The sequence below is a fragment of the Heterocephalus glaber genome, unplaced genomic scaffold (genome assembly GCF_053883595.1).
Source record: "Heterocephalus glaber isolate CG9 unplaced genomic scaffold, H.glaber_assembly_v1.0 deba00001773, whole genome shotgun sequence".
Lineage (NCBI taxonomy): Eukaryota > Metazoa > Chordata > Mammalia > Rodentia > Bathyergidae > Heterocephalus > Heterocephalus glaber.
Genome location: NW_028258463.1, coordinates 9,185,219 through 9,446,136, shown reverse-complemented (window position 1 = coordinate 9,446,136; position 260,918 = coordinate 9,185,219). Strand labels below are relative to the sequence as shown.

General features: G+C 44.7%; 5 protein-coding genes across 30 annotated transcripts; 4 read left to right on the top strand and 1 right to left on the bottom strand.

Moving 5' to 3' along the window:
- Window positions 1-6,013: 6,013 nt before the first annotated feature.
- Neurod2 (neuronal differentiation 2) lies at window positions 6,014-9,915 on the top strand. Its single transcript, XM_004859500.4, has 2 exons — window positions 6,014-6,190; window positions 7,214-9,915. The coding sequence occupies exon 2, from the start codon at window positions 7,219-7,221 to the stop codon at window positions 8,368-8,370; it is 1,152 nt and encodes a 383-aa protein (XP_004859557.1). The 5' UTR covers window positions 6,014-6,190; window positions 7,214-7,218; the 3' UTR covers window positions 8,371-9,915.
- An 18,173-nt stretch (window positions 9,916-28,088) lies between these two features.
- LOC147821045 (uncharacterized) lies at window positions 28,089-50,029 on the top strand. Its single transcript, XM_087202216.1, has 4 exons — window positions 28,089-28,125; window positions 31,123-31,819; window positions 32,095-45,028; window positions 46,696-50,029. Exons 1-2 carry the CDS (start codon window positions 28,089-28,091, stop codon window positions 31,659-31,661), a joined length of 576 nt encoding a protein of 191 aa, XP_087058342.1. The 3' UTR covers window positions 31,662-31,819; window positions 32,095-45,028; window positions 46,696-50,029.
- On the bottom strand, window positions 42,449-124,097 carry Cdk12 (cyclin dependent kinase 12). Of its 12 annotated transcripts, none has more exons than XR_002387581.2 (19): window positions 113,839-124,094; window positions 107,139-108,017; window positions 93,935-94,111; window positions 91,731-91,870; window positions 91,198-91,368; window positions 86,845-87,034; window positions 81,112-81,168; window positions 80,304-80,405; window positions 76,015-76,092; window positions 73,967-74,083; window positions 73,051-73,182; window positions 71,206-71,420; window positions 69,287-69,739; window positions 65,081-65,498; window positions 53,832-53,938; window positions 53,068-53,201; window positions 46,750-50,555; window positions 46,301-46,586; window positions 42,449-46,108 (listed from the first exon to the last, which is right to left on the bottom strand). XR_002387581.2 is itself a non-coding variant. In XM_004859501.3 (14 exons), exons 1-14 carry the CDS (start codon window positions 114,882-114,884, stop codon window positions 64,786-64,788), a joined length of 4,470 nt encoding a protein of 1,489 aa, XP_004859558.1. In that variant the 5' UTR covers window positions 114,885-124,094; the 3' UTR covers window positions 61,557-64,785. The 12 variants fall into 12 exon arrangements, 3 of the variants coding, with proteins under 3 accessions (XP_004859558.1, XP_004859559.1, XP_021095569.1); XR_002387585.2 differs by having other exon boundaries at window positions 42,449-45,486; XR_002387580.2 differs by having other exon boundaries at window positions 42,449-46,586; window positions 46,750-46,824; window positions 48,296-50,555.
- A 193-nt stretch (window positions 124,098-124,290) lies between these two features.
- On the top strand, window positions 124,291-157,879 carry Med1 (mediator complex subunit 1). 5 transcript variants are annotated; one of them, XM_004859508.4, is made up of 18 exons: window positions 124,292-124,530; window positions 127,109-127,215; window positions 132,183-132,261; window positions 134,464-134,518; window positions 134,624-134,756; window positions 135,439-135,467; window positions 138,268-138,339; window positions 140,589-140,663; window positions 142,384-142,457; window positions 143,095-143,184; window positions 144,768-144,879; window positions 145,464-145,588; window positions 145,927-146,045; window positions 147,462-147,663; window positions 150,114-150,209; window positions 150,313-150,418; window positions 151,503-151,643; window positions 156,886-157,879. In XM_004859508.4, exons 1-18 carry the CDS (start codon window positions 124,506-124,508, stop codon window positions 156,914-156,916), a joined length of 1,671 nt encoding a protein of 556 aa, XP_004859565.1. In that variant the 5' UTR covers window positions 124,292-124,505; the 3' UTR covers window positions 156,917-157,879. The 5 variants fall into 5 exon arrangements, with proteins under 5 accessions (XP_004859564.2, XP_004859565.1, XP_087058291.1 ...); XM_087202165.1 differs by having other exon boundaries at window positions 151,838-157,879; XM_004859507.4 differs by having other exon boundaries at window positions 124,291-124,530; window positions 151,503-157,879.
- A 1,149-nt stretch (window positions 157,880-159,028) lies between these two features.
- On the top strand, window positions 159,029-249,023 carry Fbxl20 (F-box and leucine rich repeat protein 20). 11 transcript variants are annotated; one of them, XM_087202169.1, is made up of 16 exons: window positions 159,809-160,119; window positions 201,033-201,094; window positions 201,689-201,816; window positions 211,629-211,683; window positions 214,693-214,767; window positions 216,039-216,133; window positions 217,640-217,708; window positions 222,929-223,024; window positions 225,508-225,634; window positions 226,983-227,057; window positions 230,871-231,001; window positions 235,252-235,312; window positions 236,931-236,975; window positions 238,393-238,449; window positions 239,628-239,840; window positions 241,740-249,023. In XM_087202169.1, the coding sequence occupies exons 3-16, from the start codon at window positions 201,767-201,769 to the stop codon at window positions 241,845-241,847; spliced, it is 1,257 nt and encodes a 418-aa protein (XP_087058295.1). In that variant the 5' UTR covers window positions 159,809-160,119; window positions 201,033-201,094; window positions 201,689-201,766; the 3' UTR covers window positions 241,848-249,023. The 11 variants fall into 11 exon arrangements, with proteins under 11 accessions (XP_087058293.1, XP_004859566.1, XP_021095955.1 ...); XM_004859509.3 differs by lacking the exons at window positions 159,809-160,119; window positions 201,689-201,816 and adding an exon at window positions 159,036-159,377; XM_021240296.2 differs by lacking the exons at window positions 159,809-160,119; window positions 201,689-201,816 and adding an exon at window positions 159,047-159,389 and having other exon boundaries at window positions 246,536-249,023.
- The last annotated feature ends 11,895 nt before the right edge of the window (window positions 249,024-260,918 follow it).

The window sequence follows — 260,918 nt, the reverse complement described above, 5'->3', positions numbered from 1 at the left end:
CCGGACACAGTTTAGAGCAAGGGTCACCAGCTCAGTGTCAGGGGCTGGGGTCACATGGGACTCGGCCACTCCCGGGTGACCTTAGGCCCTGGAAAGGGTGGTGGCAGTGCTCTGGTGGATGGCGACATATTGGCGGGCACAGGTGACGGGCCGCTGTCCTGGTCCCATCCCGAGGTCCCAGGACAGACAGTGGACAGAAAGGCCTCAATATGGGAGTCGGTGTCCGGCCCCCTTTCTTTTTGGCTTTGAGTTTTTAATTTTATTTTGTTTTTTGAGACAGGGTCTCACTATGTAACCCAGGCTGGCCTTGAACTCACGGAGACCCTCCTGCCTCAGCCTCCTGACTGCTACAATGTCAGGCTTTCACCACTGCCCCTGGCTCAGTCCTGGTTTTTAGTCTGATGCCAGGCAAGTCACTCTCTGTTATGGTATGGCTTCTCCCCTGTGAAGTCAGGCTGGCCCAGAAAGTGCCTAGGCCCCAGATGGGCCCCCTTCCCCCCCCCAGAAGCACACTGAGAAGCTCTGCCTTTAGTCCAGGTGGTCCTCGCTGGGCCCACCCTGGTTCTGGAGGTGACGCGGAAGAAGCAATCGCTGAGGCTGACCTGTGCCGTCCTGCACCAGTCCCCTGGGGCTGAGCCAAGAGGCCCCTGGTTAAACTGTGACATTGGGCCTGGCCCTGCCCACCACACACGGCTTGCCGCAGTGGCTGCCGGACACCAGCCCTGGGGACCCGCACCCTTGCTCGCTCAAGAGCTGTGTTGGGTACTGACCAGCAGGCTGGTCCCAGGCCAGGCCTCTGGCTTGGATTCCAGTGGGGACCTCAGGGACCCTGGCTGGTGGCCAGCGCAGGGTGGTGGCTTCTTCCTACCCTCGGGCCACCATGTCCCTGGGGCTCCTAAGGAGGGCTGGGTGGGAAGAAGGAGGCGCAGGGTGCTGGGAAGCGGATGCTAGGGCCTTGGGTCCCCTGAGAGCCCAGAAGAGGGAGGGAAGACTCTGTCCCCCGGATGGCTGGGTAAACTGAGGCACAGGCACTGTCTTGAGCGCACTGCATAATGGCTGTCCCCTCCGTCCTCCCACAGAGCCGAGTGCCCGGTGGACAGGTGCGATTCCCCTTGCACAAGTGAGGAAGCAGAGGACTGGCCGGTGGTCCAAGGTCAGCCACCGCCAAGCCAGGCCTCTGCTGTCACCCTTGAGCTCCCTCAGTCTGGGGAAAGGTGACAAATGCAGGACAGAGGTGCAGCGGGGAGGACAGTGCCAGGCGTGGGCAGACAGATCAGATCTCCCTAAGGAGACGCAACCGGCCCACTGGGCACTGCGTCGGGTTTGCATCTTCGACCGGATGGGCAATGTGGGGCCTGCACCCGGGGTGGGCAAGACATTGGGAGGTGGGACCCGGTCCTCCCCGCTGCTCTCCTCAGAGTGTTGCACGAACCGCACACAGGCCAGAGGTGAGGTGACCCTGCGAGAGGTGTGGGACCAGGCAAGAGCAACACAGGGGCTGGGGTGCTTTTGCCCAGATCCGAAGGTGTGCAGAAGCCAAGGGGAGGGGTTTGAGCAGGGCCTGGTGGCGCCCATCTGTAACCCCCACTGGGGAGCCTGAGGCCCCTGGGGATCACGAGCTTAAGACCAGTAAGACCAGCCTGGTCTGCACGGTGGGACCCGCTCTCAAAAGGAGAAGGAACAGGAGGGAGAGGAGGAGGAGGGAACGCTGGCCTTGTCCTCAGGACCTTCTCTGAAGACTGCAGAGCCAAACCTGCTCTGCAGCCAGGTTAATGCCGCAGAGACTTCTGGGCCGACTTGGGAGACCTGCGTGAAGGTGTGGACAGCCCAGGCCAGGAGGAGGAGTGCAGGATGCAGGTGCCCAGCAGGCACGGCGGCCTTCCCACTGGGAGCACTCAGAGGCCAGGACTCCCAGGGCCCGGGGACAAAGGTGGCTTCACCCTTGCAGCCAGGGCACAGCCTGGAGGACCAGCGAGCTGCCGGGGTCTTTTGTCCTGCGGGAGGAGGGCAGGAGACAGGCCGGTCTGACGGGGTCTCAGCTGTGGCCAGGCCACCCATCCTGCTGTGGACGGCGGCCCAGGGCAGCCCGGGGTGAGCGGCAGTCAGGGCCGGAGGTGGGCGAGGAGGGCCCCGCCCGCCCCGCCCCTCCCGGGTGGCACCACTAGGCACGCAGCCGCACTTCGCCCGTGCCAGCCCTCACCTCCCGGCAACGTCGCCGCATTCTCAGCCACGCCATCTGGCGTGCCCGCCGCTCCCAGCACACTGCGGCGGGCGGGGGAGGGGGCAGGGGGCAGGTGCCCACCAGGCCCGGAGGGAGGGCGCTGCGGGCCCCTGCACTGGAGGCGGGCACGGGGCTGGGCAACGGGGTGGCCGGTCCCTCGAGCCTCCCGCACCGCGGGAGCAGGCACTGTCTGGGGAGGGCCAGCCGCCCGGCCCCTCCACCCAGCCATGCCAGGGCCCCGGGCCTTGGAGCACCTCCTTCGCTGGGGGGCTCCTCGCCTGTCCTCATGCCCCCCGTCTGCCCCGCCCAGGCCCCAGAGGGAGTAGTCTGCTGTGGCCAGGGCCGCCCCCCGGGTGGGGCCCACCTGCTCCCCATAGCCTGGCACTGGGCTGAGAAACCCAGTCTCCTTCTGTACAGGTGTGCCCACCAACCTTATCTGGGGGGTAGGGGTGGCCGGCTCGTTGTCCTCCTGGATGCCAGAATGCACGGGAGCAGGCAGGCTCACTCAGGGATAAGTTTGTGAGGGGGAGCCGGAGGTGGCATGAGAGGAGTGTTCTAGAACATTCTTCCTGTCCCTGAGCAAGGCCCCTAGCTTGCTCCGGAATGACCGTCTCCTTCCGCCAGCCACCTTCTCTGTGGCTCCTCAGCCCCTCTCACCCCTTTCAGCCCCCCCAGCCCCCCCCACTCCTCTCAGCCCCTCTCACCCTTGCCCCTCAAGACCCGACCGATACAAAATGGCTGCCATCCTTCCAAGGCAGCCATTTTAGGTGCCCAGACTGTGGCCTCCCTTGGGATGGGGCTGTGTCTCCATGGGAACCTCAAGCCCCTTTCTCCCTGCTCCCTCTGGGAGGTGTGGGCAGCAGAAACGGGTCTTCCAGACCTGGCTGAGGTGCCCACCACTCTCCTCTTTTCTCTCCGAGGCCTGGAGGGTACCAGGCCCCTCACCAACTCCCTTCCCCCAATGCCACAGGGAGGAACAGATGGCATCTCTGGGTGTCCTTCTCCTTCCGTCTCCTTCCTTCCATTTCTGGCTCTTTCTGTCTCTCTGACACTGCATCTCTGCCTCTCTGGGTGTGCAGAAGGGAGCTTGCTTGTCCCTGCGTGTTCATGCTTGTTGGTGTGACATGGACACACGTGTGGCCCCTCTTCCCAGCCCATGTCTGAGGCAGGCCCATCCCACACCTCCCTCTGTTCCAATTTTCCCCTGGTTTTTATTGTATCTTCTAAAAAAAAGTTGAAATGTGTTGCGTGAGAAAAACTTGTTCCATTTTTCTGAAGGAAGAAAAGAGAGGCAGGAAGCGGGCTGAGAGGGATGAAGTTCCCTGCATCCCCAGGTATAGCCCCCACCGACCTCGCGGGGGTCCTCCTGTGGGGGCCTCAGGGGGATCTCAGACCCAGAGAGCTGAGGTCATGCTGGACAGGAGGAGTAAGGGACCTCTCGGGGTCCCCTAACCTGGCCAAGATTCTGGCCCCCACTGCAGGGGTCTGTGAGACCCCGGTGGGCTTACCCCAACCCTTCCTGGTGTCCAGGGTAGAAGGCAGGGACAATCTTTCTCACCCAGGGACGTGTCCTTCCCTTATGCATCCACACACTCACCCAGTAATTTACAAAAGTTCCATTTCTTATAGACAAAGCATCCTAGATGTGTGCTGGGGCAGGGTAGGTACAAGAAATTAATATTGTAAAACATGTTACAAACTGTCTTAATAAAAACTAAGAGCTGGCATTTATTGGATACTTGAATCATTACACATATTATGCCATTGAATGATAACAGCAGCCCTAGAAGGGAATCGCAGCAGTGTCCCCATTATGCAGATAGGGAAATCAAGGCTGACGTAGAAGGCTTTGTAACTGGCTCAAGGCACTGAGCAGGTTTTGAAAATTTGGTGAGCAGCAATGGCAGGCTGGGGAAGCCTGGAGCATGTAACCAGGATACCAGGCAGCCGGTGGGCTTTGGAGAAGGTCCACTCAGCAGGATTGGGGACCCCATAAAGGGACAGTAAAGCCTTCAAGGGGTGCCCAAATCAGAGGGTATGTGCCCACCTTGAGGCCCATCCTTCGCTTCTGCCTCTGCCATGGGTGGGCCCTAATCACCTTCCAGAGGCAGGGCACACACGTGGCTTGTCCTTAGAGACCAGCCAGGCGGAGGAGCACCGGCTGGGACCCAGCCCGCCCTCAGCCTGTGTGCCCAGGGCAGCCCCCTGCCTTCCGTGAGCCCCGGGGAACAAGGCCTGGGGCTGTGCATTTTGAACTCCACCTCCTGGCCTAGTGGGTCTGAGAGCCCTCACGGACCAGGCCCCTTCCCCAAGGTCTCCGTGTCACACGCATAACCTCTCTCCATCTGTGTCTCCTCCTCAGCTCGGCCCGGGGGCTCCTGCCGGGAGAGGGTGAAGCCCCCCTCGTGCCTTCGTGGCGCCTGGCACCTGGGTGACCCCAAACACGTGCTGACTTCATAATCGGATGGGCCTAGGAGGCCGGAGTGGGGGCAGGAAGGGGGGCCTGAAGCCTGCCCAGGTGCCTGAGTCAGGTGCGGCCAGGGTCTCACCCCCTGGCGGTGATGACCTGCGCACGTGCGTGTGTGCATCCGTCCGGGCGGGGTTGTGCACCGTGTTCTGCCCACCGGCTAAGGAACAGGTGTTCGTGTGCGTGTGTGTATGTGCGCGTGCGCACGCGTCCCCCAACCTGCGCCTTTTGCATCGCCCTGGCCCAGTGCGAGGGCGAGGGCGCGGGCGCAGGGGTGAGCTGCAGGATGAAACGTCCCTCTCCCAGCTCCCCACCCAGACACCTGTCTGACCCACCTGGGGCCCCGTCAGCGGCCAGCGCCAGCGATTGCAGTGTTTTGTGCAGGGGAGGAGCGCGCTTGAGTCCCCCCCAGGACCCAGCCAGCCCCCTTCAGCTGCCTCCCCGCTCACCCCGCTGGAGGAGGCACGTGGAGTCACCTGTCCGGCCGGGGGAGGAGGCCTCCGGTAGGAATCCGGACTCAGGCCGCCCTCCGGCCCGGCTGGGGTGCACGGGCTCCTGTTGTCCGGCCCGCCCCACCCCCGCCCAGGAAAACACCTCCTGTCCCTGACTGCACGGATCCACACACGTGTCCCCACGGACACGCATGGACCCGCGCAGCGGCACCGACACCGGGCAAGTCATCCCCTTTCTCTGCTTTCCCTCGGTTTGAATTTCGCTCAGCCACATATGTCGCGCGCGTGCGGGGTGGGGGCGGGGCGGGCTGGCGCGGCGCCAGCTCCCACCTAAGGGGCTCGGCGGGACGCCCCGCGCCACCCCGGAAGGGAAGGGGCCTCAGCTGCCCCTTTGTGGCGGAGGGGGCCCTCCTGGGGAGAGAGGACTGCACGGAGGTCCCTGCTCCACACCCAGGGCTGGTCCTGACCCACCTTGGGGGCCCGCAGGAGCGGAAGGGGGGACGGAGCGGGACCCCGGAAGGCGCCTGAACTTGGTGGCCACCACAAAACCCCAATTTCCAGCCTGGCCACCCCATTGTTCCCCTGTGGGGGCCTCTCTACCTTGGGGGGCCACTCCTCCCACCTCCTTCTCCATCCCTGCTTTCCCTGCGTTGGGCGGGAAGGGGAGGGCGGCAGAGATATTTATTTATTTCCTTTATTTATTTAATTTTTTTTTGGAGTAGAGAGTGACAGATGGCGGCGGGTCCCGGGGGAGCCGGCTCTCCCCCAATGCAGACGCATGCCAATCACCGTCTCTCATGTGATAGCTGCTGCCCGTGACGTGCCAAGCCCATATGGCCTGGCATAGAGGCTGGTACCCCGCCTGGTAGAGATGCCACACTCGCTCCGCGGTTCGCATGGCGCGCTGAAGACGCCGGCGCCCGCCGCCTCGAGGAGCCGCTGCCCCCCGCTCCCTGACGATGGGGGAACAATGAACTAGGCGCGGAGACCCCTCTCTCCCCCTCTCTTCTGGCCCCCTCCCCTCCCCTCTCCCCTCGACTCCTCTCCGAGGTAAGTTGTCCGAGAGGGAGCTGGGTCTGACCTGCCAAGCTGGGGGGGCTGCCTCGGCCGACACGAGGGTCCCCGAAGCCCCCCTCTCCAGAAGAGACCCCCTCATGGGGTGCGCATCCATCGGAGGCGCCCCGGGTCCCCCACCCCAAGAGCTGCAGCTGGGGGCCTGCGGAGGGAGGGCTTCTGCCTGCGATGGGCTTGGAGGGGGGAAGGCAGGGTCCTGGTGTGGGGGCGCGTGGAAGCCGAGGTGGGGACCCTCGAGGCTGTCCTGAAGGAACCCACGACCTTTCCCCACCGCCACAAACAAGAGCAGGAAGCAAACAAATTTGGATTTTCCTCCCATTCCTCCCGAAATACAACGAGCTCCTGAGAGCCATGGGGGAGAGAGGGGCCCGGGGTGGCCAGGGGCGCCCCTGGCCGCTGGGAACACGGACGGGGGGAGCCTCGGTCCCCGCCCAATGCTCCAGTCCCCGCAGCCCGGGCCGGCGCCGAGCGGGGCGCAGGGCCGAGGAGCGGATCCCTTGCCCGGACCCGGGCTGGGGCGGGGGCGGCGCGTGGCCAACTTGCAAATCGGATTAGGGATGCGGGGGGCCACCTGGGCTGGGGGGGTCGGGAGCCGGGCCGGGGCCCGGGCGCGGGCTGCTGTCCCCACCCGCGCCCGCCCAGCCCCTCTCCTTCACCTCCGGGAGCGTGCAGGCTTGGGGCGGGCGCGCCGCGTCCTCGGCAAAGGAATCGGGTCCCTGCAACCCCCATCGGGTGCCTGCTGGGACCCAGGAAGGACCCGGCGGCAGGAGAGCCCCCCATCCCCGCTAGGGGCGGAGCCGGGTCGGCGCGGGGAGATGGCTGGAGCCGGAGCAGGGCCTGGGCGGGGCAGCCGGAGGAGGGGGGGGGGAGGGGCCGTCCGGGACCCCGGGCCGCAGCCCGCCGGAGACTCGGGGTGCGGGCGGCTGGGGCGCGCCGGGACCCCAGCGCGCCCTCACTTTGCGCCTTCTCTGTCTCCCCCGCGCCCCGGGGCGCCCACAGGCACCATGCTGACCCGCCTGTTCAGCGAGCCCGGCCTCCTCTCGGACGTGCCCAAGTTCGCCAGCTGGGGCGACGGCGACGACGAGGAGCCCAGGAGCGACAAGGGCGACGCGCCGCCACAGCCGCCGCCTGCGTCCGGGCCAGGGGCTCCGGGGCCCGCCAGGGCGGCCAAACCCGTGCCCCTGCGCGGAGAGGAGGCGCCCGAGGCCGCGCTGGCGGAGATCAAGGAGGAAGGCGAGCTGGGCGGCGAGGAGGAAGAGGAGGAGGAGGAGGAGGAAGGTCTGGACGAGGCGGAGGGCGAGCGGCCCAAGAAGCGCGGGCCCAAGAAGCGCAAGATGACCAAGGCGCGCCTGGAGCGCTCCAAGCTGCGGCGGCAGAAGGCGAACGCGCGCGAGCGCAACCGCATGCACGACCTGAACGCCGCGCTGGACAACCTACGCAAGGTGGTGCCCTGCTACTCCAAGACGCAGAAGCTGTCCAAGATCGAGACGCTGCGCCTCGCCAAGAACTACATCTGGGCGCTCTCGGAAATCCTGCGCTCCGGCAAGCGGCCAGACCTGGTGTCCTACGTGCAGACCCTGTGCAAGGGCCTGTCGCAGCCCACCACCAACCTGGTGGCCGGCTGCCTGCAGCTCAACTCGCGCAACTTCCTCACCGAGCAGGGCGCCGACGGCGCGGGCCGCTTCCACGGCTCAGGCGGCCCCTTCGCCGTGCACCCGTACCCGTACGCGTGCTCGCGCCTGGCGGGCGCGCAGTGCCAGGCGGCGGGCGGCCTGGGAGGCGGCGCGGCGCACGCCCTGCGGACCCACGGTTACTGCGCGGCCGCCTACGAGACGCTGTACGCGGCGGCGGGTGGCGGGGGCGCGAGCCCGGACTACAACAGCTCGGAGTACGAGGGCCCGCTCAGCCCCCCGCTCTGCCTCAATGGCAACTTCTCTCTCAAGCAGGACTCGTCGCCCGACCACGAGAAAAGCTACCACTACTCTATGCACTACTCGGCGCTGCCCGGCTCGCGGCCCGGAGGCCACGGGCTGGTGTTCGGCTCGGCGGCCGTGCGCGGGGGCGTGCACTCTGAGAACCTGCTGTCCTACGACATGCACCTGCACCACGACCGGGGTCCCATGTACGAGGAGCTCAACGCATTTTTCCATAACTGAGACTCGCGCCGGGCCCTCATTTTCTTCTTTCGCCTTTGCCCGCCCCTCCGCTCCAGCCCCCGAGGGCAGGGGCTCCCCGACCTGCCCGGCGCGCAAAGGGGCGCGGGGAGCCAGACAGCCCTGCGCGCTCCTGGGCAGCGCGGTCCGCAGCTGTGGGTGGCCCGACGTCCGGGGCGTCGCTTCCTCCCGGGGGACTCGCCTTCTCCCCCGAGGGGCTCCAGGCCCCTGTCCGGGGAGTGCGGCCCCAGGGACCCTCTCCGCCCGCTCCGTGGAGAGGCCCTGCCAGCCCCTTTTGGTTTCTCCTCCTCCTCCCCCAGGCCCAGAGGCGTCGGCGAGGGGCAGCTGAGCAGCGGGGTGTGCTTTTCCCCTTTCGTTATTATTTTAAAAGCAGACCCCCAGCTGCCACGGCCAGGCGCCCCCTCTTTCTCGCAGAGGGCAGAGCGCAGGCCTGGAAGGCCTTCCCCACCCCCTACCCTGAATCTCCGCGTTTTGCCATTTTAGTTTTGGCGGGAGGGGATGTGGATTGAAAGGAAAGAGAACAAGACAGTTTGTGACCAGATTACATTTGCCCTTTTCTTTTCTTTTTTTTTAAACAAATAAACATACAAATCAAGCTAAGAGGCGACGAAGGCCGAACTCAGAGTCCGGATTGGAAAGAAAACGCAGTAAGAACTTTTAGAAGCAATAAAAGGCAAAAAAAAAAAATAGTACTACCAATAATAATAATAATAATAAAAAAGACACAAATATCTATGCAAGGAGGCTCTGACGGAGCCCAGGGCCCGGCCCGCCCGGGACGCCCCGCCCAGCGCGGGTCTGTGCACTTTGGTGAAGTGGGGGCTGCGCCCCCCCCCTCCCCGGTTCTTAACAATCAGTGACTCGGAGATTTGGGGCCCCAGTGCCACTGCCCTCCCCTGCCCCGCCCCGTTGTTCGTCACACTGTTTTTTAAAAAACCTGTTTCCAGATCTGTACGAAATGGCAAAGCGTTGGGGTAGGCTTGGGGAGGGAGGGTCTGCGTGAGCGACACGCGCGCCCCGCACCGCACTCGCTCGCAGGCCCGACGCGGGAGTCCGGAGACCAGGGTGGTGCGCGTGCTGCCGCTTCCTCCCCGCGGCCACCTCTGGCCCCTCTGGGGTGAGGCCAAGGGGACGGAGACCTGGGGCGGCCCCGCCTGCCTGGACTGCGCCCGGGCTGGTGCCAGGCGCCGGAGATTCCGGGCGGCTGGAGAGCGGTTTGTGTCCTCCGTGTCCTCCGCCTTGGCCGGCGGTGGTTGGGGACAGTGGGGGGCACCTTCTGCAAAGTTCCCTGAAAGGGGCGCACAAGGGAACCTCACCGCCCCGTGGGCAGGGCGCCAGACAGCCAAACACACGATGCAAAAATGCACACGCACAGGGGACACACCCACACTCACCAACACACACGCAATTTTACCTTCTTCTTGTAGGGAAGATGAAACTCCCGTCGGACACCCGAAGTGCATTGCGTGATTCTGTTCAGTTTAATGACGATTAATAAATATTTATGTAAATGAGATGCAAAGACGACCCGGTTTCTCACGGCGGCCTCCTTTGATGGGGGGGTGGGGGGGTGGGACTGAGCCGGAGCTGGGGTGATGGAGGCAGAAAGGCCAGGTGACTTTCAGAGGACAGAGAGAGGGACCCTGGGCCTTCCTGAGGGGCATTTCCACCCCACAGACTCCCAACATCCACTCAGTGAGCACAGAAAGAAACAGCTCCCCTACCCCGCACGGGACCCAAACACACAGGCTCCAAACACAAAGCACTCAGCAGGTTTTCTTAGACTCTGTCCTCAACACTTTCCTCCCACTTCTTGTTATTTTATTTTATTTTAGTTTTTGAGACAGGATCAGCCTGGCCTTGAACTCACTATGTAGCCCAGGCTGGCCCGGAACTCAAAGTGATCCTCCTGCCTCAGCCTCCCCAGTGCTGGGATCACAGGCCTGTGCCACCCTGCCCGGCCCCACCTCCTTTTAGCACAGAGTATCTGTAGATCACTGAAAAGATGTTCAAGGTGGGAAGAGCAGGTCCTTATGCTATCCTGTGCTCTCTGCTGCAAGAAAGCAAATGGGTAGAAATTGAGAGAACCATTGGAGTCAGAAAGGCATATTTTTCAATTAAAAAAATATTAGGTCATGAGGATGAAGTATTGATGGGGAAATCCCTTTTCCAACTTAAATTTGTGTTTCAGGGGATCACCTGTTTTAGCTGCAGTCGTGTTGGCGTTTTGGGGGGGTGTGGGGGAGGCTACCCGGTGAGGTGCAGCGGGATTGAATCAGAAGCCTGGGGTTCCATCTGGGGCAGGCGGCCTGCGGCCCCCAGTCCTGCCTCCTCCTCCTGTCTATTCTAGATGCAGGGAACCCATACTGGGTTGGGCAGATGGGGGCACTGGGGAGGCCCTCTGGGGAGCAGGCCAGGTGCCCCTCCCTTCTTCCTCTCTGAGCTTCAGAAACTGTCAGCTCCGGACTGGATTCTCTAAAGTCTTCCCTTCCTCTTCCCCTGCTCAGGGCCCATGGGGCCAGGACTTTTCTGAGAGCAGTCTGAATGCCTAAGACCTCCATCCTAAAGTGGGGTGCCCTGAGGACTCCTTGGAAGGGACTATTCCTGATCTGCTCGCTTTCCCCAAAACTCCTTCCCTCATCTTAGGCCACATGGGGTCGGGGTGCCCTGGGGGGTTGAGGTCAGGTGTGCGAAGGCTTGGTTGAGGGCTAGTTGGGTCCCCCAGCCCCAGATGAGACCTCCCTGCCTGGAGGAGGAAAAGGAAGTGCACCCTAAAGCCAAAGGGTAGTTTGGATGTGAGCTCAGCGGCAACCCCAAATGTCCGCACCAAAGCCCTAGTTTTAGGAGTAGAGGAGACGCTCTCTCTCTACCCCAGCGCACCGCCCCGCAGGACGGAGGACAGAGGACGGAGGCAGCAGAGCCCTCCCTGGCTGTGGAGGGTGTGGCCTTCCCCAAACCCTTTTCCAATTCTCCTGCACTTGTCAGAGCCTTGCTGAAGTTCCTTCCAAATGTGCCACCTTCTCTGGAATCCTGAGCCTGCCTCTCCAGAGACCGCAGGCTGAGCCCTCGTCCCCAGACCACTGCACTGGTGGCTGCTAACAGGAGCTTCAAGAGCTCTGAGTCACCCTCTTTTGGGAGAAAGGAAGCAGCCGTCTTTCTTGTCCTCCGCTTCTGTTGGGGTGTGGAGGAGGCCACAGAGCCAGACCTGGCCTGAAGCAGGCAGGGCTGCTTGCGGTGCAGGGCAGGCCTGGCAGGAGAGACTGGAGCTGAAAGGACCTGGCAACCATGCTGAGGCCTAATTCTCATCTTGCCCTGGAAAGAAGGCCAACTGGGCTTCTCTCCCACTCAGCAGGTCTCCCAGAACTTGCTGTGAACTCCGGGGCTGGGTGGGCTCCAGGTGGGAGCAGAGGACCCCTCCACGTGGCTCCCAGCCTGGCCACACACGCCCTCGAATCCCTCTTCCACCCTCGCCGGGCTGCTCGGTTGTGCTCCGGAAGCCAGCTCCCAGCCCCTTTCGAGGATGCTGCTGACTCTCAGGCCTCCGAGCCTGCGGCTGAGTCTGGCGGCGGAGGCACCGGGTCCCTTTTGGGGAAGGGGCCCGAGCCCCCGGCCTTCCGTGGGTCCCTCCCGCCGCCCCTTCCCCGCTCCTGCGCCTTCCCCACGCTCCCTGCGCTTCCGCTGCACTCTGCGCTCTTCCGCCCTGCTCCCCAACCCTTAACTTCCCTGGGAGCCGGAGATGAGCAGGAGAAGAAGATGTGCATGGACACGCGGCCCCAGACGACCCCGCCGACCGTGGCTGGGCTCCTCTCCCTCCTGCCTGCCGGGCACTCAGCGAGGCTCGCGGACAGAGGGAGGGGGAGGCGGCCACGACGGCGTGGGGGCCACGGGAGGAGGCGGGAGGGACGTCCTTCTGGCTGCAGCTCGAGCAGCGAGCAGCGGGGTCTCCAAGCTCTCACCAGCCGCTCGGCTCCACGCTGCCCGCAGAGCTGGGTCTGGGTTCAATCAGGAAGGCGTTTTCCCCTGAATTTTCCAGCCCTGTCCCTCTTCCAGTGTTTGGGCATTTCGGTGATATCTCTGAATCCAGGCCATTTGCCCATCTGGCAAGAAGGGAAAGCCGGAAAGCTGCTGCTGCCTCTCCCCACACCGCTTACCTCCCTGCTGGCCAGGACCTGGACAGAGCCCCTGACTTCATCCTCACGGAGGACAACCCAGTACCACTGGGAGAAGCTGGGCCCGGGAGGGTCGGCCACAGGGAAGCCCTGGCACTCTGGCTACTCTGCAGGCTGTGCCCGCTTCCGTTTTTTCCCTTTCACTGGCAGGTCGGCAGGCTGGTGGCTGCAGGATTGGTGGGCAGAGGTCAGGGAATTTGTTCCCTTTGGTGCAACTTTGCTTGGTTCTCTCCCTCCCAACCTGTAGCAGGATGTCACCTGCTCCTAGGGAACTCTGTTGATTTCGGGGAGGCACTGGTGGCTGGGGTGAATCTGGATTCCACTGTTTAGTTCTCAAGGAAATTAGGGAGAGAGAGAGGCAGCAGAGGTCCGACCTGGGCAGCCTGGGCATTGACCTCCACTCCTGAGCCCCTAAGCAGGAGCGAGGGCAGCCAGGACCCTGCCCTGACTTCTCCCAGCCTGGGAGGGGACAGACAGGCCCACCTGCCCCATCACGACAAGCTTCCTACTCACAGCCCAAGATGCTATTTCTTCCTTCTGGGCTGGGACAAAGTGACACCTGGACTACAAGGAAACTTGCAACCCTGCCCTGTTCGGGTCCCTAAGCAGCTTCTACCCTTCTGTCCTACATCTTTGAAAATTCTCGACAAAGTTTCCCTAGGTGAGAAGAGGGCACCATGCTGGTGCTGGACAGAAAGGCTGTTCTGATAAACTTTTTCCATCCTAAAGCACTGGGCTAGCAGCCCCAGCCCGGGCCTTCCAGTGGAAAAGGCAGAGACCAGGTGGGCAGGCAGGGGAGGGCGCAGAGCTGCAGGAGTGGGGCCATCCTAACCCCCTGGTTAAGGGGCAGGAACCCCTGAGGGCCAGCCGTAGGGAGGGAGCTGGGGCACAGCATTGGATGGGGACACCCAGATGTGCGCTCGGGTTTTTCTTGCCAGGTCCAGGCCAGAGCATTGTGTGGTCCCCAGGGCTGGTCGGGCTGCCGAGTTCCACTCCCTTAGTGTGTGTGTGCCGTGTGCCCAGTGTTCGCTTTGCTTCCCTCTCTCTGGAATTAATTGAATTAGGAACGGGTCTTCCCAGGGCTCTCCTGCCTCCTGCCTGAGGTTGCTCTGGCCAGGAGGCCAAAGCTGCAAGGTCAGGTCCCGCTGGGGCTGCAGAAGCCCCCAAGCCCCTTTGGGGACCCTCGTGCCAGTTCCCACCCTCAGCCAAGTCCTTGCCAAGGGCACAGCTGGGCGGGGTCTGGGCAGTCCGCCCGGCTTGGGACATCTGTTCTCGCCAGAGCCGAGCTGCATTAAAGGGGTGGGGGTAGGGGGCGCAGAACCAACCCCTCCTGCCTAGGCCAACGCCTGCTTCTGGACCGAAGGCTGAGGCAGGAGAGGACACCCAACTCTCTCCGTAGTTTTTTCTTCTCCCTTGGGAACAGCTCAAACATTAGGGTGGGGAGGGGGCTCCCTCCTCTGTTCATCTCACCCACTTCTCAAGCTGATGCCGCCCCAGTCCCGTCTCCCGCAGGGCAGCAAGGCACCCGGCTCTGCCCGAGTCTCCGCAGCCCCCGGAGGCGCGCGCACCGGGATGGCGGCTCAGAACCCGCTTGCTGCGAACTCGCTCCTCCCGGCTCCGGGCGAGGCCAGGCCGCCGAGGGGGGAGGGCTAGAAACAGCTCAATTAAAATATCAAAAACCTTTGGGTTTCTATGAAGGGCAGGATGGTGTTAAAAAAAAAAAAAATCAGCCACAAAGCCCCATAAACAAAACCAAATCCAAATCCTTAACTCCTGATCCTCCTGGCGAAAAAGAGAAGCGCAGTCCCTTCTCCCTGTGTGTGTGTGCGCAGCTCCCACCTGGCCCAGCCCGCCGGAGGCGCGGTCCCCACCCCAGCGCCCTGGCGCCCAGCCCAGGTCGCCCCCTGCCCACCCTTCGCTCGCGTGTTGGTGCCAGTCTGTGCCACTCAGCCGGTGCCCGGTGCCAGGCGCGGGGGGAAGGCGGGGAGGAGCCGAGGCTCCAGCTTAAATTCCATGGCATCTGTTCATTATTATACAGTGAGGATTTTTATATGGACAGCTAAATTAAAGACAGATTTTTGCCAGAATTGCAGATCCCATAAAAATGATGACACAGGATGGGGGCTTTTTCTTTTCTTTTCTTTTAAGAAACATTTTAGAAACACAACCTCCCAAGCCACAACCCAAACACCTCCGGGCCGCTCCTCTGCTGAGGGTGAATTTTCTTCCTCACGTTTTCCCCTCCACTGGCTGCCCAGGGAGAACCAACTCCCAGTGCTCTCCGTGCCCAGCTTGCTCTCAGATGCCCAGTGGCCACTAGCTCACTGGCACAGTGGCTGGCTGGAGCAGAGGCAAGAGGGCCAGGTCAGCACGGAGGGTCGGTGCAAACAGGAGCCGGAAGGACGCCCGGGCGGAAGGCAGCGCCAGGGGACGCAGCCACGGCTCGACCTGTCTGTGTTCCTATTGCAAAGGGAAGGCTGCGTGCCCAGCGGGCTGCCACGGGCCTGTGGGCAGCGGTGGGGACCAGGTCAGGTGCGGGTGCCATCTGGGGAGGGACACAGGACAGCACCCAGTTCCCCCTTCCAGTGCAGAGACAACCAAGAAGGAGGCATGTTTGCAGTTTGGGGAAGTTCCGGGACTTCAAATCTCAGAGCTTCTAGACTGCTGGCACCTGCACTTGGGTGTCTAGAACTAGCTGGCTCCCCATTTCTAGGGTACCCAAAGGGTCCCCTGGCGGATGAGGGTGGAGGGGGGTGCAGACCTCCCAGACTTCAGCATTGGCCACCACTCAACTCTGCTGCTCAGGGTGTTTCCGGGCAGGCCACACTGGGAGGGTGGAGGTTGGGCTCATCCCTGGGGTTCCACCAGGGCTCCCCCAAATCAGTGGGAGCCATTCTTTTTTTTCTTTCTTCCTTTTAAAATATATTTTCAGGGAAGGAAAATGACTATGTGCAGAGTTCTGTGCCCACCAGACAATGGCTGCATCTCTCTACGTCTGTCTGTGACTCTGTCGGTGTAGCTGTCTGCTCGTCTCCCGGTTCGGAGCTGACAGGGTTCCTATCAGAAGAGTGAGTGAAGGGACATCTGTGTGCAGAATGACTGCCTACCCGAACCTGCCAATCGCTCCTGGCACAAGCTGGGTAACAAATGCCTGTTACCTCGGAATGCTGGGGGTGGGGTGGGGAGGGCGCCTGGCACCGCCCGCTGCCAGCCCTGCCAAGGCCCCCTCCTGCCCGCTGCAGGTCCCGCCGCCTCCCTGAGCTGGGGTTCTACAGAATTGGATTATTCAATAATTAGCAGTGATTAGAAAATTTGGGTGTCACTTAGCCGGGCCAACCCCACCTCCACCGCCACCCAGTGCGCTCCATCTGCGTCTGCGTTGTTCCAGGTGAACCCTGGGCTTCCACAGAGGTGGGTGACCGGTGGTCAGGAGGCCCTGGCTCATGGAGGCGGGAGAGGGGTCTCTGGAGGGAAGGATTCCACCAAAGTTGCTAGGAGGAGTTTCTGTCCCCATGAAGTGCAGATCTGTGTAGATGGGGCCTTTGGGCAGAGACCCCAAGTGACTGGGTTTGGGTCTCTCTGCACCCCAGCCAGGGCCACCCCCACAGGGCAGGCCTCAGCTTGGGCAGCTGCTGTGGGGCACGGGAGGAGGGCGGAGAGCACATCTAGAATTCCGAGACATCTGTTCACCCAGGAGGGAGACACCTCCAGGAAAGTGGGGCGCCTGGCGCCGCCGCCCTGCGCTGCAGCACTTGGATGGGGTGGGAGTGGGGCCTGGGACCCACCCCACCCCGCACCCCAGGCCGCCGAGGCCCCAGGAGTCCAGGACTGGCTGCCCCAAGCAGGGTGCTGGGAGGGGAGTGGTGCAGGAATGCGTTGTGCACCGGGCCCTCCCCCCAGACCCCCACTACACAACCTCAGTCACCGCAACTCTGACTCACGGCCAGGTAAACGCTGTGCTGTGGGGCCGGGGATGTCCCAACCCAAGTTCAGCCAACTTTATTGAGCGCGGGGTTAGGCTGGGTCTGGGCTGGGGCAGGGACATCCAGGTTCTTCAGGCTGGGGAGGCGTTCCCGGCAGCCACACCCTCTCCTGTCTGCGCCCCGCCTGGGGCCTCCCAGCCAGGCCTGGGGCCCTGGACTTTCTGCAGCCACCTGTCACTTTCCCACCCACTCCCCACTGGCAGGAGCTTCGGCCCCCAGGCTGTGCAGGAGCCAGTTCCAGCCCCACCTCCCACCAGGCCTCCCAGATCACCCCTGCCTCTGTGGTGCCCTGGCCTGGCACCTGCCCCTCCACCAGGGCTGCCCTAGCTGGGCCAACGGAGGCCAGGCCTCTCAGCTGGGAAATGTCCATGTGGTTGCTACTTAAAAACTGATTTATGAGGCCATGGCGGCGCGGAGGCTTGGCCTGCAGTCCTGGTAGTAATCAAGGGCATATGCCCATCTCGCCTGGCACTGCCCAGCCCGTGAGCCCAGCCCTGGCCTCTGCTCTCCTGCTGGGGAGAGAGAGGCCAAAGCTCCAGTCTTCTTCTCCGAGCCACCGCTCTCCTCCTGCACCCTCTTCCCTTTGCTCCTCCTCCTCTTCTTCCCTTCCCTCTCTCCCTCCTCCTGCCCTCCCTTCTCCTCTCCCAAGTGGCACGGACCAGCCTGTGTGCCGGGCTGGCGCTCACAGCTGCAGCCCATCTGCCATGATTGAATGGTGACAGTGATGAGACAGGAGTTGGGGGAATGGGGGACACGGGGCCACCCCGCCACCCCTCTGGTGCCAGCCCTCCGGTACCCCCTTGACCTCTGGAGGGGACGTCAGTTTCCTGGTGCAGGGTGGGGGACCCCTCCTCCTCCTCCTCCTCCTCCTCCTTCTCCTCCTCTCCAAGAGTGAGGGAATTCCTTTCCCTCCAACCAGATTCCTGAGAAGGAAACCCGGCAAGAAAGAAGGAGCAGAGGCATGGGTAGGAATAGGAAAGGAGAGTCAGAGGGCCCGGAAGAGCAGCCCAGGAGAAGGGAGAAGACAAATCCCCAGCCAGGTGCTAAGTGGGAGCCGGGGTGGGCAGGGAGGCACTGTGGGGGGAGGCCCAGGTCCTGATGGGAGCATCTGTGAGAATCCCTGGTGGGGACACCCAGTGCCCTGTGCCCCCAGACCCTGCATTCCCCTTGGTGTGGAAACCTCCTGCCTCCTTCTCTTCAAGAGTAAATTTGGGGAATTGCAGCCCTCCTTGGTGCCCAGAGCGGACCTAAGTAAGGTCCTGAGGTCAAAACAAGAAGGTGCTGTTAAACATGAAGAAGAGGTTCCCAGCTGAGCTGAGCCTGGCAGGGCAGAGAATGCAGCAACAGCAACAACAAGGAAAGCAGCGCACACTTGCACATATTACATATTAGTAGTTGACTTAAGCCTTATACATGAGGTGGCAATCATCCCAACAAGGGGGTTGAGGTTGGGAGGCACATGTGCCAGCTTGTAGTCTAGGCCTGTCTTCTCTCTTGGTGGGAAAGGAGATTAACGGGGGGGGGGGTCCCAAACTTTTCAGCCAGGCATGGTGGCACACACCTGTCATCCCAGCACTCAGGAGGCTGAGGCAGGAGGATCACTGAGAGTTTGAGGTCAGCCTGGACTACATAGGGAGACCCTGTCTCAAAACAACAACAAAAAACTTTTCAGCTAGAGATCCAGGGTCCCCTCCCCTACTAGGGGGGAAACCCAGGGCCTTCCACATTCAAGGCCCCAGAGCCAGAGCCCTAGCCCTCCAATGCTTTCTTTCTACTTACTGCTCTCCTGCCTTTCCTCTTCCTGTCCATGCCCCTCAGCCCAAACGCACCCAGCACCCTCTCTCCACAGAAGGCCACACCTCTGCCCCTCGATGCCCACATGGGAATGGAGGAAATGGCTGAGGAGCCCCTCCTGTCCCTGCCTCCCCTCAAGGAAGCCACGCATGTGCATTCCACTGCACAGAGCCTCACCTTCCTGGCCAGGGCAGCTGCTGCGCTCCCTGAGGCCCTGGAGGATGAGGCCATTTGGAACAGCTTCGGGAGGAGAGGGACTTCCTGCTGGGGGAGTGGCTGGGCCCCCCGGGAAGCTGGGGGGCTACATCTGGCTGGCTTCCTCCCCTGTCCCCCAACACTAGAGACTGTCTGGGTCCTCTACATCCTCTCTTGTTCCTACCAGTGGCCTCCCCACCTCCTGCTTCCTCTTTCTCCAGTCTCTCCTTCTTTACTCCATTCTTGCGCATTCTTTCTTCTTCCTTTTCTTCTTTTTTCTCTCCCTCACCTTTCTCTATCCTCTCTCCCTAGTTATATGATAACCTCTTCAGTCCTGGAAAATCTCTCCCTACCAGGAGAGCAGGGATCCACATGTCCCAGGAATCCCACAGCTAAGGGGCTCTGGCAGGAGAGCCGGCCCCAGCATCCGGTCTCACTGGAAGGGAGTTTTTCTCTCAAGAGAGGAGAGAGGAACCCATAATCCAATCTTATGGATAAGCATTAAGCAGTTGCCAAATCCCTGCAATCCCCAGAACAAATCCAGATCAACATTGTTGTCCACTTGCCCAACGCAAATTGTGATAAGGAACCAGGTGGCAAGTTATCTGGGAGGCCAAGGCGAGCATTCCCCACCTGACTCCTTGCCCCGAGAACCTCAACTCCCCCAGAGCAAGGTGGCACCCAGAAGGGACCGGTGGAGGCCGCGGAAGTCACGCATGCAGGTCTCCCTGCTTCGGGTCCTCACCGGACTTGCAGTTCCTGCCCCCGAGGGGCAGAGAGGGGCGGACGGCTGCGTGGGAGCCTGCATGGGCCAGAGGCTGGGCCTGAGTTCAGGGTGTAGGTCATGCTTTTCTTGCCCTCTATCCTCTCATCTCGGCCTCCCTGGCCTGGGTCTCTCTCTTCTCGCTTCGCTTTTCCATCCCTCCTTCAGGCCTTCGCCCATTCCCAGCATTCCCAGGCCCCTTCCTCCCACCCTTGCTGAACCCAGGCACGCAGGCCGGGTTTCAGCACCGCGGACAGAGGCAGGGCGGGCGGGCCCCGCTCTCTCGGCCGGGCGCGCTTGAGCGTGCGCGTGTGCACGCCGTGTCCGTGCCTCTCGGGCACACTCCTGTGGGCGTCTCCGCGCGCATCTGCGTGTTTGTATCTGTCTGCGCCGTGTCCCCGCCTGCTCCTCCGAGTCCCCGGCTGGGAGAGGGGACGGGATGGGACGCTCCGTTCCGGAGCTGGGGGCGGCAGCGGGTGGCTCGGTGTCCCAGCCGGTCCTGGGGGCGTCATCCCTGCCCAGACGCGCCAGGCGCCATGTGGCGTGTGTGCCAGCAGGCTCAGGCTGAGGGCACTCTGCCCAGCTCGAGGGGAGGCAGAGCAGGCCAGGAGCAGGAGGAGCTGGGGGCCGAGCCGGGGCTCCCTGTCCTCCCGAGCGGCTCAGGGTCGCCCGTCCGTCCGCAGAGCCCGCCCCCCACACACGCGGGTCCCGGGGAAACACAGTGTGGGTCTGGGCCGGCTGTGTGCTGTATGCGAATCACCTGCCCTCTGCACATCGGCTCCTGCACAAATGCACGGGTGTGGACAAAACCGGGGCCACCGGAGAGGAGCCGCAGGGTCCCCTGTGCCTCTGAGGTGTGCGGTTCCCGCTCGGTTGTCACCGGGCACCTGCAGTCAGCCTGGGGCAGCGGGGGGGGGGCGCTGCCCTTGCCTTCATCAGAGAAAGAGTGAGGAGGGAGGACAAAGCAGCGAGATGGCGCTTCCCCCTGACCAGTGCAGCCAAACTGCACCCCCAAAGTCTGCTGTACTGGAGACAGTCCTAGATTTTCTCATCCCAGCCAATTATTCCTCCTCCTCCTCCTCCTCCTCCTCCTCCTCCTCCTCCTCCTCCTCCTCCTCCTCCTCTTCTTCATCTTTTTCGAGACAGGGTCTTATTATGAAGTTTAGGCTGGCCTAAACTCCCAGAGATCCTCCTGCCCCAGCCTCCTGAGTGTTGGGATTATAGGTGTGCACCACCACACATGGCCCAGACCTAATTCTAACTGGTTGTGTGATGCTCAGAGGCTCATTTTGCTGTGAAAATTTAAAATGACCACACTCAGGAGGTTGAGGCAGGAGGATCACCATCACCATGAGTTCAAGGCCAGCCTGAGATACACTGTGAGGCCCTGTCTCAAAAACAAACAAACAAATAAATAAATAAAAATGACCTATCCAGTAAAGGAATTAGCTCAAGGGGTCTTTCCTTCAGTGGTCACCATTACTATTGTATTATTAACAGTGGAAAGAATGATTGGCAGGATGGAAGGAAACAATTCAACCAGAGCGTCCTGCGTGCTGCCTGACCATCAGTGAGCATTCCCTGAAGTTGAGCACAGTTACTGATGGAATTGTGGGAACTTCATCATGGCGCATGCCTGTAATTTCAGCACCTGGGAGGCTGAGGCAGGAGGATCACTGTGAGTTCAAGACCAGCCTGAATTACACAGTGAAAACTTGTCTCAAAAACCAAAAATTTTTTTTCAGGAATTTGAGCAACTAAAGGGAGCTGCCAATGACAGAATTCTCTCCAGAGCCAAATGTGGTGGGGCACATCTTCAATCCCAGCACTTGGGAAGCTGAGGCAGGAAGAGCACCATGAGTTGGAGGTCACAGCAGGGCCCTGTGGCGTGGGGTCATGGGCAGCCCCTCTCCTGGCCAGAAGCCTCTGAGGTGTCTCTGTGCCCAGCCCTCGTTCCTCTGTCCCTGCCCCTCTGGGTCGCCTTCTGCCCCAGCTCTCAGGCCAGCCTCCCAGGTCTTCTTTCCCACAAACCCCTTCCCGCCACAGGCTGGGCTGTCTGCCAGGACCAGCCGACCCGATCCGATCCCTCCACTCCTTCCCGCTCTCTGGCTGACTCACTTTCACCCTGCAGGTCGCATTTCACCCCCACCACCCCCTTTACCTAAGTGGGTTTGGTTTTGTTTGGGCTTTTCTTTTCTTTTTGTCTTTGAGTGTAGCCCAGGCTGGCCTTCAACTTGCAGTGATCCTCCTGCCTCAGCCTCCAGCATGCTGGGATCACAGGGGTGGGGACCACACCCCATGTCTGGGTTTCTCTCTTCCTCCCTCCTGGCCTGTGGGCTCTCTGCAGGCAGGGACCATGGTGTTTGTCTGGTCCCCTGTCCTCACTCGGGGCTGGTGTGAATGTGTGATGAATGGCAGGCTTGATGAACACTTTGTCACCTGGCAGAGCCCCGGGGAGGGGGGTGAGCCAGCCCTGCAGCCGGGGAGCTCCGTGCTCCTCTCTGGGGTGGCTCTCACCTCCTTTTCTTCCTCTCCAGAGATCTGTCTCCGGCAGCTCCTAATTGTATTTTACTTGACTATAAATCTTTTCGTTAAATGTAATTGAGCCATACACCTTTCGAATCATTACACTGACCCACGTCTGCTCCCGGGAGGTGATGAGAGCCTCCTGCAGCCCCCCCCCCCCCCCGGTGGAACAGGACCGGCTCCGACACGAGCCTCGGCCTGGCCTCTGTGTGTGTTGGCCCCGGCCCTTGTGCCCCGAGACTCTGCCACTGTCCCCCTCGCCCCCACTGCAGGACCAGAGCACCCGAGCAATGCCTGGGCCTGGAGGTGGGGTCTGCAATGCACCCCTTCCTCCTTCTCTCCTGGGCCTCTGGCTCCACATGGTCTCGGCTGGCAGGTCAGAAAGGAAGGAGAAAGGGACTCACGGCTGCCCTGCCATCTCCTGCTGACCAGGCTGGGGAAACTGAGGCTCAGAGAGATCGTGCGATGTGGTGGGGGACAATTCAATGAAAGGGCCAGAGTCACCGTGGACGGTGGCGCATGCCTGTCATCCAGCACTCCAGAGGCTGAGTCAGGAGGGTCTCTGGGAGTTCAAGGCCAGGCTGGCTACATAACGAGACCCTGTCTCAAACAATCAAAACCAGGTCAGGGATTTGGCTCAGTGGTTCCGCTGCCTGCCCGTAAGCCCAAGGACCTGAGGTCGCTCTCCAGTAACAACAGCAACAAAATCAAAACCAAAAAGGCCAGAGTCTTAGAACCCAAGTTTGAGGGGCCAGACCCAGGGCTGCCCTTGAGGTCCTGTGTCCTCAGGCCGGTCCCTCCCCCTTCCCAGCCCCCTGTGCCTCAGATATTCTGGTTTCCAAGCCCTTGACCCTGGTATCATCCTTGATTTACACCCTGTACCCAGCTCATCAGTGAATAAATCCAGGACCTGAGTGCTTCTCACCCCCTCACTGCTGCAAGTCTCTGTCCCTCTGTCTGGGTGACCACAGTCCCTGCACTTGGGCCCCCAGTATATATATATATATATTTTTTTTCTTTTTTTTGGTATGAGGGATCAAACTCAGGACCTTGTGCTTACAAGGCAGGCTCAGTGCCACTGAGCTAAATCCCTGCCCTCCAGTGTATTTCTGATGCAGCAGCCAGAGTGAGTTTTTTCATTTTTAATAACAGCTTTTGCTGGGTGTGCTGGTGCACAACTGTAACCTCAGCACATGGGAGGCTGAGGCAGGAGAATCACCACAAATTCAAGGTCAGCTTGGGCTACAGAGCCAGACCCTGACCCAAAAAACAAACAAACAGATAAAACAAAACCAAAAGATAATTTTATTGAGATATAAAATCCAGCCATTTAAAGTCCGCAAAGCGATGGCTTTAGTATATTTATAGACACGCTGCCATCATTGTGATCAGATTGAACACTTTCACCGCCCAGACAAGAAACCGTGCCCTTTATCAGGCACTCCAGATCTCCTCTGCTGAATGCTCAGGCGGAGGCAACCAGAATGCTTTCCAAATATTAAGTCATGGCCAGGTGTGGTGGCACAGGCCTGTCATCCCAGCACTTGGGAGACTGAGGCAGGAGGATCGCCAGCCTGAGCTACATAGAAAGACTCTGCTTCAAAGAAAAGAAACTCAACTATTATGTCAGAGGAGTTCACTGTCCCTCTGTCAGAACTCGGAATGCTCAGGGTGTCTTTTTATTCCCAATAAAAACCTGAAAGTTCTCAGACAGTTTTTTGTTTTGTTTTGTTTTGGTGACAGGGTCTTGCTATGTAGCCCAGGCTGGCCTCAAACTTGCAGCAACTCTCCTGCCTCAGCCTCCTGAGTACTGGGATGACAGGCATGTGTCACCACTCTTGGCTGTATTTTTAATTTTGAGACAGAGTCTAAGTAACTCAGGCTGTTCTTGAACTTGAGATCCTCCTGCCTCAGCGTCCTGAGTATTATAGGCATGCTGTACTGTGCCTGGCTGGGCCATTGCCCATTTTAAGTAGGTGTTCAGGGAAGGCCTTGTTTAGAAGGGTGGCATCCGAAAGCCATCTCAGAAATAATGATAATAAAGAGCTGAGGATGTAGCTCAATGGCGAACACAAGGCCCTGTGTTCAACCCACAGTACTGGGGGGAAAAGCCCACCTCTGCACTCTGGTCTGGGACCCCCCTCCATGAACTCCCCACAGCACTTGCTCTCTTCCAGTATAACCCAAATTAGTGATGTATGATGTCTGTCTCCCCAGCTAGAACAGAGCGGAACTACTTGGGGCTTAGAGACCTATCCCGTTCCTGGCCTGCGTGGGGCTGGAGCTCCACCCTGTCTGGGCCGCCTCTGCAGTGGGTGGGCGTGAGTTCTCTCTGGAGCTCTTTGCTTCCAAGCCTGAAGTCCTTTTATTTTTTTTTTTTAATTTTTAAAAAATTTTTGAGACAGGGTCTCACTATGTACTTCAGGCTGGCCTCAAACTCATGGAGATGCTCCTGCCTCAGCTTCCCGAGTGCTGGAATCACAGGCAACTGCTGCCATGCCTGCCAAGCCACAAGTTCTTTCCCTCAAGTCATTTTATCTTATGTAGCTTCCTCCCCAAGTTCTCTCTGTCAACTAAGGTGACCTTGGGCTGACCGAGGTGGTGCTGGAGAATTTCACCACAATTCAGAGATCTTTCCCTCTTCCTGCAGAAAAGCCTGGGTCTGCTTGGCAAGCTGTGGCCCCCATGCCATTGCTTCCCTCTGTGGGACGGGGGCAGGAGGTGGCTGGGCCAGGAGCCAGTGACCTCCCCTCCGGGGACACAGCAACACAGGGTCAGCACACAGAGCACCCGGGCCCTGTGCGTCCCCAGGGGGCACAAGCTCTTCCTTGTCCTTTTTTTTGGCATTACTGGGGATTGAACCCAGAGCCTTTGGACTGAGCTTTCTTTTTTTTCTTTCTCTCTTTCTCTTCCTTTCTTTTTCTTTCTTTCTTTCTTTCTTTCTTTCTTTCTCTTTCTTTCCTTCTTTCTTTTTCTCTTTTTCTCCTTCCTTCCTTCCTTCCTTTCTTCCTCCCATCCATCCATCCATCCATCTGTCCATTTATAATTCTGAGGCAGGGTCTCACTAACCTGTCCAGGCAGGACCCTTGGCGCTCCTCCTGTCTCAGCCTCCCAAAGTGCTGGGGTTATGGGTGTGGACCATCATGCCCTCCAGAAGCTTTCTGAAAGTGGGTACCTGGGGTTCTTTGTGACTCCATTAGGAAAGATAGAGTTAGACAGTAGGAGGGGCTGCCTAAGAGTGGAGGAACCTGTACCACCTGCCCTGCAAGCACAAGGACCTGAGTTCGATCCCCGGTACAAAAAAAAGTGGAGAAACCAAGTAAAGGGATGAGGGTCTTCTCTTCAGGACTTAGAGAACCAAACACCGCCCCCTCCTGAACGTCTTCCTGCCGGCTCCCAGCAGTTAGCAGCAGGTGCTAACAGGACCTCCAACCCCACTTCCCTTCTCTCCCCCTCAGGCCCTTCCCTGCCTCCCTCAGGGCCCTTTTGCTGGGTTAAAACAGAAAAACGGGTCCATATACAAAACAGGAGATTTGTTTGTTTTTGAGACAGCATCTCCATATAGTTCAGGCTGACCTTGCGCTCAGGCGGTCCTCCTGCCTCAGCCTCCCGAGTGCTGGTATGACAGATGTGTGTGCCCCACCATGCCTGGCCCTCTCAGGGAGCATTGGCCAGGTCAGGAGGGCAGAGCTGAACCTAGGTGCAGGGGTGCAGGGTCCAGCCCTCCAAACCTCAGCCCTCTTATCTGCTAAATGGGTGTGTGTGTGGGTGTGAGACAGGGTCTGGCTCTGTAGTTCAGACTAGCCTTGAAGTCACTGATGTAGCCCTGGCTGGTCTCAAACTTGCAGTAATTCTCCTGCTCCGCCTGGTGAGTGGTGAGATCACAGGTGTGTTCCACCACGCCTGGCAACTTTCACCCAGACCAGGGCTGAGGCTTCCTTCTGCCTTCCCATCTCTGGTCTCACCCTGCTCCAATCTGACCTCTCTGCCCTGCCAACATTCTTCCTATAAAGCAGCGGACAGCTGAAAATTCCTCCCAGGTCCCCTGATGTCTTTGAGGACACAGCGGGCTCTGGCGTCAGGTCTGGGCCTGCAGTTTGGCTCTGACTCTGTCTCTTTGAGCCAAGTTAATGTGCATGTTCTAGCCTCAGGTGACTCACCTGAAAAATGGGGCAACAGAGCTTATCGCCACAAAGTATAAGGGACCAAGAGAAAGCCTTTGGCCTGGGGAGAGGCTGGCTGTGCCTATCATTATTTGCGGTGCTGGGGATCAAACCTGGGGCCTGGCACGTGCTGGGTGACATTCTACCGCAGAGATGCATCCTAGCCCAGCGCCTGCTGTCGGACAGCGGATGAAGCTGTAGCCTGAACACAGGAGGCAGGCACAGGAAGGACTTCGCAGCTTTCCTGCAAGCTTGTCCTCTGCCATCCTCCACAGGAGCAGCGCGACACCCGTCAACAGTGTTACTCACCGCCCGCGTGCTGAGGCTTCTTCCTGTGACCTTGCTCACGCTGTTCTTGCTCCCAGCATGCTCTTGCCCACCTGGCAGACTCCTGCTCATCAGTCAGGTCTTTGTGCCGATCTCCCGCCCACCACGGCCTTGGGCCCAGGCTGTCTGGGCTGGAGCTCCCATTGTGCCATGAGTCCCAGCTTCCTCTCCTCATCCGGAAACTGGGTGTGATGACAGCACTTTCTGAGCAGGCTGCTGGAAGGTGCATCAAGGTTACCATGCGGAAAGACTCGGCTCCCCCTCTGGCCATGAGTGGATGCCTGGGAAGGGTCAGCAGCTGGAATTACCCCTCCGGCCTCTCTCGCCTTTCAGGGCAGGGTTCCGTCTACACCGCTGTCTCTCCACCAGGCTGTGCAGTCTGGGGGTCAGGGAAAAGGCCGGCACAGAGTAAACACTTGGTCCTTCTACTGGACAGACATGAATGCTGTCTTTATTTTTTAAATTAATTTATTTGTTTGGTTAATTTTTTTGTTTTTTGGTACTGGGGATCAAACTCAGGTCCTTTGCACTTGTGTAGCAGGTGGTGAAACTACTGAACTAAATCCCCGGCCCAATTCATTTATTGTTTAGAGACAGGGTCTCACAATGTAGTTCAGGCCGGCCTTGAACTCACTATATAGCCCAGGCTGGCCTCACATTCCCAGCGATCCACCTGCCTCGGCCTCCCCAATGCTGGGGTTATAGGCCTGCACAACCATGCCTGGCCAGGAGCCTTTCGATTTTACAGATGAGGAAACTGAGGCACAGAGGTTGATGCCTCAGGGCTCTAGTGAGCAGAGCCACAGCCCTCTTGGCCCAGCTGACTCTGACAACTCCTCCTGGCCTCAGTTTCCTTGGTATGCAATGGGGCGGCAGTGATCTCCCCACCCCTCAGGTATGGCACGTGGACTGGTGTGTGTAAACGTGACAGAAGTCGAGCCTGGGCTTGTGCCCCGTGAACTGGGTGATGCTTTGTTGGAGACAGAAACAGCTCCTCCTTCCGGGTGAGAATGAAGAGTAGCTGTGATGCCAATGGCCGGGTGCCCCCCTCAGCCCTCTCCATAGGGTCGGTGCGGTCGGGGGCCAGCACGGCCCCCTTTCCTGGAGGCAGCTGCCCTCCCCTCTCCCACAGGCTGGGAGCCAACGGTGTGGGGGGGCCTCTGGGGTTCAGGCCACTGCACCTCCCGGGCTGGGGCTGGGGACTCGGGGACCTGCGAGGAGTGGAGGAAGCTGGAGGAAGGGGGCCCAGGAAGTCAGAGCCCAAAACCAGCTTTGGGGAGCGTTTCCTCCAAATGTAGATTTGAGCTCCTATTAAACTTGCCAAAAATTTGTGTTAGCTAATGGATTCTTAATTCTGTCTAAAATGAGAGAGGGAAAATTATGCCATTCATCTTGTATTGGTTTGAAATTACATCTGACACCTAATCGATCATACTGTGGAACATTAACTCTTTGGAAGAGACCCAACTTTCCCTCTCTCCCTCGCTTTCCAGGGCTTTGGAGCCGCCCCCCAGCCCTGGTTCCTCCTTTGTATTTCATTAACTAAGCAAAGCTTGGGCTGTCTCTGGGGTGAGGGGTGGTGTGGGGGAAGGGTTCCTGCGGGTGGGGGGAGACAGCCAGGCCCCCCAATCCCTGGACCATAACCTGAGCCCTACTTCCAACCTTCAAGTGACCTCTCCTGTCCTGCTTTCCCCAAATGTTCAGAGATGTGGAGGCACAGAAAGCAGGCTCTGGGGTGTGGGTGACCTCAGAGCCACCTTGGGAGCACCAGGCAGGGGCCATGGCGGGGCCTCACCTGCGACTTGCCTGGCAGATGGGTGAGGAGGGAAGGGCAGATGACAATAGATTCTCTGTGGGGATCGGACAGCTCTGACTGAAACCCCAACTCCAGACCTGCTCTCTGGCAGCGGGGAGAACCCACTGAGGCCGCCAGCCTGGGCTGGGATCCTGGCTTCGGTCCTGACAAGGCCCTGTGTGACCTTGGCCAAGCCACACAACGCCTGAGTCTCAGCTTCCTCCTCTGTCAGAGTGGAAGGATAGCTCCAGGTTCGCGCCTGGGGTGGGGACAGAGCGCCATAGTCTAGGTCAAAGTGGACAGAGCCCACGCCCGGCACAATGCACGGTAGGCCCCCAGGACAAAGGTGACAAGGAGAGTTGGGATCTGTACCCTCCCCACGCTTCTGCCTCCCATTCCCCACCCCTGTGGCCAGGGCTTCCTCAGAGCGGCGGCTGTTTCTGCATGGGGAGCTCTCAATCAACCTCTGCCCTGCCCACAAGGGGGGGACTCCTGCGGAAGGGGTCTCTAGGTGGTAAGATCAGGGAGAGGGCTTGCACTTGGGCATCTCTGACTCCGTCTGGGGAGTCCAAAGTCCCCCAACCCCTATTTTTAGTATCTCATTAAAAAATTTATTATTCCATGCCTGCAGTACAACACGATTACATTCCTTGTGAGGAGTTGGTACATGCACAGAACACATCTCTATTATTATTATCTTTTCTGGCACCTGGGTTTGAACTCAGGACCTTGCGCCTGCCGAGCAGGTGCGGCGCCACTGAGCTACACCCCAGCCCCACATCTCTATTCTTTTTACTGCTCATCCCCTTGCCATTTGCACTTTACTGGGGAGGTCGGGCTTGCTGAGCGTGGATGGGGCTCGGTCCCTCAAGAGCAAAGGATGGCAAAGGGCGCGGGTGAGTTAGGGGCACAGGGCTGTCACCCACTTCCGTTTCCCAGGTGGTTTGGTGCTGCTCCCTGAGCGTGGCTCAGGACACTATGAAGAGGGTCCTTTGAGAAGGGGTCGCCACTGAGGAGATGTGGCAGGCAGTGGCCCCTGGTGCAGGACAGCAAGAGAGAGCCTCAGGCCTGGGGCCTGGAGACCCCAAAGCCTCTGCAGTTCTCCATGGACCCTCAAATACCCAGGCGCACCAGCGCGAGGCCAAGCCAGCCCAGGCTGGGCCACCAGTCAAGGTCACACAAGGAGCCCTGAGCTCCTGTGGGGCGTCCATCCCAAGGGTGGGAAGGCGTGGCCTGTGGAGGACCCCCGGGAGGGTGGGGAGCGATGGGGTGATCTCATCCGCACCCTCACTTTGCAAAGGAACAACCGAGGACTGGGAAAGGGGGTGCAATAGGCAGGGGGGGGTGACAGGGGAGGCAGAGAAGCCCGAAGTGGGGCCTCAGACTCTGGGCCCAGGGCTCTCCCCTTCCAGCTGCACCCTAAACTGAAGGCCACTTTCTGGGCCACTTTCCAGTCCCAGCAGAGCCCAAGTGGGGAGGGAGTGAGGAGAGGCGCTGAGAAGGCTTCCCTGAGGAGACAGGAGTTGGGGGGCCGAGGAGGCTTCTCAGCGCCTCTCCCACCCAACACACGTGAAGCACACAACACAGGCAGGAGTTTTGTTTCCAAATGTCCCTTCTCTGGGGAGCTCGCTGTTTCCCAGGAGACGCCTGGTGGAGATGCCCCTTCCTGCCGGCCTCCTTGGCAGCCACTAGGCGGCTGTGGCTTCCTTTTCTGCCTGGAGACACCACAGCGAGGGGCCCACGCGGCTTGTATTAATAGGAAGTGGCGCTGAGGGGCTGAGGACAGGGCAGCCGGCTGGGCGTGGCCGGTGGGGAGACTGAGGGAGCTGTACACAGGGCCACATTGGCCAAGAGTCTGTGCGGCCTGGCCCGGCCCTGTCCATGCACTGACCTGCCTCTGCTTCCTGCAGGGAAACACCACTCCCTGGCATCTCTCTTCCCAAACTGGGAAGTTTCCTATTGTGATGAATATAAAAATAACGCATGATTATTGTAAAAATAGGTAATCCCGGCCAAAGGGAATGAACAAAAGCCCCAGACTCACATTCTAGGATCTGTCTTTTCCATAGGAAGTAATTTGCTTCTGGCTGAAAACTCCAGGGCAAGAGTGCCGTATTTGGAAAGGAGGGGAGACACTGGAGACATGGTGACACTGTGGAAGGTTCTAGAACCTGAGAGGTCGCGCTGCAGTAAACATCCTCATCCCGGAGAGGCTGCTGTGCACATCTGGCTGTCGCCCCGTAGAAGGTCAGTGGGGTCACAGTGCAGCTCTCTCTACCCCATCTATGTTCACTCCACTCCCGTCTGCTGGGGCTACCTACCGTCCTGCCCCTACAGCTTGGAAGAATAAACGAATGAACTCACAGAAGAGGGAACAGGCCTGGATGGATACTGAGTGCAAGTATGACCTCAGTCACGTTCAGGAACAAAAACTGCCAGAGGTCTGGGGGGAAATGGCCCGAAATTCTCCACCGTGTCCCTCTTTCCAGGGCTGAGTGGGGCTAAACTTGGAGCTGTTCGAATGGGTCAAGGCCACAGAAGAAATGTCCCTGGACAGGACGGGGCCCGTGGGCGGGGAGGCCCGTAGCCGGGGTGGGCATGGGGGCAGCAGGATGCGGGTGTAGGTATCAAGCCTGAGCTATGCTGTGGGGGAGACCCAGGGCAGTTTGGCCCCTGGACCTGGACCAGGGGGCAGCATGGGCTGGGGACTCACCTCCCTCCGGGAGCCCCCAGAAGAGCACAGGGATGAGGGCAGCCCCTCAGCTCCCCTTCTGCTCCTGGCCAGAGAACTTCGGTAGAGTCCTGAGGTCCACACATCACCTGTTCTCCCAGGGAACCGCTGACAAACCCGAGATCTCAACCCTGTTGTGCGGCCGCATAAACCAAGGCCGGGAAAGGCAAAGCGACTTGTCAGGTCACAGGCCAGGTGGCAGAGCCAGGAAGCCATCCAGTCCCAGGCCAGGCCTGGGCTTTGGGGCGGGGGCCCCTCCTCCCGCCTCCCCTGGGCACTGTACCGAAGGGGACGAGGCTGGCGTGGCCCTGCCCGGCCGTGACCGTCGTTCCTCGCGATGTCACCTTTTCCCGCCTGCCCGGCGCCCGCCGCCTCAGTTCTCCGTCCACCCCGCGCTCCTTCTGCACCCCGGCCCCGCACGTCCACCGGGCGCCCGGGAAGCGGCCCGCAGATCCCGCCCCGCCCTCCTCGGCCCGGGCCCCACGGTGTCGGGAGCAGGAGGAATCAATCAGGATAATGAAGCCGCAGCCTGCCACGCGCCGCGGGGGCCCGGGAGCGGGGCCCGTGCCAAGTCCGCCAGACGGTTCGGAGCGGCCGAGCCCGCGCGGCCGGGAAGTGGCGGCGGCGGCGGCGGCGGCTGCGGCGGCGGAAGCGCGCGCAAGGCCCAGACGCCGCCGCGCGCAGCCACTGGCAACCGCGCCATGGCAACCGGACGCCCGGGAGGAATCTTAAAGCCGCAGCGCCTCCTTTCCCGTCGCCGCCCGTTCCCCAGGGGAAGGCGTCCTATAGAGGAAGGTTCAGAGCGGGAGTCAGGACTTGGGGTCTGACTCGCACCCTCGTTCGTGTTTATCGGATGCGTATCGGGCCTGCGAGGCCAAGCGCGGGCCAGACGCCGGGGAGGGGAACGGGCAGTGATTAAAACATGAACAAGATCCTGCCAAGAAGAGTTCACAGTCTAGCGCGCAAGGCAGACCAGGCTGGCGAGGTGAGCAGGAGCCGCGCTCTCCAGGACGAGGGGCTGTGGCTGCAGGGCTGAAGGGCTGTCACAGACTACTGCGGCAGCACCTGCCGCTCCAAGGCGTGGCCAGTCGCTGCTTTCGGGGGCTGCGATTGATTCTGCTCTGTCGCCCTTTCCCCCCAGCAGCCTGTGAGGTGGGCCTTCTCCCTATCACGGCTATCCATCCCATTTTAGAGATGAAGAATGAGAGGCCCGGAGAGATGAAAAGTCTCAGCCAAAAATCTCATTTTACTTTTTTGCAGAACCCAGGACTAGGTCACAGGACCTGGGCTGCTGGCCAGCTTCCACTGTGCTTACCTGAGAGGATTAGACCCGAGAGGGGACTTCCCGATAGGAATGAAGTGAGACTGGAGAAAGGGCAGCTGAAGGAAGAGGCGGCCACCGTGTCCTTCTGTGCACCAGCCTGACCCTGTCTGTCCCTGTCCCCAAACGCAGGCCTGGATGTGGGCAGAGGGCATAGAGAGGTGACCTCCAGATGTCCCTCTGCTTCTGTGATCTGCTAGTTCCTGCCTGAAGTCTAGGCACTGTGCCACCCTTCTGGGCATCGGCAGGTGGCAGGGGCTGCAAACTAGGGGGATTCCAGGCTTTTGAAAAAAGAGTCAGAGTTGGAGGGGATTAGAGAGAGGGGTAATGCAGGGGCTTTGGTAGGAGAAAGCTCGAGTCGGTATCATTGGAGCCTGGGACTCACCCTCCCACTCTCCACCTACCTGTCTATTGCTGCATGTCCACTCGGGCAAGAAATCTGTTCCAGGCCTGCAGTAGGCTCAGAGGCTGTTGGTAAGACAAAGAGCAAGCAGGTTTTGGGGCCAAGGTCATCTGATCGTCAGCTATCGTCTGCCAGCTATGTGATGTTTAGTGGTTAATTCAGTCTGCCTGAGCCTTGGGTTCCTCATCTGTAGGATAGAAGCATTCATGTCCACCTCTCAGGGTCATCGTGAGACTTAAATGATGAGAAAAAAAGTATGGCCACATTTGCCATATGGTAGAGTTAACAACTGGGGTAAATTTTAAAACGTTGCTGGTTATTTTGGTAATCTGATAATACCCAAAAGCTCTGTCCAGCCTGTGATTCCAGCACTCAGGAGGCTGAGGCAGGAGGCCTGGGCCATGTCCTGAGTACAAGGCCAGCCTGAAAATCACAGCAAGACCCTGCCTCAAAAAAAAAAAAAAAATCTGTCCATGCCCTCATCCTCAGGACCTGTGAATGTTAATTTATCTACAAGAAGGGCTTGTGCAGATGCCATTAAGGATCTTAAGATGGGGCCATTATTCTGGATTATCTAGGTGGGCTCAGGACTGAGGCAGGGAGGGCATTCTGGACAAGGGCATGTGTGCCTTCAGGAAACCGCCCAAGTTTGGGATGCAGGTCCACAGCAGTGTGAGGCGGGCATGACAGAGCTGAAGTGGGTGGCAGGGGCAAGAAAGCCAAGGACCTTGGCTTCCACCCAGAATAGAATCAACCCCTCTGCCCTGCACTGCACTGGGCTCCAGATCTCAGGCCCCCAGACTGCCAGTGCTGGAAAGAAGCCTGCGATTCCATCCGGTATGCCCTTGCTATTTCACGTGTAGGGAAACTGAGGTCCACAGCAAATAGTTCATCCAGAGAAGAAGCTAGAGCCATTTGGCCACACTGTATCCTCTCCTAAGCCTGGCTGTCCCATGTCTAGGGGTGTCAGGGATGCTGCCTGGAGGCCCCTTTGCAATCTACTTCCAAAAAGCACAGGCCTTGTGGTCTTCCGAACAAAGAGGGTGTAATTTGCATATTATTTGCATGTTGCTAATTAGATGAGAGGCAGAGTCATTCAGCGCCTGCCCTTCCTTTCCCCATCCCATCTTACTCACATGGAGTTCCACTTCCTCATCTATTCCTTGACTGTGACACCCACCCCGAAATCCAGTCCATGCCTCACCTCCCAAGTCCCCTTCCCTGTTCCCCCTACTCTGTGAGGCTTGGTCCTGGCTGGGGAAGTTGCCTGGTGGTCTTCAGTGTATGGAGTCTGTGTGGAGGATCCTGGAGTAGGATCACAGAGGAAAGGGATGATGGTTTTCCCAGCTCCAAGTTTTCTCTGGGAACAGGGAGCAGTGAGCTCTGTCTCCCTGTGGCCCAGAAATCATCTGAATGGGGCCATAGCAGTGGGGAGGATGGCACTCCTTGGGGATCTGGTGGGCAGGTGCCAGCTGCATGCTCCAGGCCTGCCCCAAGCCTCTTGGCTGGCGGCCACACTAACCCTTGAGGGGCCGGCTACTTCTTTGAGAGAGGAAGAATCTTGGGGAAGGCCTGGGAGCACTTCTTGGCCTGGAAGCTCAGGGTCGGATTAAGGTCACTGTGTGAGTTACTGCGGAGCCTTCCAGTGGGGACAGCATGTCCAGATTCTTGAGGCTGCCATCCACCAAGAGAATTGTGAAATATTGTGCTGAAGCAAGGATGATGTCTCCTGGAGAGTAGGCACTACATATTCTCTGATAATGAGGGGCCACCTGTCTCCTGGAGATGAGTAAGGAAAAGGGGTCACAGAGAGGCACAGGCTGCGCCCAGCACCCTTTGCGGGTGAGATGTCTGAGCCCTTCGCCTGGTGGTCACCAGAGGAGGCACCGGACTGTGGCCAGGACAGGTATTAATTAATGACCTCAGACGTTTCCTGCTTTGATCCTGGGCTCCATCCCCACAGCTGACTCAAAGTGGCTGCCAGGAACTGGGAAATTAGGATCCCTGGAAAACCCCAGGGAACAGTTCAGGCTGGCAATGTACAGAAACCAAGTTACTCTTCATTAGGACAGTGGCTCAGAAATTAGGAAGCAAGACTACCCTGAGTGGGACGAATTCCTCTCATGCAGGGGTGATCTGTGAGCTTATGTGGATTCATGCTATGGGGGTCTCAGCTAGCACCCAACCAATCCCAGGCACTAATGTGTGCACACGGCCACACACATGTGAGGTATATGTTGTACACAAGTGTTTTTGTGGAATTCTACCTTCTCTCTCCCTGTTTCCAGGTGTAATGGGAAGTGAAAGGTCCTCAGTTTCACCATCCCCAGCCCTGCTGCCCTGCCCATGACACCAGGCGGTGGGTCCCTCCTTGGTCCTGGACCCCAGCTCCCTTCTGGTCTAGATAACCCCAGCTTGCATCCCATCTGTCCTGGTTGCTCCCTGTTCCCTCTGTGTCTCAGGCCAGCACCCCATCTAGTGTCCAAACCAAAGGGAGCAATGAGGGGAATTCGGGGTGATGCTATGAGTGTGGGAGGAAGAAGGGGAAATCAGATACTGTTCGATTTTGCCTGGGTCCCCTCGGAACACTGCTGCTCATTTAAAATTCCGATTTAAAGCCGAGCGGCTCTTTAAATTTCCACATTAGCATGCCGCCCTGATGCCAGGCCAAGATGTTGGGATGGATTTGGCAGGAACGCCTCCAACAGCGGCAAGCAGCAGCAGTTGCCAGCAATAAAACAACACATGAATAAAAGAAGGCCGCTTGGCAGCAGCAGCGGCCCAGGTAGCTGGGTAAGCCCAGGAGAGGCTCTCTTGTGCGGAGGCTGGGAGGCGTGAAGGCCAATGCAAGCGCCTGTGTGAGCACCGGCCTCTGGCTTTCTGGGCCCGTACCCCATCCATGCCTGCAGTGGAATGTGGGGTGAAGGCCCAGGCAAGGATGGGGTTTCTCCCTTGTACCCGTTTCTCCCCCTCCCTCCAGGGTTATCTTCTTGGAGGGGACAGATGTTGCCTTTGATGAGGACACAGGACTTGGCCTGCAGCCTGAGTTCTCCTGCGTTAGTGGGGGCCCGGAGAACAGGTGGGGTCAGAGAGAGAAACATTCCCTGGAACCGCTCCAGATTCATGACCCCAGATATTAGGGTACCTTCAGGGGAAAGAGCCCGGGTGAGAGGCCGCCTGAGGACTGGGAATTGGCATTGAGCTGCTGACACTGTCTGCATGTTGGTACCAGGTTTGGGATGGAGCAAGAGTTACCAGCCCAGCCTGACCAAACACTGCTTTAAAGAGTGAGAGAGCAAGAAGTGACCAGCCCGGCCTGACTTTAATTCCCTTTGGACTTGGGAATGTTGTTTGAGGTCAGACAGCAAGGGCAGCAAAGAAGTCAGCCAAAGCCCTGGGTTGGAGGCTGGACACCTCCTAGAGGGCACCTTGTGCCCTGGGGCTGCTGTTCCCGGATCTTGTGTTCTCTACTCTGGGCGCCTGGTGTGGCTCAGCGCTCAGCTCACCGGGCATTTCGAAGAGCAAGCACCCCGTCCTGCTCCGGGGGAAACCGACTGTCCCTCCCACTGGGTTTAACCAGCTCCTTGTCGAAGCCCAGGGAAAGGACAGCAGCAGACAGAGGGGTGGCAGCAGATGGTCTCTGCAGTCTTGGCTTAGGCAGAAAAGAGGGATTTTCTTCAGAGCACCCTTCTCTGATGGAACTCCCCTCCCTTCCAGCTCACGTGAGTGGCTTCGGGCCTGTGCATGGGGAGAAGCTCGGGGACTGCATCCTCCCAGTCCCCGTGGGAGCTGAGCAGGCAGGCGGGGCTCAGCTCTGCAGGACAGGCTCCACACCCTTGAAGGAGGGTTGGCCCTGTCTGACGTTTTCTCTGGGGACAGTGGGATGGCCTGACGCCCGGGTACCCTGTTTCACAGAGTGGCTAGGAAGCTGAGTTTAGGCCACAGAGATGTCCCTTTGCTATCCATTCATTGATTTAACAATATTTACCAAACACTGCTTTGTGGGAGGCCCTGTGGTGGGCACAGGCAGGTGTGGTCACTGCGCTCGTGGAAGTTTCCATCCGCGCGCACAGGGACCATCATTCGTATGGCTGCACAGCAAGTGGGAAATCACTGCGCTAAGGGGGAAGGACATGCAGTGCCATTTGAGCACAGGACGGGAGGCGCTTGTAAAGAGACAGAGCAGGAGCAGCCCCAGAGCAGGAGGAGAACTGGCAGGGACAGCTCAGAGGCAGAAGAGGGGTGGCTGGAGAAGCCTCTCGCTTGCTGGTAGAGTCAGGGGTGGAAAGGCATGGCCCTGGTGTGCGCACAGTATTAGCTGTCTCCCCTCCCTATGTGGAGCCTCCCTCCGGGGTCCCCAATTTCTAGAGCAGAGGAGCTGCATGGAGTTAGTTCCCTCTGTCCACTCAGGGCCCCAAACCCCAGCCATCTGTCTCCAGGGAAAGGCCCAGGCCACTTCCTCCTCCCATCTGCCCCCTCGCCTGGGCCCCACCACCTCTAACTACTTCCTCCTTGGACCAGCCTGAACGGTGAAGAGCTGGCACCCTCAGCAGCTCCCAGGGGTGCCCGGGGTGAATCTGAGTGTCTTAGGTGGGGAGAGGGAGTGGTGGGGAGCTGGGGAGAGGGCTGCCCACCCAAGGCGGCGTAGAGCCCAGAGCCTTTTCCATTGCAGACACCCCATCTGTCTCCCACAGAAGGCTCGGGTTGGAAGAGGTTCGGAGAAGGGGGGTATGGAGGGTGAAACTGTGCGTCTGTGAGCTAGCTAGCTAGCACGCCGGCGGCGAGGGTGCCGGCCAGGGAGGTAGTGGGTCGGGGATGGTGGTGTGGGCCTGGCTGCTGTCTTGGCCGCTGGGGACCAAGGCCTGAGGTTGGGGCTGGAGAGGTGGAGGATGATAGGGACACCTCTGTACGACTGTCCTGAGATAACTTTGTATTTGGCTTGGGTTTATTTTTTATTTTTTGGGTTTTTTTTGTACTGGAGATCGAACTTGGGTCCTTGAGCTTGCGCAGCAGCAGCGAAACCATTGAGCTAAACCCCCGGCCCTGGCTTGGGTTTATAACGCCCGGCCCCTCCGGCCAGGGCTAAAGACCCAGACCTTCTGCCAAGAGAAGAGAGCTGTGGGCGCCAAAGCCCAGGGTCAGGCCGCTTGCATGGCACCTTCCTCGCCCTAGCCATCGACCTTAAAATGTTGGAGTGCAATTTGAGTTTTCAGGGGTTTTTCATTCATATATTATTTTAATACAGCCTGCAAAAGTCCAGCAAGGTAAACCTTATTGCTATACTTTGTCTACGAATTCGGCAAGAAGGGGTTTGAAAGGTTAAGCAGGTAATAACCCACAACACAGGAGAGTAAGGAGAGGCGCCCAAACCCAGGGCTCTGACTCTACTCCGGAGCCAGGCTCCCACAGGCCTCTCTTGCTTCTCCTTTTTTGTCAGATCGGGTGGGGAGCTTTTTGGATGAGAGTTCAGAATTCCTTCCTAGTGACCACAAAACTTTGGGAGATACCCAGGCTTTGGGGGCCCTGCTTTGGCACAGCGCCCCCTCCTGGATACCAACATCCAGACACTAGGAAACTGAAACTGATGGGCTCTCACTCGGGGAACTATGGGAGGGTCGGGACCGGAAGTGGTCAGGAAGCAGAAGCGGGGAGGAATGGCTTCGCGTTCGAAGTACCTTTCCCCTCAGTACCTTAGGAGAGTACGATCCCTCGCTCCCCTGACCCCGTGCCCACTCCAGCCTTCTCCCACGCTTCTTGTGGAGAGGTCCTCCCCCGGATGTCACCACCTTCCTGCGGGCTGGAGCTTAATCCCTCTAGGAGCCCTGTACAGCAGGTGCCAAGGGAACCCAAAACAGGGCTTCAGTTATTAAATATAAATAGACAGGGGAGGGGAACTGAATATAGAGACAGATATTATATCTCTCAGTCCCTGCGAATTATTAGGAAGAAGGCAAGAGCGGTTGCTAAGCAACAGGTCTCCAAGAGGAAGAGGCACAGAGGAAAAAGCTTCCTTTGACTGAATATTGGGGTGGGAGAGCAGCGAGGGTGGGGGTCAAAGGGCTCTGGACTAGAGGGCGGGCGGGGCTGGATTGTTCTCCAAGCCCAGCCCCTTCCCTGGGCCCTAGCAGGCTCCGCCCGCCCGCACAACCTTCAGGATTGGTGGAAGGAGGAAGGCCTCAGACTCCTCCCTTCCTGCCAGGAGGAGGAAACCTGGTTTCCATAGCAACCCAGAAACACTCCAGGCCTCTTTCAATTTAAGGCTTCTCTGTGACCCTCTCTGGGGCACCTACTCTTAGAGACTCCTTTCTCTGGCCCCCACTTCCGATTGGGGCGGAGGGCTCTTATACAGGTTAGAGGTGGGGACCACAGAGCCTCTCTCATTAGCCTTACAGTGATCCGTTCCAAGTGGAAGGGGAAAGGTGACTTTCAGGGCAAAGGGCTTCCAGGCGTCCTCTGACCTCCGCCTCCTGAAGCTGCAGAGCTGGGCCGAAAGAGAGCGTCTGCTGTAAGCAGGGTCCAGGCTCGCTCTCTAAGGGCGAGCAGAGGTCAGGAGGGAGACGGGCTCCTTTGTGGCCCTTGCCCACTCGGGTCCCAGCCTCCTCGACCCCAAGTCCACTGGCACGGAGGCCCGGGAATGGAGATACAGAACATTAACGTATGTCAAGTATAAGTGAGTGGCACCGAGGGGCATAATCTGTTTTTCTAATATGACCACAAGCAGAGTGTTAGAAGAATTAGGCCGACAGCTGCTGGTTTTCCCCCTTCCTCTCCCCCTCCCGCTCCCGCTCCCTTCCTCCTCGCTCGCACACACCAATGGCAGCCGAGCCCTGCGCCGATTTCTCTTAATCTTCCTCCTCCATCCCGCGCTCTTTCCGCAGGCGGTGCTGCGAAGCCGGCAGAGCCGGCGTCACACCTTACTGCTCCCCGAGATTGCTCCACAGAGAGCTCAAGGAGATGGCAATTCGGCGCTGACGCCGGCTGGCAGCAGTTGGGAGAGGGGAAGGAGAGGGGAGAGGGAGGAGGGGAGGGGGAAAAAGTTGGCACGGATACCAAGTTCTTCCCTAGAGAGGTGGTGGGGTGGGGGGAGCGAGAGAAGAGAGAAAATGACACAGAGAAAAGGAAACACGGAAGGAGGGGGAGAGGGCGAGAGGGCGAGAGGGAGAGAATGGGGACGAAGTTCTCGCAGACATCCACATGTGGGCCTGCCTGGCTCACCTGACTCACTACCCTCTAAAGATCACGCCACCCACTCCCACTCCCACTCCCTGCCACACGCGCGCACACGCGCACACACGCACTCCCAGTCAACCTGCAAGCCAAGCCGTGTTGTGTGTTCGTGCGAGTGTGTGTACGCCTGTATGTTGTCTGTTTTGGATCGCAGTAGAATGCAGTATGTAAATGAGATGGTTATTACCGCAATGTTCATCAAGCTGAGCCGAGAAGACATTAATAGCCTGATGAATATGCATGTGAATTTGTTAATTAAGTTAATTATTCTGCTGAAAATGCATTCGTCTTCCAAGGACATTTTCCCAATGATTTTTACATGCTCTAGCCATTAGTCATGCTATATTTTATCAGGGAAATGAGTTTGCTTAAGTTGTAAAAAAAAAAAAGAAAGAAAGAAAGAAAAAGAAAAAAGAAAGAAAAGATGGGAGAGAAAAGAGAAAACGAGAGGAAAATGTACTGAAGTTGAGAGGGGAAGGCATCTAAGGCTGGCCTCAAGTTGAGGCCCAGCTGGGCTTTTGAAGCCTGCCCTCGATTTTTATGGGTACCTCACTCTACAATTTTTTGCCCTTTTTTTTGATGACAAACTTTTTTTTTCCAGTGCCAAATTTCCAACACATTAATTAATTGTTGTAGCCAATTAACTGTAGTTGTGCAAATGAGTTTAGCACTAATTACCATGCAGTGCCTGTAATCACATAAAAAACTTGCTGAGAGAGAAGAGAGAAGAGAAAGGAGAAGGGGAAGAAATGGTGCCAGGAGAGGAGGGGAACTGGATTAGAGGGGCAGCCAAGGAGAGGGAATAAGAGGGGGCCTGAGACCTCCCAGTCAGGAACTGCCCTGGCTCAGAGGGAAGGGCATCTTCCCAGGGACACTCAGGACTTCTGCGAGTCCGGAAATCTGTCGTGGTGGGGAGGAGGAAGAACCAGCAGAGTGGTCCCCCTTTGTCAGGAACTTTGAGCCCAGACAAAGGTTCAGAGTGGACAGCTCTCAGCGCTTCAGTGTCCATGGTCCCTATAATCCCATCGGTGCCCCAGCCCCAGGCTGGAATTCCTGGATAGGGACAGGGGTGCCGCTGGGGGAGAGGCTGTTCCCCATGGGCCAAAGTAGGTAGAGGAACAGGAAATCCCAGCCTGGTTCTGGCAATGTAAGTATGTGAGGAAGACTGCTATGGCCCGACAGCCACTAGACCAGGCCAAGGGAGGAATGGTATGGCCAGCTATAAAGGAGTCATCCCAGTTGGGTGTGTGGTGCACCCTAGGAATCTCAGCACTCTGGGAGGATGAGGCAGGAGGCTCAGGAGTTTGAGCCCAGCTTGGTCAACTTAGTGATTTAGTGAGACCCTGTCTCAAAATAAGAAATTTAAAAAGGGCTGGGGATGTAGCTCAATGTAAAGGCCCTGCTTCAATCTCCAGTACTAAAAAAAAATAAAAATAAAAATAAATTAAAAGGGTCTCTCCAGCAGGAAGAGGGAAGTGGCCAGACACAGGCCCCAGGAGAGGCCGAACCTCCTCTGTACGCTGGCATCTCTGCCATCTGTCACGCCTGGGCAACGCTGGGTCTTCACCTGTCGGCTTCACCAGTGCCCAGACACAGGGTCGGCACCAACCGACTTCTCCAGCTCCGAGAACTCACTGCCCAGCCGTGGGTGAGGGAAAGAACAGGAGTGAGGTTGGCATTTTGCTCTGCTCAGAGCCTGCGTCAGAGCTAGGGGTGTGAAGAGGCGCCAGCCCCACCAGAGTGCTCCTTTAGGAGTGCACTGGCTCTCGTGGGCCTCAGTCGGCCAGCACCTGGCCCCACAGGCACCCGATCCCTGACTCTGATGGAGACCCAGAGGGCAGCTCCTCCCCACCCACCTGGCCCATGGTGCTCTGCCATGAGCCCCAGCTCCAAGACGCTCAGGCAAAGCTGCCTGTGAGGACCGAGGGGACCTGGGGTGTTGTGCCCCTCCCCTCGGCTGGCATCCCCATCAGCCCTGTCCCACGCTCTTCCAAGAGCCCAAGGCCTCCTGCCTGAGCCCGGCAGGGCAGGAAAAGCCTTGTCATCTCCAGAGCCATGCTCTTCTGTGCCTTTTAACAGTATGTGATCCTGGGGAAATGGCCCACTCTCGGCCTCAACTTTCCTCATCTACAAAATGTGAATAGGAGCATGTGTTAAGGAAGGTGTTTTAGTCACTTTCTTCGTGGCTGAGACAATACCTGACAGCCGCAAGGTGACCCGAAAGGGAAAAGACATTTATTTTGGCTTCCATTTTAGAAGTTTCAGTCCATTTGGCAGACTCAAACATAGAAACAGCAAAGCAGAAGGGTCTGGGAGGGTAAAGCTGCTCAGGTCCTGGCGGAGGTACGGGAGGAGCCAGGGAGGGAGACACACTCTTCTGGTCCCGCCCCAGTGACCCTCTTCCAACCAGACCCACCTCTTAAGAGCCAGGCAGCCGTGACACCCCCCACCACCCAGCCCCGCGAGCACATGAGGCTTTGGGCGGACATCTAGGTAGAAACCATAACGGGGGTTAATAATCACGACTATAAAACATTCAGCAAACTAAGTAAAATGGGCAACTTCATTCATTGCTAGTACTAGCGAACAAAGTGAGAGAACTTTTGCTGATAAGACAATTTGTTAACATTAAAAATATTTATGTTCATACAAAAATTCATACATGATGGTTCATAACAACTTTATTTGTAATAGCCCAAAACTGGAATCAGCCCAGATGTCCTCCGACAGGTGAATGGTTAAAGAAGCTGTGGTGTATCTATACTGGAGATAAATGAAAGCAGTGAACCGTTGATACCCACGAAAACTTGGATGATCTCCTGGGAATTGTGCTGTGTGAAAAGACCCAATCCTAAAAGGTTACGTGTTGTATGTTTCAGTTCCTGAAGTGACAAAATTTAGAAGAGGAGGACAGAGTAGTGGTACAAAATATTAAGCGGGGGTAGAGAAATAGGTGTGATTATAAAAATAAAACATGAGGAATCTTTGTGGTGCTGGGACTATAGTGGTGGATATACAAACTTACACAGGTAATAAAACAGCTTAGGACTTAATATACACATACCCAGACAAGAACAAGAGAAACATTTACAAGGCCGGTAGATTGTAGCAATGTCAATATTCTGGCTGTGATATCATAATATGGCTTTGCAAACCGTTACCATTCAGTGAAAGTGGGCAAGGTGCACATGAGATCACTGTATTATTTCTTAACAGCAGCATGGGAATCTATACTTATCTCATTTTCTTACTAAATGTTATGACAAATTATTAATGTCTCTGCTGGGTATAGGGGAGAAGGAGCTGCCCATGTGTTCCCATTGTAGAATTCCAAAGAGGAAGGTTAATAAATATTATTCTCATTATGGTACATCAATGAAATGATCATAACCATGGGGGGTATTTGTATCTATTGACCCAATAATTCCACTTCTTGGAATGTATTATTAACAATGCATGAAGCCAAGCAGGATGCCCGCTTATAATCTCAGCTATTCATGAGGCTGAGGCAGGAATATTCAAAATGTGAGGCCTGCCTGGGCAATTTAGCAAGACTTTGTCTAAATAAATAAATAAATAAATAAACAAACAAATGTTAAAAACAGGCTGGGAATATAGCTCAGTGGAAGAGCGCCTGCCTAGTATGTGCAAGGTCCAGGGTTCAATCCCCAGTACCACACACACACATATACAGGGGGGAAAAAAGGGAAGAAATTTTATGTGTTTGGATATTCACTGCCATATTATTTATAGCAGTGAAAAGATATAAATGATTAAAAATAGGTGATGAGACATAAATCACAGTGTATGTAGGTGATAAAATACTCTACGTAGACTTTAAAGATGCTTTAAAAAAATACACCCAGAAGGGCTGGGGATTTAGCTCAGTGGTTCCAGCGCCTGCCTCGCAAATGCAAGGTCCCAAGTTCGATCCCCGGTACCCCCCCGCAAAAAAAAACACTCAGAGCCTGACATGGTGGTACAATCTGTAATCCCTGCACTGGGGTGGCTGAGGCAGGAGGATCTCTATGAGTTCAAGGCTAGTTTGGGATACACAGTGAGTTCAAGGCTGGCCTCGACTACATAGTGAGACCCTGTGTCACCCCATCTTCCCAAAACCCAAAACCAAAACAAACAAAAAACACAAAATCAACCCAAAAACAACAAATTTAAAAAATCACCCAGTACAATGCTGGTACATAGTAGACACCCAATAAATGCAGTTCTCTTTTCTTCCTGGATTGCTCTGGATATCAAAAGAGCTAATATAGGGGCTGGAGATGTAGCTCAGTGGTTCCACTGCCTGCTTTGCAAGCACAGGGTCCTGAGTTTGATCCCCAGTACCAAAAAAAGAGCTAATGTAGGTCAATGTACTTGGCAAACTGTAAAGTGCCTGGAGAAAGCTAGTTGTTGCTATCCTTCTTAGGGCTGCCAGGTACAAGAGTGGCTAAGAGGTGGCATGGGACCATAGCTTCTTTCCTGGCTAGGGAGGCACGGGAATGGGGGAACTGACTCCTTGGGGAATCTGGGTCCTTTCTAGGGCACTGCCACTCTAGTCCACGCCATGAAGAAAACAACGAACATTCTCCTGGCAAGTGGGGGGCATCACAGAGTGTGGAACCACGTGGGCCCTGCTGGCTCTGCAGTAACAGTGCTCTACTGCATTGCGTGCCCACTGTCGGGCACTGTCCTGGGTGCTTTACACATGTGTGTGCAGATTCTCACAACCACCCAAGGGGAGCTGTTCACCTGCACATCACAGATAAGGACACTCAGGCTCAAAGGGGCCAAGTGACTTACCAAGGCAGCTGGCGAGTGGCAGGGCTGGCACTGGAACCTGGCCCTCTGCTGGGTTAATCCGTGATCTGAGCACCACAGGTATGATATTTTGATGGCGTGAGGAGGTGTGCTGTGTGGAGACTGAGGCAGCCCGCAGAAGGAAGCACGTTCTCCGGCGTTCCCTGTACATGTAGGACTCCAATCCCTTGTAGGCAGAAGACAGACCTCTGGAGAGAAGTAGGCCCACTCTGGTCTTTCATCCTAGAGGAAGTTTTCTCGTGTGTTTAACCTCCATCTTGCCTGCTGACGTCCAGTCTCTTTTCTCCCTTTGCTTCCAGTGAGGATGGGGAGCTGATGGCCTGGTTCCTCCTGACTTCTCCATGAATGGTTCCAGGGACTTCTATTTTCCCAGCTCCTCGGAGGACATGATGAGGGTGCTTCAGCCCCTTTGGCCTCTGTCCAAGGTACCAAACCAAAAGACACACAGGAGAGATGGAGCAGGAAGGACAGGCAGACCAAGGCCAGCTTGCAGATGAGCCCAGGAGTCTCCTGGGACCTGGGTGCCATCTCAGACTCAGGATACAGTGGGCTTCCGGTCTGATGTCTACCCAGACGTGGAGGTCTGGCCAGTATCTGGCCAGACATCTCTAGAGTTGCCTCTCTCAGACAGAAAAGAGGGGCTAAGGGTTCTGCTACTTGGGTTTTCCACTTCCACTTCAGTGCTACCTGGCTCCATCGCTCTGGTTCAGCTAATGCAGCTGGGGGCTTAGGGTTGCCCAGGGAAGAGAAAGGTCTTGTCAGGAGGATGTCGGGACCCTGAGGCTAGGGCCAAAAGAACTCTTCCCAGATCTCAAGAGCAGGTCAAGAGCTCTTTCCTCTCCTCTCTTCTTGTGAGGACCAGGAGGGCAACTGGGGCCTGAGCCTGGGCACACAGGGTGGAGGGGGACGTGTCATTCCTCCCTCTCTCTCCCACACATTGTTCAACTCTGCTGGGGCCCAAGTATGCCCACTGCTCAGCCTGGCTTCCTGGCCCATCCACCGACGGACAGGAGAGGGTTAAAGGCATGGTATGGACAAGCTATAAATTTCCCATCAGTGTAGGGAGAGCAGGATTGTTGGCAGGGAGGGGGCTGGGCTGGGGGGAGGGGAGCTGGGAAAAAGCCAGGAGGTTGTCTCTAGGTAACAATAAACACTGCAAGCAAGGAGCAGCTGTTACACTTACTCTCTCTGCATCACAATGCTGAAATAACACTAATAAACCAGTGTGCCCAATGCACAGGCACACATGCATTCAGGGCTGGGGCCCCAGTGCACACCTAGGCTGCCCTCTGCTCCGAGGCAGGGCCCCAGTGCCAGTGCACACACCAGTCTAGGCCTGGGCATACGTGTAGCCAGGATGAGGACAGATGAGTCTTTGCCAGTCCCCAGGCATCCGCAGGGTTGGGGAGGCAGCAGAATCTGGGCGGCTGGGTTCAGATCCTGATGGCAGTCTCTGGTGCAAAGGCCTCAAAAGCAGGAGGCTCTCAGCAGGGAGCCAGGAAGAGCTGAAGAAAGTGTGAGAGAAAAGTGCAGGGAAGAGACACGTACTTACTGTGTCCTCTCAGTCTGGAGGGTTGAGATGGCCAGGAGCAGACGTGGCCAGGAAAGGAGTTTGCTAATGAGAGGTCAAAAAGGGAGAGGGAGAGGAGACTGAGGAGGAGGGTCAGGAGCATGTGGCAGAGAAGAGCGATTCTTACCTTGCTCCTGGGGCTCAGTGCCCCACACCTGCCCACGACCCGCCTGGTGCACCCAGGCCCCTCACAGCGCAGCTTTCACACCCAGAGCGCAGGGCTGTGCTGGGAGTCAGGACCAAGCTTTGTCACAGGCTCCCTAGGCTTCTGGTGCTGCCTCGGAGGAGGGGAGGGTCCAGGGCCGACCTGCTGCCCTGGGTGAAGTGTGGGTGGTCTCTTTTCCAAGCAAAGCTGTTGCTGGATCATTAGGAGAAGCTGGGCATTGGGCCCCTCACCCCAGCTGCAGGAGGAGCTGCCAGTGACAGAAAGGACAGAAACGGGCAAATGAGAACTCAGGCTGTCACAGACCCCCTTCCTCTTGGTCCATCCTACTGAGCCAGAGATCGGGGTCTTTATTTCAGGTACCCAGGCCCCTGGGACTACAGTCAGGGGCATGAATGGTTTTCCTGACCCACCTGGTGTGACCTCCAGCGCAGCCTCCTGTCACCCCGATCCAGAGAGGATGGAGAAGGCGCATCTGCCCACCTGGCCTGTGAATGGGGAGGGCATTAGTGCTTTCAAACACCTGTGGTTCTGCACCATTCCCAGCCTGCCCAGGCCTTTCAGCCAGCCCCAGCCCCTTGCTGCTCCTCTCTGGTCCCAGGTACCTGCTCTAGGGTGGACAGCACCGAGAGGTGAGCATCTGTCCAGGTTCTGGTCTTGCTGGCTACCCAGGGTTTTAGGCAGCAGGGAGGGCAGGGAGGAGTAGCGGTCTCCTCTCCTGGAAGAAGCCGGGGATTGGGCTGCTCCAGCACACGTGTAGCCCTCTAGCCCTTGGGGATAGCTGCCCTCCATAACCTCTGGCTCCCCCAAGTTGTCAGCAGTCTCCCTGCCCTACTCCGCCAGCCCAGCCAATAGGCACCTAAGGGGCCCAGGGCTGCCCCTTTACCACAGGGCCAGCCCCCTGCATCCCTTGGAATCCACAACAGACACACAGAGATGAGAGAGCCAGAGTGAGGAGTGTGAGAGATCCCAGCCTATGCTGTTCTGGGAGAGGGAGCCGGCTGCCTGCACACAGAACGGGATTGCCAGCCAGGAGAACTGGTACTTGGGCACAGCTCACTGGCATGAAGGGGGAGCAGGAGAGGGTGGGGTACGGCGGCTGTTTTGGGCAGGCATGTCCTCGGGCTTCCTCCTCGGCCCTCCCCTTGGGTGCTGATGGGCACCACACACTGCCACCTCCCCTCCCCCTCACTCCTGCCTTTCCCAGCACTGGGAACCTGCATGTGTCCTCCAGGTATCCGAGGGACAGGCTCGAGTTTCTGCAGTTCTCCCAAGCACAGGAAAGGGAGGGAGAGGCTGGGTCCCACAGAAAAGAAGCTGTGCCAAGTCAGTGCCAGGCACCTTGACCCGTTCCTTTCCTTTCCTCCAGAAGGCAGGGAATTCTGGATGCTGCCTCCTCTGCCTTCCATGCAGCTCGTCCACCCTCTTTCCCCCAAACAGCTCTAGGTTTCTCCTGGACTCCAGGGCAAGCTCCAGGCTCAGCCAGCAGGCTGCAGAGACCTTGGAGTGTGAGGCAGGGCCGGCAGGGCCAGAGGGAGGGAGGCTCTGTTCTTTAGGGAAACACCCAGAATCTGGGGTGAGGGTGTCAGGACCTTCCAGCCCCTGCAATATGCTGCAGTAGGGAGGGGAGACGGGTAACAAAGGGTGAGTGAGGGTGGCAGAGCCTCCACTGCGTGTTCTTTTTCACTGCTCTGGGTTCCAGATAGAAAGAGCAGCTTGTACACAGCTGCCACTAATAAACCCCCAAGTGACACTCACTGTGAATGTCCCTGCCCAGAGGGTTAGGATGTCACCTCTGCCTGCTCCCCACTTGCAGGCTTCCCCATAACCCCTGATGGCAGAACCTTCCTTTCCAGCCCTGGCCCAGTTCTCCACCAGCAGCCCTCAGTGCTTCAAAGAAGGCAGCGGTCCTTGGAGGGGTCTCTCCAGCTGTGCTCGGGGACACAAGGGCCTTCTCACCCCACGGGCTGTGGAGTGGGCTGAAGATCGAACAGCAAGCAAGCAGACTCGGGGCGACTCAGGGAAGGGCAGCGTGAGGCTGGGACCGGAGAGGCAGATCCTGCTCCTCCCCAGGGCCGGGGGTATGAAGTGGTCCACTAGGACAGAGAAGACAGTTTTTGGGGTGGGAAGAGGGTGTGGTGGCCTGGAGTGGGACAGTTTCCACTGGCTGCCTCCAAGCTCTGTATCTTTGCTCCTACCCCAACTTTGTGTCACGAAGCTTGGAACAGAGTCTTGAATATTTTGAGGAAAGAGGAGGGTGCTAAGAAAGACCACCTTTGGCAACCTGGCAGGAAGCTCCTGTCGCCTCACTCTTCCTTCCTTCCCCCAAGCAGGTAAACAGGAAGGGAAGGAAGGGGTGGGGAAAGTGGTGGCTGAAAGCTGTCTTTCTGTCCAGGTACCAAAGCCACAAGAGCCAGAGTGGCTCTGACTAAGAGATGCAGGGCCAGGTATCCTGGGAACTCCACCTTCAGGGCCTTGCATCTCAATTCCGTCTGTTCTAGGCTTAGACATGGAGAAGAGGTAGAAGATCACTTCTCATTACACTTTTTGGTGTAACTTTCTCTAATGGCTTAATTTACAGCAGACAAACTTGGGCTAAGAGTTCCAAAAGCGTTCACTATTTAGTCTTGGTTGGGGATTTATTTCTGGTGAAGGAGTCATTTCCTTCCCTGTGAACCTTAGAGGCCATGACAAAATCCCACGGAGCAGGGCTGCAGGAATTCCATCTACTTGGAAGCCTGGGGACGGATGAGACAGCCCTGGACTGGTGGTGTGAAGGAAATGTCCCCCAGTAATGCTCCACAGGCTGCACCTGCCTGACTCCTCTACCTTGCTTTTTTTTAGTGCTGAGGACCACACTCCGGGCCTTGGCCATGCCGCTTCTAAGACTCGAGGGTCCGAGATGTGAGACGTCAGCCGGTGGCCGATAAGATCCTGCTTGCCCTCCTCATCTGACTTTCCTCCCTCCACACCTACATGCTTCTCCTTTTCCTATTTCCAGGAACTTTCCAAATGCAGGAACACAGAGCAACTGCAGGACAGGATTCCACCAAATTCCCCTCTCTGGCTCTTGGTTTCCACATCTGTAAAGTAAAGGGTCGGGCAAGATGAACGCCACGTTGGCTTCCTTGCAGCAGTGAGGTTCCATGGTCCAGACCCCAAGGCACCACACTCATTTGTACATAACCTCCAGGACACTTTCTTCACGTCAGGACAGAGGAACCACTCTGCTCTCAACTCTGCCCTCCAGTCACCTCACCAGTCTTTGGGTCCATGGCCCCTCGCGCTTGTCCCTCTTTCTTCAGGAACCTCAGACCTCCGTTCCCAACTTCCTTTCACAAGTTTACCACATTCCTTGGGCTAAGCCGACTGGACAAAACACCAAGAAACCACCTTACCTACTACCCTGGCTGTGATTTCGGGCTCCAGGCCCAAGTCAACTGCTTTGGGAGGTCCTGGCCACTGGAGGAAATGCTGGCACCTCTCCCCAGCACCTCCCCTGCTCCTCCACCTCACTGTTCTCCATGCCAGCACGAAAAGTGGCCAGTGATTGATGGGCCTGGGTTCCCGGTAACCGCACCCAGTGGCCCAATCCTCCTCCCTTCCTCAATCCCTCCCCTGCCCCTATTCAGAGCTCAGATTGTCTCATGTTGGTCCCTGAGGTCCCATTAATTAAAAATACATCCAATTAAATGGCAGGTGAAAACGTGCTGCTGGAGCTCCACCCCCCACCCCAGCTTGGTCTCTCCGCTCCCCCTGCCCAAGGCTCAGCTGTGCTTTGGCTGAGAAAAGAGAGGGGGGAGAGAAGGGAAGAGAGTAGAGGAAGACATAGGGGTAGGAGGATGGCAGGGGGCTACTTGAACCTCTGCCAGGGTAGCATGTGCCAGCCTGGGAGGGTGGCACTGTGCCCTGGGGTCTAATTTCTGGAGGTGTGAGTAGTTCAGTCAGCTGGGTACCCACCTCCATTTCCCTTAAAGAGGCAGAGGGCAGCCAGGGGGTGGCTAACTGTGCTGCCTACTTCTGCGTTTGGTGGCACGAGCGTAAATGGTAGCAGGGCCTTCGGAGGGGTGTGCTGTTCAGAGGTCAGGGGCATCTCAGACCTCCATCCTGGCCATATCTCTGCTCTTCCCCAAACTGCGAAGAAGATAATGAGGAGCCAATGGGGACCCAGGTGGCAGGACACGGCAACGCTCCTGAGCCTGGCTGGGGCTGCTCTTGCCTACAGGAAACCAAGAGACAGATGCAGGGAGTGAGAAAGAAAGGAGCCATGACTTGGGCAAGGGCAGACGGGTCAGATAGAGTAGAATATTACAGAAATGGGTATTCACGTGGGCACCATGCCCCCGAGCACTGTATAGGCAAGAGGGCTTGGAGGCCCTCGTCCTGTTTGCCCTTGGTCTCTGCGGAAACAGCAGTCCCCTCGGCCTGGCTGCCTGGAAAGCTATGGGCAGGGCATCTCTAATGAGTGGAGACCACTCCTCTCTTCCTCTTCCTCCTCCTTCTCCCCCTCCTCCTCCTCCTCCTCCAGCCTCACAGGTAGAGCACCTCCCCGGCCCCACCCCAGAGGAGCCCTATGTCCCAAGCACAGCAATTCGAGGCTAACGGGCCCTGGGTGCTGCTGGAGAGCAGCTATAGAGGAAGGGGATGAAGGGTGCACTCGGAATCCAGGCAAGAGTGGGGGTGCCGACCCAGGGCCCCCACCTGGCCTCCTTGGCAGCCTCCGCACCTCCTCACTTCACTTTAACGCTAATTGGAGATTTTAATCTGCACTGCTGCTCTGCTCAGGGTGCTGGGGGGAGCGCCAGCTGTGCAGTAATTCCAGCAGCACCGACTGTTTAATCAAGCTGTCCTCCTGGGGAGGGGCCTCGGGCGTGGGGGAGGAGGAGGAGGACCTCTGTCTCTCCCAGAGTCTGTGCAGCCTGGAAGGTGCTTTACGGGACGAGGGCGGGTGGCGGGTGGTCCGTGGCATCACTAGCAGAGCCACAACCCTGCACGCGGTGAGCATGAGGGTTGTGGCCAACATGGGCCCCACAGATGCCCTCCTGGCTCAGAGCCCCAGTGTGGCCTGGGTGTACCCAGCCACTGAGGCTGTCCTGAGTTCTGTGGGGCTGCACGGGGAGCAGATGGAGAGACTCACTCACTTACTTTCCCCATCTTCAATTCCCCCAACACTTTCTTACTGACAAAGATCCTTTTCTCCTTTTTTTTTGTTTTCTGAGAGTCTTGCTATGTGGTTCAGGCTGGCCTTGAACTCACTATGATCCTCCCGGTTCGGCCTCCCAAGCAGTGGGATTATAGGCACGTACCACCATGGCCGGCCTCAAAGATACTTTTCTCAGAACACTTGTAAGAGATCCCCCCTGCCCTGGAAAACCACACACACCCCACCCTCTGGGTCAGAAAGCAACTGTCATGGAGGCAAGGGGACAGTGGGGAGACAGCTGGAGCTTGCTACGCCCTAAGGGAGAGAAAGCAAGTGCGAAGTGTTCTGGGACTGGAGCCAGGGCGGGCCAAGCTCAGGAGGGAGGGAGTGCGCTGAGGCTGCAGGCCACTAGAGCAGTGTGTGTGGGGCCTCAGGTCATCTCACAGGAAGAACAAGTGGTGCCAGGTATCCTGCCAGATTCCCAGCCCTGTGTCTGGGCTCTCTAGGGCCTTCTGACTCATCTTAGGGAAAGGGCGCCCTCACCTAGGCTGCAAGGGGTGAGTTTTAATTAGTCGGCAGTGCCCTCGTGTGGCAGGAGCCAGGACTGCAGTGGCCCAGCGGGGCAGACACCCTGGTTGACAGACAGGCGGCAGCGTCATCAATGCTGGTGCTCTCTGTGCCATCAAGGTGTCCCACACACGCGTACTATTTGACTGCTTACAGGGACATTTCTGCTTCCTAACATCTGCTTGATCCCTCTTACCCACTATGGCCCACCTGCTCCACTTCTAGCTCAAAGCAGCTGCCTAGCAGGGAGGCAATGCCTTCCTAGAGTGCGCTTCTGCTGGCAGGCCTGCTGCTGGTGCTGGAGTTGAGAGAGACATTGGCTGGGCCACAAGGGTCGGGGCGGGGGGTTTCGCCCATGGTGCCCAGGCAGCAATACGCTGCTCTGACCCACGACAACTCTCCCAAGGCCCCAGAGGGCAAGAACACCTACAGTGAAGAAGAGGAGCACCTGTGGCTGACTGCCCTCAGCCATCTCCCTGGTCAGGAACTCTCAGAGCCCAAGACCCTGGTCCTGGGGAATGGGCACCAGATAAAAACCCTTTCCTTTAAAAGACTGGGGCATTCTCCTAGGGTGCACATCTGGGGTTTAGACGGGAAGGGCTGTCTGTCATCACACCTTCCTCTCCAGTGTGAATGGTGTCTGTAAATGACTGTCTGTGCCACGGGAAAGGATGGACCTCTGATCCTGAAGATCAGGGCTTGGGAGTGACAAAGGGAAGAGCTGAGTCACCAGGGCTTCCTCTTGGCTGTGGTGCTGGGGCTCAAACTCAGGGCCTTGTACACGCTAGGCAAGTGCTTCGCCTGAGCCACATCCCAACCCAAGGCTTTCCTCCTAGGAGAAGGCGATGACAGAAATGGTCCCACAGAGGTCAGGCACAGTGGCACACACCTGTAGTTCCAGTGATCCGGGAGGCTGGAGGAGGAGGATTGTTTGAACCTTGGGGCTCAGACTTGGTCTCAAAGAAGAAACACAGGCAGAGACAACACGGCCCTGGCGAAGGGCGGGGAGCAGCACACCTACCAGCAGGCAAGAAGGGTGGAGGCAGTGGCCAGGTCACACACCCACTCTGGGTTCTGGGGAGGAGGAAGCGGGCTTCAGGCTGCTACTTCTGGCATCTCACATGATGTCCAGACAGGCAGAATTATTCTCTGAACCTGGAAAAGAGGTGGAGCAGCTGGTCAGAGGCAGCGAGGAGAGACCTACTACCCTATTTCACTTGAGGAAAGGGATATGAAATAGCTTTCTGGGAAAGAAGTATATGGTGTAGGATAGTGGGTGGTGGAAGATGGGGGCCGCTGTCCTAGAGGCGAGAGCTGAAGTAAAACATCAGCATCCCACCATGGAGAGACACCGTGAACGCAGCAGGCCTTCTGGAAAGAGCATGAATGAAATGACTGTGCCAAGACAGGGGGTTACCCACTCTAGCTGGAAGGGGGAACTTGTTGACCAAAGGGTAGGAAACCAGAATGGGGTATAAAAAAAAGAAGCTGAGAAGACTCCCTGGAGAGCTTTGAGGATGAGAAATTTCCTTGAAGCTGGGTGTACACCTGTGATCCCGGCACTGGGGAGGCTGAGGCAGGAGGATTGCTGGGAATTTAGGCTAGCTTGGGATACAGAGTGAGTTCAAGGCCAGCCTGAACTACACAGTGAGACTCTGTCTCAAAAAAATCAAAACAAACAGAAATTTCCTTGAGACCAGGAGTAAGCGTGTATGTCAGGGGATGGGGGTGGAAGATCCCACACAAAAGAAGGCCAGTAGCCTCTGGATGGGCTTAGGCCCCTACCTGGCTTTAAGTTCTGAGGCAGAGACTGAATCTGCCAGGCTCTGGATGCAAAGTGACTGAGGGACATCACCAAATTCCTCAGGGGCCATCCCTGCTGCTGTTGCCACCTGCAATGGAAAATAATACGCTACATTAGACAGGAGACAGGGACAAGACACCAACGAGGGTCTCTGGCCTTTCACTTGGGAGCCCGTGCTGGCAGGTGATGGTAATGGCAATGCATTCCATGCCTCTGATTTCCTCAAATCCAAATCCCCCAGGTTACACGTGAACCTTAAGTATGCTGCCAAAGAGAGTTCTCGATTCCTGTCTCCAAGGACAGCTCCTGGGTTGCCAAACATGAGACCATGGCCCTGTACTTAGAATAAGTGTGTGTTGTTTTTTTTTTTGGTACCAGGGATCAAACTCGGGACCTTGCGCTTGCGAGGCAGGTGCTGGAACCACGGAGCTAAATCCCCGGCCCTACTTAGAATAAGTTAGACAGTTCTATAGAAACAGAAGTAGTGAAACCCGGAATTATAAAGGGCAACAAAGGTTAATGGTTCATACAAAGTTAACGCAAGCAGTTACATGGAGAACATCTAATTTTAGATCAGACCACCAGCTTGGATTCGAGGTTCACTTGTCCATCAGAGCTTTAGAAACACTCTGCAGAAGAGGCTTGTGCAACAGGTCCTTGACTATGAAATAGAATGTTTTGTAAGACACCAGACCGGATGCAAGCTGGGCACGAATGAATCTCCATGGGGACCACTCCACAGTCCCCCTAGGCTGTTGATTGGGTTGTGATGCCAAAATGTAAAGGAAGTGTGCCCCACTGAGACAGACCCCAATGTTATGTCCAAGTGGCCGATGGTACCCTTCCCCCTTTAGCATCCCCTTCTCTGCTCATCAGTGACTCAGTTTCATAAGCTCTCACACAGCACAAATTGAAAGGGACAGTGGCTATGTCCCCAGAGACGGTGAGTTGTGACATTGGAGTGACCAGCAAGTTGGCCAAGTGAGCACTGTTTCAGGGTCAGGCCACTGCCAAGCACTGCCACCTTCTGCCTGTCAAAGGAGAACACCAACAACTCAAAACTAGGAAAACATTAAGAGGGCCCCCAACTTTCCTGTAAGCTCAGAGAACATTTGATTTTGCTTTGAGTCCTATAATCCCATCTCTCATTCAGAGACATACGCACCCACATTAGCTTTCTGGCAGATGAGCTGTTTTTGTTTTGTTTTGTTTTTCAATCTAGGTGTATTATACTCCAGAGGAGCCTGAGTTGAGATTTAGACTAAATTCCTCACATTGCCTTTAAGGCTTTGTCCAGCCATCTGCCCTCCAGAAGAGGGTGGCTGCGTGCCCTTTGAAATGTGGAGTAACTCTGAGGACATTGGGATCTTTGGCTGTGGGTGCCATGTGCTTCCCAAGGAAGCAGAGCTCTTTTATATAAATAAAAATTACTTGTACATTTGCATGCCACTGAGAAATTATTCTTTAAAAATACATAAAATGACTGCTTTTCTACTAAAGGCTTTTAAATCTACCTTCCCCCCTCAATGTCTGTCCCTTCCCCTCAAAATCTCATAGCCCTTGTTTCTTAGGAAACCCAGGGCTCTCAGGAAGGGGATGATCTTAGTTGGGAGCTCTTAGAGGGATTCGGTCCTCTTGGATCTAGTCCCAGTTGGCTGCACTAAGTCACTGTGAGAGTGTGGGTGACGTACTTCCCTTCCTCAAGCCTCAGTTTCCCGCTCTGTGAATGGAGAGGCTGGATGACATGACCATTTTCCTAGCTCTGACAATCTATGGAAGAGTCCTTCCATCAGGAAGGTACGCCTGCCCTTCGGGCCACTGTAGGGAGAAGTCCCCAGGAGATGTCTCAGCAGGAGGCCTTGCACTGAATTTCAAGTCCCTCCCATTCAGAGGAAGAGAAGTCAGAGAGGGGATCCATCCCTAACCCTGAATCTTAATAAACCAGAGTATGGTAAGCCCTCCCCACCCCACAGCACACTCTTGGCTCTGCCCTAGAAAGCCCCACAGAAGTAGTGGCTGCTAATCCAACAACTGTGTGGATGGGAAGAAGAAAGCGAGGATGCGTAAATACATCCACAGCATCGATATAAATGTCCAATCAATGCCCACACACTCCTCTTTTCTCCTACTCTAGGCCTGTAAAAGAAGCCATGGTAGGAGAGGATGCAACATCCCACTCTTCCTCCTCCCCAAAGTCAGAAAGGAAGAGACAGTGAGTGAGACAGGAGCTACTTGGCTTCCTATAAATTGTTTTGTCCTTCCTCACAGCTGCAATCAGAAGCTAAGGGCTCCCGCAGGCCTTGTTCTGATCTGCTGCAGGCGATGGAGGGTTTTGAAACGGAGAAGACTTGGCTGCGGCCCCGTTTTAGCTGTCGTTGGGGCTGGCTAATGGGCTCATTCGGGAAGACCCCCGCCTGCCACACTAAAGAGTCCCCCGCCGGCCCCCTCCCCAGTCCCAACCCAATTAATAAATGGGGGCTCCCACTTTATGGCTGTAGGAGCAGGAACCAGAGATACAAATGACCCCCAGGGAAGGACAGGAAAAGGCCTTCCAAGAATCAAGCCAGAGAATTGTGCATTCACAGGCACATGCTGCCACAGGCTAGTCATATTCCATTTCCAAAGCATTAAAGGGGAAGAAACTGGCAAAAATTGGTCTTTTCTTTCCCAGATCCAGAATGGGCTAGCATTCTTGAAGTTGTGGGCACACCCCACAACAGACTCCCCTGTGCAGGGCCGAGAGCAGGTAACCATCTGGACACCGCACTTGCTCCCTGGCCCTCCAGGGGCAGGGCCCCCTCCTAGACTCCGCAACACTGAACACAGCACATCCCATCCATTGGTTAATGAGCACCTCCTCTGTAAAAACAAAGCAGCAAGCAGCTACCTCACACCAAGCTTTCCCTACTACCGTCAGCACAAATGTGTCCTGGCATCACCGTCTGGAGGGTAGCTTTTCTGTTTCCCCTCATATCCAAGCTGTGAGCCACTTCCTGTGGACCCCATTCCTTCCTTCTGATTCCCCTCGCCCTGCTCGAGTGTGGGCCCTGCTGCGGCCTCATGCCTGGGTGAGAGCAATACCACCCCAGAGAACTTCTCTGCTTCTTGCACTCACTACAGTGGCAAAAGTCCTCACCCTCTTTCATCTCCTCATGCTCTGCTCCCTGTAGGGCTCACCAAGCCAAATTCCAGTTCCTCACTCAGGCCACCAAGAATGTCCTCCCAAACCTCTTTTCCTGTGCCATCCTAGTCCATCAATCTGCAGCCCTCTGCACAAAACACCCAAGTCCTTTTTCCCATGAGTCTCCTCCTGCTGTTCACCTTCCTCCTCTGTTCCGTGTTCCCCCTTCTTTACTTTTAAACGGTAGTTTTTGATGAACTCCATGTTTTCTGATTATTTCTTTGCCTTGGCCTCCTCTTGTTAGGGTACTATTTTGTAAGCTGGTATAATGCACTGACTTATAAATACCAAGTCCCCACTTCCCATCCAGGTATGAAACTCACCTCTCTTGTTAGACCCACTTCCTAAAAGTGGAATCCTCCCTTAATGCCTTACCGATGGGACCCGAGTCTGGTAGTAATATTCCCACTCCCTCATGGAACAAATCTTGGGATACTGTATCAAACAGCCAGGAGGAACACAATGTTATTCCTGTCAACTTTCAGACTGACACCTGCCCCAAACTTGACACTGTCTTTCCAAAATCATAAATCCAGTTTCATGACTTCGAAAGTGTTGCAAAACATTAAAAAAAAAACCCTCAAAAAACAAAAGGAAAAAAATCCCAAACAAGCACAGCAACCAAAGGAAGATCAATCTACATATATCAATCTATATCTAAGATCAATCCTATATTCTCAGGTCATGACCTGATTTGCTAGAATGAAAGTCAACCCCAGTACTAAAATAAATTTTGCTCTTGATCAGGCCTGCTTCTGTCATTTCAGAAGTCTCTAGAATGAAGAAGTTATTTGCATCTTTCAACTGTCTGGTGGGTACTTCCTTAGATCAACCCCACCCTCAAACGCTGGGTCTTCACTTCCTCTAGGTTAGCCCTGTGTGGTCAGAGAGGAAAAAGTGGCCCATTGCTCTCTGTATCACCTACAATTGCTCAGGATAATAAAAGGGATTTGCCTTTTACTCCTTCCAAGCCTTACCCTCAAGATGCTTAAGAATCAAGACACTAAAACAAAGCAGTTAGCACAGTGCCTGACACAGAGTAGGTACTTGATGTCAGTTTCCTTTTTCTCCTTTCTTCCAACACCATAGGTTTCGCTACCTTCTTGGGCCTGGTTTTTCACTGAGCAAAAATGGCAATGAACTAAACACATTCATGTCTTTTAGTAGCTCCGCCATTCTATGACTAACTCACATACTCCAGTTTCTTTGCTCTTGTGTGGACTGCCCTCATTTAGGTCTAAAACAAGAGAAATGTTAGTTTCCAGGATGACCTAAAATTCATAGAACTACTTGTAAGAGTTTTAAAACTTGACAAATAAAAGTCATTCTTAACATGATTCTCCTCATTCCTGAATTACTCTTAAAGTGTGTTGAGAGTAGTGGTAAGCACATGTTCCATATAAACTACTTAGTACTTTTGCTTGTATTCTCGAGGTCCTTACAGAAAATGTTATCACACTATCCCTGACTAAGGGTTCTAGGCCCATCCTCCAACCTTGAAGATACTACTACTATGATCAAGGGGAGCTCTGGGCACAGGTGCTTCATTAGGAACTTCCTGAAACAAAGCATGAACTCTAAAGCAACTATCTCCTAAATTTCAGGGCATAATTTTTCCTTCCATCCCATATCTGACTTTTCCCACAGCCCAGCTACAAGACTGCTCTAGTTCTCCCTTCTTAGCCTTATCTCTACCTCCTTTTTCTATTGCTATTTTCTGGCAACTTAGAAGTTCCTGAATTATTTAGAGACTGGACTCCTAAAATTTCTGTCTTTGAATTCAGTGTTTTCTCCAGGCCTGAAAGCATTCAACATTGCACTAGTCTAGGGCAAGCGGTTGTCTACAAGCTGACCCTAACCAAGGATGCCCTCAATTAGGCATTGAGGAAGTTGAGACACAGGTGTGAGAAGGGTCCCTCTGAGACAGGCCGCCTTGGCAGAGAAAAGACAGACATCTTCCAAGATCCAGGCTCTGGTTCCTCACTTTGCTCCCATTGCTGTACTGTAGCCCTTCTAAAAGGCTTCTTCACACTGCTTCCCTCAGGAATGGTTTAGCTTGGATAAAATGTCCTTTATTTCACTAGATCAACTCTAGTTTATAACCATGCCAGAAGTGACATAAAAAAACTCCATTCATTTCTAGGTCCTAGAATCTTTCTTCATGGCTCTCTCGTCTGCTGTAGCTCAAGGCTGTAGAGCAAGACAGCTTCATCAACAACTGCCCATCTAGAGGGCAGCAAAGACTAACCCCACACCAGCCTCTTTCTTGCAGCCCTGGACTACTAGTTTTTGCAGTAAGAGACGTGAGAGCAATGCAGTTGTCAAGAGCATTTTGGCATCCAGTGAATAATCACCAGGTCATCAAAGCAGCCTGTTTTCTATTTGACACTAGAACCTTTTACTCACCAAGCTTTCCTTCCCAGACACCCTCTGTAACTACTTAGAAATGGCAACAGTAATAGCCAACAATCTCAGACCAAGGGAGAAAAGGTGAAGGGCCAAAGAGGGGAAGCAGGAATACTGAAAAAAACAACTTGCTGGCTTTCACTGCCAGAAAAAAGAATCTTTTGTACTCCACATAACTTGAATTAAAACTCCTTTCATAAATCTTGGTAATTAGGAACTATTTTAGGGTAGGGATTTAGCTCAGTGGTTCTGCCGCTTGCCTCGAAAATTAGGAAGTATTTTGTCCTCCTTGAACTCCTACCCATAGATGGAGGATTCGGATGGACATTTGCCTTAATTATGTACCTCTAAAGACCCTTCAAAACCATGAAACAGCAGTAACCCTAAATACTGAGCAGGGGAGAGCAATCAATATCTATGGTAGGCTTAAATCATTCAATTCAGAGTGTGGGGAGAAGACAAAAAAGGATATGAAAAGTGGATGGATGGGGTGATGGAGACAACTATCTACAGGAAGGAGTGGTGAAGTACCACCAATGGTTCCTTCAGGGGCTACATTCCCCTGAGGTCTTCCTACCGTAGCTGGAGTATCTCCCACTGATCAGGTGTTCACAAGGGGGCTCCTCTAGATGAGAAAGGCCGCACTTGGACAATAAAACCAACCACAGTATCCAGGAATGTTCACTTTGTCTCTTAGGACAAGCAGAAGACTCAGCAGCCACTCCCTTGGAATGATGGATTTCATAATTAAGGAACTCCCCATTCCCATTCCACTTAGCCCTGCACAATGACTAAATTGTGAAAAGAGAGTCACTCACAGCTAAAAGAAGTCAAGTTATAGAAAAACTTTTGATAAAAACAGAAACTCTACTTTAGCACCAACAGTGCTAATTAACTTCCTTGAGGTGTTAGCCTTACAACACAGCTAAGCATGCCTGCCCGGGAGAACAGCACCATGCCAAACAGTATGATTTCTAGTCAGAAATGGCCTTCGGGATGACACTGAATAAAGTCCACCCCCATCAGGTCCTCAGCCTTTAGTCCCAGAGCTGAGAAGACAGCCACTGGTGTAAAGGGGCACAATATTCTCTAGCAGGGCGAAGTTCACTCTTAGTCAGGAACTTACAATATATAGACCTAAAACTAATTCCTTTCCTCTGGAGACTAACCAGGAACTGGACCATCTTTAGCTTCCCATTCTCGTTCTGGGTCAAGAAGACATGACAGCCCACAGGCAAAGGAACATCAAAAGTTCTGAGGATTCAAAAACAGGCTGGCAACCTTTATCAGCAGCAGTTTCTGAATTTCACTTCCTCCCAGTTTTGCTTGTTCTGGTGTACCCCTTAACCCTGTGCAACATGCTTGCCCCACTTACAACTTCCAGATACTTTTCTCCTCCCCCCAACCCCCATGGATTCTATCTGCTCTTCCAAAATGTTGTAAGTGGCAGGATTATAGTACAAGGGAATATTACAAGGGAATATTTATTCTCAGTGTTCTAAGCCAGGAAAGAGAAGGGTAAACAACTCCTTAGGTGGAGATGGGAAAGATTTTTAGAAATAGGGACTTGATTTTAACTTTTTAAAAACTTTTGATTCACTTTCTGGATTGACAACACACCAGGAAACCTCAACAGAGCTAGGTACACAAATCTGCATGCTGACCTTGTTAACATCGAGGGAACCGGGTGGGGGTGGAATGACAGGGAGCCTGATATAAGGCCAATTCTTTGGGTCTAAGCAGTTTCTTACCAACTTCCCTTGAAGACTGTTGAGCTCAAACCCACTTACCTCTCCTGTCAGGAGGAGTCAGGGTACAAGAAGCTCAACTCTTGATGGCTTGGTACCACCATTTGTGTAACTGTTTTCTACTTTTTAAAAAGTCACATTTTCTGGATTCCTCATTAAAAAAAAAAAAAATCTCTAGTTTCTAGTCTAGCATTTTCAGGCACCGTTTCAAATCCTAAGCATGTTTTGCTTTGTTTTCATTAGTTTATGAAGTCTATAGCAATTCTGAGACAGAGAAGCCCTAAGATAAAGTGGAGGAAAAATGTCCTTCATACATGAGATATGCTCAGAGGGTATAGAAATTAGAAGTAAATGCAATGGAGCAAAAGTGGTATAGTAACAGGAAATATTTAATTTTCCAATCTCCACTTTCCATTTTTATAAACTGAAAAGAAAAAAATTTAATATATTACAAAATATCTGTACACAGACAAGGTACACCTGGTGAGGGGCAAAAACAAGAGAGAGAAAGGAATACAGTGTCAGGAACCTAGGAATCAGGAGAATGAGGTGGCAACTGACACTTTTCGGATGCAGCACTCTCTCTCAAAACCTGCTGGTAACCATTTTAGCACTCTAACTATATATGCATATTACACACACACACAAACACACACACACACACACACACACGTGATTGGGTGATGTCTATGGCATAAGCTAACAAAAGCCCTCCTTACAAATTTGTGCTAACTGCCCTGCTTTAAACATAGAGCTGATGTCGTTTTCAAGTCCTCATCGTTCCTATGGACAGCTGAAGAAAAAACTAAGGAAACTGGGTCAAGAAAATTTGTTTTCAAAACCACAAAAATGATCACAGTCAAACCAGTTTTGCTTCTCATTTGTGAACAATCAGATTTCTCATCTGTTCAAAACAATGTACTTAACAGGCTTAGTATCTCTTGTGGTACAATAGTTAAAATCAAAACCACTTTTGAATGGAATAACTGGATTTGTGATTTTTGTATAGTCAAGTTGCTATTCAGTCAAACCTTTTACTTTGATCACATTTATAACATAGCTGAAAAATTACCAAATACCTTTTCTTTCTCCACACAGATTCCAGGATATTTAAATGACTTTTTCCTCTGCCTTTTAGAAAGAGCCAAAATAACAAAATATTTTTTCTTCCTTTGTTTTTTTTTTTAAATTTTAAAGGTTAGACTCCCAAAATGGGGCCAGGGATGAGATGGGTCATACACACACACACACACACACACACACACACACACACATTCACACATATACCCGTTCCCCCTTCCCTAGGAGGGATGGGGAATGGAAGCTTAAGTATATCATTTAGAATTTTTGGCATAATTAAACATAAGGGAAAAGGGGAGGGAAAAAGTTATTGATGACTGCTGATAACCAAAATACAATGAAAATATACAGAGAATTTTATTCATATTTCATGGGAAAACAATTCTTTTTCACTGAACAGATACTTTTGTAAGTATCCACGGCTCAGCTTCTTTAATGAAAAACAGGGGCAGTGGGGCCCAATACCTCAAATCTGAATATTCTAAAATACAAAGGCCATATCTGAAGACTAAGAAGTCCACAGAGAGAAGACTCAGATGAACCCTAATGGAATTTACTGACAGCATGTCAATGTGCTGAGTAAATCTAATTTGACACACTGGTATAAAAGCCATCAAAGCCAAAATGGCTAGAAAGTTCTCTTACTCTTACTAATCAGTGTTTGGCCACAAGGGCAAGGCCAGACCAAAAACCAGAGAATAATAAAGAAATACACACACCAATCTCTACCTATTTCAGTAATGGGAAAACAATCTTCATGTAAGCATCTGAAGAGGGTTCTTTTGTTTTTTTAAAGATTTTTTAAAATTAATGCACCTTTCTCTTATAAGTAATTTTATTTTTAATGTAATAACTTGGCATTGAAACATGAAGCTTGTTCTGAAGACTATTCTCCATGATGCTACAGCATGTTTGCCTTTTCTTTGTAAAAGTGGGTTAACCTACAGTTCACAAAGGACTAACTCTGTGCTGATAAGTTCTATGACATGTGTCTGTTTCTAAAACACACCATATGCTGGTACTCACAGGAATGGAAGTCAGAATGAGAAGCCTCCCAAGTTATCCCACCTTGAGAGGCTTTCTCTTTCCTATTTCCTGTTTATGATAAGGCAAAGTTCTTGCCAGGAAGTCATACTTTAACATTTTACCAAAACCAAAACCGAATCACTGGAGGAAAATCCCTAAAAGAACTGGCAGGATATACATGCTAGGATGTGTACGTGTCAATACTGTTCTTTCTCATATTATTATTTTTAAAGGCTATCAGGTATTGATAGAGCTTCAGAAAAATATCCATTCTAAACTAGATTACATTTCCATGTATTTTCAGGATGTTTCTTTTTTCTTTGACAATATCACAATGCTGTTTCAGAGGGTTTTTTGTTTTGACATAAAAATATATGTGTAAACAATATGCTAACTCCCATTAGCCCTCTAGGCAGATAGAGGCATCATCTCTAACCACACTTCAGTAGCAATGTCCTATGCTGTCCATATTTACAAATCAACTTCCCCATCAGAATATGGTTTTTAAAAAAACAAAACATTTTAGAATTGAAGAGTTACAGAGAACAATGTAGGATTTTGAATTTCCTTTCTTTTATTAAAAAAAAAAGTAAAGAATTATTCCAGGTTTGTGGGCATCTCAATTTTTTTTTCCAAACAAATGCCTCAAGAAGGAGAAGAAGAAGGAGAAGGAGAAGAAGGGAGGAGCAAGGAGGAGGGAGAAAGAGAAGACTGGAGAAAGGAAGAAAGGAGTGAGGGAGGGGAAGTAGAGAAGATGAGCAGAAATGCAAAGATACTGGGTAAAGTTTACCTGCTTGCCCAAGAATGCCATTTTCTAAAACCTGCTTTATTGTGCAGGGAGGAGGCATAGCTTTTGTCAAAATGGAGCAAACTTTAAGAATGAGTAATTTATTTGGAAAAAAGTTATATTCAAGATGCTCAATGGGGACAGAGGAGTGTTCACTTATAAACTAAAATGTGAGATGGTGGAGAGGAAGGAAACATTTATTTAAATCAGCCAGGCCACTCTGCTTCCCTTCTAGCAAAAGCCTAAGAGCAGCTCAAATATTGTGAACACTATGCTCTTTAAAGGGGGGAAAACTGTATTAAAATTCAAAAGAAAGAAATCACAAAACAAACCCACAAAATTTTAAAAATCAAAGAGCCTGAGCCATCTCAAAACGGAAACTTTTCTCTCTTCTGCTCAAGAAGTGCAGGCAATAAGCTAACACATTTACTTTTCAGTTGAACGACCCTCTCCATATTCTCTACTGTCTCCTATGTAGAGCTGAAGGAAATGTTCTGGCTATAGCCCATCGGCGGGGAACTGGTGCCAACATCATTATTTTATAAGTCGCCTGCTAGTTGCAAGTGAGCAAGGAATAAAACAGACAGCTTTGCAGTAGCCAAATGCAGATAATTACCTCACTCTGGCAAATGATTTCATTAAACGTTCAGAGGACTGGATGGAAAGATGGACAGGGAAGGAACTTTCAGGACAATGGACTCTCTGGGTTAGTAAGGAACTCCTCTCCCTCGTCCCCCTCTTGGTGGGACTCTTGCAGATCCCCGAAAGAGTTTTCCATAAGCAGAAGACTGAGCTGGGCCCCCCCAGTGAAGGGTTGCTCCTGAGCTGCTGGTCCCAGGGGTTCCTGGCCCCAGCTCCCCATAGTTTTGCAATTTGGTCTCTGTGTGCACCACAGAGTTGCTGCTTCCCTCCGCCTTCAGGAACGGCTGCCCGGCCACTGAGTGTAATGCTAAGGGAACCCTGGCAAAACGGAGATCCTGGTCCCCTGGGAACTGCACTGACCCTGTGCCCTGGTAACTGCTGGACTCCCCAAGGTGGCTCACAGAGCCTGAGAAGGTCCTGTTCTTCACCAGGGTCTGGACCAAGGATTCTGTCAAGGCTGGACCAGAGCTGCGTTCATCAGTGTCAGTGGCACTGAACCCTGTTTCAGGCCCATCTGTGTTTCCGTAAGTCCTGTTTGGATGGGGTCGGGTGGAGTATTCCATTGGTCTCAAGGCCTGGTGCTCATGTGGCAGGTGGCCAGGAGGCTCTGCTTCAGGCTGGGATAAAAGTTGCAGCAAGGCGGCTGTCACGGCGGGGTTCAACTCCTGGGGGGCGCTGGAAAGATCGCCTTCAACCAGAGGGGGTGGAGGTGGCGGCGGTGGAGGTCCAGGGGGTTCAGGGGGCCTCTTCTCTGGTGGAAGAATGTGAGGAGGACATGCTGTGGAAGGGTTACTTCTTTTAAACACCATCTTAAAAATCACATGTGATTATTCGCACACACTCACACATACACGCACACTGCCCAACATAAACAAGTATCAATACAAATTAGCAAATATATAAAGAATAAAATCTTGGGATCAGAAAACTGTAATTTATAACTAAAATCAAGTTTTGAAAACATTTGCATCTGGATCTAATAGCTGGTGTAAAAGGATGATATGTTTCAAACCATCGTCCTGATTGTCTTAGATTTCCTCCATTTCCTTCCTTAAAGAACTGTTCTAATGTAGACTGTTGGCAACCTCACCATTCCTTTGTTGCTGTTAGATCAAAACGTTATTGAGGATAAAGCAGACAGAAGGACAGGGAACAATACACATGATGTGGTCACATTTCTAGGACACGATCTTGTTGTACAACCAAGACCTAGCACAGGCTTGGCTAACACATTTACAGAACATTTGATGATATAAGGTTAACCTGAAGTAAAACTTAATGTACAGGAGAGATGAAATAAAGTGAAACTTTCTCATCACCATCATATATAATTGCTTCTCCAAACTTCAGTCGCTGGTCCCCCTAATCATATTCTCAAGAAAGGGATACTAACAACCACAGTGGCATTCAACTTCCTTCATTAACAGTGATTTTAAAGTAGCATACCATAATTTTCTGTTTTATTTTCCTACCTTTTGCATTTTTTTTTTCATTCTATAAAAAAAAAATTCACTATAATAGTGTCATGCAAAATGGGCTGCTGATGAACATTTGTTTATCCTACGACAGTGTAAAGAACTTAGTATTTAGGAACTAATCAGTCTTCACTAACATCTTTTTTTTTTGAGGGGGGTGGTTGGAGACAGGGTCTCACTCTGTAGCTCAGGCTGGCCTCGAATTCTCAGCACTCCTCCTGCCTCAGCCGCCGGAGTGCTCAGATTACAGGCGTGTGCCACCAGCTGAGCACGTCTTTCTTGAAACACTTCCCCAGACTTTCTTTTCTCCACTGCTGTTTAAATTTGCCTAATCATGGCAATCATTTGTCTGATAATGAACTCCTGCAAAGGCAGGAGAGAAGAGACGTAAAATGGTGTGAGACTGAGGATGTACAAAACCACTGAGACAGAAGTAGGGTCAGAACAGTGTCTTCAGAGAGCTGGGACTCACCCTGCTTAAGAAAAGGCTTGGAACATCTTCTAAATGACTGATTTTTCTTTTCCCATGTTTTCCCCATGGAAGCATGTTTTAAAATATTCAGTCATTCTAACATTTTTGAGCTAACAGTGGTATGAAATCATTAGATAAGCTGAAAGCAATTTTTTGTTATAATTATTTTCATAATTAGCATATTCACCTTGATTTTATTTTACAAAAACACTAAGTTTGCATTCCCTAAGCATGCAGATGAAAGCATTCTGGAAATGCTATATAAAATCTTAGGTTGTGCAGTGTAAGGATGAGTGTTAGGTGCTATATATAATATACAAGGCGGCTGATCAACGGTCTCAGTTTTCCCAGGACTGAGAGGGTTCCAAAGTTGCCAACTATCAGTTTTAAAACCAGGACAGTCCAGGGACAGGCTGTTCATCTTATATGTAGTATACCCAGCAAATTACTTGTTGACTGATGGCCTGGGTGGTGGGCAGCAGGGGAAAATGAATTTAAGGACAGAAAATTAGCTATGGAAAATTCACAATTTGAAGAGTAGATACCCTGACATGCTAAATGGACTATAAGCACCTATGATTTCAGAGCCTTTTGCTGTCAACACCACATATCTTTCTTTTTACTATTTAAGGACATTAAAGTACCCAGTCATTTAAAAGTATGTGGGGATTACACATGCAATGGAACACCAGGGGTTTTAACACTGAGGGCAAACAACTTTAAAAATGCATAACTTCAAAAGTGGGCAAATTTAAACTTACATTTTCCAACTACACTACTTTTCATATTTAAACTTTATCTTTTATGTAAATGGCCTAATTGTGTGTTTCAACAGAATTAATTCTTGGGCTCAAATTCACATATATCAAATGAAAATTCTATTTCAAAATAGCAACACAGATGGATTGTAAAGGACTAAAGTTAAAACTTCTTAAAGGAATTAAAAAATATGAATTACAAATCATATTGTTGTAAGATTTAAATTGTTAATGTTGTCAATCTTTAACAGTTTTGTACTAATGCAGGGAGGTATTAAGTAAATGTAAAAATAACTTAAAACCTTTTTAAAATTTATTAAGATTTCAACCACTGCCCTTTCCCAACAAGTACAGAATAACTGAAGAGTAGCCAAACTGATAGGCTGTCACCTAGGCTTACAGTCTGCCCTCTGGTGGAAGTGCTAATGAACAGTGCAATGGCCAGGGAAGAGGCATCGAGGAAGAGGGAAAGTCTATAATAATTAGCTGTGCATTTTATGTTATCCTCTGAAAAGTTAATCCAACAATTTCTGACCATAGGTCAGTCAGGCCTCAGCTTTAGTTCCATTTCATTAGGTGGCTGACAGTCTGCTGGTTCAATTATTGAGAGGATTTCTTCCAATCACTACGCTATTTAGTTTGACCCACTTCTTTCAGGCATTTTCAATAGAGCTGAATCTTTCTCAGTGGGTGGAGGAGGGAGGAGTCAGAACCTGAGTGATGAGACAAAGAGGCTGCTGCTTTACTTCTATGTAGCCTGTCCTGTTACTCCAGGCCCTGGAGTCTCTTAGAAACAGCTGCTCATGACAGTGTGGCAAAGTAATAAGGAAGCACATGAGCTCCAGTTTTTGCCAAAGGGCTACAGCCAAACTTATCTAAATTCCCTGGATTGTGGTTTTCCTATTTGTAAAGTAAGGGACTAATTTTCTTTATTACCTTCCACTTTTAAGTATTTTCATATATGAAAAATGACCTTAGACTACTGAAAATAAAGCATGTATTTTCTGCACTATTCCACATGAAATGTGAACGCAGGTCCCTAGAGTTGAAGGGCTAGTGAACCTCTTCAGCCCTGTGCCTCTTCTTATTCCCCAATTCATGGGGTCTTCATAGACAGTGAAAATTTCCAAGGAGTTGAAAACAGGACAGATTTTGCAAATAACACTGTGAATCAAAATTCATGAGAGAATTTGAACTTCTTTTTTCTCTAATAAATTGCATGCTGTGGTCATGTGAGATCATGGTATAATATTTTTTTCAGATTTTTTTTTCTTTTTTATAATGTTGGGGTCCATTCCATTGTTTCTTTCAGGGAACACATACTTAAAGGAATCGTTTTTGTATGCTATTATTTTTTGAAAGGAAATATATGGTGTTAATTATCTACTTAGAGCTGTTCCCAAATTGTTCTTCAAGAAATTAAAGTGATAATTTTATTGGGGTTTTCTTGACTGGATCTTCCAGGTAAGACTCCCATATCCAGCATCCACTCCACTAGAAGTAAGGAAATACAATGTGACAACAGTTTGTTCTAGGACCAGCCGGGTACCACACACACAGTGATTCAAGACACATTACTAGCCATGGCTGTGGTTTCCTTGGTTAGAACAAAGGGGTTTTACTTACCTACATCCTACAAAGTGGAAAAACAATCAGTATATGGAAGGTGCTTTGAGAAGCTCTGAGACTTAAATAAAAGAAGTTGGCTAAGAAATACATCACCTTGGTGCAATGTTCTCCTGTAGACTAGGTTACAGAAAAACTGAAACGGAGGTCATTGATGTGAAAAATAAAATGTTAGAGATTTTTAAGAGGATCAACAGCACCTGAGCTCAATGAGATTCATGACCGGTCTGTTTACCTGCTGCCTCCTCCTGTGGCATTGTGGGAGTTCTTCGGGGCCCCTGTGACCCACTATTCTTGTCACTGTTGTTTTCCTCTATGTTGCTCGCTGGCTCCTGGGTTTTCATCAGCTGACTCAAGAGAACTGCCAACATATTCTGCATGTCAGCTGGTGTGCTTGAAGCTTCAGGGGTCGTCTGTTCTGCTGAAGGCAGGGCTGCTGGAGCAGGGGGTGGTTCCTTCAAAGACTCCTCTGGGGGTATGGGCTCTGAGTTCTGCTGCTGGGAAGTGGCTTCTGTCAGGGCATTGATGGATTGGTTGAGGGCTTCCAGCTGTTGCTGCATCTCCGGGTTAGAGTGAATGTTAAGCAGCTGTGCCATCTGAGGGATGCTCAGGTCAGTTTGGCTATGCAGCAGGTTCAGTAACACTGCTAATTCACTTTGATTCAGCTGTTGTGTGATGTCACCAAGGCCTGTGGGGAGACAGTGGAGCCAATATAAGAGGATGAGGTAGGGCAGGGGCCCCTTGCCTTCTTCAACTGGTAACAGCAACTTATAATATCTAAAGAATGATGTTTTACTTTGAGTATCTCATTTTTCATGTCTCAAATTGTCAGGACATAGGTTGTTAATCTTTATACTTTGGCTTAAAAATACAGAGATTAAAAAATCTCTGTGTGAAAGTGATTTCATTTTTTCTGTAATCCTCATGGTCAGTGATTTTTCAACCTTTACTGTACATAAGAATTACTAAGCTTTTAAATTTCAAGCAGGGTACGGTTGTACATGCCTGTAATACCAGCATGTGGGAGGATGAAGCAGGAGGCCTGCAAGTTTGAGGCCAGCCTGGGCTACAGAGTAAGACCTCATCTCAATGAAACAAATCAGATGCTTCATGCTTCATCCCTAGAAATCTGGCATTGTGTTTGAGGGTTTTTTTTTTTAAGTTTCTTGGTTGATTCTAATGTGTAGCCAATGTGGAGAACTACTACTGTACATGGATGGGGAACAGAAAGCAAGTCAGAAAAATATTTGCAGTTCAGAAAAATTCGTGGTACTACATAAGTATTTCATTATAATAATAATTATGACACAGTTTTAAATATTTTTAGATCAAATAATAGTTTACATTGGTTCCACTGCCTGCCTTGCAAGTGGAAGGACCTGAGTTTGATCCCCGGTACCAAAAAAACGCCCCAAACAAGTAAGAGTTTACAGGACTAACTACCGATAGTGGTAGAGAACCTATGGCACACGTGCTGCAGTGGGCATGCGAGCCAAGTCGCCCTAGTAGCTGAGCATCAGGTAACAGTTGTTTTTTCTAAACTAAAACCTCAGTATTCAGATTTAATTGCAGTGTTGGCACTCTGTGATAAGTAAGTGGGTTCTGGGTTGCAGTTTGGGGACTCGGTCTTTAAAAGGTTCCCCATCACAGACCCAAAGTAATTATAATTTAACACTGGATTCTAAAATCTTATCAAACCTAACATAATGTGGCTCTAAATTATGTGAATTTGAAAGACATGGGTGAACTAGCCTTAAATTTTGCTTACCTAATTCAATGATTTGTGCCACACAGTATTCCTTACGTCTAGGAAGGAAAATGGTCTACCACGGACTTTGTTAACTGTATGTACCAAACATGGTTTGGTTTATGCTCTCCCCATAAATGAAGACAACCTTGGGCCAGGGATTTAGCTCAGTGGTTCTGCCACCTGCCTCGCAAGCACGAGTTCGATCTCCAATACAAAAAAAAAATGACAACCCTCTTTCTTAAGGCCTCACGGGACAAGGGAGGCCTCTTTCCTAAGGCCTACACTGATGTATAAAAGATACAACACACATGCGCATGCACACTCCTTGCACTTGATCTTCAAAATCTGCCAAAATGTGCTAAGTAAAGAAAATAGAAGCACAAAGGCCCCACTGCAGCACTGACCTACTGAATCCCCAGTCCCGGGCTGCTCCACTTTGCCAGCAGCAGGCTGAGGTGGTACTGGGCTACTGCTCTTCACAGGCTCAGCACTTGTCCCTGAGGTAGTTTCTTTCCGAGAAACTTTGGATGGAGGTGGCTCTTCTACTACAATACCACTTTGTCGCTGCCGTCGCCGTTTCTTACTCCATAATTCATGGCAATCCTGCCAGTGAGGGAGGCTAGAAAAAGACAAAGTAAACAGGAATGCAGTAGTGAGTGAACAAAGGGATAAGGGATTAAAATAAGAAAGCAAACAATATGGAAAGTGGAAATAATAAGGAAAACATAAAAGTTACTGAGGAGTTTAGCAGGATATAAAGAATTATGGCAGATGGGAGCCTGAGGAAATAAGTCTGCAAGTCCAGAAGATTTATAGTGAGAAATGAGAATCTTGCTAATATTAGAGATACAGTGCTATATGAATGCCTATATTCTAGTCAAATACTGGTTTTTTTGACATAATAAGAAAAAAACAAATAAACAGAATTCAGCTGAGTGTGGTGGTGCACACCTGTAATCCCACCACTAAGGGAAGCTGAAGTTCTAGTCTCACTTGAACAACTTAACAGTGAGAGACCTTGACTCAAAATAAAAAATAAAAAGGGGTGAGGATGTAGCTCAGTGGTAGAGCACCCAGGGTTTGATCCCTAGTATAAAAAAAAAGTGTCAAAGAGATGGTCAAACTTCAGCTGGGAATAAATAAAAAGACAAAGATAAAAAGTCTAGGAAAGGTGGTGATTTAAATCTTGGAACCATATAAATATATCATGATTAAATTGCCTCTGTGCAAAATCTGTTATTCGGTCAATGAGGACCAAAGACTTATTCTTTCCTCATTCTGCCCACCAAATCTCCATGACTGAATATTATTAACTTTTTCATCTATGGAGTTTAGCACTATGTATTGTTTGGTATATTTCCAGACTTTCCCATACTCAGTAATATAATCACAAGTCAGTCAAATCTTATGACAAAAATCTCTGTAATAGGAGTTTATAAATTTTAGTAAAAAGGTTAGGTATTTCAACCACATTCAGTATATGAAAATTTTAGTGAGAAATGAATGGGGGCGTTTCTTTGGCATAATCAGCTTTATAGTACCACCTATGCATGTACACCCTATCCATTTCTTCAAGGCATGCAGTCTGTTGTTCTAAAGAAAGAAAATGCAAAAAAAAAACAAACCAGAAGCTACAATACTGTCAGTGATAAATTCAAAGATAAATTATAGGGCCGGGGATTTAGCTCAGTGGTTTTGCTGCCTGATGCGCAAGCGCAAGAACCCGAGTTCAATCCCTGGCAACAACAACAAAAGAAGATAAATTATAGACTTTCTTGGTGCCAGAATATGGGGACACTTTTGCATATCCTACATAATACAAGAACTGCATAAGATTACAATGAAAATGAGACACAAAGATCTTATTTTTCATATCAAAATTCAATGAGCTGACAGTGATGCAAACAAACTATGTAGAATTAAGACTGAGAAAATAACAGTTACCACAGATTTAAGTGACTTAACCAGATGGAATGGGTAAGAGCAAAAACAAGAACACTTTCAAAGAGGTTTGTACAGGGCAGTATTTGGGGGATTAGAGCAAATTAGAACAAAAATTATAGCTAAAGTGAACACTATTTAAAACAATAAAACAAACTTCTCTATCAACCATAATATTCAAGGACATGCCTTCATTTGAGACTTAGCTATTTGTGGTTCTTTTAAATGCTTATTTTGAGCTGCTCAATAAAACTATTATTTTGAGTCCTAGGGGAGGTAGAAGGTCCCTACAAGCCACCAGCACTCACTCTGGCGGAGCCATTTTGCTGAGCTCCACATCTTTAAGGAAGTCACTCTGTAGGGTCTGTTCTGCTGTGCATCGCTTGCTAGGGTCCAGCGTCAGCATGTGATCCAATAAATCAAGTGCTGCTGAAGGAATGCTGTGAAAAGAGAAACACCAAGTTCACAATGACCCTATAGTGTACGAGGGACTAAACCCAGGGCCTATGTACTGAGCTACACTCCCAACCTTTTTTATTATCTCTTATTCTGAGAAAGAGTTTTGCAAGTTGCTAAGTTGCCCAGGCTGGCCTTGAACCTGTGATCCTGGCTCAGCCTCCAGGGTGACAGGATTACAGGCATGCACCACTACAGTTCTTAAACTTGTAAACTTGTGTCAAAAGAGCTCTGAATTTCTAGCTCCATGCAATCCTGAGCAAAGGGAGATGGAAGCTGGCTAATGAGAGTGAACAAATATGCTCCCACACAGGATTTAAGAATTGCTGCAGCTGGGTGTGGTGGCGGACGCCTGTAATCTCAGCACTTGGGAGGCTGAGGCAGGAGGATCATTGTGAGTTTGAGGTCACCCTGAACTACATAGCTAGACCCTGTCTCACCAAACAAACAAACAAACAAACAAGAAAAGAAAGAAACGAAAAGCTGAAATACAGGTAAAAAACATGAAGTCACCAGTTTCATTCTCTTTTCCTTGGGAAAATCAGAAGGACTATAAGGAAATTTATGTATTATTCAAAATAAAATGGTTTTCTATTGTCTAAAGCCCTTAGATGAGAAAAGGGCTGTGATAACACTCATATACTCATAATTCATATATGAAATGTGCAACATTATAAACTGGGACAATATTATCTCCTTAGGCCAGAAAAAAGGGAAGTACCATGTAAGCTGGATCAGAAATGAGGTATACATTTTTGCCAAACTCACAAAGAGAATTCCTCTCGTAGACGCCGTCTATATTGTTTCTTTGGTTTCATGGTGTTGAAGTAAGGCAGTTTGATAACATCAGGCCACACAGCTGGACAAGGACTACCACAGAGACGGCTGAAAACAAAACAAAAAGCAAGAGCAAGAAAGTGAGTAAGTTAGCATCCTGAATTCTGCAGGTTCTAGAAGCAGAAATTATTACCTCCGGAGGACTGGGCAATCTTTGTTTATTATATTAGAGGGTATGCAGAAAGGTAAAACATGACTTTACTGTTTTAAGAATAGAAAGAATAGGATAGAAAAACAACAAGAAAAAATACTGGTGGGCCGGGTATTTAGCTCAGTGGTTTCGTTGCCTGCTGCACAAGCACAAGGACCTGAGTTTGATCCCCGGTACCAAAAAAAAAAAAAGAAAAATAAAAAATACTGGTATAACAATCCAAAGTAATCCTCATACTTGATTTTGTTTTCTTTTTTTTTCAGTACCGGGGATTGAACTCAGGACCTTGTGCTTTCGAGGAAGGTAGTGGAACCACTGAGCTAAATCCCCAGCCCAACACACTTGGTTTTGTAAAGCACATTTTTAATCTCTCAAAGAAGTTTTCATTACCAATTTTGTTCTGTTATTATTAATTTCAAGTACGAGAAATTATAGGAGTGGGTTCTACAGAGTTCTACAGGGAAAAGTGAGATGAGAGACCAAGACTAGAAGTTTTGATACTTGAGAATTTACTGTGTAATAAGCAATGAGTTATGGTATATTATTTTTAAAAAATATCTACATTTGCTTGTTGTATTCTTCCCTTCAATTTTATTGTGGAGAAAAAAAAGGGAATCCGAATTCCATCCTAACCTCAGGCCTTCCCCTTATCTTTTATTTTAGGTTTAATTTTAATATGCATATATATATTAAACTTCTATCTTACGTTCCCCTAAATCATAAAGTTTGACAGAAAAGTCATTTGATTTATAATCGACTCAGTAATTGTCTGCTGAGTAAGTTTAAATTTTAATCTTATTTGTTTTTATTTTTTGGTGCTGGCAATTGAACCCAAGCTCTTGTATCTGGCAAGCACATGCTCTGCCACTGAGCTATACCCTTAGCCCTGTAAATTTAATCAAATTTAAGAAGAAATCAGCCATCCTGAAAACAGTATGCATTTTTTATTTTTTATTTTTTGGAGACAGGGTCTCACTATATAGTTCAGACTGGCCTTAAACTTACTATGTAGCCCAGGCTGGCCTTGAGTGATCCTCCTGCCTCAGCCTTTGGAGTGCTGGGATTATAGGCATGCACCACCATGCCTAGCTTTATTCTTAATGTTTCTGAGATGTGTCTTGCTATGTTGCCCTGGGTGGCCCTGAACCCTTGGGCTCATGTGACCCTCCCATGTCCACCTCCTGAGTACTTGGGGACTATAAGCATGCACCCCTACACTCAGCTGTAGCATGCTGTTATCTGAAGAACTAATAAAATATACAAGATAGGACTTTTAAAATTATGTGGAGAGGTTGGGAATTCTATCAGTGATACAGCACATGCTTAGCATGTGCAGGCCCCGAGTTCAATCCCTAGCAGCCAAAAAACAAACAAACAAAAAGTATGTATACACACACACATAATTTCTTACATAAATAAATACATATTTTATAGCATGTGGAATACAGCTTCTTTACACATACAAACCATGACAAAACAGAGGTAAACCCAATTGGGCAAAGAGAGATTTACTTGTATAATCATTTAGTAGAAATTTAGAGTGGTGTCTCGGTTCACAAACTTAATTCATTCCATCATTCTGGGAAAGACTGCTATGTTCATGTTTGTGCGAGAAAGATGGCCAGGGTTGTGTTCATCACCTGATGCAGAGCTCACAAACAAAGACAAAATTCTGCCAAGTGCTTCTGTTTGTGAACCAAACTGTTTGCAAACAAAAGCATTTATGAACCGAGGTACTGCTGTAAATTTTAGAATAACTGAAATGTTTCAGAAATTAGAGGATTAGATTACCTATCACACCTGGGAAATCAAGACCTGCAAGCTATACCTGATCAGTTCCAGCTGAGCCAGTTCCAGATTAGCTTGAAAAATAGGCTTCTTTGTGAACAGTTCCCCAAGGATGCACCTACAAAGAGTAAAATTGAGAGGTCAAGAAAGAAATCCCCAGAGTCTGTTTCAAGTATGTCTTTTTTTTTCTTTTTTCTTTTTTTGGTACTGGGGATCGAACTCGGGTCCTTGCGCTTGCGCAGCAGGCAGGGAAACCAATGAGCTAAATCCCCCGCCCTCAAGTATGTCTTAACAAACTTTTATAGAGTATCAGACAACATCTGATATCAGATCTAGTTGTAAACTAGACTAGAAGTTCAGCATCTGAACTTCCTAAAAAAAAAAAAATTTCTTGTAATGAAAACAGACCGTATAAAGCTGTGATGTGAACCGTTTAGAGCTCTCAATGATACAAAAAGCCCCCTGCAGCATGTGTGCCATTGGTTTGCCACAACTGGTATAAAGTATTTAAATCTGCCTGCAGATGAAATTTTTCCATCTGTAAAGAACAGTCTATAAGCAGAGAAAAGGAGTCAAGAGTCCTTCATTTCTACCACATTACTATAAGAAAATAACTAAAGACAATTTTATAAGGGAGCTCAGTAGTTTCTATAAAGGAAATACTAATTTGCCATTAATTTGTTTGGTAAAATATGTTCGGCCCACTGTATTTGCAAAGAAAACAATTTATTGTTATCTGCCAGAATTATTTTCTTTTTTTTGTCTTTTGAGACAGAGTCTCACTATGTACTTCAGGTTGGCCTTGAACTCACATGCCACCTCGGCCTCCCAAGTATTGGGATTACAGGCATGTGCTACCATGCCCTGCTGACTTGTGCTTTTGAAATGAGTTTCATTTACAAATACAAGACTAAGTTTGTAGATCTACTTTGAAATGTTTTAGCTCGATTTAATCTGAGAAAGTAAAACAAACCTAGCTTTAAAGTGATTAACAGCATTCTGTAGGTATTTAATAATTTATTGGCACTTACTAATATATTTGCATTTAATTGTTAAATTAGCATTTATCAAATGACAAAAGAAAAATTTTCACTTCCAATATTCTCTTAAACCTTAGGGATGAAAAGGGTAAAAGTAAAATTTAGTTCTGTCTCCAACATCAACTGCCAAGTTAAGTTCCAAATACAATATTGTAACAACTGGTAAACTACGGGCCAGGGATTTAGCTCAGTGGTTTCGCTGCCTGCTGCTCAAGCACAAGGACCCAAGTTCGATCCCCGGTACCAAAATAAAAAAAACAACTGGTAAACTAAGAGGAAAAAAGAAAAACCCACAAAGAATAGTGAGGTATTCAGACCACTCTTTCTAGTTTTTTCCCGATTTGTAAACTGAACAGCTCCATTACGTAAGTCTCTGTAAAGATACTATACAAGTATCTTCAGAGAAACTAACCTGGATCACAAAAGCAGTAAGTTCACTTCAAAAGTAAAGCCACATCTCAATTCAGTAAGTCACTTGGCAGCGGCGTGGCGCCTGCCTGGCAAGCACCAGGCCCTGAGTTCAATTCCCAGTACCAAAAAAGTCACTGGGCTTCTTTTTAAAGAAAGCTAATTTTTTTTTTTTGTTTTTGGTACCGGGGATTGAACTTGGGTCCTTGCGCTTGCAAGGCAGGCGACGGAACCACTGGGCTAAATCCCAAGCCCAAGAAAGCTAATTTTAAAAAGTTGTTTCCAGGGGGCCAGGGATTTAGCTCAGTGGTGCCACCACCTGCCTTGCAAGCGCAAGGTCCTGAGTTCAATCCCCGGTACCAAAAACAAAAAGTTGTTTCCAGTTGTTTTTATGTTTTTTCAGTCTTTTGGTGAGGAAGATATCTTCATTATGTAATCAACCCTTTGCTACAGCACTGAGGTGGGTAGCACAGACTGAAATAAGAGTACCAACAGAGCTATGAACTTTCCCCATGCATCTTAATGGGGCGTTAACTTTAGAGCCTAGTTGTTAGAATTTAAATGCTAATACAGTTACAGCAAATAGTCCAGAACACAAACACACCCAGCTTGAGTCAGTAAAATTTAACTAAAGCTTCATTTAATTTGGGTAGGCTATTTAGAAATTATGGCCTTTTTCCATCATTCTGCTGAATTTTGAAATAAAACCCATGTAGTGCTCTTTTTAAAGACTGACATTAACAGAGGAAGGGTAAGAATGGGAAAAGGTGATCTGCTCTTTAAGAGGTATACTGTATATGTCAAAATCATAAAGCATGAGGGTCAAGGACAGTGTGTTGGACATTAAAAATAACACACACGGCCCTTTAAAAAAGTTATGCCTCTATCAGACACACTGTGGTGTCTAAACATCATTTTTCACTAAAAGGAACTCCTTCAGGGAAATGGCTGATTCCAGGTCTGGGCAGGAAATGAACAGGATAACCCTGGAACCAGAAAACTATTGAAGACTACTATGATGATGTGCTCGCTTCAGCAGAACATATACTAAAAAAAAAAAAAAAGACTATGATGCATCCAGAGAACTTGCGCTATAACCTGACAAAACTCCCATTGGCAAAAGACTGAATAGTTTAAACAAGAATAAGGATGATGGGTTGGGGATGTAGCTCAGTGGCATGGAGCCTGCCAGGCAAGCATAAGGTCCTGAGTTTGATCCCAGGTGCCACAAAAAAAAAAAAAAGAAAAAAAAGAATAAGGGTGATAACCACAATGCTTTAAAATATATCAATGTTTAAATTCAAGAGTTTATAATGAAACAAAAATATATACAACAAAAAATCCTCACTGGTCATTTTTACAGAACAGTAGGAAACCATGTCATTATTATTATTTTTTTTTTAGGGGCTTTTTTTTTGGTCTTTTTTTTCACTTTTCTTTTTTGGTACCGGGAATCGAACCCAGGGCTTTGCGCTTGCCAGGCAGGCGCTATACCACTGAGCTAAATCCCCAGCCCAACCATGCCATTATTTTGAAAACTGGTAAATAAAATGAAAAAGTTGACCTTTAACTTCTCTATAAAGTTTGCACCTGGGGTCAGACACACAGATGTTATCGTCATCTAAATATTCCAATAAGAGGGCCGGGGATTTAGCTCAGTGGTTCTGCCACCTGCTGCGCAAGCGCAAGGACCTGAGTTCAATCCCCGGTACCAAAAAAACCAAAACAAAACAAAACAAAAAAACAAAAAAAATCCCCAAATAAATAAATAAATAAATATTCCAATAAGGAATGGTATAATGAGAATGTGGCCAGTACAAAACCACCTCAAATGAAGCCAGGCGTGGTGGCAGGTGCCTGTGATCCCAGCACTTGGGAGGCAGAGGTGGGAGGATTGCAGCGAGTTCAAGGCCAGCCTGGGCTACATACATACTGAGTTCATGGCCAGCAACTACAAAGCAAGAACCTGTCTCAAAACCGACCCCCCAATCATCAATAGCTAATAACATCTCAAAAAAGACAACTGTATCTTTTTAAAGAAGTATGTATGTGTAAATCTTTTTTGTGTGTGTAAGTCTTCCCTAGTAGGGATGAGTATTTTATCAGGCATGTTTAGAACTGTCCCCATAAAGCTTTAATATAAAACTACTAATTTATAGTGGATTACTTTATTGATTTTAAGTTACCCACAGAAAATACACTGTTACTCTGGTTAGAGGCTCCTATCATTTCCCACCCCCAAATTTACTGTGCCACTGATTACATAACTTGTGTTAATTACTCAAAACCATCTCAAAATAAGGTCAGTGGGTGCTTGAAAATCAATCTTGAACTCACCTACTACAGAAAATAAAAGGGATAAAGAACCATGTCAAAAATAAATGAATAAGTAAATACTCCATTAAGGATATAATACACAAAATCCAGACTGTGAGAAGTCTACAGAACAAATGACCTAGTTTCCCCTAAGGAAACTGTAAGAAAACAAATCCAAGAGAGATGGAAAAGGGATATTTAATTAAAAGACTTACAATCAGCTGTTCTCTATGGACTTTACCTGGATTTATCATTTGGATAATAATTCAAACAAAGTTTTTAAAAAAAGACAATTGAGAAATTAAAGAAGTATTTTTTAAAAAGCCTATTTCAGATATCAAAAAATATTGAACAAGGGCCGAGGATTTAGCTCAATTGTTTCACCACCTGCTGCGCAAGCGCAAGGGCCCGAGTTCGATCCCCTGTACCAAAAAAAAAAAAAAAATTGAACAAGGGTGTCTACCTTTTTGACCCTAAGAAGAACGTACAAAGCCCATGCAGAAGCAAACAGGTTATACAGCAACAATACGTGAATTGTTGAAAAAGAAAGTAAAGAGAACCTTACCCACAGCTCCAAACATCTATGGCTGGTGTATATCGCTCCTCTCCCAGCAGCAGCTCTGGAGGTCGGTACCACAGAGTAATGACTTTGTTTGTGTAAGGGCGACTGAAATGTAAAACCATTATATGTAAATTTACAATGGGCTTTGATGAAAAAGCAAATAGACACAGCTGCCAACTGAAGATGAGATTTTTTTTTTTTTGTACCAGGGATTGAACTCGGGTCCTTGCACAGCAAAATCACTGAGCTAAATCCCCGGCAAGATGAGATTATTAAAACAGCTACACATGAACCTAACTGTCCCAAAGTAAATAGGACAGAAGTGGGAGATGAAGAAATAACTTTTATTCCAATTTGGGTTGACTTATTTGAGCCAAGGGCTAATTCAAGAATTTAGACAGAATTTAATTTCTAAAATCTATGTGGTAACACTTTCAGGTAATTAGGGAACTCTGACAGGTACTGCAATTTGCAGAATACTACGATACTCAAGAATATAAGGCTTTTTTGGGGGTACTGGAATCAAACTTAGGGCCTTGTACTTGCCAGGCAGTGGCGTCACTGAGCTATATCCCCAACTCTACTCAAGAATAAAAGGATTCTTTCCTATTTTCCACATATTTTTTTTTTTTAACTTTTTGGAAACAAAGGTCTAACCTGACCCTGAACACTTAGGCTCAAGTGATCCTTCCCACTTGTAATTTTGTTTTTGTACTGGGGATTGAACTCAGGACCTTGTGCTTGCGAGGCAGGTGATAGAACGACTAAGCTAAATCCCCGCCTCCACTTATAATTTTGATGAATGCCTTACCTCTCTTCAGAGTTATAGAGCCGCGCAAGTCCAAAATCTGCTAGTTTGATTTGTCCACTGTAAAACAAAAAACAATTATTTTGTAGTAACAGCAGTGGTCCCCAAATCACACTTCAAAAAAAAGGAGCCAATTCAGGAGTTAAAAGAATTACAAAAATGAATTTTTACCTCTGCTCTTTTAATTTCTATTCAATGCTCACTTTCCCCAATTAAGCCTCTTTTGATTATCCCAGTTTACAATGCCTCAGGCTTTTTATTAAAAGACCATTACTGCATTTTTTTGTTTTGTTTTTCTTATTTTAGTTTTTTGAGACAGGGTCTTGCTGTGTAATTCAGGTTGTACTTGAACTCATTATGTAGCCCAGGCTGGCTTCAAACTCATGGCTATCCTCCTGCTTCAGCCTGATTGCTGGGATTACAGGCATGCACCATCATACCCAGTGCCATTACTGCATTTTTGGATTTGACTTATTCTTTTTTTTTTTGGTATGGCAGTACTGGGGATTGAATCCAGGGAGTGCAGAAGTAACAACCCCAGGTCGGGGCTGGCGCCTGCCTTGCAAGCGCAAGGTCCCAAGTTTGATCCCCCATACCAAAAAAAAGAAGTAACAACCCCAACCGTTTTTATTTTTGAGGCAGGGTCTTGCTAAGTTGCCAAGACTGGCCTCCAACTTGCAATTCTCCTGCTTCAGCCTCCTAAGTATCTGGGATTACAGGTGTGTGCCACTGTGCCTGATTGGATTTGATTTCTATATTATTTCTATATATAGTCTATACATTTCTTTGACAATGCTGAGAATCTGACAGATTAAATGTTATTGAAGACAAAAAAGAATGGGGAGTTCTAGATTAAGAAAGATTTAAGAGGTCTAGCAAATCTAATGACTGATTCTGGTGTGAACAAACTAGCAACAAAAAGACATTTCTCAAATAATTGAAAACATGTAAGAAATGAACTGGGGGCTGGGGATTTAGCTCAGTGGCAGTGCGGCTGCCTCACAAGTGCAAAGTTCTGAGTGCGATCCCTGGTACCAAAAAAACCAAAAAAAACCCCTGACTATTAAAAGTTACTAGGGGGCTGAGGATTTAACTCGGTGGTTCTTCCGCCTGCCTTGAAAGCACAAGGTCCTGAGTTCGATCCCCGGTACCAAAAAAAAAAAAAAGGTTACTAGGAAATAATTTTTTTCCAACTAGCCTCAAATGTAATGATGTCTGTAATTTACTTATGTAAGGTTTTTTTTTTTTTTTTTTTTTTGGGTACTGAGGATTAAACCCAGGGGCTTTGTACTGGGGTACATCCCCATTCATTCATTCATTCATTATTTATCTGCTAAACTGCCCAGGCCGGGCTTGAACTTGCAATCCTCCTGCCTTAGCAAGACTCTGTCTCAAAAAACCCTAAAATCTAAAAACCCATTTATTAACTGATTTGGAACAATCATATTTATCTAAATTCAGGTAGCCTATCTAAAGCCTATCTATATGATTACATATTCATATAGATTATGCTCATATGCTCATATGAATTCATATTCATATATGAAAAGCCAACTCACACTTTAATGGGGGGGCTGGTGGTATCTCTGGTGCCTAATAGCCCAAATGAGGCAGAACAATGAGACAGTAGAAAGAAGAAGCTATGCTAGGAAGTGCTCTCCAAAGTATGAGCAATGGGACAAAGTATCAAAACAAAGTACCTATGAGCAATGAAATCTTTCATTAAATCAGCTCTTAAAGCAGGGCATGGTGGCCAGGGATTTAGCTCAGTGGTTACCCCGCCTGTCTCAAAAGCATAAGGACCCAAGTTTGATCCCGGGAACAAAAAAATTAAAAAAAAAAAAAAAAAAAAAGAAATCACTAGAAACACCAAATTATTTGGGCCAGGGATTTAGCTCAGTGGTTAAGCACAAGGACCCGAGTTCGATACCCAGTACCCCCCCAAAAAAGCAGGGCATGGTGATACACAAAGTTAAAATGGCAACAGATATAAAAGAGACAAGATCTTGGAATCACCAGTGCCTAGCTATTTCCTGCCTAGCTCACAGTAAGTACTAAAACCATGAAATATGAATGAAATTAGCCTACTACAGAAAGTTGTGATAGCACTTTTACTGACTACTTGTTTCTCCTTCTAATTATGCTCTTATGAGACAAGAAGTGTGGAAGTATTGGTAAACGTTGGCAACATAAAACGGAAATACTTTATGTTGTTTATTATGTCAGAGGAATAACATGAATCATAGGAATAACATGTACTCTATACAAAGAAGTACAAGGAATCTTTCCTGAGACCATGGGTTTGTTTTTAAAGGCATATATTGTTATTTATTTTTATTTTGGTACCAGAGATTGAACTCAGGACCTTGTGCTTGCAAGGCAGGCACAGCGCCACTGAGCTAAACCCCCTGCCCATTTTCTTTCTTTTTTTTTTTTTTTTCTAAACAGGCTCTTAGTATGTAGTTCAGGCTGTCTTTGAACTAGCAGCAATCCTCCTGCCTCAGCCTCCCAAGTGCTAGGATTTACAGGTGTGTGCCACCATGTCTTGTCTTGGTTTCCATTTTTGGCATCTTTTCTGTATTTTTTAACTTGAAAATCTATATTGCTAGTCTGAAGTTCCCACATGACCATATGCCTGTTAGATATCACTACCCTGGATGCAGAACAGAACCTACAAGATATGTCTGCTTTTCACTCACCCATCCCATTCATCTGTATTATGTATGACTGGGAGTGCTACACACCTAGGCAGTTTCTCACATCAGAAATTTTAAACTCATACTTTCTCTTATTCATTCTCATCATTCACCCACCAAAGTCTACTCATGAACCAATCTACCAACCCTATCCTGTCCACTCCTATTAGCAAGGCCTGTGTTAGTTCAAACATTTATCATTTTATCTATGCATATCTATATACCTGTAGATATCTACCTATATGAATATATATATATCGTGTGTGTGGTTATTAAGGACCAAACCCACAGACAATCTACCACTAAACTACATCCCTACCCCTTTTAATATTTTTATTTTGAGTCAAGGTCTCAGTAAGTTCCCCAGCCTGGCCTGGAACTTGCAGTCCTGCCTCAGCCTCCCAAGTAGCTAGGATTACGGACATGTCCCACACCATACAGGACTCTTACAGTATTCTTATAGTGATCATTAGAGCAGTTTCTAAACAGCCATCTCTATATCCAAAATACTGTGATCTCATTTATACTTGTGTAGTAAAAATATAATGAACAATCCAGAGCCCAGTCCTGTTCTCTTACGTCAACTGCCCTTTCTTCCTAGCCCTCTTGCCACCCTACCTGAGAAGACAGGAGCTAAGTGGCTGAAGGATCCCAATCCATGGGACTCCAACTCCCTGCTTAGCAACGTAAAGAGGGAGTTCAGCTTAGTTTTGAACCTCAAGTGTGCTAACTGCAGGACGCCAGGGCCTGGGAGGGGTCCCACCACAAAGGACACCAAGCAGAGCTGCAAGTACTCCTTGCTGTGTGAGTCATCCCCTCCAGGAAAGAGCAAAGGGAACAGAAGAAAGTATATAAATACTTTAGGCTAAAAAGTTGCAAGATGACAGCCAGCATCAAGTTCTTGGTAAAGCATTTACTATGGATATAGATTTATGAACCTTCGGGCTGGGGATTCAGCTCAGTGGTTCCGCCACTTCCCTTGCAAGCACAAGGTCGCAAGTTCGATCTCCAGTAATAAAAATAAATAAACAAACAAACGATTTATGAACCTTCGACTCTGAGTCACAGAGAACATCAGAAAGGATGAATTGGGCTGGGGATTTAGCTCAGTGGTTTTGCTGCCTGCCTTGCAAGCGCAAGTAACCCAAGTTTGATCCCCGGTACCAAAAAAAAAAAAAAATAGGAAAACAAAAAAGATTCATCCTTTCCTTTTTTTTTTTGGGTACCAGAGATTGAACTCGGGACCTTGAGCTTGCACAGCAGGCACTGAAACCAGAGCTAAATCCCCGGCCCTTGTTTTCCTATTTTTGAGACAAGCTGTCACTATATTGCCAAGGTTAGTCTTGATATCTTGAACCTTACAGCTCAGCCTCCCAAGTAGCTAGCTAGGATTACAGCTATGTGCCACAATCTGGTTTAAGGATCAACCTTTTACCAATATGTTCTGTTTTTGTTTTTGTTTTTTTTGAAACAGAGTCTCACTTTGTAGTTCTGGCTGGCACTGAGCTCACTATGTAATCTAGGCTGGCCTCGAATTTATGGCAATCTGCCTGCCTCAGCCTCTTGAGTGCTGGGATTACCGGTGTGCACCACCACGCCTGGCTCATGTTCTGTCTTAATAAAGGTGTTTAATTACAATTTAAAATAACACAGTACTCATACAATTAAAATTAAACTGGATCAGCACCCTTCAGTGGCTCCCTGTCAACTACAAGACAATTTAAGCTCCTTAGTAGGATTTACAAGATCCTTAAATTAGGGCCGGGGATTTAGCTCAGTGGTTCTAGCGCCTGCCTCACAAGTGCAAGGTTCCAAGTTCAATCCCCAGTACCAAAAAAAAATCCTTAAATTGGCTTCTAGTAACCATCCTGCTTTATATCTTGCCATTGTGTGCTTTACTCTCCTTGTTCCACCGATACTGATGTGCTCACAGTTTTCCAGGCATAACATGACCTTTCTGTAGTTACATGCTTTTGGGCATGTAGTCTTCTACCTAGAAATCTGATCCCCATTGTCAGTATTTCTGAAAAATTCCTATTCACTCCTCAAGGGTATATCTTTCCAGGTATTTCCAAAGTCAAGGGGGAAAAACATCAGGCTTAATAAATATTTCCTGAATAGAACAATTAATTTGTACAAGTCCTCCACCAGCCTGAACTCCCTAGTGAGCACCCATTGCATAAGAGACTTTTTCATGCTAAAACAGGAACAATCTCAGGTCATCCTGCATGGTTGGCTATCCCCCTTCAAAAAGACAGGAAATATATCATAATTATTCTATATTCTTACCTACATGTTTGTTAGATAGGATTGAACAGGAGTAATGTTTAAAACAATGATTAATTCAGATGAAAATGGATCTGGATAACCCAGTTACCTGAAGAACCAAGCACTGCTCTGATTTCAGTGGTACCAGGTTTGTTCTTTACCTTTCAACAGATGGGGCTACTAACAAAGGCTAATGTGCATCAGGTATATGATATTACCAATGCAGGTGAGCAATAAACAAAAAGGAAGAAAACACACAATAAAACCTTCTGAAGACTTAATACCAGCCTCCTAATGGTTCGCTTTTATTAAAACCTGGAGGTATGGAATAGAGGTCAATATCAACCACAACTTGTTTACTCTGAAAGACAGTAACTGAGAAAGGTTCAAGAGCAGATAAAAGAGGAAGATGTTTCTCTCCACTCAACAAGAAGAGTATCAGCAAGAATCCAATGTACATTTAAATTTGAATAGGGCTGTGACATTACCTACTGACTACGGCAAAAAGCTCTCATTATTCCTGTAGGATCTGAGTGATTCCCTACAGTGCTTGCAATTGAAAAAAAATTCCCATCACTGTTATTTCCTTCCCAACACTAAGTCTGTAGGCCTGGAAGATGAGAGTACCCCAACATAAATTGTTCCTAATGTGCAAATATCAGATATACATAAGAGGAAAAACTTGTACTACTAGGTCTACTGATAATCCCAATTAACTACCTGTAACTCAGAAGAGAAAGAAGTATATAATCTTATGTGGTTACTATATTACCTGTTGTTCAGCAAAATGTTTGAACACTTAATGTCCCGATGCAGGAAATTCTTTTTGTGACAGTAATCCAGTCCTTCCATTAGCTGTTTCATGAATGACTTAATATGGTCCTCAGAAAAGTGCACCAAACCCGATTCAAGCAGTCCCATTAAGTCATGGTCCATATACTCAAACACAAGGTAAAAGGCACCTGCATAAATCAAAAAATTAAAAATAAGAAAAAAGAATGCTGAAATCACAGTACCTCAAATTTTAATGTAATTTTGGAGGTGTCTATAAGGCTCTCTAGAATAATCCCTTAATTTTATAGATGAAAAAATTAAAACTAAGAATAGTTAAATAATTTGCCCATTCTAATAAATAACAGGACTAATACTTGAATTAAATCTTCTGATTCTGAATCCAGTACTCTTTGGATTGCTTACCTCTTGAGGGAACAACTGTCATGATCAGGTGGTATTAACAGACTTTTGATGATCTAAATCAGCAAATTACAAACACTGGGGTAGATCCAGTCTGCTGCCTGTTGTAAATAGTCTTATTTGTAAGGCAATCATGTGATTTTTATTACATATTGTTTAGGACTAGTTTTATAAAGGTCTTTACCTCAGTTAACAGGATACACATAATATGCCAGGGGCAGCAGAGTGTATTTGGCATAAACTATTAGTGAAATTTACAGTATTTTAGAATTGAAAAAAAAGGTGAATATCTAACTAAACCTCCTAAATTCATAAGTAGATAAAAGAAAACAATAAGTAGTTGTGAACAGTTTGAAATGCACACTATCTTTTCCTTTTTTGGAGAGTGAATGACAGAGCCAAATAATGTAATGTACGAAATACTAGACCTAAACCAAGAATAATGGCACATGCCTGCACTTTGGGAGGCTGGGGCAGGAGGATCCCCAGTTTGGGCCCAGCCGGGGCCACTTGAAAACTTAGCAAGACCCTATCTCAAAATGAAAAAATAAAAAGGACTGTTGATGTAGCTTAGTGCAAAGGATCTGGGTTCAATCCCCACTACCACAAAATCAACCAACCATCCAACCAACCAAGAAGTAATATGTGGAATGTAATCCAAAGTAACACCATATTTCACCTATCTAGCTAGGTGACAATTTTTTCAAAATATACACAATCACACATCACTTAACTCTTGGGAAATGCATTTTTAGGTAATTTTACTGTCCAGGACAGCCTACTCTACACCTAGGCTAGACAGCATACAGTGTTGTGGACGTGGTCATCACTGACCACAATGTCACTGGTGCAAGACAGTGTTATGGAGGACACTGATGGGACATAAATTGCTAGGGCCGGGGATTTAGCTCAGTGGTTCCGCCGCCTGCCCCGCAAGCGCAAGGACCCGAGTTCGATCCTGAGTACCAAAAAAATTAAATAAATAAATTGCTACCATATTTCTTAAAAGCAATCAAAGCAATCTGACATTAAATACAAAAACCTCTTTAAGTAATTCTATGTCTAAGAAGCTATATAAGAAAATAAATCAGGCTGGGACTATAGCTCAGTGGTATAGAACATGTTTAGCATTCGTGAGACCCTGGGTTCAATCCCTACTACCAAAATAAAACTAAAAAAGTCGTAACACAAAGATTTATACTCAAAGATGGCTCAAAGGATGCTACTGTGTTTTGTTTGTTTTTGAGACAGGATCCTGCTATTATGCCTACTATGGCTCAAACTCCTAGGCTCAGTGATCCTACTGACTACCTGGGACTACATGCATCCATTTGCACATCAGGATTATATTTTTAAGAGCTAGCAACTAACTACTCAATAGGGACTGGTAAAATAAATTTGGCTTCATGTATCTTTATGTCATAAAAATATTTTCATGAGAAATTATTTGTAACAAGTTACATGGCACTAAATATACTTGGATCTCAGTTATCTTAAAAAGTACTATACATATATAAAGTACTAGAAGCAAATACATCAAAATGTTAATATTACAAGCACAAGGACCCGAGTTCAATCCCCGGTACCAAAAAAAGAAAAAATGTTAATACTACAGTGGTTTTCTCCAAATGATGGTACTGGGATGGAGTGGGAGGGAAGTGATTGCCATTTTTAAAAATCTCCTCTTCTAGAATTTCAATTTTTCTACAATATTTTCCATGCATCACATTCATTATCCATTTACTTATTGTGATTTTCATTCATCCATTTATTTATTGTGATTTTTTTTTTTTGGAGACAGGGTTTCAGGTTTCACTATGCAGCCCAGACTGGCCTTGAACTCACGGTGATCCTCCAGTCTCAGCCCTCTGAGTGCTGAGATTACAGGCATGCGCCACCATGCCCAGCTCTTGTGATTTTTAAAAGATGAATTACACACGGTAAATGATTTATAGTACAGAATGGCATGGATGAAAAGGCCCTCTCCAAAACCAACCAATTAACATTTTCTCCTGCATCCTTACATAAACTAGTTATGTATTACTGTATAATCAGAAAGATTATATACACCAAGGAATATACCTAATATTCTTAACTCTGTTCGGATCTAACCTTTACTAATTTACCTATATACTGTTCTATAACCAGAATTTCCTTTTATTTGCTTTAAAACTATCAAATTAGGGTTGCTATTCTTCTAGTGTCACCATCCTTAAGGCTCAGTAAACAAGTCCAGTTTAACTTTACCTATTATCTTTTTTCTTTTATATTCATTATTTTTGAAAACTCCAGACTATATTCACAGACACCTTGACTCTATCTTCAATTGCCCACATCTAAACCTTTTTCAGATTTGTTATAAGATGATGTCATGTATAAATTACTTCAAGAGTTAAGTATGAAAACGTGCTTCTATCTTAAATAGAAACAAAAGTTACAACTCTATGAAATCAAACCATATGACCTGATAAAAAAACTTTCTGGGAATACCTGCTTTGAATTCTAAACTCTATCAGTATAGAAATATGGATGTATACGGAGAATAACTAGAAGGGATGATGTAAAAATAACAGTAACTGATTAGTCTGAATATTCCATTGTATCTTTAGTCCTGGGGATTGAACCTAGGTCTCTGCACTGAGCATACTGTTCCAGCCCTTTTATTTCAGACAGGGTCTTGCTTAGTCTCCGAGCCCATGGTGGGCTCACACTTGTGATCCTCCAGCCTAAGTCTCACTAATCTGGGTTTTAATTTCCATCATTGTTGTGTAATTTTTTTAAAAAGAAAAGATAACCCCTCCTAAAACCTAGAGGACCTAACCCAGGCATGGTGATACATGCCTGTAATCCCGAGAGGCTGAGGCAGGAGGATTGCTGCAAACTCTGGGCCAGCCTGGGGCACATAGTAAGTTCCAGGCCAGCCTGAACTACACAGTGAGACTCTGTCTCCTAAAGAACAAACAAACAAAACACACACCCACACAAAACTAGGACTTGAGAATTTAGCTCAGTGTTAAGAGCATGTGCTTAGCACATGAAAGGCCTTAGGATGGATTCTCACACATAAACACAAAACAGAAAGACCAAACAAAACTCAAAAAATGAAAAACAAAACAAAAAACTAGGAAAGGTTGATTAGAAGATAATCTTACAGTGTTTAGCTGCTGGTTTTACTACAAGTTACAGCAGATCCTATCTATCCAATACAAATTTTAAAGGTAAAACGAGTATACTGATGAAGAATAGACATTTGAGAAAATGAGTACTATTCAGCATAAAAGTAATCTTCCAGCATTAAGTCTGGTATAGATTACAAAAAAAAGTTACGGCTTTAATACAACCTGTTAAAAACCTCACATATGCTGGGGATGTAACTCAGTGGTGCAGTGCCTGCCTGGCAAGCAGAAGTCCAAGTTCAATTCCTCGTATCAAAAAAAAAAAAAAAAAGGAAAAAACAACAACAAAAAACCCCACACATAAAAATATCACGTAGAAGCTGCACATGGTAGTACACACCTATAATCCCAGCACTCTGGGAGGCTGAGGCAGAAAGTTGTGAAGTTTGCACACAACTTGGCAAACTTAGTAACTTAGCAAGACCCTATCTCCAAAAAAAAAAAAAAAAAAAAAAAAAAAGGAGTTGAAAATGTAGCTTAGTGCAAAGGCCCTGGATTCAAATAAAAATTCACATAGTTAGGACTGGGGATTTAGCTCAGTGGTTTCGCCGCCTGCTGTGCAAGTGCAAAGACCTAAGTTCGATCCCCGGTACCAAAAAATTAAAATTAAAAATTAAAAAAATAAAAATAAAAATTCACATAGCCAAACAAGCTAAGAAAATAAAATTGTACCAATCTACCCTGTGGAAATATGATTCTTTGCTAGTTTTAGTACATGTGCTGCCGAAGCAAGCACTATGATTCTTTGCTAGTACCTTTGTCCTTCTTGAAATCCAGTGCATCTTGTTTATCTGTGACAATTTCCTTCATGTTAACAACACTTCGGTGGATTAGCTGACGAAGAATTTTGATCTCACGTATGGCTGTGATTGGGAAGCCCTCTTTCTCATTGTCTAGTCTCACTTTCTTCAGAGCTACTAGTTCTCCTGTCAAAACAAATTCAAATCATTATTATCAATTAGCATTTTTCAGTCCCCATCATAAGTCAGTTTTCTATGCCCTTCCTATTGTTCCCTTTTCCTTTTGGTGCTGGGGATTGAATTCAGGACACGTACATGGTAAGCACTCTACCACTGAGCTACAACCCAGGTTCTATGTTCCCTTCCTTGTCTCTGATTTTTTTTTAAGGCTTGGAGAGTTAGTAACTCAATATTCAGTTAGGCCTACCTAAAAATGGCAGATTAAATTATACCAGTAATTTTAAAAGTTCATTTTATATTCAAGTTTTCTCCTATTCTCTAACAAATAGCAATCATAAGTTCAAGGCCATGTTGGGCAAAATATTTACCTGTATCTTTGTCCTTGGCTTTATATACCTGACCATACGTTCCCTCTCCAATAATCCCAATAATGTCAAACTTGTCCACACAGCGTTTCCCCCAGTCGGTTTCTGTTTGTCGTCTTTCTCCATAGCGAGGACAACAAATTCTAAGAACAAAAACAGTTGTTTTTTTTTTTTTTTTTTTGGTACCGGGGATCGAACTTGGGTCCTTGCGCTTGCACAGTAGGCGGTGAAACCACTGACCTAAATCCCCAGCCCCCAAAACAGTTTTTTAATGATGATTTCACTGGTTCCTATATTTTCCAGGTGTTTTATTATTGAAAAGGCAGAAATAAAACTATAAAATAAACAGTCTCGCCATGGCTAAAACAATTGAATAACAGATTTGCTGCTTACTTCTGACCTCTCTTGAGTACTGGCTTCAACTGTAAGAGGCAAAGAATCTCTACATTCAAGGCTTACCATAAAAAAAAAGATCTCCGGCAATAACATAGGCTCTATTAAGTGGTAACTATTTTTATTATTAACAGAAAAATGCTAAAAGTTAAGCCAGGCATAGGGGCACACACCTGTAATCACAGCACTTGCTGAGGGAGGCTCATGGAGGAGGATGTTATGAGTTTGAGGTCAGCCTGGACTACACAGCAAGACCCTGTCTCTAAAAAAGCTGCACTACAAGTGGCTGGAAGTATGCACACTGCAGCCTACAGCCAACTCGAAGCCTCAGTGCCCTCCACACCCTGCCCAGTGCAACTGCACTGGGTCTGCTCAGAGTGCATAAATTCAGAGAAACACGAATGGATTACAACAAAAAATGTAGTGAACAGTGGGAATCAGCAACTTTGCACAGGAAGCTATGAACGGTGTTATTTACTGTAGTCTGCCCAAAGGGGGGACAAAACTGAAAAAGCATGACGAGTTTGGTGCTTTGGAAAGTATGAAAGCTGCCAGTGAACTCTGTTTTCCTCTGTCAGGAGTAGTAATGAAATTAATGAAGCACTTGCAGAAAATCAAGGGCTTTTCAACAAATCTTGTTAGGAAGATGGCTGGCTGACCAAGATGATAGAGAGTGACCCTTCAGAACTAGTTGAGCTCATGAGCAAAGAAGATTATGAGACATAGGTGAAATCAACTGAGGGGTGAAATGGCACCCAAAATAAACTAGTGTGAACTGATTTCTTCCAGAAGTGTATGCAATTGGGGGTGGACAGAAGACTTGAGATGACAACTTTTAGCAATACTGTATCAATGGAAAAGATATGGCTCTCAACACTGCTCCTAGACAGAAGCACCCCTTAACTCCCCAGTGAATGTACATAAACACAATGTGCATCTTTTTTATATATACCTTATGATTTTTATTTTTGAGACAGGATTTTGCTCAGTGGTTCAGACTGGCCTTGAACTCACTATGTAGCATGGGCTGGCTTCCAACTTGTGGTAATTCTCCTGCCTCACCCTCCTAAGGGCTGGGATTATAGGTATGCATCACCGCACCGGCTCCACACTTATGATTTTTAGATTAGGCTGTAGGGTTTTATTTTTGGGGGGGTGGGATTTGAGCCAGGGTCTCACTATGTAGTTCAGGCTGGCCTTGAATTCCCAGTGATCCTCCTGCCTCAGCCTCCCAAGTGCTGGGATCATGGGTGTGCGCCACCACACCTAGCAGGCTGTACTGATATTCAGAATTCATGAAATTATCCATGGTAAAAACTAGTTATAAAAATTATGTAACTCAAGGATAACAATGTTATCATAAGCCTTATACCATGTCATAACTTACATTTCTCCCTGGATTTGGGTGGAAATACTTAAAATGATCTTCCCCTTGGAAAAATTCCCTCCACTGGGGGTGGAGGACTATGTCAGTTGCACAATGTCAGATGAACAACAACTTTCTTAATTTTACAACAGACTGCATTGGTTGGGGCTGTTTTTATACACAGAAGCAACAGCTTTGCAGCATAATAAGACATAAATAAAATACTCAACTTCTTTAAAAACAAAACGAAACCAGAGCTAGCTAGGTATCTGCAGGTACAGACGAACAGGACTTCCTAGAAAGGCTTTTGGTCATAAAAACAAAACATACACTTGATAGGACAAAATTTCTATGATTTTACTGGTATAGACTGGAAGAAACATACGAGACTTAGTCCAAAAGTAAGAGGGAAAGCTGTAATGAAGAATAGATCTCTCCAAAAACTCACTTTGGTCTCTTTTTAAATGGTTGCTGAGGTGGTGTAATTGCCTTTGGCTCTGGAGAGTCTGGGGGAGATGGATCCCCACCAGGGAGCTCAGGTGGGAGAGGAAGGTCTGTGAGTAAATGGCGTGTCCTCTGTTCCTTCTCTTTCTTTACAGGTTTTGAAGGAAGAGTTTCTTTTGGACTAAATAGAGGTGAAGAGAAGAAAAAACATTGCAATTACTTAAAGGATACACAAATACAACTTTATAAGGAAGATTATAATGTGTAAAGGATTATAAAGATTTTAAGAAAAAAACTACAATAAAAAAAGAAAGTTTAAAAATTGGGATATTACTTATTCTTCTTTTATCAAACTTTTAATGTCTTTCATGAAATTCTACCTGGATTAAGTATATGAAGTAATTTTTGAAACGTCTCACTATGTAGTTTAAGCTGCCCTTGAACTCACTATGTAGCCCAGGCTGGCCTTGGACTCCTATCTTAGCCTCCTGAGTGCAGGTATTATAAGAGTGTGCCAATATGCCGGCATCTACTCTATACTGTAGCCAACAAAGATTTAAATAATAAAAGAGCTAAACAACTTAGCACTACTGTATTACTGAATATGTGGGGAAAATGTGGAAAAAAGAAACTTTGAGATAGGGGCTCACTAGCCACTAAGTTGCCCAGGCTGGGGCTCCAACTTGTGATCCTTCTACAGCTGCACATATATAATCCCAGCTACTTGGGAGGCTGAGGCAGAAGGATCCCAAGTTGAACCTAGCTCGCACAACTTAGTGATCCCTGTCTCAAAATAAAAAATGTAGACCAGGGATTTAGCTCAATGGTTCCACTGCCTGCCTCGCAACCACAACGTCCCAAGTTTGATCACCGGTACCTAAAAAAAAAAAAAAAAAATGTAGGGGGCTGGGAATTTAGCTCAGTGGCACTGCGCCTGCCTTGCAAGCACAAGGTCCTGAGTTTGACCCCCAGTACCAAAATAAATAAATAAAAATAAAAGATGTAATGGGCTGAGAACGAAACTCAGTGCAAAGGCCCTGAGTTCAGTCCTCAGTACCACACATACACATACATACACACACATATGCAAATATACCTAAGTTGGAAATCAAAAACTAGTGAAAAATATATGAAATGTGACAGAACCATACAATGAATGTTTACAGTGCCAGTTTTGGTGGTACATGCCTACAATCCCAGCACTTGGGAGGCTGAAGCAAGAGATCACAGTGAGTTCAAGGCCAGCCTGAACTACATAGCAAGACTCTCAAAAAAGAACAGAACATTGGCCGGGGATTTAACTCAGTGGTTTCGCCGCCTGCTGCGCAAGCGCAAAGGACCTGAGTTCGATCCCTGGCACCAAAAAAAAAAAAGGAAACACAGAACAAAACCAAAACAAATTATTATAGTAAAAGACACACTGACACCTATCCCCCTCAAAACACTCTTTCCACACGCTTCAAACACATTTATCCAATTGTTCTTGCAATTTTCTGCAGCAGTTCTGGAAGTCCTCTTTTGTGTCTTTGGTGCACTGCCATGATTTCCTCAATGTACAGAATGAATTCAAACTTTACATATCATGGTCATTTTGACTTTGGGGAAGAGATAAGTCACAGGTGGCTGACTCAGTGACAAGATAAAGACTCACTGTAATGTTTTTATAAGCCTGCCTTTCTGTAGAAGGCAGCATTCACCATATTTTTGATCTCATCATACAGAGATTTTCATGAAAGAAAATTTCCAGATCTGCTTCACAAAGTGGCCAAGAATAAGAGGATAAGTGTCTTCAAAGAGGGGGGAGTACTTTGAGTGGGATTAATAACAATGTGTCTTTTGGTGTAGGAAATTTTTTAAAACTTTAAATGTTTAGCCATGGTAGCACACGCCTGTAATCTTAGCACTCAGGAGGCTGAGGCAAGAAAAATGTCACAAGTACAAGGCCATCCAGGGCTACACAGTGAGTTCAAGGCCAGCCTGAACTACACAGTGAGACCCTAGCTCAAAAAAAAAAAAAAAAAAAATCACTGCATATTTCAATCACCCTTTGTACTAAAGTATTCTTTTCTTAAAAGTGGAATAGGGCCAGGGATTTAGCTCAGTGGTTTTGCCACTTGTGCGCAAGGACCCGAGTTCGATCCCCAGTACCAATAAATAAATAAATAAATAAATAATCTAAGGAGAAAGAGTCCAAGCAACTACTTCAGAATCATTAAGGCAGCTGGTATCAGTAGGCTCATACGATAACTGTCAAATTACAATAGTCAATATGTGGGCGAGGGGGAGGATAGCTTTTGTGGAATAAATCAGAAAAGTAAATTTTTGGATCCAATTGTTTTCAACCATAACAATTTATGAGAATGTGCTATGTATGCCCTCAGAAAAGATAAGACATCATAGTGCAGGCCCTAGTTCATGCCTACAAATAAAACTCTACTCTTTCCACTTTTAGAAGGTTGAAAAGGATCTCAGAATCCTAATCACTCCTCCAAGGTCCTCTTTTTCTGATAGGTGGTAATAAGAAAATAGATGCTTTGTATTAATCCTAGAATCATAAGGAACAGATCCATTCCTTGCAATGTATCTTTTTAAACCATACTGCTGCCCTTTGTGTGTAAAATTCTAATTTTTTTTTACCATGATGGATGTCATTTAATCAAAACGTAAGGACACAATCTCAAGAGCTATACTTCTCACTAGTTTTTATCATTTTAAACCCTCGTAAATCGGACAGAACAACAGAATCTAGGTTAGTTTGTACCACATTAACCAGAACAGGAGAAATCAATGGAGGACAAAATGATCACCTGAAACTTCCTATTGAGTTACTGGCAGAGATGAACATCATAATCTGTACTCACATTTTTCTAGCCCAGAACAAGATCTATTACCAGAAAACTCTTGAGTTAGTATGCAATATAAATTTTTAAAAATATTTAGGGAAGAAAAATTCTTAATTTCTCAAATGTCAGAATATTCTTTATAAGCTTTAATGCCTCATGATTCAGCAACAGATTTTCTTGATTCTGCTTCACTAGAAGAAAAAGAAAAATCCAAGTATCCAAACTGCCTCATGAATGTTACTCAAGTTAAGTTCAGTCTGTTTTGTATTTAGGATTTGTTCCTCCAAAGTTTATACATTCCTTCTAAAAAACTACAATTATTGTATGCTTATTTCAAGAAGGAACAAATATTTGACAGGATATGTACAAGTTAAGGGCACACAATTTCAATAGAGGTCAAATCCTATTTCAACAAATTCCAATGTATGAAAAACCTTGAAAATTTAACGGTGACCATAACACTATGTTTAACAATTGCCATTATTCTTTAGTGTAAGGCACTAAGAAACATATAGCTTTACCTAGTGACCAAGACGTGATAGATGCAGACAGGGTCTAACCTAAGCTAAGGAAGGAGATACCATCATTACTTGAATTATGTCAGTCATTACTTGAAGATTCAGTACCAGGAAATGCTGATGTACACCTTATCGGCATCAGTAGTTCCTGGTTTCCCATTTACACCTATACACAGGTTCACATGTGGTAATTAGGTTGCATACTTTTTTGTGTGTGTGGTACTGAGGCTCGAACTCAGTACCTTGTACTTGTGAGGCAGGTGTAGTGCCAATGAGCTAAATCCCCAGCCATACTTTTGCCATTTTTAAAAAAGGTTGCCAGAGTCCTGTCCAAATCTTAGAATCTGGTTGGTATCTTGGAACTTATAATAATGGGATTCATCTGTAGGTACAATGTACTTACAATAAGTCTTCACTTGTAGAACATAGAACTTATATATTTAATCATTTAAAAAGAAATTTAATTTCTTGATGGATAACTTTGAAGTTTTTTTTTTTGGTGGTTGTCTATGGGGACAGAACCCACAGACTTGCATGCTAGCCAAGTGCTACAGCACTGAGTTTCAACCCTAGCCCAAGTTTTTTTTTCCTGGTACCAGGAATCGAACTTAGGATCTTGTGCTTGCCAGGCAGGTGTGGTGCCACTGAGCTACATCCCTGGCCCCATTTTCAAGTTTTAATAGTATAAATTATTGTAAATATGATCACATTTCTCCTTACGCTTGAAGTAGTTTATTATTTCTTTTTATTTTTATTTTTTGGTACCGGGGATCGAACTCAGGTCCTTGCACTTGCGAAGCAGGCGGCAAAACCACTGAGCTAAATCCCCGGCCCCTGAGGTAGTTTATTTTAAAAGTTATTTCATTGATATTTACACACTTGTATTAAAAATTAAGAGATAAAAGCCTGTTCCTAGAGTCCCAGCTACTTGGGAGGCTGAGGCAGGAGGACACCAAGTTTGACACCAGCCTGTGCAACTTAGTGAGATCCTGTCTTAAAACAGTGTGAAGGCCCTGGATTCAATCCCCAGTTACTCCACCTGCCCCCCCTGCCCCCCCCCAAAAAAGGAGAAGCAAGCACTGTTCCAGTAAAATATGAAATCAAATCTGAATGCTCATATAGATCCTTTATTTTCTATAGAGAGCTTAATATTTTGTTTTGTTTTTGTTTTTTGTACCAGGGATCGAACTTAGGTCCTTGTGCTTGCGCAGCAGGCGGCGAAACCACTGAGCTAAATCCCTGGCCCCTAGAGAGCCTAATATTTTTAGAGAAAATATTTAAGAATACAGCTGGATGGGCCCGGGATTTAGCTCAGTGGTGCCGCTGCCTCCCTCACAAGCACAAGGTCCCTGAGTTGATTCCCCCTATCAAAAAAAAAAAAGAATACAGGCAACAATGAAGTCTGGTAAACCCCAGATAAAAAAACCAATAGAATTGGGTGTGGTGGGACACACCTATAATCCCAGTGCTGAGGAGGTTGAGGCAGGAGGCTCCCTGTAAGTTCAAGGTCAGTGCAAGCAACAGGAGTGCTAGGCCAGCCTAAACTACATGGTGAGACCCAGTCTCAAAAAAAAGCCATTGGGGCCGAGGATTTAGCTCAGTGGTTCTGCTGCCAGCCTTGCAAGCGCAAGGTCCAGTACCAAAAAAAAAAAAAAAAAAGCCATTAGAAAAATAGTGCTAAAGAAAAGATTTTGCCAGATGTGGTGGCATATGCCTATAATCTCAGCACCCTGGGAGGTTTGGAGATCTAGGCAGGAAGAGCCCAGCTTGGACAACTCAGCAACATCTTGCCTCAAAATAAAAAAGGGCTGGGCCGGGGATTTAGCTCAGTGGTTTTGCTGCCTGCTGCGCAAGGACCCAAGTTCGATCCCTGGTACCAAAAAAAAAGGGCTTAGAAGGCCAGGGATGCAGCTCAGTGGCACCATGCTTGCCTGGCAAGTGCAAGGTCCTCAGATCCATCCCTGGTACTGAAGGAAAAAAGGGTGGGGGGGCTTGTGATGAAGTTCAGGGCAAAGGTTCTGGGTTTAATTCTCTGTACCACAAAAATGAAAAAATAAATAAATAAATGCCTCGTGGTTAATGAAAATAGCTAAGAAAAAAAATAGCTAAGGAAAGTATACAGATGATCCCTTTAGAGCAGGAAGATTTCTATTAACAGCCATGTCATGAAGAAAATAAAGATGGGGCCAAGGATTTAGCTCAGTGATTCTGCCACCTGCCTCACAAGCACAAGGACCAGAGTTCGATCTCCGGTACAAAAAAAAAAAAACAAAGAGGGGTGGTTTGGCAACCTTTGCTTGTTGAGGCAAATGCTTGTTCAAGAATCGTAGACCACAAATGAAAAAGGGCTTTGAAATATCAACCAAGCTGACCTCTGCATTTGATACTCCTACCCAAAATAAATCAAAGTTAAATTTCATTATTTTCCCAAAAGGACCCCCCCCCTCCAATACCAGGGATTGAACTCAGGACCTTAGGCTTTTGAGGTAGGCTCGGTGCCACTGAGCTAAAGCCCGGCCCTTCAAAAGGACTCTTAACTGAAGAAGACAAATCTTCTATTATAAGCTTTATGTCATTTATGTGTCAACTATTTTTTCAACTACATGCTCACTATTATTTCAAGGAACCCTGACCCGGGCTCCTTCAGAAGTTTTATTTATTCAAGTAACCAATATTTACTGATTGCATCCTGTATTCTTTAAGATACTTTAGGCAATAAAAAGGATAAAGTAGAAAGGAACACTGTATGTTTCTTATGTAACTTTAACATGTCTTTCAGCAAAAGTTCTTTACATAAAAATTATTTTTCATTTCAAAGATAGGAAGAGCTGATGCATGGATATAGTAGCACCAAAAAGTAAAATAAAGAAAAAGAAAACATCTTCAATGTAAAATGAAAAATGAAATTGATAATGGAAGAAAATTTCATTTCCATTTTTCTACCTTTAAAAATTTAAATATGAAAGGGGCCGGGGATTTAGCTCAGTGGTTCCGGCGCCTGCGTTGCAAGTGCAAGGTCCCAAGTTCGATCATCCCCAGTACCAAAAAAAAAACGAAAAACCAAAAAATTTAAATATGAGGGCCGGGGATTTAGTTCAGTGGTTCAGCAGCCTGCCCCGAAAAGTGTAAGAGCCAGAGTTCGATCCGCGGTACCAAAAAAAAAAAAAATTTAAATATGAAAAAATCTGATACAAATCACACATTTAAACATAGTTACATTAGATGAAGAAATCAACATATATTTTCAGAATCAGAATTAAGGTGCACCAAATACAGTTTTGTTCACTTCATTTTCTCATACACACTCTTTTTGTTTTGGGGTTTTGTTTTGTTTTTTTTGAGATAGCATCTCAAGATGTAATACAGGCCAGCCTTGAACTCTCACTATAGACCCCAATTTGTAATCCTTCCGTCTCAGCCTCCTGAAAGCTGGTACCACAGACAAGCACTACTACAGCCTCTCTTTTTTTGGTAGTACTGGGGATTGAAACCAGGTCCTTGCTCTGAGCTGTATCTCCACTCCCCTTTGAAAAATTATTTTTGGGCCAGGGATTTAGCTCAGTAGTGTTGCATCTGCCTCGCAAGCGCCGGAACCACTGAGCTAAATCCCCGGCCCTTTATTTTAAATTATGAGACAAGGTCTTGTTACCTTGCCCAGGATATTCTTTCAATTTGTGATCCTTCTGCCTCAGTCACTACCACCCAAGGCTCATAAACTCTTAAAAGACAGTCCCCCCCACACATATTGAATGGTCTCAGTGTAGCTCCTACCCATTCTGGAAGACAGAATCCTTACATGCCTTCCATCACCAAAATCATTTCATCTACAGATACCCACACTTTGACCTGGGCATGGCGGCGCATACCTGTAATCCCAGCACTCTGGGAAGCTGAAGCAGGAGGATGACAAGTTCAAACTCAGCATAGGCAATTTAAGGAGACTGTCTCAAAATTAAAAGGTGTGGGAATGCAGCTCATGAGAAGGTCCTGCCTTGTTCAATCCCCGGTAACACATATACATAAAAGAAATCTATACACTAATCTGACACGGTATGTTCAGTAGTTACAAGTGGAATTGGTTAACTGAGTCAACATTTCAAAATCAAGATTCTTAGCCATACTGATCTATGATTCCAGCACTCTGGGATTCTGAGACAGGAGGAACACAATTTGCCCTAGGCTGGCTAACTTAGAGAGACCCTGTCTTTTTTTTTTTTGAGACAGGGTCTTGCTATGTAGTTCAGGCTGACCTTGAATTCATTATGTAGCCTATGCTGACCTTGAATTCATGGTGATCCTTCTGCCTCAGCCTCCCACATGATGGGAGTACAGGCATGCACCACACCTGGCTAGAGACTCCGCCTTAAAATAAGAAAGGTCTGAGGATGTAATATATCCAATGCTAAGGCCCTAGGTTTAGTCTCTATTACAGTGAAAGAGCACACTGTATACCTTAACCACACGTTTCTATATAAAAAAGTCCTTTTCCTCTCTTTTGCAGTTCTTAGGATGTAACAGAATTCATAAGTACCTATTACTATTAGAAAGAGTACTGTATTTGGAACTTTTCTTTAAAATCAGATTGGCTACTATGGCTGGCTCACCTGTCTGCTTGCCTTTCTTTCTTTTCTTTTCTTTTTTTGGTACTGGGGATCAAACTCAGGACCTTGCGCTTGCGAGGCAGGCGGAACCACTGAGCTAAATCTCTGGCCCTCTTCCTTTATTTCTTTTTCTGGTGGGAATGGAAGTTCATGCATGGTAGACAGATGCTCTACCACTGAGCTTCCTCCCCAGACATCAAGCCATTCTTTTAAAGCATTCTAGAGCTGGATGTGATGCTGTATTCCTATAGCTCTAGCTACTCTGGAAGCTGAGGCAGGAGGACCACAAATTTGAGGTTAGACAGGGCAATTAAGGATGACCCTAGCTCAAGATAAAAAAATAAAAAGGGCTGGAGATGTAGCTCAGTGGTATGCCATGCCTGGGTTCCATCGTAAACAAAAAAAGGTGGGGGTGGGGATGTAGCTCGGCAATAAAGGGCTTGCACTGCATGCACCATGCCTGTCAATCCCAGCACCACAGGCAAACAAACACCTCTCTTTTCTTCCATTTACTGCACCTGTTTAACCCTTTTACAGGACCACAGACCTCAGGGTTAAAATGAGCCAACATTCAAATTACTGATGGCATGTATAAAGTACCAGTTTTAAGAGTTGGGTGGGATGCAAGATCAGTGACACTTATTTCATGCTTCTAACGAAAAGTTTGTTACAGTAAATGCAACTTATCTCCCATAAAATAGGTCACTATCTCAACAGAAAAAACAGTAACACAAACACTGCTGTGACATGTTATTGCTAACTCATGTTTGGTGGTCTTGCCTACCTAGACCAATAAATGAAATAAATATTTTCCTATTTTTGCCTTCCATAAAATCAGATTCGTGATTCATAATCATTTCCATTTTCAAAATTCAAAGGACTCATTAAAATTAAAGCTTTTCTAATCTCAATGTGAATTATTTTCTCACTAGCAAATATTCTACAATATTGCAATCCTCCTGCCTCAGCCTCCTAAGTGCTGGGACTACAGGCGAGTACCACCAGGCCTGGCTGGGTAATTAAAAATTTTTAAAAAGCAGCCCTTTTCAAAATCTAGTTTGAAACCAGGTGTGGTGATACACACCTGTAGTCCCAGCACTCGGAAGGCTCAGGCAGGAGGACTGCCACAAGTTCAAGGCCTGCCTGGTCTACATAGTGAGTTCAAGGCCAGCGAGACTCTGTCTCAAAAAAAAAAAAGAAATCTAGTTTGAACTCTAGATCTGAAACAACCATCACCAAACAACCCAGCTATAAGATACTTTGAATCCAGGCACGGTGGTACATGCCTATAATCCAGCATCCTTGGAGGCTGAGGCAGGATTATAATTTCAAGCACAGCCCGGGAAATTTGGTAACTTAGGAAGATGCTGCCTCAAAATAAAAAATTAAAAAAGGGATGGGGAATGTAGCTCAGGGCAAAGGTCCTGGGTTCAATCATCAATACTGGCAAAAGAACCAACACTTTTGGAAAGCCAGGCAGGTGCTTCCCAGCTACCTGGAAGGTATGGCAGAAGGGTGTTAAGGCCAGTCAGGCAACACAGTAAGATCTCATTTCAAAAAGAAGAGAAAACATTTTAGAGACTGCTGTCGCTATTTAAATATTATCAACATTATGTTATTGCTACGACTATTAATATTACGTTATTAACTCAATATTAAATTTTTCAGGGTGGTGAAGATACGGTGATTATGTAGGAAAGACATGCAAAATATTAGAAATATCACCATATCTGCATTGAAAACAAAGTTGGGACAGGGCCCACCTATAATTCTGGCTACTTGGGAGGCTGACTATGAATTCTATGCCAGCCTGGACAATTTAAGGAGACCCTGTCTTAAAAGGACTGGGAGGGCTGAGTGTTAAAGAGTACCTGCCTAGAATGTGCAAGGTCCTGAGTTTAGTCCTCAATACAAATAAAATAAATAAAAGAGCTAGGGATATAGCTAAGAAGTAGAGTTGACTGCTTAGTATGCCCAAAGTTCTGGGTTAAATCCCCAGCACCACAAAAACAACAAACAAACAAACAAACAAACCCAAAATACACACGTGGCAAAATGTTAACAATCAGTCAAACATGGGGCAAACCTGTAATCTCAGCACTAGGGAGAGTGAGACAAGAGGACCTCAAATTCAAGGCCAGCCTGGACTACATGGGGAGACCCTATCTCAACCTCCCCTCCTCCACCAAAGTTAATTAACTGGAGAACCTAATGTAGTACAGTATACAGGAATGTTAATATTATTCCATTAATTTTTCTATAATATTAAATTTTTCAAAATAAAAACATACCTGATATCCCAGCACTTGGGAGGCTGAGCCAGGAGGCTTGCCATGAGTTTGAGGCCAGCCTAGACTACATAGTGAGTTTAAGGCTAGCCTGATCAAGGTACCTACCACTCCCTGCCTGTACCCCTTCCCTGGCTACTTGAGGACATTGCATTTACCAGATTTGGTCATTTTCATTGAAATGGTTTCCAGTTTTCTTCCCAAATGCCATTGGTCTTTTCTTTTTAAGGAAAACATGATGACTTTTATATTATAAACTTGAATTTATAAAATGTTAGTAAATTATTTTCAATGCTTGAGTGCATATTCAAAGCTCGAAGGCCAGAGCAGAGTCAGCTGTAGCATTTACTTTCATATTGTGCACTAACAAGATGCTATATCATTTTGTCTTCTGTCCAAAGTCTCCTGACTTTCACTGTGATTTAACCAAAATTTTGCTCTTCCATAATCTTACTCTGAAATGGAGGAGTTTGTGTGCCTTAGATTTAGGGAAATTGTGTTGTTAAATAGGGTAATACAGGGCTAAAAGAGTGTGTAAGTGTATATAGATTCCCCCATCTGTATTAAAATTATAGAGTTGAGTTTTACTAAGAGTGCAATTGCAAACCTTACCTGCATAGGAAAATAGTTCAATGCCATTTTCCATCTTTTTATTTTCACTTACTGCTGCCAGGTGCAATTTTAAGTGTTCTTTGCTGGGGTAACTAAGTATATCTTTATTAGTGGCCTCTAGTCTCAATGTGAGAAGAAACTGTCATGTTTTGTGGTAAAATAATTTAGGAATCCAGTTAAAGTGAAACTTTTTATCACCCCAAGTACCTATAGTACACTTATTTTTGAGCCAAATACAGTAAGTACTTTTACTTGATAGCTTACGCTACTCTGAACAGTATAAGTGGCCATTCCTAGCTTGTTTGTGCCTGAAATGGTTTACATATTTTCCAGTTAAAGAGTAAGTTACAGTATTGCACCATTAAGTTATTTATTAGCCCTAACTGTGTTTGGTTTTAGACAAAGTTAACCCTTTTTTCCTTTTTCCTTGAGGTGGCAGGTAGGAAAAGCATCTGACTCTGGTATCAGTGTTAGAGAATGATCCTAAGTGTTCCTACCTTTGAGTTAGCTATTTCATTTGACATGGTAGGAGGTACCTTTGATTCTTACTCTGACATAGGGAAGGTGCTTTTGGACATTTCCGGCTGAGATAGGCAGGATGCCTGCCTGTCCTTTGATGGTTTAGAGAGCCCTGTTATCACATGGCCAAATAATGATGCTTTTCTTCTCAGTGCTCTTGTTAAGTGGACAATAGGCAGGCTGATTCAGTGTAATTATCTCAACTGTTCACCTGAAAAAATTCATGGGATGCCTTGTACATGCATCCCTAAGTTTTAAGAAATGGTGATAGTTGTCATACCCATTAATTTATTTTAACTTCTTCCTAAGCCTCTCAGCTTTGTATCTGTTCTCAGGGTTATAACTGCATGTTACTATCATCTGCAAAAAGGTACCAAAAATCCATAAATAAATACGAAATACATTTATACGTACATAAATTCCTTTTGTAAACCAGTCTTTGACAGTTTAGGCTTCATTTATAGAACTGTTCTCGTTCTTTGGACTGAACTAAGTTGTCATGGACTGACTGGTTATCCAATTACCAATTTTTCTTTTTGTCCATACTGCTGAGACTTTTGTGTACAGATGCAGTGTTTTGGCTTAGATTTAGTTTCATCAGAAAAAGAATGGGCCTGTGACTGTAAAAGTATGGCTGACAGTGGTAGCTTCTCAACTTCTGAAGGAAACCTAAGGGCTTTGGGAGAAAAGCATTTTTATGTGTTTTTGTTTTTGTTTTTTGGTTATGGTGCTATTCTTAAGGTTAACTTTGAATATGTGACACACACTCCTAAGTACCTTTAAGGAATATTAGTAAGTAATAGTTAAAATGTTTACATTGAGCACTAGAACATATTTGACTGTTTTCTACTTCATGTGAAATACGCAGGGATTTAATGCACAGATGTACTTTAATGTTTAGGGTCAGAAGAAGACAGAAGTGGGTTTCAAAGTGAATGTGAACTGGTCCAGAAAGAAGTGCTATAGCTTTCCATCGCACTTGAAGTAACTTAATGATGTATATGAAAAAAAAAAAGGCTTTTTTTTAACTGTGGTTGTATATGTCCAAAGTCTTATGATTTTACTCATTTATAATTTTTTAAAAAATGTTTTGAAGTAGATTTGATTTTTACTTCCTTTCAAAGATTAATTTTACCCAAGCATATTAAGAGAAAAAATTCACACATTTAAAATAGATAAAGTTTAAGAAGTATTTTTTTCTTCCCATATCCTACTTATTTAAAAAGGGTGTACTGACAATATGTAACTTCTGAATAAAAGTTAAAAAAAAAAAAAAAAAAAAAAAGGCTAGCCTGAGCTACATAGTGCAACTCTTGTCTCAAAAAAATCAAAATAAAAACACAGCCAGGCATGGTTCGACATGCCTGTAATCCCAGCACTTCGGAAGCTGAAGCCAGTAAGACTGTTACAAATTCAAGACTAGCCTGAACTACACAGCAAGACTGTTTCAAAAAAAATAAATAAGTAAATACGTAAATAAGGAGACAATAGTTAAAATTAAAGCTAGCCTTATCAATAAATAAACATGATACAATGGGTTGTCTAGGCCTCAAATTCTAATTCTTTCTTCCTAAGTAATGTCATGAATGTGGTCTTTTTCACTTAAAAGCAAAGATCAACATCAAAGGCACTTCCTATTCATAAGAGCATTTTGGAAAGACATGCATTAAAGTAGTTTGACAAAGTTTAAAAACAGAAAATAGCTGCGCAAGAGCAAGGACCCAAGTTCAATCCCCAGTACCAAAAAAACCCCCAAAAACCAAATAAAAACAGAAAATACACTTAGATCAAGAGGGTTAATTTTTTCTAGTTAACTATGAGACTTACCTATCTATGTCATCGTCTCCAAGTAACAAGGGTGGGAGAGGCAGAGGAGGCAACGTTGAAGTTTTCAGGTGTGGAATAGCAGCTGTTACAGATACTTGAGTCTTCACAGAAATCTGTACAGGGGGCTGAGAATTTGCCTGAGAGGATAGAGTAGATGTCCTTGGGTGAGTAGAAGGGGGCAAAGCTGAAGTACTGGGAGCAGGAACCTGACTGAATGCTGGTTGGGGAGGAGGCAGAGGTGGTTGCTGTGGAACAGCTGGTAGTGGAGGTAAAGGTGGTAATGGGGGTGTCTGAGGGGGAGGGGTGGTAGTTGGTAAAGGGGGTGAAGTAACTGTGGGGAGAGGTGGAGGGGTCTCCTTTTCTGGTATCTCTGGCTCCTTTGGAGCAACAATCTCCTCTTTCAGTGTTATGGGTTTAGAGTCTTTTGTTCCCTGTACTTTCAAATCTTTCATAATAGGGTGCTTCTCAGAGTTCTCATCCAACTTTACTTTCCCTGTATCTAAAGAATTTTTGACCTCTGTGTTTGAATGTGTTACATTCAGCAGTTCAGTATCTGGGGAACATTTTTCCAATTTTACACTTTTGGGTAACTTTTTAGACTCCAAGCCTGAATCCTTAGCCTCCACTGAACTATTCTCTTTTTTAGGCAAAAATATAGGTGACCCCTTGGACTCCTTTCCATCCATTTTTGCTGCTGCTGCAGCAGCAGCTCTTTCCTTCTTTTTTCTACTGAGTTCAGCTCCCAGGCTGGAATTCAATGGAAGTCTGACAGGTGAGATACTGGAATGACGACTGCGTGACCCGGATCTCTTCTTTTTACTATGGGAAGATGAGTGTCTTGAATATGCAGGACTTCTACTTCTGGACTTCATGGATTTCCTAGTGGAAGAATAGAAAGTTTAAAATGGATAGACTACTACAACATATGGAGGAAAATAATCAGCAAACAATCTATAGAATACTGTAACTTTAAACCCATTTTTGAGTAATTTATCAATCCAAAAATAATTAGCTGGGCATGGTGGTGCATGCCTGTAATCCCAGCTGGCACTCTGGGAGGCTCAGGCAGGAAGTTCCACAAGTTCAAACCCAGCCTGGGCAACTTAGTGACTTAGGAGATCCTGTCTCAAAAAATAAAATAAAGCTGGATGTGCAGACATACACCTGTACACCAGCACTTGGGAGGGCGAGTCAGGATTGCTGTGATTTGAGGCCAGCCTAGGCTACATAATGAGTTCAGGACCAGCCCTAACTACATAGTGAGACTTTGTCTCAAAAAAATAAAATTAAATTAAAATTAAAAATAAAAGGAGCCGGGGGAGGAGGCACATGCCTGTAATCCCAGCACTTGGGAGGCTGGGGCAGGAGGACTGCTGCTAGTTTGAGGCCAGCCTGGGCTACATAGTGAGTTCAAGGCCAGTCTGAACTACACAGTGAGACCCTGTCTCCCAAAATAAATAAATAAATAAATAAAATAATAATAAAATAAAAGAGGTTGGGGGTAGCTCAGTGTGAAGGCCTTGGGCTTAATCCCCAGTACCAAAACAAAACAAAACCCTCAAAACAAAGGGGGTCTAAGGAGGCCTGGCTAAATATAATGGACAGGATTCTTGAATAGAAAATAGGTAAAAACTAAGTAATCTGAATAAATCATTGGACTTCAGTTAATAATTATGTATCAGTATCAGTTCACTAATTCGAACAAATGGCTGGTCCTATATGCCTATAATTCCAGGTACTCAGAAGGCTAAGGCAGGCGGATCACAAGTTCAAGGCCAACCTGGATGACCTAGCAAGATTCTGTCTCAAAATAAAATGAAATTAAAAATTAAAAGAACTGGAGATATAGCTTAGTGGCAGAGTGCTTGCTTAGCATGCCCTATACCCTGGGTTAAATGCTGGGAGAGAGAGGGAGGGAGGGGGAGGGAGAGGGGGAGGGAGGGGGGGGGGGAGGTGTGCCACACTAATATAGGATGTTAACCGTAAGAGAAATTAGGTGCAGGAATACATCAGAACTCTTAGTACTACTTTTGTTTTGTTTTGGTACCGGGGATTGAACTCAGGACCTTGCGCTTGCGCTGCAAGCGCCGGAACCACTGAGCTAAATCCCCACCCTCTCAGTACTACTTTTGTAATTTTTCTGTAAATCTAAAACTATCCTAAAAAAATAAAGTTCAGTAAATACAGATTAGAAAGAACTAAATTCTGCATGAAAACACATTTTAATCATATACAGTCAAAATTATCTACTACTAATTTAATTGAAAGACGATGAACCAATATTCTTTCCCATGTTGGAAAACTAATAGCCACATTCACAATCCTTAATTTCAGAATTTTGGTTTTAATCTTTGATACAGTAAAAAGATCATTAAAAAAGACATACTCTATAGTAAAGGTGGGTTATCAATTAGAAAGTTAAAGGTTACTTTTACCAAACCCTAACTTTTTAAACTAGAGAGCTATTTAATAGGCAGATCCTAGAAAAATATGTTGCTCCTTAGTCTTAATTTTTAAAAAGTTGTGCCATGGTGGACAAATCCCCAGTATATGAAAGTATCTACAAGAATGCAAGTAAGAAAATGTTTTACCAAAATAATTACAAGTTTTCAAAATATGACACCTCCTGGTCCTTTTAATATAAAATAACTTTCCATCACGTTTTTAGGAACTCATAGGCAAGGTATTACTGTAGGTCCAATTAATTTTCTTCATAAGGGAGGACTGGGAAATAAAATCTGGACATCTATGGGGTAGATTATTCTAACTTGAAACCCCATCTCTTTTAATTTCTTTTACATTTTACGAACACTTACCCTGCTTAAGCCCCAAGTGAGGCAAAACCAAAAAACAAGCCCAAAAATGTGACAAAAAAAGAGATGACTGTACAAAACATAATTTGTCAATTACTGTAAAACAAATTGTTCCTATTCAAGTTTATCACAATTTCCCTTTATCTCTGATCATTAAGACTGATATGAATCAAAATATTTCAAAACAAAAAGCATTAAAGCCAGGCCTGGTGGCACATGCTTGTGGAGGCTGAGGCAGGAGGATCACTAGGAGTTAAAAGAAGCCAGTCTTGGCTAGTGAAGTCAAGGACAGCCTAAACTACATAGTGAGACCATATCTCAAAAACAGTAACAACAAGGGCTGTGCCTGCCAGGCAAGCTCAAGATCTTGAATCCATCCCTGGTACCAGGGAAAAAACAACAGAAGAAACAGTAACAATCCAACCAAACAACAAAAAAAAACCCCATCAACATATATGTGTAAGGGAAACGACTCCTGTGGTAGCCATACTACACTGTTTTGGGAAGTTTACTCCGAAAATTAGACATATAAAATTATTATTGGAGAGATGGGGATTTAGCTCAGTGGCATAGTGCCTGCCTCGCAAGCACAGGTCCTGAGTTCAATCCCTGGTACTAAAAAAAAAAAAAAGAAAAGAAAAAGATTATTGGAATTAATAGTATTGAAAAACAACAAACACATGAACATGATGATGTAAGATACTGAAAGTAGTTAATAGTATTACCAAATATCCACTCACCCCTAAGAAAACTAATACATCTCATAAATATTTGGCTGAAATTATTCTCTGCTTAAATTATAGCTGAAATGGGCCGGGGATTTAGCTCAGTGGTTTTGCTGCCTGCTGCGCAAGTGCAAGGACCCGAGTTCGATCCCTGACACCAAAAAACAAAAAAACAAATAAATTATAGCTGAAATGAAACATCTCTATCCCAGAGTAAATGCCTAAAATCCTAAACGCTAAGTAATGCTAGCCTACCATGCACTACCAAGTATTGCTTCGTCTTTCAGCATGACCCAATCTTCCAAAGGAACTCTGCTACAAACCCTTCAAGTTTAAACAGAAGCTTGTTGTAAATAGGATATTTGGGTGGTCATCTACTTGTGGTATTTCTAATGATATAAAAAAGGGGGAGAGGAGATAAGAAATATGTAAATACAGGCAGCAATAAGTAATTTGTCTACTAAAACACATGCACTTTTCCCCCTGAACTGTAAGGTATCACACAGTTGGAATGAAACTGTTACCATTAATCATTGCTAATTTGGTATATGTAGACACTGCATTTGTGCCAAAGCATTTTCAGTCTTTTATTTTTATTTATATTTATTTATTTATTTAAGTTTTTTGAGACAGGGTCTTGCTATGTAGTTCAGACTGGCGTTGAACTATGTAGTCAGGCTGGCCTCAAACTTGTGGTGAGCCTCCTGGCTCAGCCTGCTGAATGTTGGGATTACAGCGGTGCACCACTGCACCCAGCTCCAGTCTTTAAAAATGATAGTGTTTCAATGTCCTCTAAGGAAAAAAAAAAAAGAATACTATAGATGGGATCTTTACGTTCCTCTCACTACAAAATGCTTGTACTTACTGTCAAGAATTCCAACAAATGAGGAAAGATATGCAATGTACACATATAATCATATAGTGCTCTATATAAGCAAATAAAAATGTCCACATATCTCTGGGAATTTATGTACCATTCATATTTGCATCTTCAACCACCACATTGTGTCTCCAATTTCTTCTATATTTATTTTTGCTACTGTTGCACTGGTTTCAATTAGAGAGTAGTGGTTCCTAAACACACATAAGAGAACTTCAGGTATGCTATTTTCTCTAAGAATTCAAAAGGAATTACTGCCAAAAACCAGTCCTTAACTGATATTTGCTTTAGTGGTTTAGCCTTCTCTATTCCTACACCCTCGGACAATAAAAAGTCTTCGAAATGCCTTAATGGAAATACTCTCTCAAAAATATTCTGAGAATACTTCTTAGACTTCCTTTAAAAACTATGCAATTTTGCTGGGCATGGTAACACAAGCCTGTAATCCCAGCACTCAGAGGCGGTGGCATGAGGATCACCTGGTGTTCAAGGCCAGCCTGGGCTACATACTGAGTTCAAAGCCAGCCCGAATTACCTTGTCTCAAAAAAAAAAGATAAAAATTACTATGCTGGCCCAGGGATTTAGCTCAGTGGTTCTGCTGCCTCCCTTGCAAGCGCAAGGTCCGGAGTTCAATCCCCAGTACCAAAAAAACAACAAAAGAACTACCATGCAATTTTACAAAAGGTACACTTAAGGCTTATGCATTTCACTGTATATAATTTTACCCTTCAGCCCTCCAAAAAAATTGGACACTAGAAAATAGGATACATGCTAAAATATTTAAAATATACTGACTGGAACTTAATTTGAGACAAATCGAGATGAACTGATGGAGAGAGCAATAGATGTGTGATAAAATACACGGCAAATATTAATTGTAGAATCTAGGTGTAAGATACATAGCTGTTGACTTAATTCTTTCAACCTGTGTTTGAAAAATTTTTATGGTAAAATGGGGAGAAAATATAAAGGAACCTCAGCCCTCGACAGATAGGAGCTTTGCAGTTCAACAAATTCATGCTAGTTTTTGAAGAATTATAATTTTGTCAACAAAAAGTATACTGACATTAAACACATGGATGGGTTTCTTCATATTAACATCATTTCATTTTTTGAAAGTTTCAAAAAGTGTTCAACATTATCCTCACAGAATTTACTGAGCAGTACTATATACAAAATACTATGCTATGCATTTCATATTTACTAATTTAATCCTCCCAAGAATCCTAGAAGTAGGTAGTTATTCCCGTTTTACACATGAAAAAACTTAGGCATGAAGAAATTAAATCATTTGCCAAAATCACAAAATAACACTAGAATTCCACTCATGTTTAACTAAAGCTCATGTTCTGCTTTTGTGAACAGAAGTGAGTCTACAAAGAAGGTGCAGTTCTTCATTTCCTAGGAATGAGAACGCAGTTTTCCACAGGTAATTCACTGTAATGCTGAAATTTCAAACTGATACGACTTTCTCAAAAAAATTTCACAGTGAAGGCATTACCGTATTTTTAGAGAAAAATTCTGAAACTTGCCAGTGCTCACAAGGTAAGTCAATAGAGATGCTGTACAGAAAACCAAACTGTCCTTGGAACCCGTTTCTTCTAGACTATATTGTCAAAAATAAGACTGCAAGGACCGGGGATTTAGCTCAATAGCACAGCGACTGCCTCACAAGTGCAAGGTCCTGCGTTCAATCCCCAGTACGGGAGGAGGTGGGGAGGACTGCCTGATCAGCTGAGTTTCCACTAAAATGTGTTAGAAGATAGGGGGCCCTTTAAGTTTTAAGAGTGTCAATTAGACAATGAATAAACTTACAGCTTTGGGCACTCAGCAGACAGCACAAATGGTAGGATGACCTGGCAAAGGGTACCAAGATAATACTACAAATGAAAATTAGGAATTTCTCAAGTCTCCAATCAGGTCCAGTAAAGTTAAGTACTAATATCAAGGTGATTTGTAAAAATTTAAGCTAAAGCAACAGAAATTGCTAGACGAACTGTGGGAACTAGAGCAACACCATGCACTAATTAGACAGAAGCATGTTTTTTCTCACACAGAAGCTTACAACTGAAGCTCCCATTTCTGACAATGGGAGTACCTACCTTTAGCTGGTGGAGCCAAGTGAAATCTTTACTTCTAAAATTCTGGGTTAAGACCAGATTCACCTACTTGAATACTAGGCAGCAGCGAAGTGTCCTACACAATGATCAACACTGGTGACTTAAAATGTTATCATAACTACCAGTCCCCCACAACCCACCCTACGAGACAGACAGCTTACCTGGGGAGTGGACTCCGACTCAGAGACCGCTTGCTCAGGAATGGACTGCTGGATCGCCTTCGACCGTAAGGACTGGGTGATCTCCCGCTGTAAGAGCCGCTCCTTTCATAGCTCGAGGACCGTCTCCGACTATAGGGACTCACAGACCTCTGTCGTCTACTGTAGGGGCTGGGCGACCGGGTGCTGGACTGGTAGGCAGAAGGCTCCTTGTAAAGTGGGCTGATCGACTGCCTTCTTGAGGTACTTCCAGGACTCTTCTTGTAGGAGTCGTAATTGCTAGAGGTGTGAGACCTTGGGGGACTAAGGTCATAATCTTGGCCATAAGAAGCGCCTGAGGGGCTGTCATCTTGTTTGGAGCTGTCTGACCATTTCCTGTGGGGACTTCTGGATCTCCGTTTTGGGCTGTCCATGGTTTTGTAACTTTTGGGTGTTTCCTTTTTCCGATGACTTTTACTCCGGTCCTTGTGTCCAGACTTCAGCTCCCGTTCCTTCCGAGCCTTCTCCTTATGGAGTTTGGATGACCTCGACTCCCTGCTGCTGCTTTTAGACAGCTGCGCCTTCCCATAGTCATCATTCTCCTCATTTGAACGCTTGGAACTTCCCGATGTCCGGTCTTTCATCGTTGCCGACTTGCTGGGGACTTCTTGGTTCTTTTCTTTTTCGGTCGGTTTAGTTTTTAGCAAGTCCCGGGAACGTCTGTGCTGGTGGTGACGATGTTTGTGCAGGCGGTCACTTCGATCAGTTCCACGACGTTCATCGTTCTCCCTCCTGTCTAATTTGAAGGCCATGTCGTCAGAGAAGGTGTCTGAATCAGAGCTGATGTCATCGTACTCCACCAAAGGTTTGATAACTGTGCCCAACGATGGTGCTTCTGGGGTCACCAAGCCTATGTCTTTGGAGTGCTTGGACTTGTGCCGCTTGTGCTTCGACACCAAGCGGTGACGCTCTCTGCTGTTGGAGCTGCCACCTCCCGAGGACGGCTGCGAAGTTCCAGAAGCTCCTCCACTCGCGTCCTTCTTGCTCCCATGTCTCTCGGAATTGGGCATTACCTTCGCCCCGGCCCCGAAGACGGGGAAAAGTTCCCCGGCGCCGCAGGAAGCCGCCCTTCCCACCCCCGGCCCAACTCCACGCCCCCCGAGCGCCCCTCTTAGGGGCTGGGAGGGAAGGGACTCGCGGCCGGGCTCCTCCCCCTCCCGCCGCCTCGGCGCCCTCCTACATGAGGTGGGGGGAGATGGGGCGAGGTAGACCAGAGTTCCTCACGGCGGAGTTGCGAGACCACGTCCTTCCCCACGCCCCGCCGAGCCACTCCTCAGGCCCGGCTGCCTGGAACTCGAAGTAGAAAGCCAGCGGCCCTGGGCTGCGGGGCAGACTCCGGCTCTGGGGCCCTGTGAGGGCTGCGAGGGCCCTTCTCCTTCCCGGTGGCCCGGTTCAGGGCAGCTTCCTGTCGTCGGGGTCCTGCGGCCTAGGTGACTCACGCCCCCTTTGTCCTTCGCTCCTGAGGGAGCCCCCTTTTCTAGCCTCGGCCTCACCTCAATACCTCACACACACATTCGCTCCCTCACACACTCAGTCACACACTAGATTAAACCGAAACGGCACTTGGAGGGGGGAGGGGCAAGCGCAGAAAACATCGCGAGAGTCCCCTAGACTCTCGCGATATTTTGAGCTCCCCTTTCACCTTTCCCTACTATTGGATCAAACAACGCGAGAACAGGGCAGGCACAAGAAACGCGCTCCGCCAAAATCTCGCGATAAGATTCCTGCTTCCCTAGTTGAGGAAAGCTTTATTGAAAAGAAGCTAGCCAAAATTTAAACAAACAAAAACCCTCTTAAACCTAAACCTTACTGAACTAATTGAACAAATATTCCTACCTGCCAAGTTCCAGTGCAAACGCATTTTAGCATAGTTCATATAAGAAAGCTTTTAACTAGTAGGATAAGGATTTTTTAACAGGGCAAAGGGTGAATTCAATGTAGAGACGTTACAACCTAAGGTCCTTTAATATCTAAACAATACTCCCCATTTTTAGGGTGTAGACTGTGCCAGGCATATTGGATCCGTTATGCCTAATCATAGCTACCCGACAGGACACTACAGCCTCATGCCAGTTTTACAGATAAGGAACCCCAGACGCAGAGATGAACAATTTCGGTAGGGTAACACAGTTATAGTCCTGCTAGTAGGTCAGCTGAGATTTAAACTCAAGTGTGATACTACAGCATGAGCTTTTCCATTGTGAGTCCCTACCTCTCTTCACTCTTCAGATCTAAGAACCTGAGAGCGCCTTTCCCTTTGAAATGGTCCCATGGCTTTTAACGGGTAATTTAGCCTTTTATCGTCACGTAAAAGATTGTAATTATGAACAAGAAAAAAATACTATCTTACATTTAGCCTCTCATTCTTTACTTTTCAAAACTCTTTCATGCAAGTAAAACCATTCCACCCCTGCGGATGCCTGCAATCCCAACACTTCCGGGGACGTGAGGCAAGAGGATCACAGGATCTACAACAGCCTGGGCTCCAGAGTGCCTTCAAGGCCAGCCTGAAGTGCACAATGAAATCCTTTCCCCAAAACACCCAAAGGAAACAAACAAAAACAAAACTAACCCATTCAGTCTTCACAGCTCTCTGAAATAGGTTTCTGTAAAGAAGAAACCAAAGGCACACAGAAGCACCTTGCCTAAGCTTAATATTTATTTAGTACTGGCGAATTGAACCCAAGGGCTCCCTACCACTTAACTACAGCCCCAGCCCTATTTATTTTATTTTTTAAATTTTGAGACAGGGTCTTGGTAAATTGTCCTTGGTAAGGTGGGACTTGAACTTGGCAATCCTCTTGTCTCACCCTCTCTTCAGTGCTAGGATTACAGGTGTGTGCCACCATGCCCACTCCAAGTTTCTTCATTCTTTCCAATAAATTTATATGTGAGGGGGCTGGGGATTTTGCTCAGTGGTTCCACCACCTGCCTCACAAGCGCAAGGCCCCAAGTTCGATCCCCAATACCAAAAAAAAAAAGGCCGGGGATGTGGCTCAGCAGCATTGTGCCTGCCTGGCAAGCGCAAGGTCCTGAGCTTGATCTCTGGTGGTGGTGGTGGTGGCGGGGGTGGGGGGTGTTGTTCTATGAGGCAGCTGTTGTGGTGCTACATGGCCTGTAATCCCAGCACTCTGGAGGCTGAGGCAGGAGGATCGCCATGAGTTCAAAAGAGGGCAGCCTGGGCTATAGGTAGTGAGTTCAAATCCAGCCTGAACTACATAGTGAGACCCTGTCTGAAAAAAAATTTTTTTTATATGTGAGGGTTAGGGATGTAGCTCAGTGGTAGAGCACTTGTGGCAGGATCTAGGCTCTCCTCCTAATGTAATAGTATCCCCCTAAGGGCTGGGGATTTAGCTCAGTGGCACCGCACCTGCCTCACAAGTGCAAGTTCGTGAGTTTGATCCCTGGTACTTAAGTAGGCTTTCAAGTAGAATAGCAATAGTATATTCATACCATAATATACAAAATATATGCCATAGGAATGATATAGAACCCTGGTGCACATTTGTAATTATAGCACTCTGGGAACAATTTAAGGATTTAACAAGATCTTGTCTCACAACAAACAAAACAAAACAAAACAAAGGGCTGGGAATGTATCAGTGCAAAGGTCCTGGGTTCAATTCCCAGTGGGGAGGGGCAGAAGAGTAAGGGCCAGGAAGAGTAATAAGATTTATATAGGCAAAAATGAGATCAGTTAGTAAATTAAAGACAAGAAAACAGTCTGAATGAAAGTAGAAGAATCCAGTCTCAAATTTCTTTCTGAAAATATCCTTGTTTTTGCTCACGAGTGCCAAAAATGTTACCTAAATGTTTGACTCCATAAATCTTGGTGGTAAATTAAAAAGACCTATTGGGGTGGGTTGGGGGAGACAGGTTTTTACTATGTAGTTCAGGCTGGCTTTGAACTCACAGCAGTCCTGCCTCAGCCTCCCAAGTGCTGGAATTACAGGCGTGAGTCACCCCCACCCCCTCACCTGCTGTAAAAAGAACATTTTTCATGCAAGCTGGGGTTTTTTTCATCCTGGGGGTTGGACCTAAGACTTTGATCATGCTAGGCAAGTGTCCCAACACTGAGCCACATCCCCAGTCCTTGTGACACCTTTTTAATCTCCTGTGGAAGTAAATACTATCAAGGAAAAGTAAGAAAGAAGGGTAGAATTAAGGTCTGGAATTTAGGTGCAAAACTCCTTTAGCTGCTGTTGGAGGGCCTGAATTTCTCACTGACGTTTTCTTTCTTTTTTTTTTTTTTTTGGTACCAGAGATTGAACTTGGGACCTTGCACTTTCGAGGCAGGTGGTGGAATCACTGAGCCAAATCCCCAGCCTGTCACTTACTTTGTCTAGGACAGTAAATGGCACAAGACACACAGGCCCCATTTAGATGGAGGGACTGACACCCCCACCCCTTAAGGATTGGTCTACATTCATCAAAATTCACACTGATTTTTCCCTATCTTTTAAGTGAGATAAAGATTTTGATCAGGGTGCTCCCACAGTAAAATGGGAAAGTGAAAATGGCAGAGCCATCAGGATGATGTGTCACACTGTGGAAGCGCTGCAGATGGAGACACATTCCTTTGGTGTAGTCCTAGCTACTAGGGAGGCTGAAGCAGGAGGATTGCAACTTTGAAGCCAATCTTGACAATACAGTGAGATCTTGTCTCCTAATAAAAATGAATGTTGAAGGAAAAAATGGAAACAAAGTTTTTGTATATGGGGGAGGGTTGAGGGAAATTAGATAAAATAAAATAAAATTTATTTCAGTTTGTTTTTTGGTACGGGGGATTGAACTCAGGACACTGTGCTTGTGAGGCAGGCAGCAGAACCACTGAGCTAAATCCCTGGCTCAAAAATAAAATAAAATTTATTTTTTAAAATGAATGAATAAATCTGGAAAAACAAAATTGGTCCCTGAGATGAAGCAGCAGTAGAAACTTTAATTATCTTGTACTGTCTCTTGAAACAAGACTACAGACCACTAATGAATGAATGAAACATTCTTTTTGTTTGTTTTATTAAGAGACAAAGTCTTGCTGTGCTGTCCATGCTGGCCTTGAATTCCTGGGCTCAAGGAGTTCTCCTGCCTTAGCTTCCCAAGTAACTGGGAAATACAGTTATGGGCCACTATGCTCAACATTTCAGTGAAGCCTTTTCTTTTTTTTTGGTCTGAATCTCTGAAGTTATAGCTTGAATTTCTATAATGTTTTTCAATTTTCCATGTAACTCTTTTTAGCCAGAACCACTGTGCTAAATCCCTGGCCCTCCATATAACACTTTTAAACCTGTCAATAAATATCAGTTGAACAAATAAACTTGTGAGGTAGCCATGATGGGTATTATTATTTCTCACGGTACTGGAGATTTAACCCAGGCCTTCATACTGAGCTACATCCCCAGCCATTCATTCATTCATTCATTCATTCATTGAGACAAGGTCTTACTATGTAGTTCAGGCTGGTTTTGAACTCACTATGTAGCCTGGCCTGAACGCTCAGTGATTCTCCTGCCTCTACTTCCTGGGTGCTAGGATGGCAGGTGTGTATTCAGTCTCCTTTTATTATTTTTTATTTTGAGACAAGGTCTTGGGCTGGGGATTTAGCTCAGTGATGCTGCCGCCTGCCTCGCAACCACAAGGTCCTGAGTTCAATCCCCGGTACCAAAAAAAAAAAGACAAGGTCTTGCCAGATCACTAAATTGCCCAGGGTGGGTTTGAACTTGTAATCCTCCTGCCTCAGCCTCCCAAAGTGTTGGCATTATAGGCATATACCACCACATCTGGCTAGTATGACTATTATTACCTGCATCTAATAAAGGCTGAAAATGACACAAGCAGTTGGATTTTACCTCATCTACATAAGTAGAAGAAATCACAGGAACAGGGACAGCTATCTTCTTAACCCTAACCCAGTAGTCTATAAACGATATACTACACTCCTGGTTTTTTTTTTGGTGGATAAAATTCTACTCTAGAAAATTTCAGGTTGTGTCCAATTTTGTTTGTTTCCTTGCTTGCTTGCTTGCTTGCTTTCTCTCCTTCTCTCTTTCTTTTTCTGAGACAAGGCCTCACTAAGTTGCCCAGGCTGGTCTCCAACTCATTATCCTCCTGCCTCAGTTTCCCAGAGTGCTGGGATTACAGGCATGAGACACCATACCCAATTTTTCCACATTTTTAAAATACAAAACCTTTTTTTTTTTTTTTGGTACCAGGATCGAACTCAGGATCTTGTGTTTGCAAGACAGGCGTGGTGCCACTGAGCTAAATCCTGGCCCAATATAAAACCTATTGTAAACTTCATGTATTGACCAATGACTGGTGGGAATACTGCTTTTCTAAACTGAGGGTTGCTTCTCTCTTCAGAAAAACATTCAACTCAGTAATTCCAAACCATTTCACTTGCATTATTTGCATAACCTCCAAGACACCTCAGTAATGGCAGTACTTTCCCTAGAATCCTCCAAAACAGGTCAGAAAGTTTCTATGTAGTTGTGCACAGAAAAAAATATAACCACAGTCACAATACTTCCCCCACAATTTGTTAGTTTATTAAATTTTGTTTTGCTTTTTTTTTTTTTTGAGACAGCAGCTCTATATGTAGTTCAGGCTGGCTTTGAACTCATGTAGCCCAGATGCCTCAAATTCACGATGATCCTCCTGCCTCAGCCTCCTGAGTGCTGGAAGTACAGGGATATGCCACCAAGCTCAGCTAGACTTTGGATTTAAAGAGGGCTGTCAAAGTTTAGTCATTTAGTCATTAATCCCCATTTTGGCCATATATGAAGCTGGCTCCTCCATACTCCTGGAATACTTTTTTTTTTCTGGTATCAGGGATTGAACTCAGGACCTTGTGCTTTTGAGGCAGGTGGCAGCACCACTGAGCTAAATCCCCGGCCCATTTTTTTTTTTGCAGTGCTGGGGATCAAACTCAGGACCTTGTGCTTGCCAGGCAGGCGGGTTGCCACTGAGCTACATCCTTGGCCCTGGGACCAATTTTTCTTTTCTTTTCTTTTTTTTTTTTGGGTGGAGGGGGACCAATTTTTCAATGCCATCCTTTTACCTGCCTTTTTTAGTGAGAAATAATTTCTCATTCTGTCTTGTAACCAAAATTTGGTTTGTTTACTTTTGTACAATTTGAATGTTCATTGAAAATTGTTTGGAGCCAGGCATGATGGCAAATGCCTGTAATCCCAGCACGCAGGAGACTGAGGCAGGAGGATCACTGTGAGTTTGGGGCCAGCGTGGGCTACAGTGAGTTCAAGGCCAGCCTGAACTACATAGTGAGGCGCTGGCTCAAAAAACAAAACCAAACAAAAAATTCTTGTTAGGATAAATGCTCTCTGTACTTCAATATGAGGGGTTGCCAGATTTACATTATATAATACTTATGTTACACAATATCTGGGGCATACTTTTATACTAAAAATATTCGGTTGTATGAAATTCAGATTTAACTCAGTGTTCACTCATGGTTACCCTATGGCTGTACTCAAACAGTAAGTACTGAGTTCTTCATAAATGTCTGGCTTGTGTGCAACACTGGAGAGAGAGAAGTGAAAGAGACCTAGCACAGCTCCCCTAACAGACTAGCCAGGGAGTCAGGTATTAAACAAACCATCACACACTTAATTCTGGTGGTAAGGATGCTACTAAGAGGTATGAAATAGCTAGGAGGGGGTGGCATGAACCTATAATCCCAGTACTCTAGGATGCTGAGGCAGGAGGATCCGAAGTTTGAGCCCAGTCTGGGCAACTTTGGGATTTGGTTTTTATCTTGTTTGTTTCTTAGACAAAGTCTTGGGATGTAGTTCAGGCTGGGCTTAAACTATGTAGCCCAGGCTGGATTCCAACTCACAGGAACTATCCTGCCTCAGCCTCCTGAGTGCTGGGATTAGAGGTGTGCACTACCATCCCCAGCAAGACTTTATCTTAAAATGAAAAATAAAAAGAAATAGGGATGTAGCTCAGTTACAAGATCCTGGGTTCAATCCCTAGTACCCCTCCTCCTCCACACAGTGGAGTTTGAAATCATTTAACAGGGCTAGGAATAGTTCAGTGGTAAAATGTTTGGCTACTGTGCATGAGGCACTGAGTTGAATCCCCAACACCACAAAACAAAAAAAACCTCTGCTTCCTGAAATAATTTAACAGAAGACTTCAAGACAGAGGTTTCAGAGATTTTGCTTCTCTTGTCTAGAGGAAGGAAAAACTGAGAACTGAGTAGAAGGCTTCTCTTCCAGGCGCGGAGCGGTCGCACATGTCTATAAACCTAGCTTCTTGGGAAGCTGAAGCAGGAGGACTGCAAGGTTAAGGCTGGCCTGGGCAATTGAGCGGAGGAACTCTTAGCAGTTAAAAAGGTCTGTTGAAGGATCTCCAGAGAAGGAACGTGGGGATTCCCTACAAATGAAAAAGGGCCAGTATGTCTGGGCATTGGCAAGAGGAGAAGAGTTGGGTCTTGTAAGGTGTTTTGGCCAGTAAAATATTTATCTACTATGCCCAGGTATTTTAGGAAATTTCTGCCCTAAGAAACTCACTGGTAGTGACTCTAAGAATGAGGATAAGAGAGGGCTGGGGATTTAGCTCAGTGGTTCCACTGCCTGCCTCACAAGTGCAAGGACCTGAATTCAATCCCGATCCGCGGTACCAAAAAAAAAAATGAAGAATAAGGATAAGAGGAACAAAAAAAAAAAATTTGCATTCTGGGGCCGGGGATTTAGCTCAGTGGTTCTGTCACCTGCCTCACAAGTGGAAGGTCCCGAGTTTGATCCCCAGTACTCAAAAAAAAAAAAAGAAAAAAAAAAATTGCATTCTGTTTCCAAGGGGCATGGTATAGATAATCTCTGTGGCAGTAAATATGTTCCCAAACATTCCCAAAGATTTCTTCTTACTAAATCTTTATTCCTGTTCCTGGTCACCAGAATTGCAGTTATCTATCTAGATGTCCAGGAGGCTTTGGAGAATGTTTGAATAGCAGGTTTTTTTGTTTTTGTTTTTGACAAGGTGTTATGTAGCCCAGGCTGGCCTTGAAGTTATTGTGATCCTCCTGCCTCCCCAGTGCTGGGATTAGAGGCATGTGTCACATCTAGTTTAAATAGCATTTTTTGGTACAGGGGATTGAACTCAGGACCTTGTGCTTGTGAGGCAGGCATGGTGCCACTGAGCTAAATCCCTGGCCCTTGAATAGCATTTTTGAAAAGTGGGAAAAATCTGAACCAGTTTAAATTTACTGCTTAAACTTCTTGCAGCAAAGTAGGTAAAATCCAACTTTTCAACAATAATTATTTTCAAGGATTTGTATAGAAGAACATTTGAAAAAATAAGCAACCTAATGTGTACTAATAAAATAAAATAAAAATTTTAAGTGAGCCAGGTGTGGTGGTGCATGCCTGTAATTCCAGTACTTTGGGAGGCAGAGGCAGGAGGATCATGAGTTCAAGACCAGCCTGGATTACACACAGTGAGACCTTGTCTCAACCAACCAACCAACCAAATAAATACATAAAAATAAAAGTGGTCCTAGTTACATTATGAACTTTTACCCATTGCTAGCACTGTTGTATTTGTCTGGTTTTTCAGTAACAGCAGTCATAAACTTCTCAACATTGCTCCGAATTTCTCTGTGAGGATTTACTGACACAGAGAGGCAAATAGCTACAGTCTTTGTGATTTGCAGGGTAGAGAACAAATTAAACGCTTGTTTTCACCAGAATTACAAAAGAGGATACAATCAATGATGAAAATATAATTAATATCATCAGGTGCGTTGACTACCTCAAGTAAGCTTACCTCAATTCAAATAATTCAAATTCTCCAGATCTTCCAAAATGTAATTGCTCAAGTATTTATAATGTTTAAAAAATTAGAAAGTGGTAATTAAGTGTTTCAAACTGTCTTTGAATGTCGTGTAAGGTAGCACCAGTATCTTTTTTATGACTTTTTTATAACTATTGCAGGTAGCATCTCAGGAAAAACTTGCATCATCATCATCATCATCATCATCATCATCATCATCATCATCATCATCAGTATTTGCAGTGCTGGGGTATCAAACCCAGGACCTTGGGCATGCTAAGCACGCATTCTATCACTGTACGACACCACCAGCCACAATGTACTACCTTTGATAAAACATTCCTGATACCAGTATTCTCTGATAAACTAGTATTTCCATAAAGAAATAGAGTTTTTAATTTGCAATCTGTTTAATTCCCTAAATGAAAATGCCGGTTTTCGCAGAGGAGAGGAACTCTACCTGCTCGCAAGTTCAATACCCAGAGCGCGAGGCCTGCGACAACCCGGGTGAAAGGAAGGCTGGGTGGGAAGAAATCTCAAGAGGAAACCCAATAACCAATTCTCGCGAGATATTTTCGACTTGCCCTCTTTTTCTCTTTCTCTCTCTCTCTCAGGATCATGGTTAATCTCGCGATCTTTGGGAAGTTCCGTTGGGGAAGATGGCGACGGCCGCGAGCACCTTTCTCTTCTTGCCGCCGGGGACCTCAGACTGAGCCTTCCCGGGAAGAGTGGGGACTACGGGTGCCCTGCGTCCCGGGAGCTCAAGCCAACCTGGTTCCCCTCTTGAGGGTGGGGAAAGGCTTATCCTCGTGGGGTGGCCTCAGGCCCTCACCACCGTCAGGATGAAGGCTCAGGGGGAAACCGAGGGTGAGTGACTGAGGGGGGAAGGAGGAGGCGGGACACAACCGGGGGAGCCAATCTGGGAGAGGAGGTGGCGGCCGACGCCCCGTGAGTGTCACTTTCCAGAGGGCTCGGAGTCCAGGAGTTGGACTCTGTGTGTTTTAAATTCTGATCGTGTCTTGGGAATGATAGAGCCCCGACTTTGAGTGATGATGGTGGATCCCAACTTCATCGAAGGTTTCCTTCACAACTAGGGACGATCGGTTGAGCTTCGGGACACTTTTGGCCCAAAGTGGTGGGAGACCAGGCAAGTGAATCCAAACCCTGGTTACCCTTCGTTCCAGAAGAGACGTCTGAATAATGGCATAAAACCAGTAACACAGAACGATGTGCAAAGGTCCTGGAGAATGTTCCGGTGTGAGTGGAATGAATAGGTCCTTAAGATAAAGCTGGCAGTTCCCTAGAGTGCTCAGATAATGAGCTACTGTGTATTTCAAAGATGTGCAGAATTTTACTGTTTCTGTAGCAGAACTGAGGAATGCTGAAAAACAACTTCCAGAGGAACTTTACTCTAATTCTCCAAATTTCCACACTCCCATTTAAATAGTTCTTAGTGTTTTGGGCATACTTCTCTTAACATAGCTCACTTTATTGTTAATTGTTTGCTCTTATTTTCTACTTTACTCTGAGCGTTGTAGATAGGGAATCCTTCCTTAGGTTTATAAAATCTCTGTCACGTAATAGTTGTGGGAAAAAGTTTGGTTTTAGGTTTATGTGAAGGTTTTTATCAGCAGGCTTATCAAGAAAAAGAAGGGCTGTGTTTTGACGGAGAGGAGGAAGAAAGGTTTACTTCTTGGGTTAAGAAGATAACAAGTTAGGGCTGGGGATTTAGCTCAGTGGTTTCGGTGCTTGCTGCACAAGCACAAGGGACCCGAGTTCGATCTGGTACCAAAATAAAAAGAAGGTGACAAGTGTGAAGTGGAAGCCTCCATTCCACACTTGGGAGTTTTTGTCTAGTTTGTTCACTGTTGTAACCCCAGCCCTTGTAATTGTGCTGAAATTAATAGCTTTAAAGTGAGAATTGACAGAAATCTTTCCAGAACTATACACTGGCTAAAGTGGGCTCTAAAACAATTTTCCAGAAAATGAAGGCATCAAAGGAAAGAGTTTGAATTTTGATTCAATTCTTCTCATTCTCTTAACTCTAATTGACGGACCTGTTCATCTTTCGATATCCAACATTAGCTGTCTTTTTCTGCATTGTTCCTGCAACTAATTTGAAATTTTCCTCCTTTAGGTATTCATAGGCAGTATCTCTCATTTTGTGTTATGATGGTTGTTTTCACATTAACTTATGCTCACCTCCTCATAGATGTCACCTCAGGCATAATATGTGTTTATTCATCTCCAATAGTCTCTTTGCTCGTATGAGGCAGTTAAGCTATTAGAGGAAGGATGGAGGGCTTGGGAGGAAACTTGTTTTTTAGTTACTGGTCTCTTTAGTTAGAATTCAAATACGAAAAATACGAATGTCACATAGAAACTGCTTTGACCATAAATTCATCTCTCAAAATTATGACAAAAAATTGAAGTCAGTATTTTTTTTTTTTTTTTAGAGACTGGGTCTGGCTATACATTCTAGGCTGGCCTTGAACTCATGATCCTCCTGCCTTGACTTCCTGAGTGCTAGGTTTCAATTCATGTGGCACCATGCCCAGTAGGAAGTCAGTACTTTCATATTGAAAATTAATCATAGTAAGAATGTGTTCAAATGTATGTTCTAAATCTACCATGCGAGGAATTTTGTGTAAATCAACATGATTAGAAATTTTTTTTCCTCATAAAAATTTTGAACAGAAGACAATCCTGTTCTGTGGTATCCCTTACAGCAGACTCCTGTGTATGTGTTTGCAATTAAAAATGTCTTCTAGGACCGGGGATTTAGCTCAGTGGTTCCAGCGCCTGCATTGCAAGCACAAGGTCCCAAGTTCAAAACCCAGTACCAAAAAAAATGACTTCTAAGCCAGGTGCAGTATTGCACGCTTGAAACCCCAACTACTTGGAAGGGTGAGGCAGGAGGATTGCTTGAACCTAGGAATTCAAGGCCAGCCTGGCCAACATAATACCCTGTCTCTTAAAAACCCTAATTCTATCCCTTAAAAACAAAAATAAATAACATAATAAATTTTTAAATCTATATGTTTTGGTGTAAATAATGCAGAAAAATAAAGTGGGGGATGGTGACACACAACTGTAATTCCAGCACTGTGGAGGCTAAAGTAGGAGAAACCTGAGTTCAGAGCCATCTAGGCTACATACTGCATTTGAAGCCAACCTCAGCTTATGTTGAGACCTTGTCTTAAAAACAGAACAAAATAAAATGCACAAAAATATTTTTGTGGTGTGTATATTTTACTAGTGGATATTAATTTTACAGAATATCAGGTATAATTGCCATATTTTTGTACATGCATTTAACATACCTTGATCCAGAAAAATATTTTTACTGAATTCTTGAGATGAAATATGTAGGTTTTGTTTGCAAGAAAAATTGTGGAAGGTCTTAATGAGAGTTTCTAATGATGTTTCATGTTTTATTTTGTAGAGTCGGAAAAGCTGAGTAAGATGAGTTCCCTCTTGGAAAGGCTCCATGTAAAATTTAACCAAAATCGACCTTGGAGTGAAACCATTAAGCTTGTGCGGCAAGTCATGGTGAGGATTGTGGGGAAGTGGGTAAAGTGTTGTGCTTGGATAGTTACTTTAACAAGCTAAGCTCCCCATATGGACTTGCTCAAATAGTTATAATAGTATGTCTCAGTTTTATTTATCATCAGACTCCTGAATACTCAGTATCCGGTGTCTGTCGAGAAAGGAGGTATACATGTGTGCATGATAATCCCTGGGGTTCCAGAACTCCTCATGGATACCAAAATTTATAGATGCTAAAGTGTCTTATATTAAATGGTATTATATTTACTATAACCAGCAAACATCCACCTGTACATTTTAAATCATCTGTAGACTACTTATACTTACTGTAATGTAAATACTATGTAAATATTTGTTATCCTGGGGCTGGAGATTTAGCTCAGTGGTTCTGCTGCCTGCCTCTGAAAGCGCAAGGTCCGAGTTCAATCCCCAGTACCAAAAAAGAAAAAATTTGTTATTCTATATTGTTTAGAGAATGAGAAGAAAAAAAGTCTGTTCGTGTTTAATATAAAGCAGTTTTTCTTTCTGAATATTTTTGATTGATTGTTGGTTAAATCCAAAAGTGGAGAATCTACAGATATGGAGATTCTTACTGCATTTATTTATAAAGCTATATTAGAGTATATTGATTTTTTTGTTTGCTTTTTGAAGACATCAGTATGCTTCAGGAAGAGGTTCTGGGAAATATATTAAGGGGCAGGAATATGTAGTAACTCAATGGTAGAGCACTTACCTGGAATGCATGAGGCCTTGGCTTCCTTCTATAGGGGAAAAAAAAAAACTGAGGGATATGTTTGATAGACTGGTGTAAGGGGACTTTCTTCACTTCTGTCAAGCTCCATTCTAACAAACACTGATTTTTTCTTTTTGTGGTACCAAGGATTGAACTCGGGTCCTTGCGCTTGCACAGCAGGCGGCCAAACCACTGAGCTAAATTCCCGGCCCACATGCTCCATTCTAATATACCTTTATTGTGCCTATAGAGTACTACGAGAATGTTTGATTTATTCTTCTTTGGTGGTATAGCACTGAGCACTGAACCCAGGGCCTTTGCACTGAGCTATATCTCAAGCCTTTTTTTTTATTTTGAGAGTGTCTCACTTAAGTTGAGTAGGCTGGGCTCAAACTTAAAATCCTCCTGCTTCACCTCTCAGAGTACTGGAATTCAGGTGAACTCACTGTGAACTCGAACCCAGGCTGTCCTCAAACCCACAGTGATCTGCCTGCCTCAGCCTCCTGAGTTCTGGGATTACAGGCTTGCGCCACCATGTGAAACTGGATTAATTCATTCTTTTTTGAGGGGGGCATTCATTCTTAATACTCTGTTTTCACCTGTTCACTAATAACCCCTTTTTCTACTGTATTTCTTACTAAATCAGTCACCAGTGTGAGGATCTTTCAGCTAGTTAAGTGGAAGGCAAGGGTAGTTTTGTTGGCCACTTTAAGAACTGGATGTTCTGGGGCCAGGGTGTACCTCACTGGCACCACACCTGCCTGGCAAGCACATGGTCCTGAATTCAAATTCGGATACCAGAAAAAAATGAACTGGAGGGCCAGGGATTTAGCTCAGTGGTTCCGGTCCCTGCCTCGCAAGCGCAAGGTCCTGAGTTCGATCCCCGAACCAAAAAAAAAAAAAAAAATGAAATGGATATTAAGAGTTCATGTTCATGTGTGATTCCAGTGATGGTCCAAAGGAAAGCTTGCTTTTTTTGTTGTTTTGTTTTGTTTTGGTTTTGGTGCTAGGGATCCACCTCAGGGCCTTGTACGTGCTAGGTAAGTGCTCCCCCAGCCCCCTTTCTCCTTTGTTTTGACGTAGACAATGGTTATATGGGTATGTTCACTTTGTAATTGCTTCACTTATGGTACGGTAACTTTGCTGTGTATGTGGTTTTTATTTTTGTTTTTTGAGACAGGGTCTCATTGTGTAATTAAGGCTGGCCTTGAACTCATTGCATAGCCCAGAACTCACTGCTCTTCCTGACTCAGCCTCCTGAGTGCTGGATTACAGGTGTGCACCACCACACGAGGCTTCTGTGTATATGTTATATTTAGTAATGATATTCTGTCCTCTCTACCAAACTTGACTTTGGTTCTGGTCAGTTCAGTGTAGTAGATTTATTTTATTTATTTATTTTTTAGTACTGGGGATCGAACTCGGGTCCTTGCATGTAGTGGATTTATTAATGCTTAAAATGATCATATATAGCAATGCCAGAGGAATTGAATTGGCTGTCAACAAATCAGTATTTCAGGGTGGGGGAATGGCTTAGTGCTAGAGCACTGGCCGAACCTGTTCAAGGCCCTGGATTTCATTTCCCAGTATTGCAGAAAAGCAAAACAAAACCTCTTGTATTTTAGGCTTAATTCCAGTACTTACTACCTGTGTTACATTGGACAAATTATGTAATTTCTCTGAAGTCATAATGTCAGTTTGGTTTTCCACAATTTTGTTCTAAGAAACAAATGAGGTAGTAAATTTCAAAATGTCATATTACTAAAAGATTTCTGTAATTATAAATCCTGCAAATGCATATGTATCTTCACACCTTGGTTTGTCTATAAAGAAGGTATTTTTTGGTACTGGGGATCGAAATCAGGACCTTGCCCTTGTGAGGCAGGCACACCACCACTGAGCTAAATCCCTGGCTAAAGAAGGTATTTTTTAAAAAATGTTGCCAGGTGTGGTGGTGCTTGCCTGTGATCCCGGCACTCAGGAGATTGAAGCAGCAGGATCACTGTGAATTCAAGGCAGACTGAGCCAACATAGTGAGTTCGGGGCAGCTTGAATTACATAGTAAGACTGTTTCCAAAATTTTAAAACAGGATCTAAAAATAAATGAATGGCAGTTTTTCCATTCTGGAAATTCAGATGTCATTTAATATACCAAGGCAACTCTGTTCTCCTTTGAAATATGCTTTATAAATGATATTGTCAGAGACGTCATGAGATAGAATGACTCCAGGTAGCTATTAAGGCCCCCGATTTCTTGAGTAACCAGTATCTTGTTTTGGTCACCATGTCTTCTGTTGTGTACTTACTAGTTTTGCAAATTCAGAAACCTAATTTTGGGCCTGAAGATGTGGCTCAGTGTAGAGCGCTTGCATAGTGTGTACAAGGCCCTGGGTTCAGTTCCCAACTCTGAAAACAGAAAAGAAAGAAAAAGAAAAATCTTTTTTTGTTGTTTTTTGGTACCAGGGATCAAACTCAGGTCCTTGCGGTTGCACAGCAGGTGGCAAAACTACTGAGCTAAATCCTTGGCTCTCTATTTATTGATACATAAAGACTTTAAAGATTTTTTTTTTTAAAAAAAACACCTGCATACTAAAAAAAAAAACCTGCATACTAACCAAATCCCAGTAGGTGAACATGTAAATCCACATGCTTTATTAATTAACAACAGGGGCCTTATCTTTCTACTTTCTAAATCTGGTTTGTTTTCTTTCTTTCTTTCTTTCTTTCTTTCTTTCTTTCTTTCTTTCTTTCTTTCTTTCTTTCTTTCTTGTACTGGGAATCAAACTCGGGTCCTTGTGCTTGCAGGGCCAGGTGGAGGAACCACTGAGCAAATCCCCGGCCCTAAATGTGGTTTTCATTGCAAAGAAAATCTGTATTTGAGCCGGGGATTTACCTCAGTGGTTCTGCCACCTTCCTCGCAAACACAAGGACCCAAGTTCGATCCCTGGTACCAAAAAAAAAAAATCTGCTTTTTTATTTAAGGTGCAAGGGAATGCAGATTATTAATAAATCAGATGTTTGTTCTGTGAGAGTGGAATTAGAGCTTTATTTAGGGCATGGAAAAACCTGAAACACTATCCTTGGACTAAAAAACTGTTCACAGGGCCGGGGATTTAGCTCAGTGGTTTTGCCGCCTGCTGCACAAGTGCAAGGACCCGAGTTCGATCCCCGGTACCCCCCCCCCAAAAAAATCAAAACTGTTCACATTTCTGGATACTGGAATGTGTTGCAGAGAGAAATTTCTCTGGATAGAGTTAGAAAAACTATGTAGAATTTTTGCTCTTGGGAGTCCTTTTTCTGAACTACATATTCTGTAAGAGTTTGACTAAAATTGGGTTACATTTCTCAGATTACCTGCAGATCACTTTGTTATGTTTCTATTTAATGATGGTTTAGTCTTAAGACCAAGGCAGGCTGTTCAGATTTATGACCTGTCTTTTTTTTTTTTTTTTTGGTACAGTTCTGTATATCTTGTTTATAGAGCCACATAACTTTGTACAGTACACCTTGTTTATTCAGTACTGTAATTTTTGCTGATTGTACTGTATAGTATAGTCCTGTAGTTTTATGTTCTGTTGTACAGTACTGCATGTAAGAATTAGGCAAAAAAAGCAAACTCATGAAGTTGGAATTTCCTTTCACCATTTTTTTGCTCTGAATATCATAACATATATACTATATACAATTCATCATTTAGCAACCAATTCATTTAACAGCCTAGCCACATGAAGAGAACTGTCATTAAAGGAGAAGTATCTATATTTGGGAATTCCTAAATCTTCTGAGCTGCCTCCATTAAATGTCTAAATCTTAGGATATAGTGACTTCTGTAGGAAGTAGATGTTGTCTATTACATTTGATTCTTTGTTTGTTTGTTTATTTGTTTTTTTGAGACAAGGTCTTGATATGTAGCTTAGCCTGGTCTTGAATTTACTATGTAGCCCAGGTTGGCTTCAGGCTTGTGGCAGTCTTCCTGCTTTAGCCTCCTGAGTGCTGGAATTAAAGGTGTGCACTGCCACACCTGGGTTCATTTATTATATTCTTCCTAATCTTTTTCTGCCATCATAGATACGAACTTATTTTCCTTCAGATGGATGGACAGAGTAACAGATGAATCTTCAGATGATATAATGTATAGACTATCCTGAACTACTACTACTAGGATAGCATATATATTTATCCAAAGCATTGTTGGCTTGGTTCATTTTTACTTCCAATGTTTTCTCACTTGATACAGGAGAAAAGGGTTGTGATGAGTTCTGGAGGCCATCAACATTTGGTCAGCTGTTTGGAGACATTGCAGAAGGCTCTTAAAGGTTTGTAAATACCTTTGAAATATATTGATCTTATGTTGATCTAAGAAGGACTGTTTTATACTTATACTTGAAATGTAAATTAAAGTAGGCTAACTTTCTATACTAAAGTAGCTCTTGTTTTCATTTATGAAGGTGAAGTGAGGTCTTTCTTGAACTTTTGACACATTTATTTTTATGCTATTTTAGAGGTTGATAGAATATAAATAATGAAGAATAAGAAATTCTTTTTCTTTCTTGACAGGTGTGTGTGTGTGTATGTGTGTGTGTGTGTGTGTGTTTGTGTGTGTAAGAGAGAGACAGAGACAGAGACAGAGAGAGAAAGGGTCAGGCTATGTAGTTCAGCCTGGCCTTGAACTCACAGCAATCCTCCTACTTTAGCCTCTCTGAGTTCTGGAATTACAGGTGTGCACTACAATGCCTGCCCACATATTCTTTTTTGGTTTTTGTTTTTTTTGTGTGTGGTACCGGGGGTCAAATTCAGGACCTTGTGCTTTCGAGGCAGGCGACGGCACCACTGAGCTAAATCCCCAACCCTTTTTTTTTGGGTACCGGGGATCGAACTCGGGTCCTCTCACTTGTGACGAGGCAGGCGGAGGAACCACTGAACTAAATCCCTGGCCCCCACATATTCTATTTTAATTAACTAAGAAGATGGACATTTCAACTCTAAAATTTTTTTACAATGTTTATGGACAAAATTTTCAGGAAAGCTAGCCAGGCATGGTGGCACACACTTGTAATCCCAGCACTGGGGAGGCAGAGGCAGAAGGATTACCTCAAGTTTGAGGCCAGCTTGGACTGCATAGTGAGACCCTGTCAAAACCCTCCACCCCCCAAATTTTTTTCAGGAAAAAGCATTCATTTAAGTCATGAGTTTGGTTAATTATCTTTATAATGACTGATTTTAATTTTGGGGGAAAATGAAAGTGAAAAGATATTTTAGTGGTCTGATGTAGCTCAGTTATAGAGTGTGTGCTTAACACATAAAAGGCCCTAGGTTGGATCCCCAGCACCATGTAAATTCACACACATACATATACACAAATTTTACTTTAACCTACCACAAATGAACCGATTCAGCTGAGTTTTTTCTTTTCTTTTTAATTGTGATAAAATATACATAACAAAATTTACCTTTTTAATCATTTTTAATTAAATAATTCAGTGGCATTTAGTGCATTACCAATGTAGTTCAGGCTGGCCTTGAACTCAGCCTCCTGAGCGCTGGGATTATAGGCATGTGCCATGGCTACATTCAGTATTTTTTTTTTACTACCTTGGATCGAACTCAGGACCTTGTGCTTGTGAGGCAGGTGGCAGAACCACTGAGCTAAATACCTGGCCCTGCATTCACATTTTTCTGTAACCATCACCATCATTCATCTCCAGAACTTTTTTCATCTTCAAAACTGACACTCTTGAGTGGCGCTGCACCTGCCTGACAAGCACGAGGTCCTGAGTTTGATCCCCAGTACAGGGGGAAGGGGAATTGACACTCTGTATCCTTTAGTTTTTTGTTTTTTGTTTTTTGTGGGGTTTTTTGGTACTGGGGATTGAACTCAGGTCCTTGTGCTTGCAAGGCAGGCAGTGGAACCGCTGAGCTAAATCCCCGGCCCTCTGTATCCTTTAAACAATAGTATCCCACTTCCTTTCCCCCAGACCCTGGCAAGCACCAGTCTACTTTCTGTCTTTATGATCTTAACTACTCTGTATAACTCATATGATGGAATCAATATTTGTCCATGACTAGTTTATTTCACGTAGCATAATGTCTTCAAGGTAGATCTTTGTTGTTCACCTACTCAGAATTTCTTTACTTTTTAAAGTTGAATAATATTCCACTGTGTATACACTGCATTTTATCTAATTCATCTGTTGATGGACACTTGGGATGGTTCTGTTTTTTAACCATTGTAAATAATGCTGTGAACATTAAGGATTTTTTTGTTTTTGTTTTTCTTGGGGGTTTGTTGTTTTGTTTTTCTTGTGGAGCTGGGATTTGAATTTCAGGCCTTAAGCATGCTGGGCAAACCTTACCAGTAAATCTGGCACAGATTAAAGTATTTGAACATTTAACATGCTTATGGCTTAGGAAGATAGGATATACTCCGTAATACAGCTGTGTCTTTGAAGAATACCATTTAGAACAATCTTTGTATTTAGAACAATTTTTGTGATTTCTTGTGTTTAATTTTTTCACAGTAACATCTTTACCAGCAATGACTGATCGTTTGGAGTCAATAGCAAGACAGAATGGGTATGTAGTCTCATCTGTAGGCAGAAATGTTTCACTTAGTGTTAACTTTGGGTGGCTTTATTTATGTGTCTTCTATTAATTTTTGTTTTGATTTGTTCCTGCTAGACTGGGCTCTCATCTCAGTGCCAGTGGCACTGAATGTTACATCACGTCAGATATGTTCTATGTGGAAGTGCAGTTAGATCCTGCAGGACAGCTTTGTGATGTAAAAGTGGCTCACCATGGGGAGAATCCTGTGGTATGTGTTGTTGATATTTCACTGGAATCTGTGGGGTTTATTTAGGAACATAATTTAAAAATGAATTGTTGGGGTTCAAATAGCTTGGGTATAGGTTTTTTCATGAGCCACTGTAGGGATGATGTGGTGGGCTACATTGTTGTCTTTAAAATGTAATTTGGAGTAACTTGGTCCATCTCTGATACCATCCAAGGGCTTTGCAAAGTGGAAACACCAGAGGACCCTTTCCATTTCATATCAACAAACATGAGCCGCAGTTGAACAATAGGTGCTAGGGATACAGAAATAGATCTCACAATTCCCATCCTCAAAGAGATTACAATCAAGAAGAACAAATCATCTGAAAAAATCCTGTAATAGGGATGAATATAAAATGTATGTAATCACTGAGTTCAATATAGATTCCAGGGATGGCAATAAAGAGAGTTCCTGATGTTTTAACAAGCTACTAAAAGTTGATTTCTTTATAAACTATTCCTATATTTTGATTTTTAATTTCACACCCCAACCCCATGATTCACCAAGTAGGAAGAAGATGCTTCTTATATCTTAATATAAGGGCCTTCTGTAGCTCTAATGTTTTTATTACAAAGCATGTGCTATTATTGAAAGAGAAAAACTGTTGATGTCTTCAAAGGTATTCGTGTAATTTAATATTTTAACATAATTTCTTTGATTTCAGAGCTGTCCAGAGCTTGTCCAGCAGTTAAGGTGAGCAAATAACATTTATATTCCTTGATATTGTTAGATAATCCTGTTTTGTTGTTTTGTTTTGTTTTATTTTTTGAGGTAGGGTCATGCAATGTTGCCCAGACTACTCTTAACTTCTGGGCTCAAAGTATCTTGTCTCAGCCTCCTGAGTAGCTAGGACTATAGGCATGTGCTACTGCTATTATTTATATCTAGGGTGTTTGTTTCTTTGTGTTTTGTTTTGTTCTATTTTTTGAGACAGCGTCTTGCTATATAGCTCAGGCTGGCCTTGAACTCACTGTGTAGCCCAGGCTGGCCTCGAACTGGCAGTGATTCTCCTGTCACAGCCTCCCAAGTGCTGGGATTACAGGTGTGTGCCACCATGCCTGGCAATCTTCCAGGATTTGGGAGTCTACAGAAATTACTGTATATTAAAAAAAAAATTACTGTATATTTCTCAGAAACTAATTTTTTTTGAGCAAAATTGTTCATTTTGTATCTATTCACTGAATTGAATTAGCATGAATTTTAACCCCACTTGATCTAATCCAGGAGTACTTGATCAACCTCAGGAGTACTGACAGTTTGATTTGGAAAATTCCGCTCTCAGAGGCTACCTGGGGCATTATATGATGTTCAACAGCATTCCTTCCCTCTCTCCTCTAGTTGCTAGTAGTATTCCTTCAGTTGTGACACTCAAATATATCTCCAGGGGTTAGGGATATAGCTCAATGATAGAGTTCTTTTGTGGCATAAAGAAGGCCCTGAGTTCCATTCCTAGCACCCCCCCTGAAAAAGTTTACTTTGATATAAATAAATAAAATATAAATAAAAATGTCTCCAGATATTGTCACATGTAGTGGGGGACAAAAATCACCAAATCACCCCTGCTGAGAATTGATCTAGCCTCAGGAATTATGTATGGAACAAAAATAAATAGAACCTCAGCATTGAATCAAGAGAAGGCTTGAGAAAAATGAATCAGTACCAAGAAAACAAAGTTTTTGCTTCAGTTTGAGAAAAATTGTGTTACATTTAAGGTACATAGATGATAATCTGTCACAGTAAAAGTAACAGGCTTGAATACAGCCTTTTTTATTAGTTGGTTGCTTTTTCTACTGACTTGTCTTTTCCCTTTAAAATGAATGGAAATTTCTCTGCTTAAATTTAAACCAAGCTTTAAGACTTTCTGGGAATTTAAGAAAATCATTATGTCAGTTTTGTTGTAAATATAGTGAAATGCTCAGATGCCACCTGGGGATAACTTAGAGTGTTAACATTGAGGAAATAAGTTTTACACTCAGCCTGCTCAGTCATCAGTTTAATGTGTTTAAGCCAATAACCCAATTGGAACCAATTTTTAAAAAATTGTAATGCAACATAATTAGGTAACCTTCCCTGATTTGACCGAATGAGTAAGTCTCCTAAGGTGTATACCAGAACACTCCAGAAGGAGCCAACATCTATAGTTCTCATCTGGAGTAGGTGGCATACTGATTTATGAACTGGTGGTCTTCTGCGGTTAATTTGTAAGCCTGCTGATGAAGGGAGCCTCAGAATGAATGTTAGTTACCCTCTGCCTGGTATTTTCATTCACCTGCTATGGATGGTAATAGTGACTAGGGAATATATTTTGCTGCTGCTCTTTTTTTCTTTTACTGTCATAGCACTATGGGCTGTGAATATTTGAGAAATAGTCATAGCATGACTGATACAGTAGCTGGCATTGTCATGGCGGTTTAATTTTCTAGAGGTCTTTTTTCCCCCTTTGAGTCTGAAAAAAGAGGATTGTTCAAATGTACTGTATTTGTAAATGTCCAAAGCTCATTCAGTGAAGAATCTGAGCCCTTGCTAGTAGTTTCTTTTTCTTAGGACAGATTTGGTCATAGGAGTGTCTTGGAATATGTGATTTCTTCCTCCATCACCATTCCCCTGCTTTTAGGTTGCCATATATCTGCAAATGTTCTAGGTTCCTTACTTATGGATGCCTCATTAGTACCTACGCAATTAAAAAATTCTTTATTAAAATTTGATTAACTGTTGTACTGAGAATTCAGCCCATGGCCTTTGCACTGAGCTATATCCCCAACCCTTTTTTTATTTTTTATTTTGAAACAATAATCTTACTAAATTGTTCTGGCTGGACTCCCAAATTGTAATCTTCTTGCCTTATCATCCCAGAGTGTTGGGATTACAGACATGCACCACCACACCTGGCTTGCCTTATTTATTTATTTATTCATTCATTCATTCATTCATTCATTTATTCATTTATTTATTCGTTTATTTGTTTGGTTTTTTTGAGACACCTCACTTTGTGGTCCAGTTGTCCTCGCTCAGCCTCACAAGTGCTGAAATTACAGAAGTGTGCCACCATGCTTAAAATTTTTATTTTCTATTGACTTGCAGTCTGAGTCACTTTTTTTTTGGTACCAGGGATCCAATTCAGGACCTTGTGCTTGCGGGGCAGGCGGTGGCACCACTGAGCTAAAGCCCCCGTCCTTGAGTTACATATTAATAGGAAAGGAAAGTGATTCATTTAAACTGTTTCATTATTGAGGTGGTAACTAGTGTATGACTTTTCAGGTCTTTTGACTTGCTGCTTCCTTTTGACTTTTATAGTGCTTTATTACCACCTCTAGAAAAACGAGCAGAAAGATAAAGGAAATTATTTTCTTTTCTTTTACTAGCCTTGATTGATGCCAAAAATATTGGGGGGAAAGTTAGACTATCAAAATCAGTTTTATATGATTTCTGGCAAATTCTTTGTAAGATTGGGTAGTAATTGCTTGTATTTTTCTTCTTTCTGTAATTCCTATAGGGAAAAAAATTTTGATGAATTTTCTAAGCACCTTAAGGGCCTTGTTAATCTGTATAACCTTCCTGGAGACAAGTAAGTATTTTATTAATGTATTTATTTATATATTTGATGCTTTTTGGAAAAAATCAGTATAAATCTGTAAATGATTTTGTGCTTACAAATTTGCTGTTCTGCTGTATATCATTCCTGATTTCCACTTATACTACAATATATAGCTCAGCTTCTGTCTTTATGTTTTACACTGACAGTATCTGAATAGTAGATTACAATGTCAGAAGAAAGAGTATAATCCTTAAAATCTTCAAAATACTGAGTTTTAGGATGAAATGAATGAGTTGTTACAGAACTGGCTTGCAATTTTTATCTTTAACCCCCCTGGGATTCCATTCAACTGCTTTGTTCTTTAAGCACAAATAAAACAGCTTTGGTAGTACTAAAACTGAGCTTTGAAATTGATTATAAAAATCACTTTTTAAAAAATTATGTTTTTTAGGGCCGGGGATTTAGCTCAGTGGTTTCACTGCCTGCTGTGCAAGTGCAAGGACCCGAGTTCGATCCCTGGTACCAAAACAAAATAAAATAAAATAAAAATTATATTTTTAAAATTTATTTTTTAGAGGCATGTATTTTCTTAGTATATGCACATAAACAAACATACACAATTTTCATAACTAATAAATTCTTTTCTTTTTTTTTTTGGTACCAGGGATGAAACTCAGGACCTTGTGCTTGCCAGGCAGGCGCGGTGCCACTGAACTAAATGCCCAACCCATAACTAATAAATTCTTAAACTGTAGCCTGCTTTAAAAGCATGTGAATGAGATTACTATTGAGACTTGCAAATCTCTCAGAATTATAGTTCTCTCCAAACCTTTTAACCCATGTTAAAACAAAACTTCCAAGGAAAAGGTCATTTTAATCTGAAAGTCACATTTTACCACAAGAAAAGAAAAATAAGAAAACTCAGCATTATATGTCATAAAATGTGTGGGGTATACATTCTAGTGTTTTTCCCCTATTTAGATCTTTTTTTATGTTGCAGTCTATTAAAGTGTCATACTGGTACCAATTTGGGCCAGCCCCTTTGTTTCAGAGCGCTATTCTTTTTATCTGTGCCTGGTTTTACTGTAGTTGAGCAAACATAGGAGCAAGCAAAGAAAAACCCCAAGATCCAATAGAAAAGAGCAAACCCAAAACCAACCACTTGTACATGAGACACATTCAGTATCATTCAATAGGAAAACCACTTGATGATTTGGAGGGACTACAGTGGGATATTTGAAGGGACAATACAACGTGTCCTTGCCTGATTCAGTTGCCAGTACATATAAGAATATGCGTAAGAGAACAGAAATCACTATGCATTAATTCTTTTCTTTTTTGTGGTGCTGGGGATTGAACCTAGGCCCTCACACATTAGGCAAGTACTGTACCTCTGAGCCACATCCCCAATGCTAAAGTTGGTTTGGTTTTTTGAGGCAGGGTCTCACTATGTTGCTCAGGCTGGCCTTGAACTCCTGGCAGTACTGCCTCAGCCTCCCACCGGTGTGTGCCACCATGCCCAGCAAGATGGTTCTTTTTTTTTTTTCTGGTACCAGGAATCGAACTCAGGACCTTGGGCTTGTGAGGTGGGCATGGCGCCACTGAGCTAAATCCCCGCCCAAATTGGTTCTTTTTTATTTATTTTTTATTTTTTATAATGCAAATAGAGGAATAAGTTTATGTTTAAAAAAGGAAGATGACTAGAGCATCATGTTAACTAAACACTTACTCTCTGCCAGCTATTTGAAGTGTTTTGGATATATTAGCTCCTATATTCTTTACAGGAATCCTAAGATGGGGTTAATATAATTCTTTTTTTTTTTTTTTTTTTTTGGTACTGGGGATCAAACTTGGGACCTTGTGCTTGTGAGGCAGGCACTGGAACCACTGAGCTAAATCTCCGGCCCAGGGGTTAATATAATTCTTATTGTATTAATAAAATTATGCTACAAAATAATTTGCCCAAGGTTAGACAATGATTGGTAAAATAAGCTTCCAAATCACACAATTTAACCACATTATAAAAATTAATTATAGAAAAAGATCTGTCATCAAGTTGGTTCTTTTTTTTTTTTTGGTACCGGGGATCGAACTTGGGTCCTTGCGCTTGCGCAGCAGGCGGCGAAACCATTGAGCTAAATCCCCGGCTGGTTCTTTTTTAAAAAAAATATTTTCAGTGCCTCCAACACAGACTCACCCTTTAGGCTTTCTGTATCACTGTGTACATATATATGTATTTTTCAACTATTTAACTCATTTTCCCCTTATCTCCTCTCCAGCAAACTGAAGACTAAAATGTACTTGGCTCTCCAATCCCTAGAACAAGATCTATCAAAAATGGCAATTATGTACTGGTAAGATTGGCTAAGAGTCAGTTTTTTCTTTTGCGGCCATACTTAGATTGAACCTAAGTTCTTGCATATGATAAACAAGGATTCTAGTGCTGAACTATATCTCAAACCCTTATTATTATTTCTTATTTGTTTGTTTGGTATTGGGGATCAAACTCACAACCTTGTGCTTGTGAGGCAGGGGTGATGCCACTGAGCTAAATCCCTGGTCCAAACGCTTATTATTTTTTAATTTTGAGATAGGGTTTCACTAAGTTGCCTGGACTGGCCATGAATTCATGATCCTCTTGCCTCAGTTACTGAGTAGATGAGATCACAGGCATGTGCCATCATGCCCTGCCTTAAGGAGTCAATTCTATATGACTCCTGTAATTTCACCCAGGGGTATTATTAGGTCCTAATTTATTCATATATATTATACATATAATATTACAGATTATATATAATATAGATAATATACACATGTCTCCATTATATGTGTAATATAGCATAGACATATACAATACAATTCCTCATTTAATGACCTGCTTGTTTAATGACTGTTTGGACTTACAACCTGCATTCAGACTTACGATGTGGGAATGTGAGCAACAGTGCAGCCTTATTGTGGCTTCTTCTACAGTACAGTATTGTAATTTGTGCTCCTTTTACTGCATGGTACAGTCCTGTAGTTTTATATTCTGTTATACATTACAGTACTGCACATAAGAGTTACACAAATAAAAGCAGTCATCAAGTTGGAGTTTCTTTTGACCATTTCTTTGTTTTGAATATTATAATGTACAAACTATACACAATTCCTCATTTAATGACTACTTCATTTAATGACACCTAGTCACAGGAACAAAACTCAGTTGTTAAACAAAGAGTAGCTGTATATAAAAATAATATAAATACAGTATAGCTGTATATATATATATAGTAGCTATATATAGCCTGTTTTATAGATATGCATTAAATTATAAATCTTCATATCATAGAGATAATAACATTTCCCAGTATATAATTTGATGTATTTATATTATACCCATATTATATGTCTTGATTAGCTCCTTTCTCTTCCTGTATGATGATTGCATTTCATTTTTTTTCCTTTTTCTTTTTTATTTATTTATTTATTTTTGATACCAGGGATGGAACTTGGGACCTTGCGCTTGTGAGGCAGGCAGAGGCACCACTGAGCTAAATCCCCGGCTCATGCATTTCATTTTCTGAGTGTCAGTATCATTAAGTTGTTTTGTTTTCACATACAGGTTTTATCTAAAAACTTGTCAAGCTTGGACTCCCATCTAATAAATAGTGGTAATTTTCCTTTACCATATTATAAATTAATATGTACTGGGCCGGGTATTTAGCTCAGTGGTTTCATTGCCTGCCTCAAAAGCACAAGGACCCAAGTTCGATTGCCAATACCATAATTAAATAAACAAATAAAGTAAGTAACTAAGTATGTACTTGGAAATAATCCCTTTACTTTGAAGATGAAGTACACTTGATATATTTCCAGTTACAGGACAGTCATAATGGTAGTACTATAAGACATTAAGAGTTGATCTCAGGCTGGGGATTTAGCTCAGTGGTTCTGCCGCCTGCCTCAAAAGCACAAGGTCCCGAGTTCTATTCCCAGTACCCAAAAAAAAAAAAGAGTTGATCTCAGTATCATACTGTGCACCAAGACCATCTGGGCTCAAATACAAGCAAACATGAATCATTTGTCTTGCAGGAAAGCAACTAATGCTGGTCCTTTGGATAAGATTCTTCACGGAAGTGTTGGCTATCTCACTCCAAGGAGTGGAGGTATGTTAACCTGTTTTGAATATTTAGAAAAATGTCTAATTTTTATTGAAGAGTCATTACTTTTTGAGGCAGGGTCTCTCTTTGTAGTTCAGGCTGGCCCTGAACTCACTATGTAGCGCAGGCTGGCCTTAAACTCACAGCTATCCTCCTGCATCAGCCTCCTGAGTGCTGAGATTTCAAGTGTACACCACCATGCCCAGCTAGGGTCATTACTTTTCAGTTCATCTTGGACTTAGTAAGATACAAACAAAAGTATTAAGGTGTATTATGTACATGTACCAACTCCACACAAGGAAGTCAACATGTACTACAAACATGTACTAATAAAAATAAAATAACTGGCTGTAATCTACCAAAATGAAAAAGGATACAGAGGGAGAAACTTACCAGTGAGTTATATATTTTGTACTAATTTCTAAGGTGTCAACACTTGGTTTCCCTGTATTTTTTTTCCCAGTTGTGTGAAGTAAATTGTCACTCTCAGAATCAAAGCTTAATCTTCTTTATCACATTGTACAAACTGCTTTGGAACATGACACCTTATATCTGTGAAACTATGTAGCCTTATACAAATGTAAATGTATCTCTTATTTGTAATTCACTGGTAAAGGTACAGTAATGAGTTTGGTTTTCATAGGTCATTTAATGAACTTGAAGTACTATGCCTCTCCTTCTGACCTGCTAGATGATAAGACTGCATCTCCTATCATTTTGCATGAGAATAATGGTAAGAATTGAACTGTGAAGCAACTGAAAGTTTTGTCCAGTGTTTTAAAAGTATGTGTAAAATTTGAAAGCCCTGTCTGCCATAATTTTTGCTTTGGTACTCTTCTATGAGTTTGCTATTCTTACCATATGTACCTGGTACAATATACACATACATAGTCGTATACATGCTGATATACACATCCATATTATGTGTATATTCATACACATACTAGGAGTGTATAAGTGAGTCAAGAAATGTAAACCATTTGATCTAAAATAATTAGTTTTACACATTATGTTAAATATAAAGAAATTAGTCAACTTACTAAAGAACCACATAATGGTTGTTATTTTCTATTTGAACTTAATGTGCCTAAAGATAAGGAGAAACAGCCTAATAGCTCATTTGGTCCCCTTGTAACATCAATCATTTATTCTATTATTAATCCCCCTTAGGAGCTTACTGGGGATGAAACCCAGGACTTTGCACTGAGCTACATCCCTAGCCCTTTGTAATTTTTTATTATGAGACAAGAGTCTCACTAAGTTGCTCAATTGCCCAGGCTTGTCTCAAACTCGTAGTCCTCCTGCCTCAGCCTCCCTGCGTGCTGGGTTTGCAGGTGTATGCCACCACACCTGGCTGTTACCTATAATTAGAATTTTTTTTGTTGGTTTGTTTTTTGAGACAGGGTCTCACTTTGTAGTTCAGACTGGCCTTGAACTCACTATGTAGCCCATCCTAGTTTTAAACTCAGTGATCCTCCTGCCTCTGCCTCTGCCTCCTTAGTGCTGGGATTATAGGTGTGCACCCACCTATAATTACAATATTATTTAAATCCTTTCTAAAATTGGATAGCAGAAGTAAATGTTGGTAATGAGCCCTTCAAAAATTTTCTTCCTGCCAGGGATTTAGCTCAGTGGTGCCACTGCCTGCCTTGCCAAGTGCAAGGTCCCAAGTTCAATCTCCAATACCAAAACCAAAAATTTTCCTCCTTGGAATATATTATTATTATTTTTTATTTATAGCCAAAAAGAAATGTTGGTTGGACAGGTACTTTTGAACATTTCTAATTTAAATACAAATGAAATTATCTAAGAAATTATGGTTGGTAAATAATGTAGAATGTTTTAGTCACTTTCTTGTCCCTGAGACAAAATACCCATCACCCACAACTTTAAAGAGGAAAATTTATTTTGGCTCACAGTTTGTAGAGGTTTCAGTCCAGGTGGGCTGCTCCAAGGCAGGGTGGCCTGGCAGAGGAGGCTTGCTCATGGCAGGACAGTTAGGAAGCAGAGAGGGATCAAGGGAGGAGGGAGGGAGATAGATCCTTCCAGGCCACATTCCCAGTGACCCACCTCTCCAGCCCGGCTTCACCTCCTAACCTTAGGTTTAGCTATACATCATCAAGTGACTGATTCACAGATATCTGAGTATTATACCCCCATGATCCAGTCACCGCCCAGAAGCCCTGCCTATAAGTGCAGGAGTCTTTGGGGGACATCTAGATATAAACCACCACACAGAAGTTACCTTTTTCTTTTTAATTTCACGATCCCGTAATTGGATTTGCTTTGAAGACCATTTTTGTTTTCTATACCCAGTTCCTCGATCTTTGGGCATGAATGCATCAGTGACGATTGAAGGAACATCTGCAATGTACAAACTCCCAATTGCACCGTTAATTATGGGGTCACATCCAGCTGACAGCAAGTGGTAAGTTAAACATACTTTTAGAATTGCAAAGTCCACTTTTTTACTTCAAGGCCAGTGTGAAACAAATACTTCACTTGGCTCTTTCCCTTCTTGAATTTCTAGAAGTTGTTGGCTTTTTGTTTTGTCCATTAATTTCTCCTTTTTGAGAATCTTCGTGAGTATTCTTTTTCTGGCATCTGCTCAGAGAACACATTCTGACTCTAAATAAATGTTTTTTATTTTTGTTTGTTTTGGTGCTAGAGATTGAACCTAGGGCCTTCTTTCTACATGCTAAGCATGTATACCCCTAGTCCCAAGATAAATGCTGAAATAAATACTTGAGCATTACAAAACTAGTATGTTTACTAATTGTGGGAAGGAAATTCTAAGAATTAACTTTTTGTTTGTTTGGGTTTTTTTTTTTCTTTTGGTTCCAGGGATCGAACTCAGGACCTTGCACTTGCCAGGCAGGCGCTATGCCGCTGAGCTAAATCCCTGCCCCAAAAATTAACTTTTGATAGACTGCACGTGTCTATGTAATATATACATGTCTACTTCATCTTCATGTCAAGTCAACATGCAACCCTTTCTCTCTTTTTTTGAAGGACTCCTTCTTTCTCCTCAATCACCAGTGCCAACAGTGTTGATCTTCCTGCCTGTTTCTTCTTGAAATTTCCTCAGCCAATTCCAGTATCTAGAGCATTTGTTCAGAAACTACAGAACTGCACGGGTGATTTTCATTATTTATTTTTTTAAAGTGTTCACCAAACTTTAATGAAATTAAGTTTTGAGCACCAAAAATAAAAAAATAAAATGAAAAGGTTTTGAGCACTAGGAGCTAATATAAATGTGAACAGGATATTTCAGATTATCCCAGTCAGATTATAGTCTTGTGGGCATCAAAAAAGTATTGACAGGTATAGATGTTACGGTGTTTTATATTAGTAAATGTTTGGTAAGTACATTTTTAATAAGTGGATAAATAAATGAAAAAAATCATAATGGGAAAATCAATTTGTCAACATTTTGAATTTGATGGGATAATTATATTAATCCTTGTTTTTCTAGGGATTCCATTGTTTGAAAGTCAACCAACTTATGTACCCCTCTATGAATTGATCACTCAGTTTGAGCTGTCAAAAGATCCTGATCCCATACCTTTGAATCACAACATGCGGTTTTATGCTGTAAGTGTGGCCTTGTGGAGCTAGAATGTTGTACATTATGTTTGGACCTAAGATCAAAATCTTCCTTTTTAGAATTACTGAGGTCAGGTAAGTTTCTTAGGACTACATGATCATGTCCTACTGCCTTAGTCAAGCAAGAAGTTAGAAAACTCTCTGGTACGTTTTGAAGTAAAAGGGCATAAAGCTCCCTAGTCAGAAAAATTGAAATTTGTCTTTTTCTTTGGCTGAATTTCTCGAAGAGCTAAAAGTTTTAATGGTACTCTGAGCATTTACAAGGTAATAGATAGATGTCAACAGTTCTTGGGATGGTAATATACTTTAGTAGTACAGTACTTGCCTAGCATAAGGAAGGGCCTGAGTACCGCACACAAACACACACACAGACGAATTCTTATTGTTTCTTTCAAGTACTTTTATTCTTTCTTTTTTCTTTTTTTTTTTTTTTCATTTTAAAAATTTTATTAGAAGTACCATGACTTTTATAATTGGAAAAGTTCTTCAGGTACACTCAGAGAATAAGATGCTGGAATGAATCCATCTTGAAAGGCTCCAAAACCTCATTTAGTCTTGAATTTATTTGAATGTTTGATGATAGTCTAGACTAATGTAGTAGTTCATAAGTTCTGGCTGCATTGCAGTATATATGATACTTTAGGAACAATGGATTTTGCATATATGGCTTCGGAGGGTCCTGTCCGTCCCCATCCCCAGGCATCTGGATATTGAACCCAAGGCTTCATGGGCGCTAGCTAGGCAGGCACTTTAACACTGAGTCACGCATACCTCCCGAGCCCTTTTAAATTTTATTTTGAAACGGTCTCACTGTGTTTCCCAGGCTGGCCCTGAACTTGAGACCCTCCTGCCTTAGCCTCCCTAGTAGGTAAGATTATAGGTATATGCCACCATGGCAAACTCAGGAGCCTCTTTCATCTTCTTTTTTTTTTTTTTGGTACTGGGGCTCGAACTCGGGACCTTGTGCTTGCGAGGCAGGCGGTGGAACCACTGAACTAAATCCCTGGCCTTAGAGTAATTAAGTTTTTTTTTTCTTTTTGGTGTTTTTTCTTTTTGTTTTTTTTAGTTTTTGTTTGTTGGTACCAGGGATTGAACTTGGGACCTTGAGCTTGCAAGGCAGGCAGTGGAACCACTAAGCTAAATCCCTGGCCCAGGAGCCTCTTTAATACAAATTACTGTAGTAATTATTACATTGGCTAAGTTAGGAACCCATCAGTATAGAGCATTTACTAAAATGATCTTTTCAGCCTAGTGAGTAACTGGCATTTATAAAATCACTAGTCGGATAATTCACTGTGCAGTTTTATTATGTCTCATGACTTTTTTTGTGCTTTTTTGAGTAGAACTTTTCCAGGATAGCTTGTGGGTAATTAAGTGCCACTCATTTTGTGTCTTTTTGCCTAGGCTCTTCCAGGTCAGCAGCACTGCTATTTCCTCAACAAGGATGCTCCCCTTCCAGATGGCCGAAGTCTGCAGGGAACACTCATTAGCAAAATCACCTTTCAACACCCTGGCCGAGTTCCTCTTATTCTGAATATGATCAGACACCAAGTGGCCTATAACACCCTAATTGGAAGCTGTGTCAAAAGAACTATTTTGAAAGAAGGTACTTTTTTTCCTTTTGATATACTCAGTGGAAGAAAAGAACTAGTCCACTAGTTCTTTAATTTGGTGCCCTTTTAAAACTGCAGATGCTTGATTTTTACATGCAGATGAACTGAAGTAGAAATTGAATGGGAGCCACATGGTGAAGCATACCTGTGAGACTGAGGCAGGAGGATCATAAGTTCCAGCCCAGGCTAGGTGAATTAACTAGAAACTGAAAAAGAAAAACGGGGTAGGGAATGTCAGCAAAGGCCCAGAGCTTATTCCCAATTACTGCAGGGAAAGAAAGAAAAAAGAATCTCAATGAGAAGAGTCAGGAAATCTAATGTAACCTCCAGAAATTTTTTCTTTTTTTTGGTACTGGGGGATCAAACTTGGGACTTTGCGCTTACCGGGCAGGCTCCGGAACCACTGAGCTAAATCCCTGGCCCCACCAGAAATTATTTTGATGAAACCTATCTGTTCCAGTTGGCATTTGCGAACCACTGTTTTTTGCAGTGGACTTAATTCTTTTTCTAAACATATTAATATAATTGGGATTTTAGGGCCTGTACTTTCCACCAGGTATTTATAAGGTAGGACTTGCAATGCTGTGGTGAGAGACAATTTATTTTATTTTATTTTATTTTATTTTATTTTATTTTATTTTATATTTTGAAATGTAACTTTTTGCTGTCTAAATCTCAAGATTTTTTTATTTTTTTATTTTTTTTGGTACCGGGGATTGAACTCGGGTCCTTGCACTTGTGCAGCAGGTGGCGAAACCACTGAGCTAAATCCCCGGCCCATAATCTCAAGATTATTAGGACAGAAATTTTTAGCTCTAGTCCTTAGTTATTGTATTTTCTCTTCCTATTCATTGGGATAATCACATCCCTTTAAAAAAAGTGAGACTCCTTTCTTCTCTCAAGATTCTTGATAACTAATGTTTTTCTTTATTTGTTTATTTGTTGTTTGTTTGTTTGTTTTTAGACAGGGTCTTGCTATGTAGTTCAAGCTGGCCTTCAACTCCCTATGTAGCCCAGGCTGGTCTCAAACTCATGGTGATCCTCCTGCCTCAGCGTCCCGAGTGCTGGGATTACAGACATGGGCCACCACACCTGGCCTGGGAAGCTAATGTTTTTCAAACATAGTTGGCTATTAGCAGCTTTGACGTAAAGTTTGGCTGCCTTACTAGTCACTGTTAATATTTTTGCTTAGTCATATATCATTCCAGTAATCGATATATATCAGTGTAAATGATAAGCAAGAATAAACAGGGAAGGTAAATAGATATCTTTCATAAGAATAACAATTGATTTAGAAAGAGAAATTTTCAAGAGTTGCATTACTAATAGAGCACAAGCAAGCAAACTTGTTCTTTTATTTTGTGAGTTTCCTATCAGAAGTGTCCAAATGGCTTTGGGGTATGTATGTATCTGTGTATTTACTTATTTTATTTATTTTTTGGTACCGGGGATTGAACTCAGGATCTCGAACTTGCGAGGCAGGTGCTGTTGAGCTATATTCCCGGCTCTTTATTTTGGTTCTCTGAGATAGGGTCTTGCTTTGTGGTTCAGCCTGGCTTTGTTTGTTTGTTTTTTGTTTTTTGGTACTGGGGCTGGAACTTAGGACCTTGGAATTCCGAGGCAGGCGCAGTGCCACTGAGCTAAATCCCCAGCCCTAGCCTGGCCTTGAATTTACTGTGTAGCCCAGGCTGGCTCTGAACTCAAGGTGATCATCCTGCTTCAGCCTCCTGACTGCTAGGATTACAGGTGTGTGCCACCATACCTGGCCTTTAGGGTGTTTAAAAATGATTTTTCATTGGGTTGTTATAGAGCTAATCCTACAGAACTGCATGATTTTCCCCAAGAAAATACGTGATTATTTTGTCTCATTTAAGAATGTTTTGCTTATATAGTTCAGTGCTAGAATGCTTATCTAGCATGCACAAGGCCCTGGGTTCAATCCCTAGCATTCCAGAAACCAGTGATAAAACAAATACAAAAAAAACCAGATGGATGTGGGGGTTCACAACTATAATTACAGCACTATGGGAGGCTGAGACAGGAGGGTCACAAGTTCAAATCCAGACTGGGTAACATAACAACTTTGTGAGATTTTGTCTCAAAATAAAAATTTAAAAAGGGATTGGGATGTAGCTCAGTGTGAAGTCCCTGGGTTCAGTCTGTAGAATCACCAAAGAAGACAAAAGAAATTAGGTATCGTTTATCCTTCTCTTAGAAAATTAAAAGTGTAGTTACTTTTTTGTTATGGAGAAATTTGTGATAAACTGATTCTTTCTGTCTCCTGTGGATGGCCTTGCAGGGTTTTTTGTATGGCAAAAGGATGGAATTTAGTTTCTAAGAAGGGGGAAAAATTGATTTCATTCTGCATGTTTCAGGATTATTACTTATTTGTCTCCTGTCTTATATTTGGTTGATTGCTTTATGGTTGTCCTTTGCCTTTCAGATTCTCCTGGGCTTCTCCAGTTTGAAGTGTGTCCTCTCTCAGAGTCCCGTTTCAGTGTATCTTTTCAGCACCCTGTGAATGACTCCCTGGTGTGTGGTGAGTTGTGTGGGTGGCTCACACCTCTCTCAGGATAGCTGGATCATCCCTGTGTCTGTTTTAGAATCTATCTCAAACAGCTCCTCTGTATTTTGTCTTTCAGTGGTAATGGATGTACAGGACTCAACACACGTGAGCTGTAAACTCTACAAGGGGCTGTCAGATGCACTCATCTGCACAGATGACTTCATTGCCAAAGTTGTTCAAAGGTAGCACTGACCCTTTTCCATCAGCATCCCACTAAGAGGTGTATAAAGTATATTGTTTTCAGTATTAGAATGAATTGGAAATAAAGGAGAAAACCTTTTTAGTCATTGCTTTGAATTCATTCTTTTTGCTTGTGGATTCAAAAGTGGTCTGAACCTTGGTTTTTAAAAAAATACCACAAGGAAGTAATAGGTCAGGTAGGTAACTTCAGACTTGCATTAGGGTGCTTGAAGGTGGGGAGAGCTGAAATAAGATGTCGAAGTTTTGCACATGTCCTCTTTTGCCGCTTTTGAACAGATGTACCATGTTAAGTGCACAATGTGGGAAGATACTTAAGCTAGTCAGCTTCCCAGAAGCATTAATGTGTAATATTGAGAGTTTTCTAAAGCAGGGGCTGGCAGCTGTTACAGGACTAGTTTTTATAGGAACATTGTTCATTTTACATGTCTATATAGCTTTTAAGATAAGATGGTAGAATAGACAGAACACCTATGGCCCACAAAGCCAGAAATATTACTATCTGGCTCAATAAGAAAAAGTGATGTTTTCAAATGTATATTATAAATTGATAGTGAAGATAAGAAGTGCCTTACCTCAAAATAAACAAGATTAGTGCTTAAGGCAGAAGCACTTTTCACAGTGGTTAGCTTTGGAACATCTAAACTGTTAAGGTTTGGAACTTAAAAGGTTAAGAGACTTTTGAGTGGCTCACTAGTGAGATCATATATGTATCTCAATCACCACATGAAGTTAACAAAAGATATGTCTTACTGAACTTCATTATTTCCAGTTTTACTTCAAAATGAAATCTAATTATTTGAGCCTTGTTTGTGGTTTGCTTTTGATGTGTATTTCATAAGAATCTACTAGTCAGATTCTTTTTAGAATGAATATGCCCGAAGCTTTGGGATTTGCTTCAGCTACTCTTACCTTACAGATTACTTCCCTGATCTAAAAACTGCTTACTGCAATCTTGATGACTTATCTAAATCTCAGCCAAAACTGGAGCCTGTTTTCCCAAATGAAAAATTGGTTTCATTCAGCAGCTAACAGAGCATTAACTTATTTTTCCATCTTCTGTTACAGATGTATGTCCATCCCTGTGACGATGAGGGCTATTCGGAGGAAGGCTGAAACCATTCAGGCTGACACCCCAGCACTGTCCCTCATTGCAGAAACAGTTGAAGACATGGTGAAAAAGAACCTGCCCCCGGCTAGCAGCCCAGGGTATGGCATGACCACAGGCAACAACCCAATGAGTGGTACCACTACACCAACCAACACCTTTCCGGGGGGTCCCATTACCACCTTGTTTAATATGAGCATGAGCATCAAAGATCGGCATGAGTCGGTGGGCCATGGGGAGGACTTCAGCAAGGTATCTCAGAACCCAATTCTTACCAGTTTGTTGCAAATCACAGGGAACGGGGGGTCTACCATTGGCTCGAGTCCGACCCCTCCTCATCACACGCCGCCACCTGTCTCTTCGATGGCCGGCAACACCAAGAACCACCCGATGCTCATGAACCTTCTTAAAGATAATCCTGCCCAGGATTTCTCAACCCTTTACGGAAGCAGCCCTTTAGAAAGGCAGAACTCCTCTTCTGGCTCACCCCGGATGGAAATGTGCTCAGGTAGCAACAAGACCAAGAAGAAGAAGTCATCAAGATTACCACCTGACAAACCCAAGCATCAGACTGAAGATGACTTTCAGAGGGAGCTATTTTCAATGGATGTCGACTCACAGAACCCTATCTTTGATGTCAATATGACAGCTGATGCACTGGATACGCCACACATCACTCCAGCTCCAAGCCAGTGTAGCACTCCCCCAACAGCTTACCCACAACCAGTACCTCATCCCCAACCCAGTATTCAAAGGATGGTCCGGCTATCCAGTTCAGACAGCATTGGCCCAGATGTAACTGATATACTTTCCGACATTGCAGAAGAAGCCTCTAAGCTTCCCAGCACTAGTGACGATTGCCCACCCATTGGTACCCCTGTTCGAGATTCTTCAAGTTCTGGGCATTCTCAGAGTGCCCTCTTTGATTCTGATGTCTTTCAAACTAATAATAATGAAAATCCATACACTGACCCAGCTGACCTTATTGCAGATGCTGCTGGAAGCCCCAGTAGTGACTCACCCACCAATCATTTCTTTCCTGATGGCGTAGATTTCAATCCTGATTTATTGAATAGCCAGAGCCAAAGTGGTTTTGGAGAAGAATATTTTGATGAAAGCAGCCAAAGTGGGGATAATGATGATTTCAAAGGATTTGCCTCTCAGGCACTAAATACTTTGGGGGTGCCAATACTTGGAGCTGATAATGGGGAGACAAAATTTAAAAGCAATAGCCAAGCCGACACAGTTGATTTCAGTATTATATCAGTCACTGGGAAGGCTTTGGGACCCGCAGAGCTCATGGAGCATCACAGTGGTAGTCAGAGTCCTTTATTGACTACTGGAGACTTAGGGAAAGAGAAGACTCCAAAGAGGGTAAAAGAAGGCAATGGCACCACTAATAGCAGTCTGTCAGGTCCAGGGTTAGACAGCAAACCAGGAAAGCGCAGCCGGACCCCTTCTAATGATGGGAAAAGCAAGGATAAGCCTCCCAAACGGAAGAAAGTAGACACTGAGGGCAAGTCTCCATCTCACAGTTCTTCTAATCGACCTTTTACACCACCCACTAGTACAGGTGGGTCCAAATCTCCAGGCAGTTCAGGACGGTCTCAGACACCTCCAGGTGTTGCCACACCACCCATTCCCAAAATCACTATTCAGATTCCTAAGGGAACCGTGATGGTGGGCAAGCCCTCCTCTCACAGTCAGTATACCAGCAGTGGTTCTGTGTCTTCCTCAGGCAGTAAAAGCCACCATGGCCATTCTTCCTCCTCCTCTTCCACGTCTTCTGCTTCCACCTCCAGCAAGATGAAAAGCAGTAAATCAGAAGGCTCATCAAGCTCCAAGCTAGCTAGCAGTGTCTATTCCAGTCAAGGGTCTTCTGGATCGAGTCAATCTAAAAACTCATCCCAGTCTGGAGGGAAGCCAGGCTCCTCTCCTATTACCAAGCATGGACTGAGCAGTGGCTCCAGCAGCACCAAGATGAAACCTCAAGGCAAGCCATCCTCACTTATGAATCCTTTAAGTAAACCAAACATATCCCCTTCTCATTCAAGGCCTCCTGGAAGCTCTGATAAGCTGGCCTCTCCAATGAAGCCTGTTCCTGGGACTCCCCCATCCTCAAAAGCCAAGTCTCCTATCAGTTCAGGTTCTGGTGGTTCTCACATGTCTGCAACTAGTTCAAGCTCTGGCATGAAGTCATCTTCAGGGTTAGGATCCTCAGGCTCATTGTCCCAGAAAACTCCCCCATCATCTAATTCTTGTACAGCATCTTCGTCCTCATTTTCCTCAAGTGGCTCTTCCATGTCATCTTCTCAGAACCAGCATGGGAGTTCCAAAGGGAAATCTCCCAGCAGAAATAAGAAGCCATCCTTGACAGCTGTCATAGATAAACTGAAGCACGGGGTTGTCACCAGTGGTCCTGGGAGTGAAGATGCAGTGGATGGTCAGATGGGAGTGAGCACAAATTCTAGCCATCTCATGTCCTCCAAACATAACATGTCAGGAGGAGAGTTCCAGGGCAAGCGTGAGAAAAGTGATAAAGACAAATCAAAGGTGTCTACTTCTGGGGGCTCAGTGGACTCTTCTAAGAAGACCTCAGAGTCAAAAAATGTGGGGAGCACAGGTGTGGCAAAAATTATCATCAGCAAGCATGATGGAGGCTCCCCTAGCATTAAAGCCAAAGTGACTTTGCAGAAACCTGGGGAAAGTAGTGGGGAAGGGCTCCGGCCACAGATGACCTCCTCCAAAAACTATGGCTCTCCACTGATAAGTGGTTCCACTCCAAAGCACGAACGTGGCTCTCCTAGCCATAGCAAGTCACCAGCCTATACCCCCCAGAATCTGGACAGTGAAAGTGAGTCAGGTTCCTCCATAGCGGAGAAGTCCTATCAGAACAGTCCCAGTTCAGATGATGGCATCCGACCACTTCCAGAATACAGCACAGAGAAACACAAGAAGCACAAAAAGGAAAAGAAGAAAGTCAAAGACAGGGACAGAGACCGGGACAAAGACAGAGACAAAAAAAAGTCTCACAGCATCAAGCCAGAGAGTTGGTCTAAATCACCCATCTCTTCAGACCAGTCCTTGTCTGTGACAAGTAACGCAATCCTATCTGTAGACAGGCCCTCAAGGCTTAGCCCTGACTTCATGATTGGGGAGGAAGATGACGATCTTATGGATGTGGCCCTGATTGGCAATTAGGAACCTTGTTTTCTAGAGAAACTTGGCCAGCAAAGAAACTTGATAAGTTCATATGTAAACCAACAAGGCGTGAGTCAGACAGGTTTGATTTATGTGTAAGAGTCCAAAAAGGCATGGGTTTGACAAGCTGGGTGAGTTTAGAAACATATCCAGACCCTACTGAAGAGACCACAACCATAGGGTTAGATTCTGGCTATCAAGAATTCCTTATTCCTTTGTCAGAAAGAAAATGTTAAAAAAATACTTGCTTAAGAAAGGGAGGGGGGTGGGGGGAGGTAAGCAGAGGGAAGGGTGGGAAAACAGTTTTGTGAGAAATATTCATATATATTTTTCCTCCCTTTTTCCATTTTTAGGCCATGTTTTAAACTCATTTTAGTGCATGCATTTGAAGGGCTGGGCAGCAAATGAAAAAGCAATACATTCCTTGATGCATTTGCATGAAGGTTGTTCACCTCTGTTTGGGTTAATTGTCCACTTGAGGTATGGGCAAATGAAGGACTTGGGTCGTTTTGGACACTTAAGCAATGTTTGGTTTTTGTTTCTTAGGAGTGACTGGGGGAGGGAAGATTTTAGCTATTTATTTGTAATATTTTAACCCTTATGTTTGTTTTTATACATTTCTTTCTAAATAAATCTATGAGGTTTAGGGTTCAAAATGATGGGAAGCGGAAGAGCAGGGCTTATTTGGTGGTAGGGACCTTGTAGCTTGTGCTGATATGTAGCATCAAGCCCAAGCAGTTAGTCAGAGCCCACCTTTGGAGTCAAATAGAAAAACCAAAATGATATTTTATTTTAGGAAGTTTTTCATAGGGTTCAGACATCATAGGAATACTAGGAGTTACTTCCCTGTGGAGGTAATGATTTATACTTTTTCCTTTTCAAAAAAAGAAAGGCTAGGGTGGCTATTTGGGATGTAAACATGTTTTCAGATGCAGTAAGGTGTAATAGGGGACAGCCTTCCTGACCCAGTGGCATGAAAACCATTACAGAATTAACAGTTCTCCTATTTCCACAATGTGCCAAAAGTCCACATCCCAGTTTGCAGGAGAACCAATGCCATTCCTAAGAGCTGAGCTCTTTGTTTCTCTTCATCAAAAGGAGGAGAAGTTCAGACTTTAATCACTCCACTGTATGCTCCCTGGGATAAAATAGTAAAAAAATTTGCAGCCATAGTTCACTTAAAAGAATTTCACGCTCACTTGAAGTAATGGGGGCCTGGAATGCTAGGTGAGCATGAAGATAAACCCTTGCTACTATGTAGCAACACAATTGGACCTTTTTGGAGAAACAGGTCTGAGTCTGGATTCTGCAAGACATCAATAAGAAGCCTTTGTCACAAATCTAGAAATCCAGGAGACCGTTTTGAGTGCAACAGAAGTTCTCAGTATTTGGAGGGTCCTCTCAAAATTCTGCGGCCTTACTTTGATTTTGACACCTGCACTGTGCCATTCCTGATGATTCCATTCAGGATCTTATCAGCAGAGCGGGGCAGAGTCCCCAGCACAACTCTTCTGGATTATAAAAAACAAAACAAAACAACACCACCAGGTGATTTGTGTGTGTGTGTCATAAGTGGAGTGACTTCATCAGATACGGAAGAAAATTTCTATATTCAGCTCTTTCTGCAGGTTGGAGTTAGCATAGGGCTGGAATATCCACTTTGGCTTTCTTTCCTGTCTCTCATTTCCTCTAGTGTTCTCCCTTTTCTGGTCATCAGCTCTCAACAACTCTGCCACTTTTGTGTCCCAAAGTAATAAGAAGTAGAAAGCGAAATATTCCAAAGTGGAATAAGAAAAGTTATCAATTACCGTATCAGAGTCAAATGTCTTGAGTGACACTAAGGAGGACGTGGGCAAGGTGACACCAGAGTGCTTTATCTTGTGGTGCTGATTCAGTAGCAGCCTCTCAGACATACAAACAGGTTGGATTTCTCACAAGTTTGTGAACTAGTTCTGAGTCCTATCCCATTGGTTTGTGTAAGAAATTTTAAAGTTACATGGTTTTAAAGTTTGTTCTGGGTGGGGAAATCGTGTGGGGGAATGTACTGCATAGTATCAGGGGCTCAGCTCCCCCAAGCAGAGCCAACAAATACCAAAATGAGTAAACTGGGAAGCTTTTTCTCTCTTTCTGTCTTCATCCCAGATCAAAGAATCCCGAGTTAGGATCTGGATGAAGGATAAGCCCCTGAATTGTCGATGGGCACACCCCATACACTGACCCAGCATCTGAACTTGCTTAACAGGGAGCCGGGGCTAAACTGCTTCACCCTGCCTGAGAACCAGGGAGCACTGCATTTCTTCACAGGGTGGAGGAGAAGAGGCAGAATAACCAAGCCTGGGACACCTCCCTCCTTCTAGGTGTACTCATTCTCCTGTTTCAAAAGACGGCAAAGACATGAAGTCAACTTCTACCTATCTTCTGCTGCTGGTGTCTTATGTATTTTTAGTTTGACCTGATTCCTCTTGTCTTTTGGCTTCGTGTTAGGGGTTCTTGGTCAAAATCTGCTCTGATGTACATGAAGATTTCAGATTCAAATTCAGTGTGTCTTAAAACAAGTATTGTCGGGGGAAACTAAAGTAGGATATAATTGCCAAAACTAGGTTTGAGGTTGGTGACTCTTTCAAAAGAGTTTTCCTTCCTCAGGCCTAGGTCTGAAAATCTAGTGCAGCAATATCATGAATTTTCACAAGAAACCCTTCCAGGGAGCTGATGAGTCATACAGTATCCACAGTGAGTCACTTAATGCAGATGTCAGTATAGGAAACATTACTCATAGTCCCTGGGCAGTCTCATTTTCTTCATTTTCATCCCTGCCTCCTGCCCATTTACTTCTATCCTTGTGTTAGTTTTTGAGGGGCAGGAAGTACTTAATAATCTCAGAAGCTAGGTTGGGAAATATGCTCAGCTGTAAGATCTGAGTTATAAATTTTGAATTTCAAAATGTACATCAGGAGCAGTGGAGAGGGTCTTTTCTAAAAAAACAAAAAAGTCATTTGATTTTCTGTGTGTATGGCCGTTCTGTAAATACTTTGGGATTTTTCATTTTTTTTGAACGTGGACAAAACCTGTGGGATTTTTTTCCCTGAAACATTACAAAAATATTTACATGCAAATAAATTTCTTTGATAAAAAGTAATACAGCTGTGTTTAATAAAAATTTTAACCTCTGAATAATCATTCAGCTTTTCAGAAAACTGTAAGATCTTTCATAAGTACCGCTATAATAACAAGCATCCACTAGAATGTAAAATTGATAGACAAGACTAGTGAAAGAGGTTTTTGTTTTGTTTTCATTATATTTTACTTACCTTTGTGTACCAGTTTTCCTACTTTTTGCTGTTACTAATTTCATCAGTTCTTGATAGGAGAAAAGAGATGTCACTGAACTAAAGGGCTGTTTTATTCCACTGGTTCAAGTGAAATGAAAACACTAAAGGTATCTGTGACCAGAGGAGAGTGTCATATAGACCTGGGTTTGTGGACCTGATAATGCGATTTCTGAACATAGTTCCTTGCTTTGGAAGCACTCTAGGATATAAATTATTGTTTTCAGAATTAGAGAAGGAAGACAGGTGGAGAAGGGGAAGTAAAAGGGGTCAAGATGCAGTATCAATATGTACCAATTCCCAGGATAAATGTATTTAACATGTATCATAAGCAACACTAATAAAAATTTTAAGAAGAGATAACTGTGGGTTCAAGCCCCAGCACCAAATAGTTGGGTAATAAGCCACCTAAAATATGCCTGTTTCTGAGTTCGATCCGGTACCAAAAAAAAAAAAAAAGCCTGTTCTTAAAGGTCTGTAGCACTTGCTCCCTAAATATGTTTCTTAATCGAATTCATAACAAGCCAAGTCACTAATTAAAAGGGGTGTGAAGAATCCTCACTGCTTTGGGAGCATACAATTAGTGCTGCTGTTCCTGCCAAGACTCCTGGAATACATAACCGTATTTCATGTTTGGGATATTATTCTAGATTGTCTTTTGCTAATTCTACTCACGATCCTTAATTTGTGTAAAGTCGTTCATAAACTCCAGGCCTGGGGGCCACACTTGGTAAAAGATGACACTGATCGGGTTCTACAAAAAGTCGCGCTTTCCTCCGGGCCAACGCCCCCGCCTACTGCTCTCACACGCTTGTTTCTCCCGCCAAAGTGACGTCAGTCTCAGGCTCTCACCAACCAGTGTGCTGATTGGATCGCGGACAGGCACTGCTGCCCATTGGGCGCCGACGGCGCCGGGGAGGGGCAGCCGAGGGCCCCCGCTGCCCAACCCGCCCCCTCCCGCGGACGCGCGCCCCTCCCCCGCCGGAGGGAGGGTGCCCGGCTCCGGCTCCGGCTCCGGCTCCGGCTCCGGCGCGGCACCCCTGACCCCGCGCCCGAGGTGTGGTCCTTCTGCCATCCCCGGAGTACGACCGGGTGCTCAGCCCACACTCCGCGCACTGGGCCATGCACAAGGAGACGCCCGCCCCGCGGCGGCCCCCAAGGCCTCCCTGCAGCGCCCCGTAATGCAATCCACCGGTACGGCGGCGGCGACATCAGCGACAGCGCTGCCCCACTCCCGAGACGTCCAGAAAGAGGAGGAAAATGGCTCCAAGCAGGGACCGCCTGCTGCACTTCGGGTTCAAGGCGACCGTGAGTGACAGGGTCAGAAGCTGGGCTGTCAGGAGGAAGCGAGTGCCAGCCGGGGATGTAAGGGAGGAAGGACAGGGCTGGGAGCCGGGGCGAGGAGGGGGCGGCTCCGCGTGGGCCGGTGCGCGCGTGGGCCGCGGCGCGGAGACGCTTCGGCCGCACTTCAGCCTGGCTCTCACGAGCCGTCTGCCAGGACGTGCGCTCGCCCCGCCCCACAGACACGGACTCGGCGCTTCCCTGCGCGCCTTCTGCGGGGCGGTGGCCTCTGGGGAGAGGGGCGCGGGCCGCGGCCCCTGGCTCCGGCCGCGGGCGGGCGCCGTCAGCGCTGCGCGTGGGGGAGGGGCAGCCCTGCTGCCGCCGCGGCTCCTCGCCCCCCCGCACGTCGCGCCCGAGCGGCACTGTCCAATCAGGAGCGGCGTTGCTGGCAGGTGGGGAGTGTTTTTGTTTTGGGTTGAAGTTGAGGCTGAGGAGAGAAGCTGAGCTAGCGACCAGCGGTCGTCGCAGCAGCGGGCGCCGCGGGAGGTGGTGGAGGAGGCCCCGCCGGAGCCGAGAGGTCGCTTCCGCCCCGCAACAGCCGCGGGCTCGTTCCTGCATCGCCGCGGTCGCTGCCTCCAGGTCCCGGAACTCGCGGGCCTGCCCTGGGCCGCTCCGCTTTGCACTCCTCACGCCGCAGCGCCCTGTCCGGGCCGCACCCGCCGGCCCCATGAGGAGGGACGTGAACGGAGTGACCAAGAGCAGGTTTGAGGTGTGAGCCTGAGTGGGCAGCAGCTCGGTAGCCCACCTGTCCCCGGCGTCCATCCGCTTGCCCGCGGCGGGATTAGCGTGGACGCCCTCGTCCCCTCCCCCCCCCCCGACCTCCCGGCTCGCCATTCTCCACGCAACCCTCTGCCGCCGCCGACCCCGGGACATCTCGCGTGTCCAGCGGGGACTCTGGGCGTCCGGGCCGTTCTCCGCCTTTGAGACCTCGGTTTCACGAGGGGGCTGGGGTTGGGCGCCGGGGCCGGTGGAGGCGATGGCTGTCCCTGTAGTGCGGGGTTTGGGCATTGTTCTGGTACTTCCTCCTCTTTCCTATTTACTCTGTGCTTTCGTAGCTCGTTGTTTCTGGGAACCCTCAGATGTCTGCATGCCTCGAGGTTGGGATGAAAGTCTGAGAGACTTGAGAAATTCCCTCCGGTCTGTCTGTCTGTTAGGAACTTTCCCTCAGCGGCGCGGGAGGTTTACAGTCCTAGAAGTGAGAAAGGGGCCGCCTGGCAGTGTCTTCAGAGAGTAGTCTCAAGTGGGGAAGGGGTTCCTTTGGGAAGAGAAGTATTGTTAACTACCGCTGGGGTAGAGTACACTCGTGTGGAAATGAACAAAAAGATTCATTGAGGGGATAAGAGAAAGAAACTTACACAAGCAGAAGACTAAGTGTTACCTGGCCTTTTCTGGCAGAGAATCAGGCTGACCTGGGATTACTCGAAGCTCAGTGTACATTTCGGGGGTTTTGTTCATCTCCATTTGAAAGATGAAATTGTAACCCGATGATACAAAAGATCAGGAAACTCGCCAGCTGAGAGCGGGGGGTGGAAATCTTCCCTAAGAATTTTCAGTGTAGCCTTTTTATGCTTATGAGGAAAATACTTACCAAACATCAAGCTAGAACATGTTTTGAGGAGGTTTAAATTCGGAGCTGCAATGTTAGGTTGGAGATGAAGAGTGTAGACAGTCAAAAAGTTGGTTGCCTTGGGATTTTCATACAGTATAATAATCATGGCAAGTATTGTAGTAGGTGTTATTTGGGGCTCCTTTAACAGAGTGTTTTCCCATTGCCCTAATGTAGAGAGCTCAATAGGATTAGTTTATGGTGGTTTAATATTGAGTACAACTGTAAAGTCCAGAATGTCACTAAAATTACTGAGTAGACATTTGGCAGAAGAGGATTGTTGAATAAATGTTGGGCAGATTTTTCTGTCAGTGTGTGCTTTAAAATTTCATCGCAATTTCCTATTTTTATAATTGTTTTTTAATTTACAGTTCATCTTTAGTGGCATACTAAAATAAAAATTTATTGCTTTCTTAAGCATATCTGTTTATCATGGTTTTTATGTATCTGGCAACAAAAGCCTTCTTAAGTATGAGCTGAGACAGTAAAAAAGAATGAAGGGTCTTCTCGTATACTGTTCATGATCAAAATGGTTATAAACTCAAAGCTATTCTTTTATCATGATCTGTTCCATGCCACAATACAAATGAAAATGGCTAGGGCCGGGGATTTAGCTCACTGGCACCACACCTGCCTCCCAAGCGCAAGGTCCTGAGTTGATCCCAGCACCAAAAACAAAAAACAAATGAAAATGGCTAGACTACAAATGATTTATGTTAATGAGTTTCGTTATCTGAAGTTTTTGTGTTCTTTTGAAACAGAGTTGCACAATTTAGTCCAGGCTAGCTTTGAACTTGCTGTGTAACTTAGGCTGTCCTCAAACTTGGAATCCTTCTCCCTCAGCCTACCCAGTGCTATCATTACAAGCATGCACCACCAACCCCAGTTAATCTGAGTATTCCTGAAACCATTATGTACCTCTTTATTGATCTAAATTATAAGACAATTAGTACATAGGTTTCTTAGGCAGTAATAAACTCAACATTAATTCATTGAAAAATTTTAAAGATGTAGGCTTTTCATGACTTTTAAATGCTTAAAGCTATAATTAAAGGAGTAATAATTTTATGATTGTGAGAAGATAGTTGATACTCAATGATAATTTTTTTGGGGGGGGTACCGGGGATCAAATTTAGGACCTTGCGGTTGCAAGGCAGTCTCGGCGGAACCACTGAGCTAAATCCCGGGCCCTCAGTGATACTTTTTGTAAATACAGGAAATCTTTATAGTAAATAATAGCTAATTTCAGTTGTGGTTATGACTAATACAAAAAATGAAAGACTTTTTCTTGGGGAATATAACTAAAATTTACAAGTGTGATCTTTTAAAAGCTGATTTAGTCTAATCTTTTTGTAAGGAATGTTTTGTTTAATATGCTTTTGAATGTTGTAACTGGAGGCCGCATGCTTTAACTCTCACCCTTAGGGACAGAGTTGTAGAAAAATTTTAAGATAAAACCAAGATGGAATGCTACGTGTCATGGCCCACCCCTGTAATCCCAACATTGGGAAGGCTGAGGCGGGAGGCTCACCTATGAGTTCAAGGCCACCCTGAACTACATAGTGAGACCCTGTCTCAAAACAACAAAAAAAACCAAGGTAGAGAACCTGTTAGCAATATGTGTCCTACCCTATAAAGTAGATAAAACTGTTGAGTAAAGAGTTAAAGATCTAGAAAGGGGAAACCTCCCACTATGGCGTTAGGTTTACGCAGTAGTAAATTTATCATGTTATTTAATAGAAATTCATCAAATACTTATAGTAATATTACAGTGAGTTTTGAATTTTTGCCAATTTTGATAATTTCCTGTCAAACTTGGTTTTTTAATGCTTCCTGCACTCTAGGCAGCAAGCTAGATGTTTTAGCTCAGCAACTTCTGAATCTCACAGTTCATTTTTTTTCAGTTGAGGAAATGGGGACCTGAGAGGTTAAGTGTTCAAGTTGTATGGCCAAAATGTTGGGGAGCCCAGACCCAGTCTATTTTTTTAAAACTCAGCTATCATCCTGCTCTGTTTTTAGCATAACTTAGCAAATAGCTTGTAACATATGGAAGATTACTTTCCTAAAGTTTTCGCCCAATATATTTTATTTTGTATTTGCTATCAAAAGAATGAATCTATCCTCCATTTTAAATGTATTAACCAATATTAACACTCAAACTCAGTAACTTGGCTTGCCTTTGGATCCAGGTTGAACCCAGGGCCTTGTGGATGTTAGATAAGCATTTAAGCACTGAGTTGCATCCCCAGCCTATCTATCTATCTATCTAGTTTCACATTTTAAATTAGGATCTAGCCAGGTTGCCTAAGCTGACCCTGAGACTCTCAGTCCTTCTGCCTCAGCTTTCCAAAAAGATGGGACTACAGGTGTGTACCACCATACCCAGCTACAAAATATATCCCTTTTTTGTTGTTGTTTTGTTTTTGGTACCGTGTATCGAACTCGGGTCCTTGTGCTTGCCGGGCCGGTGAACTCGGGTCCTTGTGCTTGCCGGGCCGGTGAACTCGGGTCCTTGTGCTTGCAAGGCAGGCGGCAGAACCACTGAGCTAAATCCCTAGCCCAAAATATATCCTTTTTTGTTTGTTTGTTTTAGATAAGGTCTTGCCTTGTAGTTTAGGTTAGTCTTGAACTCCCTGTGTAGCCCAGGCTGGCTTTAAACTTACCAGTCTTCCTGCTTCAGCCTACTGACTACAAGGATTATAGGTATGGGCCACCATCCCCAGCTACAAAATGTATTCTTGATATTTAAGCTTACATTCTTGGATGTAGTCTCTTTTATTTTGAAGGTTTTTATTCATTAAATCAGTATTTTTGTTAGAAGTATTTATACTTTTAAAGTCTTAATTGTTTTGGTTTTTGCTGATACTGGAGATTGGAACCCAGGGTCTTCCCAGCTAAAGTTGGGCTCAAATTTTTAATCCACCCCTACCCTCCCAGGATGCTGGGAGGTGTGCACCTCCACACCCAGCTTTAAAGTCTTGTATCTCTGCACTGTAGGTGACTTGTCAGCTGTAACTGTAGTGTTAGTGATGCTTTTTAAACTTAATTTTGTGACAGGCAAGGATTTCCATTTCTGTCACTTAAGAGTACCATTTCCCAACTGGTGACAGATTGGAAAATGAGTTGAAAATTTCAGTAATCTTACCAATACAGTACTTTGGTTTTGGAAGGTATTTTTAGATGTTCAAAATAAAATATTCCATGACACTAGGAAAATCCAAGGGTGGGAGGGAAAAGAATGCCCTTGCTCTGACCAAATTTAGCTGCTTGTACATAGTTATCTTTATACTGTTTTCTTGATCTCCCAGACTTGGTGAATTTGTCAGTGAAACTCCTACCCAAATATCAGCTCAGAAAAACTTAAGGCATCCACATCTGATTTCAGATCTTAATGGATTTGAGTCCATTTGATAGGAAGATTTAATGCAGTCACAACTGACAGTATGTGGTGGTGCTAAACTACACGACAGGATCTGTGTAGATCTATTGCTTAGTCTTGCTTCATTATACAACTTTTAAAAATAAAGATATTCAAGTTTATTATACTTGTAGCAAATTGCCATTAGACTTTTTGTTAACAGAATGACTGTCAGTTATTTTCAACAGATGTCAAATAACTAGTAGCCATATGATTTACCCCTATAGGTAAGTAACATCTTTATGGTCTAATGTTTCTTTAAACTTTGAATGTATGGTTTTCTGCTGACCTTATTAAGCCTTATGTCTGACAATTGTAGTCAAGTGGAACTGTAATTAATTCATTTTTCCTCAGTCTCTAAAAATGCTACAGTTACATAAAGTTATATAGATCATGATAGGCAAAGACTGGTCACATATGAGTGATATTCTAGTCAAAACTACAAAAGGGAAATAGAATACCTTGAAAGTAAGTTGATTTTAGGCATTACCTTTGTGCAAAGGTGGGTATTATATTTAACAGTTTGGAGGTGAAGTTTGGCCAGCAGATCAGATGCCTATACAGTCAGATGTACTAACTAGACAGTGCTGTGATGTTTGTTGATGACTTTCAGAGCAACTGGAGGATGCAGGTGAATATAATTCCTTAATCATTTCAAAGTGGAAACTAGAAAAGCATTCTCAGTTTTACAATTTGTTTTGGGGGGGTTTTTTTGGTTTTTTGATGCCGGGGATTGAACTCCTTGTGCTTGTGCAGCAGGCAGTGAAACCACTGAGCTAAATCCCCGGCCCTAAGTTTTACAATTTGTAATATGATGTTATAGGTATAGGTACTCTGGGTGGTCCATGTTTGTAGAGTGAAGGGTTTTACTACAAGGCCAGAAGGAAAGACAAAAAGAAAATAGTGAAATTTTTAGGCAGGGATATTGTTAAATGTAGAATACATGTTCTCATATGTATATATGTATGTCCCTTTTTTGACTGGCCCAAGAAAGATGATCACCAACTCACTATTTTGAATTACTGTTTCCAAGAAATACAAATAATTTTTTTTGTTTGATTTTGTTTTGAGACAGTGTCTCACTGTGTAGCCAGCCTTGAACTGAATATGTAACCCACCCACACTGAACTTGAACTTGAGACCCTTCTGCCTCAGCCTCCTGAGGGTTGGGGTTACAGGCCTGTGCCACCAGACTTGACCTTGTTTTCTTTTTTATTTCATAGCAGGTGGGTAAAAGAAAAAGAAAAGGGGGAAATGGACTTAGAGTTCTCAGCAAACAAATGTTAGCTTCAAGAATTTTCAAAGATTTGTGCTATACTACATTCTCTTTGCTAGGTGTGGGAGTGCTTGGCTCTAGTTCAGCTTCATGGAGGCTGAGACCGGAAGATTGCTTGAGCTGGGAAACACTGAAAGACCCCTCTCAAAAAAAAAAAAGTCCTTTTTTATGTTGCTTTTTTTGAACCAGTGCCTCTGTATCTTAATATTCTAATTTTGAAATTGAGGGCCAGGGATTTAGCTCAGTGGCACCATATCTACCTTGTAAGCACAAGGTCCTGAGTTCGATCCCCTATACCAAAAAAAATTGAGGAAGAAGAAACTGAAAATGTTAAGGTGTTTTCAGGATTTTACAAAGGGAAATAATTCATTATTGAGCTATGAAACAGAGATTCTAGACAGGGTCTGGCTATGTTGCCTCCGTGGGCCTGGAACTCCTGCACCCAAGCAGTCCTCCTGCCTCAGCCTCTAAAGTAACTGGAATTTCAGGAGCATGACACCTGGTTTAAAAAGAACTCATATATACGTTTGTTGATACATTTCTATGGGGGTGTTAATACATATGCTAGTAAAATTCTGCTGTTGTTGGAATCTATATGACCTTGGGTTAGTTACTTCTCTGGGTTGCGTTTTAACTCTTAGGTCCCTTCTACTGTGGAAATTCTCTGATTCTCTATAAAAAGATGAGATGATCAATTTATTGCCAATGTGCTTAAATTTCTTTGCTGACAAAAGCTAGTAAAGAAAATCCAGGTAGCCTTTATAATCTCACCTTATATGTTGCTTTAGATTCCTGCCTTTTCTGTCCTGAACTCTTAATTTTAAAAATGAAACTAGGGCCGGGGATTTAGCTCAGTGGTTTCGCCACCTGCTGTGCAAGCACAAGGACTGGAGTTCTATCCCCGGTACCAAAAAATAATAATAATAAAATAAAATAAAAATGAAACTGACAGCTGGGCATGCTGGCACCCTCCTGTAATCCCAGCACTCAGAAGGGTAGAGGCAGGAGGATCACTGAAAGTTTAAGGGTAGCCTGGACCACATAGTGAGGCCCTGTCTCAAGGGAAAAAAAAACTGACAAAAGGAGAGGGAAAATCTGTGGTGTAGTTGACCAAATAAACATCTTTGCCAAGTGAAATGGATGTAATGATTGTGTGATATCCCTGGCATTTGGTGTGCTGTCATTTCTGTTTCTTAGGATTTATGGAATTTATTTTTATGTATGGAACTAATTGAAGAGTGTTAGCTTTGAAGTCTGAATTTGGACCCTGACTTTACTACGTACTATATTACCTTGGACAGGATGTTTAATCTCTGGGTCTCAAATTTTCACTTTCTAAAATGGATTGTGCTACTAAACTAGATTGTGAGGATTAAGTTTTGTAATGTCTGTGTAGCATTTAACAAGCTGCCTGTATTTTTTTTTTTTGGTACCGGGGATGGAACTCGGGTCCTTTCGCTTACACAGCAGGCTCTGAAACCACTGAGCTAAATCCCTGGCCCTCTGCCTGTATTTAACAAGGGCTCAGTAAAGGATACCTATTACTTATCATTGTAGTTGAACAGAAATAATTTAGCAGTGTTTCAACCTGGAGTTTACACTACAGCCATTATCGTATTCATTGTTAGGCAAATGTGGGTAAATGCCTCCTGAAATGAGATTCTGGCACCAAATTGTTAGATTGACATTTTAAAACACTGAATCAGTCAGCTTTTACCCCCAGAAACTAGCCTTTTTTCTCTGGTAGAAAATAATGCTGTGATATGAATGAACACAGGCCAAAAAAAAAGGGGTTTTTTGGTACCAGTGATCAAACTTGGGTCCTTGCATTTGTGAGGCAGGCAGCAGAACCAGTGGGCTAAATCCCCAGCATTTTTTTTAGTTTTTTGAGACAAAGTCCAGGCTCCTGGCCTCAAACTCATGGCAATCCTCTTGCCTCAGCCTCCTGAGTGCTGGGATTACAGGAGCACACCACCACGCCCAGCTAACATTTATTCTTTCCATTTCCATTTCCTTTTTTTTTTTTTTTTTTAATTTTTTCTTTTTTCAGTACCTGGGATCAAACTCAGGACTTTGAGTTGAACAGCCCGCTGAGCTACATCCTCAGCCCCTAACATTCATTCTTTTTTTTTTACTATTAATTTTATTGGTACATTTTAGATATACAGTATGATGACATTCATCATTGGAAATTTGTACCTTTACATAATCTCTCTTGGTTATTTTTTCCCCATTCCCCTGCCCTCCAACCCCTTCATCCCTTCCTATTTACAAAGACTTTGTTTCCATTTTTTCATTTTCTCATATTAATTTCATTCCATTCTTTCCTAGCATTCATTCTTAACAACTTTTTGAGAATCGTTTGCATGTCCTTTATGGAAAGAAGCTTATGTTAAAAAAAAAAAAAAAAATCACAATTTATTTCTTCAACTCACTTGTAGAAAAGAAAACTGCTGGGCTGGGGATTTAGCTCAGTGGTTTCGCCGCCTGCTGCGCAAGTGCAAGAACCCAAGTTCAATCCCCGGTACCAAAGAAAAAACAAAACAAAAGAAAATGGTATTTTGGAATTTTCCTTGGATAAATTAGAACATTTATTTAATGCAGTAACTTTCCTCAAACAGTATCATGAATTGTAAACTTTAGGGTAAGAGCACTCATTAATACTGGATGTTCTTTGTCTTAACTGACTTGTGTTTTACAAAGGGAGCTTCCCAAATCTAGATTTAATTTTTAAAAACATAACCAAGCGCAAGGACCCGAGTTCGATCCCCAGTACAAAAACAAAAACAAAAACAAAACACATAACCAAAAAACGGAGCTTTTACTGAGTTCAACACATTCCTTGAGAAAGAACAGTTGTATTTATTTTATTGTTCTTATAGTTATTTTTGTGGTGCTGGGCATAGAACCCAAGGCCAGGGCTCTGTAATTCCCAGCCCAGAATAATTGTACTTAGGTTCCATGCCCCAAAAGGTATATTATAGGCCCAAAGTAACATAAATTTTATGGGAATTTATCAGTCTCTGATTTTGACAGAAAGTTTTCGCCTAAATATAAGAATCAGGATCTCAGGGAGCCTAATCTTGTCGCCACAGTGAATTCCCATTAAACGCTAGGAAAAACTACTTGACCTGTCTTTGTCTTTATAGTTTTAAAATAAGATTTCTAATATCAGTTTCCCTGTCATAACACAAATTTTACAGGTGTGTGTGGAAGTTATAAGAACCCATTTCACGAGAAGTATTAACACTTCCTGTGATCCTCACACTGCTTATTTGAGATGCATTATGTTTTAGTCTTTTTGAAGAAAATGAAATTCAGCCAGGCATGGTGGTACATGTCTATAATCCCAGCACTCAGGAGGCTAAGGCTAAGGCCCATGAATTCACATCCAGCCTGGGCTGCATAGCAAGACCATATTTCAAAAGAAACAATAAAGAGGAAAAAGAAAAAGAGAGGAACTTTACTCTCAGGTGTAAGAATTTACTTTTTTTTTTTTTTTTGAGTCAGGGTCTTGCTCATAGTTCAGCCTGGCTTCAGACTCTACTGCCTCAGCCTCTTGAATGCTGGGACTACAGGTGTGTGCCACCACACTTAATTTAGAAATGTATTTTTCATTTTTATTTGTATTTGTTTTGTAGTACTGGAAATCAAACCTAGGGCCTTGCACATACTAGGCAAGCCCTCAACCTCCAAGCTACTGCCCAGCCCAAGAGTGTATGGGTTACTTCTTCCATGAATATGGGGGAGGACCTAGGAAAGATTTTTTTTTTTAACTAGTAAATTCTTTATTTTCTTCATATTTTTTCCCCCAATCCAGGGATTGACCCAGAGCCTTTGCCCTGAACTACATCCCCAGTCCTTTGTAATTTTTTATTTAGACACAAAATCTCTCTTAACTCCCCAATTTGCCCAGGCTGGATTCAAATTTGGGTGCTCTGCTGCAGCCTCCCAGAGTGCTAAGATTACAGGCCTGTGCCACTATGCTCGGCTCTCATACATCTTTAGAAAATAAATAGCATTTCTAATGATGAAGCTAATCAGAGTGGCTGCTTCTCTTTAAGGCTAGACATTTCCTAGACATTTAAGCAAAAGTGAAACAGGGTTAGAAAAAGAGTCAGGAAAATAACTTTTTGAGTAATGTCTAATTTGCATCCAAAAATAGTTCCAAGAATTCATTATGTAGTATATGTGTACCCTTCTATTTGTTTTTATGGCAAAAATATAAGTCAGATTTAGTGGAATTAAAATTTTTAATGTATCAAAGAATGTGAAGGGTAGGGGGCGGGGATTTAGCTCAGCCTCCTGCACAAGCGCAAGGACCTGAGTTTGATCCCTGGTACCAAAAAAAAAAAAAGAATGTGAAGAACAATTATTTTCTGGAGTGTTTACATTATTTAAATAATTTGTATTGATAAATGGTGCTACACATAAACTGTGATCTGGGGTTTTGGTCAAGATCAATCTCACTTTGCTAAACACCGTCAAACTACTATCTAGGCTGAGGCAGGAGGATCACCGCAAGTTCAAGGTCACCTGAACTACATAGGGAGACCCTGTCTCAAAAAAAGCACTATCTAACCATTGTGTCCAGCACTCAGGAGGCGGGGGCAGGAGGATTGCTGTGAATTTGAGGCCAGCCTAGGCTACATAGTGAGATCAAGGCCAGTCTGAACTACACAGGGAGACCTGTGTCAAAAAAACCAACCAAACAAAAAACTAACCAATGTGTATTCAAATAATGTTTTACAATATCTTTTTACCTTTGAAAACACATCACTCTACTGTCCGGTTTTATTGTTTGCTTTTTATTGCCTGGCTGTTGTCAGATTCCTAGAAGTTTGGTCAATATTCTGTTCTCAGTAACATTATTGCTTCAGGGCCGGGGATTTAGCTCAGTGGTTTTGTCACCTGCTGCGCAAGCACAAGGACTCGAGTTCGATCTCCAGTACCAAAAAACAAAACAAAAAAACATTATTGCTTCAGAGATTAATTAACATAAAAATTAAAAACCACAGAATTCAAAGCAGCATCAGGTTGTTATCTAGCAGAGAATATATGTGCGCCGCATTACCTACATTATCTTAATCAGAAATAATGTTCTTTTGTGTTATTAGGACTGGACACATTCAGTCTGAAGATCCATAAACAGCCACTTAGTATCTGTAGGTAGTTATTATGCTTCATGTTAATGATACACTTTTTTAAAAGGAAAAGGGCCAAGGATTTAGCTCAGTGGTTCCTCTGCCTGCCCCAAGCACAAGGACCAGAGTTCGACACCACCACCCCCCCACCCCCCCACCCCCGCGCAAGCCGGTACCAAAAAAGAAAATAATCAGATTGAGGTCTGTCTAATCAAAATTTAGTGAAGAACTGATTCAATAAATTTGATTGTAGTGTTCATTCACGGCAGCTGAGTTGGACTGTGGCTGGCTGATATACAATCTGTGAAGTGTTGACATTTTTTCCTAACAATAACTTGGGAATCAACTACTTTGTTCTAAAGTAGCCTCATTTTCCTGCATTTTAATTACATTCCACTTTGTTTGTTTTGGGGGGATTCTCCTGTGTAATATTTTATAATAGCAAAAACTGAAGACAGTCTTAATGTCCATCACAAGAGAAATGGGAAGTAAGACGTGGTAGATTCACATGATTGCAATCTGTGCAGTAGCTACATAGGATGGATTGATTTACACTTAGTAACATGCGCAGATCTCAAAAGGGTTTTTGTTTTGTTTTGTTTGTTACCGGGGATCGAACTCAGGACCTTGCACTTCTGAGGCAGGCACTGGAACCACTGAGCCAAGTCCCTGGCCTGTTTTGTTTTTTTTTAAGACAGGCCCTCTGTATGTAGTTCAGGCTGGCTTTGAACTCATTCTGGGTGCTGGGATTACAGGCATGTGCCACCACGCCCAGCTTCTTCCACCCACTTCTATTTTTACAAAAATAAGATAGTTATAGGAAAAGGCCTGTGGTTCCGTTTGGGACTGGAAATAGGGGTTACACTGTTGCTGTATTTGTTCTTGGGAGAGAAGTTAAAATACAATATTTTTATTCATCTTAAAGTGAGTTTCCATTAAAAAATAATTCTCCACCTTAATCTCCAGAGATCATTGTTAACTGTTTATTATATATCATTTTATAAACTATGTATCTATTATATTGTCACCTTTTTTTTTGGTACTGGAGATCGAACTCAGGTCTTTGCGCTTGTGCAGCAGGCATATTTTCACATTTTATGAACAGAAAAGATTATGCTAAGCATATAGTAGACGTAGTGTTTTGTTCCCACGTTGAAAATAAGTTTTGGGTAGCTTAGTGGTACAGTGCTTGCTTATCCTGAGCAAGCCTTGGGTTCAGTTGTTAACACCAAAAGAAAGTATTGTTTTTTGTCTTGTTTTGTTTTGTTGGTACTAGGAATCAAACCCTGGGTACTCTACCACCTAATTAATAAATCCCCGGTCCTTTTTTTTCTGGTACCAAGGACTGAACTCAGGACCTTGTGGTTGCCAGGCGGCCCCACTGAGCTAAATCCTTGGCTCCTAGTCCTTTTATTGTTTTGCTTTTGTTTTTGTTTTCAAATAGAGTCTTGCTAAGTTGCCCAGGCAGGACTCAAACTTTTTTTCCTCCTGCCTCCACCTCCCTCAGCGTTAGGTTTGCAGATGTGCACCACTGAACCACACTTAAAAGTTTCAATTACATAAATAATAAACAAGTTTTTTCTTTAAAGTTAACCAGCCAGGTGTAGTGGCTCACCCTTGTAATGCCAGCACTCAGGGGTGTTGAGACAGGTAGATCACAAGTACCAGACCAGCCTGGACAATTTAGGAAGACCCTGTCTCAGAAAAAAAAATAATGCTGGGGAAGTAGCTCAGTGTGACATCTTGAGTTCAATCCCCAGCACTGTCTTCCCAAATGTTAGAACATTTTAAGTATAAAAGAAATTTTCTCTGACACAACCCTTATCTCTCTCTACCCTACTACTCTCCTCATGAAGAAATAAAGATCATGTAATCCCCGCTGCTTGGGAGGATGAGGTAGTAGCTTGAGAGTTGCAGGCCAGCCTGGGAAACATAACAAGACCTGGTTACCCTTGCAGGGTTTTGTATCTTCATGCAGGTCTGTGTGATTACATAATTGGCTTCATTATGCGTCTGTCTTTCTGATACATACTTTCTCTACAATATAATACAATTAAATATTTTTTTACTCCTGCATAGTATATCTAATTCTAGCACCAAAAAGGGGGTTTATTTGTCTTGTTTAGTTTTGATTTTTGTTTTGTTCTGTTGGTACTGGGAATTATAATCCCAGTTCTTTCATTGGTTTTGTTGTTGTTTTTGATTTAGAGTCTTGCTATGTTGCCCAACCAAGACTCGAACTATGTTCCAGTTTATATAGCTAATTTGCTATTAGTGGTCCTGTAGGTTATTTTTCTTTTTATGTAATTATAAAAATAAACCCACAAACAAATATGAAAAGAATGTTCTTATATTTGTCTTATTGTATACATACAAGTGTTTCTTATGGTAAATGCCAAGAAGGATTTCTGGATCGTAGGAGATATGTGTTTCTTTTAGTTTAGCAGATGCTTTTTCATCGCTCTCAATTTATGCTTTGGCCAGTATTAAATGAAAGAACTTTTTTATTCACTTTTTCTTTGTAGTACCTGAGGACTGAACTCAGGGCCTTCACACTGAGCCACATGCCCAGCCCTATTTTTATTTTTTATTTTGAGACAGGTTCTCACTAAGTCACTAAGGTGCCGAGGCTGGTCTCAAACTTGTAATCCTCCTGTCTCAGTCTCCCAGAGTGCTGGAATTACTGGTGTGTGCCCGGCTTCCTCACATTTACCAAATAGTTGATGCTTCTCAACCTGTTGTGTCTTTGTTTTATTCTTCATGTTTTATTGATCACTTTTATTTCTTCCTTAAATTACTTTTTGTTGGTTTTTTTTGGGGGGGTGGCGTAGCATAGGGTCTTGCATTGTAATCCAGGCTCACCTCCAACTCGCAGGGATCTTCTGTCTCAGCCTCCCAAGTTCTGTGACTACAGGTGCTTGCTGCTATGCCTGGCCTCCTTACTGATTTTGACATGCCATTTGTATCATAAAACATTAAATTTCATTTATAGATCTCTTTTTGAACAGCATCCTATTTCTTCTATTTTATTGCTAGTACTACAGTTTAACTTAATTGACTGTATACTACAGGCATGCCCCATTGTGACTTACTCAATCAGCATATTTTTTGTGTTTTTCCAGATCCTACACAAGGTGCTAATGGTATACCTCGGTGTCAGAGCACTTGCCTGGCAGGCACACAGTCCTGGCTTCACTTCAAATACCGGTGTCTCTCTCTCTCTCTCTCTCTCTCTCTCTCTCTCTCTCTCTCTCTCTCTCTCTCTCTCTCTCTCTCTCCTCTCTCTCTCTCACACACACACACACACACACACAGGTTCTACGGTTTTAGTTTTATTTCTTCCTACTATATGGTTTTTTGATTTTTTTTTTTCCATTTAGTTTATTGGTACATTTTAGGTATATAATACAATTACATTCATCATTGGGATTTTTTATTTTTTTATAAATGATGTTTATTAATAGATGCTGGAGGTATCAAAGACAAAGTAGACCAAATCCTGCTGTAATGGAGTGTAAAATCTAGTAAGGGGAGATTGACAACAGATAAAAACATAAATATATAATATGCAAGATGCTGATAATTGCTATGGATAGAAATAAAGGACAAGAAAAGGGAGTCAGGAGCTGGGGTGGTTGGTGTTTTATATAAAGTGGATAAGGAAAACCCAACTGATGAGGTAAAGTTTGAGCTGACTTGTAGACATGAGGAAGCCAGGCATGTGGTTGCCTTAGGAAAGACCATTACAAAGTAAAAGGAGCAAATACAGGAATGAAGGTGACAAAAAAAAAAAAAAAAAGAAATGAAGGTGAAAGAGGTTTTTTTTTTGGGTACTGGGGATCAAACTCTGGTCCTTGCGCTTGTGTAGCAGGTGGCGAAACCACTGAGCTAAATCCCCAGCCCTCCTTTTTTTTATTTTTGAAAGTACTAGGAATCGAACCCTATGAGTGCCACACTATATCCCCAGCCTTTTTTTTTTTTTTTGTAATATTTGGAAATAGGGTCTTAGTTGCCTAGACTGTCATCAAACTTGAGATATTCTTGCCTCAGCTTCCTGAGTAGCTGGGATTCCAGTTCCTTGTGCAAGATATGCAAATGCTCTGCCACTGAGTTACATCTCCAGACCGGTTTTTTGTTTTTTTTTTTGTTACAGGGGATCAAACTCGGGACTTTGCTCTTGCAAGGCAGGCTGTAGAACCACTGAGCTAAATCCACGGCCCATCCAGTGCTTTTTTTTTAGAAAAAGATTTACATATATATAATGATATGTCTTGGGGCTGCAACCTAAGTCTAAACTTAAAATTCATTTATGTTTCATATATACCTACACATAGCCTAAAGATAATTTTATGTAGGGCCAGGGATTTAGCTCAATAGCCCCAGTCCTGCCTCAGAAGCGCAAGGTCCTGAGTTCAATCTCTGGTACCACTTAAATGAATGAATGAATGAAATAAAAAAATTTTATGTAGTAATTTCATCCAGTATTTTTTACTGTACTTGTGTTTTTTCTGTGACCCATCACATGAGGTCAGATGTAGCACATTTTCTGCTTGTGGGGTCATGTTGGTATCTAAGAAGTTTTGGACTTTGGAACATTTCAGATTTTTGGATCTTGGATATGCAAGGAAAGCACAGTGCAACTGAGCTAAATCCTTGGTCCTTCACCCTATATTTTGAAAGTACAGCTGATAGGATTTGCTGTCATTAGAAAGCTATAGATTTTGTATGTTGATTTTTGTGTCCCTGTATTTGTAACCAGTTAGGATGCTCTCAGCTGTAATATAAACCATGTTTACTAGTTTACTCAATAAGGTGGAGGACTGAGGAGGTAGCTCAGTGGCACCGCACCTGCCTGGCAAGTGCAAGGTCTTGAGTTCAGTCCCCAGTACCGCAAAAAATAAATTAAATAAATAAATAAATAAGGTGGACATTATCTCATAAGGAGTCCAGTGCTTTTCAGGAACTGCACTTTACAGAGGTGGTTCTCAAACTTCACAGTGCTTAAAGAACACCTGGAAAGTTGCCCAAACACCCAAATCCATTATGCATTTCTAAGAAGTTTAAAGTGTGCTCTGGTCTGAGTACCATACTTTGGGTAACACTGCCTTGGAGCTGGTTTGATTTCATTTGTTTCATTTTTTAAGGGTTTTACTGTGTAGCCCAGGTTAGTCTTGAACATCCTCCTGCTTCAGCCTCCTGAGTCCTAGAATTATGGGCATGTACCACAATACCTGGCTAGAAGTACTTTAGTGTTTAATGTTTGAAGCAAAACTATGGCACCAGATTACCTAGATTCAAATCACTGTGTCACTGTTTTCTGCCTACATTTACAGTGTTCCAGATACATGAGTTCTGGGAGGTGATTGTGTTATTTGTAATTTTACTGTGGTATGAATGATATATATTTAAATGGCTTAAATGTGGTAACAGGATTTGGGGATTTTCTTTTTGCCCAAGTACATCATCTGGGTTGGGTTGAGTTGGGTTGGGTTTTGCTTTTGCAGTGGTAGGGACAAAAACCTGGTTCTGAGGTATGTTAGACAAGTCCTCTACTGCTGAGGTACATTCTCAGGTCCATTGCCAGATTTTGTATCTGTCCGCGAGAACAAAGTGGAAAAGAGGTGTATTGTAGGAAGGAAGACAAAAAGTGCTTACCAGAGACTGGAGACCAGGATAACTCCTTTTCTTACATGACAAAAATACATTTTGCTGGGCATGGTGGCTCTCTACCTGTAATCCCAGCACTCAGGAGGCTGAGGCAGGAGGATTGCCATGAGTTCAAGGCCAGGTTGAGCTACATAGCAAGGCTCTGTTTCAAGGCTTGACTTTTCTTTTTTTTGGTACCAGGGCTCGAACTTGGGTCCTTGCGCTTGCGCAGCAGGTGGCGAAACCACTGAGCTAAATCCCTGGCCCAAGGCTCTGTTTCAAAACAAAATAAAATTAGTCTTTCTTTTTATATATGGCTAACTATATAAGGTCACTAACATTATTTTTAGAAACATATCATAAGTGTTTGCCTAGTATGGTTGAGGCTTCAAGTTCAATTCCTAGCACCAAGAAAAAAGGAATGCACGTAGATTATGAGAAATACTGTTGTCGTAATTTTTTCCTTTTGCCTTGGGTCACCACTGGTTTGCAGAGAGGATTGGACAATTTAACTACCAAAGAAGAAAGATACCAAGGGTGTGTTCTAGGTTAAATCCTAATTTATTCAGATATCCACTAATGGCATTGACTTTTTATATATTAATGTAAAATTGTAGTGGAGCATCAGAGACAAAGGGCCTTAGGACCCTCAAGTAGAAAGGATGGGGAGCGGACTGTAACTTCTAGTTAAAGGAGAAAAAAGTGATTTTCGACTAGAGAGGTGAAGGTGCACTTAGAAAACTTCAAAGGAGCTGATAATGCATTTGAAAGGGATGATAGTGTTTCAATAAAACATTATTATTTTGTAGTACTGAGGATTGCCCTCAGGGCCTTTGCACTGAGCTGCAGCCTCAGCCTTTTTCATTATTTGTTTTTATTTTGACAAAGGTTCTCACTAAGTTGCCCATACTGGGCTCAAACTTGTAATCCTCCTGCCTCAGCCTCCCATAGTGCTGTGATTACAGGTGTGTGCTACCATACCTGGCCAGATCCATTATTTCTTAAGATCTTTTCTGATTATTGACGTGCAGTACACTAAGGCAAAGCTAATTTCATCAGTTCATTTTTGTCCGAGATCACTTGTTTTTAAACATCCCCACTGGCTTGTACCACTGGTGGTACAAACATCTAATCACTTGTATTGGTATTTTTACTAATAAAATTAATAAAAAGCTTCCCAGGGCTGGGGATTTAGCTCAGTGGTTGCACCACCTGCTGTGCAAGCACAAGGACCCGAGTTTGATCCCCGGTACCAAAAAAAAAAAGCTGCCCAATGGGATAGTCATGCATTTACCACTGGTGGTTCAAGCCACCTAGCATACAAATTATAGCCCCATAGTGAATGTGTTAAAGCTGTGTGACCTTGTGGAATGTATTTAGCTTTCCTATATCATTTTGCTTACTTATGAAATGGAAATCACAGATTTTATTTTTGGTGCCGGGGATCGAATTCGGGACCTTGCTCTTGCGAGGCAGGCAGCAGAACCACTGAGCTAAATCGCCGGCCCACAACAGATCTTTTTGTTCAGGGTTATTTTGAAGGTTAAATGACATAATCCATAAAAATAACTCAGTGCTAGGTGCACTATATGATTCAGTACGTTTAAGTTACTGTTGTTGTACAGTTAGCTTTCAAAAATTTTAGAGGATACACACAAAACCAGAAATGAAGATAATGATTCAGCATATTTCTGGCAAGGAAAAGAAGACCTTAGTTATAAGTTTGGTTATAATCTAGTATATGGATAGGTGGTTGCTGTCTGTGCTTTTAAAATGAGTATTGACCAAAATACCAAGAAACCATGGAATCTTCTCAGTTAACTAATCCAACAAATATTTATTGTGTGACTTGTCATGTGTTAGGAGACTGTGGTTAATTTACCTTCTGAAAATTTACGGGCTAGTAGGTTAAAAGAGAACGCAATGAGACAAAACTTAAGCTTTATAATAAAAGTGCTGAGGATTATAGGGAAGTCAGAATACACCTACCAAGAGAATGTTGGTGTTTCTGATGGGATCTCAAGTAAATCATCCTTTATCCTTGCCAACGTTCTGGACAAATGGAGAAAATAGGAGTTGCATATGGGGTCACAATAGTAATTTTATTATAATAGAAGGCAAGTTGGAGGATAGATATAGATATATATGGCTTTGTGTGGGAGCCAAGTTGTGCCTCTTAATTGAAGTCTTATCAGGTAGATTCATCTGGTTCCCCCATGCAGGAGACAGTCTGTGTAGAACCCTTGTTTTTAAAAAAATAGAAACAGAGCTAAGACAGGTTATGCTTCGTTCTTGTGTGATTTACCACCCAGATAGGTGCAGGTAAGTTTCCCCATCTTCTAGAGATATAGAGTACAAAGTTCAGTGATAAAGTGCAAAGCTCAGTGATAGAGTGTATGTCTAGCTTGTGCAAGGGTCAGGGATCTGTCTCCAGCACCTGCTCCCAAGAAGGCAGAAGTGTGTTTAGCAGTCTTTATATAAACTAGGAGTAGTGATGAGATCCCCTTTAAATAGAGGATCTGGCTGAAATGGTGGTTCCTACCTGTGATCCCAGCATTCTGAGAGGCAGAAGTTGGAGGATGGCAAGTTCAAGCCCATCCTGCCTCAAAGTAAAATATAAAAGGGGGCCAAAGATGTATCGCAAGGCAAAGGCCCTGGTTTCAATCTCCAGTACTGCTAAAAGAAGAGGAGAGTCAGAGAAAGTTTTCATGAAGGCAGTGATTAGAGCTGGACATAGTGGTAGGTGCCTGTAATCCTAGCACTTGGGAGGCTTAGGCAGAAAGATCACAAGTTCAAGCCATGAGACCTTGTTGCAAAATAAAATATAAAAGGGACTGGGGATGTACCTCATTAGCAGAGTGTTTCTTTAGCATGTGCAAAGCCCTGGACTCAATCCCCAGCACCACCAAAAAGGTTTTTTTTTTAAGTGTAGATAGATAGCCAGAAATTAGAAAGTATGCTGTTTTCAAGACAAGAAACTATTGTAATTTAACTGAGCCTTTGAGTTCGTGATTTCAGTTGTGTTGTGTTTTGGGACTTAATTATCAAAATAAACTTGTAGTCCTGGAATAATGACTTGTTGGCTCATTTTCAAGGTTATTTGACTTTAATGATTACCAAAATCAGGCCTTTCTTATTTTAATTTGTCCAGGCTATTTCAAAAATTACCTAAAAACTCCATCTTTGAATTTATGAGATAACTGTAATCCTTGTACAGGAAGAGAGAAAACAGAACAATAGCAGAGGAGAGGAAGATCAAACCCAAGTGGCCTGGCAAGAAACAGGTCATGGTTGGTCTGCAGAATCTCCAAAAAGCTTAGAGCTTGGAGGTACCATGTACTCCACACACAAGTAGCAGTAGGGTAAAGACTGAGCTCGGAGGTGTTGTGTGAGTGTCTGTACTGGGCTCTAGACCTCCTTGGTACTCCGGCTCCTAACTCACCCTCAGTATTGGATAACTACTGTCAGTTTTACAGAAGTTAGGTCTTTTGTTCTTTGGAGGAATTGAATTGAGTTCAGGACCCAAGACTCCAGGTCCAGAGGAGAATGGAATTAAATACCAGACTGAAAATAGAAGGCAGGAATCAAGGGTGAAGTCTAGTTAGCAAATAGTGGGACTTCTGGTCTCCTTCTCTCACCAAGGTGATAGGGAAGATCTTTCTCTGCAGGCATAGCATGGCCCCAGAAAATAGCCCAATTTTAAAATTCTGTGTATGCATCAGCAGAGACATGCCTGTAAGTGTTGATTTCCTAAAACACACATAAGCATGTTTTTGTTAAATTTTTATGACTGAAGGCAACCAGCCTCAAACGCATTCACAACCAAATCATAGAACTGTTCCATAAAACAGGCTGTACAAAATCCACAAAAATCTGGGATTAACAAGATGGGAAGAAAAAAGAGGGAGAGGCTAACTATATAAGGTCACTAACATTATTTTTGGAAACATATCATAAGTGTTTGCCTAGTATGGTTGAGGCTTCGAGTTCAATTCCTAGCACCAAGAAAAAAGGAATGCACGTAGATTATGAGAAATACTGTTGTCGTAATTTTTTCCTTTTGCCTTGGGTCACCACTGATTTGCAGAGAGGATTGAACAATTTAACTACCAAAGAAGAAGGATACCAAGGGTGTGTTCTAGGTTAAATCCTAATTTATTCAGATATCCAATGATGACATTGACTTTCTTTTTCTTCAGTCTGCATTGAATTTAATTTTGATATGTTTTTATTTCTTAATCTTAGCTTCTATAAAATCTTTTTTTTTTTTGGTATCTGGGATTGAACTTGGGTCCTTGCACTTGTGCAGCAGGCAGCAAAACCACTGAGTATAAAATCTTACTCTTGTATAATCTTGAGTAAATTGCATTTCTTTAGTTTCCTTGGGGTTTTGTTTGTTTGTTTCATGAGATACTGGGGATAGAACTCAAGGCTTTTGCACTGAGCTACATTCCCATCCCCAGTCCTTATTTTTAATTTTTTAATTTTGAGATAGGGTCTAAGTCCTAAGTTGCCCAGGCCGGGCTGGAATTTGTGATCTTGCTGACTCAGCTTCTCAGAGTGCTGGAATTACAAGTGTGTCCTACCAGGCCTGGCTTGTTGGTTTCTTTTTGGTAACCTTGAAGTGATCTAGTTTAACCTCCTTCTCGATGTCAAAGAATCCAGTTTTATCACATCCTTGATATAGAGAAACCTGGTTATTAGCAGGTAGTGCTTACTGATTTACAAATTTATTCAAGCCAAATCTGTCTTAATATAAATTGCCTCCATTTCTTCTAGGTTGTTTACCAGGAATAATGCAGAATCGCTTCATGCTAAAGGATAATTCTTCTTTAATAGCTAAAGGATATTCAATAAAACAGCTGTGTTGTTCTTCCATTCTAGGATTTAAATATCTATCATACCATAACTATTTTTCCTAAGAACCTCTCACTGTCCTGGGATCTGTCTTTGGTGATAGTTATCTTTCTTAAATGTGGTGTTAGAGTTACTCCTAACCACCCAAAATGTATAAAGGTAGTTAGGAGGTCCTTTGCTTCCCATTAATGTACCCTAAAATTGTAGTTTTTCTTTTCTTTTTAAATTTGTTATGACAAGCTGTATAACTGGATCATGATAAACTAAAATTTCACAAGTATTTGTGAAAATGGGTTTCTTGGTTTTGTTGTTTTGTTTTTGTTTTTTGTGTTTTGATACAAGGTCTTGCTATGTAGTTCAGGCTGTCCTTGAACCATGTAGCCCAGGCTGGCCTGGAACTCTGTTCAGTTTCCTCTTGATGCTGTCATTTTGGAATCATTTTTAAAATCTGTTGTCCAAGGAATTATGCAAAAGAACTTTATGACCTGCATATGTTAATGAATGTGCTTTTTTTTCTTTTCTAGTAGTGGGGGTTGAACATAGTGTTTTCTCACTGCATATGCAGCCCTTTCTTAAATTTTTATTTTAAGACATTGTCTCACTAAGTCGCTCAAACCTGAGATCCGCTTGCCTCAGTGTCTCAGTGCTGGAATGACGGGTGTGCACCACCTTGCCTTGGCTGTAAACAACACTTTCATTTTATCATATATATTTTCATATTGAAGGGGCTGATCAAATAATAGAAGAGGCTGGATAATTAAATTCCAGTTAAAAGTAACATACTTAGTGCCCACATGTAAAAGTGTCTAAAGGAGTAACTAGAGATTTCATTTAAGGGACCAAAAATGGCATTATGTATTACAGTAGTAAAATTAAAAGTTAGAGATACATCAGGCAGTATCTTCAGATGTCTTGAGTAGAGAAGATTTTGATTTTATAGTTTTACTTTCAGATTATCAATCAAATGTGAGTCTACAGATATTTTTAACATGCAAGAGCCAAAAGTTCTCATGAGCCCTCTTTTCACAAATTACTAGGGGATGTGCCCTTGAAACAAAAGGGAGGTGATTATGGCGTTTAGCAAGCAAAATTCAGTAAAAAAGGGCCAGACACCAAGGTGAGGGCATGTGGCTGTCTAGAGAAGCCCCAGAGTGTTCCAAGGGTTTCTGGGAAAATTCAGCTCCGGGGAAGAGTATCTGACATATCTGAGCATATGGAAAACATTGATAGATATGTCATAGTTATTGCAGCACTTGGGGAAAGTTAGAGTGCGTAGAAAGTAGAAAAAAATGAGGTAGTCATTAATTTGAGGAGTGGCTCTGCTATTCCACTTCGTACAGCATCGCATAGTGGTAGCTAAGTGTTCACATTGACTCTTGATTTATACAAAAATTGTGATCAAATTACACTGGATGTGGAGGATGAAAGTAGAAATTAAAGCTAAATATTTATCTTCTGTGGCATTATACCTACAAATAATATCTAAAACTTGCAAATCAAGCAGATAGGGAAATAGAGGCAAATATTAAGACTCCCTAGAAGATTCCACAGTTTATAATGACATGGGAAAACTGCTGGGGTTTTGTTTGTTTTTGTTTTTCGAGACAGTCTTTTTTTTTTTTTGGTACTTAGGATCGAACTCGGGTCCTTCCGCTTGCCAGGCAGACGGCAGAACCACTGAGCTAAATCCCTGGCCCAAGACAGTCTTGCTGTGTAGTTCGTGCTGGCCTGGAACACTGAGTAGCCCAGGCTGGCTACCTGGGCAACTTAGCAAGACCCTTTTTCAAAAATAAGCCGGGCATGGTGGTGCATAACATGTACTTCCAGAACTCCGTGAGGCAGAGGTAGAAAGACCACAAGTTTGAGTCCAATTTAGTGATTTAGCAAGACCCTGACTCAAAATTTAAAAATGAAAACAGGGTTGAGGATATAGCTGAATGAAAATGCTTTGGTTCAATCGCCAGTACCATACCTGAAAGAAGGGGAGGGAGATGTAGTTTTGTGTTAGATTGCTTGCCTGGGATAGTGTAGGCCCTAGGTTGAATTCCTAGCCCCCCCTCCACAAAATGTTATATTCCAGAAACAACCTTCCAGATATTGTTTAGAATGCTACTTAATACCAGCCAAACAGTTATATCATGCAGTCATCTTTATGTATTTTGTTTCTAATAGTACCACTCTTATTCATATGGCCTAAGAAATCTAATTGATTTCTTTAGTCTATTCATTTGATATCATTTGATATCATTTGGCTTTCTTTGAAAGTTATTTCCCTTCTTTAAAGAATCTTTGGTCTTATCATACAGTTTTTATCTCTTTACAAAGTGTAATTTCTGGCATGCAGTTAGGAAATCTGCAGGTAGTATATACTTGTTTCTTATATTTAAAACAGGAAATGCTTTTCCTGCAAATAGTAGCATTGATGTATTAAAAATATTGCATTGGAATATCACTTAGAATGTGTTTGTGCTGGGCATAGTTGTGCATGTCTGTAATCCCAGCACTTAGGAGGCTGCAGAGCTGGGCTCAGAAACCAGCTACCATGGTGGCACATGCCTGTAATCCCAGCACTTAGGAGGCTGAGGCAGGAGGATCTGTGAGAATTCGAGGCTAGTCTGGGTTACATAGTGAGTTCAGGGCCAACTTGAACTACAAAGGGAGACCCTGCCTCAAAAAAAAAAAAAGGCCAGGGATATTTAGCTCAGTGGTTTTGCTGCCTGCTGCACAAGCGTAAGGACCCAAGTTCGATCCCCGATAGCAAAAAAAAAAAAAAAAAAAAAAAAAAGAATGTGTGAGTGAAATATAAAGTTACTGTCTGACATGTGTCTTAGAAAATTCTAAAGATTCTGCCAGTTTTCAGTTTCTGGCACATGTATTCAAATTTGTATATGAGGAAATCAAACTATTTCCCTTCATTTACTAATCCCTGTGTTATTTTGGAATCTGAAATTAAGGTAAATGTTTGTTAATCTTGAGACAAATCTCACTGTTGTCCTAGGGAACATGAGGTTACACACATGTAATCCCATCATATGGGAAGCTGAGGAAGAAGATTTTTAGTTCAAAGCCATCTTGGGCAATTTGTTTTTGAAAGAGCTGGGAATATAGCGCAATAGTACTGCATCCCTGGATTCAACTCCCAGTGTGGAAAGAAAAAAGAGGTAGAAGAAGGAAACAATAAAAGTGTACAGGTACTTTATAACTGGACTGAGCAAAGAAGTGGTAGTGGGTATGGATTTTAGTTAAGTAAAACAAAAGTCAGCATAAAAGAAAACTCAGGATATTGAGTCAGATGCTAGAAGATGTCCAAAGCAGAAAGTTTGACCTATTAAGTAATATGTCTGTTTTCTAAATATATTCCTTCATTGGTGTTTTAATCTAGAGACATCTTTCTTAGGAAAAATGTGGTCATGACATGGTAATGCACTGATAGTAGTTTGCTTCTAAAAGCAATTATATTTCTACTAGTGACAAGATGTTGAGTGGAGAAATTACAGTATAAACTTACTTTCTTTTACATTTATTTACCCATAAAAAAACGTTTTTCCTTTTAAATTCTGTCAAGAAAATCAGCCAATTGGAAAACCTTGTGGTGTTGGTTGAATGAGAGAATGGCATAATCAGTGAAAATTACTTATAGAAAAAAAATTTTTTTAAATGGCCACTTTAGTGCTAGATTTCTTTTTGAAAATTCTTTCTTATTCTCTCCCTAAAGTTTTCCTGCTACCAAGAAGATTGGTCTGTGTTAAGGTGCTTTTGTATGTCAGTCATTTTGCTCAAATCTAGGAAATTGAGATCATGAGGCATAAATTTTTTTTAACATGGAACCTGATTTTGTAGCATTTGCTGGCCCATAACCTCTTCATCCTAAGTTAAATTCTATAATATAGTGGATTAAAACAATTATTGAGCCTGATGGTTCTACTCACCTCTCCAAAAGGTCATCTGGTGACTCGACTAGTGCTCACGTGTCTGAGAAGCCTTTAATATAGTCCAAGACCTTGTGTCACCATCAGCTGGTTCTTTTGTCCTCATGATCTGTCATCATTCAAGTTACCCTAGACTTATTACATGACGGCAGGAATGATTCAAGAGGGTAAAGCTTCAGTGTTTGATGAGCCTACCCTTGAAACCACATAGCAATACTCCACCACCTTCTTTCAGTCAGATCAAGTTACCATGTCAACCTAGATTTAAAGGGTGGGAAAATAGACACCCTCTATTGAAGGGAAGAATAGCAAAATCAAATTGCAAAAAAAGAGTCATTTCCACAGGAGGTATCATTTGTTGCAGGCTGCTATTTTTTATGGGTATGTCCACACTTTAATTTGTAAACACATGTTTATAAAGAATGCGAAAGGCCATTTAATACCAGTCTAGATACTTATGAATAGAATAAACTTTTCATTCAGAAAATTTTGCTAGAGCAGTTTTAGAATAATGGAAGTAGATTGAAAAAAACTTTATTGGAATCAGTGGTTTTATTTTGCTCAAGCACATGTTTCTAGGCTGTGGTCTGGTAGATGGGTTGTTTAGAAAAATAAACTTCTTGGCTGGGGATTTAGCTCAGTGGTTCCGCCACCTGCCTCGCAAGCGCAAGGTCCCGAGTTCAATCCCTGGTACCAAAGAAAAAAAAAAGAAAGAAAAAGAAACTTCTTTTCCTCTGTTGTCACATAACAATAATCAACAGAAACATTTGTGACCTCAAAAAGTATGAGTTTACCTTACCAGCAAGTGATCAGTCAGTTCTGCAGTGGACACTAAGCTCTTGGTGTCCTATGCCATTTCAGTCCCAGTGCTGTTTGCCTGGAGATAGCATCAGATCCCATAGGTCAAGGGATCATCCCCGAGACTGTTCCCCAGAACCATCCAAATCCCTCCAAGCCCTGGATGCTTTTACCTGTGCTTCCCACCTGCTGGCTATAAACCAGACTTCCTGCAGCTCACAGAACTTAGGAAAACTCTTACTGACACTTACTGGTTTAGTGTAAAGGCTGTTATAAAGAATGCAGATGAGGTCCAGGGATTTAGCTCAGTGGTTCTGCCGCCTGCCACGCAAGCACAAGGACTGGAGTTTGATCCCCAGTACTAAAAAAAAGAAGATGAAGAGATGCATGAGTTGTGGAGAAGAGACAAGAAGCTTCCTTGTCCTCTCTGGTCGTGCCACCTTCCAGGAACCTCCATGTGTTCAGCTATCAGGAAGCTGCCTGTACCCTGTCCATTTGAGTTTTTATGAAGACTTCGTTACATGTGCATGATTGATTAAATCCTTGACCATTGGTGATCAACTTAACTTTTTTTTTTTGATACTGGGGATCAAACTTGGGTCCTTGCACTTGGGAGTCAGGCGACAGAACCACTGAGCTAAATCCCTAGCCTTCAACTTGACTTTTATTCCTTTCCAGAGATTGGGTATAGAGTTGAAAATCTCAATCCTTTAATCTACTCTTGAGTTTTCCAGGGATCAGCCCCCATCCTAGGAGTAGCCAATCATGAAACCAAACCATTAGCATTGAAAAAGACATTATTGCTTTGGCGATTACAAGGATTTTAGGTATCCTGTGCCCAAATACATATTTCACAATATCATATGGGTTTGTGCTCGCTTCGGCAGCACATACTAAAATATCATATGGGTTCATTTTAGTTCCAATGTAGACTAAAAGTGCAATGCAGTTTTCTCATAGTTTCTCCCTATCACCTGTTTCCTTACAGTGAATATTGGAATTATTACTACCAAGTTCACAACCTAGAACTTCAGGATGCCTGAGGAGGCATAACTTAATTTTTTTCCAGTTTTATTGAGGTGTAATTGATAATTAGGGGCAATTATTACTAGATTCTACCACAGTTGACTTCTGCTCTAATGATTTACATTCTTAACATGTGTAAAGTATCCCTTTCAAGGTCCTATCCAAGAAAAAAAATTAGCTTAAAGATCTTTATCTTGCTATTACATCAAATTTAGAGGCAGATAAGCTCCTGAGGTATAATTCTTGATTCCAGAGAGCTGTAAATTAAAAACTTACCTACCCTACACACCCAGCATACAATGGCATCCCAGGGATGGAAGAAGGACTGTAGACTTTTCAAAAAGAAGGGGATAGCTGGGGATGGTGGCACATGCATGTAATTCTAGCACTCTGGGAGGGCTGAGGCAGGAGGATCCCAAATTTCAGCCCAACCTGGGTAATTCAGCAATTTAGCAAGACCCTGTCTCAAAATTTTAAAAAATTAAAAGCGGGCCATGGATATAGTTTAGTGTGAAAATGCCTGGTTCAATCCCCAGGTACCACAAAGGAAAAAAAAAAAAAAAATGAAAGAGGAATCTTATAGGAGTTGTAGGTCCAAATGAATTCTGAAATCTACTTGGGCACGTGATGTTAAGCTAACTCCAGGAGCAGGAAATGTTTCTTAACACATTCCCACCAGCTTGAACCACGGGCGGTACACACATGATCATCACATTGGGCAGTTTGTACCACCAGTGGTTCAGAGCACACAGCAGTGAGACATATGAATTATGGCCTGGTCATGAATGTGTTAATTATTCAGTATCTAGTTCTCCCTGGACATGGTTCCTAAAATTGTTTTCTGTGGTACGTGGCTCTGCTGAGAGGTCTCCTCTTTTGCATAAGGATTTTTTTTTTTTTGGTACCAGGAATTGAACTCGGGACCTTGCGCTTGCGAGGCAGGAGGCGGAACCACTGAGCTGAATTCCCAGCCCAGGAATGTTTTTTATGAAGCCTATAATCCCCACTACTCAAGAGGCTGAGGCAGGAGAATCACATGTTCCAAGCCAGCCTAGGCATTTTAGGGAGAACCTGTCTCAAAATAAAAATTTGCATAGTGCCTACCTGGCAAGCGCAAGGCCAAGTTTGATTCCCAGTACCAAAAATAAATTTAATTTAATTTAATTTAAATTTAAAAATGTAAGCATGGGGCCGGGGATTTAGCTCAGTGGTTCCACCGCCTGCCTCGCAAGTGCAAGGTCCTGAGTTCAATCCCCCGTAACAACAACAACAACAACAAAATGTAAGCATGCAGTGGTGCATGCCTATAATCCCAGCTCCTTGGGAGGCTAAGGCGTGAGGACTGCAACTTCTAAGCCAGCCTGGGTAATTTATTGAGGCCCTAGGTCTAAAATTCTTTGCAAGCCAGGGGCGTGGCTCGGTGGTAGAATGCCCCTGGGTTGGCTCTCTGGTAACCACAAAAAATGTTTTACAAAGCCAATTAGCTTTCCCAGTGTATTTCCTTCCTATACAAAGTTGAGAGCCCAAAGGCCTCTTTTAATTTTAAACTGCACCTTTCAATCTAGCTGGTGCAGCTTTTGGATTTTCTGCGAATCTGACTTGGTTCATTCAGTGTCCCCCTAACTATCCATAAAAAATTTCAAAACAGACATCTTGGGCTGTAGATGTGATTCAGAGGTAGAGTGCTTGTCTAGCATGCACAAGACCCTGGGTTCAATCCTCAGTACAGCAAAAGAACAAGAACAAAGATACCGGTATCTCTCTACTTTGAATCCCATCAGGCTACTGTGGCAGAATTCCCCTAAGCCCTTTCGTCTAAATGAGAGAAATGACCAGGTGAAGTCTTAAAAAGAACTAACAGCAGTACCTTTGACTGAATATTTACCCAATGAGCACATTTCTTATTTTGAGACTCTTACTAGTTTGAAAGACCAGAGGTGAGGATAGTTTTACTTTTCAGTCCAGCAAGTGCTAGGCTCTCTGTGTTTCTTCTCAATTCTTCGCAAGCTGTGCAATTCTCAGTTTAGCTTGTTTCCTCTGTCACTTTGTTTGGCTGACACAGTGTGATCTCCCACAGACCTTTCCTCCACCTCTGAACAGCTGAGCGTGCTTGGCTTATTAGAGTGATTGATGGTTCCTTCTTGTGTATAGGTCTTCCCACAATTGTGTTGTGGTCTAATTCCTATAATTAACCCTGTTCCCAGTGGTTGGGTAGCTTTGCTGTCCCGACTAAACTTGGTTGGTACAGAAACTGATACTTAGAAGTGGAGAAATGGAGCATTGTGGTAACAAATGATACCATTGGATTTGGGATTGAGTAGCCAACAAGGTGAAGTGGCAGGGAGCCTGTTAGTGGAGGCTTAAGTATGGTGGAAATTGCTGTAGGTGTCTAGAAAAGGATGACCCGTGTCAGGTAGCTGTGAGACAACTGGCAAAAGCACCACCTGTGATGACAACTGGTGGCTCTGCCTAAGGAGATTTCTAGACATTATTTTTAAAGTATAGTCCTGGGCCGTAATCCCAGCTCTCTGGAAACTGAGGCAAGAGGATCACCAAAGTTCAAGGCCAGCCTGGGCTATGTAGTGAATTCAAGGCAGCCTGAACTATGTAATAAGACCTTGTCTCAAAAAGAAAAAAGTATGATACTAACTGGCCCTTTCATAACTTAAAAGTGCTGTCTTGGTCGGTTTTGTCTTTTACAAGACAAGGCTGGATAATTCATAAAGAAAAGATTGTTTGTTTGTTTGTTTGTTTGAAGAAGAGTCTCTCTGTGTAGCCCAGGCTAGCCTGGAGCTCACTATGTGTCATCCACATTGGCCCCAAACTCAGCCCTCTAACCCAGTCCAGGAGACCAACATTAATCCCTTCACATGGGCAGTCATGACCCAGTCCCACCGGTTAAAGGACCTATGACCTCAATACCATTAAATTGAAGGCTGGTGCCGTATACTGTACTGTGGCACATGCCTGTAGTCCCAGCTACTCAGGAGGCTGAGGCTGGATAATTGCAAGTTCAAGGCCAGCCTGGGCAACTTAGTTATTAGACCCTGTCTCAAAATTTTAAAAAATAGGGTCGGGGATGTAGCTCAATGATAGAGTGCCCCTAGGTTAAATAAACGAATAAATTGAGGACCAACCTTCCACCATAAGAACCTTTGGGAGATATACACAAACCACATGGAAACCACAAGCTCTGAATGGGGGTTTATAGAGAGATCTCTGGGGGGCTGTTGTTCTTTGTAACCTGTGCTTTATCAGTCAGCAGTGCTTGGGGACTGTTGGTCAGCGGGGCCAGCATTCATAACAAAAGCTAGACATAGAGTAAGGCGAAAGACAGAATAGAATTAACAGTCATTCTCTGCATCTCAGTGTGACGTCAAAATGTACCAACTGGTGCCTCTCTGCCTTTCAGATCTTGTTCCATTTTTGTTTAATCCCAAACTATATAGGAGAAATTTCTGGGAAACACTGTAGTAAAGTATACATGTATAAAATTTACCATTTTAACCATTTTTAAGAGTAGAATTTAGTCTACTCTTCAGTGCATTGTTTTCCCATTATTGTGTAGTCTTTGCCACCGTCTGTCTCCAGGACATTTTTCATCTCTCAAACTGAAACTCTGTAACCATTAATTTTCCATTTTTCCTCATCTATCCTCTGCCAACCACTGTCTCCTTTCTTTTCTTAAATTTTTTTCTTAGTCCATGTTTGCAGTAATAATGGTCAGTTTCCTTGTGGGGAGTTGGTACATGTACATAACATGTGTCTTCTTTCTCTTTTCATCCCCTCCCCCCTCCCTTTTTTCTTGTATAAATTGGGCTACTCTGTTGTTTCTGTGCATGTGTGCATTTTTTGTTTTTTAGAGGTTTCTTTTGTTTTGTTTGGTATCAGGGATCAAACTCAGGACCTCACACTTGCCAGGCAGGTGCTGTGCTGCTGAGCTACATCCCAGCCCAAGAGGTTATTTTTTTTTCCTTTTTTTGGTACCAGGAGTTGAACTCAGGACCTAGTGCTTGCCAGTCAGGCACAGTGCCACTGAACTACATCCCCAGCCCTCTGGTTTTTTGTTTTTTTGGTTTTTTTTGGTACCAGGGATCGAACTCGGGACCTTGCGCTTACAAGACAGCCAGCGGAACCACTGAGCTAAATCCCCAGCCCCTACTTTTTTTGTTTTTGAGACAAGGTCTCGCTATGTAGTTCAGGCTGGTCTTGCTCACTGTGTAGGCCAGGCTGGCCTCAAACTCATGGCCATCCTCCTGCCTCGGCCTCCCAAGTACTAGAATCATAAGTGTGAACCACCACACTCAGCTTGGCAAGATTTTTAGAAAAATAATCATTTAATATTTGATTAGGGAAAGTGACTTGTGATGTATTAACATAGTCTAATTTGTTTCTATTTTCCTGTACAGGCACTTCTTCCTGTTTTAATGCCCTACCTGTTTTAATGACTGCTTGGACTCAATAAACTATGATGGCAATGGCCCATCAGAGAGGATATCAGTTAAGAGGCATTATAAAGACTATAGAAGATTAGGGATGTAGCTCAGCAGTAGAGTGTGTGCTTAGCAGGTGAAGTCCAGAGTTCAATCCCTAGTCCCATCCCCCTAAAGAAAAAGAAATAAAAAGAAAAAAGACATATTCTGTAGATGAAAAGCCACTAAAAGGGCTCATTAACATAGTGAAGATTGTAGAGATACAGTGAACTTGAAAATAGACTAGTAGAAACAATTCAGTTTGAAGAAAACAATAAAGCCAAATGTACAGAACCTCATATACCTGTCAGCACAGTTGTCAGGTGTACCAACACCTGTGTAATAAGAAGAGGGAACAGAGAAAAACCAATGGCTGAAAATTCCTCAGATTTGATGAAAAATATTGATCTGCACATCCAGATATCTTAATGACTCTCAGTATGCCCATTTACCCACATTCTTATCAAACTTGTTAACCCCAAATACAAAGAGAAAATCTGGAAAGCAGGGTAAAAAGTCATATTATATAGAACAGTACTGTGGTTTACAATGGATTTTTCATCAGAAATAGTGGAAGCCAGAAGACATTTGAATAGCATTCAGTGTGTTAAAAAACAAAATACTGTTAACCAAGAATTCTGTATTCATGATCAATCAGCATCCTCAAGAAGGCGAATGAATCTCAGTACTTGGGAGGCTATGGCAGGAGGAGTATGAGGTCAAGGCCAGGCTGGGCTGCACTGCATAAGGAGACTTTGTCTCAAAAAGGGGTGTGGTGGGCCAGGGACTTAGCTCAGTTGGGCCATGTCTGCCTCGCAAGCACAGTGTCCTGAGTTCAATCCCTGGTACCAAAAAAAAAGGAGAGAGAAAGAGGTGTAGAGGGGCATTTATTTGCAAGTCTTATATTTAATAGGGACCTAGTCTCCAGACTAAAAAAGAAATCTTACAAGTCAATAAAACAATTCAATTTTGCTATTGTGAATCTTCACAGCTCACCCTACTCTGTAGGGTGTTATTTTTATTCTTAATTTTTCCTTTTTCCTACTTTTACTTGGCCCAAGCTTGCTCTGCAGAGCCCATCCCCCACCCCATCCTTTTGGGTTTTTGCTACCTTTAATGAATGTGAAATGTTGCCACCTTTTAAAAAACAAACAAGCATGATAAAACCAATTTTAAGAGTAAAGGATCTGAATAGGGTTAGGAGTGTAGCTCAGTAGTAAAGCACTTACCTAGAATGTCTTGGGCCCTAGGTTCAACCCCCAGCACCTTAAAAATAAAAAAAAAGATGACTTTCCAAAGAAGATATACAAATGGATGACTACGACATGAAGAGATGTCCAACATTAGACTACTGTGTTCTCTGTGGCCTGCTCTCTCCTGTAGAGCATATTTCTTTTCCTACTTTTACTTGCCCCAAACTCGCTCTACAGAGCCTTTTTTTTCTGCCTTTAATAAATGTAAAACCCTGGTTCTGCCACCTGCCTTGAAAGTGAAAGGACCTGAGTTTGATCCCCGGTACCAAAAAAAGAAAGAAAGAAATGTAAAACCTTATTGCCAAAAAAAGGTCCAACATTACTAGAAATTCTGAAAATCCAAATCAAAACCATAATAAGACATATAGAGAAATGTCAACCCTTGTATATTACTGATGACAATGTAAAATGGTGGTATAGCTACCATAAAAATGTTTGACAGTTTCTTAAAAAGTTGCAGAGATATTATGACCTTAATTCCTCTCCTAGATATGTACCAAAAGAATTAAAAATAACCTACACATAAATTCTTTCTTTTTTTTTTTTGGTACTGGGGATCGAACTCAGGTCCTTGCACTTGCACAGCAGGCAGCAAAACCACTGAGCTACATCCCCAGCCCACACATAAATTCTTATATAGGAATGTTTATAGCAGTAATATTCACAGTAGCCCAGACATCTATAAACAGCCCAGGTGTCCATTGTCACATGAATGGTTAAACAAAATGTGGTATACACACAGTGGAGTAGTAGTCTACCATGAAAAGAAATGGACTACTGAGACATGGTACAATGTAAACAAACCTCAAAAACATTATAAAAAGAGGTGTGCCAAGCGTAAAAGGTCATATGCAAATTATTCCATCTACATGAAATACTCAGAGCATGGAAACCCCTCTACAGAAAGCATATGATAGTGGCATGAGAAGAGTAGGGCTCAAGGGTGATTACTTAATGGATACAGATTGTTCTGAGAAAGTTGACAGTAGACGGGGCTGGGAGTTGAACACAATAATGAATGCACTAAACACCACTGAATTATACACTTCGAAATTGTTAGTTTTGTTGTGAGCATTAAAAAATTTTTACGAGAATTCCATATCCATCAGAACTGTTTGTGATGGTTAATTTTAGGTGTCAATTTGAGGACCTAAGGGATGCCCAGAGAGCTGTTAAAACAGTGTTTCTGGTATTATCTGTGCCCATGTGTGTATAGGGGCTGAGAATTTGAACCAGTAGACTAAAGGTCTACCCTCACGGATAGAAACAAGCATGTCCAACTCACCGAGTGCCTGCATAGAACAAAAAGGCTTCTTCTACCTTTTTCTTCCAAAGGGAGAATTGTCTCTTCCCTTGAGTCGAGGCATCTGTCTTCTGTCCTTGGGCGTCAGTACTCCTGGGCCCTCAAACTTGGACTGAATTATATTGCTGCTTGCCATGAGCCAGCCAGTTCTCTCATCCTCCTCCCAGGTACCCCCTCCCACACCTTTATTGATTCTTTTTCTCTGGAGAACCCTAATACACTGTTATTCAAACACTGAGGCAAAAATAAAAACATTACCAATAAGCACTGAAACAATTTTCTGTTAGCAGATCTGCCTTACATGAACTATTAAAAGTTTTTTAAGCTGAAAGGATATGGTACCAGATGGTAATTTGAAGGGAAAAAACACTGTCAATGTTAATTACAGAGGTAAATATAAAAGACTATAAATAAATTGTTCTTTTATTAACTGAATTACAAGACATTTGCATAAGACAATAATTAACTAATTTTGGGTTTATGAGATAAATATGTAATTATGATAACAGTAAAAGGGGGGTGGGGAGAAACAGCTCTTCTGTAGCATAGTTTCTATATTTTACAGGAATTAAATTAGTAATCTGAAATAGTGGCAAATTTTGCATATATAATTGCTAGACTGACTGCTAAGAAGGAGAAGAAATACATGTTTAAAAAGTGAAAGATGGCCGGGGATTTAGCTCAGTGGTTTCGCCACCTGCTGCACAAGCAACAAGGACCCAAGTTTGATCCCCGGTACCAAAAAAAAAAAAAGTGAAAGAATTACAACAGCACACTAGAAAATATCTAAAATACAAAAAGACAAGTAAAAGAGAAACAGTTATTAAAAGACACGTAGAAAACAATGAGAGATACATCTCTCTGATTGTGAATGGGTCAAATATTTCAAGACATAGATTGGTCAAATGTGTTGGTGCAGGCCTGTAATCCCAGCCACTTGGGAACTGAGGCAGGAGGATCACACACTTGAGGCCAGCCTGGGCAACTTAGCAAGACCCTGGCTCAAAATGAAAAGTAAGAAGGGCCAGGCATGGTGCGTGCCCCATGCTTGTAATCCCAGCACTCTGGGAGGTTGAAGCGGGAGGATCAAAAGTTTGATCCTAGGGCTGGGGATTTAGCTCAGTGGTTCCACAGCCTGCCTTGAAAGTGCAAGGTCCCAAGTTCAGTCCCTGGTACCAAAAAATAAAGAAAAAACCACCTGAAAAGTTTGATCCTAGCATAGGCAATTTAATGAATGAGTAAGAGCCTGCCATTAAGTAGATAGATGGATAGATAGGTAGATAGATAGGGCTGAGACTGTAGCTCAGTGTGAAGACTCTTCGTTCAAACTCCAGTACCATAATAAGTAGATAAAATGGGTTGGATGTATAGCTCAGTGCTAAGCCTTAGGTTCAATCCTCAGTACTGCAAATTAAGTAGATAAAAAAGGGCTGGGGATGTAGCTCAGTGGTAGAATTTTTTTTTCTTATATTTTTCTTTATACAACTCCTTTTTTATTCACAGAATGTTCTTTTTTTTTTGTACCTGGGATCAAACTCAGATCCTTGCACTTGTGGGGCAAGCGGCAGAACCACTGAGCTAAATCTCCGGCCCTCACAGGATATTCTTTGGGTAAAGCAATTCTGATATTTGGGGTTTTATTTTATTTTATTTTATTTGGGGGGGGGGGTACCGGGGATCGAACTTGGGACCTTGCGCTGTCAAGGCAGGCGACAGAACCCCTGAGCTAAATCCCCGGCATATTTGGGATTTTAAATATAAGTGTCCCATCTTCTCTTTCAGTTTTACTATTGTTTTTTGTCTTCATTTACTTTTTTTTTGTCTTCATTTATTCTGACTGAAATTTTTTAATCATAGAATCCAAAAGAAAGACACATTTTTGCAGCAGAATTGCAACATTGTCAACAACACCAGTATAGGACAGTATTTACTGTTTATATGCTATTGCTATACTTTTATCTTTGCTAATGGGAATGACAAAGTAGTGATGTGAAGAATGATAAAGCATTTGACAGGGGAGTATTTATCATTCCTTTGAAGAATGATAGTTTTATGTGGTTCAAAAAATTTTAATTACAGAACATGCAAACTTTTTGTAGGAAATAACACTTTCAATTCTGTATATATTTTGTTTTTTAAAAATTCCGTATATCTGCAAATCTTGGTTTGACTTTAATGCAGCTTTATTAACAACATCTTCATTTTGTGTAATTTGATGTATCAGAGACAGGGGAGTTGTTCAGTCTTTAACTTTTTTTTAAATTTCCTATTTTTATTCCTTTTATTTCTTTCTCTTGTCTATCGTGGTAGAATTTGCCCAGCATGTGTAAAGCCCTAAGTTTTCTCTCTGTTAACAGAAAAAGACAGGCAGAGATAGACTAGGTACAAAACAAGATTTAGCTTTATACTGTGTAGAAATGATACACTTGAGATTTTTTTTTTTTTTTTTTTTTTTTGCAGTACCAGGTATTGAACTCAGGACCTTGCACTTGGGGGGGAGGCGTGGCACCGCTAAGCTAAATCCCCGGCCCAATATACTTGAGATTTAAAGGCACAAAAAGGTTGAAAATAAAAGGATGGAAAGATGATATACTATGTATACTAGAGTTGAACAACTCCAGAATGAAGTTTAAAAAACAGTTCCATTCACAACAGCATCAAAAAGAATAAAATGCTTAGGAATAAACATAGTAAACATAACAAAAAAACCTGTGTGCTGAAAATTTAAAAACATTATTGAGAGAAATTGAGGAAAATTAAATAAATTGAAGAGATATTCCATATTAATAGTTTGAAAGACTCAATTTTAAGATGACATATTCCTCCAAATTAATCTAAAATGTCAATGCAATCTCTGTCAAAAATTCAAGCAGGGGGCCAGGGATTTAGCTCAGTAGTTCCGCCGCCTGAGTTCGATCCCCAGTACCAAAAAAGAAAATTCAAGCAGCCAGTTTTTGCAGGAATTGATAAGCTGGTCTCAAAATTTGCATGATGCTGTGCAAGGTCCTAGCATAACCCAAATAAGTTTAAAAGAACAGCTATAACTATACATAACTGTAAAGCTAATTTCAAAATGTAACTATAAAGTTACAAGCAAGACAGTAAGTTATTGTCATATGGAGTAATGGAACATGTGAGAAATAATGCTTACTTTGTTTTTGTTTACTGGGGATTAAATCTAGAGCCTTCATACTGAGCTACATCCCCATCTTTTCCTTTCCCCTCCCTCCGTCCCTCCCTCCCTCCCTCCCTTCTTTCTCTCTCTCTCTCTCTCTCCCTGTCTCTCTCTCTCTGTCTCTCTCTCTCTGTCTCTCTCTCTCTTCCTTTCTTTCTTTCTTTCTTTGACAGGGTCTTGCCTTTAAGACTCTGAGTTGTGAGGGCTGGGCTCAAACTTCCGATCCTTCTGCCTCAGCTTCCCAGAGTGCTGGGAATGCAGGTGTGTACTTAGGCACCCAGTTTAAATATATTTACTATGACTAACATCCTTTGAAATAAATGGGTCATAAAGCAAGTTTCCAAATTTGTCCAAATGATTTTATGTTCCTTTTTTTGTTTTTTTCAAATATTTTAATTGTAATGATATAACTTGTTTATTGCTTTGCTGATGTCATTCAGATCTTATTTTTCAAATGAGGAACAATCAATTTATTACATTTTTTGTGCTTTTTTCCCCCTAAGGCATTCTACTATTGAGATACAAAGTGAAAAGACTGTTGAAGCCTGCTGGAAATATATAATGAAAAAGAGGGATTAGAGTACTTCCAGATCCCTAAAGAATAAATAACATTTATTGACTCAGCAGTCTGTAAGCATTGCTGGTTGCTAACTAATTTGTGGTACACCAACTGGAGAAGGCCCCTTTCCTCTAGCCAGCTCAGAGTGTTGTGACCTTTGGGGGTTTGGGGTTTCATAGAAGGAATAGTCACATCTAGTTAAGGAGCCTAAGAAAAGCTTCATGGAGTATTTTCCTCCTATTGGTTATATTTACTATTTAATATCATTAAATCAGAGATGCCACAAATTATAAAGTGCACCATTATTTTATACACCACAGAAATACTTTCAATTTTAATTGTAAGATGTCTTCAAAGATGTTAAAATCCTTTCGTTATTGTAAAATACATGTAACAAAATGCCATCTTTGGGGAGGTGTTTACTTTTTCCATCCTACCTCTTCTTAAATGTGCAGCTTAATGAGGTTAAGTGTAAGTACCCCTGCCCCATGCTGAGTTTTGGACTCAAGGCCTTTGCACTGAGTTACACCCTCAGCCCTTTAAAAATTTTTCTTTTTAATTTTTAGACAGTCTCTAATATGCTAAGTTGCCTAGTGTGGGGTTGAAATTGCCAACCTCCTGCCCCAGCCTCCCAGAGTGCTGGGATTACAGGTGTGACCCACCATGCCTGGCTAATGTATTTTTAATGTAAAATTCTTCATCTTGCCAAACAAGATATCTCTTAATGTCAAAATAAAGTATATTAGTAAGTGTAGCTGCATTTTTCAAAGGCTGAAATTTAAAGTGTCTTTAAAATAACAGAATTTTATTGTCTCCCCTATAAAGTCCAGATATAGGTGCTGTTTTCACTGGCAATGTATCCCTACAGTCATTTGCAGACTTTTTTCCTTAATTTTCTCCCTGTCTTAACTGTGGCCTTCAACTTCATGAGATGAGTTCCAGTCATCCCACCTGAATTCTGAAGGCAGAAATGAGAAAGGAAGCCAGGAATGGGGGTGCACACCTGTAATCCCAACTCTCAGGAGGCTGAAACAGGAGGATTGCTGCGAGTTCTGGGCCAAGCTGAGCCAACCTGTACTACATAGCAAGACCCTATCTCAAAAAAATGAAAAAGAAAATTTAATATTTTAATTGAGAAAGGAGAAATGCAACAGCACACTTTCTCTTCTTTAAAGACACTCCTGAAACTGCACATATCACTTTTTTTATATCTTATTTAACCAGGATAATTACTGGGACATTTCTAGCTGCAAAGAAAATACAGCTTTCTTTCTACGCAGCCATGTGGTAACTAAAAATTGTGTATCATTTATGAGTAATAATAGGTCAGGCCTTTGAATACCCTGTTAAGGACTTGGTAACTTTAAGCAACAGGGGCCACTGTTGAGCAAGTATTTCTTTCCTATTTTGTATGATCTACCTGCTCTTCCATCCAAATTCTATGTCTAAAGCCCCTTGAAGTAAGTTTCTTGAATTTTATGTGTGAAGCACTTAAATTTATTATATTACTAAACTAATCCCCAAAACACACCAGATGGGGATTTGAAAACTGATTGGGAAGTTTTCAAACTGGATCCTTCTGCTTTAGCCTCTGAGTGCTGGGAGGCACCTGGCCAGGGTTTAGTTTCTTTGGGCTCCTCTTCCCTACTTTGTTGTTCCCATTTTTCAGGGTGGTATAAAGATTTTCCTGTTGATCTAGTGTCAGCATCCACTTTTCCAGCTAGGCATGGTCACACGCCCATGTAGTAATCCCAGCACTCTAGGAGGCTGAGGCAGGAGGATGACAAGTACAGGCTAAACCTGGGCAGTTTATTAACTTAGAGACCCTATCTTGAAATTTAAAAATGATATCAGGCTCTGTGCTTAACCCTGGAAAAATGGCAAATACAACAGCATGTTCCCTGCCTTTACAGAGCTTTCCATTTACCTGGGTGGTAGGTTATTAAAATTACTATGTGAAGGCCAGGGATTTAGCCCAGTGGTTCCGCCGCCTGTCTCGAAAACACAAGGTCCTGAGTTCGATCCCTGGTACCAAAAAAAAAAAAATTACTATGTGGAGGGCTGGGGATTTAGCTCAGTGGTTTCACCGCCTGCTGTGCAAGCTCAAGGACCCGAGTTCGATCCCCAGTACCAAAAAATAAAATAAAATTACTGTGTGGATTTTTGTTGTTGTTGGAGTACTGGCAGATGAACCCAGAACCTTTGCACTGAGCTATATCTTCCGCCTTTTAAAAAAATTTTTTTTTACTTTTCTTTCTTCCTTTTTTTTTTTTTTTTGAGAGAGAGCGTCTCACTAAGTTGCCCAGGTTGGACTCAAACTTCAGATCCTCTTACCTCAGCTTCTCAAGTAATAGCTGAGATTACAGCCCTGTGCCACCACATGCCAGCACTCTGGAGGTTAAGGAAGAATGATCACCAAGTTTGAAGCCAGCCTGGGCTATGTAGCAAGACCTTGTCTCAGAACACACACATAGAAATGCTGTGGTAGCCTGGAGCAGTGGTGTGCCCCTGTAATCCCCATTCTTGAAAATTTCCAAGGCAGGAGAATCGAGTTCAAAGCCAGCCTGAACTACACAGCGAGATCCTGTCTCAAAAAAAGAAAGAAAGAAAAGAGAATCAGCACAGTTTATGGTGGTGGCTATGAAGCACTATTGGTTTTCTGCATGATGTCTAAAACACAGAAGAGATTGTACACAACTCCAGGTTTCTGAACACTTCCTGGAAAAGGACATTTGAGCCAGATTTGGGGAACCACCTTATCTTACTGGGATTTAAAGATGATAACTCCATGATACCGAGACCTTGAGCAGTAAATGTTTTTTATTGAGTTCCTTATCTATAAAATAATAAGGATAGGAGACCTTGAGCAGTAAATGTTTTTTATTCAGTTCCTTATCTATAAAATGATAAGGATAGCGTGAACTTGAAAAACAATACATAAAACTGTCTGGCACATACTCTAAGTTTTCTAACTGCTGTTAGTTGTTTCATCTCAAGGACAAGGAATGAGTTGATTGCCTCAAAGACATTTTCAGCCCAAAGCATCTCTGAAAATAGTTTAAGTTTTGTATTTCTCTCCTACTATGATTACCTCTAACTTGTTGAGTTGATCTTGGTAAAATGTTAAGTAACATTTGACATAATTATTTTGTTTTTGCAGATGTTCTCAAATAGCGATGAAGCTGTAATCAATAAAAAACTTCCCAAAGAACTCCTCTTACGGTAAGTGAATGCTGATTTTATTGGTTTGGTTTGGTTTTTGGTATATGTCATATTTGTATGCTTAAAATGTTTGATTTGTTATTATAGTGTCTATATTCTTAGAGGGTTTTAACTAATATTCAGCATATTATTGTAAATTTTTTATTAGTACATGTTTACAGTACATTATAGTATCTGTATTACCTGAATTTTTAGTTTATTGTTTTGTTAAGCAGCATTACTCTATAGGTGTGTGAGTGAAGATATTAGGTAGCTTAACCACTTAACAGTTTACCCCTACCCTGGGCATCACTTGGACAGTGGGTTTATTTAAGTATTAATTATACCAGGCGTCACTCAGGCAAGTGTCATTTCAACCAGTCGATTCTTGTTTGAACAAGATACAGTTGTACGTGTTTGTTTTATATGACTATTTTTTGCATTCTTTTAAATTTAGAGTGTATTCACCTTTGATGTTTGTTTCTAGTGAAATCTAATAAGTTCTGATTATTTTCTTTTACTAATTTGTGTTTATGAAGAATAAGTTACAATTTTATGCTACAGTATATAAAAACTTATCATAGTATAGTAGATAAAATTTTCATACTTTTCCAGAACTCAATGATACTCTTTTACAATACAGAACGGACATATTTGGAACACTGAGACTGAATAAGTAGGAAATGCCAAAAAATGTGCAAAAGAAAAAAACTGCTAAAGGGAGCAGTGTTAACATATCAGAGGTAAAGTCTATGTTATGAAATGGAAAGGCAAGAAAGATCTCTCCCTATTGTTCCCTATTCATAATACAGAAATGATGGAACTTGAAAGAAGAAACAAAACTAAAATAAAATTCCAATAGTGGTCCATGATTATAATAATTCCATGTGTGGTACTGACAGAGTTGACCAACATCTAACAAGCTATCCTGTTATCAAAAAGCAAGAAACGCCTGCCTCACAAGTGCAAGGTCCTGAGTTTGATCCCCCATTCCAAAAAAAAAAAGCGAGGAAAAATATAAAATATTTATGCACCTTCTGGAGCAAACAATATGGAACTCGCTTGTTATTTATTCAAAACAAGGGAGTTCAAAAAAGTCATTTACAGTGTAGATTAGGTCTAATAGACCAAATAATTGAAAAATACAGGATAGTGAAATGCCAACCAGAATGTCCAATATTGACATCTTCACCATTACATTTAGTGGGTAAACATTTTATTGAGATTACACCATCCACAGAAAAAAAGGAAAGGCAAGCACGATGGTATAAAATGTGTTGTTCCTCAAAGGAAGAAAATAATGGAAAAAGAATTCCAAAAGAGCCTAGGTACTACTGTCCAGATTGTAACATTGTATATTATACATTGAATGTTTTAAGTATATCATACAAAGAAAAAATTTTGAATAAATTTGAAAATTTTGTTTTTATATTTCTGGTTATCTTATAAAAATTAATTAAAAATATGCAATTTTTGGTCATCCTGTATTTTTCTGGACTGGTAAGTGGTTAATTTAGTAGCTTTTTTTTTTGGTCCTGGGACTCGAACTCCGGACCTTGCCCTTGCAAGGCAGGCAGTGGAACCACTGAACTAAACCCCCAGCCCTTAGTAGCATTTTTTTCAACTTGTTCCTGTGTATGGCTTTGTTGACTAAGTTTCACTTTGTCCTATTCACGTATATAATGTGAAATAGTGTTTATCTTATTGCTATACTCAGCCTTGAAGAGTGATTCTAGTCCGTCTTTTCCCTTTATTCTTTTTGCCAGTGTCAGAATATATCTCTGAAGTGACTTGTATTTGGAATAAAATGGTTATGTATACTGATGAGTAAGAGAAGAGTTATTTTAAAAATGAAAAGCCCAAGGTTAATTTGAAACCCTTTCCTTTCCCAGATTATGGATAATGACGTATTTTTAACATGTAGAAATTACATTTGAAATTACCCATCACATAAAATACAAAACCCCCAATTTATAAACTCTAATTTAGAAGTTACCTAAGAAGAAACTGGCAGCTGGGCTCGTGGTGTACACCTGTAATCCCAGCACCCTAGGAGACTGAGCCAGGAGGATCACCAGTTCAACCCCAGCCTGAACAACCTAGTGACTTTGCCAAGACCCTGTCTCAAAAAAAAAAAAAGTTTTTATTTGTTTTTTTGTTTTTGTTTTTGGTATGGGGGATCAAACTCAGGTCCTTGCGCTTGCCCAGCAGGCAGCGAAACCACTGAGCTAAATCCCTGGCAAAAAAAAAAAGTTTTTAGAAGGGCTGGGAATGTAACTTAGTGCAAAGGCCCTATGGTGAGGCTGAGGTACTGCCAAAACTCATCCAATCCATCAATCACTGCATGTTCACTTTCATTCCTGTTGTCTAAATCAAGTCTCATGTCTCACGTCCACACCTAATGTTGCTGAAGTGAAAAATTATGTGGGGGAGAGACTGTGTGAATGCTACTACGATTTATCATAGATATGCACAAGAATATATGAAATAAATATTTATTTAGTGTTGGGGGTTGGGCATGGTGGCACATGTCTGTAATCCCAGCACTCAGCAGGCTGAGGCAGGAGGATTGCCATCAGGCTGAGGCCAGCCTGAACTGCATCACAAAACCCTGCCTCAAAAAACAACAACAACAAAATACTGGGGATTTAACCCAGAGCCTTATGTGCCCTAAGTAAAATACTGAGTACATAGAATAAATAGAGGTCAGGCAGTTACAAGATCATAACAAACATCTAGACAGACTACTTGCGTGGTAGAAGGGACTTAGGCCCTAAAGATTTTTCACATTGATTTTACTAAGCCAGATGGAAGATTGAAAGGACTGAGCTCTTATTACTTGAACAGAGGAGCACTGTGTGTTTGTCTTCTCCTTATGTAATAGCTAAATTCACATGAAACCCAACTCATTGGGATCTTGATGTTGTAAGCTCACTCGTTGTATTCTAAGAGTAAAAGGGTTGTTGAGGTGTGTGCTTAATGGGGTCTCCCAGGTCTGTGTACATTTGACCATCAGCCTGATGTTCCATGGCCTCCTGCTGGCTTTTGTGGAGACCCTTTCTATTGCAAGGTTGCTGGGGTCCACAAGAACGTGTACCTGAAAAACCTCATCTGTTGCTCTCCCTCCTCACCTCACCTCCATGGAATATTTATAAAAATGGCTTGTTTGCTCAAGGACAAACACAAGAATATTTTGGTTATAATACTGCTCATAAAGGTACAGCATACTGGAGGACAAGAAAAATAAGCAGTATTTCAGAAACTGAAGAATATTGAGCCAGGCATGGTGACACATGCCTGTAATCCCAGCACTCAGGAGGCTGAGGCAGGAGGATGACTGGGCATTTGAGCCAGCCTGGGCTATATAGTGAGTTTAGGGCCAGCCTGAACTTTTGAGACCCTGCCTCAAAACACCAAAAATAAAAAAAGAAAGAATATTTGTTTCTCAGAGTACAGTGCTTAATTTTTTTTTTTTGGTACCGGGGATCGAACTCAGGTCCTTGCACTTGGTTTGCGCAGCAGGTGGCGAAACCACTGAGCTAAATCCCTGTCCCACAGTGCTTAATATTTTAAAAGATGGGAAATTTACTCTTAAGGACCATCAGAATGGAATCAAGTCTGCTGCAAGGAAACAAGAAATCTGGCCTCTCCTTATCCTGTTTATATGTTCTCCCTTACCTGTCATTTGGAAACTGAAAAAGGGAAAAAAGGAGATAAGCCGAGTAAGACTTGGAATTAAAGAAAGGGCCAGGCATGGGGAGGCTGAAGTAGGAGGATCATGAGTTGAAAGCCAGCCTGGGGCTACATAGCAAAACCCTGTCTCCAAGGTGGAGGAGTCGCTAAAAGGACAGCAAAAAGAAGGGAACCAGGTGTGGTGGCACACCCCTGTAATCCCAGCACTCAGGAAGTTGAGGCAGGAGGATCACCAGGAGTTTGAGGCCAGCCTGGGCTACATAGTGAGGGCATTCTGAACTACATAGCAAGACTCTGTCTCAAAAAAGCGGGGGGTACTGATAGAAGACATGGGAAAGATGAAATACTACAGTAGCTGTGTTAAAAAATTAAAGGTTTATGGGCTGAGGATTTAGCTTAGTAGTTCCGCCGCCGCCACCTGCCTCAAAAGCACAAGGTCCCAAGTTCGATCCCAGTACCAAAAAAAAACAAAAACAAAAGTTAAAGGTTTTACCTCTCCAGTCTCTTGTATCAAACTACTTAGTATTTCTATTCAAATACTCTTAAGGGCTAGGGATTTAGCTCAGTAGTTCTGGCACCTGCCTCTCAAACACAAGGTCCCGAGTTCAATCCCCAGTACCAAAAAAAAGAAAGAAAATACTCTGTAACATCCAAAACAAAGCTCTTGAGTAAGGCACCAGTATCATGGTCCTTCAGTGTCCCCTGTTGTAGTTAGTGGCACTTTGACCCGCCCCCGCCATGTTCCTGAGCCCTCCTGCCCAGCCATCAAGTCCTGTGAGATCTGCCCTGTCTGCAGCTCCTGTGCTGCTGTCTGCTAGACAGTGACGGCCGCCTCCTGACCAGTGAGCTTAATGCCACTTCTGTGCCTTCATCTCTCAGGGCAGGTGCAGTGATCTTTTTCTCATCTAAGTTCAATGATACCACTCAGAGGCCTACCACCTTTGACTCCCCTGGATCCAGAGTCCAGTCCAGACAAGTTACCTGGACTACAGAACCTCCAGCCCTGTGGACCTCTGCACTTTGCTCTGTCCTCATATGTAAATGGAAGGATAGCAGCACCTATCCCATGGGAGTATGGTCAGGAACCAGTAGGTTGGTGCAGGTGCAGCACTTAACATCATCCCAGGCACACAGCGGAAGCTCCGTGAAGACCTGCTCGTGCCTGCTGCATTCTAGCTTCTCTGCCTCTCGGTCCTTGCATACTCACTACTCCCTCTACCTGGGAGATTCTCTTCCTTGGGTCTTGGCAATCCTTTTTTGCTTTGAGCATTTAGGTTCACATTCCACTGTCTCCTAGTGCAGGCTTTCCCTGACCACTCTTTATTGTGTTGTTTGTAGTACTTACTGCTTCTCAAATATTTCATTTATTTTGTGTCTACCTTGAGCTTCTCACAGTGAGCTGCTTAGCCACAGGGACCTCAGACAGCCTTAGAAGTGCTTTTGAATGAATATGTAAAACTCACCAACCTCTAAATCTAAATAAGTTTTTTCCCTCTTTGATCCTATGAATCTGGTCCTCTTTGGAGAAATCAGACTCTAAGCATTACTGCAAATTGCCCACAGACACCTGCTTTCACTTCATTATTTCACCATAATTGTCCTCTGGGCTTCTGTTCAGCTTTTTTTTTTTTTTTGGTACTGGGGATTGAAGCCAGGCACAGTACAGTGCCACTGAGCTAAATCCCTGGCCCTTCTGGGCTTCTGTTCAGACTTTGCTGCTCCTTGCTGGTGTCTTTCTGAGACTGCAGGATATCAGTTCTGTTTACTCACCCTGTTGCCCCTCATTTAACCCTTGAAGTTCATTTATCAGTTTTGATCAGGCTTTTGAACCTGGAATGGTGGCACACACCTGTAATCCTGGCACTCTGAGAGGCTGAAGCAGGAAGATTGCAAATTTGAGCCTAGCTTAGGCAATTGACCAAGACCCTATCTCAAAATAAAAAGGACAGGAGATACATACCTCAGTGTGAAGGTCTTGGGTTCAATCTGCAGAAGCAAACCAACAAAAACAAAGTTTAATCCCTTCCATTGTATCCCTTCAAAATGTATCAGAAATCTATTAGGACGTGGGGATATAGGTCAGTGATAGAGTGCTTGCCTAGCATGCTGAAGGCCTTGGGTTCAATCCCTAGTACTGCCAAAAAGAAAACAAAACACACAGAAATTTATTTGAGAAGTAAATGTGTAAGAAAGTATAAAGGAAGTTTCTTGTGAACAACTCAGTTTCTAGTACTAGATTTTTTGACATCATGCAACTGTTTGAATCAAAAACACTTTCTGGTTCAAAACTGAAAATATTTGGGCCGGGGATTTAGCTCGGTGGTTGCGGTGCCTGCCGCGCAAGCACAAGGTCCCGAGTTCAATCCCTGGTACCAAAAAAACCCTGAAAAATATTTAAAATAGTGTTGTATTGGCATAAGACAAATAGGCCATTGGAATAGAGCAGAGATCCTAGAAAGAAATCTTTACATGGTCAGTTTTTTATTTTCAGTACTGAGAATTGAACCCAGCACCTTCACACTGAGCTACAGCCCATCCCTTTTTAAGAGTAGGAAAAGTTTTCTGAGAGAAAGAGAGCTGCTAAGAGAGGCAGAAAGGGGACCAGAAAGTGGGTTGCCTGCTCACAAAACTTCTCAAAGGTGTTTTATGGGACAAAGCCATGAGGTGAGGTGGGTACAAGGTGGGACAAAACTGTAGTCAACTAGTAAGATTACAAGTACAGTCACTTAAGAAACATTGATTAAGGGCCGAGGATTTAGCTCAGTGGTTCTGCCACCTGCCTTGCAAGCAGAAGGACCCGAGTTCAATCCCCCATACAAAAAAAAAGAAAAGAAAAAGAAACATTGATTCAATGGGGATCCAATGGGGAAATAATACACGTAGCAAGGTGCAAGGAATGAGCAAGGATTTTCAGTGGTAAGGAGTGGGTCAGTGTTCTTTCCTGGAAGATCTTGGTTCCCCACCCAGGTGACCGATACCTATTTAGAATACCAGTCACTGCTATTTATCCTACTTGGGTGTGTGGTAGTTTCTCTTTTACAATGCTGACCTTCAGTGAATGTGTCTTCATTGTCCTCCATGTTGGCTCCTCATGGGCTGGCCTTGGCTGACTTCCTACAAGATATCTTAATTAATTTAGCTATCTGCCATATTCCCCCCTCTAAAGAAGTATCCCTAGAAGTGCTGTGAAGGGGACAAAGGGTGAAGACCTTTCTGACTACTTCCAGCTGAAGAGGGTCATAGTTGTGATCAGCATTCAAGAGTTACTCTACATGGGCCGGGGATTTAGCTCAGTGGTTCCGGCGCCTGCCTCGCAAGCGCAAGGTCCCAAGTTCGATCCCCGGTACCAAAAAAAAAGAGTTACTCTACAGAGGGTCTATCTAAAGGCCCTCAGAATCCTCCAGGCATTGTCATCTTGGGTAGGCTTGTACCTTGGAGTCCGGAGAAGACAAAGCCAAAGAAACAGTTAAGAATACATGGGCCAAATTACAAGGTCAGCAGGATTTCAATGAATATACCAACAAGTGTTTGCACCAGGAAGAACTAGGAATAGCCTCCCACAAAGAGGATTAGGAAAAGGCCCAGGATTTCAGAATCCAACATAGAGGTCATATTGTGTAATTTGGCAGTTATGAGCTGTTTACAAGGTCAGTCTGGTGAATCGCAGTAAAAGAAGTCTAGCACATTTGTCATTGGTTCCATTTGTATGACTACTTGGAGTTTGACAGCCTCTCCAACCAGTAATCTTGGTAGAAGACCTCCAAAATGATATAAGGGGAAGAGATGCAACTCCCAAACCTACTAGGTATCAGAAACACGAGTTCGTGTTTTCTAAATTGAAAGAATGAATTCTAGGAACAATGGAAGTTAAGAGTAGGAAAAATTTATTGAGAGAAAGACAGCTTCTATCTAGGAAGGGGGGGGACCAGAAAGTGGGTTGCCCCCCTTTTTAATTTTTTTAAATTTTGAGACAGAGTCTCCATAAGTTCCTAAGTCACCCAGGCTGCACTCAAACTTGCCATCCTCCTGCTGAGGTCTTAAAGAGTGCTGGGATTACAAGTGTATGCCACTATGCCCATTATCAAATAATATGTTTGAGGCCCGGGGATTTAGCTCAGTGGCACCGCGCCTGCCTTGCAAACACAAGGTCCTGAGTTTGATCCCTGTACCAAAAAGAAAATAATAATAATAATAATAATATGTTTAGTTGATTTGAGACATGGTATAGTTGAGGCTGGCCTTGAACTTGGGACAGTCCTTTCTCAGCCTCCCATGTGCTGATATTACAAGCTTGCACCACCATGTCCAACTCACTGGTTTTTGAAGAGAAGACACAAATGGTGTTGAGAAAACCAAATATCCATGTGCAAAAGAATGAAGTTGGGCTGGGGATGTAGCACACTGGTAGCATGCTCAGCAGACTCAAGGCCCTGGACTTTATCTCAAGCACCACCAAAAAGAAAACAACAAAAAAAGGAAATTAGACCCTTACCTTACACCATTTACAAAAATCAATTGAAAAGGAATCAAAAGACTTAAATGAAGGAGCTAAAATTATAAAAATTCTTGAAAAAAAACAGACAAAGCTTCATGGTATTGGTCTTGTCATTGAATTCTTAGTTATGACACCAAAACCTCAGAAAGCAAAAGAAAAATAAGTAAATTTGACTACTTCATAATTAAAAGTTTTTTATCACTTCTCGGCCTTTTTGCTAAGATTAAGTGTGGCATAATTAAAAGTTTTTGCACATTAAAGGACACCCAGGGAGCCAGGGTGAGGTGGATCACCAGGTATTTGAGTTCAAGGCCAGCCTGAACTACATAGCAAGACCCTGTCTCAAAAAATAATAAAAAAAAGGACACCCAGCAGTAAAAAGGCAACTGTCAGGATAGCAAAAAATACTTGCAAATCATATATATGATAAAGAATTATTGGGCCGGGGATTTAGCTCAGTGGTGCCGTCGCCTGCCTCACAAGTGCAGGGTCCCAAGTTCGATCCCTGGTACCAAAAATAAATAAATAAATAAATATTGTCTAGACTACATAAAGAACAACTTAATTTTAAAATGGTTAAATGACTTAAACAATTGGTTCCCCAAGAAGATATGTAAATGGCCAAGAAGCACATGAAAGGATTCTCAAGGACTAATCATTAGGGAAATGCTAGTCAAAACACAGCACTGGGCAGCTGAGGCAGGAGGGTCACTGTGAGTTGGAGGCCAGCCTGGGCTGAATAGTGAGTTCAAGGCCAGGTTGAACTACGTAGTGAGACCCTGTCTCATGAAACAAAACACAACTGAGGTACCAGCTCCCATTTCACATCCATTAGTAAAGACTCTTTTAAAAATAAAAATAAGCAAAATAGAGTGGTGGTGACAAAGATGTGGAGAAGTTAGAACATTTGTACACTGATAATACCTCAAAAAATTAAAACATTAGGTGATTCAGCAGTTCTGCTTCTGCATATGTACCAGAAACACTAAAAGCAATGACCCTAACAGGAATTTGTATTCTCATGTTTATAGGAGCAGAATCCACAGTAGCTAAAAGATGAAAGAAAGCCAGCGTCCCTCAATGGATGTGTAATTGTGTCGTATACATGCAGGGAAAAAGGAATTCTGTATGTGCTGACAACCTTGGAGAACTTTGAGACATTTTGCTAGGTGAAATTGTAAGACACAGATGACAAAGTTTCAGTTCCTAGAGTAGTCAGTCCTACAGAGACATAGCGTGGGGTGATGGCTGCCAGGGCCTGGGACATGAACATGAGGGGTCGTTATTGTTTAATGAGTGCAGAATTTTGGCTTCGGAAGATGAAAAAGTTTTGGAGATGGATGGTGGCTATCGTATAGCAGTGTGAATTTAATGCTGCTGAACTATATATTAGAAACGGTTAAAAGGAGGCTATTGTGTCTCTCTTCACAGTACCCTACCTTGTAGTGTAAAGTGTATTTTTTTCCTCCCTTTTTCCTAATTTACTTGGCCCAAGCTTACTCTGCAGAACCTATTTCATCCTACCTTTAATGTGAAACTTTGTCACTGTTTTTATTTTTTTAAATTTTGTCACCATTTTTTAAAAAGTATAATTTACTATTTTAAAGACCAGAAATAATTATAAAATGCACATGACTTTCTATGTGATGTAATTATTAACTCAGCTTATGACAAGTGCCTGAATAAGATTGATGGCCTCTGATCATTAAACAACAAAATTTCATTCTATTAAGCTAACTAGGAAGCTTTTTTATTTATTTTGGTTTGTTTGTTTTTTGGGTTTTTTTGGTACCGGGCATCAAACTTGGGACCTTGCACCTACAGGGCAGGCGCTTGGAACCACTGAGCTAAATCCCAGGCCCAGGAAGCTTTTTACACTTCAGGTAACTGGAATAGAAATTCCAGCCTCCCTTCTTCTAACTAGTGCTCCCTGGTCTCCATCTGGTAATACCGCAAGTATCTATAACTTGTACAGCACTTACATGTACATTATGAAGTAAATGACTACCTTCTCCCTTTATGTTTTATATAGGCACTTATCTTTGTAAATTATTCAAGTTTTTATGTATTTGTTTGAAAAAACTTATGCCTGTCTATGTGCATTAATGGTAGGCACATGTGTGTGTACATGGGAAACCCAAAGTACCAATTAAAAACCAAATAAAAGTTAGATAATAGGAAGTAGAAAAATAGATCTTTCTCAGGAAGAAGATCAAGAGATGGGAGGATGAGCAGGGAGGGAGGGCAAGGGGGACATAAAAAGAATTAAGATGTGTACTGCAAACGTGTTAGTAAAATTTTTTAAATTTTTTAAAAATCAACAAAGTATTTTATCATACAATAAAATTTGTCTCTCTCTCTTTTTAGGATATTTTCTTTCCTCGATGTCGTTACCTTGTGTCGCTGTGCACAGGTTTCCAGGGTAAGAAAGGTTGGCATGATTATAGGGCAGTGATGGGAAACCTTTTAGAGCTTTCAGTGATATAAACAGCCCACTTGTGGCATGTGTGCCAAAGGTTATAGGGGACCCCTTCCTGACACTGAGGATGACGCTCTTTGCAGTAAATTAACCATGTTTTAGGTATTTCATGTACATTGTTATGTTATTTCGCCATGGCATACAGCTACTCAGAAGTCTGAAGCAGGAGGATTACAAGTTTGAGGCAACTTGGACAACTTAGGGAGTAGTCCGTGTCTCAAAATTTAAGAGAAATATAATAAAAGGTCTGGGAAGCCAGGCATGGTGGCGCATGCCTGTAATCCCAGCACTTGGGAAGTTGAGGTAGGATTGCTGCAAGCTGGAGGCCAGCCTGGACTACGTAGAGAGTTCCAGGCCAGCCTGAACTACGAGGCACGACCTTGTCTCAAAAAACAAAGAAGGGGGAGGGTCGTTTGGGAAGATAGCTCAGTAGTATAGTGCTTGCCTAGCACACATGAGGCCCTGGCTTCATTTCCTATTATCACATTTAAAAAGTTAATCTTAAGAAATTAATTTTTGGGCCTGGGATTTAGCTCAGAGCTTTCGCTGCCTGCTCCACAAGCGCAAGGACCCAAGTTCGATCCCCGGTACCAAAAAAAAAAAAAAAGAAAAGAAATTAATTTTTGAAAAGGTTAGGCGTAATTCAGTCATAATAAAATCATGCTATATTATTTTCCTAATTCAATTTATATAAGCACACACAAATATATATGTATTTATACATGAGTCTTAGGCATCTAATTCTTGCATTATTTCTCCATATTCCTAAAAGAGGTTGGGTAGAATTGTTTTTTTGTTGTTTGGTGGGGGTTTTTTGGTACTGTTAATTGAACTCGGGACCTTGTAAACCAAGGCAGTGGAACCACTGAGCTAAATCCCCAGCCCTAGCTAGAATTGCTTTTAAAGGTAGGAATGGGAATGTGAGTCAGTGGCAAAGTGCTTGCCTTGCATCCATAGGTCCTAGGTTCAATCCTTAGGACAGGAAGAAGTTGCAGAGCAAACCGGATTTCAGTGTGTCTTAGTTACTTTTCTCATTGTTTGGACAAAATACCTGACATCTGAAGTTAGAGGAGGAAAGGTTTATTTTGTCTCAGTTTATAAGCTTCCATGGCCAGGCAGCTTGGCATAGGGATATGGCAGAAGAGAAACAGTGCATGGCCCGGCAGGCAGGAAATAGTCCCAAGCCTGCCTTTCCCTTTATTCCCTCTAGGGTGCAAGCCTTTTGGGTGGTGCCACCCACACCTGGGCTGGGCCCTCTGTCTTCAGTAAATCCATTCAGCCACACCCACAGCTATGCTAATTCCAATCTGAACTAATTTAATGCCACACACCCTTAATCCCAGTATGACATCCCCTAGATATGGCCAGATCTGAAAAGCCCCACCTGGAAAAGCTCCACCTGTGAGCGCCTGAGGCTTTGGGGGACATCTAGATAAAAGCCATAACACATTCCTAGATCAGCTTCTAAATTTTTTTTTGCGGTACCAGGGATCGAACTCAGGACCTTGTGCGTGCAAGGCAGGAGTGGTGCCACTGAGCTAAATCCTGGCCCTCAACTTCTAAATTGTGCTTAGCTATCCAGTTTGTCTCAACAGACAAATTGCTGTGGCCTTGCTGTGACAAAATGGCCAAATGCCGTAATTTCCTAGGCTGCCACTAAAATATAGGGTAGAATCTTCATTATGGGAAAATTACCTTATGAATCTTTTTTTTTTTTTTTTGGTACGGGCGATCGAACTCAGAACCTTGTGCTTTCGAGGCAGGTGTGGTGTCACTGAGCTAAAACCCGGCCCCCAGTTATCTTTTTTTTTTTTTTTCTTTTTTCACTTTTCTCTTTTGGTACCGGGAATCGAACCCAGGGCCTTGCACTTGCCGGGCAGGCACTGCACCACTGAGCTAAATCCTTGGCCCTCCAGTTATCTTTTTTATAAATCAGATGCCAGCTTTTAATTCATTCAACAGATACTACCAAATAGCTAACAAAAATTCACTTCTGGGATGCAAGAATTCCTTTTTTTTTCTCCCCTCATGATACTAGGGATTGAATCCAGGGCCTTTGCACTGAGCTGCAGTTCCAACCCTTTTTCTAAATTTTTATTTCAAGACCGGGTCTTGTTAAGTTGCCTAGGCTAGGCTGGAACTCACGCTCTTCCTGTCTCAGTCTGCCAGAGTGCTGGGCATATAGGAGTACCTCACCATGCCAACTCAGAAATTAAAATTAATATGACAGGAATTTTCTGCATTAAGGTTGTTTTGGTTTGTTTGGTGGTAGTTATGGTAAGGATTTTGAAGGGACACTTAGGACCACCTTCAAAGAAACACAGTAAGAACAATTGTCTTACATACCATATCAATATGCATGTATCAGCTATTTTAAAAACAACCAATGGTGTTAGGATGATTTTTTTCCACCAGAACTGGAGTTTGAACCCAGAGCATCACACATGCTAGGCAACACTGTACCACTGAGCTACATCCCAAACCCTTATTTCTAAGACAGGGTCTTGCTAAGTTGCCCAGGCTGGATTCTTCAGTCTTCCTGCCTCAGCCTCCTAAGTAGTTGGGATTACAGACCTGTACTACAACAAGTCCCTGTCTCAAAACAAACAATAAAAAGGACTGGGGATGAAGTTTAGAGTAGAGGTCCTAAGTTCAATCCCCAGAACTGTTAAACAGGGGAGTTGAGAGAGTCTAGTCTGTTCCAATCTGGTCCTGGCTGTAACACCACAACCTGCCCTTCCCTAGTTCAAGATCTTCTGTAGCTATAAGTCTCTGCCCACTCATTGATGGAGAGTAAAGTATGTGTCAGATTAAGGCAGACAGGCTGGGATTAGTTACCGGTAGGCACTGGGGGATTTTTCAGTGTGCTTCAGTCATTGGTTGACTGGTAAATGTGAATGTCACTGTTTTCCTTTCAACTTTGCTCCGTCTGTCTCTTTTTCTTCAAAATAGGCCTGGAATGTTCTTGCTCTGGATGGCAGCAACTGGCAGCGAATTGATCTATTTGATTTCCAGAGGGATATTGAGGTATAATTATGTGGTGTGTGGCACCATTTCTCTTGTAATTACAGTGTCGAACAGATTAGCACCAGCCATATAAATCTTATTTTCCCCAAAAAGAGAAACTACTATTTTCAATGTATCTGAAATTCATTGGAGTTGCCAGAAGTTCCCAAGAGTTTCTTTAGTTTTTGAGAATAAGCGAAATTATTTCATTGAAATAATACTAAATTATTTAGAATAATTTCAGGCCCGAATAGGACCCCAGGTGTTTTGTTTTTGCCAAATTATGAACATGTGTTTGGTGTTTGTTCGTTTTGTATTTGTTTATTGAAGAACAGTAGAGCCATTGGGATGGTATTTGCATGTTGCCTCTTTGGAAAGGATATGAAGATGGATATGTATATTGTCCTTCAGTTGCTGTTTTTTTGTTTGGTTTGGTTTTAAATGAATTTTATTGGTACCCTTTTGGTAAGCATAGTGATCACATTCATCATAGGGAATTTCTACCAGTACATAAAATATCTCGCTTCTTTTTTTTTTTTTTCCATTCCCCTCCCCTCCCTTCAACCTTTCTTCCACTCCTTATTTACAAAAATTTTGTTTTCATTTTTTCCTTCTATTCTCATTTTTCCCTTTTCCTTTCTTTAGCTTCCCCTTGCCCTCTCCCTTGTTCTCTTTCCCATTTAAACATTTTCTTCCTGCTTCCCAATATCTGTCATCCATTCACACGTTTGGTTTCTCACACAAGAGAAACAATGCGATATTTAAACATGTATGTCCAATTTATTTCACTTAAAAGTATGGTCTCAAGGTGCATCCATTTACCTAAAAATGTCTCAAGTTTACTCTTCTTTATGCATAGTAGTACTCCATTGTATTGTATATAAAAACCACATTTTATCTATTCATCTGTTGATGGGCATCTGGGCATCTGTTTTGTTTTTTTGAGACAGGGTCTCGCTGTGTAGTTTAAGCTGGCCTCAGACTCACAGCAGTCCTCCTGCCTTAGCTTCCCAAGTGCTGGGATTACAGGCATGAGCCCCTGTGCCCGGTTCAGTAGCTGTGATTTTAAACCAGGTATGGACAGTATACATTCATATGGTGCCATAAGAGACCTAGGAAACACCATTCCTCAAATACAGAACATCTTACAAATTGAACACAGTATTTTCCTATTTAGTTTTTTGAAACAAATAGAAGCCATTTCTTTCTGTTTATAAATTGTTAAAAAAATAATATGTATTTTTCTCAGAATCAGTGAGGCAGGTTGTCTATTTACCTATTCCTTGTTACAGGGCCGGGTAGTGGAGAATATTTCAAAGCGATGTGGAGGGTTTTTACGAAAGTTAAGTCTTCGTGGGTGTCTTGGAGTAGGAGACAATGCATTAAGGTAAAAAAAATAATGGTAATTACTGATTAATCTGTTTTGATTTGTTTTTTAACTGAAAATTAAACCCAGGACATTCATGTGGTGCTGCATCCTAAGCTCTTTTGTTTAGTGCAGGCTGGCCTGAAACTCAGAGTGATCCACTGACCTCAGCCTCGTGAGGGCTGAGGGTACAGACCCATGCCTGGCTTCCCAGCCCTTTTTAAATTTTTTATTTTGAGACAGGGTCTTGCTAAATCACTAAGGCTGGAATTGACCATGCCTCAACTGCAGCTTCCCATACTGCTGGAATTACAGGCATGGGCCACCACCCCTGGCTTGATTAATCACTTTGATTGAAATAAAGAACAGCATCGCCTCACCAGAAAATACCTAAGTAGTTTTTAAAATTTCTAAGTGGTTATAAATTCAAATACATTTTTTAAAAATTCAAATGTGCATACATTGTTTATAACAAAAATAGCTGGTAAGAGAAAGACTGGTTTTAAGAATAGGGGCCAGAATGTAGCTCCATGTTACCATACCTGCCTAGCAAGCGCAAGGTCCTGGATTCAATCCCCAGTACCAGAAAAAAAAAAAGAAGAAGAGCAGATAGTTCCCCCAGAAAGGCCAGATTCCCCACTATAAATGGTTCTTTTGGAACCTGAGATTTTTTGTTCTTTGAACTTTTGTCTTTTTCCACCAATGACCAATTTTTTGATGTCTTATAATTCAGTACTGACAGTAAGCACACAGTAACCTCAGGCACCAATAGGATAAGTCCAAAAGACTGCCCATACTTGAGATGACAGTTGCACGTCCCACATTGCTGTATACTTTTTTGGGGGGGCCGGATACTGAGAATTGAAAACAGGGCCTTTTTTGTACTGAGCTACATCCTCTGCCCTTTTTATTTTATTTTGAGACAGGATCTTGCTAATTGCCTAGGCTGGGCTTGAACTTGTGATCCTCCTGCCTCAGCCTCCCATAGTACAGTACCATGCCCAGCTGCTGTGTACTTCTGATGAATGGGATAGAAGTCAGGGGGTTCCCCTGATCCCTTCCTGGGGCTTGAAAATCTGTTACATGGTGCTTTAGTTACTTTACCAGTTATCATGAAGGATGCAGATGAAGTACATGGTTAAGATTCAAAGGATCCCAAGCACAGGACCTTCCCTGGGAAATTAAGGCATTCTACCCTCCCACCTCATGATGATTGTGCTTACCAACCCAGAAGCTCCCCTGTACCCATCTTTTAGGGCTTTTTACAATGGCCATGTTACCTAGGCATAGTTGAACAACAAGTATTATAACAAAAGACACTCCTTTCCCCCTGTCACTTAGGAATTACAGGCGTCTTAAGAGCTCTATTCAAATAACTGGAGATTGAAAACAAATACATATTTCTCCTATCACAATATACCAAGTATCAACAATCAGTATTATGAAAAATAAATCATTTTATTACTTTTTAGGCTTGGAATGTTCCCATTTTATTTAAACCTTTTACTTTGGTTCTTTCCCATAAAGGACCTTTGCACAAAACTGTAGGAACATTGAAGTACTGAATCTAAATGGGTGTACAAAGACAACAGATGCGTAAGTACTGCATGTTTTAGAAGGGTAAGTCATAGACTGTATGTGTGACCTATAGAAGCTTTAGATCAAGGCTAATTAACATACTGAGCTGCTTTCATCTTGATTTTACAGAGGAAAGATTCTAAAAGGAAAAAGCAACATGAAAGTAAAAATGGAATAAGAATTTGAAATCCTGTCTTTTATTTAAAGTGAAGTAGAAAGTCATAGTCAGTGTATTTGCAGTAGAGATAATAAAAGTGACAGTAAATAGATAAATTCTATAAAAAGATTAAAGTACTAATTAAGCAAGACTAAACAGATTGTGTTCATCAGTACTAATAGCAGTTATTTAATGAAAATCTCTAAATGTGCTTTATCTGTACCACTCACAGTATAAACGAAATTAAAGAAGCTGGGCTTGCTGACACACACTTGAAATTGCAGTATTCTGGGAGGCTGAGGCAAGAGTATCACAAGTTTGAGTCCAGCCTAGGCAATTTAGCCACCTAGTAAAACCCTGTCTCAAAATAAAAAAGTGTTTTAAAGGGGTAAGTAAGTAAGTACTTTGGACAGGGAATGACACTGGGAATTGAACCCAGGGCCTTTCACTGAGCTACATTCACACCTCCCCACCTTTGGGTTGGGGGACTTCACTAAGTTGCTACATTGCCCGGACTATGCTTGAACATGCAGTCCTTCTACCTTAGCCTTCCAGAGTCCTGGGATTACAAGCACACACCACCACACCAGGCAAAAAAGTGTAAATTTTTAAAAATCGTGAACAAAGATTCTGCTTCTTTTTTGTGTGTGGTACCGGGGATCGAACTCCGGACCTTGCGCTTTCGAGGCAAGCAGCAGCAGCCCAAGGATTCTATTTCTGACAGTGACAGCAACTGCTTTCCTGCCAAAGACAACTACAAAACCGGATAAAACATAGAAAGAAAACAAATTAAAATATCAGCGCACACACACAAGACTGAGAAATAAATGAAGTGTGAGCCCTATGAAAAAATCTCAGAGGCATTTTCCAGACTATGTCAAAGTTCTTGCTGATATGAAGAGAAAGAGATCAGAGTCCAAGGAGACTAAAGGAGCAAGAGACAGGCATGGTGTATGCCTGTAATCTCAGCACTTAGGAGGCTGAGGCAGGAGGATCATCGTAAGTTCGAATCCAACCTGGGCTACATAGTGAGTTCAAAACCAGCCTGAACAGGCCAGGGATGATGCTCAGTGGTTTTGCCACCTGCTGCGCAAGTGCAAGGACCTGAGTTCAATCCCCGGTACCAAAAAAAAAAAAAAAAAAATAGCCTGAACTACAAAGTAAGACCTTGTCTCCAAAAAAAATTTTTTTAGAGCCCGGGATTTAGCTCAGTGGCTCCCCACCCGCCTCACAGGCTCAAGGTCCCAAGTTCGATCCCCAGTACCAAAAAAAAATTTTTTTTTTTTTATTCTTACGTTCTTTTCTGGTACATTTTAGGTATACAATGCGTTTACATTTGTCATTGGGTGCTTGTACCTGTGCATGATGTATCTTGGTTCTTATTTTTTTCCCCATTACCTGTGTGCCCTTCACCCCCTCCACCCTTCCCTATTTACATAGACTTCATTTCCATTTTTTTTTTTCTTTTCTCATAATTTTTCCTTTCCCTTCTTTCCCCTTCCATCACCCCTACCCATTTGGACTTTTCTCCTTATTTCAAATTATCAATTATTCATTTTAATCATTTTAGCCCTTATTTACACTTTCAGTTTCTCACACTAGAGAAACTATTCAGTAAAGTGAATAAAGGGCTGTGGGTGTGGCCCACAACTGTGAGGCCCTGGCTTCAATCCCCAGTACCACAAAAATGAATAAATAAACAGTATTTGTGGGCCATATGAAAACAAGCAGCAGGCAAAATTTGGCCCTTGAACCATAATTTGCTGACCTCTGGGATAAAGAGCAAAAACCACGTGATCATCTCATTGTAATAGATGACCTTCAAATAATCCCCACTTCTGGGTATTTCTGCTCTTGTGTAATCCTTTCCGCTTGTGGACATCGTGACCCTTGTGACTCATTTCTAACAATAGAATAAATCCTGCAGAAGGGATGGGATGTTGTTTTTGAGATTGAGTTGCAGCAATTCTGTGCTGCTCTGATTTCTCCTGGGCCCTTGACTCTCACAGAGGCAGGCTGCTCTGCTGTGAGTCCCTCTGTGGAGAGGTCCATGTGGCCAGGAATCAGTCTCCAGCCAGCCACTCACGAGGGCCTGACACCTACCAAAGCCAAGAATGAGCTTCAAATTGGATCTTCTGCGTCAGCCAACAGCCATCTAATGAGCTGGGGAAGAGATCTAAACCCAGTGAAGCTTGGAGATGATTGCAGCCAAGGTCCAGTACCTTGACAATAGGCTCTGAGAGTCTCACCCAGAGGCACTCTGCTAAGTGGCCCATGTGCTCCTGACTCACAAAAACTGAGACATTAAGTATGTTACTTTAAGCCAATTTCTGTTAGGGTAATTTACTATGCAGAAAGATAACTAATACATTACTAGGCACAGAAAATGCACATGGCAAAATCCAGTACCCTTTCGTGATGAAAACAAACACTACGAGGAACTTTCTCCAATGTGGTCAAAGGCATCTATGAAAAACCTACTGTCAACATCAACCTTAATGGTGAAAGACTGAATGCTTTTTCCCTAAGGTCAGGAATAACCACACCTTTGGGGGGGGGTGTTACTGGGGACTGAACTCGGCCTCACATCTGCTAGTCATGCAGTCTACCACTGAGCTCCACCCCCCAGCCCAAACACTTTCTATTCAACTTTGCATTGCAGGGCCGGGGATTTAGCTCAGTGGTTTCGCCACCTGCTGCGCAAATGCAATGACCCAAGTTCGATCCCCGGTACCTAAAAAAAAAAAGCAACAAACTTTGCATTGTAGGGTCTAGCCAGTGCCCGTAGTTTTTTTTTAATGAATACTGATGGAAAGGAGTGAAGTAAACTTTACTTACAAATAACATAATTCTGTAATTTATGTAGAAAATCATAAGGAAACCATCAAAAAATACTATAATTCATAAACAAGTTTAAGAAGCTCACTTGCAACAAGATCATTGTACAAGCAGGGTGTGGTATTGTATACCTGTAATCCCAATGCTCTGAAAGGCTAAAGCAAGAGGATTTCAAGTTTGAACCCTCCCAGGTCTCAAAAATTAAAGGGCTGGGCATGTAGCTCAGTGGCGCCATGCCTGCCTGACAAGCACAAAGTCCCGAGTTTGATCCCCAGTACCAAAAATAAATAATAAAAAGGGCTGGGGATGTGGCTTAGTAGAAGGGCCCTGGGTTCAATCCTCAATACCACACACCAAAAAAAAAAAAAAAAAAAAAATTATATATATTTATATATATATATATATGTGTGTGTGTGTGTGTGTGTGTGTATATATATATAAAGTGTAGAAAAGTAATTCTGTTACTATACATTAGTGACGAGCAGTCCAAAATTGAAACTAAGAAAATAGTTTCATGCACAGTAAAAATCAAATATTTACAAATAAGTTTAACAAAAGAAGTACAAGATTGGTGCACTGAAAATCACCAAACATTACTGGAGAAATTAAAGGGGATATAAAATGGAGAAACAGAATCCTAGCACTGGGGAGGCTGAGGCAGGAGAATTGCCTCGAGTTCGAGGCCAGCCTGAGCTATATAGTGAGTTCAAGGCCAGTCTGGACTACATAGACCCTCTCAAAAAAAAAAAAAAATGGAATGACAATCTGTGTTCACCCTTTGGAATATGTAACATTGTTGAGGTGGCAGCAGATCTCTCCAAATTAATTTATAGATTCAGTACAATTCCTGGCAGAATCTGTTTTTGTTTTTTTTTAAGAAACTGACAGGTTGGTCCTAAAATGTATGAGAGAATGCAGTAGTCAAAACAATTTTTTAAAATGAAGAACAATATTGGAAGATCAAGGATGGTGGCTCATGCCTGTAATCCTAGCAGTCTGAGAAGCTGAGAAAGGAGGATGGCAAGTTTGAGCTCAGTTTGGACAACTTGTTGACTTAGTGAGATCCTGTCTCAAAATCTAGAAAAAATTTAAGAAGGGATTGGGATACAGTGCCTCAGTATTGGGGAAAAAACATTTTTTTAAGTATATAGAGAGGGCTGGGGATTTAGCTCAGTGGTTCCACCACCTACCTCGAAAGCGCAAGGTCCCAAGAAAGAAAGAAGGAAAGAAAGGAAAGAATATAGAGAAAGCTGGACATGGTGATACATACCTGTAATCCCAGTACTAAGGAGGCTGAGGCAGGAGGATGGTGGGTTTGAGGCCAGCCTGTTTGGCAGTCTCTTACAAAGCTAGGCTTACTGTAGGACCTGTTGTCTGTCCAAAAGATACAAAAGCATTGGTCCACCCAAATACCTAGGGGGGAGATACATCATCGAAAAAAGAATGTGTGTTTAACTTTTTTTTTTGGTACTGGGGATTAAACTTGGGACCTTTCGCTTGTGAGGCCGGCAGCGGCACCACTGAGCTAAATCCCCAGCCCCCAAAAAAGTTCTTAAAGTACAGTGGGTAGTAGTATCAGCTACTTATTGTTCAGCACAATACCAACTCATCTTTCATATGCCTCAGAAAAAATCTAATTCTTTTTCCAAGCGTACTAGTGCATCCTTGTAATCCAGCTACAAAGGATGCTGTAACAAGAGGATTGTAAACTCAAGCCCAGCCTAGGCAACTTAGTGAAGGAGACCTTTCTCACAAAGGGCTGGGCATCTACTTCAGCACTCACTGAATTCAATCCCCAGTATCACAAAAGAAGAAATCTGATTCATTAGTGCAGTGCAGTTGATTATCTTCAATAGAGATTTAAGTAAAACAACAGAGGCAGGACTTTTGGTCCTCATGTTTGAGCTCATGCTAGCAGAAGCTTGTTAACTTTCTGGTGTCCTGGATTTGCAGAGTACATGTAGATCCCTGAGTGCTCACTTAAGTGGTGTGCTGTTAATAGCTATTAACGTTTGCCAGTGTGAATCATGAACTTCCTCCTTCACAACCAGCCTTTCTTTTTCCTTTGTGAATGGTATCAGTCCCTTCTTCAGTGTGAAAGGTCCAGGGCTTAGAGCTGCTTTTGAGAGGGTATGAAAATTTATTGTCTCTAATGTGCACACATATACTGAGAAAGGTATGTGATACAGTAAGAATGTGTTCTTATTTTGTTTATTCATTATTTTTCCTTTCTCCATTTTCAGTACATGTACTAGCCTTAGCAAGTTTTGTTCCAAACTCAGGCACCTTGACTTGGCTTCCTGTACATCGATAACAAACATGTCTCTCAAAGCACTGAGGTAAATTCCTTATAATAAGCATGTCCATTAATACATACTTTCATAAACCAATATAAGATTGGGATTGACATCAACCTTGTTTTATGGATATATACTGTAGTTTTGGATAGATCTTTAGTTTTACCACTGTGCAAGTTACAATTAGAGGAAATACTCAAATGACTCGTGATAATTGGAATTTCTGAACAGCAGTACAATTTGTACATGAATGGAGTTTGTGTATTTTTTAACCATTTACCAATCCATTTATTTAAATACAGGATAACCAAAATTGCATATTTTTTGTTAATTTGTATAAAGTAATATAACAGGAGATAAAAAAACAATTTTATCAAATTTATTCCATACAAGAGTCAACTGGTTGAAATGACATTCAGGATAGTATGTAAACAAACACACTGCCCGGGTGACACATGAGTAAACTGTTAAGTGGTTAAAGTCCTTTACAGATCCAGAAGGTATATCTTAAAAGGGGAATCGAATGCCCCCCTTTTTTGGGAAACTTACTTTTGGTTATACTTATGCATATAAAGAATTAAGCTGTTTAAAAAGAAAAGAACTGGGCCGGGGATTTAGCTCAGTGCTTCCGGCACCTCCCTTGCAAGCACAAGGTCCTGAGTTTGATCCCTGGTACCAAAAAAACAAAACAAAAAAAGAATTGAACTATTAAAAAAATTAACCAAGAGTGGTGCTGCATGCTTGTAATCTCAGCACTTGGGAGGCTGTGGCAGGAGGATCACTTCAAGTTCCAGGCCAGTGAACTCACTATACAGTGAGACCCTGTCTCAAAAAACAAAATTAAAAGTAGATTTAAATAGAATATATAAAAATGTGGCTCCTGTATTTATTTCCTGATTTGTTTTAAATGTGACTCCTTTTAAACCCTCCTTGTGAATACTGAGCACATACAAATCTAAGGACTGTTTGCCATGTAGGAGAAGTATGATAACCTTTATTATTTATAAAATATTTTTACATAAATTATCTCATTTATCTGAGAGTAGATAGAAGAAGATTTCTTCAAAGCTGTCAAGTCCCCAAGTAGTGTTGGTACAACCTTGAGAATATAAAACATTTGGTGTTCATCAGTATTCCAGCTGTAAAACTAAATTGATAAGGGTAGAAGTGACTGAAGATGAAGGTAATATTGTTCAGGCAGAGATGATTTGGGCATGGTGGTACATACCTGTAACCCTAGCGCTCTGGGAGACTGAGGCAGGAGAACTGCAAATTGGAGCCCAGGTTGGGCAGTTTAGTAAGACCCTGTCTCAAAGCAGGGTGAGCGCTTGTATTTCCAGACACCAGGCATCTCTGCACTGCTGATGCTGCATGGAGGCTAAAGCCACACACCCCTCAGCTCCCGTGCCCTCAGATGAGAGCCAGCTCACCTGCTGCTGGCCGCACACAGGTCAGGCCATCTCTGGGGCTTTAGTGGAGGAGGTAATGTGAGCCGTCCACACCTAACATCACTCACCAAGCGCCTCGGACACTGAGCTGGAGCAGTAGCAGCAGTCTCATGGGTCTTGCTTTGATGTGATCAGACAGTGTTTGGAGTGTGCCCAGAAGTTTTCGATGGAATGCTGAGACAGTGCAGAGTTGCAAATAGATTAGACTTAATCAAGAAGTTCCAATCGAAGAACTGGGAAATCAGCTCTGACTCTGTTACTTCAGCATGAAAATGTAATTAATGAATGTATAAAATGTAAAAACCTTAAGCGTTTCATTATTAATAGCTCCATTGCTTCAGAACGGCATTGGCAGACAATATTCTGACTGTATCAGCAAGTTCACTGAAGTGGTATAGAATATAGGGCAGACGTTTCTATGGCCTCTTTAAACCAATTGCTATGATGTTATTACTCTTGGGTTAATGAGAATAAAATTAATTTCTTTCATGGGGGAACACAGGCCCCACATGTAAATAATACAGACATGTACACATACTTTCAAGTCCTGAATTTTGATTTTGGGTTTGTTTTTTTTTACCAGGGATCGAACGCTTTTGAGGCAGGCGGCAGAACCACTGAGCTAAATCCCTGGCCCTCAGGCACTGAATTTAACTCCAGTACCATAAGTAAATAAATAAATTTAATTTTTTAAATAAAGTTTTTAAAGGGCTGGGGATTTAGCTCAGTGGCGACACCCCTGCCTCGCAAGTGCAAGGTCCTGAGTTTGAACCCCAGTGTCCAAAAGTAACTAAATAAATAAAGTTTTTAAAATCTTCATTACTACTACTAATTTGATACTAATAGAATTATTTGATAGGGAATCTGGGTTTAAACCTGAACTCTTAATTGTAAGAATGCTGTAAAATCGTAAGAGCATTGTAAAATGGAATGAGTCCCTTAGTTCTTGGTTTCTGTCTTTATCAGAGAAACATGCTTGTGCTTTGTACATTTTGCCTGGGCTGAGTATGAGAGTACCCTGCAGGTGCCTTTGGGTTAGAGGTAGTGATCTGCTTGTATTGTATGTTCTATTCTAAGCGAGGGGTGTCCACTGCTGGAGCAGCTGAACATTTCCTGGTGTGACCAAGTAACCAAGGATGGCATTCAAGCACTAGTGAGAGGCTGCGGGGGACTGAAGGCCTTATTCTTAAAAGGCTGCACACAGGTAATATTCCATGTAGAGCATATGAAGGTCCAAGGAAATGTAAACTGTGTCAGCATTGCCAAGATGTTTGTTTTGAGGGAAATATGAGTTCTGCATACTACTGACTATAGTCACATGCTTACCAAAGTTCAGGCATTTTCCTTGAAATGATAGTTGGAGAAAAATTAACATCTGACCAAAAATAAGTTGGGGACAGGGAAGTAGGGAGATGAGCTTATACTGAGGAAACACCATAGGCAAAAAGGGTTTCATGCAGGGTTTAGTCTGTACTGAAAAGAAAATCTGCCTGGAGTGATGGCGCACCCCTGTAATCCCAGCACTCAGGAGGCTGAAGCAGGGGGATCACCGTAATTTTGAGGCCAGCCTGGACTATTCAGTGATATTCTGTGTCACACAAACGAAACAAAACAAAAAAATATCTTGAGCTTCTGGTTATGTGATCCTGAGAAATACTGATTGGAATGCACCATTATGATCAGTTACCATATGTTCTCGGCAGCTTAAGCATGACAGGATCTTCCAGCAGCAGATAAACGCTGTGGGTTCCATTCCTGTCTCCTCCCAAGTTTTTTAAAAGTTTATAGGTATCCCCAGTACTGAGAGAGGGAAAAAAAACCACTTTTATAAAGGAAGGGGTATAGGAGTGTGAAAATTATTTTACTTCATAGCCTCTCTACAGCTGGGTTTGGTGGCACATACCTGTGAGCTCAGCACTCGGAAGGCAGAGGCAGGAGGATCGCCTTGAGTTCGAGGCCAGCCTGGGCTGCATAGTGAGTTCAGGGCCAGCCTGAACTGCAAAGCGAGACCCTGTCTCAAAACAAAACAAAAAAAGTAGTTCTTCCACAATACTGTGAGGTATATTCATCAGAAATAAAATCCATAAACTCAGCAGTATTATTTTATCTTTTCCTTGATTTGTAATGTGAATTTGATATGGTAAGAACTGATTATTAGGGCCAAGGATTTAGCTCAGTGGTTCTGCTGCCTGCCTCGCAAGTGCAAGGACCTGAGTTCTATCCCCAGTACCAAAAAAAAAGAACTGATTCTTTAAAAAAATGAATGTAAACAAAATACTGATAACCCTGCTAATAATAATTATTCTGTTGTGTGATCATAATTTATTATTTGTGGCTCATTGTTCTTTGAAGCTGGTTGAGAATGTGATAGTGAATGTGTACTCTCTTAGGGCCAGGGATTTAGCTCAGTGATGCTGCACCTGCCTGGCAAGTGCAAGGTCCTGACAATCCCTCCTAGTACCAGAAAAAAAAAAAAGGAAAAATGTGTACTCTCTTAAGGCTTGCTCCTTTGAAATAATGCCAGTAACCACCTGTTTTTTTAATCTTTGTAGCTAGAAGATGAAGCTCTCAAGTACATAGGTGCACACTGTCCTGAGCTGGTGACTCTGAACTTGCAGACTTGCTTAGTAAGCATCCCTTCCCACAAGGCTTCTTTATTAATAATGCCTTTCACTAGTAGTATTGATGTTATTGTAAGAGTTTCAAGACCAGTAAGTAGCTTTTCCATAGCATCCATGGGGACACCACACCCACCCACAGATGTCTCTAGTTTTTTTGGGGGGGGGGGGACGGGTTGGTTTTTTGAGAAAGGGTCTCACTGTGTAGTTCAGGCTGGCTTGAACTCACTGTGTAGCCCAGGCTGGTCTCAAACCTATGTGGATTCTCCTGCCTCAGCCTTCCGAGTGCTGCACTGACAGGTGGTGCCTCCATGGTTTTTGACTCTTATCTGCTTAAGAAAATCTGTCTACATAGCTAGGCATGGTAGCACATACCTTCCTCCTCAAACACTTTGTGAGGCTGGAGGTAAGAGAATTCTAAGTTCAAGACCCACCTGAGCAACTTGGTGAGATCTTGCCTGAAAAAGTAAAAGGGGCTGGGACGTAGCTCAGTGGTAAAAAGAAGATACGTAAGTAAATCAGCACTGAAGACAACAAACAACATACACCTTTTAAGTTATTTCAAGTAGTATCTATATTTAGCATTTTGGCTTCTTCAGACCATCTGCTTTTTTGGTGTTTACCCTGTGACCCCCTAAGTTTTACTTAGATAATTTCTTAAACTATTCAGGGGCCTAGAACACTAGGCCTTTAGCTTTTCTCTCTTACCTTGAAAATTATAGATGTCTTGTAATGAGAGCCCCTCGTAGCAGAAAAAAATATTTTTTGATGAGTTCTTGTTTGTGCTAGGCCTTCTGCTTGTTATGTCCCTTTTTTGTTTAATCAGTTGGAACTGGAAAGTCTGGTCATTACTCCATTTATAGGTGATACATAAAAGGCCACAGGGCCGGGGATTTAGCTCAGTGGTTTCGCCGCCTGTTGCGCAAGCGCAAGGACCCGAGTTCAATCCCCAGTACCAAAAAAAAAAGGCCACAATTCAAAGTCATGGTTGCTGACTATCAGAATGTGCCAGTGTTCTTTTTGGTTTGGTTTGGTTTAGCTTGGTTTTTGAGACAGGGTCTTGCTATGTAGTCCAGGCTGGCCTTGAACTTGCTGTGTAGCCAAGGCTGGCCTCAAATTCACAGTGTTCCTCCTGCCTCAGCCTCCACATTGGTGGGATTACAGGTGTGCACCACCATGCCTGGCACCTATGTTCGTTTATATGGCTGAAATGTTTGCCCTGAGAAAACAAGCTTAATAATTGTAAACATGAAGCTATCATCTTATAGTTCTAGGGGAAAATTATTCTTGTGCAGCTTCATATGGACTGTGTGTTTTTATATACACACATATATGTGCACTGTGCATACACATGCACATACATGTAACTTCACATACCATGCATGCCATGTGGTGGTTTAGTTGGGTTCCCTTTATGCTTCTAGCAGTCACGACTCCAAGTTGGTAAGGATAAAGAGCAATTCTGTCAATGTATTGTATTTTTTTCTTTCACTGAAGTCTTAGTACGGGAGTTGTTCCTTCACTACAGCATGATGAAATGCTTTTGTGCACTCATGAGGATTTTTTTTTTTGGTACTGGGCATTGAACTCGGATCCTTGTGCTTGCACAGCAGGCAGCGAAACCACTGAGCTAAATTCCCGCCCCTTAACTTTTATTTCTTGAGACCGAGTTCTTGCTAAGTTGAGTTGCTGTCCCCCTGCCGCCCCCTGGCAGAGTGTGAGGTTTACAGATGTGCGCCACCTCCCCTTGGCTGATCATTCTCATCCTTCACTGATCTGAAAACATAAAAGTTTAATTTATTTTACTATTTTTAAATTTGGATTAGTTTTGGCAGTGGGACTTTCCTTAGTACTTCCTTATACTTTTGTTTTTATTTTTTTAATTATTATTTATTTATTTATTTATTTATTTTGGTACCAGGGATTGAACCTCGGGTCCTCAGCTTTCGAGGCAGGTGCCAGAACCACTGAGCTAAATCCCCGCCCCCAATACTTTTGTTTTTAAAGAGATGGTCTCACTATGTTGCCCAGAATTCCTGGGCTTAAACAGTCTCCCCCTTCAGCAGGCCAAGTAGCTAGGACCACAAGTATGTGCCACCACGCCTAGCCAGGCTTTCAAACCTTAAGAAAGGCAGGACAGCACAGCCCTACAGTACTTTTGTAATGCTACTATGTGGCACAATTTCCAGTGCCCTGCTACGTTTCCATGATTTAATTCCTGCTTCCACTTCCATCTCCAGTATCCTTATTTAGTAATAATGATACATCGCATTATGTGTTGTGTTGCTTTTTCCACATGAATATGTGTCTTTCTTACCATCTAGTTTTCAATCTGTTTTTTGTTTTTTTGTGTGTGTGTGTGTGTTTGGGTGTTTTGAGGAGGGTTTTTTTGTTTTTGTTTTTTCCTTTCATAAAATTAAGAACATGCTGATTTAAGCAGTGGATATTAGCTGGGCTTGGTGGCACATACCTCTAATCCTAGTACTCCAAAGGCTGAGGCAGGAGGATCGCCAGGAGTTTGAGGCCAGCCTGGGCTACATAATGAGTTCAGAGCCAGCCTGAACTGCAAAGCGAGATCCTGTCTCAATTTTAAAAAAGCTTTGGAGTTTTTCTTCTTTTTTCTTTCCCTCAATTGTCCTTACAATTTACGGACCTTGCTTGATTTGACAGGTGGCAAGGAAGCTTTTAAGCCAACACAAAATTGGTAAATCTGACAGGTTATATTCAAGTGCTCTTAATATCTACAGTGTTAAACCTGGGTGTGGTAGTGCACCTTTAATCCTGGCACTTGGGAGTCTGAGGTTGGAGGATTGCTGTGAGTTTGAGGCCAGCCTGAGCTACATAGCAAGACCCTTGTCTCAACAAAAAAAGAGAAAAGTTTATATGTAACATTTTTTACATCTTTTTGTGTACTTTATTTTATTTAAAATCAATTCAACCCAGGTGTAGTGGCATGCACCTGTAATTTCAGCATTTGGGAGGTTGAGGCAGGGTCACTGCGAGTTTGAGGCCAGCCTGAACTACATAGTGAAACCTTGTCTCAAACCCAAATAGGGCCTGAGATTTAGCTCAGTGGTTCCGCTGCCTGCCTTGAAAGCGCAAGGACCCAAGTTCAATCCCCGGTACCAAAAAAAAAAAAAAAGAAAAAAACCCAAATAGGGCCAGGAATTTAGCTCAGTGATTGCGCCGCCTGCCTCACAAGCGGAAGGTCCCGAATTTGATCCCCGGTACCCCCCCCCCCAAAAAAAAATCCAAATAAATAAGTATAAAACAACTTTTAAATAATGCAGAATATAACATATCTAGTTAAACACAACTGTTTTATCTCCATAAATTAGAATGTTCTTTATGTTAAGCAATTAAGTCACAGGAAAAAAATGGATGTTGTGCTGAGATTTCAAATATTATCCAGGGGTTTTTTTGTTTTTGGTTTTTTTCACTGACAAGTTTCAATTTGAATTTGTAAATATGTTTATACTATTAAAACACTGCTTTTCTAGCCTGTTTTCTAGGTTTTAAAAATCATTTCATGGAATCTACACACTGACATAGCCCATGCTGTTCCCAGTCTCATTAGGTTAAAAGAATTTCATGCTAACGTTTCTTTATACCAGAGGGTAGCACAGATTCCTTTGGAGACTATATCAGAAGTCAAAAGAAGAAACAAAGTGTGTTCCGTTTCTTTTAGCAGATAGGTCCACTACCTGATTAATATTTAACCTGCCTAGGTTTCTTTTTTGTGTTTTGATTTTCACAGAAGTACTATCTTTTCCCTTTTTATTCTGCTGAGTTACTGATACCTATGTCTGTTGTCTTTTTTAGCAAATCACAGATGAAGGTCTCATTACTATCTGCAGAGGGTGCCATAAGTTGCAGTCCCTCTGTGCCTCTGGCTGCTCCAACATCACAGATGCCATTCTGAATGCGCTAGGTCAGAACTGCCCTCGGCTTAGGTAAACGTTTCTTATGTCACTGAAAAACGTCAAGGAAGGACATCAAAACCCTCCTTTACCCATGTTTATTTCTTGAACCATTAACGTGTTATTTATGCTTTCATATGATTCCTGTCTCAAAGAAGTTTTTAAACACTGACCCTAAAGTCATGTGTGTTTGTAGGAATGATCCCTAATGTATGGCAGTATTTGGAAACAGTGCTACAGGGTGACCTCTTTTGCTTTTTTGTTTTGGTTTAGTTTTTTTCAGTACTGGGGATCGAACTCAGGACCTTGCATTTTTGAGGCAAGCACAGCACCACTAAGCTAAATCCCTAGCTCTGGTGCTTTGTTTTATTTTGTTTTGTTTTTTTCTGGTACTGGGGATTGAACTCAGGACCTTGCACTTAAGAGGCAGGCTCAGCACCACAGAGGTAAATCCCCGGCCTCTTTTGTGCTGTTGTTATCTTAGAATAGCATGTTTCTCTGTGGCTCCTGTTCTCTATTTGAATATGGGGCTGGTTTATTGTGTTCTATGAGTTCTCTTTTAGTATGCACATAGTATCAAATCCATACTGATTACAGGGGGTTTTTTTATTACAGTTTTGTAATGAGTAGAAATGATCCCTTTTTTTGTTGTGTTTTGATGTTTACGTTTTTTGAAGAACCTGAGATGGAACCCAGGCTCTTACACATGCTAGGCAAGCACTCACTGCACCACTGACCTGCATCCCCAGCCCTTTTTCTATTTTTATTTTTAATTTTTTGGTACCAGGAATGGAAATCGGTCTTGTGCTTCTCAGGCAGGTACGGTGCCACTTAGCTACATCCCTGGCCTTTTCTATTTTTTTATTTTGAGGTAAGGTTTTTCTAAGTTGCCCAGCTGGCTTTGAACCTGCAATCCTCATGCCTCAGCCTCATGAGTAGCTAGGATTACACATTTATACCACTGTATCTGGCTATTTGTTTTTGGATTTGGGGGTGGGGGGTGGGTTTGGGTTTGGTTTGGTTTGGTTTGGTTTGGTTTTATTTTGTTTTATTGAGGCGCAGGGTCTTCCTTTGTAGTTTAGGCTAGCCCTGAACTCACTATGTAGCCCAGGCTGGCCTGGAACTCTCGGTGATCCTTCTGCCTCAGCCTCCTGAGTGCGGGGATTACAGGTGTGCGCCATCATGACCAGCTTGCTTTTGTTTTTTAAAACAATGCTTATGCCAGGCACAATGGCACCCAGTTATAACCCCAGGTATGCAGTAGGCTGGGGCAGGAGGATCACAAGTTTGAGCCCAGCCTGGACAATTTATCAAGATTTTGTCTCAAAATTTAAAAATAAACAACTAAAATGGCTGGGGATGTAACTGAATATGGAGCACTTGCTTTGACTGTGGGAGGCCCACAAATAAATAAGCAACACTTATAGGTTAGGCATTGCCTTATGTGCTTTACAAGTATTAATCTATTTAACCTCCATAGCATCATGTAAGTACTGTTACTGATGGGAAAACCAAAACACAGACAAGTGAACTAAGTGTTCATGGTCTCAGAACCCTTCCTAAGGCAGGAACAAGAGTTCACAGGCAGGTATTCTGCTCTAGAGCCCATAAAACCACTTGTCTTACATCTAATAATCATTATAAAGCAAGAAAACTTCATAAAAATTTTTGATTTACTTGGTGATAAGCCCAACCATAATTGATGAAAGAACATTTGCCTCCAATATAAAAATTCCTTAGTAGAGCATATACTAGTTGGTCAAAAATGAGTAATATCAGAAATCTGTAGGGGCCGGCGATTTAGCCCAGTGGTTCTGGCACCTGCCTCACAAGCGCAAGGTCCCTGAGTTTAATCCCTGATACCAAAAAAAAAGAAAGAAAGAAAATCTGTGGTAACCAGACCTCTCTAAAAATACTCTACAAGCTGGGTTTGGTGGCCCACACCTGTAGTCCCAGCACTTGGGAGGCTGAGGCAGGAGGATTGCCACATGTTGGAGGCTACATAATGAGTTCAAGGACACCCTGAACTACATAGCAAAACCCTCTCTCAAAAAAAAACCAAAAGAAAGGGCCAGGGATGTAGCTCAGTGGTGCCGGCACCTGCCTTGCAATTGCAAGGTCCAGAGTTTGATTCCCCGGTACCAAAAAAAAAACATACCAAAAGAAAAGTAAGTACTAAACATTTTTTTTTCTATTGTAAAGGAAAGAGTCTTCAACTCATTTTCCTGTCTGGTTTTACTGTTAGAACCAAAAGGCTCTCAAATGTGAGAGTCCAAAATTGTGTTTCAGCTGGGCATAGTGGCATATACCTATGATCCCAGAAGCTCAAGAGGCTCAAGGCAGGAGGATCACAAGTTCCCCAGCCTGGAAAACTTAGCAAAACCTTATCTCAAAATACAATTTTAGGGCCAGGGATTTAGCTCAGTGGTTTTACCGCCTGCTGCACAAGCACAAGGACCTAAGTTCGATCCCTGGTACCAAAAGAAAAAAATTACAATTTTAAAAAATATATATAAATATATATTTATATGTATATATATTTATATATATATATTTATATGTATATATATTTTTTTTTTTTTTTTTTTTTTTTTTTGGCGGTACTGGGGATTGAACTGAGGACCCTGTGCTTGCAAGGCAGGCATGGCACCACTGAGGTAAATGCCTGGCCCTAAATATTTTTATTACTACATGCTCAGAATTCATAATGATTATGTTCATCATGGCAAGGTAGTTTTTTGTTTGTTTGTTTTGGTACTGGGGATTGAATTCAGGACCTTGCACTTGAGAGGCAGGCAGCAGCACCTAAATCCCCAGCCCAGCAAGATACAGTTTTAAAGGGGGCAGTTTGGCTCAGTGGAGAACTTGCCTAGCATGCAGAAGGTCCTGAATTCCATCCTCAGTACTGCAAAAAAACAAAGACCTGTTTCATTCAGCATATGTTCTCCCATTGGATATAGCATTCATTCATTTCTGATTGATTTTCAGTAGCTTTCTGTTTCTGTAGCTTTAATTTTTTTAACTTTGATGTGTAGGTAATTTGTAAGCAAACAACATATATTCATCAGACATTTCACGGACTAGAGGGGTGGGGTTGGTGTGGGCACGTAGTACTGGTGGTTGAACCTAGGACCCTCATCCTGAGCTACATCCTCAGCCCTTTTGTGTTTTGGGTTTTTTTGGTTTTTGTTTTAGTACAGGGGATCGAACTCAGGTCCTTGCACTTGCGCAGCAGGCATCGAAACCACTGAGCTAAATCCCCACCCCCTTTTGTTTGGTTTTGAAACGGCATCTCACCAAGTCATTAACTTGCCCAGGATAGGCTAGGCTAGCAGTTGTGAATTTCCTGCCTCAGCTTTCAAGGGTGCTGGGATCACAGGCGTCCACCACCATGCCCAGCCAAATAGAGCTACTTTTGACTCCCCAGTGCTGTGTTTGGTATTTAGGTTTGTGGTTTTGGGGTTTTGGTTTTTTAGCTGTACTAGAAATTAACCCCACTCTACAGTATCCCTGGCTATTTTTTTATTTTGAGACAGAGTCTCACAAAGTCACTAAATTGCCCAGATTGGGTTCTAATTTGTGATCCTCCTCCCTCAGCCTCCCAGAGTGCTGGTGTGTGCTGCCACACCCAGTCAGGTTCATCTTTAGGAGTGGTTCTTTCTCGACTAGGCATCCTTGGGAGCTTGTGGGGAAAGGCAGGAAATATTCATAAGTATGGAACTTCGTATTTGGGACAGACCTGAAATTAATCCCTTCTTTACCTTTCTGAAAAAGTGATATAAACTGCCGGGGATTTAGCTCAGTGGTTTCACCACCTGCTGTTCAAGCACAAGGACCCAAGTTCAATCTCTACCAAAAAAAAAAATGATTTAAATCTGAGTGAACCTACATGTAAAATGTAGAAAAGACGTAAATTACTTCCACAACAGATTAACTGAAATAGAGTATTTATCTCCATTTCCTTTGTTTTCTAGGAGCAGGCTGCCCTCTGGGGGTACGCAGTATGCCAGCAAGAAGGCTTTTATGCGTTTGGCATTAACTACAAGCTTCATTAGATTCCTCTGGGCTTGAATGCACCACCCTGAACTGTGGTATTTTCAGGACCACTAATGCTGATGAAAATACATAGCAAGCTCTGTACACAGACTTGCTTAGCTCTGAATGTCACTGCCCTGTACGAAGCCCTGAGAGAATAGGAAATTATTTTCCTTAAATCCTACTGTTTTAATAAAATCAGTTTTCAGGGACCAAACCTTGACTTTCACTTTGTTTATTTTTAACAGAATATTAGAAGTCGCAAGATGTTCTCAACTAACAGATGTGGGTTTTACCACTTTGGCCAGGGTAAGTGTTTTCTCTGGGTTTCATAGGTTTGCTGCTGGAGGTTTGTTTTGTTTTGTTTTTGGTTTTTTTTTTTGGTACCGGGGATCGAACTCAGGACCTTGTGCTTGCCAAGCAGGCACAATGCCACTGAGGTAAATCCCCAGCCCTGCTGGAGGCTTTGTTTGGGATTTTTACTTCAGAAGAATGAGCAACAAGTAAAATGTAGTATGGCTACAGAATTGGGATTGTGAGGCAGGGTGCCATTAACAAAACAAACTGCCAGCCAGGCACCATGGTACATGCTGTCATCCCAGCACTCTGGGAGGATTATAAGTTCAAGCTCAGCCTGGGCAGTTTAGAAAGATCCTATCTCACATTTGGTTTTTGGTTTTTTGTTGTTGCTGGTTTTTGTTTTTTCGGTACTGGGGATCGAACTTGGGACCTTAGGCTTGTGAGGCAGGCGGTGGAACCACTGAGATAAATCCCCAGCCCACACATTTTTGTTTTTGTTTTTGTTTTTTTGAGGCAGGGTCTCAGGTAGCCAATGCTGGCCTTGAACTCAAGGTGATCTTCCTGCCTTATCTGCCCAAGTACTGGGATAATAGGCATGCACCACCACCCCTGGCTCCTGTCTCAGATTTTTTTTTTAAATGGCTGGAAATGTAGCTCAGTGCAAAGGCCCTGGGTTCAATCCCCAGTATCATGAAAATAAAGAATACAAGCTGTTCTAGAAATGCAGGCATATATGAGAGAACCAGACACTCTCTGTGACTTGAGTTCTCCATGGTTTCATAAGATGATAAACACAGACTTCCTGATGCTTTGTGAAAAAAACCTGTTATTTGGTATATTTCTAGTTAGTGTGAGCAATGTTTAATGTTAAAAGAAATACAAGCCCGCTGCCTGCCTCAGAAGAGGAAGGACCTGAGTTCAATCCCTGGTACCAAAAAAAAAAAGAAAAAAGAAAAAGAAATACAAGCCTGAGCTAAGCACAGTAGTGCATGCCTGTAATCCCACCTATAGGGAAGGGAGGCTGAGGCAAGAGGATTCTGAATTCGAGGCAATTTAGACACCGTATCAAAAGAAAATCCTGGAAAAGGGCAGAGGGTGTAGCTCAGTAGTAGAGCACTTCCCTAACATGCGCAAGGCCTGGGTTCAGTCCCCAGTACTGCAAAAAAGAAAGGAAAGAGAGAAGGGAGGAAGAAAGGAAAGGTAACAACGGTTAAAATTAAACTGCCTTGACCAGTATTAGGAACAGAGGGTCATTCACTTTCTGGCAGACGAATGGAGTGCTAATTGATGAGGGCCTTGACACCCAACTAAGGAAGAACATAATTGTTTCCTGTCTTCCAAAGAAAATTTTCATTAAATTATTTGATGGTTTATTATTAGCTCACTGTTAGCAAATTTATTCCCGTGTATTTATGTTAGATATTTATATGTGGAATAATTGAGAAATGTCACGATGATCAAAGCCTTTTAATTATGAAATAAGATAGAAAGTGACATTAGAATGACAACAACTCTGAAACACTTAAGATTTCGTTGGTATATTTAATACCACATCTTAGTTTTCTGGCTGTAAAGTATTCCCATGTTTTAAATCTTTATATGGTATTGTTTGATTTGTGCTTTGTAGAATTGCCATGAGCTTGAAAAGATGGACCTGGAAGAATGTGTTCAGGTAAAATTACAGGATTTTATTCACAAATACACCACAATAGAAATATACACAATCCATGCACATGAGAATGGTCCAGTCCCTTCCTGGTGTGGGACACTAAACTACCTGGCAGTACCCCTGCCTGTCCACGTACTGAGCTGTCTTCTGTCACTCCTGGCGGGTGGCTATGGCCGAGTCTTTTTTTTTTTTTTTTATGGCCTGTGTCTTAATGAACTATGAAAATAGATGCGAGGGCCGGGGATTTAGCTCAGTTGTGCCATGCCTGCCTTGGAAACGTAAGGTCCTGAGTTCGATTCCTGGTCCCACAAGGAAAAAAAGAAAATAGATGCTATGGTCAGACTGCCAGAAGGACACCCAAGTGTTCAGGCCATAAGCTGTTAAAGTTTTTCTTATGCTGGTTGTGCTGGCCTGAGCCGTAGTCCCAGCTATCAGGAGGCTGAGGCAAGAAAATCACTTGGGCCTTAGCAGTTTTGAAAATTCTGTTTTCATCAGATCTACAGAGTTGCAATTCCAGTTACACTAGTATACTTACAGCCCTAGTATAGTGCTCTGTAGCACTGTCATTTTTTTAGCTTGACTGGACCCTGGATCCCTTCATTAGCCCTGGAAACTTTACACTCTGTGGAATTCTGCACTGCTGACCTTATCAACAATTTCTTTTATAACCAGTTTTAAGATTTTTCAGCCAGAACGGGGATTTAGCTCAGTGGTTTTGCCGCCTGCCCCACAAGCGCAAAGACCCAAGTTCGATCCCCGGTACAAAAAAAAAATTTTTTTTTCACCCAGGTGTGCATATCCATTCCTGCATTCTGGAAAGCTGAGGCAAGAGGTTCATGAGTTTATGTCTAGTCTTGGCAACTTTAGCAACTTAGCAAAACCCCTGTCTCACAAAAAAGAAAAAGAAGAAAAAAAAGGGCCGGGGATTTAGCTCAGTGGTTCCAGCGCCTGCTTTTCAAGTGCAAGGTCCCGAGTTCTATCCCCAGTACCAAAAGAAAAAGAAAAGAAAAAAAAAATGTTAAGGGTGAAGATACAGTTCAGTGTGAAGACCCTGGATTCAATCCCCAGTACCCTCCAAATAAAGGATTTTTCAATTATTAATTTGATTAGAAAGAAACTTTAGAGGGAGAGCTCTAGAAAGAGTAACAAATCTTTAATGGTAAAAATAAAAATGGAAGATAATAGCTGGATTCTAGTGGTGCAGGCCTGTAATCCCTGCATGCTGGGAGGCTAAGCCAAGAGAATCACAAGTTCAAGTCCAGCCTGGCTAACTTAGTGACATATTGAGACTCTGTCTCAAAAAAAATTTTTTGAGACCTTAAGGATCCATTATTTGATAATGTCTAGACTTAAAGTAGAGTCAAAAAGGAAAACAGCCTGTGACTGTTTGGAATTATACTTAAACATATATTTCTTTCAGATAACTGATAGCACATTAATTCAACTTTCTATACACTGTCCTCGACTTCAAGTGTTGGTGAGTTTGACTCTCAAATTTTACTTATTTATTGGATTGAATCAAAACACAGTTCCATGGTTTGTTTAAAGTAAGAAACAGCTTTTAATTTCCTCTCAGTATCTAGCACTATTTTGGTAAAGTATGCTTCCCTGAGTTGCCAGCTTCCAGAGGACCAGGGAAGGCTTCAGTGAAGTGGGGAGTACTACAGGGACAAGAGGTAAACACCACCAGTGTTGATGCCTAGAGCCCAAGAACTCACAGGAGGGTGGGCCCTCTCCCCATCAGGAAGCACCATCCAGGCTGAGTGGCATTTTGACGCTTACATTGCCAGAGACCCAGAGGATGAGATGGCCCAGATTACCATTTATTTCACCTTGGACCTTGTGTTCTTATAAAACAGAAACAATCCAGTCCTTAGACAGCAACTTCTTGCTGCTACAATCAGTGATTCTTTAGAAGGTATTTTGCTGGGTGTGATAGTGCGTACCCTTAATCCCACTTCTCTGAGTACCTGAGGCAGGAGGATCACAAATTCCACCACAGCATGGGTAATTTAGTGATTTGGCAAAACCCTGTCTCAGAATAAAAAATTAAAAAGATATGGGACATAGCTAAGTGCAAAGGCCCTGGGTTTAATCACCAGTACAGCAAAGAAAAAAAGACAACCAACAAGACATTTTGGTTCACTGTTGTGTGTCCAGGCTCATTTTTAGAGTGTTTAGTAACCCCATACTCCTAAATTGGGTCACAAGTTCAGAATTCTCCAAAAATAGATTCAAAGAGAATTGATGAAGAGAGAATGTCTGAGATGATCCCAGTGATCTTTAGCTGATTCACTGTTGAGTCAGGCCCTACACCAACTAGTCACTATTTAGTTGAGATTCCAGAGAATTTTGTGCATGAAAAGCTTGATCCCTTCTCAGCCCTATGGAGAAGAAAAGTACTAATTTGGGGAGGGGTAATTTTAAAAGGTGTCTTGCTTTATTTATGAAGTTCACAGTCATTACATGAATTTACAAAGTACATTTAGAATAACACACAAAGCTCGATCATGGATTGCTACACGCAGACCCCAGTGCCTCTAGGTGCCTCCTTCATTCTGTCATGCATGGCTTCATTGATTGCTCCGTATTCGAGTCACACCAGAAAGTACTACCTCTGACAGTGCACACCCGTCCTCCTTTCTGTGGCTGCAGAGTCTGTCCCACTGTGAGCTTATCACAGATGACGGCATCCGCCACCTGGGGAATGGGGCCTGTGCGCACGACCAGCTGGAGGTGATCGAGCTGGACAACTGCCCACTCATCACAGACGCATCCCTGGAGCACCTGAAGAGCTGCCACAGCCTGGAGCGGATCGAGCTCTATGACTGCCAGCAGATCACGCGCGCGGGGATCAAGAGACTCAGGGTGAGGCAGCCACGGTGCTCTCCACACTGGTGTTCTCAGCACTTTTCCTCTCTCTTTTTTCTTCTTTCAGATTTAGACTACTGTGGTTTTTATAGTTACTTGGGCATCTAGCAAGAAGGGAAAAAATGGAGAACAAATGTAAAGACAGATACTTTTTTTTTTTTTTTTTTGGCACCGGGGATCAACTCAGGACCTTGCACTTGAGAGGCAGGCGGGGGAACCACTGAGCTATCCCTGGCCCAAAGACAGATACTTTTTACTTGTGTTTACTTGTGGTTCCAGATGGAAGTTTGGTAGAGAAATACCCACTGAAGGGAAGACAAGTAGGTCTCCTCCCAGCAGAGTTTGTCCGGAATGTCCCGAGTTGATCTCATCCCCAGAGTACAAAAAAGGAAAGAAACACTGGCCAAATTGTGATTCTCAAGGAAAGAAGGGAATAACGTAAAGAAAATGTTTAAGTAGGATTTGTGAATTCAGTTTGCATTTCCTCTTCACATCAAACCCTTTTCCTGGGGTTCTTATTTTTTAGCAATGAATCGAGTAGATTTCTACCTTTTCTTCTGTCCCCATCCTCCGTGGTAGAGACTGAGATTCAGGTTGCCAGCAAAGAAGTCATGCAAAGCTAGATGAGTCTGTGGACATTTGTTGAAAGATCTGCCGCACACCTACTGGGGCAGAGGCACTCTGGTGACTTAGGACCTCACCACAGCCTCTGAAAGTCCATTTGACCACATGGTTTTGAGCAAATAAAGGAACACCAGAGCTCCTCTTTGAGTTCCACTGGCATCAGTCCCTCCTCCTCTTTCACCTGAGCGGACCAAGAGCCAGACTGCACTGGGAGAAGCCTGGCAGCTAAAGAGCAGAGAGCCTCTTACATGGCCTGCTGACACTAGGGTTCCTGGCCCCTAGGATGTCTTCCATCTCAGAGTCCTCCGGAGATAGTTTTGTTAGGCTTCCTCCGGGTCACTTAGCACTTCTCCATTTCCAGGCTGTAAGCTTCCTATGGACAGGATCCCTATGTTGACCATCTTTGTGCCCCTGTCACTCATATGTAGCATATTGCCTTGAACATAGTGGGCATTCAGAGATAGAAGGAAAGGCTAGATGCATGTTAAAAATGGATAGTGAGTGTTTTTCTTTTTTAATAAGAAAAAGACAAGCTAGATGTGGTGGCACATGACTGTAATCCTAGCACTCAGGAGGCTGAGGCAGGAGGATCACTGTAAGTTTGAGGCCAACCTGGGCTACATAGTGAGACCCTGTCTCAGAAAAATAACAGGAAGAGAGTGAGGAAAGGAGAGACAGACATTGTCTGCAGTGACTTGGAAAGATAATTATTTTAAGCTTGCATAGCCATTTCCAACTGGGAATCCCTTTGGGACAAGATAAGAAATTAATATGATGTTGCTGAACATGGTGGCACACTCCGGGAAGCTGAGGCAGGAGAATCACAAGTTTGAGCTCAACCTGGGCAACTTAGACCCAGCCTCAAAATGAAAAAAATATAGGGCCAGGGATTTAGCTCAGTGGTTTCACCACCTGCTGCGCAAGCACAAGGACCTGAGTTCAATCCCCAGTACCAAAAAAAAAAAAAGAAAAAAATATAAAGCCCTAGGGATGTAGCTCAGTACAGAGACCCTGGGTTGAGTCTCCAGTACTGCCAAAAATATGTATGTTTTCCCCCAGTTTTATTGTAAAAATAGGTACCAAAGTTCTTTGAGTTGATACGACTAGCACAGCGTAGGATGGAACAAAGTGAAACCCAGGCACCTAAACCTCCTGGCTGGTCCTCAGCCTCTCCCCTGCTTTTATACTATCGGAACCCCTCAGTGGCTTTTCTGGAAAGCGCTGTGCCTGTGTTTGAGCGGATCTCTCTGTAATGTTTCTGTCTTGTTTCAGACCCACTTACCCAACATTAAAGTCCACGCCTACTTCGCACCTGTCACTCCACCCCCATCAGTCGGGGGCAGCCGACAGCGCTTCTGCAGATGCTGCATTATCCTATGACACTGGAGGGGTCAGCTTCGGTGAACTGAGTATTTGAGAACACTCTAGAGTCACCTGGCATCTCCAGCAGAAGTGACCCCAAGGTTCTGGGCAGGGTTACAGAGTGAGGCAGTGTCCAGGTCCCCTGAGCCACACATACGTATGCATCCACACCTGACCCCATCCACTCTGGCTTTGGCCATGAGACTGAAGTTCGTGCTGGCTTTATCAAGTGGATTGGTGAAACTTAACCATTCCTGCCGGATGCGCCCAGAAGAGCATCATAGGCCAGCACAGAGCGGGGGGCCCTCAGCAGACCCAGTGTTACTGCTGTGTTGGTTTCTTTATTTTGTTAGGGGGTTTCCCTGGGGATTTTGGAACAGTAACTGCAGTCATCCAGGATCAAGGAAAGCATGGAAAAACAATACATGATGTATCCAGGGACCAGAAAGAAATTTCTTTGCATCCTAGAAGTGGTAGCCATCATTACGAAATGACTACGTAGCTTCTGTGCTTCCTGTTTCCATGCCAACATGCTGAGCATGCTCACAAAGAAGGCTTGTCCATTCCTCGTGTGTTTTAGTATTTGGCCCAGGGGTTTCTTAAGTACTACATTGAAATCGCTGCAGTGCGGATGTGGTTACTCAAATTGTCATTGTCTGTATCACACCACACACCTGTCTTCCTCTCTTTGTGGCTCCCTCTGCACTCTTGCTTGGTGTGTCCCCTGGTCACAATCTGCTACTCAAACAGTTGTTACTCTTTGGCTGTTATGTTTACAGTTTGCATTTTGGATGATTAGTTGGGGATATCAAACATTTTTAAAAGAGACATTATCAATAAATATTTTTTTAATTCGAAATTTTACCATTAGGGGACCCTGCTTGAATCTTTGCCAATCTGAAAAAGAAAAATAATGGGAAGAAATCGAGCTAAAATTATTTTGATGAGAACAAACTTTGCCTTTTCGTTTCTGTTATATCTTGGGATATATGATAATTCTCATGAGGTGCCCAGTATTCCCCCTGCACACGTCCTTCCTTAAGACGGAGGTAACTTACTAAGGAAAGAGAGAAATGAGAAATGTATTGTTACTAAAGAATAGATAGCAAAACTGAGCCTGGAGGTCCCTACCCCCTAGCTCAAGACATTAATAATCTCATTGTCTGTGTTCCTGAGGTCTAGGCGTGATCTCTGGCATCTCTGCCCTGTTGGTTGTATCGGCAGTGCTGCCAGTGCAGCTGTACTTGGCGGCACCCAGCCCCACCCCCATCTCAGCCCATCAGGAATACATGAATGCCCTGTAACGTCTGGTCAACTCTGTCTGTGTTAAGAGTTTCATAGCCAATGTTGGTACTCAAAGGGCCCAGGCCACCTCAGTCATCTCTCTCTTCTGCCCCAGACTTCTTTCAGTGGAATGTGAAAGTGGCCAGTTGAAGAGATTGGGTATCTGGAATAGAACCTTGAGAGGGATTAAAAGGTGCCTGGAATGGCGTCAGGACTGAGGAAAAAGAGGTTCAGTACTGATGAGTCAGAGTCTGAGAAGAAGCTCTCCCCCAACCAGGTACAGTGTCACACACCTGTAATCCCAGCTGCTCGGGGATGAAGCAGGATCACATGTTCAAGGTTAGGCTGGGCAACTTGGCACGACCCTCACTCTAAATAAAACTTTAAAAGGAGGCTGGAGAGGTAGCTCGGTGGTGGAGCACTTGTTTAGCATGCATAAGGTCCTGTGTTCAGTCCTCGGTGCCACCAAAAGGGAAAAAAAAAGAGATAAGCTCCTTGCTCCAAGATACCATAGAGGCCAGGCATGGCAGCACATGCTTATGATCTCAGCACTGAGAGCTAGAGGCAGCAGGGCCATGAATTCAAGCCCCGCCTGGGCAAATTAGCAATTGAGCAAAAAAAACCCTGTCTCAAAAAATTTTTTAAGGGCTGGGATTTAGCTCAATGGTCCCGCTGCCTGCCTTGCAAAGCGCAAGGTCCTGAGTTCCATCCCTGGTACCAAAAAAAATTTTTAAGGGGGCAGGAGGGCTACGGACGTACGTAGCTCAGTGCCAAGGCCCTAGGTTCAATCACAGGATGAAGAAAATAAAATGGAGGGCCGGGGATTTAGCTCAGTGGTTCTAGCGCCTGCCCTTGTAAGCTCAAGGTCCAGAGTTTGATCCCCAGTACCCAAAGAAAAAAAAAGAAAACAAAATGGAGTTTCTAAAGCCTAAGGTTTCTTTTTAATAGGGTGATTGATTGGGGTAGGGGCTTTTTAGAACATTAATGTATAATCCACTATGGTCTTAGATCATCTCCTGCATGATCCAGATTGTTCAAGGGCTTATTTTAATGCTGCAAGAACTGGTTCTACCAGCGTATCCAAGAATAAAGTCTTGATGTGTTGCTCTGTTGATACAGAAAGCAATCACATGAAAAGATCTTTTAAATCTGTTACTATTATTATTTAAATTCTATTTCATTATGTTCCCTTATAAAGTTCAGATTATTTGTCTTTTTCATGCCTCCTCTTTTCAAGTTACCTTGTAAGGGGGCTGGGGATTTAGCTGAGTGGTTCCGCCACCTGCCTCGCAAGCACAAGGACCCTAGTTCAATCCCCGGTACCAAAAAAAAAAAAAAAAAGTTACCCTGTAAGGAATATTTTTGTTTTCTGAAGTGGGGTCTCATCGTGTGGCCCAGGCTAGCCTTGAACTCACAGTCCTCCTGGCTCAGCGTAGAAAGTGTTAGGATCGTAGGCATGTGCCACTGCACCTCGTGCGTCCAGGGTCTTGCTATGGTCCACAGGCTGATCTTGAACCATGGGCTCAAGAGATCCTCCTGTCTCAGTCTCCCAGTGGTTGGGATGCCACGGTCACACTACTCACAGCAGGAGCACACTTTCTTATATGAGCCTTGTTCTTCTGGCTATAACCCACATGTAAAAGTGCAGTCATGGACACATACACTTCCAGATGTGGTTCATAATACTCAGAGGGCCAGGACACGTGTTGAAACAAAACTAACAAATATTCAGGGTCCTTCTCCTCCAACGTGTGAGTTTTGTTTTTCCTAAACAAATCAATACTGAAACCTGTATTAGTGAATGTGGATTTGAATTGCCTAATTTGAAAAGTTTGAGACCCTCTTTTTCCACCAGTACATCAAAAGTCTTTAAAATGCCATCCTTCTACACAAAGGGCACCCCATATGCAGGTGCACCCATTGGATTGCCCTGGCACCCGCACTGCAGAGGCAAAGGCCAGCCTAGCTGGGCTGGGAACAGAAGTGAAGTAGAAGACACACATGTCCAGCACTGGCTCATGTGTGCTTAGGCCAGAGCCTGTTCCTTTCTCAAGAACTTCATTTATTAAAATGAAACTCAGAAAAAAATAGTAAAATGAAATGAAACTCAGTATATTAGCCCAGAGAGAAACTTTAGACCCCCATCGAGTTTGGGAGAAAATACATTTTTTGTGCTGACTGACTACATGGTACATTTGGGTCAGGTGGACAAGGGTCCTGGTGCCTGAACATGTACTTCCTGTCCGCATCTGGAGTACCCAGATTCTGGAATCCAGCAAGGCTTGACATAGGAAAATCTATTAGTTTATTGGTTTGATTTCATAGCCACTCCAGAATACACGTTTTTTTTTTTTTTTTTTTGTTTTTGTACTGGGGATTAAACTCGGGTCCTTGCACTTGAGAGGCAGGCAGCAGAACCACTGAGCTAAATCCCCGGCCCCAGAATATACCTTTTATAATGAGAAAATACATAGTGTGAACAGAGAAGAGACATGAAAAGAAAGTACTCTCACAGTTCCTACCCTAAGTTCCCAGTGGCCGGGAGGGATCACCACAGTGTCTGGGGAAACTTCCTAGACATCACATCACCTTGTTTCTGAGCATCCTTGCCCAGTCTCACCCATCATATTTTCCAGCATTGTTGGCTACATCACCATTTTTCACATCATCTTCATCAGCCCTGCTGAGGTGATTCCAGCATCTTTCCCTTCTCATCTTTTGTCACCATTTCCTTCCCACACCATCCTTGTCCTCTCTTGAAGCCTCTGTGTCACCCCAGTAGCGTGGCTGGCTTCCTCTCCGTTAGTCTAGCTGCTACTTTGGGTCCTTGTCCTAAGCAGTGCTGTGGATGGCCTTGAATTAACTGTTGAATGGCTCTGATCATTTTTCACTGGGTTGTCTTCTGTGCTTGCTGGATTTGAACTGAGTTCAGAATCAAACTGATATGAAGAGTAAGATCTGACTTTTGCCTTTTTTCCAATATTTAGAGGGTGAAAGCACATTTGTGCTTTGTGTTAAAAATGTTTTCTCCTTGTATTCTGCTCTCATCTTTACTGGATGTAAAAGTATTCTTGAATGGTTTTTTGTAAATTTCCAATCTGATTTCCATATCCTTTAAGTTTGATTAGCAGATATAAAGTCAAGATATTTTACATATCCCGTGTCAGACATTTTAGAGGAAAACCTGGTCAATAATTTTATGATGCAGGGCTGGGGATTTAGCTCAGTGGTTTCACCGCCTGCTGCAGAAGCGCAAGGACCCGAGTTCGATCCCCGATATCAAAAAATAATAATAATTTTATGATGCTTTTTTCTTTGGGGCTTGACTATTTGAATTGTTCAATATAGCTGTGATGCTATAGTAGCCCAGTCTTTCCATTCATCTAATTGCCTTACAAAGTACATTTTTATTGGTCTGATAGCCCACTGATGGTGCGGGGAACCAAACAGTATGCAGTGGAACCTGTCTTGGCTTGAAGTCATGAAGATGTGTGAGAAAGGCTGGCTCCTGTGAGGAGCATCTCCTCAGATGCCAGGGGCATTGGAGATCATGATCTGCCGTGGCCGCTTCATGTGCCTGGGCAACAAGACACAGACTTCCCAGAGCAGCTGCTGCCATAGGAAGGCCACCTTCTCCCTCAGGGATAGCTTTCTGTCCCTGTGTCCTCCTGGCTGACAGACCCGCATTGAGCTCCGGATGTCTTGAGCCAGAATCCCTACATCCCTCAGAGCCATCTTGGGTCAGAGGACTCTAAAGCAGTAAGAGGATGAAGACTGGAGATGACAGTGTGTAAGACCTTGTCTGGAGGGTATAATTAACCCAGACAATTCAGAGAATAAGGTTGTAAATGACTATATCCTAATTTACATCTTCATTCTCCAGCAAAGAACGTAGGCCACTGAAGTACCTACTGCTCTAACCTTGCCTTTTTACTTGAGACAGACTCTGCCTGCCAGAAGCTGCCATATGAGGTGAGGTTTTTGCATGAAGGCCATCTGCCCCTTTCCATTCAAGCCAAATCTACCTGTTCTGTCCGCTTTTATTCTTAGGGACATCAGTTTAGTGCCCCTGAAGCATTTGGTCCTTAAGTCAGTATGTGAGCTCTTGACTGGGTGACTGGATCTCAGGAGCCCAAGAGAGTTACACTTTGAAGAAGCGTTGACACCGTTGGGCCCTCCCAGTGGCTGTGCTAGAGAACGTCCAGTGTGCTGCTTTCCCTGCCTTGAGTGGGTTCCGGGCAGCCCTTGGGGAGCTCACTTGGCAGATGCCAAATCTCAGTGCTTCCTCACCCAGAGTAGCTCTTTGCCCTCTACCAAGGAGAACCATGAGCAAGCAGAATTGTGTCTGTGGCCCTTTTATTTTGTGTTTTCTGCATTTCTTATTTTGACAAATTGACCTAGGGAAATGATAGGTGTGGTTCAGCGGGAAGTGGGGAAGTGGTTCTAGAATGGGGTCCTTCCCTCAGGAACAGCATCTGATCTCAGCAGTGGTGACAGCTGCCTTCGCCTGATGGACTCCACACCCTCTTCCTGCCAGGAGGGCTTATGTCCCCTCACCAGAGACACCCAGGGAGGGTCCAGCAAAAAGAGCCACCAGGGCCTCCCAGCTGCTTGTGTCCATGGCTGGTTCAGCGAACAAGACTCACAGAAGAGAGGTGGGTGGGGAAGGTGTCCAGGTGTGCCTTTCCTCTCCTGCTGTGCCGGAGAACCACGGCAGTCTTGAAGTGATGTCTTTGTTACCACAGAAGGAAACTTTGCCCTTCTTGCTACTTACTAACTCCAGTCTGTACACTGCTGCTCATATTTATGTTTTCCTCAGCCTAACCCTTCCCAGACTTTGAAGTCAATAATTACTTTTCTTTTACTCTCTTTTCTTTTTCTTTTATTGGCACTAGAAAATGAGAACCTAAAGTCTTAGAAAATCCTAACTTGAGAAAGAGTTTCTAGCTGGTATGGTTTAATTACTTTACACCCTCATCCCCCCCCCAGACAAATGATTTTCTTTTCTAGTGCTATGTAATGGATCTTTACTGAGTGAAACCTTTGCTGCTACTTTCCTGGGTTTACATCAGGTTTTCCCTTCAGAGTTCTTTCTTATCTGTACTTTTCTGATGACTGTTAATTTCTAATAAGTACAAGAAGGGGGTGTGCCTGTGATTTCTCTCTTTCTCCCCTTCACCCTTACTTCACACTAACACCGGCTCAATTCAGTGGGCACGCAGCAGGTCTGGGACCGGGGCAAGGTCGGAGTCTGTGGCTGCTGCTGTGCTCCCAAGCCTGGGGTCGCTATGAGGAGAGGGGCCACTCACTGCCTCCCTCCTGGAACCATTACCCAGTGGCTGTGCTCTGCTCGCCTTTGCCCATCTTCAGTGACCCTGAGGGCACAGACCCGAGTGATGTGGCCTGTGCAGAGCTCAGAGAACTGTGAGGACCCCATGCCTGTCGCACTCTGCCTGGGCACAGGTGGATGGGTGCCTGGTGCTGCTGGGGAATTCTTACTTCAGGCCAGGCTGTTGCCTCACTGCACTCCCACCCTCACCCTCCTGGGGGTCAGATGCAGAGGGCGGCCTGAGCAGTCCCGCCCTCGGCCACCCTGGAGAGCTTCCTTTTCCATGGGGGCTGCTGCTTGCTTGTTGCCACCAAAGGCCAGGCCATCCCCACACGGCAGCTTAAGGCCAGGTTCCATGTGCTCCCCGAGTGACTGTTTCCACCTAACACTTGGCACCTGAGGACAGGAGGGGGTTATTTAAAAAAGTCCCAGGTGACAGTAGAGGATTCCTTTTGCTTTAAAATCTTTGGACTAAAAAAGAAATGTTTTTTATATATAAATACATAAATTGTTATGTAACTATTGTTTCCTGTACGTTCTAATTTTGTTTTATGATGTAATTAAAGGAAGTAAGCTGTGAAGACTTTTCATTCTCCTGTGGAAATAGCATGACTTGGAGCTCTGGCTCTGGAACCCTAGAACAGCACAGGGTCCTCAGGCTGAGTGAAGCCACCTCTTCCTTTTCTCACTTATTTATTCATTTCATAACCTTTAATGCTTTTGGCCATTTTTACTGCCCTCAGCTGTCTTTGTCTTGGCGAAACGTGTGTCAGAATTGACCTTACTAATCTGATAGTTAAAGGGGCCGGGGATGTAGCTCCGTGGCACCACACCAGCCTGGCAAGTGCAAGGTCCCTAGTTCAGTTCCTGGTACTGAAAGAAAAAAAAAAAAATAGTTCAAGGCCAACCTGAACTACATATTGAGACCCTGTCTCGGAAACTAATCTGATGGTTAGAATTCAGCCATAGTCCCTCTCCATGGAGAACGCTGGCTGCCCTGGGCTGGAAGCGGTGGGGATGGAGTGGTGTGAGCGAGCCCACTCAGGAGTCAGACTGCCTGGCCTGCTGCAGCTCTCTGCCACCCCCCACCTGTGCACCTTTGGCTCCCCATGGGCAGCCTTCTTCAGAGGGAGCAAAAAGAAGAGATCTTGGCACACAGCTAACATTCACGTGGCAGCTGCTGTTAGCTGCTTCCTATCAGCGGTTATCCCAATAGCTAGTCTGTCCAGAAGCCTCTAGGACTGAGATCCACAAGTCAGTGCAGCGAAGCAATGTCCCTGTCCTCAGCAGAGAGGAGCAAATCTCACATTACCTACACTGACTGGAACACCCTTGAGGAAACGGCATGTGCTGCACCCCTGTAATCCCAGCACTCTGGGAGGCTGAGGCAAGAGGTTCACAGGTTTGAGCCCAGACCTAGCCGCTGAGTAAAACCCTAAAACCTACCAAGAAGGCTGGGGATTTAGCTCAGTGGTGCCACCGCCTGCCTCACAAGCTCAAGGTCAGCGCAGAGGCCCTGGATTCAACTCCTAGAACTGCGTGCACGTGCACACACAAACTTAAGCCTTATGGAATCATAAGCCCCACTTGATATCTACACTTTGTCCTGCCTAAATTATGGACAAGGATTGGATTTGTCAGCTGGGGCCAATACGGTCCCTTTGAGGGATGTGAGCAGGTGTCTGCTCAGCTGTTGTATTAACTGGAGTCAGCCCAGTTTGTTGAGGGAAGCATGTTTGAGGTCTTTAGTCAGACTGTTTAGCTCCATCCACAACTAGTTGGCCTTTAAAGCATCCCTCTTCCCTGGCTGGAGTCTGCCTGCCTGGTTTAAAGCCCATCAGAGGTGATCACGTACCTGAGGTAAAGCATCACCAGGTAATCACGCTAGTGTTTTAGAGAGGGCGCCTTAGTCTGCTGTTTGGTGCATGTTAGGTTTTCACTGCTCTGTGTATTTTGAGGATTTTCACCATACAACTTTGAGAGAAAGAGATTGAAAAGGAATATGATATGATCTGATACCATTTAAGAAGCCCTGTGGGGCCGGGGATGTAGCTCTGGCACAGTGCCTGAGGTCCTGAGTTCAATCCTGGTACCAAAAGAAAAACCCCTTGTTTAAAACTGGTTTTCTATTTGAAAATAAGAACTAGGTCAATACTTGACAAAATACCCAAAAATCAGCCACGCATGGTGCTGCACACTTGGAATCCCAGCACTCTATAAGGCTGAAGCGGAAGATTGCAAGTTCATGCCTTGCCTGGGCAATTTAGTAATCTGGCAACACCCTGTCTCAAATTCAGAAGGTGCTCAGGACTTTAGCACCCTGTAAAGGGCCTGGGTTCAATGCCCACTTAACCCCGCAAAAACTTCCAAGTAGATTACAAACCTAAGAGGAAAACTAAAAAATTTTTGTTTTTCTTGAAATAAGGTCTCAATATGTAGCCCAGGCTGGCCTTAAACTCAGCAATCCTTGGAGCTGGGTGTGGTGGTGCATGCCTGTAATCCCAGCACTCAGGAGGCTGAGGTAGGAGGATCACATGAGTTTGAGGCCACCCTGGACTACACTTCAAGACCCTGTCTCAAAAGAAAAAAAAAAATGCCAGGGATTTAGCTCAGTGGTGCCATGCCTGCCTAACAAACAAAGGTCCTGAGTTCTATTCCTGGTACCAGAAAAAAAAGCCTGAGGATGTAGCTCTGATAGCGTGCTTGCCTAGTGTGCACTAGGCCCCTGGGTTCCATCCCAAGCTATAAAAAAAATGTGTAACGGGGCCGGGAATTTAGCTCAGTGGTTCTGCCGCCTGCCTTGCAAGCACAAGGACCTGAGTTCAATCCCCAGTACCAAAAAAAAAAAAAAAATGTGTAGGGCCAGGGGTTTAGCTCAGTGGTGCCGCCACCTGTCCTGCAAACACAAGGACCCGAGTTCGATCTCCGGTACCAAAAACAAAACAAAAAATAAAAAATATGTATAGGAAATCATGTTTATGATTTGGGTTGTTTGTTGTTTGCACTGCTAGGGATGGAACCCAGGACCTTCACACTAAGCTACATCCCCAGCCCCTTTTATTTATTTTGAGACGGTCTCACTAAGTTGAACCTGAGCACTAGAAAATAGGTACAGTATTTCCCAAATCTTTAGAACTGAAGTTTTAAGTAGGCATAATGAGTTGAATGTTGAGTGGTCTTTTGGAGGCTTTAGTATTTAGTGTTGGCCCTACTTGGAGGGAAGTACATCTCAATTCATTTATTCCTTTGCTCCAGAAAATGTCTCTTGCCTGAGTTCATAGTTTAAGTGGTGTTTCCCCATTAGGGGCCCCAAAACCAAGGAAATTGTATAACATGAAAAGTGTATGTGCATTGGCTTAATTCAAAACTTTTATAAAGAAGTGATTACAATTTGAAGCTTGAATTAACATATTCCTGGAGTTGAGCAAGCAGCACCGCTTACTCAGATGGGGGTGGGGGCCTTTGCCCCTTAAACTTGGCCAGCTCAGGAAAGGGGCAGCAAGGCTGTGTCCCGTCCCAACCAAGGCTTTGGGGCAGGACTGGAGGCTGCGGTCTCCTTCCTGGATTCAGTACAGGACGGTTCTGCTCTTTGCCAGGAGCCTGCACATTACCAACACTTCGGGTGCCCCCAGACAGGCCGGCTGCTGCCAGGTCTCCAGATGTGGCCCCCTGCACTTAGGTCAGAAGGGGTAGAAGACATCAGGGTCCTGCTCTGAAGCAGTGGGAAGGGGCCACTGGGGCCCCCTTGCCTACAACCCCTGGTGTCCTCCAGGCTTGCTTTCCAGCCTGCTGTCTGCAGCGCTGACCAGAGCTGACTGCTCAGAGCTGTGCTCCTGCTGATCCCTCTCCCTCGTATCTCAGCTAGGGGACCTTCGAGCCACAGTCGCACTCCAGGCCCTCAGCCTCTCCTTCACCTCTGACTTAGGTTCCAAACCACCTGCAGAGGACGGGGTATGAGGAGACAAACTGACCCAGGAGGGGACTGGGCTTCAGTGCCAACCTGGTCGCTGATGAGAGCAAGGGCGCCACCAGGATCGGGATCGTAGGGGGAAAGGCAAGGGTCTAGTGGGAAGGACAAGTGCTCAGTTTCCCCTTGGGCTCTGCTGTGCTCAGTTCATCCAGGGAGACCTCCTGCTAACAGCCTGGGGGCAGCAGGGGATGACAGGAGGGTGGCTGCCCCTGACGGAGCTTGGGGCCAAGGTGACTTCTGAAGGAGGAGGAGAAGGTCCAGAAAGCTTCCCTTCACTCTGGGGCAGGCTGGATGGGGCACCTAACATAGACGCAGAAACCCAGAGGCAATGAGACAGAACAGTCGGGCCAAGGAACACGGAGACATTCTGGAAGGAGAGGACCCATCTCCTGGAAGGTGGGCACAGGCCCAGGGAGGCACCTGGGTCCCAGGAAGGAGGGGGCCAAGTTGAATTGCAGGACCCTCACCTGGGCCTGGCTGCTGAGCCACATGGCAGTCAGCCGGTGACCAGAGGGCAGTGTAGGAGTCAGCCCTGTGCAGCTCACCTACAGGTGGGTGCTGGGCAGGGGAAGGAACATGGGAGGAACCCAGCTGTTCAGAAGTGGAGTGGTGCCGCTGGGGCGGCCACAGGAGAGGTCACCCAACCCGTTTTTCCTTTATTTTCTTTGAGGTGGGGGTGCTGGGCTTGATCCCAGGGCTTCACGTGCTCTGCCACTAAGCTGTGTCCCCAGACCTCACCCTAACTTCACCCTGCACTGCCAGCCTTACTCTGTGACCTGGGCCTGGGCCTGGTCCTCAGGCCTGAGATTCCTGCTCTGTAAAGAGAAACAGACTGAGCAGTGTTTAAGGTGCCTTCGGGCATCCACCTTCTGAGGAGCATGCCTGCTGATCTGTGAAGGGCTACGCTGGGAGCCCCCAAGGGGACCTGGTTGGCAGAGGGGGTAGGAGAGCCCTGGGGTCTGGGTGAGGGGCGAGGGACTGAGCCCAGGAGACTGCACAGCTGCGTACACCCAGACATGGGACAGATTCAGGTCCTTGTCCTGCCGCTTGCTAGCTTCGTGTTTTTGGGCAAGTCCCCCAACTTCTCTGGGCCCCCTTTTCCAGTTTATATGGGATGTACAATACATACAGAGAGCTTCTCCCGGAGTCAGTAACCCTTAGTCTTCGGTAAAGGCTAGTGAAGGACGCAGCGAACAAGACAGGCTTCCTGCCTCAGTGTCCCACTGTGGTCCCTTCCAGTCACCAGCCTCACCAATGGGGTCAGCCAGCAGCGGCAGTGGGGAGAGAACCGGCCCTGGCATAGCCACTGCTGGCGTGAGATGGAGCCACCAGGGGCCAGCTGCTGAGAGGGAAGAGGGCCCAGCAGGTGACGCCAGACCAAGGACCCGGAACAAGATGGGGGACACAGCCCGAAGTGCGACAGGAGTGAAACAGCCCTTGGCCATACTGCATGACCACCAGGGGCCAGGGCCGCCGGGGATGGAGAGGGGGCATCTTGCCAGTTACATCCCAGGGGTGCCAGGCCTGTGCAGGGGACAGAGGCTCAGGCTCATTGTCCCATTGTCCCCTCTGTTCCTCTGCTGCCCTGCACCCCCTGTGACAGGGCCACCCGGCACTTGGCCTGCTCACCTCCTGGGACCACAGCCTGTGAGCACAAGAGGAGGCCATATCAAGTGGGCAGGGTCAGGCCACAGGGAGCTGGGGGGAGCAACCCAGGAGCATGGGCGGGGAGAGAGACGAGGACAGGTGGGGCGGAGGCCGTGGATCCCAGGGCTGGGGCGAGTCCTAGAGCAAGCACACCCCGAGGCCTCAGTCTCCCCAGCCGTCCTTGGAGGTCAGGTCGTTCCACTGCTCCCACCACCCCAACACACACCTCTAGGAAGACACACACCTCCTGGGAAGGCCGGATCCTGCAGACCGCCTGCTACTTGTGCCTCTCGGGCAGCAGCTGTTTCTCCACCTTCTTTCTCATGGTCAATCTTCAGTTTCTCGCCAGCACCTTTCAGCTTCAGGAGGGTGACAAGAAGGCCTCAGAGGCCCCCTCTTTTCCTCCCACCTCCCTGCAAGAGGCCTCACTGGGTGGCCACGGCGAGAGCTTGAGCAGCCAGGCATGATGGTGCACACCTGGAATCCCAGCACCCCAAGAGACTGAGGCAGGAAGGTCACGAATCAGAGCCCCCAGTCTGGGCAACTCAGTGACTTAGGAAGACCCAGAATGAATAAAAAGGAAGGGCTGGGGATGTAGCTCAGTGCCAAGGTCCTGGGTTCAATCCCCAATACTGCCAAAAAATAGAGGAAAGGAAAGGAGGGAGGTCGGGAGGTCAGGTCCACCGCTCCAAGTACAGAGAGGAGACGGGCCCAGGGCCACGCAGCTGGGAGAGGCCTGGCAACAGCCACAAGGAGGAAGAAGCCCTGAGCTGCCGGCTGGATGCAGGGGCCAAGCAGGAACACCTTTCTCTTGAGCCATAAACTCAGCACTGACACCGTGAACCTGAGGTGCAGAAGAGACAGTGGCTCTAAGTCCCACCATGTGCCAGGGGTCCGCAGAACCTGCTGGTCACTGGCCTGGCTGGTCAGCCACTCACCAGTGCCTTTTAATCCTTCGAGGTGTGCTACAGCCCTGGTCTTTGTTGTTCTGGTATTCTGAGGGTCTTGCAAAGTTGCCCAGGCTGGCCTTGAACTTGGGATCCCGCCTCAGCCTCTCCAAGTGCTGCAATTACAAGTGTAAGGCACTGATGTCTATGCCTAAAGCCTCACTTTGTTAGTTTCATTCCCTTGTTCAGAGTCCTTCTCTGGTTACCACAGTTATGGGTTGAGAAGCAAAGTTCTTCACCTGACAACCAAGTACTTTAGGGTGAAAATTCTCACTGCGTGCTACGCTTAGTAAACCCTGGCCCCCACCTGGCCGGCCTAATCAAGTCCCCAGCAACCCTAAATAGCTTTCCCAAGAGACCTCTACCCAGGAAGCACCCCAAGACATACCCTTCAAAGGTAGGGTGGCAGATGAAAGGCAGGACTCAGTGAAGTTCGAATTTCAAGTAAGCAGTGAGTATTGCACGGGATACTCTTACACTAAAAATCATTTCAATAAAATTCAAATTTATGGGATATGGTGCCACACACCTATGCTCCCAGCACTTGGGAGGCTGAGGCAGGGGGACTGTGAGTTTAACACCAACCTGGACTATATAGCAAGACTGTGTCTCCTAAAAAGTAAAACGAGATTCCCATTGAATGGGGCATCCTGCATTTTGTCAGTTGGCTCCAGCAATCCACCCTGGGAAGCTCCCCTGGCTCCCTCCCCTCCTAGCAACCTGCAGCCTCTGGGTTGTGCCTTCAGAGCTCTCCTGGCATCCTGTGACAAGGTAAAGGGTCTCAGCTGGACATGCTGTGATCCCACCACTCAGGAGGCTGAGGCATGAGGACCGCTGCAGGTTCAAGGCTAGCTTGGGCCACATAGTGAGACCCTGTCTCAAACAAAAAGAAGGAAAAACATGTATATACGCACATGCACATTTTTTTAATATTATGAAATTTTATTCAAATTATCTCTTTGGTAATCTTTTGTTTGTTTGCAACACCAGTGATCAAACTCAGGACCTTGCACTGTGAGGCAAGCACGGTGCCACTGAGCTAAACCCCCAGCCCCACATGCACACTTTTTTAAAAAATAAATTTCATTTTATCCCATTTCCCCCCCAACCCCCCCATGTACAAAAGCTCTGTTTCCATTTTTCCTTCTATTTTCACTGTTTTCTTGTCCCTCTATTCCTTTCTCCCTCCCTCCTCCCTTGTTCCCCTGCCCATTTGAACACTTTCTTCCCATTTCCCAACATCCATTATACACCTCAGTCCTTATTTCCACATTCAGTTTCTCACACCAGAAAAACAATGCCGTATCTAAACATGTGTGTCCAGGGCCGGGGATTAAGCTCAGCGGCACAGCACCTGCCTGGCAAGCGTGAGGTCCTGAGTTCAATGCCCGATACCAAAAAAAAAGAGACTAAACATGTGTGTCCGATTTATTTCACTTAAGAGTATAGTCTCAAAAAAAAAAAAACAGGGCTGGGGATTAACTCAGTGGTTCCGCTGCCTGCCTTGCAAGCGCCAAGGTCCCGAGTTCGTTCCCTGGTACCAAAAAAAAAAAAAAACAGGCGGGGCTGGGAACATAGTTCACTGTGAAGCCCCTGGGTTCAATCTGCAGGACTGGAGGGAAAATCCTCAAATCTAATGAATGAGTGCCATCCTACCTACATAATGGGCGACCACACAGGGTAGGGATGTAAAAGTGTCTGTTTCCCGAAACCTTGCCAGGCACACACGTGTGTATATATACGTATGCGTACACAAGTGTAACCTTTTGGGGTTAAGACAGTTTCGCTGGGTAGCCCAGCCTGGCCTCTAGCGCCAGCCTCGGCCTACGGCGTGCTCCGAGCTGGCTGTCCTCCAGGTCTCAGTAGAACGCAGGCCTTCGGACCTAATCCCCGGCTCAGGCTCAAGGCCTGGCAAACGATGGCACCAAACACGTCGCGCGCGAGAGGGGAGAAGCTCACGTGTGCGGCAGCACCGCGTCAAGCATCTCAGTCTCAGTCCGGCTACCGACTGAGGTCCTTGACGAAATATTCAACCTCTCCGTGCCGGTTTCCCCAACAACCCCGGCCCTCCGCTGAGCTGCCGCGAGGGTCACACGGTTCTACCTGGCAACGCCGTCACAGTGATGACACTGGCTTCCGGCCCCGATGGACAATCATACCCAACCTCTGCCACTCCTGGGAGGACCGAGCACATCTCCATCAGCCGGAGGCTCGGAGCCGCGTCCCGGGCTTGGGACTGTAGAGCATGCGCACTTCCTAGGACTAGCCCGGGAGAGACGATGGGCCCCGCCCCTCGTCGGCCCCGCCCCTTGGGTTGGTCCAGAACGGAGGCTGCGCACAACTCGCGCTGCAGCGGGGACCGGCGGGGCGGCCCTGCTCCCGGGCCCGCTGGCGATCACGCCTTCTCCGGGCCCCTGGGAAGCGGGGCGTGCGGCCCGGCGCTGAGAGGGGCCCGTGCCGGGTGACAGCGTGTCTTTCGCGACACACAGAGGTCTAGCTCGCCTGTGTGGCCTGGGGCAAGTGACCTGACTGGTGCTGTGATTGTAAGAGGAATGATGAGGCCGGGCCTGTGGCAGCGCGCCTGGAGCCCCAACACTGAGCGCCTGAAGCAGGAGGGTCGCAAGTTCGAGCCCAGCCTAGGCAACTAGCGATTTAGCAAGAATCTCTCGGGGGGGGGGGGTAGCTCAGCCTGGAGACTCTGGGTTCAATCCCAGTACCACAGGCACACCCAGCGCAGGAAACGTGCAAACTCAAGGATCTGGAGGGAGGTCGACTCCCCCAAAGAAAGAGGAGAAGCGATTCTCCTTTGTTCATTCGACAACTCCCAAAGAAGCAGCAGGTCTGAGCGACAGCTACTACTGACTCTCAGAAGCCAAGTGGAAGTGCGAGGACACTGGCCGGCCTCCTTCCCCCAGCGCCTGTGGCAGCGACCCTGTGTGACCTGCGTTCCCCAGCGATTCGAACCGTGTCCAGGGTCACAACCTGGCGAGGAGTCGCCTGGGACCTGGGTCCCCTCCATCACCCAGGCCATCAGCGAGCGGCACACACCACCAGCCCTTTTTATTTTTTTGAAGCAACACATTTATTGGTACATTTTAGATATAAATAATAACATTCATCATAGGGAATTTGTACCAGTACGAGATATATCTTTCGTCTTTTTTCCCCCATTCTCCCCCACTTCAACCCCTCTTTCCCTCCTAATGTACAAAAGCTTTGTTTCCATTTTTCCCTCTATTTTCTCTTTTCTTCCCCACTTCTTTCCTTCCCCTCTCCCCTCTCCTTTGTTCTCCTCTCATTTGAACATTTTCTTCCCATTTCTCAACATCTATTTTACATTTTAGTCCTTATTTCCACTTTTCATTTCTCACACCAGAGAAACAATCCAGTATTTAAACGTGTGTGTCCAATTTATTTCACTGAAGAGTATGGTCTCTAGGTCCACCCATTTAGCTATAAATGTCTGAAGCTCATCCTTCTTGATGGCAGAGTAATACTCCATTGTATAAAAAAACCCCACATCTTCTTAATCCATTTGTGGGTTGATGGGTATTTGGGGCCAGCCCTTTTTATTTTGCAGCAGGGTCTCACCAAACTGACCTCAGAGTTGCAATCCTCCTGCCTCAGCATCCAGTGGCTGGGATTACAGGTGTGGCTACCATGCCCACCTCAACATGACTACTCTTTTTTTTTTTTTGGTACGGGGGATCAAACTCGGGACCTTGCGCTTGTGAGGCAGGCAGCGGAACCACTGACCTAAATCCCCGGCCCAACATGACTATTCTTGAAGCCAAATGCAAGGTGTGTGTAAACAGTTGGTGCCGCACCATGTGTGTCCCCTGTCCCCTCCCATTGAGCCTCCCAGCTGCTAGGTGGGCACTGTACCAAGTCCTCAAATTTTGTCCGAGTTGCAGGGAGGCACCTGGCCATCTCCCTGCCCCCACTCCATGGGACCTCCGGGTGCTGCTCAGCCAGGCACTAGTGCGGGAGTTCCGGGTGATGCCAGCATCGTGGCCCAGCAACCCAGGCCTTGGTCCTTCTTCTTCCCTTTCAAGCTTACCCCCAGGGCCCAGCCCCCAATCACCCCTCCTGTCCCCCTCTTATTTACCTGATGCCTCCCGGGGGTTCTGTGTCACGTGCTTGCTTCCTGACCTGGGCTGGAACCTCCTGCCCCACCCCCTTGCAGTCCCTTGCACACCCTCTTCTGCCTGCTGTGAGGTGCACCCGAGGTCAGCTCAGAGGCCTCTGGCTTCCTGTGCCTCTTTTTTTTTTTTTTTTTTTTTTTGGTACCGGGGATTGAACTCGGGTCCTTGCACTTTCAAGGCAGGCAGCAGCAGAACCACTGAGCTAAATCCCTGGCCCCCCCTTTTTTTTTTTTGAGACAGGGACTCACTATGCAGTCCAGGCTGACCTTGAACTCACTGTGTATCCCGGACTGGCCTAGAATTTAAAGCAATCCTTCTGTCTCAGCCTCTTAGTAGCTGGGATTACAGGCGTGCAACACTCTGCCTGGATTCCTGTGCCTTCTGGATTGGGATTTACCAGAGGGCCTTGAATGCAGGCACTAGGTGCCAGGTTGCCCAGAAGCAACTTCTCAAAGGCCCGGCCCAGCCCTGCTTCCTGCATGGTCCCTGAACTCACTGTCCACTGTGGCTAGGCCTAGACCGCAGTAGCCTAGAGCACCCAAGGAGGAGCCCATGCCCTCCACCAACCTTCCCTCTGAAAGCCAAGGGCTCTCCCTCACCTTGAGTCTGAGCGCTCACCTCTTCCTTCCCCGCTGCCCAGGCCCTACTCTCTGCTTCTGCCCCCTTCCTGAACAAGACCCTCACGGGAGACTTGGGGGCTCAGTGCTCATCTCCTCAAAATTCTAGCCCCTGCCCACCATGGCAACAGATGCTTTGTGAGTGGGGAGGAGGCATGGATCAGGTAGAGAAGCAGAGGTCAGGACAGGTTGGGGTCGAGGGGAGGACACCGGGGCCATGACAGATGTCAGTCTGTGTCCCCTGTGTCCCAAGCCTCAAGGAGAAAAGCAGCAGAGCAAGGGGAAGTCCTGGAGAAAGGGGCTCTCGATTTGAGGAGGAGGAAATGTCCCCGTCATGGGGACAGCCCTCCCAGCGAGCACTGGCTTTACAGTGGGCATGGGGGCAGCGGGGGGGGGGGCACATGCCAGGGTTCATGATGTTCCCCTCCAGGAAGCCTGGGGCATAGAGGCAAGGAACAGCTCACCCAGGGCAGGTTAGGGACAGTGCCATAGGCAGCAGGAGGGTGGCTCTACACCAGTGTCCCAAGTGCCAAGGGCTGGTGGCAGCAGCATGGGAGAGGGGGCTCCTCCAACCCCTGGGGACCTGGCTGTCCCAGATGCACGGCCGGGAAGTGTGTCAGGCGCTTGTGTAAGAGCCTGCTGAATTTCCGTAAAATCATAATGACCGCTGCCTCCCTCAGGTTGAGCTCCTCAAAGCACAGTCTGCCTCTGGGGCCCCAGGGGACGGGAAGATGGGGGTACAGGAGCAAGGCCAGGCCTACCAGGTGCGGAGAGCCCCACTGAGCATGGCCATGCACCAGGGGTGCGGACCCAGCTGGTCGAGAGGGGAGCCCACACCCACCAAGCTGTCTTTGTTTTGACCCCTGCAGGGGCAGAGGCCACAGCACTGAGGATGTGGGAGGCATCTGGGAGAAAGGATGGCAGGAAAGAGATTCGAACACTCACCCTGAGGGCCAGCCCTGGGTTGCCAACCCAGGGCTCTGCAGCCTTTGTGAATCTCAGATGCTGTAAGGACTGATGAAGGCTCTCCATCCAAGGGGCAGGAAAACTGCTTGCTGCTCCCTACCCAGAAAATGTTTATCTCCAAAATCTTTTCTTTTTTGGTACCGGGAATCAAAGTTGGGAACTTGCACTTGCAAGGCAGGTGGCA

Excerpts from the sequence above, each read along its gene's own strand:
- Med1 (XM_004859507.4), top strand. The coding sequence starts at position 124,506 with ATGAAGGCTCAGGGGGAAACCGAGG. Across the intron at positions 140,664-142,383 it reads AAAATGGCAATTATGTACTG|GAAAGCAACTAATGCTGGTC; the intron begins GTAAGATTGGCT and ends TTTGTCTTGCAG. Across the intron at positions 144,880-145,463 it reads CATCCAGCTGACAGCAAGTG|GACTCCTTCTTTCTCCTCAA; the intron begins GTAAGTTAAACA and ends CTTTTTTTGAAG.
- Neurod2 (XM_004859500.4), top strand. The coding sequence starts at position 7,219 with ATGCTGACCCGCCTGTTCAGCGAGCCCGGCCTCCTCTCGGACGTGCCC.
- Cdk12 (XM_004859501.3), bottom strand. The coding sequence starts at position 114,884 with ATGCCCAATTCCGAGAGACATGGGAGCAAGAAGGACGCGAGTGGAGGA. Across the intron at positions 87,035-91,197 it reads GGATTTCAAGAAGGACAAAG|GTGCCTTTTACCTTGTGTTT; the intron begins GTACTAGCAAAG and ends TGATTTATGCAG. Across the intron at positions 76,093-80,303 it reads ATAGATGTTTGGAGCTGTGG|GTGCATCCTTGGGGAACTGT; the intron begins GTAAGGTTCTCT and ends TACTCTTTGTAG.
- Fbxl20 (XM_013077715.3), top strand. The coding sequence starts at position 159,330 with ATGGCTCCAAGCAGGGACCGCCTGCTGCACTTCGGGTTCAAGGCGACC. Across the intron at positions 159,390-201,032 it reads AGGCGACCGTGAGTGACAGG|ATGTTCTCAAATAGCGATGA; the intron begins GTCAGAAGCTGG and ends TTGTTTTTGCAG. Across the intron at positions 239,841-241,739 it reads CGGGGATCAAGAGACTCAGG|ACCCACTTACCCAACATTAA; the intron begins GTGAGGCAGCCA and ends GTCTTGTTTCAG.
- LOC147821045 (XM_087202216.1), top strand. The coding sequence starts at position 28,089 with ATGGCGGGGCCTCACCTGCGACTTGCCTGGCAGATGG. Across the intron at positions 28,126-31,122 it reads GCGACTTGCCTGGCAGATGG|GGGACGAGGCTGGCGTGGCC; the intron begins GTGAGGAGGGAA and ends ACTGTACCGAAG.